General features: G+C 45.8%; 1 protein-coding gene and 1 non-coding gene across 4 annotated transcripts; one reads left to right on the top strand and one right to left on the bottom strand.

Annotated features, from left to right (window-relative positions):
- Positions 1-85197: 85197 nt before the first annotated feature.
- Positions 85198-235974, bottom strand: DOK5 (docking protein 5). Of its 3 annotated transcripts, none has more exon segments than NM_001075939.2 (8): positions 85198-85901; positions 95181-95301; positions 123461-123596; positions 142258-142447; positions 145403-145522; positions 145605-145719; positions 166689-166796; positions 235678-235942. In NM_001075939.2, coding segments are annotated over 8 exon segments (921 nt in total). In that variant the 5' UTR covers positions 235744-235942; the 3' UTR covers positions 85198-85836.
- Positions 193884-193955, top strand: TRNAL-UAA (transfer RNA leucine (anticodon UAA)). The gene has a single exon. It is a non-coding gene; the product is annotated as a tRNA-Leu (tRNA).
- Positions 235975-288358: the final 52384 nt, after the last annotated feature.

Here is a 288358-nt window from a genome sequence, read left to right as displayed (position 1 = left end):
AGAAATTGCTTTTCCAGTTGTTTCTACTACTCTTCCTTCCTCTTGTTATTTTCCTGCTCATTATATTTTATCAGATGGTTGTTAGAGAAATAAAAGTTCCATTTTGAATTTTCTCATTTATACTATTATAGGTATCTTATTTGAAACAAAGGTTACCCCAGAAATAAAAATGGAGGTGGTAGAAATTGGTATTCGAAATAGCTATGGAATAAATGCAGATTATGCAGCTTAACTTTCAGATATAATATGATCTGAATTCAGAGAACTTGAAATGGTACTTAAATTCCAGTATGTTCTCAGTTTGCTGAAAACACACTCATTGCTTTCCAAGCATCTTTGGCTCAAAACCAGCCACTTCCAGAAATGCAATCTTCATGTGTAAGTGGTTTTGCAGGAATGATCAAGGAAAAAAGATCGAAAACTCTGATGGTCTAGATTATCTGGGGAAGAGGCAGCAGGAGAAACAGCCGCTGGCGTATAATTTCACTTTTGAGAAACAGAAAACGTAGAGGGAGAAAATACAGATGCTAAGGACCCCGAAGCACCTCAGAAGGAGAACAGTTTAGGCTGCTCTGCTGCCATAACAAGCGGCAGAGTTTTCGGTTTTGTTTGCAGACTGAGGTCTGCGGAAAATAAATGTCTGCAGCTGAGGGCAGCTAGAGATAAGCAACATCCAGAAGTGCAACTACACCCTAAGGCGCTCTGGGAATCATCTTACTGACGGGAAGAGATAAAGTAGCAGAGGAGAAATTTTAGCAGCAGTGAAACAAAGGAAGGACTTAGCAGTTGACCGTGAGGAATAGAACTCCGTCCCTCAACAGCAGCCACATCCACCCAGGGCTTGTTAAAGAACAGGATTCACTTAGCTTCTGCTGTAGTGTCTTTTTTAAAAGATTTTTTTAATGTGGACCATTTTTTTTAAAGTCTTGATTGAATTTGTTACAGCATTGCTTCTGTTTTATGCTTTGGTTTTTTAGCCATGAGGTACGCAGGATCTCAGCTCCCTGACCGGGGATCGAACCCCCACGTCCTGCATTAGAAGGCATAGTCTTAACCACTGGACCACCAGAGAAGTCCCTGCTATAGAGTCTTTAACATCTAGAATACTAATCAACCAGGGAAGCAGTTCAGTTCAGTTCAGTTCAGTCTCTCAGTCGTGTCCGACTCTTTGCGACCCCATGAATGGCAGCACGCCAGGCCTCCCTGTCCATCACCAACTCCCGGAGTTCACCCAGACTCATGTCCATCGAGTCAGTGATGGCATCCAGCCATCTCATCCTCTGTCGTCCCCTTCTCCTCCTGCCCCCAATCCCTCCCAGCATCAGAGTCTTTTCCAATGAGTCAACCCTTCGCATGAGGTGGCCAAAGTACTGGAGTTTCAGCTTCAGCATCATTCCCTCCAAAGAAATTCCAGGGCTGATCTCCTTCAGAATGGACTGGTTGGATCTCCTTGCAGTCCAAGGGACTCTCAAGAGTCTTCTCCAACACCACAGTTCAAAAGCATCAATTCTTCGGTGCTCAGCCTTCTTCACAGTCCAACTCTCACATCCATACATGACCACTGGAAAAACCATAGCCTTGACTAGATGGACCTTTGTTGGCAAAGTAATATCTCTGCTTTTTAATATGCTATCTAGGTTGGTCATAACTTTCCTTCCAAGGAGTAAGCGTCTTTTAATTTCATGGCTGCAGTCACCATCTGCAGTGATTTTGGAGCCCAGAAAAATAAAGTCTGACACTGTTTCCACTGTTTCCCCATCTATTTCCCAGGAAGTGATGGGACCGGATGCCATGATCTTCGTTTTCTGAATGTTGAGCTTTAAGCCAACTTTTTCACTCTCCACTTTCACTTTCATCAAGAGGCTTTTGAGTTCCTCTTCACTTTCTGCCATAAGGGTGATGTTATCTGCATATCTGAGGTTATTGATATTTCTCCTAGCAATCTTGATTCCAGCTTGTGTTTCTTCCAGTCCAGCGTTTCTCATGATGTACTCTGCATAGAAGTTAAATAAGCAGGGTGATAATATACAGCCTTGACGTACTTCTTTTCCCTATTTGGAACCAGTCTGTTGTTCCATGTCCAGTTCTAACTGTTGCTTCCTGACCTGCATACAGATTGCTCAAGAGTCAGGTCAGGTGGTCTGGTATTCCCATCTCTTGAAGAATTTTCCACAGTTTCTTGTGATCCACACAGTCAAAGGCTTTGGCATAGTCAAGAAAGCAGAAATAGATGTTTTTCTGGAACTCTCTTGCTTTTTCCATGATCCAGCGGATGTTAGCAATTTGATCTCTGGTTCCTCTGCCTCTTCTAAAACCAGCTTGAACATCAGGAAGTTCATGGTTCACGTATTGCTGAAGTCTGGCTTGGAGAATTTTGAGCATGACTTTACTAGCATGTGCTGCTGCTGCTGCTAAGTCGCTTCAGTCGTGTCCGACTCTGTGTGACCCCATAGATGGTAGCCCACCAGGCTCCCCCATCCCTGGGATTCTCCAGGCAAGAACACTGGAGTGGGTTGCCATTTCCTTCTCCAATACATGAAAGTGAAAAGTGAAAGTGAAGTCGCCCAGTCATGTCGGACTCCTAGTGATGCCATGGACTGCAGCCGCCAGGCTCCTCCATCCATGGGATTTTCCAGGCAAGAGTACTGCAGTGGGGTGCCATTGCCTTCTCCATACTAGCATGTGAGATGAGTGCAATTGTGCGGTAGTTTGAGCATTCTTTGGCATTGCCTTTCTTTGGGATTGGAATGAAAACTGACCTTTTCCAGTCCTGTGGCCACTGCTGAGTTTTCCAAATTTGCTGGCATATTGAGTGCAGCACTTTCACAGCATCATCTTTCAGGATTTGGAATAGCTCAGCTGGAATTCCATCACCTCCACTAGCTTTGTTTGTAGTGATGCTTTCTAAGGCCCACTTGACTTCACATTCCAGGATGTCTGGCTCTAGGTCAGTGATCACACCATCGTGATTATCTGGGTCGTGAAGATCTTTTTTGTACAGTTCTGTGTATTCTTGCCATCTCTTCTTAATATCTTCTGCTTCTGTTATGTCCCTACCATTTCTGTCCTTTATTGAGCCCATCTTTGCATGAAATGTCCCCTTGGTATCTCTAATTTTCTTAAAGAGATAATTAGGGAAGCAGTTACATTTCCCCAAAGCTGGACTGTATCTTCTTTCATTCTCTTCCACCGGCTTCATCCCCTTGCAGAGAGCACAGTGAGACCATCCTACTCAAGAAGGTTTGATGTTTATTCATTTTAAGAAAATGCTTTGAGTGAGTGATAGAGAAAAGTTGATAGCAGACAATTCAAGACAGTGAGTAAATTTATCTTCTTTTTAATAAATTAACTATGTATCACTCTACCAATGATAACCCAAAAAATGATTTGTTGGAGTTTCTGATTGTTCCTAATTCATGTCCTGGATTATTTCCAGAGCCTTGGGGATTAACTTGGAACATCTGGTTTATTTGCTGTTCTAGAAAGCAAAATTTAAATGATCCTAAGGTGAGACTATCTTCCCAGGTGGCTCAAATGGTAAAGCGTCTGCCTGCAATGCAGGAGACCTGGGTTTGATCCCTGGGTTGGGAAGATCCTCTGGAGAAGGAAATGGCAACCCACTCCAGTATTCTTGCCTGGAAAATCCCATGGACGGAGGAGCCTGGTAGGCTACAGTCCGTGGGGTCGAAAAGAGTCAGACACGACTGAATGACTTTGCTTTCACTTTTCAAGGTGAGACTGAGCCATTGCAAAATGCTGAGGTTTCCAATGAATCAAGCAGCTATTCAGTTGCTTTTTTATTCAATCACAAGAATTTATTGATTCCACAAATGTTTCTCTGGTGCCTCCAATACCCAAAAGCACTATCCTAGGTGCTGATCTGTGCAGACAAGTGTACTGGACACAGATCCTGCCCTCAGAGTGTGCAAGATATACTAGATGGGGGAAATAAACATATGTTTACTAGGAATTGTAAAGTCAGTAGTGACTTCACCAGTAGAAAATTATCTGGGGAAAACAGTAAGGAATATTTCAGCTATGAGATAAAGGAAGACTATGAATACAGTGGGTGAATTTGCCTTTTATGGCTCTTCAGAATCTGGCTACGATGACACAGGGACAAGAGAGAAGAAATAGTGAGCTCCGACATCGTAACTGCAAAGTGCATGGCTCCTGTAGAGAAGGGTGGGCGTACGTCTGGAAACAGCATGTACCAGAAGTCAGAAAGGGAAATCGTGTGGTGTGATCGTCTTTCTCATTATCCACTCACGCCCAGATTGGTGTTATGAAGTTTACACATCAACTCACTTCCACTGACTTAATCATTTTTGCTAAAATTGATTCATTTTTTCTTAACAACTCTTTACATTTTACTATTAAAAATTAAAAACAAGCAAAAAAAAGCATCGTTTGACACAAGTATAAAGTAGACATAAAATTTAACTGAAAATAAAGCTACATAGTTAAACTCTCCTCAGGCAGGCCTTTCTGATTGCTTGAAGCCTCCTAGTAATGTTTAAAAATGGAGATTAATGAACGGGAAGGGGGGATTGATACTTACTCGAACCAAACCACAAGTTTCCCTCCAACACAATGTAGGAGAAAGAACTCAAAGGAAAGAAAACGAGTCACTGAAGCCCGTCTGATGTCATGTCTGATGTCATGTCTGATGTCATGTCTGAGCTCCACAAAAATGCAGCTCCCTTTTACCAGGGATGTAAGAGGCACACCGAGAAAATCAGCCTGCAGAGAGGAGCAGATTCTCTTTACAGATTCAAATTACAGCTCTACAATAAAGTAACTAACAGTTCGGTGTGTTAAACTCTCTGTAAAGATGTCTCTGAGAGACAGAGAGAGAGATGTAATGTGTGTGTGTGTGTGTGCACACGCACACGGGCGCTCAGTCCTGCCCAACTCTTTGGAGACTCCATGGACTATATCCCTCCAGGATCCTCTGTCCATGGAATTTTCTAGGCAAGAATACAGGGGCGGGTTGCCATTTCTTTCTCCAGGGAATCTTCCCAACCCAGAGACTGAACCCGCATCTATTGTGTCTCCTGCACTGCCAGGCAGGTTCTTTACCAACTGGGCAACCGTCTGGTGTATATAAATATATATATACATGCTGCTGCTGCTAAGTTGCTTCAGTCGTGTCCGACTCTGTGCGACCCCAGAGACGGCAGCCCACCAGGCTCCCCTGTCCCTGGGATTCTCCAGGCAAGAACCCTGGAGTTGGGTGCCATTTCCTTCTCCATGTATATATTCATGGTTGACCCTTAAACAGAGATTTGAACCACCAGGGTACACTTATACATGGGTTTTTTCCAATAATAAATACCACAGTACCATACAGTCCCAGGGTATATTCCTGAATGTGGAACTTTCGAATACAGAGGAGCCACGTGTGTTGAGGGACCATGTAAACCATCTATTTATCTTAAGAGAGAGAAGGAGAGCAGAAAAAAAACAAAAGAGATTGGCATATACTTAGCAATCAATATGATATTGCAATCATAAAAAAGAAGTTGGGTATAAGTTTGGGAAAAAACTATTGAACTTTAGGCCAGATATGGCTAAAAGCACATCTTTATGAGAAGATGAAAGTACATCAGAACACGAATGTAGTGTCAGAAACATAAGAAAAACAAAAAAATGACCTTGGTTAATGCTAAAGGAAAACAAAATGTCAACTGAATTCCAGTCTTAAAAAGATTGAAAATTAAGTGCTAAGCAATAGGCATGGCTCTCTCTCTCTATGTATATGCTGTATACACACATATAAGCATGCATGGCACATCATAAATACTCGGACAATAATCAACAAATGAAAGTTGCTAAAATGCATGCATTGCTTCAGTTGTGTCCGATTCTGCGCAACCCCATAGACTGTAGCCCACCAGGCTCCTCTGTCCATGGGGATTCTCCAGGAGAGAATACTGGAGTGGGCTGCCATGCCCTCCTCCAGGGCATCTTCCCAACCCAGGGATCAAAGTTGTGGGTCTTATATCTCCTGCATTGGCAGGTGGGTTCCTTACCACTAGGACCACCTGAGAAGCCAATATATATAAACTGTATGACCTATTTCAAAATCTTCATAGGTCATAAAATTTTTATCAAAAATCTGAAGCAATGTCCCATGATTTTTCAGGTGAAAAGAGAACAGTCCAAATAGCCAGCTGCCACCTAGACACCTCATCAAGCAGTAAGTTGGTCCTTGGGTGTTCCCCAAGATATTTCACTGATTTCTTTTTTTGTTTGTTTGGTAAAAGGGTTCCAGCAAGAGAGCATAAATGTCTGCTGCTTACAGTCAAGACTCAATTATCCATATGCAAATAATTTTTGCTGTGTTTGTTATCCCAGTCTGCCATTATCCTTCTGCCAAGCAGAGTTTTCTAGGCCAATTTCCCCCACTGCTGATTGGGATATACTTAGGAAATTCACAGTTGTTTCAGCATGAGCCTCAACAAACCATAATTAGGTGAGTTTGCTGAAACAAAACACAGTCAAACTGAATAATGCATTCCAAGACCAAATATCAATTAGAGTAGATGACATAAGCCTCTGGGCTGCTGGCCATTGGCATGGGTAGATGAAAACCGCATTTTATCTTCATTTTATACTCAAGTCTGCATGAAAATAGATGACTAAAGCACTCGATTCTCACATCAACCCTTCCCACCCTAAGTACTCATGTAGAAAAGATAGTTAAGACAGCATTTGTACATCCAGAGGGAAGTGTCTCTGTCTGTGATGTTAATAAACCTGATTTGCCATTCTTATCTTTCCTTGTCATCTAATTAAGGAAATCATACCATTCTTGACTTCTGTTCTCCATCACCTCTTTCCCAGTGGAAATAAAAGCAAGAGAGGATGCCTCCTACTGTTGTAACAAGTTAATCAGTAATTGGCTTGTCCATCTCATGATTCTAATTGAAGACAAGTTGATGATACTCTTAATTAGAAGAGTGCATAGTACTTTAATTTCAGCTACTTTCCATTTGTTGATTATTGTCTGAATATGTACCATGTGCCAGTCACTTGCTAAGTATTGGTAAAATGAACTGTTACATAATACTTAAAACAACACGGTAGGGGAGGAACTGTAGATATTGTCACTTTACAAATGAGGAAACAGACTTGAAAATGTTGTCTTTTGCCCAGACATACTGCTAAGTGTCAGCAGCATGGCTTGATCTCTAGAATGCCTGATTCTAACATGCAGGTGATGTCTTAGTTACAAGTCAGAAGCATTCACTAAGCTCAGCAACAGTTAAACTGGAAGCTCTCATCCTCAAATGTGATCAAAGGCTTGGAGTCTTCACAAAGCGGAGGAACAGAAGCTGGAAATCATCCGCTGGCTGGAGGACAATGAGGTAAAGGCCAGGAGGCTAAAGGTCGCATACGCCTCCGTGCAGCTTTCTGTGGTCACTGTGTCAAGGATGCTGCTGAATTTTGTTGTCTTTTCTAATTTATTTAGTCCAAAAAGGTCATTTCAACCTCAATGTCTTCTTGACGGTGACAAACTGATTTTTATCAGAATTTCCAACTGGGTTGACTGACAGAAGCCTGAGAAGGTCAATGGCAATGAGTCAAAGGCTCTGACCAGACTGGAACTGAGATTGCATTCGGCTCACTGCTCTTTGCTCTTTCACTAATAACTGTGGTTTGTTTAATACTGCAGTTCATTAGACAAAATTCCTTAAGCTAGACTGAAAAATAAAACACTCCACAACACTCAACACCACCTCCCATCCACTGTCTGCTCTAATCAAGTTTCAATGAAATAAAATGCACTGGGAAAGCAGGAAAGTGTATTTATGTAAAAAAGAATCTCACGTGTTAAATTCCTTTTAAAAGGGTGCTAACATACGTGCCAGGTGCTGCATAACAATGAGCCAGAGAGAGTTTCTGCTCACATGACGATCACATTCCGAAGAGCGTCCCTTGCTGTGCGTGCTCAGTCTTCTTTGCTCCTTCTGGTTACTGAAGACTCACTACCCTTAGAGGAGACACTGCTCTGCCTCTCTGAGTCCTCGTGGTTTGGGTAGATCTCTTCCAACCAGAGCTGCCAAGGAGATAATGAAGGATAAAGAACATGACCCAGCCTGGCCAATCAGTATCGTCCATTCCGCCAGTCATACTAACGGGTTCTGAGACATTTGACTCAAGTGAGGCAAATGAAGGCCTGGTTTTTAGGACTGTTCATGGAATTAAAACTCAGCATTAAAAAAATTATGATCATGGCATCCGGTCCCATCACTTCATGGCAAATAAAATGGGAAAATAGTGGAAGCGGTGTCAGATTTTATTTTCTTGGGCTCCAAAATCACTGCAAACAATGACTGCAGCCATAAAATTTAAAGACCCTTGCTCTCTGAAAGGAAAGCTATGACAAACCTAAACAGCATATTGAAAAGCAGAGACATCACTTTGTCGACAAAGGTCTTTATAGTCAAAGATCTGGTTTTTCCAGTAGTCATATATGGATGTGAGAGCTGGACCACAAAGAAGGCTGAGCTCAAAGGAACTGACGCTTTTGAACTCTGGTGCTGCAGGAGACTCTTGAGAGTCTCTTGGATCACAAGGAGATCAAACCAGTAAATCCTAAAGGAAATCAACCCTGTATATTCATTGAAAGACCAATGCTGTGGTTGCAATACTTTGGCCACCTGACACGAAGAGCCGACTCATTGGAGTAGAGCCGACTCATTGGAGTAGACCCGACTCATTGGAGTAGACCCTGATGCTGGGAAAGACTGAGGGCAAAAGGAGAAGGGGGTGGCAGGGGATGAGATGCTTGGATGGCATCACCAACTCAGTGGACATGACTTTGATGAAACGCCAAGAAATAGCAAAAGACAGAAAAGCCTGGAGTGCTGCAGTCCCTGGGTCACAAAGAGTCAGACATGACTTAATTACTGAACAACCACAGCAATGGGATTTTGGAAGAGTAGCTGCTTGACAGGATGGTAGGAAGTATTTCTGGAGCAACTGGTAGCCATCTTGCCCCTGTGTGGAAAAAGACTCCCGGAAGAAGAAAGAAGAGGCCAACCCACACACACACACAGTAAAGCAGGAAGATTTCTGTGATGTTATTCGAGTCCACAGAGTCAGCTGAAGGTCTGTCTACCCCTAGGTCTTTTACATTATAAGAGATAATGAATTTTCCTTTTGTTTTTCTTTTCTTCTTCTTGGTCTGGGTTAAGGAAGGATCTGGTTCAGTTGCAAGCAGGAGTTCTGAATAATCCTTCCCCAAGAATAATTTTACCTCTTTCTCTTTAAAAAATATTTCTAAAATGAAGAGTTTTACTTTCCTGCCTTAATAAATACAGGCATCATAAGCTTTCCTTGCCATGTTGAAATCTTATGCAAATTATCAATTCTTAGTATTATAGATGGAGGAGGAGATTGACTAATTATTTTTGGCTCTGAAGCTATCCTGAAAGTAATGGATTTTGAACCAAATAGCTGGCATCCATTTATTTCTAGTCTAAAGAGTTGACTCATTAGAAAAGACCATGATGCTGGGAAAGATTGAAGGCAAGAGGAGAACGGGACGACAGAGCACAAGCCGGTTGGATGCCATCACCGACTCAATGAGCACAAGTTTGAGCAAGCCCCAGGAGACAGTGAAGGACAGGGAAGCCTGCATGCTTCGGTCCACGGGGCTGCAAAGAGCTGGACATGACTAAGCGACTGAAGAACAACCACAGATACTAGAAGGCAATTTTAGATGTTTCCATATTCTTGACCCATAGATTCCAATAACTCATTAGCATTAGTTTTTAATGGTAATGAGATATTGGTATATATGGATAAACCATGAATATTTATGTACACTGTAATTTCTTTTCAACTTTCTGCTAACTTGTTAATGTTCCATTGTAAGATAAGATATAACAGTACCATTTTGTGAAATAAAATGTAAGCAAAATATAAGTGAAGGTATCAGAATGCATCTGAAAGTATATCTGAAAGTATCAGAATGTACTCTATATAGTATGGTGAATGTTATTTCTTGTACTAGTGTTTTATATAAAGACATATACATACACACATGTATAAATATATATGCATGTGTATATAATCCCTCATTAGAAACTCATTAGTTTCTAATTCTGCATTACTAACTTCTTCCCTGCTGCTGCTGCTCCTTAATCACTTCAGTCATGTCTGACTCTTTGTGACCCAGTGGACTGTAGCCCACCAGGCTCCTCTTTCCATGGGATTCTCCAGGCAAGAGTACTGGAGTGGGTTGCCATGCCGTCCTCCAGGGTATTTTCCCAGCCCACGGATGAAACCCAGGTCTCCCGCACTGCAGGCAGATTCTTTACCACCGAGACACCAGGGAGGCCCACCAACTTCCCCCAGCTCACCGCAATACTTAAAAAAGCATTGTTGGTATTTTATTTTGTATTTTTTGTCCCTTGTTACCTAAATGGTAGAATGAATTTGGGATTCACAGCTCATCAAATTCCCTGAAGAAAACACACGGATCTTAACTGTCTGAAGGTACATTGCAATATCAAAGCAAGATCAATAATTCAAAGCCCACATTCCCAAATCCATCCCAAGGCATATGTACACACATATCTCCTATGCATCCATTCCCCAATCCACCACCAAATATATCTTTTCCCCCAAGCCCTCAGGGAAAGGCTGCCAATAGAGAAACTAGTTCATAGCTTAACCAAAACTCATGAACATGTAGGTCAGGAAACAAGTACTTCGTTAGTGAGGTTTGGGGAGACCAAAAAGGAATTATAAATGAAAGAAGAACAAAACCGTGTGCTTGAAAATCCACCTGAAATCCGGTTCCTGTCTCCAACTAGTCACGTTTCTGTGGTCTCCAAAAGCCAGATTCTCCTCTAGAATCTGTCAGATCTTAGTTAATAAATTTTAACTGGACTCTTGTTTGTTGTTAAATCATGTCTGACTCTTTGCGGCCTCATGGGCTGTAGCCCCACAGGCTCCTGTGTGCATGGGATTTCCCGGGCAAGAACACTGGAGTGAGTTGCCATTTCCTTCTTCAGGGGATCTCCCAACCCAGGGATCAAACACACATGTCCTGCATGGGCGAGCAGAGGCTTTAGGCCTGAGCCACCAGGGAAGCCCAACTGGGCCTTTAGTAGAGACCAATATATGATGGAAATAGAAAAAAAAAGTATAAGTAAAGAAGGCTTTTTCTAAGACCAAACTATCTGAATTTAAATTCTAATCTGACACTCACCCCAAGTGAGATCTTAGGCAAAGTACTTAAGCTCAGGCGGTCTCAGAGGTCTCTTCTGTAAAGGGGCACTAGCAGTGCCTTGTAATAAGGACAAAATGAGGGGCTCCAGATGAAGTGTGTAAGCTTAGCAGCTGCTATATAGAAAGAGTCAATGTGTACTTGCTACTGTTCTTTTTACCATAATATTTGCTATTATCATTATTAACCTTTTCCTTCAATTCTGACTAATGTGAAGTATTACATCATCAACTGAGTATCATCTAATGATATCACAAAATGTTAGCTTCATTAAAATAGCCAAAGGAAGAATGCCTGGTCAGATTTCTGGACCCTTTAAACGTGGCTAGCATCATTTCCACATGTGCAGAGCAGGATCATTCTCTCTTGGAAATCACACTTAGTGAAAACAGTAAGAAAGTGATCTAGGGGCTTCCCTGGTCCAGGGTAAAGACTCTGCCTGCCAGTGCACGAAACACGGGTTCAGTCCCGGGTCCAAGGAGACCCCAAGGAGCAACCAAGCGCGCGCGCCACACCGGCTGAGCCTGCGCTCCGGAGCCCGGGAGCTGAAACCGCCGGAGGCAGCGCCCTGGAGCCGGTGCTCCGCACCAGGGGGCGCCGCCGAAACGCGAAGCCTGCGCGCCGAGCTAGAGGACCCCAGCGCGCCCGGCTGCAGAAGAGCCCGCGCAGCGGCCAGGACCGAGCATGGCCAATAAATAGATAAACACAGTTATTTTTTAAAAAGGGTTCTAAACTCTTCATCAATAACCTGCAGAATAGGTCTCAAAATCTATAACGAAACATTTAGAATAGTACAGCCTTTCCCGATTAAAACATAGATCTCGTAATTTGTCATTGTAATTTGTCTTAAAATTTGAACGTCTAATGTTTCACTTTCAGAGGACTGGAAGATTTAAGCTCCAGTTCTGTTCAGTTCTACATCATACATATTTTGAGCATTTACTATGTGTGAGGCAATATGGTATTAGGGATACAAACCGGAGAAGGCAATGGCACCCACTCCAGTACTCTTGCCTGGAGAATCCCATGGACGGGGGAGCCTGGTGGGCTGCAGTCCACGGGGTCGCTAGGAGTCAGACACGACTGAGCGACTTCACTTTCACTTTTCACTTTCCTGCATTGGAGAAGGAAATGGCACCCCACTCCAGTGTTCTTGCCTGGAGAATCCCAGGGATGGGGGATCCTGGTGGGCTGCCGTCTCTGGGGTCGCACAGAGTCAGACACGACTGAAGCGACTTAGCAGCTGCAGCAGCAGCAGCAGGGATACAAACAGGAAGAAGACACAGTGCCTATTTTCTTAAAGATTATCCTTAATGCTGTATTCTCTGCTAACTTCTGATACGATGTCTGATGGCATAGGCTCTGTCTACAGTTTCCTGTCTTTCAGAAAGTGTGACTTTAAGTAAACAGTAAACTTTAAGTAAACAGTGTGACTTTGAGTAAAATTAAGTATAATTTCAGCCATATAATAACAGTATGATAACATTGATTAATTCAAAAAGTGAACAGTTGCTTAGCTATATTTTCAGCAAAGCTTTAACAAGCACAAAACTAAACATGTTCTGTTATCAAAGCTTATCTTCTCAAAATCACTAAACCCAGATGAACAAAAACATTTTTAAAGTGTTCATTTGTTCTTATTAGACTCAAAGAAAAATAAAATGACATTTGAATTAAATTCTACTAAAAAGGGGGACATCTGTAGGTAATTTTGCCCATTATTTGATTTCACAGAAATAATGCAAATAATACAAGTTTAAGTACTTATTTAAAAGCAAAACCTACATAATTATTTTTCAGTGAGTCATTTGAACTGACTGAGGGTTTCACTATCATGGGGCCAACCCACAATGTTATAGGAATAAAAATAACCGATGGCAAAATGCATATGATTAAATGCGTTACTTGATTCTAGCAAGGATCAGAAATCAGTTCTGCTTCAGTAATTCTCTTAGCAAATTGGAGAAGTTGAAATAGGGAGAAGTGTGGTACGGTCTGCTTAGATTCAGACCACAGATCCTCGTATTTCAGACACTTCACTTTGCTCCCAAGACTTTGCCCTGAACCCAGGCTGAGTGTCCCTGAGAGGAGGGATGTCTGTCCTGTGCAGATTCGACAGGGGTCATCTCCCCTTGTCAAGGACCCTGCTCGACAGATCAGAATGGTGGCCACCTCTTTAGATGTTAATATGCCCAACAAATTTAGCCTTCATTTTTATTTAAAACAATCCATTGTTTTTGCTGTTACTGTAGTTGGATCTTCTATACTCCTTAGCAAGGTTTGACCTTCCTTAGGTGCAGCCAGGAGCAATGAGGAGAATTAAGGTAGAAGTGGCCACGGTGCCAGGGACTCAAACCAGCTTAAAAAGCCACTGAGACACAGACAGGCACATGGCGCTCCAGGGTTTACCCAGCAGCTGCAACAGAGGAGGCGACACCTTCGGACAAGCCCTTGTATTTACAGTCTTCCCTTCTGAGCTCTCCACCCAAGCTCCGTTTGAACTTCTCCCAGCCCTCTTCCAAAGCAGAGTCAGCCAGAATATCCACTGCTCTGTCGCTGTTTAGCCGCTCAGTCGTGTCCGACTCTTTGTGACCCCGTGGACTGTACTCCGCTGGGCTCCTCTGTCCATGGAATTTCCCAGGCAATGCTGCAGTGGGTCGTCATTGCCTCCTCCAGGGGATCTTCCACACACAGCGACTGAACCCGCATCTCTTACACCTCCTGTATTGGCAGGCGGGTTCTTTACCACTGAGCCACCAGTCAAGCCACCATCGCTCCACCTAACCACAGTTCACTCAACTCGCACATGACTGTTCTCGCCAGGGGAAAGCAGAGACGAGCCTGTAACCGAGGCCAGTCTGGAACAAGCTGCACAGTCTGAGCTCGACTGGACCTTTTGTTCCACTTGCTTGAGCCTCTCTCCTGTCATCACAAGACTGCAGTTACCCTGCAGCCTCCTCTTCCTCATCTTTCTAGCTCCTCTCTTAGTGGTTCTCACACATCTTCTCCCCTAATGCCCTGACTTTTAATTCAATCAATTAATACACAAAAATCCCTTAAGTATATTTAATCTCATAATTACAAAAGTCTCTTGGCAGATAACTCAGTTGAGAACCGCACAGGACGTGAACTGTCTTAAGAGCACTCTGTATTCCAACAATGACTTCTCGCAGAACCCCCACGGGCAGTTAGTAATATTGCTCTTGTTTCCGGAACAGGAAAGACAGGTCAAGGTCTCAGAGCTAGGAAGCTTTGGTGTTGAGATGTAAACACAAACCTTTTCATGCAAAATCCACACCTTTAATTATCGTACTTACATTCCATGTGTTAAATTCCCCAATTCTCATTCAAAGGAAAATTATAAACAGCATTATTCATCAAACAAGAGGGAGTCGTGCAAAGGTGAACTCTGGTAGTGTGTTACTGTTGTTCAGCTGCTCAGTCACATCTGACTCTTTGCAGCCCCATGGACTGCAGCACGCCAGGCTTCCCTGTCCATCACCAGCTCCTGGAGTTTGCTCAGATTCATGTCCATTGAGTTGGTGATGCCATCCAAGCATCTCATCGTCTGCTGTCCCCTTCCCCTTTTGCCTTCAATTTTTTTTTGTGAAAAAGTAAAAGCTACTCAGTCATGTCCAACTCTTTGTGACCGCATGGACTGTATTCCAGCAGTCTCCTCTGTCTATGGGATTCTCCAGGCAAGAATTCTGGAGTGGGTTGCCATTCCCTTCTCCAGGGATCTTCCCAACTCAGGGATCGAACCTGGGTCTCCTGCACTGCAGGCAGATTCTTTGCTGTCTGAGCCGGGATGCCCACAGGACTTCCCGGCTGGTCCCGGGGCTAAGACCCCATGCTCCCAATGCAGGAGGCACCGGTTCGATCCCTGATCAGGGAACTAGAGCCCCTGCTGCACTAAAGCTTCCACATCACGTGCCACAACAAAGACCAAGCATGACCAAATAAAAGCAGAAACTGAAAAATAAGTTCAGGCAAGACAATGCCTAGGCAGGTGGACTGGAGGCTGCCAGGGTCTCCTGCTCTGGCCACAGCCCCTGTTCCTGCTTCCTCTACGTGGAGGCTCTTTCCCACCTTCTCACAGGATCGTTTCCAACAGGACCCGCTGAGTGGGCAGAAGTCCATCTAGTCTCACTGCCCCGGGATCACCCAGGATCTCAGCCCATCAGAGCCCCTACCCTAGAGATTTTGCAGTTGGGTTTGAGACACCCCTGGGCTCTGAATTTGAAAAGGGATATACTGTTGCAGAAACCAGTACTCAAGAAACCCAGCAGCGCCCTTGGAGGGCTGGAGGACTCAGGGTTATTACGCCGGCGGGCCTGGAGGAGTTGGCACTCCAAGCTCTGAGCCCTGAAAAAAGGGATTACAGAGTTTTTATAGACAGACTATACTGGGCAACACTAGCTGTTAATCAGTTGGTTTAAACTAAGGGGTTTCATGCATGGGAACAGTGGTCAAGATGGGGCGGGGGATGTCTGACCTGGACAGGCATGATGAGGCAGGTTTGCAGGGGCTGCTGCTGCTGCTAAGTCGCTTCAGTTGTGTCCAACTCTGTGCGACCCCATAGACTGCAGCCCACCAGGCTCCCCCGTCCCTGGGATTCTCCAGGCAAGAACACTGGGGTGGGTTGCCATTTCCTTCTCCAATGCATGAAAGCGAAAAGGGAAAGTGAAGTTGCTCAGTCGTGTCCGACTCCCAGCGACCCCATGGACTGCAGCCTACCAGGCTCCTCCATCCATGGGATTTTCCAGGCAGGAGTACTGGAGTGGATTGCCATTGCCTTCTCCTGGGTGACTGCAAAGAGCAGGACAAGGATGAATGAGATAAACTCCAGTTCCTAGTGTCGTAAGGCCCCACTTTCTGGGACTACATGTCCTACATGATCCAGACTTTGCAAGGAGCAAGCTGAGTTACAGAGGCAGAAGGAGAAGAAGGTTAGGTAAAATGTTAACTTTTCCTGTTCAATACTGGTAGGGTGGGGGGCCTAGCTACAGAGACAGAAGAAAACAATTACATCTAAAGAGACTGGCAGAAATGAAATCCCACTTGACCCTTAAGAGAGAAGAAGAACTTCAGTTCTGTATACCTTCAGAGTTCCCAGCCCCTCAAACCTGCGTCTCCTCCCTGTCCCTGAGTTCTTAATGCACCCTGAGCTTCCCAGGACAGTTCCACACACTGTACTGAATTTAATCAAGTTGCACTAAGTTTCTGTCACTTAGAACCTAAAATTACTGAAAACAAGAATCAAAATTATTATTACAAATATATCAACAAAGCTAGGCTTCCCAGGTGGCTCTGTGGTAAAGAATCCACCTGCCAATGCAAGAGACACGGGTTTGATCCCTGGGTTGGGAAGATCCCCTGGACTAGACAGTGGCAACACACTCCAGTATTCTTGCCTAGAAAATCCCACGGACAGAGGAGCCTGTGGGCTGCAGTTCACGGGATCGCAAAGAGTCAGACACGACTGAGTACACACACATCAAAACAACTAGTACCTCAGTTGAGTCCACACATCACACATAAAATGCTAACATTCCCGTACTGCCAATTCAGTCAGAAATAACACATAAAAAACCAGATACCTTGTTATTTACTTTGGTACCTAAAGTGTCACACACTCTAGTGATTCCTCTTTTATAAAATAGACAAAAACATTATATGAGATTAAAAATGAGTGACGGAGCTCTAACAGTCTTTCTCTTCTTTCTTTATACACTTTTCAAATATAACCATGTGTTATCAAAATACAAATCTAATATAGACACACTTAAAGTAAAAAGGTTAAGTATTTTATGCACAATGCAATTTTTGAAAAGCACACCGTATTCACGCTGATGATTAGAAATGGCAGCTTAGTCTCCTGTGATCCTCGTCATTCCATTTATTTCTGCTTTTTCCTTTGTGTGCTATAGAGTATCAGGTAAATCCCTGGTGGTACACATAAGCAGATCCAAAGGCTAAGTGGTTTTCAGCTTTCCCTGCAAACACTAGTTCTTAGTCAGCTCGTTCAAAACGCTCCAATACGTTGGCCACCTAATGTGAAGAGCTGACTCACTAGAAAAGACCCTGAGGCTGGGAAAGATTGAAGCCAAGAGGAGAAGGGAGCGGCAGAGGATGAGAGGGTTACATACAACCACCAACCCAGTGGACACCAACGTGAGCAAACTCCGGGAGCGTGCTTTGAATGCTACAGTCCATGGGCCGCAGAGCTGGACACGACTTAGCGACTAACCAACAGCAACATCCAAAAAGTGAGAGGGAGGTAGTAGTTACAACCGACCTTTGGACAACAGGGTGTGAAGGGAGCTGACCTCCCCGCACAGCCAAAAGTCAGCACGTGACTCCAAAGCCAGCCCTCCTTCTCCGGGGTTCATGTCTGAGGATTCAGCTGGCCCCAGACCAGTGCGGCGCTGCTGTGGCGCTGCATGTAGCGCTGCATGAAGCACCGTTGCATGCACTTAATGGAAAAACCCGCCTCTAAATGCACTGGTGCACTTCCAACACTGCTGCTCAAAGGTCAATTGGATATTTGTTTCAAAGTTGAAAATTAAGATTATCTAAAGAATTCTTTATATTCTCACCCTGCTTATTTAACTTATATACAGAGTACATCATGCAAAATGCCAGCCTGGATGAAGCACAAGCTGAAATCAGGATTTCTGGGAGAAATACCAATAACCTCAGATATGCTGATGATACCACCCTTATGGCAGAAAGTTAAGAAGAACTAAAGAGCCTCTTGATGAAAGTGAAAGAGGAGAGTGAAAAAGTTGCCTTAAAACTCAACATTCAAAAAGCTAAGATCATGGAATCTAGTCCCATCACTTCATGGCAAATAGATGGGGAAACAATAGAAACAGTGACAGACTCTACTTTTTGGGCTCCAAAATCACCACAGATGATGACTGCAGCCATGAAATTAAAAGATGCTTGCTCCTTGGAGGAAAAAATATGATCAATTTAGACAGCATATTAAAAAGCAGAGACATTACTTTGTTGACAAAGGTCCATCTAGTCAAAGCTATGGTTTTTCCAGTAGTCATGTATGGATGTGAGAGTTGGGCCATAAAGAAAGCTGAGCACCAAAGAACTGATGCTTTCAAACAGTGGTGCTGGAGGAGACTCTTGAGAGTCCCTTGGACTCCAAGGAGATCAAACCAGTCAATCTTAAAGGAAATCAACCCTGAATATTCATTGGAAGGACTGAGGCTGAAGCTGAAGCTTCAGTACTTTAGCTACCTGATGCAAAGGGCTGATTCACTGGAAAAGACCCTGATGCTGGGAAAGAGTGAAGGCGGGAGGAGAAGGGGGTGACACAGGATGAGATGGTTGAATGGCATCACCAACTCACTGGGCGTGAGTCTGAGCAAACCCTGGGAGATGGTGAAGGACAGGGGAGCCTGCCATGCTGCGGCCCATGGGGTTGCAGAGTCAGACAAGACTAAGTGATTGAACAACTCTGGCTGCCAAGTCTGTGTTCTGAACTAAAATGTTAATTTGGCAGTAGAAGCTGCTCTCCGATGGGGACAATTTTGTCTAAAACACACTAGAGTATATGCTTGCTTTCATCGGTGTTTTCACACTATTATATCTTATATAAGTTTTAAAAATGAAATATAGCAAGTTTTCACAGTGCTCTTTAAGCAACTCCAAAGGACTCCAGGGGGCCCCAGAAAAATACCACCACTCACAGCAGGAATCCATGATATCTGGGAAGTGTAAATTCAGAGACCCTCATGAATTCCGTTTTCAAGAATAACAACATACAATAATCCCCCATGTGACTGAGCCCTTTAAGGGCTCTCAATAAACATTCAAGTTTCTTTTGGTGGGTGCGGAGAACGACTCTTCTTGCAGAGCCCAAGACAAGCGTCATAAGTCTGCCCCTTGCTTGTTAGAACTGCCCCCACACCGCCTGGGGTGACTGCCTCTTTCTCGGTCTCTCCTCGCCCTCCATGCAAAAAGCCCAGCTTCACATTTCACCCGGGATATTCCTGAGCTTGCACACCCGGAGGAGATGCGCTGGGGAGGGAAGGAAGGAGCCACTCTCTTGGCAGGGATGCAGAGTTCAGGAACTGGGCCTCCCAGGCGGCTCAGTGGTGAAGAACCCGCCTGCCAATGCAAGAGGCCCAGGCTCGATCCCCGGGTCGGCAAGATCCCCAGGAGGGGGAAATGGCACCCACTGCAGTATCCTCGCCTGGAGGATCCCATGGGCAGAGGAGCCTGGCGGGCTCCAGTCTGTGGGGTCGCAGAACTGGAGATGACTGAGCGCAGAGTTCGTGAGCACCAGGGTGGTTGTCCCACAGGGTCCCTAGATGCTCAGGCAGCCACAGAACTCTCTCTCGTCTTCCTCAGCCTCCCTGGGGAACCAGGTCATCTTCTGACACAATCAACTGCCCACATTCTCTACTCTCCTCCAAGCTCATTTCCTGTGCCTTCTTGCCACGGGCCACAACTTTTACTCTACTATAATTTATTCTATGTCCCTGCCATGCCAAACCTTTTGAGAGAAAGAATCTTGGTCATCAACTCCCTAACACACAGTGAGGAGCCTTGTCGTGCAGAGGTCTGGACCCAGGCCCTCCCTAAGGTGACTGGCCTCTCCCCAGACTTGACCATCTCCAGATTTATGTGAATTTAGGAAGTTAATTATCTTCTGAGTGCCCTGGTTTCCCGATATGCAAAAGAAGGGTAATGAGAGCAAGTTTTATTAATGGAATGATACGTGGGGAGGTGTTTAGAAGACTGACCACGTGGTGGACCTTGCTATTCTATGCCTGGGCCCACGATGCCCAAGCTCATCTCAGTTCATTCTGTTGCCCCAGCTGAGTATTCATACAGCCCTTTTGCTCTTTTACTGCCTGAGTTTTTAAAAAAATATTTAATTTATTTATTTTGCTGCACTGAGTCTTAGCTGTGGCATTCAGGATCAAACCTGGATCCCCTGCATTGGGGGCATGGAGTCTCAGCCACTAGACCACCAAGGAAGTCCCCTATGCTACCCGAGTTTTGACCATAAATTATTGGGCTGCCTACCTATGCCTACCTCATAGCTGTTCACTTCTGGATCAGGTAACAACCTCTAATCCCAATTGCGATGGCTCATGGCCCGGAGTCTGGCTGACTGTGACCAGGAACTTTGTCAGCTATTTGTAGATAAGGACCACAAGGGTGAGACCGACCCTTCACACATCACGGGCTCCTCTCTGAGACACCTGTGAGCAGTACAGACCGCTAATACCAATCCTTAAAGAGTGAGCATTTTCCAGAGAATGGAAACAAAACTGCGTTTATCCCATAGGACACACAATTTAGGACCTTAACTTTTATTTTTTAATATCTTAAATTCTTTTGTCAACACCACTGTTGGTTGCCTTGGTTTCTCTTGACCGAGCTGGGAAACTCTAAGTTCCAGCTGGATTCTCCTGTCTTCCTAGTAGATGGGCTCCGGCTCTTCCTGAGGCAGAGCTGATGCCCCGATGACCTTTCTCCCAGCCCTGGGCTTCCTTAGGCAGAGCGTAGAAACATTCAAAAGCAGAGGAGAAAATGTAATTCGACAGTTTCTCCATGCAGAATGCTAAGAGAGACTTCAAGATGCTTTTTAACTGTTAAGGGACCCAGGATTCCAAATGGCCAGATACGTGCAAGGCAGTCTCCATTGACACTTAGCTTGCCATGGACCTATGGGTCAAAGGAAGGTTCCAGAGAAAGATCACCAGAGTCAGCATCTTCATACCAAGATTCAAGACACCAGGGCAAAGCAAACCATCTGGACCTCTTATTGAACTGGGAAAGTGGCAGAAGGTGGAACCTGCGGCTACATCTGTTGTCTAAAATTTATTGAGCTAGTGTACACACATACAGAGCCTCGGAGTTGGGTTTTTTCTGATGACTGACACGTGCTGTAATGATATCCCACATTTAATAGAACACAATAGCAGTGTGAACATGGACCAGGAAAGAATTTCATGAACCAGACAAATTTCTGGGAGGAGGGAGAAGAGACAAGTTGGAGAAGCAAGCATTCAGCAGTTAGAAGAGCTGCTGAAATAACTGAAACAGGATGTTTTTATTTTTCTTGAAAGAAGGATTCAAATACTATGCATTATTTATTTTTTAATGGCATTTTTTTTATTGTGTCAGCTAAAAACATTTTCTTCATACTGCTGATAAAACAACAAGCACCCCAACTGAAGTGATCTTTCATTGAATCAAAGATCTCAGGCGCAGAGAATTTTTATTATACTGTCGAGCTTTTAAATTCTCTCCCAAAGATTACATTTTGTGCAATATTTGCATGATCTAAGTTCAAATGAACAAAAACCAAATAGAAAGTGGGAAAAACTGACTTTCAATCGTTTGCTTTCATGACTGTGAGATTCAGCTCTTTTCTGTATTAATTGTACAAGCTCTGAAGAATTCAAGCTGCTATTGTCTTTGAGGGGGGATTAAAAAGAATGACAAAAATCTTAATATAAAAGGCAAGATGCTTAGAAAGGAGATGATGTCTGCACTGTCTGGGATACTTATTTAAGTTCCTGGGAAATAGTAGTGTCTTAAATACTTGGCTATTTTTTTCTCTCTTTGTCTAAACTTCCTCTTCTTGTAAGGACACCAGGTACATTGGGTTAGGGTTTACTCTAATAACTTTATTTTAACTTAATCCCTATCTCAAATACAGTCCTATTTTGAGGCTACTGAGGGTAGGGTTTCAGCATATGAATTTTGGAATTCAGCCCATATCTGAGAGTTTCAATATGAGCACTACCGAGGTATTGCTGACCTTTTTGGTTCTTCAATAAAAGAACTGATTTTTGTTTGAAGCCACTTTCTCCCACTCTGGGTCTACCTGGATTGAGGAGAGCTCCAGTACTGGGTTCAGCAAGCCACATTCTCCAGGCCTGGTCGGGGGTTCAGAAACGAAGGCAATCAGAATGGGTCTCGGGAATTCTGCAGCAGCAGGGAGAATGGAGCTTCCCGTTTCTGAATGGACTTTAATCCAAGAGCTTGTGCTGCAGCCAGTGTACCGTCATGGGCAGAGACCTGGAGTGGAGCCGTGGGAGGCGCGGTACGCCACACGGGCCCTAACGTGGCATCAGTCCCACTGAAGGAAGCAACAGGAGTGGGACTGACATGGAAACCTCAAATCTAGCTGCAAGCCGGAAAGCAGCACCACACTCAGGCTCGTCAGCTATGATCTTCTGAAGTAAGTTTGGGTTGGTTTCTTTCTCTTGAAGTTGACAATGCCCTAATCAATCTAAGAGGTGCCCTACGTCATGGAGATGTTGAGACTTCCTCAGCTGTTGCTGGACATATACGGTCTTAGAAACGAGGCGGGGAAATGGATAATATGTCACAAAACAAGCTGAGGCATTAAAAGTGCCATTAAAAGCTCATTGTTAAAGTCCTCTTGACTTCTCTGAGGCCATGTGAAACTTAACAAGGAAAAACAATGAAAATTAACAAGGAAACACAAACTTCAAATGATACAATAGACCAGTTAGACCTAATTGATATCTATAGGACATTTCACCCTAAAGCAATGAATTTCACTTTTTTCTCAAGTGCTCAAGTGCACACAGAACCTTCTCCAGGATAGATCACATCCTGGGCCATAAATCTAGCCTTGGTAAATTCAAAAAAATTGAAATCATTCCACTCATCTTTTCTGACCACAATGCAGTAAGATTAGATCTCAATTACAGGAGAGAAACTATTAAAAATTCCAACATATGGAGGCTGAACAACACGCTGCTGAATAACCAACAAATCACAGAAGAAATCAAAAAAGAAATCAAAATAATCATAGAAATGAATGAAAATGAAAACACAACAACCCAAAACCTGTGGGACACTGTAAAAGCAGTGCTAAGGGGACGGTTCATAGCAATACAGGCATACCTCAAGAAACAATAAAAAAGTCAAATAAATAACCTAACTCTACACCTAAAGCAACTAGAAAAGGAAAAAATGAAGAACTCCAGGGTTAGCAGAAGGAAAGAAATCTTAAAAATTAGGGCAGAAATAAATGCAAAAGAAACAAAAGAGACCATAGCAAAAATCAACAAAGCCAAAAGCTGGTTCTTTGAAAGGATAAATAAAATTGATAAACCATTAGCCAGACTCATCAAGAAACAAAGGGAGAAAAATCAAATCAATAAAATTAGAAATGAAAATGGAGAGATCACAACAGACAACACAGAAATACAAAGGATCATAAGAGACTACTATCAACAATTATATGCCAATAAAATGGACAACTTGGAAGAAATGGACAAATTCTTAGAAAAGTACAACTTTACAAAACTGAACCAGGAAGAAATAGAAATCTTAACAGACCCATCCCAAGCAAGGAAATTGAAACAGTAATCAGAAATCTTCCAGCAAACAAAAGCCCAGGTCCAGACGGCTTCACAGCTGAATTCTACCAAAAATTTAGAGAAGAGCTAACACCTATCCTACTCAAACTCTTCAGAAAATTGCAGAGGGAGGTAAACTTCCAAACTCTTTCTATAAGGCCACCATCACCCTAATACCAAAACCTGACAAAGATGCCACAAAAAAAGAACACTACAGGCCAATATCACTGATGAACATAGATGCAAAAATCCTTAACAAAATTCTAGCAATCAGAATCCAACAACACATTAAAATGATCATACATCATGACCAAGTGGGCTTTATCCCAGGGATGCAAGGATTCTTCAATATCTGCAAATCAATCAATGTAATACACCACAGTAACAAATTGAAAAATAAAAGCTATATGATTATCTCAATAGATGCAGAGAAAGCCTTTGACAAAATTCAACATTCATTTATGATAAAAACTCTCCAGAAAGCAGGAATAGAAGGAAAATACCTCAACATAATAAAAGCTATATATGACAAACCCACAGCAAACATTATCCTCAATGCTGAAAAATTGAAAGCATTTCCCCTAAAGTCAGGAACAAGACAAGGGCGCCCACTTTCACCATTACTATTCAACATAGTTTTGGAAGTTTTGGCCACAGCAATCAAAGCAGAAAAAGAAATAAAAGGAATCCAAATTGGAAAATAAGAAGTAAAACTCTGTTTGCAGATGACATGATCCTCTACATAGAAAACCCTAAAGACTTCACCAGAAAATTACTAGAGCTAATCAATGAATATAGTAAAGTTGCAGGATATAAAATCAACACACAGAAATCCCTTGCATTCCTATACACTAATAATGAGAAAATAGAAAGAGAAATTAAGGAAACAATTCCATTCACCATTGCAACAAAAAGAATAAAATACTTAGGAATATATCTACCTAAAGAAACTAAAGACCTATATATAGAAAACTATAAAACACTGGTGAAAGAAATCAAAGAGGACACTAATAGATGGAGAAATATACCGTGTTCATGAATCAGAAGAATCAATATAGTGAAAATGAGTATGCTACCCAAAGCAATCTATAGATTCAATGCAATCCCTATCAAGCTACCAACGGTATTTTTCACAGAGCTAGAACAAATAATTTCACAATTTGTATGTAAATACAAAAAACCTCAAATAGCCAAAGCAATCTTGAGAAAGAAGAATGGAGCTGGAGGACTCAACATGCCTGACTTCAAGCTCTACTACAAAGCCACAGTCATCAAGACAATATGGTACTGGCACAAAGACAGAAATATAGATCAATGGAACAAAATAGAAAGCCCAGAGATAAATCCACGCACCTATGGACACCTTATCTTTGACAAAGGAGGCAAGAATATACAATGGAGAAAAGACAATCTCTTTAACAAGTGGTGCTGGGAAAACTGGTCAACCACTTGTAAAAGAATGAAACTAGAACACTTTCTAACACCATACACAAAAATAAACTCAAAATGGATTAAAGATCTAAACATAAGACCAGAAACTATAAAACTCCTAGAGGAGAACATAGGCAAAACACTCTCTGACATAAATCATAGCAGGATCCTCTATGACCCACCTCCCAGAATATTGGAAATAAAAGCAAAAATAAACAAATGGGACCTAATTAAACTTAAAAGCTTCTGCACAACAAAGGAAACTATAAGCAAGGTGAAAAGAGAGCCTTCAGAATGGGAGAAAATAATAACAAATTAAGCAACTGACAAAGAATTAATCTCAAAAATATACAAGCAACTCCTACAGCTCAATTCCAGAAAAATAAATGACCCAATCAAAAAATGGGCCAAAGAACTAAACAGACATTTCTCCAAAGACATACAGATGGCTAACAAACACATGAAAAGATGCTCAACATCACTCATTATCAGAGAAATGCAAATCAAAACCACAATGAGGTACCATTTCACACCAGTCAGAATGGCTGATATCCAAAAGTCTACAAGCAATAAATGCTGGAGAGGGTGTAGGAAAAAAGGAACCCTCTTACACTGTTGGTGGGAATGCAAACTAGTACAGCCACTATGGAGAACAGGGTGGAGATTCCTTTAAAAACTGGAAATAGAACTGCCATACGACCCAGCAATCCCACTGCTGGGCATACACACTGAGGAAACCAGAATTGAGACACGTGTACCCCAGTGTTCATCGCAGCACTCTTTATAATAGCCAGGACATGGAAGCAACCTAGATGTCTATCAGCAGACAAATGCATAAGAAAGCTGTGGTACATATACACAATGGAGTATTACTCAGCCATTGAAAAGAATACATTTGAATCAATTCTAATGAGGTGGATGAAACTGGAGCTTATTATACACAGTGAAGCCAGAAAGAAAAACACCAATACAGTATACTAATGCATATATATGGAATTTAGATATATGGTAACGACAACCCTATGTGCGAGACAGAAAAAGAGACACAGATGTATAGAACAGTCTTTTGGACTCTGGGAGAGGGCGAGGGTGGGATGATTTGGGAGAATGGCATTGAAACATGTATAATATCATATGTGAAACGAATCGCCAGTCCAGGTTCTATGCAGGATACAGGATGCTTGGGGCTGGTGCACTGGGACGACCCAGAGGGATGGTATGGGGAGGGAGGTGGGAGAGGGGTTCAGGATGGAGAGCACATGTACACCTGTGGCGGATACACGTTGATGTATGGCAAAACCAATACAATCTTGAAAAGTAATTAGCCTCCAATTAAAATAAATAAATTTATATTAAAAAAAAAAGTCCTCTTGACTTCTCTGAGGCCATGTGAGACCAAAACCCCCATCTTCCTAGTAGCAGCAAGCATCCCACTCACCCTATATTAAGAAAGCCATGCTTCATGATATTAAGACATGCTGAGAATCATCTTGATCCCCCAGCAAACGGTCAGTGTTTCTTCATTTTCCTTGAAGAGTTCTACAGCTTGTCATGTCATTCTCTCATCCAAGATAACATTCTGAGCAAGGGGCTTCAACTGATGCCACCATTCCAGAAACCTGAGAATCCCTTAAAAATGAATGAGCAGTGTTGTGCACACATTTCTATCCTGCTGCTTTGGAAAATCAGTGGAGATAAATGTCACTGGCTTCTCAGTGTTGCACTCATCCGGTGGAACAAGCCACTCCTGCACAAGCTAAGCCCTAAGTATCCATTATGAGATGATATTTATTTATGATGCACTTCAGTGCAGTCAGAAAGCTACCCTGGCAATGCTAGAGTCTGTAGGAGGAGACCCCCAGAGTAGTTGGCGTCTACAGACTTAAAAAATGAAATGAAAATGAAACCCTAGGGTCTCTGCATAATGTGTGTGTGGTAGAGAGAAAAACACGCTGGTTACACTGCAGACTTCCAGAGCATGATGTCATAAGTCAGATCCTATAACAGGAGGCAGAAGATGAACGTTTGCTCCCGACAGCTGGAAGGAATCAAAAAGGAAACACACTGTAAATCTTTCCACCACTCGCCTAAATTGTAAAGGATGACTTCTGGCATCAAGCAGACTTCTCCCAGCAAATAACTGCTTCCTAAGGAAGGAATCCTAAAGACTCAGTAAATATAATATATGGGAAGTCTGATTAGCAGAAGAAGCTTTGTGTGTGGTACAATTTATTCCCCCAAATTAAAACCTAACCAGGTTTTAGGGGAGTGTCCAGGGAGGTGTTGGGATCACCACCAGGCAAAGTGGATGGGTAGATAATTTAGCAAAACAACCTGCTTCCCTGGGCCTCCTAATTGAACACTCCCTCCCCTTAAGGTACGGGTATGCACCTCCTTGGACCTACAGCATTGGTCCCATTGTCTGTAAATGATATTAATGACATTTTATCTGGCAAAGCCTTAAACAGATCAGCATCACAAATGGGGAGAGGCCTGCCCTCCACCCTGTTTCACAGCACACGCCCTGCACCACAGCACTGCAAGGGGAGAGGAGGCTGGGGAGGAGAGGAGGGCCTCTCAGAGCCTGACACGTGGAAGGGGGTAGCCCTCTTTGAAACAAGGCCAAGAACTAAAAACCAACGCTACTACATGATTTCTAACTATTGCTAACTATCCCTTGTGTATTTTATGCAGAGATCTGCATACAGCTGGGCAGACAGGCACAGACGTGTCTGCTTCCGTGAGCACACCACAGCGATGCACACCTCACAGCAGCTTAGGTGGATGCAAGCAAATGGAAGCCCAAAGCCTGGGGGAGGGAGAAGGGAACATAAAGGAGCGAGGTGGAAAGGAAGCACATGGAGAGTGGAAGCTCGGGGGAGAGGACACGGATGGAAAACCGCAAGGCTCTCAGGAAGCTTATCAAGCCTTGTTCACGTCTCCAAATTAGAAACCCACATCTATGAGCTGAAATCAGAGTGGCCACCACAGTGAATTGCAGAGAGATCGACTACTGGACAGAGGGTAGCTTGAATTCAGAGTGGAAAATTAACGTTCCAATTTATCATCCTAAAATAAGAGAATTAGCCTCATCCCTTAGCTATATTGATTGACCTTCACGTCTTTTGGGAGGAGGAATTCTGCAATTCAGGTTTTCATAAAACATCGATTACAACTTTCTAGTTAATAGCCTTCAGATTTTAGAATGGCTGTTTCAAAAGGAGACTCAGACGGATGAATTTTTGCAAAAATCCCAAACTTTATCCTATCAATTTCAGAAGTATTTTTTAAAAATAATAATAATAAAATTCAAATATTGATATACCATAAGGATTTACAATATATTTGATTTTTTAAAGTGTGAAATGCGAGCAGATGTTGAAAAACAAAGAACCATGATAATATATTCAGAGCCCAAAATGTAGAGATCATTCACACACCCAGGTGGGGAGGAACTCTGAAAACTATCTTATCCGGGCATGACAAATGCTTTTCACATTCCATATCAGATCCGTGTGATTCCAGGTTGTTATCTGTGTTACAGAACTTCTGAGGCTAAAAGGAAATGTAGTTGTTTTCTATCCACATTGCTTCTGCTCTTCCCCACGTTGGCCAGTTCTTCAACACCAGCTGGGTATCCTACAGTTCAATTAAATTCTGACATTATCTACCTGGAGTTAGCCTCAGGCCTCACAATTTGAGGGTTAACCCCAAAATACTGCCCCCACTAAAGATGTTAACTGCATTCTATAGACTACCTGATGTGAAGAACTGACTCATTGGAAAAGACCCTGATGCTGGGAAAGATTGAAGCAGGAGGAGAAGGGGACGACAGAGGATGAGATGGCTGGATGGCATCACCGACTCGATGGACGTGAGTTTGAGCGAGCTCCGGGAGTGGTGATGGGCAGGGAGGCCTGGCGGGCTGCAGTCCACAGGGTCGCAAGAGTCAGACATGATTGAACTGCTGAACAGCAACAGACCAGCTGTCGGTGAGGAGTTCCCACAACCCCTCCTCTGGTTCCATGATCTGCTATAACAGCTTACAACACTTATGGAAACCCTTAGTTACGTTTACCAGTTTAGTATCAAAGAAGATTTATAAAGGATACAGAGGAATAGTCACAAGAGGAGGTATGAGGGGCCAGGCCCAGAGAGGTCCCGAGCATAGGGATTTCTCCCCTTGGGGAGCTGGCCTGAGCCACCCTCCTGGCGTGTAGGTGTGTTCACTGACCTGGAAGCCCTGTATATCCTGCATTTTAGGAATTTTTACGGGGGCTTCATCCCCCCACCCAGAGGATAGCAGTGGGGCTGAAAGTCCCAAACTTCTAATCATATTCTGTCTTTCTGTGAACAGCATCCTCCTAAGACTATCCAGGAGTCACCTCATTAATACAAAGGATGCTCCTGTCACCCAGAAAATTCCATGAGTTTTAGCTTTGCGTAAGACCCTCCTATCATCCCCCATCAATCAGGAAATTACAAGGAGGTTTAGGAGTCCAGTGCCAGGAGCTGGGGGCACAGAGGCTTAGGAGGAAAGAATATGGGGAAGGTGACACCTCCCTCTTATTTCTGATTAAACATGTGTTTCTGTTAAACAGAAGCCCTTATCTTCAGAGAGGTCAAATAAGTTGCATGATGCTACGAAATGAGTTACAGATTCTAAGTTTCTTGATATTCTTACAAGCATCTGCACATCATTTGTTGCCAAGTCATGTTGCCTCCTGCACTGATGGTCTGGTACATTTAATATACAGTTGGATTGAAAGTGAAATTAGCAAACACTTAAGAAAGCAGATGGCTGTTATGGGCAACCAGTAAGTTATAAAAGCCTGACCCAACCAAACTGTCAAAACTACCATCTCACTGGACAGAATAGTTCCCAAGAATGTTTCCAAGTTATCATCTTGGTGAGAAAAATTCCCAAACCACAGTAAACCCACTGCTGCTTCCATTTTGTGTTTTCCTAAGTTGCAGCCCAAGGCACTGGGAAGAAACAAGAGGCACACTACACACCTTCTGCAGAAACGGTGAACCGCTGGCTAACTGTGAGTTGTGATTAACCGAAGCCTCGTCTTTTTCTTTAATAAAGCACATGGGCACACATACACATCGCAAAAAGGGAACAAAAACAGTCACGCCGCGCACTCTGCCAGTGACACCTGTTCATGAGAGGTGTGTGTGTGTGTGTGTGTGTGACTAAGTTGTGTCTGATGCTTTGCGACTCCATGTACTGTAGCCCCCAGGCTCCTCTGTCCATGGGATTTCCCAGGTAAGAACACTGGAGGGGGTTGACATTCCCTTCTCCAGACAGTCTTCCAGGCCTAGGGATCGAACCCGCGTCTCCTGCGTTGGCAGGCAGACTGCTTGCCAGGGAAGCCCCGTAAGGGGTTTATTTCAGCCTAATTGACATTTTACTTTTATGCCTGTCCCATGCTGATGTTTCTTTGGCTTGAATCAGTCATTTCAGGAACTGAGGTCGTTTTCAGTGTGACCTCACTGGAAGATTTCGCTCACTTCGGGTCATTTGAAATCTGAGCAGCATGGCTTTAGTAATCAAATTGACACTCGGGCGAAAGGCAATCCGGAAGGCTGAGCTGGTGTTTAGCTGTTTAACCTTTAGGAGTAGAAGACCGTAGTGCCCATCTTACAGACCCAACTCTGTGAGGACTGCTCGACTGAAGCGCACGGGCCCCGGGAGATAATCCCGCCCTTCTCGCTGTTCTGTCACTTCGCCCGTCTCCTCCTCCCCAGGCGTGCGTGTCAAGTGTTGGCAGATACTCCCCTGCACGCCAAATCCATTCTCTGTCCTGGCCATTCACCTATTTTAATAATTTGATCCGCCAATTTAAGCTTGGTATTTGTTTTGTTAGCTCACACTAGGGAGTAATCACCTCTCAGCCTGCTGCTTGTTTAATAACGTGTTCCAATAATGCCAGTGATTGAGGGCAAGCCTTCTGCTGTGTGCTTCCCAGAAGGGACAACTCACCACCTTCCAGAAAACTGGGACCTGTGCCTGCCTCCAAGTTTGATCTTTCCCTCAGCCAGTACCATCTGTGTGGATGGATAACTGGCTCCTCGTCACCTCTCCAAGTTGGTCAGGACGCTAGCGTTCTTTCTTCAATAGCAGAGAAACAGTTCACTTTTAAAGTGACTAAGGGAGCTTTCCAGGCCTCCCTGGTGGTCTGTGGTTAGGAATCCACCTTCCGGGGCAGGAAGGCAGGTTGGATCCCTGGTCGGAGAACTAAGATCCCATGTGCTGCGGGGCACTCGAGACCACCAGCCACAGCGAAAGATCCCACATGCTGCAACCAAGACCCTACGCAGCCAAAAATAAACAAATAAATATTTTCAAAAAAAATAAAGTGCCTGAGTTCTTATTTCAGGGTCACCAAATATGGCCCAGAGGCCAACTGTGGCTGGGGAAATATTTTCATAAGACTCAAAACCCAATCTTTAAAAAAATATTTATAAATGATTTTTAAAAACCAAAGGTAAAATAGTGTTACATGACAACGTGAGAATTACATGAAATTCAAATTTCCAGTGTCCGCAGATTAAGCTCTGCTGGAGCAGAGCTACGCGGGTGCGTCTGCATTTCCGCGCGGCGGCTTCGGGGCTGCAGCGGCAGTGCTGAGGAGGCCTGCCGCAGAGACGGAGGCTGCCAAGGCCAGGCGTCTGTTTATTTCTAGGCCGTTACAGCAAAGTCGGTAACACTAGACCTGTTTTAATATTGTAGTCTGTCTGTAATTCCTCCCTTAAGGATACTTGCTTGACACGTTTGGATTGAAGGTCAGATTTCTTGATCTGAAAATTGAGAGGAAATGGGGATTGAATGGCTGTGCCATCATTTAGCTGCTTACCATGCCCCAAGCAGAAGTGCAGTTCCTTTCCGGTTTATCTTCATATCTGACACATCACTATAAAGCAGTTTTCCCTTTAGCTAATGTTTCCCCAGGCTTTAACGCATCATGACCCTTGGCCTTCCTAAACATACGTCGACGGATCTGTAACAGTTTTTCCTTGTGTTTGGCCTGGTTCTCCTCTCCTACTTCCATTCCCCGCTCACATGCATGAACGTATCAGAAATCTACCTCCCCAGACACACTGGCTTCTGCAGATGTTTCCCCCACATGAGCAGATAATCATATATTATTATGCTTAAAGAAATGATCAGCTTCTTTTAGTGCCAAAATGTTTTAGAATCTCTCCAAGTGATTTTACTATTTGTACTCATTTTAAATCTGATTTTGTAAAGGCAGGTGTGGAAACTGAACTTAGATAACACCAGTCCTGCACTCTGTAATTTGTCACCTATCACAGACATTGCTAGAAGATGACTGTGCTATTCACCCCGCCCTCAGCCCCACGGTGATCTCAGATCGCTGAGGAATCGGAGACTGAGAGACCATCAGAGTCTGAAGCCACTCCTGGGTTGCAGCCGTAGTCTGCGAAGCAGAAATCCCTCATTCAAAACTGAAATCCAAAACTGGAACTAAATCCTTTCCTTCTATGATGGGACTGATATTATTTACTGAAAGTTGCAAAGTTTCTGAATCACACATCTGGTTCCCTAAAGTTCTATATCCTCAAGAGGTAAAAAGAGAAAATGCCTCCTCGGGATTTGCTGTGTCATCAGCGGAAACTTTAAAAACAAAAATGTAATTGGTTAGAATTTTAACCTTTATCTTTTAGTGTAAGAACAAGAGAAAATGCATTCTGATAAGAGACTTCTTCCAGATTGCATACATACTTTCTAGAGAAGAAGGAAGAAGACATTATGGGAGAAATTAATCCAGATTCTCAAGTCCTTCCTGAGAAAAGGAGCCATCTAGCTCCATCTAGCTCCAGGTGTGCAACACCTGGAAACATTGAATGATAAAGCTTCCTTTTTCAGTTCATAAAATGGATGGAATTCCAGTTGAGCTATTTCAAACCCTAAAAATGATGCTGTGAAAGTGCTTCACTCAATATGCCAGCAAATTTGGAAAACTCAGCACTGAAAGGTCTGGAACTGGAAAAGGTCAGTTTTCATTCCAGTCCCAAAGAAAGGCAATGCCAAAGAATGCTCAAACTACCGCACAATTGCACTCATCTCACATGTTAGCAAAGTGATGCTAAAAATTCTCCAAGCCAGGCTTCAACAGTACATGAACTGTGAACTTCCAGATGTTCAGTCTGGATTTAGGAAAGATAGAGGAACCAGAGATCAAATTGCCAACATCCGTTGGATCTTCAAAAAAGCAAGAGAGTTCCAGAAAAACATCTACTTCTGCTTTATTGACTATGCCTAAGCCTTTGACTGTGTGGATCACAATAAACTGTGGAAAATTCTGAAAGAGATGGGAATACCAGACCACCTGACCTGCCTCTTGAGAAACCTGTATGCAGGTCAGGAAGCAACAGTTAGAACTGGACATGGAACAACAGACTGGTTCCAAATAGGAAAAGGAGTACGTCAAGGCTGTATATTGTCACCCTGCTTATTTAACTTCTATGCAGAGTACATCATGAGAAACACTGGGCTGGAGGAAGCATAAGCTGGAATCAAGATTGCCGGGAGAAATATCAATAACCTCAGATATGCAGATGACACCACCCTTATGGCAGAAAGCAAAGAAGAGCTTAGAGCCTCTTGATGAAAGTGAAAGAGGAGAGTGAAAAGTTGGCTTAAAGCTCAACATTCAGAAAACTAAGATCATGGCATCCGGTCCCACCACTTCATGGCAAATAGATGGGGAAACAGTGGAAACAGTGGCTGACTTTATTTTGGGGAGCTCCAAAATCACTGCAGATGGTGATTGCACCCATGAAATTAAAAGACACTTGCTCCGTGGAAGAAAAATTATGACCCACCTAGACAGCATATTAAAAAGCAGAGACATTACTTTGCCAACAAAGGCTGTCTAGTCAAAGCTATGGTTTTTCCAGGAGTCATGTACAGATGTGAGAGTTGGACTATAAAGAAAGCTGAGCACCGAAGAATTGATGCTTTTGAACTGTGGTGTTGGAGAAGACTCTTGAGAGTCCCTTGGACTGCAAGGAGATCCAACCAGTCCATCCTAAAGGAAATCAGTCTTAAATATTCGTTGGAAGGACTGGTGTTGAAGCTGAAAAACTCCAATACTTCGACCACCTGATGTGAAGAGCCGACTCATTAGAAAAGACCCTGATGCTGGGAAAGATTGAGGGCAGGAGGATAAGGGGACAACAGAGATGAGATGGTTGGATGGCATCAGCAACTCAATGGACATGAGTCTGAGTAAACTCTGGGAGTTGGTGTGACAGGGAGGCCTGGCGTGCTGCAGTCAATGGGGTCACAAAGAGTCGGACACAAGTGAGCGACTGAACTGAACTGACTGAAATGTCTGTACAAGTGGAAACGTAACGCAGTCACTGAAATGTACATATAGCGAAACGTTCTCTGTTAGGTGAACGTACAAATCTGCCAACACTTGACAACCCGTGACGGCCACAAACTGTAACTTCATATGCTTAAGCCTAACATTTAGAGTGACTCAAGTTTAGAACAAAATCAAGCCCCAAATCTTATGAATGGAGCTCAGGTTGAGAAATACTTATGACAGCAATAATGAATAGATTTTTTAACCAAAGAATAATTTAGAAGCCCTGCTTGCTGCCAAGGTTTTTTCAACAATCTCATCTTCATTCATTAGTATTAAGCAGACCTCTTGACGGGCTTCTTGGGTGTCCCTAGTGGTAAAGAAACCTCCTGCCAATGCAGGAGACGCAGGAGATGCAGGTTTGATCCCTGAGTCAGAAAGATCCCCTGGAGGAGGAAATAGTGACCCACTCCAGTATTCTTGGCTGGGAAATACCCCGGACAGAGGAACCTGGTGAACTACAGCCCACAGGGTCACAGAGCGTCGGACACGACTAAGCAACTTAACACGCGTGCACAGACCTCTTGACTGCCATTTCAATGCCGTTTTTCTTTTATATTCATTTTTGCATGCGTTGGGTCTTAGCTGCGGCACATGTGCAGGGATCATTGCCGTGGCAGCAAGCTGCTCTCTGGTTGAGGCACCTGGGCTCAGTAGTCCTGGCATGTGGGCTTCATTGCCCCTCAGCAGGCAGGACCTTCGTTCTCAGCCCAAGGATTGAACCCCACAACCCTGGCACTGCAAGGCAGGTTCTTAACCACAGGACCACCAGGGAAGTCCTATAACAGTTTTTAAAATTGACAAAGACACAAATTTATCTGGGGGCCTGTTTGGATTCCTGGACACCCTGCATGCTGAACTTCTCAACTTAAATATATTTGCTGGATGGAAGATGGAGAGAAAGAGTGAGGTGTGTGCGGAGGAGGAAGGGTCTTGCCAGGTGATTCACTGGTGAAGAATCCACCTGTCAATGCAGGAAATGTGGGCTTGATCCCTGGGTCGGGAAATCCCCTGGAGAAGGGAATGGCTACCCACTGCAGTGTTCTTACCTGGGAAATCCCACTGACAGAGGAGGCTGGCGGGCTACAGTCCGTGGGGTTGCTAAAGTCGGACACGACCCAGTGACTGAGCATGCGTGCACACACACATGGGCAGAAAGAAAGAAAAGGAGAGAAGGGTTAAGTGAATCACGACATCAAAAGGAGTTGAAGTGAAAGAGGCGGGGTAACATAACGTAAGGCGTCTCCGTTAAAAGCTGCAGAAGATTTCTGAGAGAAATCAAAGACCTGAATGAGTAGATACACTACGACCAGGGGTTGAATAACGTAACATGTTCCAACATCAAAGTCCCATTAAGTGTGTGTGTGTGTGTGTGTGTGGAACTTGAGAAGCTGCTCCTACCGCTTACGTGGAAATTCAAAAACCTTAGACTATCCAAAGAAATCTTGAAAAAATCTTAGACTATCCAAAAAAATTAAAGGAACTTCGATTACCTGACTTCAAGGCTTACCATAGAGCTGGAGTATTCAAGACAGTGCCATCTCGGTAAAAGGACAGACAATGAGTCAGTTGGTCAAAGTGTCAGCTACTGGTGCATCGGCTACCCGGCCATTTACCCGGCCATCTACCCATCCATCTATCTGTCCATCTACCCGTCCATCTATCCGTCCATCTATCCATCCATCTACCCGTCACAGGATTTATGCACTTAGTGGAGTATTGGACATACAAAGAGGAAACAGACGTGATCTAATTGTCAAAGAGTTCCGGTACCTTCAACATGAGCAGTATTAAACTATGTCTAAGAAACCAAACAGCTGTATAGGCCGGGAATGAGGAAGGTATGTCTGGAAGAGTTTGCACAGGCAAGGTGGCAGACCATTGAGATGGCCCGTGCTCGCGGAGCAGTGAGGAGTGTGAACGACCATAAAAGGAGACAAGGTTAGTAAGTCGGGTCCAGTTCAGACACAAAAGGTTGCACAGATTCTCAAAGAAGCTTTATGTGACAGAGAACCCGTGTTTTGTTTAGGTTTGCTTGTTTGGGGTTTGTAAGCCAGGTGATATAATAGTTATTTTCGTACAAAGATAACTTGGTTTGGAATGGGGATGTAAGTAAGTAAGTAAGTGTTAGTCGCCTAGTCGTGCCTGACTCTTTGCGACCCCATGGACTGCAGCCCACCAGGCTCCTCTGTCCATGAGATTCTCCAGGCAAGGATACTGGAGTGGGTTGCCATTTCCTTCTCCAGGGGATCTTCCCAACCCAGGGATCAAACCTCGGTCTCCTGCATTGGCAGGCGGATTCTTTACCAACTGAGCTACAAGGGAAGCCAGAATGGGGATGACACACCAGCTTTGGAATGGTTCCAAGCAAGAGACCAATTATTGTATTTAATGTGTAAAAGTATTCCCCAGATACCTGATAACCACTTAGAACTCGGGAAGAATTTTGATTTCCTTAAAATGTGTTAATGCACCTTGTCATAAGCAAATGGAGTATTGAATGCTTGGTTGTATTTTAAATTATTCTGCCATTGTGCAGCCATCAGAAGGCATTTCTTTTTTTTTTTTTTTTTTAAACTTTACATAATTGTATTAGTTTTGCTAAATATCAAAATGAATCCGCCACAGGTATACATGTGCTCCCCATCCTGAACCCTCCTCCCACCTCCCTCCCCATACCATCCCTCTGGGTCGTCCCAGTGCACTAGCCCCAAGCATCCAGTATCGTGCATCGAACCTGGACTGGCGTCTCGTTTCATACATGATATTTTACATGTTTCAATGCCATTCTCCCAAATCTTCCCACCCTCTCCCTCTCCCACAGAGTCCATAAGACTGTTCTATACATCAGTGTCTCTTTTGCTGTCTCGTACACAGGGTTATTGTTACCATCTTTCTAAATTCCATATATATGCGTTATTATACTGTATTGGTGTTTTTCCTTCTGGCTTACTTCACTCTGTATAATAGGCTCCAGTTTCATCCACCTCATTAGAACTGATTCAAATGTTTTCTTTTTAATGGCTGAGTAATACTCCATTGTGTATATGTACCACAGCTTTCTTATCCATTCATCTCAAGCCTGTTCCCATTTGGGGGCCCATAACAAATCATTAATGTGTCAGCATGCGGTGGTAGCCACTCCTTCCCCAAGCTCCAGGAAAAGTCATGCGAATGTCATGTGCTTTCTCTACTTTTGATGGTTAGAGACCAACCCCAGGGGGCTGAGATACAACACGAAGGCCGTAGAAACTAAGCTCAAAGCAATGCCATTGACATTTCTGAGGACCTTAGGCACCCAGGTCACTTTGTTGGTACGGAAGCTCACCTGAGTAAGGAGTGGAAGTGTAAAACGTGGCTTGGCTCTGTGAGGCCTCATATAGACACCAGGACATGGAGTCATAACCCAAGGACCGCCCCAGTCCTGCTGGGCTCCACCATCCCGGGCTGCGATGCGGAAAACAGAACACGCGCTATCCAGCGCAGCCCTCTTCAATCCCCTCAGTTACCTGCGCTCGCAGAAAGGAGAGTCACCTTCCAAATTATATTGCAATTTGTACCTATGTTCTATCCCAGCTAGACTGTGGGCAGCCCACAGTAAGAAGAGAAGATCCTCCTGATAAAAAGAGCGTGGATGTTGAGGACAGTTTAAGCCCGCCTTTACCCCTGTGCAGGGCATCTGCCGTGTCGGCTAGTGCCGTCACCCTTCTGCCGGCTACATCATCCCAGTTCTCATGTTACCGACCTCCTCTTTACTACCTGCCCCTATGGAAGCGTCAGGTTCATTCTTCCCTGCAGTTTCCCAACTCCAGTCCCACGAATGGTCATGCAACTCAGATATGATCAATATTTCTGTTACCATGGTTTGGTAACACAACAAATTCCCCCAAAGTTTAGTGACTTAAGAAGACAGCAGCATTCCTGTTTGTCTACAAAGATGCAGTGTGGGGAGAGCTCAACACGGACAGGTCTTCTCTGACCCACTCAGTATCAGCGGAGGCAGCTTAGGAGGGGCCGGGATCATCGGAAGCCTTACTCATACGTCCGGGAGTTGATGCCTGCTGTCAGTTGAGATCTTAACTTTGTTGCCCACAATACCTACATGGGAGAGGCCCACGTAGCCTCCCCACGTGGCCTGGGCTTCCTAGCAGTACAGTGGGGGGTTTCAAAGGTGGGCACCCTCAGACAGAGACCCAGGCAAAAACACTCTCACTCTTTGTGACTTAGCCTCAGAAGTCCTGGAGCATCCCTTCCATGACATTTTCTTCATTAAGGCAGCCACCAAAACCCGCCTGATTTCTGGGAGAAGAGGAATAAACTCGACCTTTCAACTGAGAGTGGCAAGGTTTTCAAAGAACACAGTGAGTGAGTGAAGTTGCTCAGTCGTGTCTGACTCTTTGCAATCCCTTGGACTGTAGCCTATCAGGCTCTTCCGTCCATGGGATTTTCCAGGCAAGAGTGCTGGAGTGGATTGCCATTTCCTTCCCCAGGGGATCTTCCCAACCCAGGAATCGAACCCGGGTCTCCCGCATTGCAGGCAGACACTTTACCGTCTGAGCCACCAAAGAATGGAGCAGATGGTTATTCTTGGAAAATCCTGTCTTCCACATCAGCATATTGCATCTCTCTGAAGTTGGTTCAGGCACTGGAATTGCAGTCCAACTAGACAGAATCCTAAGACTTTTCACGGGACCATTGTAATAAAGTAGTGTTTATTCTAGACATGAAGAGAGATTGGAAAGATATTGGAACTTCTGGTAAAATATGTGTGCCGAATCAAGCTAATCCAGAAGACCTAGGAAATATAGATATACAGTATACATATATGGTCTCTGCATCTATTTCTGAGTTTTTCAGTTTCACAAACAAATTCCTTTTATTGTCTCAATACAGATTGAAGATATATCTCTCCCATTTGCTTCTAAAGCTTCTTGATTAATAAAACCGTTTACCAGGTGAGTGACTTCAAATGAGACATTTGTGTTTTTACTACTTTCCAGCAAATGGGGTGTGCAAGTCTATACCACACAGAGTTCTTTTGATGATATGAGGGGGAAACAAACATCACTTGTGTGAATTAGTCACAGACAACGACCCTCACTTGCAGATGCATCTACAAGAACCATTTTACTTCTGCTCAATTCAAGGAGCCTGGTCTGAAATATACATGAATCCTAAATACATTGTGTTTAAGATGGGAGCCCTTCCAGCCAACCATAAACCTCAATTAACCCAGGTATTACAAAAGGGAGCCTTGATGGAAGGTGCACTGTGTTTGGGAAACTCGGCATGTGTCCTCCACTGCTGGGCCATCAGCTCCACGAGGACCTCACACCCGCCCTGTCCATCCCCACACCTGACGCGGTGGCTGCACTGCAGACTCTCCCACATCAGTAGAAAGGGCTAGTGATGGCTAAACTCCCAGTGAACTCCTCTCTAAAAAATTTATCTTGGGAATAAAATACTAACAAGAATCAAGTGGAGCTGGTTATGGACTGAGCAGTAAACTTCCAATGGCCTTGGAACTCTGCGTGTGTCCATCACTGTGCCGGCTGTCTTGTTTATCTACGGTCCTGTTAGAATTTCTATCGCTCACTAATTGAATACTTATTGAATATCTGTCGTGAGCCAGGCTCTGAAAAGGGCTCTGCCAGGGTAATCTCTTAAAATTAACCAAGTTTACTGAAGTTTCACAAATTCGTGTTCCTGCTGAGTGCACCAAACCCACTATCTGGTGTGTTATGACCTCACCTGCAATCCAGGTCATCCACTGGAGCTTGGAGCAAGCACAAAAGTGTTCCAGAGGTCACAGTCACACCCTGGCCTCCTGGGGGCTGTTTCCATCTCAGAAGCATGTCTGTTTTCTCTGTCTATTTTTACAAGAATCTGAACAAACTTGATTATGGCTCCTATTTGGAAATAGTGTTTTTTTTAAAAGTCCCCTTTAAAAGACAAAAAGAAAGAAAAAAAAATGTGCGGCTCTGGTTAATCGAGACAGCTCCTGGGGCTGGCACTTCTACACCATGCTTCTTCGACACCTCTGGCTTCATTAAAGAGGTAAGTGACCAAAAACTTGAGTGAAACATCCAACTGGAAAGACATAAATCAGAGGCTATTACAGCCACTCAGGAGCCCTGAGTGAAGTCTGGGGCCTCACCAGTGGTGTACCCGTGCTAATCCTCACTTTCTATGTCCACTCTCAGGAATCCCCTGCACCACTTCTGCATCACTGCTGTGACAGATGACCCCAGACTTAAAAGCGCATGTCATCCCGCAGTTTTGTAGGTCAGAAGTCTCAGCAGCTTCATCTGGGCTCTCTGTTCAGGGTCTCGCCAGGTTGAAGAGAAGGTTCCATCATCTGGGATCCCATACGGAGGCTCTGGGGGAGAACCCACCTCCAGACTCATTCTGATTGCCAGCAAAACTTGGTTCCATGTGGCTGCATAACTGAGGTCCCCACTTCCTTGCTGGCATTTGAGCAGGACTCATTCTCAGCTTCTATAGTATTCCACATTCTTAGGCTCGCAGCTCCTCCGTCTCCAAGATCAGAAGGAGCACATCCAGTCTTTCTCTGACTTCAACCCCTCTGAATTCACCTTCTGCCCACAGGCAGGAGAAAACTGCTGTAGACTCGGGTGATTACATCAGGATAATCCAAGATGAGACGCCTACTTTAAGGTCGCTTGATTAGCAACGTTAATTACATCCACGGAGTTCCTTTAATCATGTAACGAAACGCATTCACAGTGACACCAGGGGCTGGATCACAGGGACCAAAATTCTGCTCATCACGCACTTGAAACAGACATGAGTGCAGGTCTTCGTGAGTCCTGCTCGTTCCCAGCTCAGGAGTTGACAATAAACTTCGAAAGGTACATAAAACTGGAGGGAAATGTATCACTTCTGCTTCCCCTTTAGAATGATTATTTTCCACACATAAGGGATCTGATTCCTGGTAAGAAGGAAACACAGGAAGATTGATCTAGGGTGAGAAAGCCTAAAGGGACGTGTGAGCAGTAATCCTCACTCTATGAGCAAGGCAGGTGGGGCTGCAGAGACTGAAATCATGTACCTGAACCAAGGGAAAAGGTTACTGCTGCTGCTAAGTCGCTTCAGTTGTGTCCGACTCTGTGCGACCCCATAGACGGCAGCCCACCAGGCTACCTCGTCCCTGGGATTCTCCAGGCAAGAACACTGGAGTGGGCTGCCATTTCCCTCTCCAATGCATGAAAGTGAGAAGTGAAAGTGAAGTCGCTCAGTCATGTCCGACTCGTAGTGACCCCATGGACTGCAGCCTACCAGGCTCCTCTATCCATGGGATTTTCCAGGCAAGAGTACTGGAGTGGGGTGCCATTGCCTTCTCTGAAGGGAAAAGGTTAAGAGAACACAAATAATGAGGTAAAACGGATTTTATGTAAGCTAACGACCATAACAGGTCACTTTAAAGAAACGAGAAAAAGGATACAGATGTACAGACACATATAGACACGCATATATTAAACACTATATATTTTACATTTTTTTTATTAATATTCTATTTTGGGTACCATGCAGCTTACAGGATCTTCGTTCCTCAACCAGGGATTGAACTCGGCCCTCGGTAGTTAAAAGTGCTAAGTCCTAACCACTGGACCACCGGGGAGCTTGCTACATCTTACATTAAACTGGATTTGAAAAGAAACGGAGAAAGAAGTGTTCACTGCGAACTGATTTCTGTCCCATGTGGAGTCTCTGCTAAAGGGGGCCTTGCTCTGTCAATGACGCTGGTAAGAGCCAACATTTTCCGAGAGTCCTGGGCACGGCAGAAGCGCCTCGTTCAGTCTGCCAACCTCACAGCATGAGCGCTGTGCGGTCGTCACGATCAGCGTTCTTCAAGGTAAGAAAATGAAGCGCAGGCGCAGTTAGGATATTTGCCCAGAGTCACACGGCCAATAAAGCGTGAAGCCGGGTGGAGGTCCCGGCGGCCTCCTCCAGGGCTCAGGCTCTCCGTGTCTCCAGGTTCACATCAGGCATCCGGAAGACGTAAACGCGGTAGTAACAACAGGCTGCAGAAATAATGAGGTCCGTCAGGCAGGGCCTCTTGAGCCTGAAACAGCAGAAAATGGGAGCAAAGATCTCACAAAAGGCCGTGGAGGCGCTTCTGCATTTTAAGACGCGCGAGAAGCGGGCCAGTGACAGCGCCTCAAGCAAAGTCTGCATCTGCCCAAACCGGAAGTTCCCATGATCCCAGGCAGCTGCAGCTAGTGTCCTCAGATACACGACTGATTTGAATCAACTCTTAAAAAGTAAGTTTAGGGGCTTCCCGGGCGGCTCACTGGTGAAGAATCTGCCTGCTGATGCAGGAGATGCAGGTCCAATCCCTGGTTAGGAAGATTCCCTGGAGGAGGAAATGGCAACCCAGTCCAGTAATCTTGCTGGGAGAATCCCATGGACAGAGGGGCCTGGTGGGCTACAGCCCATGGGGTGCAAAACAGTTGGACACAGCTGAGCGGCTGGCATGCGCTGCCAGGCAGTCCAGCGGTCAGGACTCTGCCCTCCCACTGCAGGGGCACAGGCTCTATCCCTGGTCTGGAAAATTTTGCATGCCACGAGGTGCGGCCAGAAAATAAATGAAGCTTTTTCTTTTTTTAAATAAAAAAGTAAGTTTAGTTGAAAAGTTTCGAAACTGGAAACTGAAATTTGCAGATAGGCAATATGACTGAGACCGATTCATTTTAGAATCATCCTGCACAAGTCCTAGAAATTTTCACAAAATTTTGTACCACAGACTCTTATGTCCAGAGATTTCCAGAGATATGCACAGATAGGGTTGTTCCTTTCTCCTGATTCTAATTGCTGTAGCCCTGGTGTGACAGGCTGAATTATGACCCCTAAGTGTTCACACCCCAATTCCCAGAACCTACGAATCTGTTAACTTGTGTGGCAAAAGCAACTCCCAGTGGCTGAGAATCCTTCTGAGACGGATTGATCCTAAGACACTGGATCATCCAGGTAGGTCCAACAGAGACTCAGAGACAGATGTGCTGCAGAGCCCAGGTTAGAGATAGAAAGCTTTGAAGACCATGGCTGCTGGCCTTACTTCCTGACCTAGGGGGTAAACCCAGGTCTCCTGCATAGCAGCAGATTCTTTGCCATCGGAGCCCCAGAGACGCCCTTAAAGGTGGAAGAAGGGGATTCATATGAGGCAAGGAGGGCCAGTGGGCTCTGCACTCCAGAAAAGGCAACCACCAATTCTCCAGGGCCTCCAGAAAGCATGGTCCTGCTCATACATTGGTTTTAGGACATCTCATTTCCAAAACTGAAGGTGATAAATCTGCTGTGTTTTAAATCACTAAATTTGTGGGGGTCTGTTTTCACAGCTACAGGAAACGAATATATCTGGTCATACGGTTTAGCTGTGCTGAGCCTCTCCAATCCTCAATCTTTTTCTTCCCTCTGTTAACATGAGGGAGTCATTCTTCTCGCACAGGAAATCATGAAGATGAAATATTACAAGGTAGGCATGAGACAAAAGTTAACTCCCTTACCTGACTGGCATAGTCAGCACTCAGTTAGAAAAAAAAAGACTCCTACCTCTCTAGGCAACATTTCTTTCTTCTCTATAACTGGGTTTTCTAACACAAGTCCAGGGGATGAGAGGGGAGAGAAGAGAGACTCCTGAATTTTGTCTTATGTACTGGAGTTTCTTTGATAAATTCCTTGCTGTTGTTCAGTCACTTCATGTCCCACTCTCTACAACTCCATGGACTGCAGCACCCCAGGCTTCCCTGTCCTTCACTGTCTCCTGGAGTTAGCTCGAATTCATGTCCACTGAGTCGGTGATGCCATCCAACCATCTCATCCTCTGCTGCCCTCTTCTCCTTTTGCTTTCAATCTTTCCCAGGGGTGTCACTGTGAATCAGTTGGAGACAGCTTGTTGTGAATGTTATTACACAGAAAGGCAACCTAGCTGCACGTGAAGACTGCCAACTGAGAATTAACTTTCTGGGCAAATCACACCACGTAACTTAGCAGATGGCTACCAGGGAAGCTTCCTTGGAAACACAACTGCCAAGTTCAGAAGCTGAAGCTGGAAAAAGAAACCACTTTGCCAGCAGTTCTCCCGTTGTAGCTGGCTGAAACATCTCCCCAGACCCTCTAGTCCAAAAAAGTCTTTCCTGAATCTTGAGGATTCATTTAGATTTCATTGCTTTTTGCCCCTGCCTTCAATAATGATCCCCTCATAGCTGAAGTTTAAGTGACAAGCTCAGCTTTAGTTCCTGCACTTTGCCATCAGGTGACAGCTGACAAACGCCAGCCAAAGCTTTCTTACCACAAATTGTATTCTCTCCTGATGGCTCAGTTGTGTCTTAATGCACACCAGGCTGAAATTACAAATAGAAATGTAGCCCAGGTTCTGCAAAATGACATTGTATTATTTGGCTCTTCTCTCTGATAACTGTTTTTGTTATCCTATTAGCCAGATGCAAACAGATTCTGAAGTCATCTACACAACACTTATAGTCTTGCCTTTTCTTTTATGAAAATAGTCTTTACTTTCTTTCTTTGTGTGAGGAAGAAGATACATATGAATGATTTCAGACCCCTCAGCAACAAAAATGCAGAAGAAGCCACATTTAAACTTTAATCAAGGATGGTTACCTGAAAGTTGCAAATAAAAGTGAACATATGACATCATAAATAAAGAACTGAGGTTGCAAATAATCTTCAGCAAGTTGCATTCTCTGTAACTTGGGCCAAACCAAAGTTACGGCTCAGTCCTCCTCCTCTGCTGGTATTTCTGAATTCCGCTTTGGTTTTGGCTGTCTGGTTCATAGTTGTAGTGATCACAAAAGCCTTGCAATTTAAAAGCAATGAAACTCTCAGTTGATAGGGCTTGGAAAGCTGTAACCGGCAAAGCTGATTGTGTTACAGAGAAGTTTGCTCTCAAAAAAAAGGCAGCAGGAAACCCAGATGCTGCAGCTGCCCACCGACCAACCGAATCCCCACCAAACACCACATCTGCAAAGATAATTAAACTGTAATTAAATGCTCCGTCCCACTTTAAGCAATGGATCACACAGCTTAAGCACTTTTCCACTGGGTTTGGACAGTCACGTGTCCTGGGGAGAAAACAACTTCGGATTGATTTTGCTTCACTGTGTAAACAAGTAAATGAAATAATCCATTTTCGAAGCAAATGGCAGGAGTTATAGGCTTGCTCCGCCCCGAACCTGGTCTAAATGAAATTTGCATTGCATATGGCTGTGCAAGAAGGCAATGGCACCCCACTCCAGTACTCTTGCCTGGAAAATCCCATGGATAGAGGAGCCTGGCAGGCTAGTCCATGCGGTCACTAAGAGTCGGACATGACTGAGCGACTTCACTTTCACTTTTCACTTTCATGCATTGGAGAAGGAAATGGCAACCCACTCCAGTGTTCTTGCCTGGAGAATCCCAGGGACGGGGGAGCCTGGTGGGCTGCCGTCTATGGGGTTGCACAGAGTTGGACACGACTGAAGCGACTTAGCAGCAGCAGCAGGAGTGCAAGATCACTTCCAAAAATAAAGGATAGAACACAGCAGACGAAAATGCCGCCAGCCAAGGAAGGGGTGAGGTGGTTGGCTCTGAGAACAGGACTTCAAGTTCTCAAGGAATTGATGGTAAAAGAAAGAGTATTTTAAAAGTGGAGACTTAGGAGGGGCAAATAGAGTTTGGGAATTGAGAGAATTCCTTTGCTGTGGAATTGAAGGGCTATGTGAGAGGATTTGGGTCATAATTACTAAAGGGAACAAATGCACAGGAGACGTCATTCCAAGCATTCTGCGAGCTCGATGAACGCTGCAACAGCTTTACCGAGCGGGCTCCGCCTTTAGCTTCTGCCTCTTCAAAGAGGCCTCCTCTGACCCTCCTCTCTGAAGGGTCCCATCACCCTCACCCACTGAGTACTCACTCGCGCCGTGTTACAGGAGGGGGTGCCGTTTTTTGCTCGGCCAGTGACACCCAAGTCTCTTGAAGTCACAGACGCACGTTATTCCCCAAGTGCTTGCCAACGCCTCTATCGGATTATCATCCTGTGGCTCCAAGCTGCATGACATAGATGGCAGAGCTGTACGGTGACATTCCAACGCTGATGGTGACACAGACGGCAGAGCTCAGGGCAGGCCAAGGGTCCAAATTTGAGTTCATCTGAATCAAGGCCTGAATCTCCAACCAATGTTTTAAATTACAAACCAGGCAAAGGCCTTCTCTCCTTAAACATGGCCTGCAACTTCACTGTGCTTTTAATAAATACAGTTGTAAATCCATCAAGAAATAAGATTTCAAAAGACCAGAGATCTAGTTCTACCTTCAACTGTGATCTTCTCAGCGCCTCTCTCTTCAGACACACACAGAGACAGAAGAGATACGTGTATTCCTTCTCTTTGCCATCTTTACCTCCTGCCCATATAAAACCCAAATCAGTGAATTATATATCACCAGAAGACTAGTACAGACTACCCCCACTACATTAAGCTTGCTTCTTCTCAAATTCAGTCTAGGGCCTTTATTCCAGATGATTAATAAGCAAGAGGGTTCCACAAACTCACTGAATAATCCCTTCTGGGACTCAGAGGGATTATCATGATCGAGGGGAGAATTGGGTTAGAAAAAATGGAAGTGCAGAAACAATGCTTAGTGTGTTTAGAAAGTCAAGGTCCTCTGGTGGAAAGAAGGGCTTCTCAATATCACTGAACACAAAGGTGTGTTAAAGCCTGCCTTCAAAACACCACGTGTGTGTGTGTGTGTGTGTGTGCATGTGTGTGTGTGTGACTCTGTGTGTGTGTGTGCGTGCATGTGTGCGCGCGTGTGTGTGCGTGTGTGTGTGAAGTGCATGCTCAGTCACTCAGTCTGTGTCCGACTCTTTGCAACCCCATGGACTATAGCCCGCCAGGCTCCTCTGTCCATGGGTTTCCCAGGCAAGGATAGAGAGTGGGTTGCCATTTCCTTCCCCAGGGGATCTTCCTGACTCAGGGATTGAACCCACGTCTCCTGCAGCTTCTGCATTGCAGGTGGATTTACCGCTGAGCCACCAGGGAAGCCCCCTTCCTCAGGGCAATTGGCATGTGAGGGGGTATAAGCACGTAGATAGTGGAGAAGAGGGCGTCAGAGGATGAGATGGCTGGATGGCATCTCCGATGCAATGGACATGAACTTGGGCAAACTCCAGGAGATGGTGAGGGACAGGGAGGCCTGCTGTGCTGCAGTCCATGGAGGTCGCACAGAGTCGGACACAACTGAGCGACTGAACAACAGAAACAACCCACCACTGCAGCAACCCCATCATTAGATCCTTCAGGCCTGAGAAAACCAGAACTAAGGCACAGTGCTGGTCAGGGAGCTGCCGACGCGTCTGTAAGACGCGGAAGACACTGCTACTGCCGCAAGCGAAGGACCAGTAATCACAGAAACTGTTCAGTAAACTCAGAGCTGTTTGCCAGGCACCAGGCTGAATGATTTACATGTAATGTCCAGTCATAAGTAGTATGTAAGATGGCTGTTAAGTCTGTCCCCTTTTACAGAGATGAAAACTGAGGGTTAGAGAGATTGAGAACGTCTTCCAAGGTCACAAAGTCAATCAGTTGCTGAGTTCAAATGAAACCAAGTCTATCTCTTGACCTTCTCAGCACGAACCCACTCACTTGCAGCTTTTAGTGCAGCAAACACATGATTCTGTATAAAATAAATAAAACTCAACAATTAGTAATAAAACTCCTAAATCTCTCTAAACAAACAGTGAATAGATTGTGTGAGGTGAGAACGGTGGCTGTAGAGAAACTGAAACGGGTAATATGATAAAGCGTGCCCTGGACGGGGAGGTGCTAGACTGTTTAGTCGAGTCCGACTCTGCGGCCCCGTGGGCTGCAGCCCGCCGGGCTCCTCTGTCCCTGGGACTCTCCAGGCGAGAACACTAGAGGGGGCTGCCACGTCCCCCTCCAGGGCATCTTCCTGACCCGGGGACTGAACCCTCATCTCTTGCATCTTCTGCACTGGCAGGTAGGTGTTGGGAAGCCCAGACTGGGTGGGCTTACCCGCCTTTTCACCAAATTCTCTCATCATTCCACCCCAGGGTGCTTGCGTGGCATCTTCTGACGCTCAGCTTCCAAGAGGGCTGCCTTTCAGTTTTGTGTTTTTGAGTTGACTTATTGTCAGCCTTGAGAACACAACCTAGCTGCCAGAGTTATAAACACACACCCTAGAAATGAAGACAGAACCCCTTCTAGTCAAATGTCGCATTTAGTGGCAGATACATGGAATTCCTTGATTCTGAGTGTTACTCATCTGAAGTTATTTGTTTTATGCCACTATTTGTGATAAGCCTGTTTTATTTGTATAATTTTTACAAGTAGTGTTTTCAAATTAAAAAAAAATAGAAGAACATGAATGACAAGAAACGCCAACTTTGGGAGTTTTTAACGAGACCTCTTCCTTCCCGACAAAGCTTTCCAGGACTGTCACGGCCCTCCCGTTCTTTTTTGGTTTTTATTTATTCATTTCTTTGGGGCTGTGCTGGGCCTGTGTTGCTGCACAGGCTCTCCTCCAGCTGCGGAGTGGGGGCTCCTCTCTAGTGCTGTGCTCAGGCTTCTCATTGTGGGGCTTCTCTCGCTGTGGAGCACAGCCCTTCATCCTGAAATTGGTGAGGTTTGGTGTCCTCTTCTGGAGAATGCTACCTTTGTCTGTGACGGTCTTCAAGGTCCATTCTGGTTCTAGATTTCTATATCGAACCACATTGCAGCCCTGTACTTGAATTATAGCCCTACCTTTTAGGGACGAGCCAGGGAGAGGCCAGTTTCAGGAAGAAGGGCTGTAACAAATGAAAAGCTTCAGTGTGTGGCCTTTGGATTCAGAGCCCCCAGTTCACATCCGGGTTGATCGCCTGCAGCCTTAATGACGTGGGGACAAATGCAGGCCTCCCCGGTGTCTGCAGGAGAACTGGTTCCTGGGAGGCTCACGGGCACCAAGATCTGCAGATGCTCTGGTCCTTCGTGTACAAACGCTGTAGTTCAGTGGATCCCCCTCCCTGCCATGCCTGTGGGCTCCATATCCATGGATCCAACCAACTGTGGTCTGATTCTGGTTTATGCTGATCCACAAATGCAGAATCTGCAGGTATGGAGGCAGGACTCTATCAGGTACAGTCTGGGCTTTAGCTCCCTCGTCTGTATAGAGGAGAGTCATTGATTCAATTAAAACCTACGTGAAGGGCAGGAAAAAAGACACAGACATAAAGAGCAGACTTCTGGACACCGTGGGAGGAGGAGAGGGTGGGATGATTCGAGAGACCAGCCTTGAAACAGACGCACTGTCACGCGTAGAATAGACGGCCAGCGGGAGTGTGAGGTGTGAAGGGAACCCAGAGCCGGTGCCCTGACAGCCGGGAGGGGCGGGGCGGGGCGGGGCTCGGGAGGGAGGGGCCACGTGTCTGTGGCCGATTCACGCTGATGTCCGGCAGAGGCCATCACAGTATTGTAAAGTAATTATCCTCCAATTAAAACTATTTTTTAAAAAATCAGATATTCTTAAATACTCTGCCAGTGTAGGAGGCACAGTGAAGATTAAGCAAATGAGCCCGTGTGTGAAGCTTCGCGGGGCTTACACTCCGGTGACTGCAGCGCACTCACCTCCTAACTCACCTCCTAGCATCACTGTGAAAAGCAAATGAGGACTAATAACAGAGTGCTTAGAGCAGCTCATGGCATGCGATAACCAATATCACGTAATGATTATAGTCACACAAGTGTTACAGAAACAGCGAGAGTGCTAGATCTGATAGATGGAGTGCCTGATGAACTATGGAATGAGGTTCGTGACACTGTACAGGAGACAGGGATCTAGACCATCCCCATGGAAAAGAAATGCAAAAAAGCAAAATGGCTGTCCGGGGAGGCCTTACAAATAGCTGTGAAAAGAAGAGAAGTGAAAAGCAAAGGAGAAAAAGAAAGATATAAGCATCTGAATGCAGAGTTCCAAAGAACAGCAAGAAGAGATAAGAAAGCCTTCTTCAGTGATCAATGCAAAGAAATAGAGAAAAACAACAGAATGGGAAAGACTAGAGATCTCTTCAAGAAAATCAGAGATACCAAAGGAACATTTCATGCAAAGATGGGCTCGATAAAGGACAGAAATGGTATGGACCTAACAGAAGCAGAAGATATTAAGAAGAGATGGCAAGAATACACAGAAGAACTGTACAAAAAAGATCTTCACGACCCAGATAATCACGACAGATGATCACTGACCTAGAGCCAGACATCCTGGAATGTGAAGTCAAGTGGGCCTTAGAAAGCATCACTACGAACAAAGCTAGTGGAGGTGATGGAATTCCAATTGAGCTATTCCAAATCCTGAAAGATGATGCTGTGAAAGTGCTGCACTCAATATGCCAGCAAATTTGGAAAACTCAGCAGTGACCACAGGACTGGAAAAGGTCAGTTTTCATTCCAATCCCAAACAAAGGCAATGCCAAAGAATGCTCAAACTACCGCACAATTGCACTCATCTCACATGCTAGTAAAGTCATGCTCAAAATTCTCCAAGCCAGGCTTCAGCAATATGTGAACTGTGAACTTCCTGATGTTCAAGCTGGTTTTAGAAAAGGCAGAGGAACCAGAGATCAAATTGCCAACATCCACTGGATCATGGAAAAAGCGAGAGAGTTCCAGAAGAGCATCTATTTCTGCTTTCTTGACTATGCCAAAGCCTTTGACTGTGTGGATCACAAGAAACTGTGGAAAATTCTGAAAGAGATGGGAATACCAGACCACCTGACCTGACTCTTGAGAAATCTGTATGCAGGTCAGGAAGCAACAGTTAGAACTGGACATGGAACAACAGACTGGTTCCAAATAGGAAAAGAAGTACGTCAAGGCTGTATATTATCACCCTGCTTATTTAACTTATATGCAGAATACATCATGAGAAACGCTGGACTGGAAGAAACACAAGCTGGAATCAAGATTGCCGGGAGAAATATCAATAACCTCAGATATGCAGATGACACCACCCTTATGGCAGAAAGTGAAGAGGAACTAAAAAGCCTCTTGATGAAAGTGAAAGTGGAGAGTGAAAAAGTTGGCTTAAAGCTGAACATTCAGAAAACGAAGATCATGGCATCCAGTCCCATCACTTCATGGGAGATAGATGGGGAAACAGTGGAAACAGTGTCAGACTTTATTTTTCTGGGCTCCAAAATCACTGCAGATGGTGATTGCAACCATGAAATTAAAAGATGCTTACTCCTTGGAAGGAAAGTTATGACCAACCTAGATAGCATATTAAAAAGCAGAGATATTACTTTGCCAACAAAGGTCCATCTAGTCAAGGCTATGGTTTTTCCTGTGGTCATGTATGGATGTGAGAGTTGGACTGTGAAGAAGGCTGAGCACCGAAGAATTGATGCTTTTGAACTGTGGTGTTGGAGAAGACTCTTGAGAGTCCCTTGGACTGCAAGGAGATCCAACCAGTCCATTCTGAAGGAGATCAGCCTTGAGATTTCTTTGGAAGGAATGATGCTAAAGCTGAAACTCCAGTACTTTGGCCAGCTCATGCGAAGAGTTGACTCATTGGAAAAGACTCTGATGCTGGGAGGGATTGGGGGCAAGAGGAGAAGGGGACGACAGAGGATGAGATGGCTGGATAGCATCACTGACTCGATGGACGTGAGTCTGAGTGAACTCCGGGAGTTGGTGATGGACAGGGAGGCCTGGCGTGCTGTGATTCATGGGGTTGCAAAGAGTCGGACATGACTAAGCGACTGAGTGCTGTAACAATACTCAGTGTTGTTATTGTTAAGACTATTATTTAATACTAATTTACATAACCACCACATGGGGTTAGTGTGACGATCAAACGGCTAATTTATGTAAAATTTATGTAAAAACATCTAGAAACCATTCAGTGCGTTTCTTGTATTGCAATGATCGCTAGGTTAAGTGGTTTTGCCAGAGGCACAGAGTAAGTTACGGACAGAGCTGAGCTGAGAATTTCTGCAACACGCCTAAGCCATTGTGCACACCCACCAGGCTGTAATAGAATTAGATGATTTCGTGTCTGTCTCCCCGGTTCAGCCCTGAACTGTCCATTCTTCTGACTCAGATCTTTCCTGCTGGGCCCCACGTGGGATCACTCATCAGAACCTCAGCATCATGAGGTTAGGCATTCCGTATCTGTAGGACCTTATATCATTATTCATTTATCCAACATCGGACTCATCCAATGAATATTTGGCCGGGCCCTCGCAGGCACATCTCCCCCGGAGGCCTCTCCCCAGAGCGCAGCCTGCAGCAGGCGTCCTGCACTAGAAACGTTTATGAACTGGACACAGATCAGGTTCCAGTCCCCCGTGAGACCAGATTCTGGCGGAGGGCAAGCTGCTAACACAGATCGCAATACGGAAGCGGCTCCAAAGCAGCCTGTCCGGCCAAGGACCAGGCGCAACTGCGCATGCGTGCTCCGTCGCTCAGCCGCGCCTGACTCTTGCCACCGCCAGGCTCCTCTGTCCATGGGATTTCCCAGGCAAGAATACTGCAGTGGGTTGCCATTTCCTCTGCCAGGGGACCTTCCTGATGCGGGACTGAACCCACATCTCTGCACTCGCAGGTGGGTTTTCACACCAGCTCCCCTGAGAGGCCTGTTGCACGGTCCTGAACTGTACTGCATTGCACCTTATTGCTCAGCTCAGCTCAGCCGCTCAGTTGTGCCCACTCTTCGTGAGCCCCATGTCCCGCGACCCTGTGGACCTCAGTGCCTCATTGTGCTGGGCTGTAATATAATAGTCTCTGCTTAGTGCCCAGAGGCAGTGGCAACCCCACTCCAGTACTCTTGCCTGGAAAATCCCATGGATGGAGGAGCCTGGTAGGCTGCAGTCCATGGGGTCGCACAGAGTCGGACACGACTGAGCGACTTCACTTTCACTTCTCACTTTCATGCATTGGAGAAGGAAATGGCAACCCACTCCAGTGTTCTTGCCTGGAGAATCCCAGGGACGGGGGAGCCTGGTGGGCTGCAGTCTATGGGGTCGCACAGAGTCGGACACGACTGAAGCGACTTAGCAGCAGCAGCAGCAGTGCCCAGAACGGGCAAATCCAGAGACAGAAACTGCATCAGTGGCTCCTTGGGGGTTTCTGGGCTTGGAGGGGGAAATGAATGAGGTTGAACTGAAGATGGCACAGGGGATTTTTGAGGGGATGAAAGAAATTTAGAGTGATAGCTGCACAATTCTAAAAATGTACTAAAATGAGTGGATTTATAATATGAAAACTGTACCTCCACAAAGCTATTCTAAAGCAAATATTCCAGCGCCGGCACAGACCTTCAACAGCTGATTCCTCAGTTAGTTATTTGGGTCTGGCTCTGATAAGTTCTAATGAGGGAAAGGCGAGGTTCCTGATTCCCGACCCCACCTTGCAATCTGGGTGGTGGGGGCTCCCAGAGAGATCTTTGAGGAAAGGTCCCGATGGGGTGGGGTCTGGGGGCTATGGAAAGTAGAATTCAGCCTGTGAGGGGCTCAGGGCTGAGCAAGATGGTAACCGTGTGGAGACTTGGAGGATGTGAGACAGGTGGCGTCTGTGTGGCTGGAACCCCGGCTCTGCAGAGCAGAGGAGCTCACGGGGAGGGCGAGCAGACGGGGCCTGTTCAGCTCTCAGTCCTGAGCACCAAGGACTGCATCGGGGGCAACGGCACTGGGGCCGCAGCGGGACGAGAGTCGCCTAAAACTAACAAAGGAGCTGTCCGAAAAGCCAGCCTCTAGATGGCCTTGGGCTCGTCCCCTAGTGAGCCACAGAGACGGCTTTATGTGCGGGGCCTCCACAGAGCCTTTACGCAACCCGTGTCCTGTACAGGCTTGGCTCAGATTGCACCAGGGAGAAACTGGACAGCAAACTGTCCCGTGGTGCAAGTCCGGTTTATAAAACACCTGAATTGAGGTGAGGGTGATCGGAGAACCCTTGGGTTCATCCCCTAAGAGATTTCAAAGAATGGTTCCTAAAAATCTTCCCACACACACACCTGAAAAAGCTCTCAGATGAATCCAGCTTCACCAGGAACGCATGGTCCATTCTTAGTAAATGTCCATTAAGAGGCTAATGTTGGGCGCACAGCTAGGTTTGCAGCCAAGCCTTAGAACTTGAGCCAGAGAGGCCCAAGCAGACTCCTGGTTTAGACAAAACATGCGCCATGGACTCTCACCCAGAGCCAGAGCCAGATCACCTTAGTGTGGAGGAGAAGCTGAGCATCTGTTTTCAAGAAGAGCTATTTTTTAAGAAATCTCCATTTTAAAAACATTACATACCCACGAACACACACCTTCTATCTGAAACAGCCTGCGTTCTCATTGCAAATTGCTTCTTTTATTCCCCTGCATTCTTCTAAAAATGCACGCAGGACTTCACTATCAGCAGAGGGTCCTCTCGAGTCAGGCCGCGTCCGTGGGGAGCCGGTGCCCGTGTGATGATGACGCCCTGCTGTGTCAGCGCTTCTCTCCAGCCGAGTGTGGATCAAGGGCGTCTCGTGGGCCAGGCCCCTTCTGGCGCTCTCTGTCGCCACCCTCTGCCCACCACCTCAGACACCCCGGCTTCTAGCTGCTGCTTGAGAAAGGGGAGGACTCGGGTCTCCACGTGTGGCTGAGATGTCCCAGTGGGCAGAGACTGTGTTGCAGCCCCAGAGGGGCTTCCGGCTCCCCTCCCACAGTGAGCGCCCTGCTCTTAGTGATAAAGTGAGTCGAGGAACAGGGACCTGTGTGCAGCAGAGGTTAGTGGAAAGGGGTTCACAGACACGGACTCTAACACTTTCAAACTGTATGCATAATGCACGCCTCTGACTTTGTGCATGCATAAGTGCATACACATGTGACGTCACTCAGCCACACATTTACACACACGCACACACACACCAGGCTTCCCTTTAGAAAAATGAACCAGCCTTTTAAAACAGGGAAGTCACAATATTGGGTTGGCCAAAAAGTCTGTTCGGTTTTAAGTAAAAATAAAAGATCTGTTTTTCATATTCAGCAAGAACTTTATTGAACAATGTAGTCACTAACCAAATGAACTTTTTGACCAACCCAATAGATAATGCCTCTGCTCAAAACCCTCTGAAACCTCACATTTCACCCAAGATGAAGTTCAAAAGCTAGGACCTGCAAAGCTCCATGTAATCTGTATGATTTCAGCCCCAGCCCCCAAATCTCACCAGCCTTCTTATCTCTCATTTTCTTTGTACATCATCAGAGCCACTCTGGATTCTGGATTCAACACCTCCCTCCCACCCCCACCTCAGGGCCTTTGCACAGGCTGTTCCCTCTGCCTGGCGGCAAGTTCTTCCCCGATCACTCACTGCGCGACTCAGTTCCTCAGCCCTCCGCCCACATCATCTCCAACACAGAGGTTTCCCCGACTACCTCCCCCACTCCTCTGGTTTCCCTTCCAGCGGCTTTGTCACCTAACACACCGTTTACATAGCACTTACTGACGAAACCCACCCCATCTCATGAATCCTCTGTGACCGGGGACCTCGCCGTATTCATCTCAGAGCCTCTGAGCCCAGAACAGCCCATCCCATCTCATGAATCCTCTGTGACCAGGGACCTCGCCGTATTCATCTCAGAGCCTCTGGGCCCAGAACAGCATCAGGAGGCTCTTGAGTGTTTGTTACCCGAAGGAGGTTGCTCTGATCCCACTGGACCCAACGGCTGGCAGTCACAGGCTCTGAGCTGGAAGAGACAGGTAGGTGGCAACTCACCCAGCTTCCCTGCACACACAACTCACCCAGCACACCGCATCCAGGCAAACTCCTGCCTGAGAAATGCCATGGTTGGGAGCGGGTGGCTCAGAAGAGAGCCAGCCACTGGCAGAGGGCCCTCTCAGCCCACGGGGGAGGTTCTAGGTGCCAGGCCCTTGGCAGGCGGGGCCGGGCGGTCCTCAGAGCAACAGCGCAGGAATCAGGCCCCGTGAGGAGAAGCACGGGGCCTGGGTGGCCGCACGCTCTTTGTCGTGGGGGACTCGCCCCTGGTTTTGCATCTGGGGTCTCTGTGGGCACACTGGCTGGAACTTCAGAAGCTAGTGGCGTGGTGGTAACTCCCCTCAGTCATGTATGAATCTTTGTGATCCCATGCACTGAAGCCTACCCGGCTCCTGTGTCCATGGGATTCTCCAGGAAGAACACTGGAGTGGGTTGCCAAGCCCTCCTCCAGGGGGTCTTCCTACCCAGGGGCTGAACCCATGTCTCCTGCCTCTCCGGCACTGGCGGGCAGATTCTTTACCACCAGTGCCGCAGGGAAGCTAGACCCCCTGGTAAAAACCCGCCTGCAGACCAGATGAGGCCTTCCAGACCAAGTGCATTGCAAAGGGACACAGCCCAGTGGGCACAGCTGACGCTCCTGGGGCAGAACGTGGCCAAGAGGGGGACGTCTCGGAGCAGGTCTCCTGGTCTGATCTCTTGCTCTTTGCCCGCTTTTCTACCCTACCCCACCTGAGCCAGAGTCTAGTTCACCTCAAAGAGGTGATTTCATGCAGCAAAAGAGCGGGCTCTACTCCACTTTTCATGGGGGGAGATCCAGCAGTTTTGCGGACAACAGGTGCCCAGCATCACCTCTTCACAAATTTGAGAAGAGGAGACGGCGGCCAGGAGGGGCAAAGAGACCAGCAGTGCCAAGGAGGGTTACTTCCCCCAGAGGAGCAGAGTGGTTTCTGAACACACCAGTTGGGAGGAGGGTTGGGAAAGGAGGCGGAAAGGGAACTGGGGGAGGTGGAAATCTCAGGAACCCCAGGGCCTGGCGCAGAAGAGGGACCACGTGAGCCCGAGGAGCATGAATAGACGGATCTTATTCACACGCTGCCTGACTGCCAGGGAAAAATGATGACGCTTGCCCACCACCTCGGGGGTTCTGGCCCCGGACAAGCACTTCCAGGCACTTCCTGCTTCACTGGGTGGGACCGGGCTCCTGTGAGTCCAACTCCCCTCCTGCAGGGAGGGCGGGGCGTGCATTCCTCCCAGAGAGTTGTTCTGATTCAACACCATCATGGGAGGCGGGGAAGGGCAGAGGAAATCCACATGGGGCGCCACCCACAGGTCAAAGAGAGACAGGAATAAACACCACCTGGCCAGGGTTCCCTCCCCTCCCCTCCCAGCTCCTCCATTCCGTCCTTCACAGCCCTGGCCCTCCACCCCTGGCTGATCAGAAGCGGCCCTTCACCTCGGCGGGTTGCTCTGGCCTGAGCTTCTCCGGAGAGATGGGCTGAAAAAAGACCATTAGGTATTGCATATTCTGTTTCTTAAAACAAGCCTTTGAGCAGCAGATCTTCTGTCTAAACCTGCACCCTTGGAGAGCAGGGGTGGGAGACGCGCCTCACTGCTTTCTCACCTCGCCCTCCAGGAAGTCTCCGGGCCTCTACATGCAGGTTTCTGCTCTCTGCTCTCTCTCTTGTGGCTGCACTTGCTGAGAAGATGCTGGGAATCAATCAGACATTTCCTCTGCATACAGTCTGCATAGCAATCGCTGCAGAAATAAATATGATGGGCTTGACGTGGCGGGATCTATGCAGAGTGCCATAAGATAAATAAAACAGGAAAACTGTGTGAGCTGTTTCTACTTGATTAGCTATAAACCCGGGCTCAGGCAGTGATCAGAGAACCCGGTGGACATCATTCAACAGAAAGTGGCTCCTTCCTTGGCTGGACTTTGCTTTTTTTTTTCCAAATGAGAATGTCACCACCTGGTGGCAGATCTCCAAGTCACCACCGGCAATTTTCAACCCAACTCGGAGATACAATTAAACTCAAGCCAGAGCACAGAGGTCAGCGGCTGGCAGAGAGGAGGAGCTGTGGATAATAGAAGGAGCACAGATTTTAAATTACTTGCTGGCCTTGTAGAGTCCCGCGTATACAGTTTGTTCCCAGGAGATCAAATCTCTTACAAATTCTTCTCTGTTCTGCAGCTCTCATCTTCCCGGAATGTGGTTTTCCAGGTCTTCCGTCTCCTCTTGCTACTAGATACTCTGATCGTATCCTTTATTTAGTGCCTAATATGCTACTCCCTGGAGGAGGGCATGGCCACCCACTCCAGTACTGTTGCCTGGAGAATCTCCATGGACAGAGGAGCCTGGTGGGCTGCAGTCCATGGGGTCACAAAGAGCCAGAGATGACTGAGTGACCAACTGCCCAGCACAGAACGTTACCCATCTTCTCCAAGGGTCCACAGAGACTTCTCCAACCACCTTGAATTTCCCCCTCCTCCTCCAGCCTCCCGATGCATACATCTTTGTGCCACAAAATATGCAACCTGATACAAATAATATGCTCAGTGTTCCTAGGCTGTTAGAACCTTCTCTTCCTCTGAGGTCTGCACCTCTGAACCTCCTAAATATCTATGCCACGGTCTCCACCTGGAAGTCACAGGGACAACCCAGCCTGGAGATAGGCTGAGTTTTAACATTCACACAGTAAAAACAAAACAAAAGCCATTGTTTCAATATCGGGAGATTCCACATAAAAAATTGAATTTCTAGAATTTCTTTAAAAAAAAAAAATATCTGCCAGGCACTATAAGCATGAAATAGGCATGTTTCTGTTTTTCCCTCAGTCCCCACCACACTTTGTCATACCATTAATATCAGGTCTGAATTTCAGTTGCCATTTATCTTTACGCTTGCTGTGAGCTTTTCTTATAGTTGAGAAATATTTTTATGTCCATGTCTCTATTAAAAGTAGCCCAATATACAAAACACAAAGGCAGAAAACATATTTCTCTGGGATCTTGTCCATGTAATGCACATACGATCCACTTTATTGCTGTTATTTGTCTGACCGTTTATGAGATTCAGATTTGTTAATCCTTGGTTTGCCATAAGAAGCCCTGGTCCTCACTCCAAAAGGTTCTCCCTGCCCAGCCCTGCCCACGCTCTCTCTCCCACTGCCTGCAGATCAGAGACAGGTAAATCCTTTTCTCTAAAGGGTGTGAAAACAAGATGCCGCTCTGTGAGCCATACGGTCTCTGTCCCAACCGCTCAACTCTGCTGTTACAGCACAAGAGCATCCACAGATAATATGGAAACAAATATGCATAGTGGTGTGCCAATAAAACTTTATTTATGCAAGGAGACAGCAGGCTACCGATCCCCGCAATGGGACATCTGTCCATCGTTCCATCCTCCTCTCGACATCACTTCCTCCATCCTTGGTCAGGCTCACCTGTGATACATTCTCAGTGAAATAACTCTGTTTCGAATCTTTCCTTCCCCACTAGGCTGAAAGCTCCAAACTCAAAGAGCAGGGACTTGTGCAGCTACAAAGATGGAGCTAAAGGAGGGGCCATGAAGGACCTCAGGCGAGCGTCAGACGAAGAGCAGAGAGACGGAGCCTGACCGCTTCTCTCTGGGGACAGGTCTGCGTGGGAGCGCCTCACGGCTGACACAGGAACCCACTGAGGACCCAGGCGCCTTCTAGCTTATCCCCTCCCTTAAGAAGCTTGCAAGCCCAGGGTCCAGGTGGCACGCCAACCCCCACCACTGTGTGTGCACGAAGGAGCTTAAATTCTAGAGCATGTTTCTCAGTGTAGGTGAAGATCAATGAAAGTAACTAGAAGAAGTCATGGGAGACTCTGCTGCTTTTGTTTTATTCACTCATTTGTATATTAAGTAAATTGGTTCTCCATAAGGATTAGTAATTGTCAAAACTCCAAGCCCGCTGCTGCTCCAGGCTCCTGCCTGGAATATTCAAGATTCCGCACAACACACAAGCAAAACACCTCATATTTATTTATCTGCTGTCTTTCCAAATACTAGTGGAGTGTTGACTTAATTAAAATGAACAAAATCCCACAGTTAGAAATTAATTCCTTTAACTTGAACTATGCCCCTTATTTGACGAGTACCGCGTCCTCGTGATCTGTCTCACGCCGGGACTTCCAGCCAAACATTCACCTCCCCTCAGTGCCGCACGGAGTCAGTAGGGCTGCTGGACCTCAGAGGACAACGCTGGGTGAAACGGGGGTATTTCAGAGGTGACCAGCCAGCACTTCTTAGTACTTCAGCAGAAGAACCCAGGGACTTTGTACAGCCTAGGTGAAGAAGGAACCCGGAGAGTACAGATTTGCCAATCAGCCCACCAGGGCACGGGCCAAAGAGGAACTTAATTTAATTGAAAAGAAATTTAGAGATGTAACACGTAGCCTTCTCGACTTACGAACAGAGATTCATGTATGATAAATAGTCTGGCCAGGGAAGGAGGTACATGGAAATGCCCTGTGCACCAGACTCAGCACCAGACTCATCCTGAGTCATAGCCCAGACCAGGGACGCTCACCTGTCCCTTGGGGAAGCGCACCTTCCACCTGAGAGCAGCAGGGGTGATGACGCTGGCCTGATCGGAAGCCAAGCGCGTCCGAGCAGCCGTCACCTGGGAGACCAGAGTTCCCTCCTCAGACCCCACATAACTTTCCTTCTTCCTAAGAGCTCCTCGTCACCAAACAGGGACCCTTTGAAAACAGGGCCGTTTCACTCCCCTCCTTAAGCCCTCCGCTGGCTCCCATCAAACCTGAGGGAAAGTCACACTCTTACGGGGACCTTCAAGGCCTGTGGCCCTGACTCCCGGCCACCTCCCACCAACAGCCACCTGGTCCTCCTGTCTCAGAACTTTGCTCTTCCTTCTGCCTGGAAACCTTGTCCCCTCAAAACTGCTCATGGCTCCTTCCCTTTATTCGGGTCTCAGAAGGTCTTTCTTGCCCAGTCTGTTTAGAACAGCCTTTGCTCCCCGTCCCTGCCACCTTCTGTCCACCTGCTGTACCTCTTCATAGCAGTAATCACACCAGACTTGCTGATCGTTATTTGATCAACAAATAACGATCTTTCTCGGTTAGCCTTCTCGGTTAGAACTCAGCTTTAGAGAACAGGGGCTTGATTTTGTCTGCCCTTGTTTCCCAAGAAAATGGCCTGACACAGTGGCCCCAATAAAAGCTAATCAATGAAGGGACCTCCCTGGCGGTCCAAGGGTTAAGAATCTGCTTCCAAGGCAGGAGACGTGGGTTCAGTCCCCGGGCGGGGAACTAAGATCCCACAGGCCTCGGGACAACTAAGCCTGCACGCCGCAGCTACTGAGCCCGAGCGGCAAAGACACAGCGTAGCCAAGTGCAAAAGCAAAACACACACAACGAAACAAAAAGTATTCAGAGTGAAGTCGCCCCCGTCCAGCCGCCCTCCAGTGCTTTACGCTCCCTCAGTGAGACATTCGAGTAGGTCGTGAGTTTACCGTCAACAGAGACATCCGAGTGGTGCCTGAGCTGCCCTTGCAGAGCTGTGCTGGAGACCCCGTTACGAGGCATGAGAGCGCCGAGAGGAAGCTGACGTCCTGAGGTCCGCGCACACCTGCCTGAGCAACCTCGGGGGCCCGAGAGCGGCCGGTGACCTGAGACTTGGCGTGTGCACGGCGGGGTTGTTCCCAGGAGACGGTGCCAGCGGCGTTTGCCGACTGCTCCTCAGATGTTGCTGGAAACGCAAAGGACTCGAGTCCCTGCCCTTAGGAAGGTTCAATTCTAATACAAACAAGAGGTAGCAGAGAGTCCAAGAAGGTGACGGAGGCCCCTGAGGACCCTCACGGGGCCCGGGCAAGGGTCCGGGACCGGTGGCCGAGGCCCCTAAGGACCCTCACGGGGCCCGGCAAGGGTCCGGGAATGGTGGGCGGGGTCAAGGACGTGACTGGTGCCTTGAATCAAGGAAGAAACAAAGAAGGATTTAGACTAGGTCTAGTGAAGTTGGATGTAAAGGGTTAAGGACCAGTGTTCTAGAAGATTCCTTCCAAGAAGGGAAGAAGAGCATGCTAGGCGTAGGGAATGCCCAGAACTGCCCAGTTCAGCAGCTGACACCCAAACTCTTCCGAGCAGCCTCTCCTCACTCTGAGAGTGAGCAATGATTCCCCAGGAAGCCAGAGCCTGACAAGGGTCATGACGCCAGATAGGGCTTCAAGGCGGCGGTGCCCGCAGAAACGCATCACTGGTGCTCGGCACACGGAAGATCAGTGTGTCCTGTGGAAGTTAACAAGGACACGAAAAAAATAAATAAATAAAAAACAAGGACACGGAATACCACAGGCAGACTTGAGCGCTGAGCGCCGGAGCAGTCGTGAAACTGCGCAGTATTCAGAGCCTCCCAGAAACAAAGCTGAGACTGTTCTTCGCTGGTCCATGGGCGTGCAGGGTGTATTCGTATGGCGTCTCCAGAGCCCCAGTCTTGGGGAGCTTATCATTTGCTTAGTGAACTCCCCCACCCACAGGAAAGGCTCTGCACAAGAGGATCCCCCCTTCCACCAGCTACAAGCGGAGAGGACCCTGTTGAGAAGAGCAGCTGCATGTGGACCCTCAAGAGCCCGGGACACTCATCGTCTTCTGTGGAGTGTCCTGTCTGCAGAGCCGGCTGAGATAGTGCCTGCAGCCTGGCGAGTGTGTGCTTAGTCGCTCAGTCGTGTCTGACGCTTTGTGACCGCATGGACTGTAGCCCACCAGGCTCCTCTGTCCATGGGATTCTCCAGGCAAGAAGACTGGAGTGGGTTGCCATGCCTCCTCCAGGGGATCTTCCCGACCCAGGGATCGAACTCAGGTCTCCCGAATTGCAGTGGATTCTTTACAACTGAGCCACCTGGGAAGCCCCATGTTTAACATTATCAGGCTCATCTTATCCTGTAATCAGAACCAACTACATAATTGGTGGTGTCGGTGAGAAGCCAAGTTGTGGGTCTCGTTCAAGAATTACTGAGAGCTTCATAGTGGCCACAGCAAGGCATTCAACAAAGCAGAGTCCTTCTGAGTGTGGCCCCGAGTGACTGCACGGGGCCCATGTCCACAGAGCCAGCCTTGACCGAAACAGTGGGTGAGTCGCATTAAAGTTCATTTTTATTAAATGACCACAGTTCCCACTACTACTGTTTATAAGCATCTCGACTTGGGGCCAGACTTGAGGGGATGTCTGCCTCCCTGTTTTACAAATAAGGAAACCAGGTTTCAAGGGATTAAGAGCAGGTGAGCGAGTCGATGGAGGGGACGTAGATGTGGGATCTGGGTCTTTATGACTCTGAGGCTGTAACTAGCAGGGGTCATCAGTCTTGAATTTTCAAACAGTTAGATGCGTAAGATTCCCACTGACCACACTGACAAAAGCCAGCAGAGAGGGCAAGCCAAGAGGGCAGCATTAGGCGTTCCTCTTCAGGTGGGGTAGAGGTTCTACGCCCGTGCCCGTGACAAGAGCCTTCCTCACTCACCGGGGAGCCCAAGGCACAGCTTCTGATTGTGCGCGTTCACCCGGGGCTTCTCCCAGGCCCAGCAGTATTCTGCTAGTGCTCACGTCTGCCCTGACCAGTGCGTCCGGATAACATAGCTGGTGGGCCATGCTTATCCGCTTTCCAAGGGAACTGAGGGAGGTGTTAGCCCAAGGCTAAAAGTGTCCCTTTCAGAAGACGGAAGGGTTTGGGGGCCTCTTGCCCACAAATCCACAGAGGATGAGATGGTTGGATGGCATCACCGACTCGATGGACATGAGTTTGAGTAAACTCCGGGAGTTGGTGATAGACAGGGAGGCCTGGCATGCTGCAGTCCATGGGGTCTCAAAGAGTCAGACACGACTGAGCGACTGAACTGAACTGCCCACAAATGCTCTATACCTGGACAGAGGAAGTCCTTCACAGACACAGGACTCTCCAGGTCAGCAGGAGAGCATGGCCCGTGAGAGACCTCGCAGGCGTCTTCAGCTCCACTCTAGCACCTCCAAGCCGGGGTGCCACGACCAATCTCTTTAGTCAAAAAGGATTGTCTTATTTTGCTTGATGGTAATATTTATTCTCAGCAAGGAGATGGTCAAATGGGCAAGAGCAATTAGTGTAGTGTGCTCAACCACTGAGTGGCGGACAGACACCCTTGACTCATGGGAGGTGTCCCACTTCCGGGACTCACGCCTGAAGGTGAATATTCATGAATGCTCATCACGACCTCATTAACAATAAGCTTTCTGAGAGAGTAGCATTGAAACATATACCCTCCCATGTGTAGAAGAGACAGCTAGTGGGAAGCTGCTGTCTGGCTCAGGGAGCTCGGCCCGGGGCTCTGTGACAGCCCGGGGGGAGGGGGGTGGGAGGCTCAGGCGGGGGTATATGTCTACTTAGAGCTGAGTCACACTGTTGTAACCATCACAACACCGCAAAGTAATTGTCCTCCAACTAAAAATAAAATAAAATTTAAAAAACTGTCTAGAAACAACTTAAATGCTCGAGTGAAGAGCAGGAATTGATTCATGGGAAATTAATATATCAGAATACAATGGAACCAGCAAAAACCATGTTTCAAGTTTCTGTCATGATCCAGAAATTCTTAGATTATCATTTTGAGTGAAAAAATTAACTGTTCAAGGTATAGCTGTGATTTTTGAAACAAACATTGATTCTACAGCTAGGCATGGAACACACCAAGTGTAAACTGGTCATCCGCGAGAGGCAAGATTGGAACACACCAAAGTGTAAACTGGTCATCCGCGAGAGACAAGACTGGAACACACCAGTGTAAACCGGTCATCCGCGAGAGGCAGGACTGCCGCTGATTGTACCGACAGTTCCTGTTTCACTCTTATACAATTTCCGTATTTTCAATAATGCACTCGTCTGGCTCGTTAGATCAGAAAACAAAGAAGAACAAAACAAAGCTAGAGTGTATAATTCCCGGAAGCTGAGCTGTGGGATCTTCAGCTGAAAGGGAGTTAAGAGCAAACTCATAATGATCTGGGCTGGTGTTCACAGGGGTGTTCATTTCGGAAGAGGCTGCTGAATTCAGTAATGTTGCTGCCTAAGTGAGCAGCTGCGTCCTCATGGGCTGGGAGTTCCCTGAACCCGGGGGTCTGCTTAGCCTGCAGACCCAGCCCATCAGACTCCGAGGTGGACGAATGAAGCCAAACTCAACTGCCTCACAGAAGCCGCCCGCACTGGAAGTTTCAAGCAGGTATCCTGCTTGGTAAAAATCAAAGTCAGAGGAAACAACCCAGAAAAAACAAAGAACCTGTGTTTTATCGACGCTATGGATTTTTTCCGGATTTTGAAAGTGTTTCTTTATTCACTGTATAAATCAGACGATATAAAATGACATTCACGAAAAATACATTTAAATTTACTCCACATCCCTCAACCCAGATGTTAATACTCAATATTTAGGCTGTTGATACACTTCCACTCTCTGTGGGTTGGGTGTGTGTCCACATATACTCATGCCACACACATGCATGCCTTCGCTGTTCACACATGTTTATCTATGTAAACATCCGCATGCACATAGATCACAGTTTCTCCTCCCCGTGTTGTCTGTGTGCATGGCTCTTTGTCTTTCCCACTCAGGGACGCATCCTTCATGTAACGCGTATTCGCTCAGCACCCTCCATGCATCAAATCTCTCCTGGGTATTTGATGGGTATGGGATAGAGCAGGGGCACAGTGAGCAAAGAGGAGGAAGGCAGTAAATGAAACTACGAGGAAGGAATTAATTTTTATGATGTTTTGTTTTTTTTTTAAAAAGCTAGGTACCATAGGGGGAACATCAGCATAGAGTGCTGGGGGTCAGAGGACTGACCAGGGAATGGGCGGTAGTCATTTTTAATTAGAGTGCTCAGGTTAAGACACTGAGAAGGATTCTTTTGAACAAAGACCTTGCCCAAAGTCAGGAAAATCAAGCATGGCAGCTGATTGTGGAAGAGCAGTGAATGGGGCCCCATGCAGAGGCCCTCCAGAGCGTGGGGAGGGGCTCAGGAGAGACAGACGCCCGAGAGCAAAGAGAGGGTGAGGAAGGGCAGCTGGGGGTCGGGGGTGCTGCCCTCCTCACCCAGTGGTTGAGAGTCTGTCGTCCAATGCAGGGCCGCTGGTTCCATCCCTGGTTGGGGGCTGAGAGCCCACTTGCTCAGGAGCATCTACGCCCACAACTAGGGCCACAGACAGAGATCTACATGACGCAGTGAGGACCCTGGTACCACAGCTAAGACCATGCAGCCAAGTGAGAAAATACAGATGCTTAAAACACTAAAAGTCAGCATAGGAAAAGCAGAGACATGAGTTTGCCAATAAAGGTCCATCTAGTCAAGGCTATGGTTTTTCCAGTGGTCATGTATGGATGTGAGAGTTGGACTATAAAGAAGGCTGAGCACCGAAGAATTGATGTTTTTAAACTGTGGTGTTGGAGAAGACTCTTTAGAGAGCCTTGGACTGCAAGGAGATCCAACCAGTCAATCCTAAAAGAGATCAGTCCTGAATATTCATCGGAAGAGCTGATGCAGAAGCTGAAGCTCTGATACTTTGGCCACTTGATGTAAAGAACTCACTCATTGGAAAAGACTGTAATGCTGAGAAATATTGGGGGCAAGAGGAGAAGGGGACGGCAGAGGATGAGACGGTTGGATGGCATCACCGGCTCAATGGACATGAGTTTGAGCAAACTCTGGGAGATGGTGAAGGACAGGGAGGCCTGCATGCTGCAGTCCATGAGATCTCAAAGAGTAGGACACGACTGAGCGACTGAACAACAATTAAAAAAAATAATTCAGGGCAGGGCATGTCAGTGTGGCAGACCATGCAGGACTCTTTGAAGGCATCCTGAGGACTTAGGCCTTTCCTCCAAGCTTGGCAGGAAAGACCACATGAGTGGTGGTCACAGGTGCCGTGGACAGAGACGTGAAGACAGCCTGTGCCCCGAGGCGACGCCTGTGCATCCTTGGGGGCAGCGTCAGACGGCCCCTGTCAGCCTGCCGGGTAACGGACGTGGGTGACCTCAAGCTGCCCGTTGGGTCTCAGGTCTGTGCTGGGAACAGCGGGTTTTCCCACACCCGATTCAAACAAAGCAGTAAAACTCGACTGAGCTGTTCACATGCCGTGACAGAAGAGGTGCACGCCTGCCCACCCGCCCGCCCGAGACGAGGGCCAGAAGGCTCCTCTGGCTCCAGGACAAGTGCTGGAGGTGAGCCGATTGGCACAAAGGTTTTTACTGTCCTCTCGCCTAGAAAATCCCAGGGACGGGGGAGCCTGGTGGGCTGCAGTCCATGGGGTCGCTACGAGTCGGACACGACTGAGTGACTTCACTTTCACTTTTCACTTTCATGCATTGGAGACGGAAATGGCAACCCACTCCAGTGTTCTTACCTGGAGAATCCCAGGGACGGGGGAGCCTGGTGGGCTGCTGTCTATGGGGTTGCACAGAGTCGGACACGACTGAAGCGACTTAGCAGCAGCAGCAGCAACACACCCTTCAGCTTTCAGAGGCTGGAAATAGACATCTTCCACCAAAAATTACCACCTGCTCTGCGATTCTGGACAAAAGAGACGCCGTCTGGACTGCCCCCCTAAGTCTTTTCCACGTTGTTCCTCATCCGGGTGGTCCTTGGCACCCTGACCCCCCGCCCCCTCCCCTGCCCAGCAAACTCTCCTGCCTCCAGTGAGACGGCGCCCCCACTTCCGGTCCTTGGACAGCCCTGCTCCAAAGCCTTCCCCCACTCCTGCGCTTCTTTGCATGCTCCCTGATGCTCCACAGCTGGCCCCTCAGTTCCACTCAAAATCACCTCCTCTGTGACCTCCTTGACCGCTCTGCTTACAATCAAAACACCCACCCAGAGCCCCTCACTCCCCTCCCACTTCGATTTCTCAGCAGCAACCTCGAGCTGGCATGCACACAAACATCCCCTCCTCTCTACACCTCCCAGCTAGACTGTGAGCCCTGTGAGGGCAGGGAATCGTGTCTGTTTTATTCATCACCAGGTCCAGTTTCCCCAGCATGTATAACACTTGTCATTATTAACCCATGTTGACGGCTGAGTGAGCCCATGAGGGGCTGTGAGGAACCCCCATCAGAGCGTCCTCTCTGGCAGGAGTCACAGGAGAGGCCTTTCCCCAGCTCCTTGCGATGAGGGCGGCAGGGCTTCTAGGCGAGGAGAGGAGACAGGCCAGCTCCCCGCGTGCCGCGCCCGGAGGGGACCGCCAGGAGCACTGACCGTGCCTCTCCATCCTCACGGGCCTCCCACACGGGCTTAAGCTGCTGAGGAAAATCACTTCCGTGCATTATTGGTTCAGCACAGTTCTTGGCATCTAATATAATGCTGGACATGCACTGAGGTTGTTAGTGGCAGTTGAGAAATGAATAAATACATGCATGAGTGTGCGTATGTGTGTTACTCTGGGCTTTTTTGACTCAGAGAATAGGATCACTAGAATTATCATTCCCTGCTCCCCTGGAGAAGTTCAGCTTTGAGCAAAAACACATTGAGAAGAGAGAAAGTGGAAGACCAACTGGGAGCCTATCTGGGGGATTCAGGCGTTCTTGGCATCCCTGGGTTATTTGTAAACATAGTTTAATAACGAGCTGGGTGTGTTTGAAGCTTCCACTACCATCTCTCTTAAAGCGAATGCCCTGTGCACTGCTGGACACATTTCAGGCCCAGGTCGTCTGATCACAGCCCAAATAAGAAAAGGAATGTGCCGTCGCCAGGACGGTCCCGTGAGGGTGCATCCCAGGCCGCCGCCCCTCCACACGGCAGGAGAGCGGAGACCTGGCCATGATGGAGTTAACCTGCTCCACACCAACAAGGCTTCAGCGCGGCTGTTCCTGCCCAGGGCGGGCACACTGGCATGTAGGGTCTCTCCGGTGGCTCTTTGGGATTCCTCAGCCAGGCAGGGAGCAAACAGTTGGAGCATGGGCACAAAAGGGAGTGCCATCTTGAGGCTCTGTCTCCGAGAGAAAAGGAGCTCTGCTGTTTCTTATTCGGAATCTGAATAAGTTCCTCCTCTTCTCTCTAGGCAGCTTTGCATTAAGATGTTTTCTTATCTCAGCAGGATCTAGCCTGTGTTTGTCAAAAATTCACTCGGTGTGTTTTCCTGCGTGCAATCAAAAAAAAAAAAGTCCTCCTTTGCATCAGATATTTGCATACAAATTATATCTGGCACTTTTATAACAGACTATAGAGCCTTTAGTGTGTGGCACGGTATATTATAATGGGGAAATACACATTTTTCTAATAACACATTGCTTTTTTTCACAGATGGATCTGTAAGAGAGTTATAAGAAGGCAAAAAAAAAAAAAAAGATTTCTACAACAACAACAAAAACTAAGCCAGGTCTGAAATTCTGACAGCGTCTTCCAATGGAAGATGGCTCAGTGGGTCTTTGAATTATCCTACCCGGCAGCGTCTTCCAATGGAAGATGGCTCAGTGGGTCTTTGAATTATCCTACCCGGCAGCGTCTTCCAATGGAAGATGGCTCAGTGGGTCTTTGAATTATCCTACCCGGCAGCGTCTTCCAATGGAAGATGGCTCAGTGGGTCTTTGAATTATCCTACCCGGCAGCGTCTTCCAATGGAAGATGGCTCAGTGGGTCTTTGAATTATCCTACCCGGCAGCGTCTTCCAATGGAAGATGGCTCAGTGGGTCTTTGAATTATCCTACCCGGCAGCGTCTTCCAATGGAAGATGGCTCAGTGGGTCTTTGAATTATCCTACCCGGCAGCGTCTTCCAATGGAAGATGGCTCAGTGGGTCTTTGAATTATCCTACCCGGCACGCTCGCTGATGGTTGTGCTTAGAGGATGAGTCGTAGAGACACTCACACGGAACAAAATCATTAGCAAAGAGACACTGGGACATCGCAGTGATGGTTGTGGAAAGGAGCCCTGGGCCTTAATCAGATTCCAGTAAAAGAACTGCTCTTTTGCAAAAGGTAGATGGGTCAGGCTTCCCTGGTAGTCCAGGGGTGAAGAGCTCGCCTGCCAATGCAGGAGACACAGATCCAACCCCTGGTCCAGGAGGATCCCACATGCCACGGGGCAACGGAGCCCGTGGGGCACAGCTCCTGCAGCCCGCCCTCCCGAGAGCTGGCGCTGTAAGGAGAGAAGCTGCCCCATGAGACGCCCGTGTACCCCAACCGGAGAGCAGCCTCCATCTGCCGCAACCAGAGAAAGCTGTGCCCAGCGGTGAAGACCCAGCACAGCCAAAAATAAATGAATTTATCTTAAAAAGGTAGGAGGACCCCACCTTGAGAAGAATCCCAAGTTTAACACAGCAAGAGAGACGGTAACAGTGGGCCGCGCTGAGGCTTGGAGCTCACGGCCAAGGGCGAGGAACTTAAAACCCGAACTGAGTGCCAGACACGGGGCTTCCTGTGCGTTAATGCCTCTAATTCCCAAAAGATAATTGCCATACAGACTGCCTGCTACACTGTGAGCCTTCAAATCACTGTTGAATAAATACATGGATCCGTCATTTTTATAAAATGGATGCCAGGAGAAATTTTAACATTTGCCTAAAGCATTCACCGACTCGATGGACATGAGTCTGAGGGAACTCCGGGAGTTGGTGGTGGACAGGGAGGCCTGGCGTGCTGCGATTCATGGGGTCACAAACAGTCAGACACGACTGAGCGACTGAACTGAACTGAAAGCACTCTAGGGGTCACACCCAGTTCTGCTGGCCCCAGAAGCCATCCTTTGCTTTGTCTGTTGAATGGGGGCATGTTCCTGTGTCCACAGAGGGAAGATCTGGGAACGGAAAATGAGTGGGAAGCAATGAGACCATTCCTCCTCAAACTAAGGGGGTATTCCAGACAACACGATGACTTTCATGGGCCAATAAACACTTTTGCCTTCATGGACTTCTTCCTCCATAAAATGCTACTGAAAACTGTATTACATGACTGGGTTTGTATAAACCCATATAATCCAGGTTGGATTTTTCTCCTGGTTTTATAAGAAAGTAAAAGATTTTTATGGGCCTCTGAAAGAATCACGGAGCCCAGGCACCGTACCTCCTGGGTCTAGTGGAGGCCACGGCCCGGACAGTCTCAGGTGAAAACTCCAGCAACTAGAAACATTGCGTCCACAGAAATTTCAGTGACTCTACATCCCTGCAAGGTTCTGATGCTGATAGCATTTGCCAAACACCACTGAAATGAATGCCTAACAGCTCAGTTAGGATCCTGTTTGCCTGCACATGCTAGAGATCTGTCCACAGTGGCTTCCCTCCAGTAGGAAGTTTCATACGAAGTAACACAAGGGCAGTCCTCATACAAGGGCTGGTCCAGCTACTCATGCAGGGTCGTTTATGACCCTGCTTCCTTCTGCGAAGGACCATGCTCCTTTGCAGCATGCCAGGTCTCTGACATTCTTATCTTTGTTCCTCATGGAAGCAATATGGCTTCTCCAGCTCCAGCCATCCCATCCACATTCCAGGCAGGATGGAGAGGCATGCGCCAAGGATGAGGGATAAAAGGCTTCACCTTAGAAACTTTGTTTTATGGGGAAAGAAAGCCCTCTTCAGACTGGAACTGGGTCTCGTGACATTCCAGAGAATCTAGAAAAGTGTTTTCAAGCAGAATCACTGCTTTCCCCAAAGAAAATCAGAGTTGTTAGTTAAGAAAAAAGGGTTAGTGGGGGGCGGGGAGGGGGGAAGTGGAATTGAATAAGCAATCGGCAGCATCTGCTTCAACAGCCATAATTCCTTTAAAACTAAATGGCCAAACCTTTGAAAACAGTACCCAGTTCAGGAGAGTTTCGGCTCAACAGAAAACTGGGCGAGTTCTTTGGTTTTCACTAGAATATGATAATCCAGGCCGCTCTGCCCCGTTAGCAAAACAGACATAATATCACACTGCCAATTAGCTAACATGTCTGCAGTAACCACCTCCCCGCGCTGTATTTATTTTTTAAATCCCTTATTTCCTTGTACAAGACACTGGAGTCATCTTTCGAGGCCAAAAAAATAGGCGTGTCATTGGCATCTACTTCTACCTGGCCAAATATTATCTGCTTGAGTATTTTTAGCTCAAGGGCCATCCTCTCAGCAAAAAACACTGCTGTTTGCACCAGAGGAGGCTGAAAACGCCCTACGGTCGGTGTTCTCCTGGCTCAGGGAGCCAAGACGCAGCTTACTGCTGCTTCTCGCACTGGGCAGTGAGGTGACTGGGACCTCTGCACTGAGCACAAACCTCGGTCATTAATGCATATGGTCAGCATCTGTCAGCACAGAGTCAGAACCAAGCTGTGAACGTGACCTAACAAAATACTCAGCTGTCCTCCTGGGGCAGGATCAGGGTGGCCAACTGCCCAGGCTGGCTGGACTCTGGGCTTCCCTGGACGCTGGGCCCGTGCTCACACTAGGAGAGTCGGGCCAGCCGGGGGGAGCCGGCCGTGGTCAGTACAACGCCCATGCAGCCGTGGCTTAGAACCAATGGAAAGCGTATCATTAACAAAAACTAAGTTTTGAGTGACAATTCTGTCCCAGCCTCCTCTTAACAGTTTACACGTAAGATTTTGTCTTCTCAAGAACTCTAAGAGGAAGGGACTATTGTTATTCCCATTTTACAGGGGGGAAAACAGAGGTGCAAACTTTTCAAATCACTAAGTGAAGCCAGTGGTAAAGAACCCGCCTGCCAATGCAGGAGACATAAGAGATGTGCGCCTCACAGAGGAATCATTTTTACAATTTTGAAAGTTTTCATAGCTATGACTTACACTCGGTCTTAACCGAATGGATAAGCCCTGGGTCGGGAAGGTCCCCTGGAGAAGGAAATGGCAACACACTCCAGTATTTTTGCCTGGAAAATCCCATGGACAGAGGAGCCTGGCGGGCTACAGTCTATAGCGTCACAAAGAGTCAGACACGACTGTGCGTGCGCACACGAACACACGCCAACAAATGCACCGTTGTATATTATATACGTATATTATATACGTAAGATGTGCAGTAAGGAGCAGCAGAGCCGAGGACGTCCTTGGTGATCCAGTGGCGAAGACCCTGGGCTCCCAGTGCAGGGCGCTCCGGGTTGATCTCTGGTCAGGAAACCAGACCCACTGCTGCAACTGAACTGAGAGGCCTGCTTGCCGCAACAGAGACTGAAGATCCCACTGCTGCAACTGAGACCCGGTGCGGCCAAATAAACACATATTTTGAAAGAGAAGAAGCGGCGGAGGTGGGCTCAGACCCGGGCAGCCTGACTCTAAAACCCGAGCCCCCGCCTCACGTGAGCCCCTCAGGAGAGGCGGGCCCCGTGAGCGGAGGCCCGTCGCTCGCATCCCTGCTGGGCGCGAACACTTGCATCCTGCAGCTGCGGGAGAGGAGGTCGGCGGGCAGAGGCGTTTCACCCTGCTTTCCGCTGCTGGTTTCACCTGCAGGCACTTTTGCCCCCACGGGACACTTGGCAGTGACTCTGAAAGCGCCTCACAGATGAATCACGTTTACAGTTCTCAAAGTTTTCATAGCTGTGACTTACACTTGGTCTTAACCGAATGGAGAGAAGAGTTGTCGCTGCATTTTTGTAGAAGAGGATGTGGAGTCAACTCTGCCTTCCAGCTGTTTGGAAACTAGTCATGCGGAAACAGCAACAGGCAGCCAAGCTGGTTCAGACACGTTGCAGTAAAAACAAAAACGTGCGTCTCGTGTTAGGAAGATAAGCACACACACAAAGGAACGAAAACACAACCACCACAAAGGCCCTGCTCCTACCAGCCCACGCGGCTGCTACGCGTGCTGAATGGAGGGTCCACGATGTCCGCAGAGGAAAGAAACTGCTTCGATGTCTGTTGCTGTTCGGTCACTAAGTCATGTCTGACTGCAGCCCCACGGACTACCGTGCACCAGCCTACTCTGAACTCCACTCTCTCCTGGAGTTTGCCCAAGTTCATGTCCATTGAGTTGGTGATGCCATCCAACCTTCTCATCCTCTGTCATCCCCTTCTCCTCCTGCCTTCAGTCTTTCCCAGCATCAGAGTCTTTTCCAGTGAGTCAGCTCTTCACATCAGATGGCCAAAGTATTGCGATTTCAACATCAGTTCTTCCGGTGAATATTCAGGGTTGATTTCCCTTAGGATTGATGTAATATTTACCAGAGCTTCGCTTATGGATAAAACTTTCTTTCCACCCTCAAGAACTTGCCATCACAAAGACGGCGGCACTCAGGAGATCCTGGTCTGGTCCTGTCTGACCCCTTCCTGTTAACTGACATTTCTTCCAGGTGGCGAGAGGACCAGAATTGGACACTGGGCTTTTGTGCCTTCAGAGCCATCTTCCTGCCTCCAGAGTTCTTCCTAGTGTTCTCCGCTCTTTTCTTCCCCAAGTAAATTGCAGGATCATCAGAAACCCCATTGAAGCCTCTCTGGGACACCACTATGATCTTTATCTTCAAAGACAACCAGCCAGACCTCTGGCTTGAAATCTGCATGACAGCTGAAGGAGAGTAAATCTGGGGGCTGGCTTCCTTTGATTACCAAATGTTTCTCTTTGTTCTGAAGGTACAACCTTAAAAGAAATTCAGTGATGAGGAAAATAATTCTACAGCATCTAGCTGTGTGCAGCCACCGTGACTGGCTCGGGGCATTTGCTTAAAATAGGAGCTGCGGGGCTTGTCTGCAACGGAGGCCGATTGTTAAATGACTGGACTGGAAGGTTTAAGAGGCGAGCAGTGGTCCTGGGTGGAAGCCACAAGTGGAAGCAGGAAAGAGGCAGGAAGAGTCACCGGGAACCCCACGTGCCGTCCCGCTCAGCTTGCCTTCCCTTACGCGGCGACTCGGGCACAGGACCGGCGCAGACCCGGGAGACCCAGTGCGGTTAGAACGGGGCCTCGGCGCTCTGAGGAGGGGGTCTTCCTGCCGTAGCAGCAAAAGAGGCCACAGTCAGCAGCGCTGCCGTCACTGCGGCCGGTGACCGCTGAGCCCTGAGGGTGTGGACACCCAGGACTCCGGGCGCTGAGGTGCGCACTGATCGGCTGACTTCAGCGAGGCCAGGCTCTCGCATCTCCCGCACACTGCTGTTGTTTCTAGTTGCTAAGATGTGAATGACTCTTTAGGGACCCCAAGGACTGTAGCCCGCCAGGCTCCTCTGTCCATGGGACTCCGTCAAGAACACTGGAGTGGGTGGCCATTTCCTTCTCCGGGAGCTTCATGACCCAGGGGTTGAATCTGTGTCTCCTGCGTTGGCAGGCAGATTCTTTACCACTGAGCCACCGGGGAAGCCCTTTCTGTACCTGGAAAAGCCCTAAATTCCTTGAAGTATTTGGTTTTCTGGAATTAACAACAATCTTTTGACATTTGGACAAGCTGCCCTTTGTTGCAAAACTTCCGTGTAACCCGGCTCCCGCCACGCCTCCTCGGAGCAGTGCTCTCAGGGTTACTTGAGATGTTGCCTACCCAGCTTCAGTTCAGTCCAGACGCTCAGTCATGTCCTCTCTGCGATCCCGTGGACTGCAGCACGCCAGGCCTCCCTGTCCATCACCAACTCCCGGAGCTTACTCAGATTCATGTCCATCGAGTTAGTGATGCCATCCAACCATCTCATTCTCTGTTGTCCCCTTCTCCTCCTGCCCTCAATCTTTCCCAGCATCAGGGTCTTTTCAAATGACTCAGCTCTTCGCATCAGGTGCCCAAAGTAGTGGAGTTTCAGCTTCAACATCAGTCCTTTCAATGAATATTCAGGAAGCCTACCCAGCTTAAAGTCCTAAAAATCCCTGTTATGTTTTAACATAACTCTCAAAGTTGACAGTTCAAAAAGCAAGAAAGAAGTGCCATTCAAGGAACTAAAATGTGCAGTGTTTCCTTTCTGCTTTATTCTCTCTCCTTTGTCACTGTGTCCCTTATCTGCTGTGATTGTCTTCAGAAAAATTAAGATTTTAAAATAGCACCAATTCAGGGGGTCATCTTCGGATGGTGCCGTGTCTGTCCTAAATGTTAATATCAGAACATTTAATTCCCGTGCTGAATCCCCAAAATTATACATCTTGTATTCTACACCTCACATGCACTTTTTGTTCTTGTCAGAACAGGAAAAGAGTTGCACGAAGCTAACACACTTGCTTTTCTTTCACCTCCTGACACACGGACATTCTGCAGCACAGTCCAGCTTGGCCTCCTGCTGAGTGAGGAGAGACTGAAAGAACCACGGGTTGCCCTCGTTTCCTTCCCTTCTCTGTCACACAGGAAGGACCGTGTGTGAGAAAGACCTGATGGGCCCCTCGGCTGGCCGTGTTTCCTGGACCTCCGCTGCCTGACTTCTGCAGGGGAAGCAAGTTCTGGGGCAGAGGGCAAGCCTCCCGGGCGGCCAAGGGCCCTGCTCACCCTGCGGTGGGTGTGCCACCCTTGTGCTTTACCTGCTTTAGGGATCCCAGAACCCCCATGCACCCTGGGGCCTCGGGAGCTGTGTTCACGGGGCACGACGGTTGATGCCAGTTCTGTGCCTGATGCACAGTGAGGCCAGACAAATGGAGTTTGGAGCAGAGAAAGGCCGAGTGCAGGGCAACGGGTGGCTTGTGCCCTGCTCGGGAGGGTGCGGGTCGGGGGCACAGGACCTGTGATCAGCTTGTGTGCAGTTCTCTGACTGGCTGCTGGGAGGGAGCAGGCGCTGTCAAAGGCTCACATTCCATCCTTTGACTCCAGGAGGCCTGGGGCTGTGCACTCATGCTCATCAAGTAGTCAAGATCTTCCTTTTTGCAGTTTCTACATTTGCAAAACATCTCAGGAGACTTGCATCAAATACTGTTATCTAGATCACTCAGCATCACCTTTCAGGGTTTGAAATAGCTCAGCTGGAATTCCATCACCTCCACTGGCTTTGTTTGTAGTGATGCTTCCTAAGGCCCACTGGACTTCACATTCCAGGATGTCCAGCTCTGGTTGAGTGATCACACCATCGTGGTTATCGGGGTCGTGAAGATCTCTTTTGTGTAGTTTTCTGTGTATTCTTGCCACCTCTTCTTAATATCTTCTGCTTCTCTACAGTAAGATCATGGCATCTGGTCCTATCACTTCATAGCGAATAGATGGGGAAACAATGGAAACAGTGACAGACTTTATTTTCTTGGGCTCCAAAATCACTGCAGATGGTGACTGCAGCCATGAAATTAAAAGACGCTTGCTCCTTGGAAGAGAAGCTGACAAACCTAGAGAGCATATTAAAAAGCAGAGACATCACTTTTGCCAACAAAGGTCCATCTAGTCAAAGCCATGGTTTTTCCAGTGGTCATGTATGGATGTGAGAGTCCCTTGGACTGCAAGGAGATCAGTCAGTCCTAAAGGAAATCAACCCTGAATATTCACTGAAGGACTGATGCTGAAGCCGAAGCTCCAATACTTTGGCCACCTGATGTGAAGAGCTGACTCATTGGAAAAGACCCTGATGCTGGGCAAGATTGAGGGCAGGAGGAGAAGGGGACAACAGAGGATGAGATGGTTGAATGGCATCACCAACTCGATGGACATGAGTTTGAGCAAGTTCCAGGAGCTGGTGATGGACAGAGAAGCCTGGCGTGCTGCAGTCCATGGGGTCACAAAGAGCTGGACATGACTGAGTGACTGGACAACAGCAGCAAGAACAACAAGGTCCATCAGAGGAGCTGGAGCACAGGATACGGGGAAGGCCTGTTCCGGAAAGGCCCCCTCGGGTCCTGCTCGATTATGAATACCACATGCAAACCCCGACTGGAGGAACAGCCCGCGAACACACTGCAGGCGCCTCTTCCACTCACACGTGCTCCACTGTCCCACCGGACTTCACTTACAAGCACAAGTCCAAAGATAAACGTGTGAAGGATTTCACTGGACCAAACCAAGGCACCATCAAACCGTGCACCAGCAGAGCATTAGGCTAAACAGGTCCTCAAATCTGGGAATGTGACAGGACACCTAGTCACCCTCCTCTCCTGGTTCACACTCATTATTCACATAGTACATGCGTGCTAAGTCATATCGGTCGTGTCCAACTCTTTGCGACCCTGTGGACCACAGCCCACCAGGCTCCTCTGTCCAGGGATTCCCAGGCAAGAACACTGGTGTAGATTGCTGTGCCCCGTCTAGGGGAGCTTCCTGACCCAGGGATCAACCCATCTCTTACATCTCCCATTGGCAGGTGCGTTCTTCACCCCAGCTCCGCCCAGAAAGCCATTCACACAGTACTTAAAAAAAAAAAAAAGATCACATAGTAATTTTGCTTTTTATTGCCAAAAACCCAGTTTCACAATCATGACGTCACGGAAATGAACTTAATGTGATCGAATGTGGAAGCTGAACAGCTTCCGGCCAGTAGCTCTCAAGGGTCCGATAGACGGTCAGTGTCACTGCTTCCTGCAGAAACTGAACATGTTCCACAGCACTGCTGTGACTTCCCTGGGGCACCCAGGCACACAGTTTGGGAACCAGAAGTGTAGCGGTAAAGCATGTGACTCGAGTCATCACCCACACAGAGACGACGTAAGGGTTGCACTTGCCACACACGGGGGTCCCAGAAAGTCGGGGCTCCCTGGCGCTCTCTGTACTGCTCGTCCAAGGGAGAACCTGTGCTGCCCGATACTGCGATTTAATGATGTATTTGTTGCCATCTCACTTTCCATTTCTTTATGAACATTTATTGAGCACCCGCTAAGCTGGATATTTTATGTTGTGTTGGGGGGGGCAAAGCTTAGCCAATTAAATACAGTTCCTGCCCTCAGGGAGCTTGAGAAGCACAGAGAAGGCAGACAATCCAGTCAGCACACGATACTGCCATTATACACAGTAATTAGGGCTGTGCAGGGACCCTTCGGAGTACTTTAAAAGCTTATAACTGGCGGCTTCGTCTGGTCTGGGGGTCTCGGGAAGGAACTCAGAGCCTGGTGTTTTAATTAACGTCTGCAGGAAGCGTTGGTTTTTCAAGAGTGGAGGAAGATAAGATTTTCCGAGGCCAAAGGAATGACAGAAACAATGCCCCCTGCAGTGAGAGGGCGCAGGCCCGGCTCAGGGGCGGGCTCCGCGTTCCTTCCACAGAGAACGCTGGCTTCACAGGGGATGCCAGGGGCGAGAGAGGCCTGCAGGAGCAGGGGCAGCTGGTTCCTGAAGGCAGGGCTCGTATGGGGCAGGACTCTGCAAACCTTCCCTGGGGAGGGCTCAGGCCCCTCACACCACCCCTCAACTCCACGGGTGTTGCACTAAAGCAGCGACAGGTACCAAACGGGCACGGCGGTGTGCCAGGTAAACTTCACTGACGCTTTGGCCAGAGTTTAAGACCCTTGCTACACAAGCCTTCCATGTGGGCCTCATTCGGTGGGTCAAGGGAGGGTGGCTACCTACTGAAAAACAAGCTACTCCTTGGTCTCCTAGGGTTTTGAAAGGTTGTTGTTGAATCACACGAATACACCAGGATTCTTGGCCCCCGGAGGTGAAGAATTCAATCCGGGGCCAGAAACGAGGCTTGATCGCTCAGAGCTTTTGTATAATAACGTTTTATTAAAGTATAAAGGAGATAGAGAAAGCTTCTGACATAGGCATCAGAAGGGGGCAGAAAGAGTACCCCCCTGCTAGTCTTCAGCTGGATGTTATATAGTCACTAGCAGTCTGTTAATGAAAGAAAGGAATGTCTTAAAATTCAGAATGGCACCAGGCCCCTCACCCATAAGATGCATTTTGGGATAATCTTGGCACCAAATGGTTTATCCTGGGCCATAAAACGATTAACTTGAATCTTGAAGAAGGGCAGACCACCATACAAATAGTTTCATTTACATAGATTAGGGGAACAATATCCATACTGGTTTGTCAAGTAGGTTCTGGGCCAAGAGGCGAACCGACTTGGAGACAGAGTTTGGGGTAAAGGCGTAGTACATTAGCGTAGCTTAAGACAAACATTTCCATAAGAAAAAGGCATTGGTTATCTCTAGGCTCGAGAATAGCTAACTTCAGGTGAAACCAGGTGTCATTATGGCAACACAGTATTTTAAGAGAAACCTCCCTTTAAATTTGTATAGGGAAGGAAAAAAATATTGCTAGTTTGTTTCCTCCTGCAGCTTAAGAGAGATAAAAATGTCTGACACTTGCAGGCTATTTCCTCCCTTTGGAGACCCCTGGCCTTCCTGCCTGTTACCCTCTCAGTTTCCAATGTAAAGAAAGGAAATAAACACAGCTTGTCAACACAACAGAGACACCACGAAGGGGGCAGTCACTGTGCAGGTCAGAACTCAGAGCAAAAACAGCAATTCTTACCCACCTCTGACATCTTTAAACCCACCCCAGCAACCTCTGCTTCTCAGCAGAGGAGGGGAACTCATTACCAAAGGCCAAAGATAATAACATAGCACAACTACTATAATCAGAGGAAAGAACTCGGGGCAGGGAGTCGGCGGCGGCCCGCCCGGCGGCTCAGCGCTGGGTCCTTAACAACCTACAGGCTCGGCCTCCTCCTCCAGCCGCGCTTCGCAGCCTGTCTCTTTCCGGCAGCTCCCAGCTGGCTTTTTCCTATTAAACAACAGTGTGAGCAGTCCATGCCCTTCGGGCCTCTCCCAGAGACAAAGAAGGTCAAACTGAGGCGCCTCCCTAGTTGCTATGGCAACAAAGAAAGTATACCAGAAACCCTGGAAGTGCCACCCAGGACCGCCCCGCCCGAGCTTCAGTCTCGGCACAGCTCAGGCCTGCGCATAACCTGCACCGGGAATCGCCACGGTCCCTGCGGCCGGCCCCCAGCTCCTCCTGCCGACTCCCCTGCGGCCCCCAGCTCCCCCTGCCGACTCCCCTGCGGCCCCCAGCTCCCCCTGCCCACTCCCCTGCGGCCCCCAGCTCCCCCTGCCCACTCCCCTGCGGCCAGCCCCCAGCTCCTCCTACCGACTCCCAGTGGTATCTTGTGTAAGCACGCTTGCTGACAACTCCAGGTGCCAAGTCTCCCCTGATGGGAACTCTCCCCACGTCTGTCTCCTTAAGGTTTCTTAAAGTGGGATGTGTGTCTCCCGCACTGGAATTTCCCAGAGATTCCACTCCCAGAGATTCATCGGCTCCACTTCAGACCGACAAAACCAGCGTCTTTTGCCAACAGCTGGTAACTACAAGCTCAGAGAGTAGAACGTGGGTGGAGCCATCTTCAGCACAAGTGTAGGCAAATGACCATCACCTGGTCTTGCCTTAAGTAAGTGAAGTGAAGTGAAGTCGCTCAGTCGTGTCCGACTCTTTGCGACCCCATGGACTGTAGCCCACCAGGCTCCTCCATCCGTGGGATTCTCCAGGCAAGAGCACTGGAGTGGGTTGCCATTTCCTTCTCCAGGGGATCTTCCCGACCCAGGGATGGAACCCAGGTCTCCTGCATTCCAGGCAAACACTTTAACCTCTGAGACACCAGGGAAGCCTGGTCTTGCCTTGGCTGATTCAAATCCCCATGGTTGAGCCAAAACCTCGCTTTGAAGTCAGCCAGTATTGACTTTCATCAGAAGATGGGCAGCCTTGCCTCCAACATTTAACCAAAAGAACTTAAAATGTCAATAGGAATGAAAAGTACTGCGTTCGTGTGGAAATTGCAAAATGATTTCCTTTGTTCGGGACTAAAAGGAAAAGTTTGTGTTAAAAGTTGGCACGGTATCCTCCTCTGAAAGGGCAAGATCGTCCATCCTCTCCCCTAAAAACCGTACAACGCTCCTTTATATGAACGGATGTTCTCCTTAGTTTTTCTGTTTCCTGAGCAATTGGCTTAAATAATTTGGCTTCCGGGTCAGGCACTGTGAAGGCAGGTACACTGCTTGTTTTATTCACACCGTATTTTCAGCAACTCCCACTCAGCCTGGGATATCCAGAGATGAGACAGAATAAACACTTGGTAAATGAATAAATGAAGCACAGAAACCAAAGCTGTCTTGCCTGGAAAGCATTTTAGTAACTACTGCCTTTAATCATTCTGCCTTTTAAGTTAGGTAAAAGGTCTTTTTGTGCGTGCTGCGTGCTTGGTCCAACTCTTTGCGACCCCATGAACTGTAACCTACCAGGCTCCTCTGTCCATGGAACTCTTCAGGCAAGACTACTAGAGTGGGAAACCCTTTCCTCCTCCAGGGAATCTTTCTGACCCAAAGACAGAAGAATCTCCTGCATTGCAGGTAGATCCTTTACCATCAGAGCCACCAGGGAAGCCCCAAAGGTCTTTTTTTAGCCCTGGATAAAATAAGCATGCAAAAGGGAAGACAAAATTTACCTCCACCCCCATCATACGTCTGCCAAAAAAAAGAAAAGTCACTTTTCTCATCATACAATTAAAACAGAAACAACTCTAAGTAAAACTATGCAGTTTAATCTTTAGATTTCAGTTGATTTGCAACGTTGGTGGAAGCACTTAAGAATTCAGTTTGGATTACGTACAAATCCAGCACAGCTCTGAAATGTTACCCCTTCTCACACTCGGGTGTTCACCAAGCAGGTTAAGGATTAGAAAAAGAAATTTCAAAATAACTTCGAATCACTATTTCTCTTATTTAAGGTCAGAGATTAATGTGTTTAAATCTCTCATGTTGTCTACCAAAAACCCTGAAACTGATAAAAGACAGTCCTGGGGGTTCTTACAGTGGGGTGACTCCAGCCAGTCACTTGATTCTGTAAACAGTTTTACTGGCACATGGCCATGCCTCTCCATTGAGGATCACGGTCTGCGGCTTTTTCTGCAATACAGGAGGAACAGAGACACCATATGACCCAGAAAGCCTAGAATATCTATATTCCGGCCCTTTAAAGAAAATATTTGCTGCCCTCCAAAGCAGCATGGGTAAGGGATACACAATTTACACAGTCTCGTGAATCAGACTGCCCGGGTTCAAATGTGTCTGTCATTTAGTAGCTGTTGACATAATCAAACAGGAAGGCCGTTAGACTGGGGTGGTCCCGGGTGGCCTACTGGAGCAAAGCAAAAACCTAAGCCAGAGTCAATGCGCTAGAATTCAAGAAAATGAAACTTAGGAACAAGCCATCACAAACAGCCAACTAGTCTTTCCCAGATAAGGCAACCGCTTCAGCCATAGGCAGTCAAGTGCTTCCTTGCTTTGCCTCCAAGTATTCTCTATAAAAACTGCACCCCCACCCCACCCCACCAGCTTGTCTGTGGAGCTCTTCTAACCATCTTTGGTTTGATGTTGCCCAATCCCAAGAGACGGATACTCAAATAAACTTTTTTTTTTTAAGCCATGCCATGGGCATGTGGATCTTAGTTCCCTGATGAGGGTTGGAACCTACACCCCATGCAGTGGGAGCCAGGAGTCTTAACTATTGGATCACCGGCTAAGTCCCTCAAATAAACTCTTTTAATCTGCCTCGGTTTATCTTTTAACAGAGCTAAGAGATCTTAGGCATATTTTTAGATTATTTAAACTCCTTAGGATCAGTTTCTCATCTGTTAAACAGGAACAATAATTATACTTACCTCATGGAGCTGTTGAGGATTGAATTAAGTAAGATAACACAAGTAAAGGTCTAAAAATAGCAGAGACAATAAGTAGAAGCTGTTAGGAGACTCTAATAGAACTCTAACTCCTTTTTGTCAATATGTTTCTTTTTTGAAAAGTCCTGAAAGAGTCTCTGGCTTATAGTTAACTACATTCAGCAACATTTCTTCACACACTCATTAGCTGTAGACTTGCTTCAGCAATCCTGACTTCATTAAAATTATAATTATTTCCTTAATTCCATTTCCTTTATCTACTTCTTTAACTTAATCCCCCATGCTGGCTGCCAAGGCCCTGGGAATCAGGGAGAACCTCTTATGAGATAGTTTTCAACAAGGAAAAAAAAAATACATAAGAGCCAGATAGAGTCAGGAAAAATGAACAGTGAGTGAACTATCAAACGTGTGTGGCAAACCAAATTTTTAAAAGATGAACAGAAATACGCCTGGGAGAACAGGATGAACCAGAAGGATGGGAAGAGGACACGAAACACAAGTGTGTCCCAGCAAAGCCATCAGCGCGAAATCACTTCTGTGTCCCTAAGCCACTAATTCATTCTCAGCTGAGCTTAACCCCCTCCTCCAGGTTTCTCCACCCCTGAGAAAAACACATCCCAACCAGCAGCATCCTTGGAAACCCCAACCACCTCAGATCAAGGCGGGATTTCAGCAAGACCTTTGGGGTTTCATTGGTCAATCTCCATTTTAGGAAATTATGCACTTTTTGGAAGGAGCATTCTTGGGACTTAGCAAAGACACTTTTTTTTCTCCTTAGTGAAAATAATCATTTTGGAAGGATCGAGCCCCGTGCCTGGCACTGAGAACATATGCAAATCAATGTTAATTTGCTTCCCGTTGCAGAAAGAATTCCATCCCAAGGATCAGGGTTTATTCCTCTATCCATAGGTTCAACGTATATTTCTCAAGCATGAGCTATATTCTAGGGTCTGGGAAATAAGATTGCCAAATTTAGTAAGGAAAAATAGAGACCACCCAGTCAAGTTTTAATCTAAGACAGACAACGGGCATTTTTAAGTATAGTCACATCCCATGCAATACATGTATGCTAAAAAATTATTCACTGTGTATCTGAAATTCAAATTTAACTAGATCCCATATTTTACCTGGCAACGCTACTGAGAATCGAGTTGAGACCAAGACAGACCCCATCCCTTATACAGCTTTATAGCAATTGTAACCTCAGAAGCTCACAAGACTCAATTCCCATCTGGCATTTTCCCAGTGGGAAAGCCTAGGGAACAGACTGACCGTCTCTTTAGAGGCCATCACTTCTGAGGCCCATTTAGCAGATGCCACGCTGTATTAGAGTTATGCCCTTATTTCCTTGTCATGCCCCTCTGCATCACAAGGTCCTGGGACGAGCAGATGCTCAGCACAGGCAGCTGAATGAAGGAGTAAAGAAACACACACATGGTTGGATACTATCAAATGCAATGCTCAGGGTTCACACTGAAGATATTCACACACCTTCAGAAACACTGGAGATACAGAGAAACCCATGTAGCCAGAAACCCAAGACCATATGGGTGAAGAATGATCTTTTATTTTAAAACGTTTTTGGAAGGTACATGGAAGAAAATAAAAGCTTTCTTAAAAGGGAGGGAGAGGGGAGATGGTGTAAGAAATTGTGACCCTGGTAAATAATATAAAGGGTGCTGGGAAAGGTGACTTCTTAATGTAACAGGTCACACTGAGTCCAAGCACTGATTTAACCAAGTGGGGATATAATAAAATACGATGGCCCATAGTTAAGCAGAACCATAATATTAATAACTGAGGAATATGGTATAAACAAATAACAAATAATTAAGAGCCGTTTTATTGTCAGTACTGTCAAACAATTGAAACACTCAGAAGGAAAATAAATCACAAGAATCCGCAAAAGGGTAAATTCAGGGAGGTGCAGGGCACACGGTATCTACAATAGAAAACCACAGCCATCAAAGGGGGAACACAAAGTCGATACCTATAGAGCAGGTTTCAAGTATGCTAATTTTTTTTTTTTAAAGAAAGAAAAGGGGAAAAAAGAAAAAGAGTATTGCAGAGTGTCCCAGGGACCACACAGGTAGGCAGGACATGGAGCTGCTTGCCGGCACGGCTTCCCCGGGCGCCCTCTGCCCATCCGGGTGGGTCTGCGGCTGACACGGCTCACGCCAGGCCCGTCAGTGCTCAGATGGGTAGGTGGGAAAAGTCTCTGTTCGATGAAGCTTCAGAGGGCTGGTGACACCTTTTCCAAAAGAGATTTTAAAATCAGCAGTTGCAACCACAACCAGGTTAGCTCATCGCAAGTTTCTGTATAACAGACATAAATAACGTAGGATACAGAAGGCTTTTCCCCCAGAGGCTACTCCCAAGGATACGCAAAGGAGAGTGAAACCACACTGAAAGACGGGGTGCTTAACACATCACTTGCGTGTGGCCTTTGCACTGCTGCTGCCGCTGCTGAGTCACTTCAGTCGTGTCCGACTCTCTGCGACCCCAGAGACGGCAGCCCACCAGGCTCCCCTGTCCCTGGGATTCTCCAGGCGAGAACACTGGAGTGGGTTGCCATTTCCTTCTCCAATGCATGGAAGTGAAAAGGGGAAGTGAAGTCGCTCAGTCATGTCCGACTCTTTATGTCCCCATGGACTGCAGCCCACCAGGCTCCTCCTGTCCATGGGGTTTTCCAGGCGAGAGCACTGGAGCGGGCACCATCGCCTTCTCCAGGCCTTTGCACTGGCTGTGTGCGAACCAGGCTCCCCAGGTGGCTCGGTGGTAAAGGGCCCTCCTGCCAATGCAGGGGACACGGGTCCCATGCCTGGGTCGGGAAGATCCCCTGGAGAAGGAAATGGAAGCCCTGTCCAGGAATCTTGCCTGGGAAATCCCAGGGACAGAGGAGCCTGGCCAGTTACGTTCTAAGGGGTTGCAAAGAGGTGGTGACAACCTAGCGACCAAACAACAGCAATGGGATCAAACCAGGAGCAACGAGGGGCAACCGCCTCCTCGATATTTCATCAACCAACTCCTACACCCAACAGATTTAGGGAAAACGAGATACAATCAAAAGACTGGGGAATCTTTTGGTTGGCGAGAACACCGTTTGGAAACCAGGTCAGAAATAAGACAATATTGTATTTATTCCTAGGCAATCCTACGGTAAAGGAGGACCTCTTAAAAGCCACACAGCCTTTATTATTTCAGGTTTAAGTTCCAAACCAAGGACAATGAAGGTGTCAGGAAGGCCAGGTCAGGAAGAAGTCACACGAGGCCACTGCGAGTCTCCTTTGTGACACTGGACAGGGGCTGGCGAACTTTATAAAAGGGCAGATGTGAAGTACTTTAGGTTCTGCAGAGTGTATGGTCTCGTAGCGACTACTTAACTCCACTGCCTGCAGCTCAATAGCAACCAGTTAATCTGTAAGGAATGGGCGTGAATGTTCCCATGAAAGCTTGTGAACAAAAACAGACAGCAGCTGGATTGCCCAGGAGGCCAGCTGGCCGTTTCCTGCGGCCGGAGCGCGTGGTTTGATAAACACAAGAGGTGCTCTACTGCCATCTGCTGGCTAAGGGCTGTTGCGGTCCAGTCGCTAAGGCTGACTCCAGGACTCCGTGAACTGTGCCTGCCAGGCTCCGCGGTCCTTCACTATCTTGCGGAATTCACTCACATTCAAGTCCATTGCATCAGTGATGCCATCCAACCACCTCATCCCCTGTCGCCCCTTCTCCTCCTGCCAGTCTTTCCCAGCATCAGGGTCTTTTCCGGTCAGTGGGCTCGTTGCATTAAGCGACTAAGGGTTACCACACGCAAAGGAATTTACAATGCAGATCAGGTGAAGAGCCCTCAGAAGTGAACAAAGAAAATCTACACTACAGTTCAGACTTCCTGGAGCCAAACATGTAGATCAAGCCAGTCTAACCGGCTAAGCAGAGCATGCCCGCCCCACCAACGCGCGCTCAGAACGCTGGACGGAGCAGGAAGGCTCATGGTGGCGCTGGCCCTACGCCCTAAGCGCATCTCCTTATCCCAACAGCCCTGGGCTCCATCACGGCCCAGTCTAGTCCCTTTCTGACATAAGAAATCGTGGATTCAGATATTTACAAGCCTCAAATCTGAACCATAAGAAAACTATATATGTATCATACAGTCACTGGTACATATAGCGGTGACTATTAGAGAAGTTCGAATAGTAAAATATCCCAATCACTAGAGATCATTCCTTCCAGTTTCCCAATCATTTTACACATGAATTCAATTCTCCTTCCAATGCACACAAACGCGTGCAAAGGTCACACACAGAGGTCACAAGCTGGTGCTGGCCTGTGGGCCCTCTCTGTGCCTGTTCTCTGGCCTGCACGGGGCACAGAGCACGCGGCATTCCTTGTCGACATTGCACACTGGGGAAGGCCAGGCCCATGGCCTGCGCTCTCCCCGCCATGTTCACCAGGGAGCCCACCGCGCCACACTGGCTGGTCCTCGTGGCCCCTACAGACATGCGAGTGTGAGACCCAGGTTTATCTGTCATCATTCTATTCTAATTTGCTCAGACCTTAATCTACTTCTCTCTTACTAGATGCACACACAATGTACGTAGCTGTATTAGAATTAATACTGAAAAACCAACATTATAGAGAACAGATGGTGGTTGTCAAGGGGTAGGGGCTGGGGGACAGATGGATGGGAGTTCGGGACGAGCAGAGGCAACTGTTCTATCCAGGAGGGACAGACAAGGCCCTGCTTACAGCACAGGGGGCTACAGTCGATGCCCTGTGATAGATAATGGAAAAGAGTATAAAACGCAGGCACAGGCGCCAGGGGTAAAGGAACCTGCCTGCAAATGCAGGAGACAGAGACCTGGGCTCGATCCCTGGGTCGGGACGATCCCCTGGAGGAGGGCATGGCGACCCACTCCAGTACTCTTGCCTAGAGAATCCCACGGACAGAGGAGTCTGGTGAGCTGCAGTCCATGGGGTTGCAAAGAGTCGGAGACAACTGAAGTGACTTAGCACACACATATGTGTGTGTGTGTGTGTGTGTGTGTGTATAACTGAATGTATACATATATGTGTATAACTGAATGTATACATATATATGCATAACTGGATCACTTTGCTGTACAGCAGAAATTAAAACAGCATTATAAACCAACTATACTTCAATAAAAGATAAATATTTAAAAAGAAAGAAAACCCAAGGTTAAGCCCTCCAAAGTAACCACTTGCTCAAAAAATCTACCCTCCTTAGGATAAAAATGTAAATTGCACGACCTGGAACCAACCCTCTGGAGGAGTTATTTCCATCACATGGTATTCAGTTTGAAAACAGCCGCGGTGGCAAAATTTCCACCCAAAGGCAAGCATATACAATGAAAGAAAGACCCTAAACCCGGAGTCAGAACCCTGGAGTTCTAGTGTCAGTCCGTCCACCCGCTGGCCATGTGATCTCAGTGACTACTGACCTCCAAGGGTCTCAGTTCTGCCTTCACTGAAATGGAGTCTCTGGCCAACTCCACCTGCTGCCAGGTGAGCCAGGAAAGGCGAGAAGGGAGACGCCCGTAGAGTGGCACAGACATCTGATGCGGCTCCTTGATTTCCCACGAATATCCAAAATCACATCACGCTGGATCAATGATATAAGTGCCTATGTTTTTCTCATTTTTGCTTTGAAACAAGGGACGCTCTCTTCAGAGGCAATTTCTACAGAAGGGTTCTAAGCATATTGAGAAATGGAGCGCCTTAGGATTAAGGGCAAAATTCCTAACATGTTAACTTAAAAGGAGATGAGGGAGTTTAAGAAGAACATTGCCAAGAAGCTGGACACACCCGGCTCTCTCCTAAAAGCCTTTATGCACCAGTCACACCGCTTCCTTTCTGTTCTTTGAAAATCTGAGCTCCTTCTGCACCAGGGCCTTTGCATATGTTGATTTCTCTGTGGATAATGCTCAATAGGACTCCTCTTTTCAGATTCCAGGTCTTGGGGTAAATGGTGCAGCCCCTCTAAAGAAGTCTCTTTGTGACCCTCCTCCCCAAACTGGCTACAACTCTGCTTTACCATTCTCTACTACAAACATTTTCTTTTCAATATGACACGGACCAAATTTGAAATTAAATATGCATGTGTAATTGTTGGCTGTGGCTCTCCTTCCGACTATAACCTGTAGGAGGCAGAAACAAGCCTGTGTAGTAGCCCCACTGTGGCTCCATCACCTAGCATAATGCTCAGCATAAAACAGATGCTCAACTAACATTTATCAAACAATGAATGAATGGAGACGAAAGCCTCAGCTCCACGGCACAGGTGATCCTGGACACATTACTAACTTCAAATTCTGTGTCTTAGCCGCTCAGGGGAATAAAACACTCCCAGGCGGCCGCTTTGCAGTCTATGAGATCACGTATATTACATTCTGGCTTTCCTAGTGGCTCAGTCGGTAACGAGTCTGCCTGCAATGCAGGAGACCCCCTGCAGTACAAACACTGCTGCCGCACAGGGGACCCAGGTTCAGTCCCTGGTCAGGAAGGTCCCCTGGAGAAGGGAATACAACCCACTCCAGTGTTCTTGCCTGGGAAACCCCAGGGACAGAGGAGCCTGGCGGACTATAGTTCCTGTGGTCGAAGAAGAATCAGACACGACTAAACCACCACCACGACGTTAGGTTCCTAGTGTAGACAGGAACACAGTGGGTCCTCAAGAAACAGTAGCTTTTATAAAGATATGCAGTGAGTACGTCCTGTCTCCCTTGAAAGGAACAAATCTGGCACTTTACTAGTTGTATATTAATGTCAGTTTATATTAAAAAAAAACAAAGGAGAGAGAAGACTGCATGTTCACCTTTACAGAGCCCTGGCTTAACCAAGATTAAACAGATTTATTTTTTACTGCAGGACATCTCAGAGTCTTGAAAATATTGATTTGCTCTCTGAATTTCCTAAAGAATTTAACATGTAGCACAAACCAGTCCATCCTAAAGGAAATCAATCCTGAGTATTCATTGGAAAGACTGATGCTGAAGCTGAAGCTCCAATACTTTGGCCACCTGATGGGAAGAACTGACTCACTGGAAAAGACCCTGATGCTGGGAAAGATGGACGATGAGAGGAGAAGGGGACAACAGAGGATGAGATGGTTGGATGGCATCACCGACTCAATAGACACGAGTTTGAGCAAACTCCGGGAGTTTGGTGATGGACAGGAAGGCCTGGCGTGCTGCAGTCCATGGGGTCACAAAGAGTTGGACACGAATGAGCGACTAAAAGACTGATTTTGCCCCCAATTATTGGACTCCAGACTGAGTGACTTCACTTTCACTTTTCACTTTCATGCACTGGAGAAGGAAATGGCAACCCACTCCAGTGTTCTTGCCTAGAGAATCCAGAGTCGGACACAACTGAAGTGACTTAGCAGCAGCAGCAGTACTTTTTTGGAGGAAGGTGGCATCAACCAGGGTCAGGACAATATAGAAGACAACTGGGAAATGGCAACTCATTTTATACAATGAATTCTTAGAAGAAGCCTGTGAACACGGGGCTCAACATACGGCTGAGTGCTTCTATTTCATGTATTTTTTCTCAATTCTCACGATGAAGCTCACGTTAATTCTGTAAATGCCTAAGCAGAGAAGAGAATTTAGTTTTGAAACTGGAAAATGGGGTGGAGGAAGCAGCGAAGATGGATGAACACATCTTAGGGTACGCGGGCGTGTCAGACCCCGCATGCTCCTCTCCTCACCGACAGAATAATAAAGCGGTAACTCCAAGCGTCAACCAGTAGGGGGCGCTCTAGCACCAAATTTGGAGAGGAAACATTTCTCAAACCTCTTGGATAAATTCCCTCATAAAGTTCTGCATGATTTCCAAGGTTAGCCACTGGATCCTTCAGACAAAAATCAATCTGAAGCACATTAGGGGAGGTGAGTTGGCCAGAGGAATTACAACTCACGGATACCAGCAAAACAAGATACGAGGCGCTGTGTAAGCTCATCGTGGGACACACACAGGGCCACGATGTTACTCATTTTCTCAATTTCCTTTTTTTCTGGGGGTGGGCAGAAGGGAGGAATAAAGGCAGGTGGGACAGGTGGAATGCGTGTGAGCCTGCTCAGCTGCTCAGTCCTGTCTGTCTCTTTAAAACTGCAAGGACTATAGCCCGCCAGGCTCCTCTGTCCACGGACTTCTCAACAAGAACGCTCGAGTGGGTCGCCATTTCCTCCTCCAGGGATCCTCCCAACCCGGGGGTGGAACCCGTGTCTCCTGCGTTGCAGGCGGCCTCTACCGCTGAGCCACCGGAAGCCTCATAGGCGGGACAGATGAACATTTCCCATTTATTCGTCGTGTGAATGGCCACCCTGAGACGTGAGATAATTTTATGTAGTCTGAACATTTTTTAAAAATCTATCAAATTTAGTGGTAAATTGAGTTTCCAAGCTATTCAATACATCCACAGCACATATTAGCACTGTATCTCAATGAATACTGGTGACTAAGAAGCAATCCCAAGATAAGACAAATATAGACAAATCTACATAGAAGTTGCTGATGAGGTACTATCTCGGAAACTTTGGTTACAAACTGAGTATCAAAATAAAACACATTTACATTAATTCCTACACAGGTAACAAAAGTATGTGAAAACAAACAGTTTGATGAAATAATTGATACAAAACACAGAAAAAAAATCACTGAAGCAATTATAATGCCATTCTCGTGCACAGAAATATACTAAGATAATAGGATATTTCATTGAGTATTAGCATGCAGTCAAAACAGGAAAAATGTAAGAATTCTATTGGGAGCTTAGGTTCAATGAAGGTTATACTATGTAACAAACAATCATAGTTTTAATTATCATCTTCAATCCTAGAACACAATCACCTTCAAAACCCTATACAATTACCAGTCACAAAGCTTGATAACCCATCATCTCTGCAGGGATTCCATGGCTTTTTTTTTTCTTATTATCACTGGAATTTATTTCATCAGAAACTAAGCAATCGCTATCTTTAAATTACTGTCCTGCAAGCACTACTACTGTGCTCATTTGTAAAATCTGTACCAATAAACTTGGACTTACTTCTACAGCGATGCACACAGACCTCATTTTCTGCTTCACTGCATTATGCTTACAGATTTGCACTTTTGTTAACTTTTTAAAATTTCTTTTTGATTGAGTATTTTAGGGCCTCATCATGCAGCATTCGGGATCCCAGTTCCCCAACCAGGGATCGAACCCACACCCCCTACCGTGGAGGCAGTGCAGGTTCCTAACCACTGGATGGCTAGGGAAGTCCCTATGTATTTTTTAAACGGCAGATCTGCGGCGATCCTATGCTGAGTGAACCTGTTGGTACCGTTTCTCCAACAGCACCTGCTTACTTCGCATCTTTGTGTCACATTTGAGTAATTCTTGAAATATCTCCAGCTTGTTCATTATTATTATACTTGCTTTGATGACCTGTGATTGGTGATGTTTGATGTTACTACTACGACCCACCGAAGGCTTACATGATCATTAGCATTTTTTAGCAACAAAGTGTTTTTGAATTAAAGTATGTATATCTTTTTAGACATAAAACCTGTTGCACACGTAATAGACCATAGGCTAGTGTAAACATAACTTTAATATGCACTGGGAAGCCAAAAAAAATTGTGTGACTCGCTTTATCACAATATTCTCTTTATTGGGATGGTCTGGAACCAAAAGGGAAAGTGAAGCCGCTCAGTTTGCTACCCGTGGACTGCAGCCCACCAGGCTGCTCCATCCGTGGGATCCTCCAGGTAAGAAAACTGGAGGGGTTGCCATTTCCTTCTCCAGGGGATTTTCCTGACCCAGGGATCGAACCCGGGTCTCCTGCATTGCAGGCAGATGCTTTACCCTCTGAGCCACCAGGGAAGCTAATATATATCCAAAATCTGCCTGAATCTCATTACTGTTGAGTGTTGGGTTATAAAAGTAATAAATAACAAACTTAAATATAAACTGAACTGAAATATAAAGGCTTATCAAATAACCCCAAGTCCGATTATGATGAGCCGTTTGGTTTGTGGCTTGCTATATTTGATAAAAACAACGCAAACTTCTCTAAGGTGATTTTCCTCCTTCATGGTGATGTTTTGTGTTGTTCTGCTCCGTGTCTAGAGGTAACATTATCACCACTGTTTTTCTGGAATTAGTGGGTCAGTAGTCCTTGGTGATGTAGTCCCTAGAAATTGGTGTAGTCCCTAGAAATTTTATGGAATGGTGAACTTGAACTAAGCCATAAAGAATACTGAGAGAAATTCTCAGTGGGGGAAATAAGTCTGTACCAGTGGTGAGAACCATTTCTGTGACAGTAAGGGAACTGGGAGAAGGCCTTGTCAAAAGTGATGGGGATGTTTATTTAGGTCTGTAAGGCCTGATAGAGCACGGTGTAACTTGTGAATCTTATTTTCAGTAATTGGAGAAATGTGAAAAAGCAAAGAAGATAGTCTGAAAACATGGGCAAAAACAATTTGGGGAAGCAGAAGTCTGCTATAATTCAGATGCTGTCCAGGTCAGTGTAGCAGTTAGCTTCTAAGAGAGTTCTGCACCAGTGTGGCAACACATGGAGACCAGGAAATTGACTGATTTCTGTGCTTCCTAAGTCAACTAAGGCCTGTGTTGGCAGAGAATTGTTGGGTTCTAGGCCAGTTATATTCAATAAGGGCCTCTAGTAATTATAAGTTCCTATAGTTAATTCCTGGAGAAGGAAATGGCAACCCACTCCAGTGTTGTTGCCTGGAGAATCCCGGGGACGGAGGAGCCTGGTGGGCTGCCGTCTATGGGGTCGCACAGAGTCAGACACTGAAGCAACTTAGCAGCAGCAGCAGTCCTTGGTGATGATACCAGACTCTTTCAGCTATGTACTGTTTTTCAACCGTAATACGGGCTTTTTGCATGCAGGTAAATTTGCATTTTTTTGTTGTTATGGTTGAAGAAGTTGTGTCTATATGCTAGGAAACAGAGTTGTTTTCTTTGTTGTAAACAGATGCAGACATTGTCAGAGGTAGCTATATAACCCAAGGAGCACACAAACCATATGTCAACAGCATCTAACACATCTGCTCTAAACTTAAGATTTTAAAAAATATGACTACCCCGTCAGGGCCCTGGTAAGACCTTTAGTCTTCGGGCATTTCTGATGAGCGCCTACTTGTTTTGAAAGGGAGTTAGGTTAGTTAAAATAATTGTAAAATGAGGGTCTCCTTCATGTGACATTTCCTCTGTCCAGATTGCCCTGAGGATGTTTCGTTTTTGTCCTCCCCACAAGACAGGCGGGGTCTCAGGGCCCTGACTTGGAATGGAGCCCGAGGCCCCTGCCTCAGAAACACTGGGCTCTGGGGGAAAGGGGACTAACCTGCGGGGAAGGACGCAGCATCCGGGAGGACTCTGGCCTCCGTTGCGCCCCGCCCCGGAGCCCCGCCCCCCGCCCCTCCCCCGCTGCGCCCCGCCCCAGAGCCCCGCGGAGCCACGCCCTCCGCTCCAGCACCCTGCCCTCCGCCCCGCCCCGCTCACCTTGCAGGCGGTACAGCTGCCCCGTGCTGTGCTGCCGGGTAATGTGCTGCCAGTAGGCGCTGCGAGGCAGAGGCACCATGGTGCTCAGCGAGGCGGCCCGCTCGCTCATCTTCACCTGGAGCTGCGACAGAGGAACAGAGCGCAAGTCAGCAACCCAGGGCTGCGAGGGCTGACCCGGGGAGCCCCCGCCGAGGAGATCCACCAGGGGAGATCCACCCGGGGGAGCCCCACCCGCGGAGCCCCACCCAGGGAGATGCACTCGGAGAGATCCACCTGGGAAGCCCCGCCCAGGGAGATCCGCCCGGGGAGATCCACCCAGGGAGATCCACTCAGGGAGATCCACCCGGGGAGATCGAGGGCCGCGGAGTCGGCCATCCAGAGCCAGTGGGCTGGCCCGTGGGGGAGCACGTCTGTCTTTGCTGACTTGGCAGCGCCCGTTCTTCACACGTTGGCAACAGGGTATCATTTTCCGGGCTGGAACTTCCAGCGACTCAGCTCAACCCACCTGTCACGGTGGGTGGACCCCACTACGGATTCAGGGGTGGCCCAGGGACCCTGAGTCAGGCCAGTAAGACACAATCCCTGGGGACATTCATTAGAACTTTTGTGGAAGAATCAGGAGAGGTAAGTTAAGGGTGTTTTGCCTGCTTCGGTCATTGCTGAACCCCAGGGTCCAGATCATGTCCTGAGGTGGTAAGTACGCAGGACGTACTTCTGGAGTTGAATGTGGGAGCTTTCTCATCAATGTAGGGAGCTGATGGGGGGACAGGAGATGGGCCTGGGGTCTATCCTGGCACAGTAAGAAAGAACAAGGCAGTCAGTGGACACTACTCTGAGGAAGAAAGCCAGGGAGAGTCCTGACAAGCTCCACTGAGGCCTTGGTTCCTACCTGAACCCAGAGGCTAGGCCGAGAGCTCTCACTTACACCAGCCCATTTCGTCTTAGTCTAAGCTGATATGAGCTGGGTTTTAGCACTAGCATGGGCCTTCCCAGGTGGCGCTAATGGTCAAGAATCCACCAGCCAATCCCGGAGATGCAGGAGACCCGGGTTCCATCTCTGGGTCAGGAAGACCCCTGGAGAAGGAAATGGCAACCTGTTCCAGCATCCTTGCCTGAAGAATCCCACTGACAGAGGAGCCCAGAGGGCCACAGTCCATGGGGCGGCAGAGTCGGACACAGCTGAGCACTCACACCATACCAGCAGAAGAAAACCTCTGTCTGCTCCCACAAGTGCCTGATCCCCTTCCAGATACTGAGGGGAAGAGGAAGCTGTGGCTTTTGGCTCCAAGTATCTAAGAGGACCCATCCTAAAAGATACAGTGTGAGGCTCCACGTCCTCAGGGAGGAGTAGGTCGTCTGTCCAACCACACTGGGGGACGATTCCGAGAGAAGACAGCTTAGCAGGACGAGCAGGGAGGGACTAGAGGCACACAGGGACGACGCAGGAGGAAGAGAGGGTGGGGTGTGATCTGAGGCAGCTGCCCAGTGCCCCCGGCCCGAGCCCTGATCTGGCACAAACATGACATGCTTTTACTGTGTCGTACCACAGAGGTGACTCTGATGTCCCAGAGCGGCTTGCATATCAAATGACCCACCCCAGTCTGATAAAAACGTGTCCAGAAATGGGTTTAGACAAGGATGGGCGTTAGGAGACAGTCTGCACTCAGGAAAACTAGGGGCAACGTAAGCCCCCAAGTCTCAGGGCCTGGCTAACTGCGGACACGCTGGAGTGCTTGGCAACCGCAAATCAGAGGACGGCAGATTTACGTCAACTGAGAAGGAAACACTGCCATACTGTGCCATTACGGAAGAGCGAATCGCAGACCATTCTGTCTAGTGGGATGCCACCTTAATTGCTCATCTGAGAAAAGCTGGTATTAAATTTATCCACTTGGATTCAGTGAGATGATGCCTGCTTAGCACTTGCCTAACAAACCAGGCACAGCGAAAAGGAAGGACGTTGTGATGATGAGTATAAACTGCAGTGCCCTCCAAAAGGTTCCTTTTAAACTCCCCACTCTATACATCTCATTAACATAGTAGTCTCAGGCATAATATCTGTACGTTCCCTCAATAAAGCCAAATAATACGAGACTTCACACCCTGGAATCCAAAACTCGTTGGAGTTGATATGGTGGTTTAGTCGCTAAGTCGTGTCCGGCTCTTGTGACCCCATGGACAGTAGCCTGCCAGGCTCTTCTGTCCATGGGATTCTCTAGGCAGGAATACTGGAGTGGGTTGCCATTTCCTTCTCCAGGGGGTCTTCCCAACCCAGGAATCAAACCCAGGTCTCCTGCATTGCAGGCAGATTCTTTACCAAAGGGAAGCCCAATGAGACTGACTCTAAAAGAAGATTATAACCATCTTTCCAAAGACTATTTTAATTTACATATCCTCTATTTTACACGTGATGGATTGAATTCTCTCTTTACCACAGTAGCACAATTACTTAAATGTGTCCAAGTAATTACACAGCACTAGATTTTGTGGGGACATATTTTCCCTAAACATGTCCAATTAAATCAAAAGGGTTAAAAAGTTGAAAACAAAGGCTAGTAGAAAAGTTCTGGGGCTGTTTTCCTGCTTCTGCAGAAATGAAAGTCTCAAAGTTTAGCAGCAAAAACAAAAACCAACCAAAAAAAAAAAAACCTATTTAGCAGCGACATGTGGTGACGTTCAACCTCATGAACATGGAGTACAAGAAAATAAAGAGAGGAAAAGAACTGAATATTCAGGCACCGATTATTTGCTTTTCTTAATAGAAAGGGATTATAGTTAAGATAGTAATATTTTTAATACAAAGAAAATATTTGGGAAGCAGCCATCACTTCAAATCACTCGCTACTTCACTGTGAACATACTTCTGCAGCCCAGCATGGTCTGATTGTATTTTTAGAACGCTTACTTAGGAACAAAAATAAAATGGCACCAATGCCGTGTGTCAAGAGAATATCAACCAAGCCTGGTCTCTTCCTTCCTCAAACCTTTGAAAGAACATCTAATTTTATCAAAGGGGCATTTTAATTGTCTTTGGAGAAAAGTGCTAAGAAAAGCCTTCTTAGTTAACACTGCAAAAATGTCTGAATTCTCGAAGCGTGAGAAGACTTGGGAAGTCAGCGATGATGCCCCAGTCAGAAGGTGCCCCCTCACCCCGCCTCACTGCCACAGGGAGCCCCACCCTCTGACTTCAGCTCAGCACCCCTCCGTCACCCCTCTGCACAATGGCTGGGCCCAAGCCACTTGCTGAGTCCTGCCATTTCCACCCACCCAGGTGCCCACACCCCACTCCCCACTATAGCAAATGCTGACTCCTAGGCCTGAGGACACCCGACTCCTCACCTGGCTAACAGCTGTCTGCCCTTCAGAAGGCGGCCCAGGAACCACCGCCTGACCACTCTTCCTCCACAAATGACACCAGGCACTCTTACCAGACGGTGGCTCAACTGGTAAAGAATCTGCCTGCCAACTCAGGACACACACGAGACGCAAGAGTCGCAGGTTCGATCCCTGGGTGAGGAAGATCCCCTGGAGAAGAAAATGGCAGCCCCCTCCGTATTCTTGCCTGAGAAATCCCTGAACAGAGGAGGCTGGCGGGCTACAGTCCACAGAATCGCAGAGTCAGACCCACCTGAGCATGCACAGCCCTGCTCTCACCGTGGTCATCTCGCTCTTCTGTGATGGCAGCCCGCCTCCTCTTGCAGCCCATGCACTCCGAGAACACGAGATTGTATCTTTCATCTCTGTATCCCCAACACCTGACTGGGACCCCCAAAGACTGAACAAATACAGGATGGAGGAATCAATGAGCCAGAGAACCCAGCCCTGCCCAGGGAGCAGGGAATAAATCTTAAATCAACCCAGCAAAGCAGCCTGGAGCTGAATTCCTACTGAAGCTCTAGGTCCAGGTTATGTTACCGTGGTTCTCGGGGCTGTGGAGAGCGTGGTGACAAGACTGAGTCACTCTGTACTTTGCCGCTCATGTGACGAGCAGAAGCAGGGTGTCCAGCTCGTCATGTTTATCCGTCCTACTAGTGTCGGCTCACCATCCCGCCAGGGGAGAAGGACAAGGCTTCGTGAGTGACAGACACACACCTTCCTGGACTTCACCCCCCAGACTTGCCCCTAGACGGCAGGATACGTGGAGGCCTCTCCCCGCCCAGCCCGAGTGAGTTCTGATGCTGCTCGGTGGCCTGAGATAATCAATCAACGGATGGAGCTGGTGCGGTTTCAAGGACACACGTGGCTCTGTGCCGCTGGGGGTGGCCGGGGGGGATTATGGGGTAGGAGACCTGGGTTCCCATCCCAGCCGTGCTCCAGGTAAGACACGGGACACGTCCCCACTTGTGTCTAAACCTCCCAGTCTCCTTTCCCATGGAACATCCCTTCCTAAAGAGACAACAATAAATCTAAGCAAACAAAAGAGAAAGAGATGACTGCCATAAAAAGGAATGAAGTCAGGGACCACCCTGGTCCAGTGGCTAAGACTCCGAGCTCCCAGTGCATGGAGCCAGGTTAGATCCTTGGTCGGGCAACTAGATCCCACATGCCATAACTGAAGACCCTGCATGCTGCTATCATGACCTGCTAAATAAAGTGATGAAGTCCTGAAACATGCCACAACATGCACATATGCTCAGTCGCGTTCAGTCGTGTCCGACTCTTTTCGACCCCATGGACTGTAGCCTTCCAGGCTCCCCTGTCCACAGGATTCTCCAGGCAAGAACACTGGAGTGGGTTGCCATTTCCTCCTCCAGGGGATCTTCCCAACCCAGGGATCGAACCTGTGTTTCCCGCACTCCTGCATCAGCAGGTAGCTTCTTTACCACTGAGCCACCGGGGCCCCCTCCACAACGTGGAGAAGCTGAAAACATGATGCTCAGTGACAGAAGTCACTTGGGAAAGACCACATTGCACACGATCCTATTTATACGCAACATCCAGGGCAGGCGAATGCAGAGAAAGCGTGCCGGTGGCCGCCCGAGGCTGGGTGGGCGGGCTTCTCCCTGGGGTGAGGAAAGTGTTCAGGAGCTGACTGTTGATGGTTTCACAACCCCATGACTATGTTAGCGCCACTGGATTGCATGATTTAAATGGGTGTATCGTATGGTATGTGAACTATGCCTCAATATAGCTGTGCTCAAAAAAATAAAATCAGACTATTTCTTTTTTATAAAGCATGATGTAATGAGGTAGGTGGTGGCTACTTCTGGTCAAAGCCTTCCCAGGTGGTTCAGTGATAAAGAATCCACCTGCCAATACAGGAGTCGGGGGTTCGATCTCTGGGCCAGGAGAAGGAAATGGCAACTCACTCCAATATTCTTACATGGAAATGCCATGGACAGAGGAGTCTGGTGGGCTACAGTCCATGAGGTTACAAGGAGTCAGGTGTGATTTAGAGGCTAAACAACCACCACCAGCACCACCAGCCAAACAGTCGCGGCGGAAGTAACGTTTAAATTTGAGTAACAAGTGGCCAAACCACGGCCCCCACTGCTGTCACAGTCAGCAGCAGACAGACTCTAAAAAACCTCCCAAAACTCACTGAGGAAAGTGCTCATTGTCAAGGCCCCTTTTCTCCTGCTGCTGCTGCTGCTGAGTCGCTTGAGTTGTGTCCGACTCTGTGCAACCCCATAGACGGCAGCCCACCAGGCTTCCCCGTCCCTGGGATTCTCCAGGCAAGAACACTGGAGTGGGTTGCCATTTCCTTCTCCAATGCATCAAAGTGAAAAGTGAAAGTGAAGTCGCTTAGTCGTGTCCGGCTCTTAGTGACCCCATGGACTGCAGCCCACCAGGCTCCTCCATCCATGGGATTTTCCAGGCAAGAGTACTGGAGTGGGGTGCCATTGCCTTCTCCCTTTTTCTCCTAATAATAGGCAAATCATAGCCACCCTCTTGGGAGAGAAAGCCCTCTAAGAACCACTGTGTGCCAGCCGCCCTTTGGTTCCCGCCCCATCCCTTGGCCTGGCTCACACTTCCCTGTTGCCCGAGGGCCCCTTTTATGAGTCTGAGACCAGGTGCACAGAGCCGTGGCTAAGACTTAGCAACAGCACGACACACATCAATCACCAGGTCGTCCTTCCCTGGACTCCATCTGTCTTTACAACAAAGCACTGGGTTCTGCAGAACTGAACAGTACGACAGGAGCTAACTGCTGCCATGAGCCATCACAAGGATGCTCATATGCTGCGTTTGTGGCATCGTCCTGGAGCCATTCAGAAGCCAGCACAAGTCATCGCAGAACAGACAACGACTTCAAGACCCAACCCCCTCCTCATAAGCCTCTTAAAGTCCCGTCGGGCTGCGCCTTCCAGCTAACTCCCCTGGGGCCTCTGCCAGTGGCCACCCTTCGTACGCAAACCACCCGTGATTTCCACTCTCTCAACCGAGCCTTGAAGTCGCCGCCCAGGGACACGATGTTGATGACAAGGCTGTGCTGTGAGTCACAGCTACATCGACGCCGAGTGTCTGCTCGGCTTGAGAGGCTTCCAAAGCTCCCCTGATTCTGGTAGTAGCCTCAGTTTAGGGATGTATATATAAAGAACTTACTTTCTCCGGGTATTTTAAGCACAACATGTGGGCAAAGCCGAATCAGAAGGAACGACTCAGTTCAAGAGAGGACGAGTAAGATGAGGTTCTAAAGAAACCCGCATTTCGCTGTCTGTCTCTCATCCCCCCAAGCCCAGCGCACGAGTGGCACCGCCCCTCGGCTCACCGTCAGCCTCCACCGAGCCCCCTCAACGGTGCCTTCGCCTCCTGCCTACTTGCTCTCCTTCGGAATCACATTTGGGAATAGACTCTACCTACGCTTTCTGGTCCCTGGGTCAGCCAACCTCTGAGCTCTCCAACTTTAACAAGAATCAGCTGGAGGGATCATTAGAATGCACATTCCCGGCCCCCAACCTCACTGTGAATGGGGGATTTGCATTTTTCCCGTTTCCAGATAATTCCGTCCGTCCTGGCCCAGGGACCACACTTTGAGAACCAGTGTCCCACGCTGGTGCCTCCTGGCCACTCGTGATAAAGCATCTGACTGCAACGCAGGAGATGCCGAAGATTCGGGCTGGATCCCTGGGTCAGGAAGATCCCCTGGAGGGGGAAATGACAACTGACTCCAGTATTCTTGCCAGGAAAACCCCAAGGACGGAAGAGCATGGTGGGCTTCAGTCCATGGGGTCTTATTAAGAGCTGGACAGGATTGAGTATGCATGCACGCAGGTCCTATGTTATTCATACACTTTGGATCAATCAAGCTGGGGGAAAAGTTCTCCACTGTGTCAAGAGCCCAACTCCAGACTCAGGAAACTGGGGTTGCAGTCTGGATCTGCCACTAATAAAGGTTCCAGGCTGGTTATTTAACCTCCTTTAGTCATTAATGGGGCTTCCCTGGTGGCTCATGCCTGCAATGCATGAAACCTGGATTTGATCTCTGGGGTCGGGAAGATCCCCTGGAGAAGGGAATGGCAACCCACTCCAGTGTTCCTGCCTGGGAAATCTCATGGACAGAGGACCCTGGCGGGCCACAGTCCGTGGGGTCGAAGAGTCGGACACGAATGAAAGACTGAGCATGAGATAGTGTATGCAGCACTACACTGTCCTCTTTTTTCTATTTCGTATCTTGTAAATGTATCCCAACGTTCCCCAACACTGCCGTCCCCTCTGCTGTCATTTTAATGTCCGCATCACAGCCCGTACTTTGGTTGCACTATACTTTACTTGTTCATTTTCCTAACCATTTTTAATTTACCAGGTAAGATGGAGGAACTAAATTGTGACCAAATCTCCTTTTATAACATTTTTCCCCTGCTAACTATAATTTTTATTAAGACACTTTACTACAATTATTCCAATGACCAGTATTTTTAATGTTTAAAAATTTTAATTTACATGTGAAATTGAATTTTAGACTGACTCAAAAATTACTTTAAAATGTGACTGTAGATGGGTTGGTAATTTTGCTTTTGTTTTTAAACAAAGCAGTCTTATCTTCATATACCGTATACCAATGCAATAGACTAACAGGTTAGCCATTAAAAAGCAAAAGGTAGATCTTTTCTGAAGTGATGTGAAACGATTCTAAACTCAAAGGGCTGCTATTACTTATGTATGTGTGTTCATGGAGAGAACTCATCACTGGGGCAGGTTTAAATTCCATGGATCCACTCTGATGATTCTCAAACGTGTGTCTGTAACTCCCATCTCTCCCTGAAACCTCAGAGTCCTGTATTTCACAGCCCGCTCCCCACCTCCACCAGATGTCCAGCAGGCTCTGACCCAGGGATGGAACCTAGGTCTCCTGCATGGCAGGTAGATGCTTTACCATCTGAGCCACCAGGGACCCAGGAGAGCTAGTCTCTCATTGAACACACACAAACCCAAAGCATCGTTTCCCAGGCTCCACTCTCTGCAGCTCTTCCCCTTCAGGGTAAATGCTTCTTCCACTTGCCCCACTGCTCTGTTTAAAGAAGAGAAACCCTTGGGAGTACCTTGTTCACGCCCTATCCTACTCGAGAGTCCAGCCATCAGCAAACCCTGTTCTTCATAATGTACCAGAGTCCACGTTCCACCTGCTCCCCACCCCGCCACCATCCGATCCACATCCTTAGAGCTCTCCTGGATGCCTCGATGATGGAAACAGTCCATAGCTTGGCTTCTTCCTTGTACTCTGGCCTCACTCATCCCCAGTCTTTCCCAAACAGCTGCCAGAGTGCCCCCTTTAATAGTAAAGACAGCTTGCTGCTGCTACTGCTGTTAAGTCGCTTCTGTCCGACTCTGTGCAACCCCATAGACTGCAGCCCACCAGGCTCCACCATCCCTGGGATTCTCCAGGCAAGAACACTGGAGTGGGTAAAGACAGCTTACTGGACCATTACTCAGAACCCTCCGGTGATTTCCCAACTGACCCCAAGCAAAATTCGAAGTCTGGGCCACGACTGCAAGGTCCTTTAGGACTTGGCACCTACTTATTTCTGGACAACACCTCGTAGCCCTCTTCCCATTCATGTTTCAAAGTCATGGCTTTGGACTTGACCAAGCAAAGAACAGAGCTGTCTCAGAGCCTCTGCAAGTATGGTCCCCTCTGCCTAGAACAACTGGCCCTTGGAAATTTCCACTTCTCTTTCCCTCCTCTCTCTGCTAGAGTCTTGTTTCATCAGAGCAACAAATCCCCGTTCTTCTCTCCCCCTTTACACTGTCTCTCCAGAGCATTCACCAACTCTTGATACAGTTTTGTTTATTATCTGTTGATGATCATCTCATCACCCCATGCTGCTGCTGCTGCTAAGTCACTTCAGTTGTGTCCGACTCTGTGTGACCCCATAGACGGCAGCCCACCAGGCTCCCCCATCCCTGGGATTCTCCAGGCAAGAACACTGGAGTGGGTTGCCATTGCCTTCTCCAATACATGAAAGTGAAAAGTGAAAAGTGAAAGCGAAGTGGCTCAGTCCTGTCCAACTCTTAGCGACCCCATGGAGTGCAGCCCACCAGGCTCCTCCGTCTATGGGATTTTCCAGGCAAGAGTACCAGAGTCGGGTGCCATTGTCTTCTCCACATCAGCCCATAACAAGGAGCAAACTCTTTGAAGACAAGGACTCTTTCCTGTTCTCTGCCGTACTCCTGCATCCTAGGAGGGTGTTCAGTTCAGTTCAGTTGCTCAGTCGTGTCAGACTCTTTGCGACCCCATGAATCGCAGCATGCCAGGCCTCCCTGTCCATCACCATCTCCCCAAGTTCACTCAAACTCATGTCCATCGAGTCGGTGATGCCATCCAGCCATCTCATCCTCTATCGTCCCCTTCTCCTCCTGCCCCCAATCCCTCCCAGCATCAGTCTTTTCCAATGAGTCAACTCTTCACATGAGGTGGCCAAAGTACTGGAGTTTCAGCTTTAGCATCATTCCTTCCAAAGAACACCCAGGGCTGATCTCCTTTAGAATGGACTGGTTGGATCTCCTTGCAGTCCAAGGGACTCTCAAGAGTCTTCTCCAACACCACAGTTCAAAAGCCATCTCCTTGCAGTCCAAGGGACTCTCAAGAGTCTTCTCCAACACCACAGTTCAAAAGCATCAATTCTTCGGCACTCAGCTTTCTTCATGGTCCAACTCTCACATCCATACATGACCACTGGAAAAACCATAGCCTTGACTAGATGGACCTTTGTTGCAAAGTAATGTCTCTGCTTTTGAATATGCTATCTAAGTTGGTCATAACTTTCCTTCCAAGGAGTAAGTGTCTTTTAATTTCATGGCTGCAGTCACCATCTGCAGTGATTTTGGAGCCCCCCAAAATAAAGTCTGACACTGTTTCCACTGTTTCCCCATCTAATTCCGATGAAGTGATGGGACCAGATGCCGTGATCTTAGTTTTCTGAATGTTGAGCTTTAAGCCAACTTTTTCACTCTCCTCTTTCACTTTCATCAAGAGGCTTTTTATTTCCTCTTCACTTTCTGCCACACTCATAAAATGAGTGAACTTATTAATAAATAGACACATCTGTATCTATTAAGTGATACAATGTTCTGGAAGGATGCAAATGAAGCTGGTAAGTGTTCACTTCCAAGAAAGTAAATTGGGGACCTAAGAGGCATGAAGCGTGGGAAAGAGGTTGGCTGCACACGGTGCCTCCTTTTGTACCATTTGCATTTTCTATCACGTAGGAATCAAATCTTTTAAGCCTGCTTTTGAAGTCTCAAGAGAAATCACAGCTCCCACCCTCCACTGCATACCATTCCACGTGTTAGTTTAAAGAATGTTGAAACTATGAATAAAGCACTGAGTGATGTTTAAGTGCCCCCACTCCTGTAAGAACAAGCTTATAGGGAAGAAATCTCTTCCCACTTCACACACTGTCATTTTATAGGTCCTTTCCTCCCCAACCCTAACCCCCTTGATCCTCTCCAGATGACACTAGAAATTGAAACCAAGGAGAAACTGAAAGGAGACTAGAAAAGAGCTCCCAACAAAGCTTAAACATAATTTAAAATCTCTAACCAGAGAGAAGTACTCCAAATACCTCATGAACAGTAAACATGTTTTGAACAAAATCTTTAAATTGTTGTTTATTCCTACAAAATCCAGATCAAATGTCCCTTTTACAAGAGAACAACAGTCTTAGACAATATTTTTAAGACATAAAAATCAAGCGTGTATTTGCGTAGCATGCGCTCTATTTACCCAGCTTGATACATCTATATTTCTCAGGTACATCAAACACCCTTATAAAGTGCTAGCAAATAACTCTTGTATGGCTCCTCCGTGCTGGGAGTAATTCATTGAGATAAATACATTTGTTGCATTCTTTGGGATTCTCTGTGCTTGATAAAGCACGTTCATTTAATCAATACAAGCTGCTTAAAATGCTAATTGCTATGCTAAGTGCTGGTAACCAAACCCTCTGGAACGGAGGTGCAGATGCTGCTGAACAAGTTTTGTACTCATTGTGGGGCAAGTCCTGTAATCACTGCAGGTTGATGAGAAGGGGTAAATCGTCCTCAAGGTGTACACAGGTCCGCAGAGAAGTTCTCACACCCATCTTTCCTCCACCTGTTGAACAGGTGCACTCCCCTGCTAGCAGAGGAATGAGGTCTTAAAAGGAGGCAGCTTTCTCCAGCAAGAGCGTAACCACATGTTCTTGCTTTCGGAAACAATGAAACCCCATGAACACATCCTGCTGAGATGCATGTGAAGACTGGTAGGCCAATTATGCCTGTACTGACCCCTGTGTTCTCAGCCCCATGTTCACTGAATGATCACTGATGTAATCTGCCTGCGGGTTTTTGTGGGTATAAAGGATATCAAAGCTCGCGGTCACACACTGTGCACTCTCTAGCTCCCCTGTCATTTCTTCCAGGGACCAAGGAGCCAAATTCTCACTTTAGAGTCATTGTTCTCGAAGTGTGGTCCCTGGGCCAGCGTCAGCATCACTTGAGAACTTGTTAGACACTCAGATCCCAGCGCATCACCCAGACCTTCAGGAACCCGCAGGCGGAGCCCACCCTCCCGGGGCTTGGTGAGCCTTCTCAGTGACTCTGCTTCCCACAGAAGGTGGGAACCAGTACCCCAGGGGCCCCCTCTCCTGCTCCCTCACCTCTCACCTCCACCCAGACCACAACCACACTCACACTTGGGCCTAGACACCCTCTCTCTCCTACGGGAGCCTCCAAACATCCTTCTGCCCTTCATTTCCGGTGACACACATCCTGGGCTTCCTGGTCCCGTCCTGGCTCCTCACGTGCTGACTGTGAGCCATGGAGCCTCTGTTTCCCTCTGTGAAATGGACCTGATCATATTGCCAATAAAATGCATTCCATTAAAAAGAATGAAAGAAACCAAAGCTGACCAACTTTTCTGTCAAAGCCAGATATTAACGGCCTTTGGCTCTGCAGGTTATCCAGTCTCTGTGGTGGCTAAGAAGCCCCTCCTTCGTTTCCATGCAAAAGCAGCCGTGACAATATAAAAATGGAGGGGGGTGGCCGTGTTCTAATAAAACCGTATTCATGAAAACAGGCACAGACCAGATTGTGCTCATCAGCCATGGTTTGCCAACCCAAGTCAGACCTATGCTACATGACTTTGAACTATTCCCATGAAGTATTTATTGCTGAGTAAGAAAACCAGCGTGCAGTTTTTTAAATGTGTAAAATGACTGTGATTCTATACAACCAACAAGGATCCCCAGAGACTCCCATCTTGGGTAGGTATCTAAGTGTGTATGTAATCTTCTGGGTGTCTGTACAGATTTCTACGTAGCATGACGTGAGTACAGCGGAAAGCAGGGAAAAGTTAGGACACGCCTTTACGGTCCAGGAGTTGCTGAAGAGGGGAGCGGGGCGTGCTAACCAATAATAAAAAGGAAAGTCCGAAACAGCACACAGCGTCTATGTGGTCATATTTTTGCAGTTACTTAAAGTTTCCATACATGTACTTATGTAAAGATAAATAGGATTCAAAAACCAACCCCCATCTCCAAGGACAGTTGTGAAAATTAGAACAAAATAAAGCAGCACCACAGATGGAGCTGCTCATTCCAACTTTAACTGTCCCTCCATGAGTTGAAACCTCCGAATGCGGTTTTCCACAAATGGGCCCCTGCCTGCACCCTGCCTCCCCTTACCGCTTTCAGCGAATTCTGCCCTCGGCGCTTTGATTCATGCACTCCCTCACGGCATGCATTTCTATACCCTGGGTATCATTTATAGCCATTCACTCTGCTGGGGGCTGGAAATTAAAAATACATAAGACACAGACCTTTTGTTCCCCAGCTGTGTGTGCACATGCTTACTCGCTGAGTCGTATCCGACTCTCTGAGCCCAGGGACTGCAAACTGCCAGGCTCCTCTGCCCATGGACCTTTCCAGGCAAGAATGCCGCAGTGGGCTGCCTTTTCTGCCTTGTATAGTAAATGGCCAGGGAGCTAGTTCAAAGCCCAGCTAGGATCCCATCACTGTCTGCTCACACAATGGCGCCGCTTTCTCAACAGAGGAGGGCAGCTGCTGCTGCTGCTAAGTCGCTTCAGTCGTGTTCAACTCTGTGCGACCCCATAGATGGCAGCCCACCAGGCTCTGCTGTCCCTGAGATTCTCCAGGCAAGAACACTGGAGTGGGTTGCCGTTTCCTTCTCCAATGCATGAAAGTGAAAAGTGAAAGTGAAGTCACTCAGTCGTGCCCGACTCTTAGCGACCCCATGGACTGCAGCCCACCAGGCTCCTCCATCCATGGGATTTTCCAGGCAGGAGTACTGGAGAGGGGTGCCATTGCCTTCTCCAAGAAGAAAGCAGGCCCACGTGCAATCAGAGCTCTCCTTCCCTGGAGGAGAAGCCTCCTCCTGGGCGCTCACACACAGTGCACAGGGCGTGATCTGTACGACAGCATGCAGCAGGCACTTGGTAAAAGCTGCTGAATGACTGGGTCGCCAATGGACACGCTGGCTGGCTTGGCTGAATGTGTGGCCCAGGCAGCAGATGAGGAACCGCTCCCGCCGCCCCTCAGTCACAGCCTCAGCCTCTCTGGCTCAGTCAGGGTCATGCTGTGTTTTGCTTTTCCACCTGTTGAACAGCGTTCGGTTCTCTGGCTCATGGTTCCCACGAAAACGATGTGTCCAGAGAGGACGGCTCTCCAGGAGGAGCCCAGCCCCACCTCCACCCCAGCAGGCTGCTAAGAGGTTCTGCTTTATCCCAAGAGGCTCTTTTTAAAAAATTTTAGATGGGATGAAATGGGAGAGTAGAACCGACATATAAACACTCCCAGGTGTAAAACAGGCAGCTAGCGCGACACCGCTGCCCAGCACGCGGAGCTCAGCCTGGGCTCTGTGACGACCCGGGGGGTGGGGAGGACATGAGACCTGGCCTTCTCCTCCAGAGCCGAGGTCCACAGCGGAATCCTGTGCATTTCCTGAGAAAGCACTGAGGATGTCATGGAGACCTTAAGGGATGGGCTCATATCCCGTTCACTGAAGTTTGGAAACACATTTTACTATGGAAATGAAAGCTCCAGAGCTCAGAGAGATGACAGCTGTCCGGAGGAGGCGCAGGGCACTGGGAAGGCCCCCGGGGGCTTGAGGGACAGAAGCTCGCAGGGGCTCTGCCGGCCCCTGGAGCCCCGCTCTCCCAGGGCGCTTCTCTCAGGTCCAAGTCGACTGTCTACACGACAGGTGGTCATCCCGGGCTTTCTGAAGAAACCTGCTCCTCGGGACCGCCAAGCCCTGACCAGCTCTGCTGGGTGTTTGGCAGGAACCACTCAAAGAGCTGTCTTCACTTTCTCCAGCTCTTTCCCTTGTTCTAATTCTTGGAGCAAAATCGAGGATATTCCCACCATCGAAATGCTACTGAGACATCACAGAATATGACTAACTGTGAAGAAAAGAGCGTGGACAGAGGCTTACTCCTCGAACGTTAGAGAAGAGAGGGAGACAGAAGAAAAGTGAGCAAGAGAAGAACATTGCGGAGGGAAAATGCAGCCGTGACGCCACTTGGCGAGCAGAGCTCCAGCTGAGAACGCCCGCACAGTCGCCTGCGGCTTTGATAAAGAGACCATTAGTGGGATCCAGCGTTTGGGGCCAAGTTTCCAAATCCAGCATTTCGGTGAGCTCCAGATGCGCTCTAACGGTTATTTTCACGGAAAGAAAGTGATTTGCCTCCGTTTTCTCAGAGCCGTCTGAATTCTTGGCCGTGCGCATAAAATAGAGTAACGTTTTATGCCTCCTTGCTGAGGAAACTCTCTCCCCACCTGTGCAGGGAAACTGATAACCTCTGGGACTGTTTCCAGCAGCCTCTCAGAGCAGACTCACTTGGAGCCTGGCCATGTTTTGGCGTTGGAGGGGAGACGGGATTTGGGATTCTGGCTTCGATTTTTTTCTCTGTGCTCATAAAATCGTCTATTTGACACTCTTTTGTTCATTCAGCAAAACTTCAGTGAACCCTGTGCCAAGCCCCAGGATGATGGCGACACAGAGGGCCTTGTCCCCTCCCCTCCAGAGGCCCAGAGCCTGGTTATTGAGACCAGAAAAGACAGGACTACAAAAAACCAAAGTGTGAAGAATCTGCCTGCCAATCAAGGAGACACAGGTTCAATCCCTGGTCCAAGGAAGATCCTGCGTGCTGTGACCACCAAGCCCGTGTGCCACAGGCTCTAGCCTGGGCTCTGGAGCTCACATGCCTTGACCACGGAGCCCGTGTGCCGCAATTACTGAAGCCCACACGCCTAGAGCCTGTGCTCTGCAGCAAGAGAAGCCAACACAGTGAGAAACCCAAGCATGCAAAGGACAGCCCCCACTTGCCACAGCAAGAGAAAAGCCCACGCAGCAATGAAGACCCAGCACAGCCAGAAATAAAATAAATTAATAAAATTTAAAAAAAAGAAAACGGAAGAGCAGTCAGCATCTGAAAATGAGAGCTGCTATGCAACTTTGACTCCGGCAGGCACAGCGATGCCAGTCTCGTTTTCTCGAAAGACAGACTGTGTGTTTTATGTGAAATCTTCCACTTTAAACACAGGGAACTAAGTCAGTCTTTTAAAAATGCCGTCTGTGCCGATACCTTACATACTGCTGTTGTCTAGTCACTAAACCGTGTCTGACTCTTTGTGACCCCATGGACTGCAGCCCACCAAGCTCCTCTGTCCACAGGATTTCCCAGACAAGAGCACTGGAGTGTGTGGCCATTTCCTTCTCCAGGGGCTCTTCCTGACCCAAGGATCGAACATGCATCTCCCACGTGGGCAGGCAGATCCTTTCCCACTCAGCCGCCAGTGCCTGGCACCTTACATACACTGCTGCTAAGTCACTTCAGTCGTGTCCGACTCTGTGCAACCCCATAGACGGCAGCCCACCAGGGCTCCCCCGTCCCTGGGATTCTCCAGGCAAGAACACTGGAGTGGGTTGCCATTTCCTTCTCCAATGTATGAAAGTGAAAAGTGAAAGTGAAGTCACTCAGTCATGTCCGACCCTCATCGACCCCATGGACTGCAGCCCACCAGGCTCCCCCATCCCTGGGATTCTCCAGGCAGGAGCACTGGAGTGGGTGCCATCACCTTCTCTGTTACATACACTATACAGCTCAAAACACGCTTCTGCATTTGCCGCCATAGAGTTGAAATATTATCATCTTTCAACTTGAAAATCAAGAATATCACTCTTAACTTAGAAACTCTTAGTTACTTGTGCTATTAGTAACTTAATAAATCTTAAAAGCTACATTTGCTCCTTTGATATATTTATTAATATAAATGAAATATAACAATTCAATTCCAGAACTTTATTCTCGGTTGATACTGTGTTCCATGATTTCAAATAGCTGCATTCTATGGGGTCGCAAAGAGTCGGACACGACTGAGTGACTGATCTGATCTGATCTTTAAATAAATGAATTCAGAGGAAAAAAAAATTTAATTTTCGCTAAGAAGAGCCCAGTAGCTAACCTGCAGATACTGGAGCTAGCAACTCCTGGGTTTAAATCTTGGCACCATCATTTCAATCTGCGTGTCCAGGCTTCAGACTCCTTACCTATAAAAATGGGATGACAGTACCCACCGTCAGTGGAGCCAAGCTAAAGAGTCAAGATAAGATGTTAATACATGTCTAGTGCTCGGCAGAGTTCCTGGCACAAAGTAACTTCTCAGTGAATGTCGGAGTCACCACCACCAGCAGTGGTAGCTCATAGCTACCTCTGGTTCATCCGAAAACTCAGCTCAGGCACAAACTTCTCCACAAAGATCATCTTATCCCTTGATGGAGACCACATTTCTAGCACCTGAAAACGTCCCTGCCAAGCTTTCAAAACCCGTTCTTTCTTACCATGCTCTGCTACACATTTAAGCGGGAAAGCTCTTCCTCTTTCTCACCGGTGTATCAGCTCAGTCTGCCCAGGCCAAAAGTTCAGCTACCGTTTCTATAAAATAATTGTGGGTGCTACCTTGGTGGCTCAGTGATAAAGCCCCCTCCTGCCAATGCAGGAGACATGGGTTCGATCCCTGATCCAGGAAGATCCCCCGAGCCGAGGAGCAACTAAGCCCGGCTGTCACAGCTGCTGAGCTTGTGCCTAGAACCTGGGAGTTGCAACTACTGGAGCCCGCGTGTCCTAGAGACTGCGCTCTGCAAAGAAGCCCCCACACCACACGCAGAGCCGCCCCCATTCGCCGCAAGTAGAGACAAAGCCCGCGTGGCAACAGAGCCAGCAGAGCCGGAAGTGAATAAACTTCTAAAAATTATGTAGCTAGTTAAAAAAATTAATGTCAGAGAAAAACATACAGTGAAATACTGATATTAAAGCCCCCTCCCAGACCCTCGAGTCACAGTCCCGCTCGCCAAAGGTAACCAACACAGCCCGGATGTTAGTCTCCCGCCACAAGCTCACTCCCAGGGCTCACAAAGCACGTGTGAGGGTGAGGGTGAGAACGAGTGTGTCCACTCTGCCGCTGCCCTGCCTTGCTCATCCGTGTGCTTCACACGCACAGGGTCACCACCCGTGACTGCTCAGCGGCCTCACTGAGCTCCTGTTGACACCACGCCCCACAGCGTGCCCAGGCTCCCGCTGGGGTGACGCTTCTGTTACTCACACACCAGGTCCCAAGAGTGGGAGCCCCATCTTCTCTGATCACGTCCCCAGCACCTCGTGGACAGCAGGGCTCAGTGAACGTGGTCAACAGAGGGAAGTCAGGAAACAGGTGTGACTCCCTCCAGCTGTGCCACGTCATCTGTGCTTCTGCTGGTGCAGTTTCAGAGCAAAGTCCTGGAAGTACTGCTGCTGACTAAAGAGACAGGTACCTGAAGTTCTCATGGTCTTGGCTGCACCTCATGGCGTGTGGAATGTCCAGGACCGGTGACTGACCCTGTGACCCCTCCAGTGGACGCATGGAGTCTTAACCACTGGGCCACCGGGGAGTCCCTGAATCCAATTCTGGTCAGTTTAATCCTGATCAGAGGGACAAACTGCCCTCTGAAGGGACTAGAGCAAATTGAATCACAGGATTATACTGTTGCATGTTTTCAAGGGTTTAAATTCATAACTAATCTAAATCCAAGCTTCTTTAAAGATGCAAAAGATTTTTTCACTATTTATGTCCTCTATAAGATCTACTTTGCAAGCAGTAGATTGGTGTTTGATAAAATATTTTTGAGCTATAATTAATATTAACAGGATATAAAAAGGACTTATTTTAGGAATGGAAAAAATTGATAACCACTTTAAGTAGTATGCTAAAATAAATTAAAAAAAAAAAAAGAATCTGTAAGTTAACCCAATTAACCAGAGTCTATAAACACAAAAAGAGGCAAAAACTAATTTTTTTTGTGGCTAGAAGGATGGGGACAAAGTTGTGAAAAGGGTGTTCATACACATAAAAATCCCAGCAGGTAAGGGTCTTTTAGTCTGAGAAGCAGTGAAGTTGATTCTATGCTTTCTTTGATGTCTTCTGTTATTTTTTTTTAAATGTGCGGACTATAATTTTTTAAATGAGGCTGAATATAAGTTACTTTGGTTTGCAGAACTGTAACACAGTTCCACTTGAATTCTACAAATTCATTATCAAATTTTATTTGCAAACCCAAAGGTGGAAATAAATCTATCAGTTAAACAAGCAAATGAAAAAAGAGGGAACACAGAAACAGCTGGGATTAAACTCGGAAGCCTGGGGGCACAGTCAGGGCTGCAGAGGAAGGGGGAGACGGGGCCTCAAAGTCACGCCCAGGGGAGGCCAAACCTACAGCTGCACAGGGAGCCGCCAGATCGCCACCGCACTCCACCCTGTCCCTCTTGCCTAGAAGGAAATTCTAAAGATGACAGGCCGGGTCGAGGAATGAGGGACCTCCCACACACTGCCACTCCTTGCTCCAAAATTAGACTCTCACAGCACTGATCTCCAAGGTGGCAAAAATAGCCGGCTGTTCAGGGAAGTCCCGAAGTGTCCCCACGGAGTCTTCCTGTCGCCGCTCCAGCGAGACAGCTGCCGGCTCTCGAGCAAACAGCTCCAGCCGCCCCATCTCATCACCGGTCAGTCCTCCCCGAACCACCCACCCTCCTCTGCGCCATCCTTAGAGTGAATCAGAGCACACTGGATTCACAAGCAGAGCGGGGAGAGTCATGAGAAACACGATGGCTCTCTGGTGCTGGAAATAGCAAAAGAAACCGGGTTTGCTGTAACAGTGATTTTTTTAAGACGTACTCTAAGTTGATACGCATTTCTGAAAGGCACTCTGACATTCAGGGTAGTCTGAAAATGCTAAGACGGCGTGGATATAAGAGAAACAGAAGGGCTTTAAAACCCTCTGGAGAGTAAGGCATTGTGGCTGCAGGCAGAGGTTTAAGAACCACACAAACTCCCCTCTCACCTGGTCTGGGAGAATGGATGCGTGTGTGTGTGGCTGAGTCACTCTGCTGCCCACCTTAGAGTATCACGACATTGCTAATCAGCTAGACTCCAATATCAAACAAGAAATTTAAAAAGGAACCACATAGAAGATCCTGCATCCCTGGCTCCAGCAGCAGTGAGCTCCACAGCTGCAGGCAAGTGACCTCACCACTGCGAGCATCTGTTTTCTCATCTATAGCATCTGGACAGATTCCTTCCGGGTCAAGGGTCATGAATAATCCTCCCTTGAATAATAAGACCCGTGGGATCACGGGCTTTACCTGTCGATTACCACTATATCCTAGCGCACATAACAGCAGGCTGTTGTTGCTGTAGTTGCTAAGTCGTGTCTGGCTCTTTATCGATCCCAAGGACTGTGGACCACTAGGCTCCTCTGTCCATGGGATTTTCCAGGCAATAATACCAGAGTGGGTGGCCATTTCCTTGTCCAGGGAACTTCCCGACCCAGGGATCAAACCTATGTCGCCTACATTGGCAGGCTGATTCTTTACCACAGAGCCACCGGGGAAGCCCCAAAGCAGATAACCCCCTCAGTAAACATCGTGAACGAACAAATGAATGAGAATGAATGACTGAATCTACCTCACCGAGACTCTATCCTGATTACAGAGAAAAGGTCAGTAAAGTGTCCAGCTTGACAAGTGGTACGGCTGCTGTTACTAAAGAGCCTGGCATTTAGCAGATGCTTCATAAATGGTGGTTCAGAGGTTAAAGCGTCTGCCTGCAATGTGGGAGACCTGGGTTCGATCCCTGGGTCCGGAAGATCCCCTGGAGAAGGAAATGGCAACCCACTCCAGTATTCTGGCCTGGAAAACCCCATGGACGGAGGAGTCTGGTAGACTGCAGTCCATGGGGTCACAAAAAGTCGGACTCGACTGAGCGACTTCACTTTCTTTCTTTCTTTCATAAATAAATAGTATTAGCAAAACACGATAAATCAGGGAACACTAAATAGATGTTATTCCAGAAGTCTGCATGCTGTGGACACAGACAGTAAATTCAGTTCAGTTCAGTCACTCAGTCGTGTCCAACTCTTTGCAACCCCATGAATTACAGCACGCCAGGCCTTCCTGTCCATCACCAACTCCCAGAGTCCACCCAAACCCAAGTCCATTGAATCGGTGATGGCATTCAACCATCTCATCCTCTGTCGTCCCCTTCTCCTCCTGCCCCCAATCCCTCCCAGCATCAGGGTCTTTTCCAATGAGTTAGCTCTTCTCATCAAGTGGCCAAAGTACTGGAGTTGCAGCTTCAACATCAGTCCTTCCAATGAACACCCAGGACTGATCTCCTTTAGGATGGACTGGTTGGATCTCCTTGCAGTCCAAGGGACTCTCAAGACTCCTCTCCAACATCACAGTTCAAAAGCATCAATTCTTCGGCACTCAGCTTTCTTCACAGTCCAACTCTCACATCCATACATGACCACAGGAAAAACCATAGCCTTGATTAGATGGACCTTTGTTGGCAAAGTAATGTCTCTGCTTTTTAATATGCTGTCTAGGTTGGTCATAACTTTCCTTCCAAGGAGTAAGCGCCTTTCAATTTCATGGCTGCAGTCACCATCTGCAGTGATTTTGGAGCCCAAAAAAATAAAGTCTGACACTGTTTCCACTGTTTCCCCATCTATTTCCCATGAAGTGATGGGACCAGATGCCATGATCTTCTTTTCTGAATGTTGAGCTTTAAGCCAACTTTTTCACTCCCCTCTTTCACTTTCATCATCTTTAGTTCCTCTTCACTTTCTGCCATCAGGGTGGTGTCATCTGCATATCTGAGGTTACTGACATTTCTCCCAGCAATCTTGATTCTAACTTGTGCTTTATCCAGGCTGGCATTTCACATGATGTACTCTGCATTTAAGTTAAATAAGCAGGGTGACAATATACAGCCTTGACGTACTCCTTTTCCTATTTGGAACCAGTATATTGTTCCATGTCCAGTTCTAACTGTTGCTTCCTGACCTGCATATAGATTTCTCAAGAGGCAGGTCAGGTGGTCTGGTATTCCTATCTCTTTCAGAATTTTCCAGTTTATTGTGATCCACACAGTCAAAAGCTTTCACATAGTCAATAAAGCAGAAGTAAATATTTTTCTGGAACTCTCTTGCTTTTTCAATGATACAGTGGATGTTCACGATTTGATCTCCGGTTCCTCTGCCTTTTCTAAAACCAGCTTGGACATCTGGAAGTCCATGGTTCACGTATTGCTGAAGCCTGGCTTGGAGAATTTTGAGCATTACTTTACTAGCGTGTAAGATGAGTACAATTATGCGGTAGTTTGAGCATTCTTTGGCATTGCCTTTCTTTGGGATTGGAATGAAAACTGACCTTTTCCAGTCCTGTGGCCACTGCTGAGTTTTCCAAATTTGCTGGTATATTGAGTGCAGCACTTTCACAGCATCATCTTTTAGGATTTGAAATAGCTCAACTGGAATTCCATCACCTCCACTAGCTTTGTTCATAGTGATGCTTTCTAAGGCCCACTTGACTTCACATTCCAGGATGTCTGGCTCTAGGTGAGTGATCACACCATCATGATTATCTGGGTTGTGAAGATCGTTTTTGTACAGTTCTTCTGTGTATTCTTGCCACCTCTTCTTAATATTGTCTGTTCTGTCCTTTATTGAGCTCATCTTTGCATGAAATGTTCCCTTGGTATCTCTAATTTTCTTGATGAGATCTCTAGTCTTTCCCATTCTATGGTTTTCCTCTACTTCTTTGCATTGATTGCTGAGGAAGGCTTTCTTATCTCTCCTTACTATTCTTTGGAACTCTTCATTCAAATGAGTATATCTTTCCTTTGCTCCTTTGCTTTTCGCTTCCCGTCTTTTCACAGCTACTTGTAAGGCCTCCTCAGACAGTCATTTCGCTTTCTTGCATTTCTTTTTCTTGGGGATGGTCTTGATCCCTGTCTCCTGTACAATGTCACAAACCTCCGTCCATAGTTCACCAGGCACTCTATCTATCAGATCTAGTCCCTTAAATCTATTTCTCACTTCTACTGTATAATCGTAAGGGATTTGATTTAGGTCATACTTGAATAGTCTAGTGGTTTTCCCTACTTTCTTCAATTTAAGTCTGAATTTGGCAATAAGGAGTTCATGATCTGAGCCGCAGTCAGCTCCCGGTCTTGTTTTTGCTGACTGTGTAGAGCTTCTCCATCTTTGGCTGCAAAGAACATCATTAGTCTGGTTTTGGTGTCGACCCTCTGGTGACGTCCGTGTGGAGTCAGTAAGGGGCCCCCAGTCTCCTCTCCAAGTGTGCACACTCTTGTGGGGTTCCCTGCCTCGACCTTTGGAAGCTCTTGTGACTCACTTCCAACCAACAGCCTATGATGGGGTGATGGATGTCACGACCACGACAGGGACGCAGAGGATCGTGGCCCTCGTTGTGAAGGAAAGTCTTTTTTGCTGGCTTTGATGAAACAAGTGGGAAGATGGCAAGAAACAGAGGGCAGCCTTTGGGAGCTAGGGTGGCCATCATCCACCAGCTAGCAGGAAACCAGGGCTCTTAAATCCTCAGCCCCAAGGAATTAACTTGCACCAATAACCACCGTGAGCTTGTGAGTGGGTCCCGCCCCCATCTAAGCTTCTGTGGCCCCCACCTTGTGGCACCAGGCCGGGTTTCGTGGAGGACACTCTCTCCGTGGACGGGGAGGCTGATCGAGGTGCACCACATCTACTTCGCAAGCTGTTGCTGTTATCATTGCATCCGTTCCACTGCAGACCAGCCGGCATGAGACCCACAGGCTGGGGACCCCTGGCCTGGTGCAGCACAGCCTTGTGAGAATCTGAAGCTGAGGCCCACCTGAGCCATGTCAACACGCCCGACTCACGGTGACCATGACGTCATAAATGTGTGCTGTTTTGGGGTGCAGAGTTCGTGGCTTTGTCACCCAGCAGCAGAAAGTGGACACATGTAGTGATTCAGGGAGGACTTCAACTGGTCACAGTGCTGGGAGCAAACGCACAGAGAGGGGCCGCCTGCCAGGGCACCAGGGGGAGGGCGGGGACCTCAGAGAACTGAAAACCCCCTGCCACCCAAAAGCTGCATGACCTGATGATACATACATCTGAGTTTTATGTGAAACATCTTAACTTTTAAGTGTCAGCCATTAATTTGGAATTTTTTGAATGGCTGTGAGCAGATCTCATGAAGGGCAAAGAAAACGTGCCTGATTTTGAGAAAAAGCGTGAAGCGGGGGTTGTCCCAGCACACCCGCTCCAAATCTGAGCCCTGCTACTTCCAAGCTGGGGCACTGGGCCTCCGATCCAAGGGTCATTGTGATGGTCAGAAAGTGCGCACAAAGCCCACACACTACTGTCTGTTACAGAGCAGAGACACAGCACGTTTTCATCATTATAACGTTATAATGGTAATTATTCCAATTGTAATTCTTGGGCTCCAAAACCACTGCAGACAGTGAACGCAGCCATGAAAGTAAAAGACACTTACTCTTGAAAGTAAAGCTATGACAAACCTAGACAGCGTATTAAAAAGCAGAGACATCATTTTGCCAACAAAGGTCCATATAGTCGAAACTATGGTTTTTCCAGTAGTCTTGTATGGGATGTGAGAGTTGGACTATAAAGAAAGCTGAGCACCAAAGACTTGATGCTTTTCAACTGTGGTTTTGGAGAAGACTCTTGAGAGTCCCTCAGACAGCAAGGAGAATCAACCAATCAATCCTAAAGGAAATCAACCCTGGATTGAATATTCATTGGAAGGACTAACGCTGAAGCTGAAGCTCCAACACATTGGCCACCTGATGTGGAGAACTGACTCTCTGGAAAAGACCCTGATGCTGGGAAAGATGGAGGGCAAGAGGAGAAAGGAGCAAAAGAGGATGAGATGGTTGGATGGCATCACTGACTCAATGGACATGAGTTTGAGCAAACTCCAGGAGATGGGGAAGGACAGGGAAGCCTGGCCTGCTGCAGTCATGGGCTGCAAAGAGCTGGACACACTAAACATCAGTGACTATAACTGTAACTAATAAAATTGTAATTGTATAAAATTGCATACATTATTATAATTTTAATAATTGCGTTACAATTGTAACTAATACAATTGTAATTGTATTGGCTACCTCTGGCTATTGTAACAACTTGGGATTAAAATAACACAGACATATCCCTATATGGATCTAGAGGCTGGAAGTCCGAAACAAGACTCACTGGGGTAAACTCGCGGTGTCTGCTGTCCTGGTCACTTTGGAGGTTCCAGAGGAGTGTCCATTGCCTTCCTTATCTAATTTCTAGAGGTCACGACAACCTTTGGGTCCCAGCTCCTCTGTCTCCATAACCATCAGGGCAGACTCTTCAAACATCTCTCTGTGCCTCGGCTTTCACAGCCACGTCATTTTGGTCCGACTCCGACTCCTCTTGTTTCCTTCTTATGGGGACCTTGTGATGACACCAGGCCCACTGGAATAATCCTGCACAATCTCTCCATCTCAGGAGCTTTAACTGCATCACAACTGCAAAGTCCCTTTTGCCATAGAAGATAATGCTCAAAGGCTCTAGGAATTAAGATGTGGAAGATCCTCAGGGAGTCATCATTCAGACTATCACAGTAATAAGTAATGATAATAAAATAAAAATAATCATTATTATCTGACTTACATGTCTCTTCTTTATGACTTCTGGGATTTAGGGTCATAAGTCTGATTCAAACCATTCACACAAGGCTGCAATTTCAAACTGTCATGGGCAAAGCATTCTGTCTTGGGAGTTTTACCACAGTCAGCAGCAAACTGTCGTTTAGATTTAGGGTTAGGGCCGCCTGATGAGATTAGCTTCGCCGTCTTTCTCCATTTGTGACCTTGACTATCTCAGAGATGCCAGCCAGTAGTGGCATAATGGCAATTCCTAGTCAAAATAAACCCAATCTGCGGCCCCTCTCCCAGTGACCAGAAAATGCAAGACTAACTGAAGTGTTACCGTATCATCTCGTTTCATTTTAGCATAGTATCTCTTTTCTCCCCTAATCAGAGATCGATTCAAGGATGTTGATTTTTAAGCATTCTGCAATCCCCAGTTTTAACTCCCTTGAGATTCAGATCCCATTTTGAAGTTTACTCACTTCCATTTAAAAACAGGATGTTTTTACTTTTAAAATCACATTCATTTCATAGAGCTTGTTAAGCATACAGCAAATTAAGAGCAAACAACATTATATTACAGTTAAATTTGCAAAGGGATGATCTGAACGAATTACTCATATTCCTGATTAATTTTTAGTGCAAGTAATGAGGCAGTTATAAATGGAAACACATGTGAGTGCAGAACTTCCCTTTCAAGTACAGACAGATTTATGCTAATTGATGGCTTTACAAAAAGGTAATCTTAAAAAAAAACCTTCTTCAGACATTTAAAGGCATCTCGAGTAGCTCACAGTTCTACTGCAGTGACACATTGCCCTGTAAGTTCAAAATGACTTGAATTCTTCCTTCTTTTCTTTCTTTTCTTCCTTCTTCCTTTTTCTTTCTATCCATCCACCCATCCATTTATCCACCTCTACTGCAATATCCAAAATTGGGAAGAATATGGAAAATGGATGCCAAGACTCTGTTAGTTCAGAAGGAACATTTCTACATGGTTGAGGGGGAAATCAGAAGAATATTTCATGATATGTGAAAATCAAGTGACATTTGAATTTCATTGTCCGTTAATATAAGTTTCCCTCGGAACACAGCCATGTCCATTTGAATCCACATGACCTATGCTCGCAGTTGCTCTCCCACGGCAGAGCTAAAGAGCTGCAGCAGGGACCATCTTCATCCAGAAAGCCTGAAATATTACTGTCTCAGCCTGTATTAAAGATTTGCTGATCCTAGCTCTAAAATCCCACAACACGGCACGCATAAGTCATTTGGGAATAATCCCTGGCTGCTTTGGGACAGATCGTATTACTGGCATGCTTTTCCCCTCTTTAAATCCAACCACCCCACACGGTTAAATCACAGACTTTTCAAATTGCCCTGACCTTCCTATGCCAACCTAGTTCCTTTTGGTTCTGCAGATTTCTTTCCCAGATGTGACTCTCTATTCTTGTGTTTGCAGTCACAATTCATGAGTTGCATTATTTAACTGCTGCACATTCATTTCAGATTTTGTAAATTTACTGTTCCTAAAGAAGAAACTCATGACTCACAATTCCCCATACGAGGCACAGTCCCTGCTGTCTCTGCACACTGATGACTATGAAGGTTTACCCCCTAGAGACAGCAAACACACGCTGTGGGCAGAATGAAATCTTACAAATAGGTTTCCTTTGTCCTACAAAGTATTACTGATTTTTGTTGTTGGTTTTAGCTGAAATTAACTTCCAACACTTATAAACTGGAAGATACTATACAGACTCAAAGTCTTGATTTACCTGGAAAAAAAAAAAAATCAAGAACTCTCCTACACAGAAACCATGATCTCACGTCAACAGCTGTCTGGTCGTGAGTTTTTGGTATTTGACCCGTTTCCTCTCAGCTCTCTTCTCTCACTTACATTTTTTCTCTGACCACTGCTGACCTTTGAAATGACAACTTCTGTTACACTTGTAAGTATATATGGGCTTCCCTGATAGCTCAGTTGGTAAAGAATCTACCTGCAACGCAGGAGACCTGGGTTTCATCCCTGGGTTAGGAAGATCCCCTGGAGAAGGGAATGGTTACCCACGCCAGTGTTCTGGCCTAGAGAATTCCACAGACTGTATAGACCATGGGGTCGCAAAGAGTCGGACACAACTGATCGACTTTCACTTTCAGAGGTAGATAACCCATGGAGTTGTGTCTATAGATGTCCATACATACGCGAAATGGATTTTTATAGAGAGAGAGAGACTGCAATGGACTGAATATTGTGTCCCCAACCCCAAACTGTTATGTTCAAACCTTAGCCCCCAAGTGATGTTATCAGACAGTCAGGCATATGGCAGGGGCCAGGTCATGAGGGCAGAGCCCCCATGAACGGTATTAGCGTTCTTACAAGAGAGAACCCAGAGATCCCTCACCCCTTCTGCCATTTGCGACACAGTAAAAAGACAGCCAGTTACAAACCAGGAAGTGTCCCCAGAGAATCCGCCGGCACCCTGATCTCAGACTTCTCAGTCTCCCAGTGAGAACAAAATATACTTGCTTTTTATAATCCCTCAGTGGACAGCATTCTGCTGCAGGAAGGCACTGATTAAGCACGCATTACAAGGGAGGCAAGCAGTGTGCAGGCAGATGACAAGCGGGCTGATGCTTCTTCTGCTCCCAAGTGACTTTCTGGAGCTTTCCAAGGATGCGTGTCATCTGAGTAACACACTGCTGAGTATAGGAGGAAAGCATCTGCCCCCCAAAACACTGACCATATTTTCAGCACAGAGACTGCAAGAGCATTCTGCCACGGTGTGCACAGTGCTTGTAAGAAAGGGCCCCCAGACGTACCATGGAGCTCTTCACGCTCTGCAGCAGGCGCTCGTGCTGCTCCGCTATGGCCAGGGCAGCCGAGTGGACCTTCTGGTAGATGGCCTCCCCATCTCGCGTTTGAAAGACAAACAGCCCTTCACCAGTCTCACACATCCTGTGAAAACAAAGACAGAGGGCTTCTGAAAGCCAGCTTCTCCAAGCTCAATGCACCCAGAGCCCGGAACAACCCAAGATCAGCTTCATTTTTTTGTATGAGATCAGGATTCCTGTTCACATGTGTTGAACAGAGTTAACTGGAATCACAGTGTTTGACAAATTGTCATTAATACAGAAAAGCGGGCAGAGAACCAGTCACTTCGAGCCAATGGGGCGGTGCCCCGTGTTTTTTGTCCTGAAGGTTTTGTTGGAGGTTAATGAACAAATGGTTTCTGGGCTTTCAGTACAATTCCTCTACTTCCCAAAACTGTCAAAGAGGACACCAGGGCGAGGCCTTCCCAGCACAGCTCACAGCTCAGAGACTCACCAGAAACGGGGCCTTTCAGCTCAGAGGTGAGAACGGGTTCTATGGCTCTCAGACTCTGACCTGATCCTCCTTACAGACAATGGCTTGAAGAATGATTTTATTTCTGAAATCAGCTCTGCTTTCCAAAATCATCGATCCAATTTTACTCCAGATTTTCACTCCATGTGATAAATCAAACGTAGCCAAGAGTATTTTAAACAGACATAACTTGAACCAATGTGTGGAATGGAAGAGAAACAGGGAACTCAAGGAAAGACATGTGGGTTTCATCATTAATGTCAGGAATTAAGAGGGGAACCATCTCTACCTCAGGCTGTTAAAAAACAGAAATGAATTGCATTGGTAAGGGAGACTGGTACATACAATTAGACCAGAAACCAGTGTGTTTTAACCACTAATGCGTGTGTGTCTGTGTTTTCTAAGTATGCTTAGTGCTCAGTCGTGTCCGACTCTTTGCAACCCTGTGGACTATAGCCCGCCAGGCTCCTCTGTCCCTGGGATTTCCCAGGCAAGAACACTGGGATGGGCTGCCATCTTCCTTTGTCAGGGGATCTTCCCGACCCAGGGATGAAGCCCATGTCTCCTGTGTCTCCTGCATTGCAAGAGCACATATATACATATATATATATTTGTATACACACACACACAAAATACATATATATACAGTGATATGGGCATACATAATTAATGAATGTATTCAATTATTCTAAATATTTTTGAAGACTTGGATAATTTTCAAAAGAATTTTTTTTTACAGTACAGTTCTGATTTTAATTACATATATCAACAGTTAACCAAGAAGTTGTTTTTGTTTTAAAGAACACTATTCAATTATTACATTGTTTACAATTATTAATCATTTGTTATTCTAAGACACAATCCCTCTCCTTCCACCTCTGAAACTCTTACTGCAAACTGAATATTGGCCTGACTGCCTGAGTTTTGCTCACATCTAGAGATTCACATCAAAAGAACTTTTTAATACAGCATGGAAACCAAACCAATTTTCACCCCAAACTACTGTTAATGATTTTATCTATTCCAGTCTATGCAATTAGTGCAGTAAAAAAGGAAGATTTATCCTTATCTAATTATCTAAGGTTGGCTCAATATCCCGGCCATATGGCAGTCTTCAGCATGTATAGCATAGAGTATGTTAATTGGCTTGAATTTCACTAGTATGGACCATGTAAGAAGAAAGAAAAATTAGAAGGCTCTTTCAACAAACTAACATAAAAACTAGCTTATGAGGTTGACTGTGTGATTTTAATTGTCATTTTAATTCAAAGAATTAAAAACTAAAATTCAAAGCATTTTTACTCAAGTCCTGTTTTGTTCCTGAAGACTTCCTAAAATACTCCCCTCCTCAGCTATCCACTCTCTACTTGACCGACCACAGAAACGGGACTCTGTCACTTGGCACTCAGTTCTGCAAGGTTTTCACTTTTTTTCACACTTCTTTTTTTCCACCAAATACGGAAATATAACTTGTTAGGAGGAGGGTGACCTCAATCGATTATTTAAGAGAAACAAGTGGCCTTCTGTTTCTTTTAGAGCAGAGGTCATCATTTATTTACTTACTTAGATGTCAACCTTGATTTCAGAAAGTATGAAGGTTCCTGCTAACTGGGACATACTTACAGGATGATTGATCCATATAACAGCAAACCCGCAACTGTGTTTCTAAAGCTTGATGACCCAGGGACTGTAAGGCTTTTGTAACCGCAGCCCACAGTAACGGAGTTTAGAGTGTGACCAAACACTCCGCTGATCTATTTAGTCTATCATCTAGGTGCCATCTAGCTATCTATTCATCTATCAACTTATAAAATGCTGATGTTTTCTCTTCTGCTTTTAATACTAGTGGTGAAGTGCTTAATTTATATAATGACTCACTAATTGGCGAGAACTCTGAAAAAAATCACTCTTTCACCCACTGTCTGCTTTTGGTTAACATCATGAATCCACCACAGCCATCCTTTGGTGACATTTGATTCAGTGATTACTGTGATCAGAAATGAAGGAAATCCAGAGAGCATCAAGTATTCCTGAAAGTCATGGGCTTTCCCTGGCTTCACCTGAGGATCTGAAAGACACACACACACACACACACACACACACAAACACTTACACACACACACATATATACACTCACACACACACAAACCCTTACACACACACACACACATGCATACATATACACACAAAAACCCTTACACACACACACACACATATACACACTCACACACAAACCCTTACACACACACACACATATGCATATATATACACACTTATACACACACACTGACCACTTACAGAAAGTAACAGGAGTTACAACCTCAAATTCCATCAGGGTTTAGACAAAGAACGTGAATGAATGGAGACAGAGACCTCCCACAACATAGAGCTTCACAGACGATCAGGCATTTACACGGGGAAATGGTGAGCCCCAGTGCAGCCACACTTCTGATCATTTAAGAGAAACCAGAAATCTTGAATTTTTATAGGAAATAATCTGAATTTTTAATGTTGCTACTTTTTCCATTTTCTTTAAGCTGTGGAGGTCAAAATGCCATTTAAGGACCATATCTGGCCGGGAGGCCACCAGTTTGCATTAGGGGACAAAAATGCACTAAAGATCTCTAAATAGATCAGAAATTAGGCCTCTGGTTTGCATTGCATTCATCCGTACATTCAAAGGCATATGCCCTTCAGTGGGAAAGTGTGGCCCAGAAAGTGTGGATAATGAACAAAAATTGACCTCAGAGGCTCTTCCATAGGTCTCTGCGAACCTCCATCCACGAGCTCTTTTATTTCATTCACACACTGCCCCCAACCCAACAGATTTGTTTGGTGCTGTTTCATAAGCAGCTTTACGACGCATTAAAAATGTTGCTGGGGGCCTTCAGTAAAATAATGGGCCAACTCCCCAAGGCAAGTCAGAAGAAAAGGGGAGGGGGGGAGGAAAGGAAAGGAAGTCAAAAGAAAAGCACATGAAAGGAGTGATGGTCTTACATAACCTCGTACGGCAGCGTCTGCCTCACACAAGACGGGGCAAAGATGTTCTGGTTCACCGGCCGCAGACCTGCAAATGCCCACGTGTGAACCGACTCCTTTCTCTCTCTACCCTCTGACTGTGACCGCGGGCACTTTATCTAATGTCCCAGAGGCCCCAGCACTCTTTCCTGATAGACATACACTAACAGAAACCAGCTGACAGACACCCAGAGAAAGAAAAATAAGGAGTTTAAGCCGGACCTCCTTCTGTCCTTCGAGAGGATAAGGATTTGGATACAAGAACGCCATGTCCACACAGATGCACTTAGAGCGCTGACGTCCTCAGTAACTGCTTTGCCTAAAAGCCACGCATGCCACTCCAAACCATGAACTATGCACCTGGCTAAGAACCCATCGAAAAACCAAGAGCTCGGAAAGCACTGGGAAATTCAGTCCTTCATACACACGATAAGTGCGTATCGAGGCTGTGGGAAGAAGAAGCGTAGCAGAGGTAATGACCTGGGCTCCAGACTACCCGGCTGGCTTGCCCCGTGCCTGCTTTGAGGCCCGGGACGTGTCCGTAAACCTCCCGAAGCCTGCACTGCCCATCTGAAAAGTGAATATAATGATGGCAACCGTCACCTAAATTGCATTACAAGTATTAGATGTGATACACAGAACGCACACAGCATGTCTTCAAATCACGTGGATGGGAGCCCCACGTGGGCAGACTGTTTTCTGACTTACTCACCGCTTTTCCAGGACCCAGCACAGGCCTCGGCCTTTATCTGGTGCCCAATAAATGACTGTAGGGGCCTCCCTGGCAGCTCAGCGGTAAAGGATCCGCCTGCCAAGCGGGAGACTCAGGTTCGATCCCTGGGTCGGGAAGATCTCCTGGAGAAGCGAATGGCAACCCACTCCAGTCTTCTTGCCTGGGAAATCCCGCAGACAGTGGAGCCTGGTGGGTACAGTCCATGGGGTCGCAAAAGAATCAGACACGACTTAGCGACTGAGCACAAGAACAAAGTCACTGTAGAAGAGATGAGGAGACAGCAGGCGGGACTGGGAAAGGAGTTGCTGGGAACGTGACCCAGGCTTCCTCGCCACATGGAATCAACGTGCGAGACACTCAGGCTTCTGAGCAGGGACAGCTCTGTGAACGTCAATACACAACTTTCATTTGCTGGTCAGACCTCTGTATCTCCTACTGAATATTTTAAATCAACTCATTTTTTTTCTCTTAAACAAATATGTTGTAAATGGGATGATCAAATCCATATCATGAACCAGGAGGCTCTGCCATAAATTGGAAGTAGACATGAACAGAAATGCGACGAAACGCTCCGTTTCGGGCCTCTGTCCAAGATTCAAGCTGAGCGCTCGCTCACTTTTCAGTCACGGCCAGCCGCGTCTCAGTCTCTGCGAGCCCATGGGCTGCAGCACGCCAGGCCTCCCTGTCTGCCTCTATCTCCGGGAGTTTGCTCAAACCCACGTCCATCAAGTTGGAGACGCTCTCTAACGATCTCATCCTCTGCCACCCCCTTGTCCTTTTGCCTTCAGTCTTTCCCAGCGTCAGTGCCTTGTCCAATGAGTTGGCTTTTCCCATCAGGTGGCCAAAGTAGTGGAGCTTCAGCTTCAGCATCAGTCCTTCCAATGAATAGTCAGGGTTGATTTCCTTTAGGATGGACTGGCTCGTATTCCCTCTCAGTAACACACAGGTAAATTAGAAACTGTTAGAGGATGCACTGTTTTAAGACATGTGGCATGAACTGTGTTACTTCTCCCTTTACTAATAAAGGGAAGAGTTTAGGTGTTTGTTAATAAGGAAAAAAAAAAAAAGACAGCAGGCAACCCACTGAAATGGTTCTCTATAATTTAGTCAAAAAGGTAACTGAAGAGAAAATGACTTCATCCCTGGAAGAGTCACATTCAGTTAACACGATGTCTCTACCACCTAAAGTCACCTCCCACTGCGGGGAGATACACATGCAGTTTGCAGAGCCCTGCTCTGGGGGCGCAGGAGACAGGACCTCCCCGTCCCAGCTCCCTCGCATGCTGTCACCTTGGGCAAGTCTCTGGCCTCTTGAAGCCAGCCTCATGTTTCTAATATGAGTAATAAACTCACCCAAACTTCAGAGGGCAGTGGGAAATCTTGTTTTATATTTAGCAAAGGACCTGACATCAAGTAAACATTTAATTAGGACTGGGTGTTGTTACTTGAGCTCTTTAAAACGTCAAAGCCAACGAGGACGATGTCCTCGGGGAAAACGTCACGAGACAGACACAACCACAGCCTAGAGGGAAACATGGGTGACCGCAGCCCGGGACGCAGGTGCCCGTGGGTGACCGCAGCCCGGGACGCAGGTGCCCGTGGGTGACCGCAGCCCGGGACGCAGGTGCCCGTGGGTGACCGCAGCCCAGGACGCAGGTGCCCGTGGGTGACCGCAGCCCGGGACGCAGGTGCCCAGGAAAGCAGGCGTGCAGCAGGGCAGGCACCTGACAGGCCGCCTGACAGCACAGCAGTGGAAACCCCTTCTTTGGGAGCAGAGTCATGAACTCAGACAGATGAAGTTTCCCTTTAAGGAGAGAATCCGAGAGTCCACTGTTACTGAGTAAAAACTATTATGATAAGGGGTTTTCCCTGGTGGCTCAGTGGTAAATAATCTGCCTGCCAAGGCAAGACACGTGGGATCAAAAGTCTGATCCCTGATCCAACAAGATGCCACACGCCTCAGAGCAAACAGGCCCACGCGCCACAACCACGGAGCCTGTGCTCCAGAGCCCGGGAGTCACAGCCGCTAAACCCTTGTGTTGCTGAAGCCCCTGTGCTCCAGGGCCCGTGCTCCGCAGCAAGAGGAGCCACCACGATGAGCAGCCTGGCCACCACAACTAGAGAGGAGCCCCTGCTCGCCCAGCTAGAGCAAGTCCGAGCAGCAGGGAAGACCCAGCACGGCCAAAAATAAATCAATTAATTAAAAAAAAAGATGATCCTTAAAAGAAACCCCAAAAACGATGACGGGAAATATCGTGTGTTTTGTTTCTCCAGCTCCAGGAAGCTCCAGGTGTCCGTCCAGAAGTGTCAGCCACACCTTAACAACGGAGCAATCAGGATGAAGACAAAGGCCCTGATCCCAGCGCGCGCTGCTATATGCTGTCCTCTCTCCCGTGGGTTTGTCTTCAGTGTCACCAGAGCTCCTGTGACCAGACCCCTCACACACACACACAAACGTCAGGATCGCTTTTCAGATACACGTCCTAACCCTCCTGTGTGTGGGCTTGAAGGTTGCAGGGGAGAAAATGAACTATCCGAAGCCATGCAACACGGCTAGAATAAGAGAGGGTGGCAGTTTATTACTCGCATCTGTTCCCAAACATTTAACATGTAAACACAGTCAAAGAGGGATGATGACTTTTATCTTCCTTTTTTGCTTTTTTAAGCCAAGACCTCGATCTAAGTCTTTCTGTCAAGGATGCATTTTTCCTCATCCTTCCAAATATAGCAGTTTATAAGGAGCTGGTTGGAAATGAAATGCTAGTCTCAGTTTTTAAACTCAAAGATCATGTTCAGTTGCTCAGTCATGTTCGACTCTTTGTGACCCCATGGACTGCAGCACACGAGGCTTCCCCGTCCTTCAATATCTCCCAGAGTTTGCTCAAACTCATGTCCATTGAGTTGGTGATGCCACCCAGCCAGCTCATCCTCTGTCGTCCCCTTCTCCTCCCGCCTTTAATCTTTCCCAGCATCAGGGTCTTTTCCAATGAGTCGGCTCTTCACATCAGGTGGCCAAAGTATTGGAGCCTCAGCTTCAGCATCAGTCCTTCTGATGAATATTCAGGGTTGATTTCTTTAGGATGGACTGGTCTGATCTTGCAGTCCAAGGGACTCTCAAGCACTCTCAAGAGTCTTCTCCAGCACCACTAATTAGCTTTACCTGATGAGATGAAAAGCGTGTATAGGGAAACTGCTGAACACAGCTTGATGATAACATGTCCAAAACGGATGCATTGTCAGCCTACCCCCACAGACCCCCACTTTGGCAAGCTCTGCAGTTTTAGCTGCTTCTGGGGAGTCATGAACCCCTCTATTTTTCTCCTAACCCACATCCAACCACTGAGTAAGTTTCTTGGGCTTTAACTTCAAAACGCTTAAGCCCACTTTCACTCATTGCTACCAGAGTCCTCACAGCCACACCGCCCCTTCCCCTGAGCATCGCTGTGATGCTCCTCTAACTGGTTTTAGTCAGACAGTGTCTAATTTAAAAAAAACGAAACCAGACCATGTCACCTCGTTGCTTAACACTCCCTGTGTAGCCGAGAACTTATCATTGCTTAGTCACTAAGTCAGGTCTGACTCCTTGGGACCCCATGGGCGGCAGCATGCCAGTCCTCCCTGTCCTTCACTATCTCCTGGAGCTTGCTCAAACTCATGTCCATTGGTCCATTGAGTTGGTGATGCCATCCAACCGTCTCATCCTCTGTCGCCCCCTTCTCCTCCTGCCCTGCTTTCCCAAGTCAAGAATTTCACCTTGTCCAACAAGGGTTCTGATCTTTCCCATGGGCTCCTGGGAGATCAGGGGTTTTGCTTGCCTGGGGTTCCTGACCAGGCAAAGAGTAACAATACGGTTCAGGATGAGCTTTGGGTCACGTGGCATCTGCGTGCCTGGAGCTGGAGATCTCCACCTGTGCAGTCGATGACTAACCCACCGTGCGGGCGATGGAGGCTCAACACTCGGACGCTGCAGGTCAGGGAGCGCCCCGGCTGGCAGCGCTCCGTGTGAACGGCACACTGAGACCAGGAAACATCACCCGCTTCCTCTGCTCCCCATTGCCTGCCCGTCCTCTCCTGGCTGACGTTAGTCTGTGTCGTCTCTGTAATGAGCTATGAGTTTCATAGCTTTCAGTGAATTCTGAGTCATCCCAGCAAATGATTCCACCTTTGTGGTATGGGAACCCCTGAACTTGAAATCGGTGTCGGAAGAGAGACAGGTCTTGGGGACCATTTCTTCAGACTGTGCAGCTCCCAGTGGCTCCCACGTGATTAGGACCAAAAGCCAGACTCTTGCCCGTGGCCCCCGAGCCCCACACGGCCTGGGCCTGCCACGCCTCCGCCTCCGTCACGCGGCGCTTCCCTTCCACCTGTTCCGCTCCAGCCCTGCCGGCCGCCTGGCTCTGCTCTACACACTCCCCCTCCGCACCCCTCCTTGTGCCGGAATCCTCTCCCGTAAGATCCCATGTGGCTCGCTCCCTCACCCCTTTCAGGCCTCCAACTCATACGTCACTGACCGAGCAAAACCAGTCCTCTCGCCCTTTTTAAACCTGGGCCCCCCTCTGGCACTTTCCATCACCTTATTTTCCATATGGGACTCACATGTCCCAACATCTATTTTACTTTTTATTAATGTTTGCTATTGCCTGCATCTCCTCTCCTCTGGAGAGTACATTTCAAAACTGAACATCAGTTTTATTTATTGCTACATCCACGCTGTTTGGAACCACACTAGCTCTTAGGGTGCACTCAGGGAATGTGTGATGAAAGACGGTTCATTTTCACTAGCCCTTTACTAGAATTCTGAGGCTGTGTCACACATAGAGTGCTCACATCCACTAGAGGGCATCACCTACGAGAAAATGGTCTCACCACACCAATGGCCAACGGGTGAAAAATGCCTGTAAAAAGTGCCCAGCATCACTAACCACCAGGGAAATGAAGCCCACAATGAAATACAATCTCATACCTGTGAGAATGGCTACTGTGAAAAGGGCAAGAGATGACAAGTGGTGATAAGGACGCAGAGAAAAGGAAATCCGTGTGCCCTGCCGGTGGGGATTTAAATTGGGGCAGCCACTGTGAAACACGGTATGGTGCTTCTTCAAAAGAACAGAGTTGCCAAAAGATCCAGCAATTCCACTTCTGGCATATTTCCAGAGGACATGAAGTCACCATCTCAAAGAAATGTCAGCACACCTGTGTTCACTGCAGCATTGTTTACCACGGCTGAGACGCGGGAATCACCAGAGAGTCCACTGACGCGTGAGTGGATAAGAAGCAACACAAGGGAATATCACTGAGTTGCAGAAAGAGAAGAAACTCCTGCCAGTCTTGACAACGCAGATGGACCCTGGGGGCATTATGCTAGGTGAAGCAGGTCAGAGCAAGAGAGACAAATACTGTGTGATCTCACTGACTTGTGGAATCTTAAAAAAAGCCAAACTCACAGACACCACGAATAGAAAGGTGGTTACCAGGGGTTGGAGCGGAGGAAAACAGGAGATGTTGGTCTAAGGGTATAGACTTCCAGCTGGAAGGTAAATTCTGGAGATCTAATGTACAGCTACGGCCCATCACTGGAAATACTGTATTGTATACCTGGAAGACAGCAGATCTTAAGTGTTCTCACCACAAAAAGGGGTAATTATGTGAGGCTGAAATGGAGCAGGACCGCATGGTCCCTGCCCCCCAACCTCCAGCCATGCCCTCTGCCTGCCTTCTGCCTGTGGGAAACCTTAGTCAAAGAATACCTTTAATCAGAAAAGTGAGAAATGCTGAAACAAAGGAAAACAGTCAAAGGAGACTAAGCGGTAATAATGCAGTCATTAAGCATCGCCAAGGACCTTTAGTTCTTCCTCGAGGGCTGTAGATGACATTCTGTGCCACGTCCTGTGAGCTGTCTTACAGATTCCAAAACCCCAGGTGGAGGAGTTAACTATGTGATGACCAGACTGTTCCCAGGACATGAGGGACCACAGCAGAGAACTGGCCACAAATAAACGGGGACAAACAGACCCTGGGACTGAAGACGAGCTGTGAAACAGTCAAGATGCTGCGGTCAGACCACCGATGACCGACGAGAAGGTGACCGTGCTGCTCGGCATGCCCCGCCCCCCAGCTGTGTCTGTCAAAGCTCTCACCCCTGCTTGTCAGCAGGGGCTGGACAGACATCCACCACCCTCACCAGCCCCCACAGCTGCCGGCATCTGAAATGCAGCAGACTTTCCTTTCCAGCAGCCTGGCCTGTTTGTTGGCAGCCGGACCTTGAGTGCATACTCTTTCAGTAGGTAGGTGAAGACGGTGTTAACGAACCTTATCACGGTGATCCTTCCGCAATACATACATGTATCAAATCATCACCTTGTACATTTTAGACTTAAATGATGTTCTATGTCATTGGTGCCTGAATAAAGCTAGACAAATAAATAAATTAAATACAAATACACCTTACATTTTTTTAAAGATGGCCACAAGACAGGAGGCATTGATGAGTGTCTAATTTCTTTTTCCAAAGATCATAAGAAAGTCATCCTTTCCTTTAGGGATTTCATATGCTAAGACCATAGACGTTCAGAGGCAAAGGGGACTTGGTTAAGCGTCTTACGATGGCCCTGACTGTGTTCACACCTGAACACCTAGCACAGCGCCTGGCAGAGAACAGACGTGCAATCGTGAACGATCTACTAAAGATGAGGATTGAAGAGGTCACTTCCTGGAGTACAAAGGGGACTCTCCCTTCTGGTTTCACACATGCCTCCACGCAAGGAATGCTTATAATGCTTGTCACTTTTATAATTACAGTTACTTTTTAGATCAATGCTAATGAAGAATGAACAGCCATATAAGTACAACTGTAGCTTCTGTTTGCTTTCAAAAGAAGAATTTCGCTTCTTCTGAGCAAGACCGTGTGGGATCAAGCATATTTATATACTTCGCAATGGCCTATGTGGCTCCCCGATGGCTCAGTGGTGAAGAATCCACCTGCCAACGCACGAGAGGCGGGTCTGATCCCTGCATCAGGAAGATCCCCTGGGGAAGAAAAGGGCAACACTCCAGTATTCTTGCCCGGGAAATCCCACTCCAGTACTCTCGCCTGGGAAATCCCACTCCAGTACTCTCACCTGGGAAATCCCACTCCAGTATTCTTGCCTGGGAAATCCCACTCCAGTATTCTTGCCTGGGAAATCCCACTCCAGTACTCTCGCCTGGGAAATCCCACTCCAGTACTCTTGCCTGGGAAATCCCACTCCAGTATTCTTGCCTGGGAAATCCCACTCCAGTATTCTTGCCCGGGAAATCCCATGGACAGAGGATCCTGGAGGGCTACAGTCCACGAGTTCACGAAGAGCTGGACATGACTTAGCAACTAAACAACAACCATGACCTATGTGGGAAAAGAATAAACAGGTGGATATGGATATGCGGATATATAAAGGTTCCCTTTGTGTAACCTGAAACTAACATAACATTGTAAATCAACCATACTCCAAAAAAAAAAAAATTAACAGTTCTCTAATCAACATAGTAGGAAACACGGAATACATTTGCTCATTTGCTTTCAATCCTTTAGTAAGAATGAATATACGCTCTATAAAATACTTAGAAGTAAGAGATTACTAAGTAGCTTGTAATCAAGAAGACAAATAGAGAATACCCAAAGATTTATATTAGAATAACGGTCCTTTTTTTACCTTAAACTCATAAATTAGAGGAAGATAAAATTTTCTTCTTCAATGAAATGTTAAACAGTCTCTTAAAACAGACTGTTTTACCAATTAGTATTGTTTTTAAAGTGATATACAGAAGACACAGATGACTTCTTTTCCAAGACTGTTCAGATGCCTTTACATCCAAAAAAGTCTTTTTCACCAATTTCTGCACTCCATTTAAGAAAAAGGATGGGTCTATGCAATGTCAGTTTTAACATGTTCTTGGCATACTTCAAAGTTTCTCTTAAAACGATGTCAAAAGCACAAGAGAGACATTCCTCGGCTGGTAGAGAGAGGCGCCCAGGGGTGGTACTCATCCCCAGTGTCCCGCCACACGTCACCTGATCCCCTCCCATCCTTGCAGTCGCTGAACCCAGGGCGTCCATTTAAATCAGTCAGGAGGTGGGGCGGGGCCTGGCGCTGACGGTGGGACCTGGGCAGCCAGCTGTGAAATTCACAGGGCAACTGACTGGGTACCTGGCACCATGCTTCAGAAAGTAACGTTTACAGAACAGTTCTGCGGGGACGCTGCAGTTACAACTCCATGTCAACTGGATCTTCCCGTAAAAAATCAGAGACCCTGCCAGTCTGATCTGCTTCACTGTTTCAGGGCTTCCAAGTGGAAAGAAACAAATAGAAGACTAGAAAATACTCAAAAATAAAATAAGCAACGTGTCCCTTCCCCTGCCTCCCACCCTCCCCATAAGCTAACTGTTCTTTATCTCTGGGGGTAATGAGTAGCAATTAATTGTGCAATTGCACTTTATTATAGACTACAGATTATTTATCAACTCCGGATTTCTTAAAAAAAAACAGAAACCCACAGAGGAATGGTTAGATTTGCCTACACTGGGAAAGAGAGGGATAAACACAATCTAGAAGACTCTTAACAACCTTTGGTCATGATACTGCAGCACAGGAGAGATGAATGATCCTGACTGTAAGTGCTGTACTCAGAACCAAAAGGACAAACAGGAGGTTTCGGAGTTAAACTAAGATAATTATGCACGAGTGCTGGTTGTGTAGTATGCCTTCTCTTCCTTCGCTCTGTAGAGGTCATTAAGAACTAGGCTGTGAAAGTGTTAGTCACTCAGTCACGTCTGATTCTTCGCAACCCCACAGACTGCAGCCCGCCAGGCTCCCCGTCCATGGGATTTTCCAGGCAAGAACACTGTCGTACCCATTCCCTTCTCCAGGAGATCTTCCCAACCCACAGATTGAACCCAGGCCTTCTGCACTGCAGGCAGATTCTCTGCTGTCTGAGCCACGGGGGAAGTCCAAGAACCAGGCTAGAGGGCACATATGTAACTCATGACTGATTCATGTTGTTATAGCAGAAACCAACTCAACATCGTAAAGCGATTATCCTCTGATTACAAATGAATTTTACATAATTATTTAAGAGAAAGAACTAGGCTAACCTAGTAGAGCTGTCACACTTAGCCTTCTTAGGAATCTTAGGGCTGGGGAGTAAGAAGACCTGCGTGTATTTCTGAATCCACCTTTCACTCACTGCTCTGGTGTGCCTTTGGATCAGTTGCACCGATGCCCAAGCTTCCTCTTAGGATGCGAATAATAATATCCCCTGGTTTATATGACCAGCAAATGACTTAAATGAGATAGTGCGTATAAAATGTTTCATATAACAACTTTCTTACAGCAGTTAAGTGAAAGTGTTGGTGGCTCAGTTGTGTCCGACTCTGTGACCCCATGGACTGTAGCCTGCCAGGCTCCTCTGTCTATGGAAATCTCCAGGCAATACTGGAGTGGGTTGCCATGCCCTTCTCCAGGGGATCTTCCCGAGCCAGGGACAGAACCCAGGTGTCCCGCACTGCAGGCAGACTGTTTACCATCTGAGCCACAGGGAAGCCCCTTCCTTACAGTACGGGCTCAGTAAATATCACTAGTCGTTCAATGGCTGACATGCCTGCTACAGTATGGACCTGACAATTCTTTGTTGCTGGGGTTGTTCTCTACAGGTTACGCTGTGACAACTAAAAATGCCTCCAGACACCACCAAGTGTCCTTTGGGGGCAAAATCACCCCCTGGTTGAGAACCACTGTTCTGTATCTCAGCACCGTGATGAGTGATATTGCTAATTATAGTCAAATAGCTGCCTTTCGTTACTTGCTTTGAGCAGTAATTAAATACTCTGTTGGACACACTTTGTTAAGATTTTTTTTTAAACTTCACAGGTCTTCCGAAAGCGTCAGTACCTCCTTCCGGCTTCTCGAGAACCGCACCATTCCATCTGTACTCTGAGTGCTTCCACAAAGTCCTCAAAGCAGCTCCTGACACGGAGTCAACACCTGTAAGAATCTACTTCGCTTCTTTTCACTGACGGTGTGAGATCTCAAGGCTCCTGGAGGACCCACGTGGAGTCAGGGTGACGCCATCTAGAAGGAGCAGGACTGTGAGATACAACCCAGGATCCTCATCTGGCCTCTGAGTCAGCCCAAGCCTGAAGCCAGCCGTGCCACCTGCACTGGCTCTGAGGGTCCGTGGATCTCTCTGCTCTTTGCATCCCTTTGGGTTGACACAATTGCCTAGTACCTGCCAGGCGTTAACGTGGGTGTTTGTCTATGCACCTTTGTTAATCTTCACAGCCATCTTGTGGGAGACAGAATATTACACTCATTTCACAGGTGGCTGATGGAAGCGCAGAGAGTTAACTCATTCACTCAAGGTCCCACAACCAGTATGAGACTAACTCTAATTTCATTTCCTCCGACTCCCAGCCTAGCTTATTACACACACCCCATTGTCAATCTTGGTGCCTCAAAATGGGCCATTCAACAGGAATAACACTTAGTTTCAGCTCAAACACAGGTTCTGTCCAGACGGAGCAGAATTCTCCCTGAGGTCTTTGGGAAGACTGCCTGTGTCCTAGAGGGGAATGCTGTGATGCCTTTGCAGACGCATGCTGGATATGTGAAAACCACCTGCCCGGAGAGACTTAACTCCTGTTCACCTATCAATGTAAGACAAGGAGGAAATTATCTTGTTTTGAACACATCCAAAAATAGCCAAGGGAAAAAATTATCTTCACTAATAAAGCAAGGCAGATATGAAATCTTCACACTTGGGGGAACATGAACGATCTTATTATCCTGAGCATCTTGATGGTAACTATAAAAATCCATCTAATTTGAGGTTCAGGCAAAATATAAAACGGTAATATCACCTTGCATTTAATACTGTCTGGATCCTGCAAACCCAGTCCTGCTCCAAAAGTTCCTATAACAAAATCTCAAAGACACTATGTAATAGAAGCCCAGCACCTTCTGGGTCATCTATATCCATCACTGCTTTTACCTACAACCACCCCAAAAGGAAGTTAATTACTTAGATAAACATAAAAGGGAAGTTAAACACTTCATCCACAGTCAACAGCTAATAAAAAACAGAGATCAGACTCCACTGCTGGCTTTCAAGACAGAGGAAGGGGACTATGTACCAAAGAGTGTGGGTAGCCTCTAGAAGGTGCAGACGGCTGGCAAGAAAACAGGAAACTCAGTCCTACAACATGGAGCTGAACTCAGCCCACAGCCCGAATGAGGCTCAAAGCAGGTTTATCCCCAGAACCTTGAGAAAAATCTTGCTTTTGTGAATCGTAGAGCAAAGAGCCAGCTGAGCCAGGCTGTGTCTCGACTTCTGACCTGATAAACGGCTGTGACTTTTAAGTAAAAAAATACATATAAATAAATCAATTGCTCCCACTCAGTGTTTAAAGAAAAAGAATAGAGATCAGACCTTAGGGTTTCTCTGACTCCCAAACCAGGGCCCCTTATGCACACAGCACGCTGTCTGAGAAAGGAGTCAGGTCCTGAGAGCACAGCCCAGCACTTGGCCTTCTGACCATTCATTCGGTCTCCAGTTTGCACAGCCCCACAAAGCACGACCACTGAACAAGGATGCTGTTCAAAATCCACACATATCCCAGGTCCCTACAACATCTGAGACACAACGCTGTGGGGATGAGCTGTAGGTGTTAACAGTATCTAACCACTGGAGTGCTTGCACGAAATACCCCAAAGGACAGAACACAGAGAGGAAAGTCATGAACTAAAAAGCGCTTTCATTTTCCAAGTCAATGTTCATGCTGTGGTCAAAGACAATCGGAATAGTTTGGAAACTCACGTCTTCAGCGTACCTTCTTTTCCTCCACCACTTCTTGCACTCGAGCTCCGTATACTCTTCCCACATCCACATCGGCCACCTCTGTCCTCTTACTTACAAAATGTGAACACACTTACACAACAACACACACACAATCACACACAATAACACAATAACATGAACAATAACTAACACAAAATAACATATATACACAATAACAACACATGCACAATAACACACACAATAACACACACACAATAACACAATAACACAGATTAACACAATAACATACACAATAACTAACATACACAATAACATGCAAGAAAAATGGAAAAATATGAATTTTGGAATAAATGTTGCCCAACTGGAGAAGGGAATGGCAAACCACTTCAGTATTCTTGCCTTGAGAACCCCATGAACAGTATGAAAAGGCAAAATGATAGGACACTGAAAGACGAACTCCCTGGGTCAGTAGGTGCCCAATATGCTCTGAAGCTGAAACTCCAGTACTTTGGCCACCTCATGCAAAGAGTTGACTCATTGGAAAAGACTCTGATGCTGGGAGGGATTGGGGGCAGGAGGAGAAAGAGGATGAGATGGCTGGATGGCGTCACTGACTCGATGGACGTGAGTTTGAGTGAACTCTGGGAGTTGGTGATGGACAGGGAGGCCTGGCGTGCTGCGATTCATGGGGTCCCAAAGAGTCGGACACGACTGAGAAACTGAACTGACTGACTGAAAATGGGCCCTTAACATGTTGATCAATGCAGAACTCTCCTGCAAGTCAACATGAAATATGCGTGGGGAATGATGTGAGGTGTACAGCCAACAGATAAGTCTACTTTCAATGACAAAACACCTTTCATACCCATCGTCACTGGTTACAGTTTATACATAAATGATTTTGGAGGGAATCCTGATGGTCCAGCAGTTAGATCCTTCACTTCAACTGCAGGGGGCAGGGTTCAATCCCTGGTTGGGGAACTAAGATCCCATAAGTCACGAGGCATGGCCAGAAATATTAAAAATGATAATAAATGATTTCTGACACTGAAACAGGGAGAAATACCCACCTTCCCAAACAAATTCTTAATTTCTATCAAGATTTCCCCATAAGGGTAATAAACAAGTATTTCTGACTTAAGGACACTGCTCTAAAGATTAAAGTTTTACTTGCTAATGCAAGAAACTTTGTGTCTCTGAAAGACTCACTAATGTGTTTATACCATTTCCATTTCCAGGTTCTTAAAGTGTAAACAGACCAGAGAAGAGCTGCATGGGTGAGAAGGCTTTAAACACTTTCTAGAATAATTGTAAGAGCACTGACTCGATCATCTATCTGAAAAGGGAATTTTAAATAATTGGGCAATGTTTATACTGAGGTGAGCAGATTAGTGTGAGTGGAGCATTACTATGGCATATTCACATGGAGCAGAGTTTTAGGTGTTTAGAAGTCATGTCATTATTCTTATTATGTCAAGTACCCTACTCCTGTGAGGGGAGAACTGTCTACTTTATAAACCAAAAACAAAAACCTTTTAAAGTCACAAGTTGATTTTTTTCAACTTTAAAATCAGGCCATATACAGAAGAACTTGGATTTCTTAAAATTTAGAAAGAAAGATTGAGAGCAGGAGGAGAAGGGGACGACAGAGGATGAGATGGTTGGATGGCATCATCAACTCAATGGACATGGGTTTGGGTGGACTCCAGGAGTTGGTGATGGACAGGGAGACCTGGCGTGCTGCGGTTCATGGGGTCGCAAAGAGTCAGACACGACTGAGCGACTGAGATGAACTGAGTCATTTGAAATTCTAAAATATAAAATTGGATCTGCAGTGTTTCCGAAAAAAGAGCATACATTCTGAGGAAAGAGGGTGACAATAAGATGCTGATTAGACTAATATTTTGTAGCTAATGATCAACCCCATATTACTGCACCCCCTTCTCTCTCCAAAATTAACTTTGAAAAGGAAACAGGAAAAGCCTCGAAAGTGCTTATTAGGTATTGCAGTAACCAAGTTATGAAATCAATCTCTTCTTAATATTAGTGTCATTCGTTACTGTGTGAGAAAAATAGATTAAACTTAATAAACTGTAACTTGAAAAATATCAACAGCCCCTAATGTTGATAATCTACCACAGTTAGTTCAGTGAGGAAACATAGATATCAAAATAGGAGTTTTCCAAAAACGAGGAAGTTGGCCTCTGTTCAGCATGACCTGGCAAGAGCACAATCTTAGCACTGGTACCTACTTCAACGTCAGGTTGTGGTATGGGCTCAAACCGTGTAATGAAAATTTCACATCACATTCATGAAACATCAGCCCCATCCCTGGAAAACAAAGCCATGCTGAATATGCGAACAGTGGTTTAGTTGGTAAAGAATCTGCCTGCAATGCAGAAGACACGAGTTCAATCCCTGGGTCCAGAAGATCCCCTGGAGGAGGAAAAGGCAACCCACTCCAGTGTTCTTGCCTGGAGAGTCCCACGGACAGAGGAGCCTGGTGGGCTACAGTCCTTGGGGTCACAGAGTCAGACACGACTGAGCGACTAACCCACCACACCATTCACAGCATCACAGTCACAGGTCCAGGCGTCTTCCCAGTGTGCTTCACGCTGGATCTCACAGGAAAACCCAGGCCTCACATGACGTGAACTTCGGGAAAAAGTGCAGACAGACAGTCATGGAACTCACCTCCCTGCCTCAAAAGTGAACCAGGCAGCATCTCGCCCATACCGCCGCAGCGCGCTTAGCGGCCAAGAGATGAGTTTGACTCTGGGATTCTGGACGTCCCAAAGACAGATGTGCTCACATGTGATCTGCAAGGCACATTCGCCATGTACATCTAAGTTAGGAGATGGCAGCAAATACACATTGAATCTCTCTGGGAGAAAAACAAAAGGTTAGTCTAAAATCCCCAGGAATAAAACATCACAGACACAGCAGGAACAAAGAGGCATTTCAAACAATTCAAGCTCGTATTCTAGGTTTTGGTTGAATGTTCAGGAAGACAAACCTTTCTCACAAATCAACACTTCCAGAAAATGCTTTTTTAAATGAAGACTACATTAAATAACACAGGAAAGATACAGTCTGGTGGTCAATGTACATGCCACAGTATTTACAGGAGCAAAGATTATTTTTACAATATTTTAGCTTGCATAATAAAAATTGTGCACGCCAGGAAGAGACTCTAACAATGAAACCATTAAAAACAACTTTTTTTCCTGCCAAGTACTTGTTAATTACACCCACACTTTTGTGTTCACAAAAAATGCAGGTGCAAAATCATTGTTGCATGGTTTATTGATATTAAAGTTATATTAATCAATTTATAATTTTCATAACACTATTCTACCTCAAATTATTTAAATAAAACTAATAGTATGCACTTAACTGACCAACAGTTTGGAAAAATTCCAATGAATTTGGACTCATTTTAACAAAGAGCTCTCGTTAGCCAAATACTGGAAAGAAATATTCATTTGCTTATTTGTGTGACTTAAAATTTCACCACGATTACTCTGAATAAACTACTTGGCTTTTTACTGCAACTGAATTTTCATCCCCACAGATACAGTCATGGTATTTCTGTTACATTTCTACAAAATTCATTAATTCAGGAAGTTACAGAGTCTAAATTTTGAATGAAATATGAATAAAAATATTATTACTATAGCAAACGCTTTTTTATCTATTTGTCATTACAGCAAACTGCATCCGAGAAGATAGTAGACACTAACAATATCACTGGGATTCTAAATTAATACAAAGTCAACAGAATTTTCATAAACTTTAGTTAAGTTTAAGAAACAGGAGTGTCAAGATTATGTTTACAAATGTATTCAAGCATCTATTCTGCAAATTTTCTAAGTGATTTCAAACTCCCAATAAGCAAGCGTTTGCTGCTTTCCAGTAACTATTATTTTAAAAGTAAACTCTGATGGAGTAAATTTCTACCTGGAGAGTTCTGAAATAAGAAAGACTGCCATCAATAAGCAAAAAGTAAGAGAGTCCATGGGATCGCAGAGTCGGACACGACTTAGCAACTAAACAACAACGATAACAGAGATCCTTCCCAAGTCACTGGCTTGGAAGTTCTGTAATCACCTTGTCAAGGAATAACAGTAACATTGGTAAGAGTGACCACTTTAATTACCGTAACTTTAAGTCATAGTTAATCTTGCAAAGTACCTCAGAAGACAGAGCTGAGTTTTGTTATAAACCCCAGTAGTTATATACCAGAGGTACTCTTATTCCTCTTTGACAGAACAGGAAACTGAGGCTCAGAAAATTGGTACCAAAGGGCAATTCCTGACATGTTTAGTCGCTCAGACATGTCTGACTCTGTGACCCCATGGACTGTGGCCCGCCAGGCTCCCCTGTCCTTGGGATTTTCCAGGCAAGAACACTGGAGGGGGTTTCCATTCCCTTCTCCAGAGGATCTTCCTGATCCAGGGATCAAACACACGTCTCCTGAACTGCAGATGGATTCTCTACCATCTGAGTCACCAGGGAAGCCCGACCCCTAGGAACAGGCAATTTGTGAATTCAGTTTGGGGCACTCTCTGAATATAGCTTTGCAAATATAAAACGTGCAAGGCAAGTGCTGATCTGGGCTCTCCAAAAAAATAATCAGCGCCTGCCACGTTTTCTCTGTATGTCGGTTACAAGAGCATTCAGAGTTAGTGGACTTCGGAGAGAGAAGCCTGGGGCGTGTCTGTGTGACCTTGGTTAATGACTTCACCTCTTTGCAGCTCAATTTCCCAGTCTGCAAAGAGGCTCCTCTGAATCAGCCAGCACGTCTCAGACTTTATCAATAACACTTCCCTGGAGATGGATTATGGCGGACACGGAGCATCTAAAGGAGCCGCCGACTGTAAATGTGTCATGAAGACACAGTTCCGGCTGCGACGGAGGGCATTTTTCTCACTAACAATTGACTGTGGATCCATAGAAGGGGTCAGCACAATCCCACCTCTTCGGTGTTCATAATCAGGCCAGGTGACCCCCAGCCTCTTTGGCTGTGATATATCCTCACAGATCAAGTCAACAGGCTGGTGCGGAACTCTAGGAGTCAATCTATCCTGTTACAAGGCATTTGGGAACAAAGAAATGATTCCTCGCCTCCAAACTCATACTGCAAATCAATAGTGAGTTTCGTTGAAGTGTTTGTGAACATTTTGGTCATTATTATTTATCATGATATATTCCCAGGTTGAGTGTTGAGCTCAAAGAGTTGGCTCAAGTGTTTTAGTTAAAAAAAAAAAAAAAATTACAAATTTTAGGTAGGTTTACTCTTGATGAAAAATTCAGGAAGTCTGGATTCTATTAAAAACACTGGAAAGCATTCAATAAAAATTTAAAGTGGAAGAAAAGGAAGACAAAAACCCACTGCACGTGTACACCATAAATACAAGCCCAGGAGTACGCGTCTAGAATCAAGCCCTAGCTATTGGACGTGACGCCAGATCTTTAGCTCTTTTAAGCTTCATTTTCCCATCTGCAAATGGGAGGTGATAGTACTTATATCACAGTGTGCTGGGAAAATTAAATGATCTGACGCATCGTCCAGAGAAAAGTAACACAGAAACACAGCGGGTTTCTCAGAGCTTCCAGCTGATATGATTCATGTCGATCCAGTCCTGTTAGTCACCGAAACATCTTGAGAAACACACAGAAATGCTAACCGAGGTTTAGGTGAAATAAAAGGTTATTTTTACTTCTTCCTTTATACACTTTTCTAACTTCAAAAGTTTTACTTCAAGATGTCTTATGTTTCATTATATGGGGGAAAAAACAGTTTAAGAAAAGAGAGGAGAGGACTTTCTTTACATACCACTCTGCTCTCTCTCAACTCCGGTGGCCAGTAAGTCAGGCTCTCCGAGGCTGATGTCATTGACCCGCGTCCCCACACACTCCATCTGGAGGACTTTGCACCACTCGTCAGCCTCAAGATCTGCGGAGACGCCAGAGATGAGCGCGGCTGCCCGGCGCCTGCCGGGGAGCACAGAGCCGCGGCCCCCGCCCCGCCAACACACCTGACTCGCAAGCGAAGGTCTTGGAGGTGTCATCACGGAAGTAAATCCCGATGGCGTGCTTCTTGGTGCTTTTTGGCAGCCGAGCTACGCTCTTCACGTTGTTGAGTTCTGTAACCTGAAAAATGAACCACAGTGAGCTAGAGCACAGAAAGAAAGCTCCCACTGACACCGAGCAGAAGGGAGCAGGCCCGTCCCAGGGGAACACAAAGGGGGCCTGCCAGAAGAAGAGCGTGTCCGGCGATTATTTCAGTGTTGCCCTCAGAGCCCTAGCAAGGAGGTTAACACATTGCCTCCCCTTGTCAGATTTCTCTGAAGCTAACAGGCGCCACAGCCTCAGAGCTTCACAGACGTAGGCGCTTGCTTCATACATATACCTTTTCGATAGGAGTGTGACTGTTTCACAGCGTGAATAAATTGTGTGTATACATTTAACCCCTCCCTCAGGAGTCTCCCCCCACCCCTGACTGTACCTCCCAGGCCGCCCAGGGCGCCCACCTGGGCTCCCGGTGCTACCCAGCAGGTGCCCGCTAGCGCGCTGGATGAAGCACAAGCTGGAATCAAGATTGCCGGGAGAAATATCAATAACCTCAGATATGCAGATGACACCACTCTTAGGCAGAAAGTGAAGAACTAAAGAGCCTCTTAATGAAAGTGAAAAGAGGAGAGTGAAAAAGTTGGCTTAAAACTCAACATTCAAACAAGTAAGATCATGGCATCTGGTCCCATCATTTCATGGCAAATAGATGGGGAAACAGTGGAAACAGTGAGAGACTTTATTTTGGGGGGCTCCAAAATCACTACAGATGGTGACTGCAGCCATGAAATTAAAAGACACTTGCTCCTTAGGAGAAAAGTTATGACCAACCTAGACAGCATATTAAAAAGCAGAGACATTCCTTTGCCAACAAAGGTTCATCTAGTCAAAGCTATGGTTTATCCAGCAGTCAGGTATGGATGTGAGAATTGAACCATAAATAAGGCTGAGTGCCGAAGAATTGATGCTTTTGAACTGTGGTGTTGGAGAAGACTCTTGAGAGTCCCTTGGACTGAATGGAGATCCAACCAGTCCATCCTAAAGGAAATCAGTCCTGAATATTCACTGGAAGGACTAAAGCTGAAGCTGAAGCTCTAATACTTTGGCCACCTGATGCAAAGAACTGACTCATTTGAAAAGACCCTGATGCTGGGAAAGATCCTCCTGAAGGCAGGAGAAGGGGACGACAGAGGATGAGATGGTTGGGTGGCAACACCGACTTGATGGACATGAGTTTGAGCAAGCTCCGGGAGTTGAAGGTGGACAGGGAGGCCTGGCGTGCTGCAGTCCATGGGGTTGCAAAGAGTCGGACACGACTGAGCGACTGAACTGAACTGAAACTTCACAGTGCTGTCTTTGTGTAGAGATTCACAAATAAAATGTAAAAAGTTCTTCAAAGTCTAACAACATTGAGAAGTGTATGCTCAGTCATGTCTGACTCTTTGCAATCCCATAGACTGTAGCCCACCAGGCTCCTCTGTCCATGGGATTCTTCTGGCACGAATACTGGAGTGCGTTGCAATTTTCTCCTCCAGGAGATCTTCCTAATCCAGGTATCAAACCAGCATCTCCTGCATTGGTGGGCAGATTCTTCACCACTGAACCACCTGAGAAGACCGAACACCAAGGAGAACCACTTACACACAATTGCAGGAGAACCACATTCCTTCTCAGGAATCTTCCTTGCATCCCTTCATCCACCAAAATATCTGTCTGTTTACTCTTCACTTACTCATTCATTCATTCATTTATTTTTAAAATTTGCTTGGTATCAAGTAGTGTTCTATTAACTAGGGATAAGATATGGAAACTCTGTGCATTGTTAGTGAGAATGAAAAATGATGCAGCTGCTATAAAAATAAATATGAAGGTTCTTCAAAAAATTAAAACAGAAGTACCATGTGGTCCAACAGTCCCACGTTGGGGACGTACATTCAAGGAGATGAAAACAGTGCCCTGAGGTGGGCATTTACACTCCTGTTTTACTGCAGTGTTATTTACAACAGTTGAGATACAGAAACAACCTGTCCACTGGTGGACGAATAAAGAAACCGCGGTACACGCCTACAGTGGGGTATTATTCAGCCTTAAAAATATTACTTTCTTCCCCTTGTACTTCTTCTTAAATGCTATCTGCTGTTCATGGCAAGCAATACTAGTTTCTATTGATGGTAGTAAGAAAAGGTTCTGTTACAGTGAATTTATTTAAACAAAGAAGTGATCTGATTTCAAGCAAAATATTAAGTAAAAGGGAGTAAAGCTGATACTATTACCAAGTACAAGCTCGCGCTTCTAGTCTCGTGACAGGCCAGCGACTTGGAGACAGGTGTTGAGGCAAGGAGAGAGCTGGCTGACCGAGAAGCTGGCAGACTAACGTCTCAAGACAGCCATCTTATCGGGGTCTGGATGCCAGGTTCTTTTGTAGCTCTGAGGTGGGAGAGGTAGGGAGCAGAGTTAAAAGGCCATTCATCTTGCAAACACCTCCTAGAACGGCAAGCCTCAGGCAGAGGATGTGCTAATTTCTTTCTTCCTGCCATCCACAAGTGGACAGGGTTCTGAACAAAGGCATTTGAGTTTGATGGTCAGACAGAGGCGCAGAGTTCTGTGAGACAGGCCATTATGTATGATTTTAATAACAAAAGCAACGAAAAGCAAGTCAAAGTCCAACATGGACTCAGAAGCGGCTTGTCCCTGCAACAATACTACGACAGTTCAGTCGCTCAGTCGCATCCGACTCTTCGCGACCCTACAGGCTGCAGCACACCAGGCCTCCCTGTCCATCACCAGCTCCTGGAGTTTACTCAAACTCATGTCCATTGAGTCGGTGCTGCCATCCAACATCACAACAAACAGTTATGAATAAATGAAAAAGGACTAAAAATTAGGAAAAACACCATTAATCTATGACTCCTAACCTAACACCACTGTTATGAACTGACTTGCATTTAATTTTTCACGAATTTGAGAGTCCAGGTGATAACCAAGCGTCCTAAAGGTCGACAGTCAGCCGGAAGAACTCTCCTTTGCTTGGCAGGAGCATGACAATGGATGTCAACAGAACCTTGGCAAAGATCTGGCGCCCGCTTCCCATCCCAAAGGTCATGCACCTGAGCAGGACCATTTGTTTCCTTTTCTCCTGTTTTGTCCATTTCACAACCGCACATCCTAAGTGAAGAAGACAACAAAACATTTCAAACGCCATGACCAGATCTGAAATACAAGTGAGAATTATGACTTAAAAGGCAAAAGAACAGTTTCCAAGAGACAGTCAATATGAGACCCAGTTACAAATGTCCATTACTAACAGAGGGTCTTGGTACTGAGCAGGACAGTAACAGAAGTCACATTTTGTGACTAAAACGGCACATAGAGTCTAAATCTTTTACCTACCCTGTAACAGAATCTTCATGCGAACGCAACAGTGACCAAGGTAGACAATGAAATTACTTCTGTTTATTTCTGGACTGCCACCTGTCTGATGACTCTTTTCAGTTAATCTGTGACCTCTCAATCTCTAAACTTCCTTTTCCTTTTCTGGGTGTATTTACGCTTTCTGACTCCAGAGATTTCTCTCTCGAAATGGAGCTAAAATCTAATCCATTTTGGCCAAAATGGAGCCAAAGAAGACCAGAAACGTGTACAGCTTACTGAAAATGTCAATATGAGGACCTTTTAAATGCTTGATTTTCTTTAGAAATTGGCTGTTTACTTTCAAAGCTCAGGTTAGCTTCAGGCTTAATTTGATAGTCAATCCTTGGACTCATTCAGAACTCATGGAAGATCATGGTTCCTTGAAAATTCCTCTGGTAAGAGAAATGAACCCTGAATCGGAACTTTCCTGACACATAAAGTACGTTCACGAACACAGAGGATGGGAAGGTTGAGTGCGGGTAAGACTTGGCAAAAATGATTCTCTTTAGAATCTGGAGGGATTTAAAATCAGACCAAAGGCAAACGCTGTACCTCACGGCAACTTTCATTTTCTTCTTTTATTTATCTTTATTTCCGGCTGCTCTAGGTCCCTGCTGCTGCTCGAGGGCGCTCAGTTGCAGAGCGCTGGCATCTCGTTGCCGGGCACGGTCTCGAGGGCTCGTGGGCTCAGGAGTTGAGGTGCAGGGGCTTAGCTGCCCTGCAGCAGGTGTCATCTTCCCGGACCAGGGATGGAACCCGTGTCCCCTGCATTGGCAGGTGGACTCCTTACCACTGGACCACCTGGGGAATTCCTCACCTTCATACAGATTGACTTACTTGCTCAAAATTCATCCACCCACTCTTTGCCCCCACGACTTCTTCCTGAATGGTTTGGATTTGGTCATGCAACTTGCTTTAGCTCATAGAATGTGAGCTGATATGTGCAAGTAAACACTTTAAAAGTATGCGTAAGTCATTTCTTCTCTCCTTGAGTTCATTTCCCTCCTTACTCCTGGATGTACAGACAGATGGACTGCAACTGAATCAAATTAATCCAGCTATGCTCAACACACCCACAGACCCACCACACAACCCAGACCCCTCAAACAATAAGGGCAGAAGACAAGGATGAATTGCTATAAGCTGCTAAGATTTTGGAATTGTTGCCAAAGCAAAAGTTGGCTAATATGCTCTCTGTTTGATTTCCTTCTGGCCAAGAATTCTCATAGAGTTTTTCTCTCAAACCCCACTGTATTCCTATATTACTTCTAGCACAAAAGGGACGAGATTTCCTAGTCAAATACATACTAAGCCACTAGAACACTGGTTAGCAATTTTAATTTAGTGGTTGAATCACTTGGTTTTTAACATTTTTTTCCAAAGGAAATCTTACAGTGTCACCATCATATAAAAGTAGAACTAGTCTAATTAAATGAGGAAATGAATCTCACCCTACTCACCAGTTATAAATCCACTTCTCAAGGAGGTCCGCTTACTTCAATCAACTGCAGAACGCTGAATGGCTACAGCGTAATACTGAATTCTCACAATGGTATAACGCCAACTAGTCTAATTAAATGAGGAAATGAATCTCACCCTACTCACCAGTTATAAATCCACTTCTCAAGGAGGTCCGCTTACTTCAATCAACTGCAGAACGCTGAATGGCTACAGCGTAATACTGAATTCTCACAATGGTATAACACGCTTGGTACTGTTATTAAACTCATTATATGAGGATGAGTAGTGAGAGAGAGAGAGCGGCAACTTAATGATGATTTCTCAGGCAGATGGAAGGATAGAGCAACATTCAAATCTAGACCTTCTGGCTTCTACAAATGTATGCTTTTTTCTAGCAGTACACTCCACCATGTGTGTTCCTTAAAACACATTAAAAGTAAATGAATAAATAAGTTACTGGCTGGATAAATGAGCAAATGAGTAAAACTATAGATGCAAACAGTTCTGGAAACATTTAAAGATATTTCTGCAAGTTATAAACCGTATCTTGAAAGAAAGAAAAAAAAAGAAATGTAAATCTTAATTCCTATGTAAAAATAAAGTACTTGTCAACTCAAAAGAAGACAGTCTGAGCTAAACTCATCTTTCGTATTCAGACTTTAAAATGCTGAAGAAAACTCGGCTTTTCAAAAACCACTGGCTTTTACGTGTGTACATGTGGCACCACGGTCTGTATTCCAAACTACAGCTCTAGTGAAAGCCAGCTTGGAACAAGCACAGGAACCTAAATATGAGGCCCCACGGATCCAGCACAAACAGTAAAAGACAGAAATCTCGAGACCACAGTCCAGTGAACCTCGACACGTGTACACAGCTGGGGGACGCCACTCAGACTGACACACACAGCTCTCAGTTAACACCGTCGCTTCCCGGATCAGTGCCGACCCCGGATAAAACCACCACTCTCACCTCCATCACCACTGGGTGGTTCTTCCTTCTAGAAAACCTTTTATTAACATGTAAACCGAACTATATCACACGTGTTTTTCTATGTTTGGATTCTTACATCTGGTATCACATCTATGAGATGCATCCACGCTGGGCAATACTTTGGCATTATGTGAACACCTGTTTCCCAATTACCTTTGAGAGACTTGTCTTAGCACCCACTGAAGACTTTCATCTGCATCAAAATGCTGTTCTCTTTAGGCCAACTGGTTTGTCAACCTAAGCCCATATATTCGTGATTGTCAGAGTCAAGATAAATATTGACACAGGATGCCTGAACTGTTCCCACAAGGAAAGCCAGGTCAACAGTATTACTAGAAGCACTGATTATTTTTTTATTTTAAAAACGTGGACTATGGCATTTAATAAGGGGAGCGTGTTCAACTCTCGAGAACTTGCTGCATGTGTAGTTGACAGAAGCACCCACCATACACCCTTTGAACATCTGGACATCCTCCTCCTCCATCTCTGGCTTCCCAAGTGGCGTGGGTGGTGAAGAGCCCGCTTGCCAATGCAGGAGATGCAAGAGACTTGGGTTCGATCCCGGGGTTGGGAAGATTCCCTGGAGGAGGACATGGCAACATGCTCCGGTATTCTTGCCTGAGAAACCCCACAGACAGCGGAGCCTGGTGGGCTACAGTCCTGGGCCACACAGAGCAGGACATGACTGACAGGTACACGTCCTCTGTGTTTGGTTTGGATCCGTCAGCACGTGAGCTGGTGTGCGTGCCTGGGGCACTTACTCAAGAAGGGAACCAAGCCATTTGGGCTTGAAGCCACCCTCCGTCTCTTTGCAGGCATTGCCGCACGACAGTCAGCTGGCTGTTATCACAGAAGCAGGTTCTACCTGTAGTCGCTGAGGATCTGAAGAAAACCACTCGCAGGTGAATACGGTGGCCTGTTTAGGTGACACTTCCAGAGCCTGTTGAGAAGGGATCCTTTGAGTCTTAGCCTTTCGGGGGCACATGCAGACCATCTGAGGAGGGTCCTTCAATCCCCCATGCCCCGCAGTGAAGCGTCCTTCCTTCAGCAGACTCCAGGCAGATGCTGAAGGCAGCCCAGCCTGCCTTTCCTGCACCAACGCAGAAAATGACAGAAGGCTACCTTGGTGGTGTGCTTTCTGGCTCTAGCGTGTGATTCCTTTGGACGGCGCTACCTGAAAATCAGTCTGAACCAACTTTGATTCCCTTTCCTCAAGATACAGTCCAACCACGTGTACTCCTCCCACATACTCTGTGCTGCTCTAAGAGAAATGGATTTCTTCCCAGTAGCTGGAAGAAATGAAAAGCTGCACACTGAAGTCTCCACCCAGCTTCTGCTTATCTGGTGGACAGTTCTTTGGAACATTCAGAATATTCCTCCAAATATTGCCCTGAAGACACCGCCTGCTGTGATGCTTGCTGCGTGCGTGCATGCTAAGTCACTTGAGTCGTCTCCAACTCTTTGTGACCCCACAGACCCACCAGGCTCCTCTGTCCATGGGATTCTCCAGGCAAGAATACTGGAGTGAGTTGCCATGCCTTCCTTCAGGGGATCTTCCCGACCCAGGGATCGAACCCGCGTCTTTCACGTTTCCTGCACCAGCAGGCGGGTCTTCACCACTAGCACCTGGGAAGCCCAGTGTGGTGCTGGAGGGCCTTATGTGAAGAGACGCCACTCTGCTGAAACACAGGCAGTCACACTTTACTCTCCCTTTTCCGGGAAGTCCAACTGAACTCCCTCTCGCTTCTGTGGTCTTATCAGCCCCACCAAACAAGAGCACCTGGGTTTATTCTTCCTTTGCTTGGAAACACTCTTCCTCTCGAGGAGGAAGTCTCAATCTGCCCCATCATCAGTGACTCAAACATCGTCTCATCCAGGCAACGCTGTTTAGAACTGAAACAGGGGGACTTCCTGGCGGTCCGGTGGTGAAGACTGCGCGCCTCCAATGCAGGGGGCGCAGCCTGGATCTCCGGTCAGGAAACTAAGATCCCACACGCTGACAGGCCAGTAAAATAGAGTAAAATAAAAACAAAACTGCGACACCCTCAGTCCACATGCCTATCTCTTTGCCGGCGTGCATTCTTGCTTAGCGCTGATCAGTCACGCCAACACCCTACATACCTTACTTACACATTTTCTTTATGTTACGTAGAAGCAGAAGCAGGGTGTCGCCTGCTCTGTTCTCTGCTCTCTCCAGCACCAAGCTCAGTGCCTCACACGTGTAAGCCCTCAACAAGAGCATGGTAAATGAAAGCCCCCTCCCCACCCATCTTCATCATAAAGGAAAGGAGACTGTGAATTTGAGCAAACTCCAGGAGACAGCGGAGGACAGAGGAGCCTGGCGTCCATGGGGTGGCAAACAGTCACACACAACTTAGTGGCTGAACAAGAACAAAATTCACTTATTTGGCTGCACCAGGTCTTTAGCTGGGGCATGTGGGACCTCGTCCCCCGACCGGGGACCAAAGCCGGACGCCCTGTGTTGGGAGCACAGTCTCAGCCGCTGGGCCACCGGGGAAGGGAAGGGAAGGCCCCCACGCAGGCAGACCTTTAATTATATGCCAGATTTGGGGTTCTAAGCACTTCATATCGATTATGTTATTTACTTTTTCACATTTCTGACTGTGAAATCCCTGTTTACACAGAACAGGACTATCAGAGGTGAATTTGTTCACTCAGCTTGCAAACAGCAGAGCTGGGATTCAACCATGGATAATCTGGCATGACACTTCAGTAAACCACCAAATGCCACCAAATGACTCTCCAGAAAGGAATCAGCGAGGCCATCGTTCCTGAGGGAGGCACTGTCATCCTAAAGTGGGTTGACAAGGGTGAGCGAGGGTTTATGAGGCAAAGAAAGGAGAGAGGGATTTCCAGACCAAAGCTTCCCCACACAATCTCGAAACTGCAGTTTGGCAGGATAGGAGTACGGGGAAAAGTGGTGGTGAGGAGTGAGGCAGTGACAGGAAGACAAAGCGCGAAGCGAGAGCAGCTGGGCTGGGGCTAAAAGGCTAGAAGTGAGCAGCTGGCAGGAGTCACTGGGCCTCGTGAAGTCGCAGAGTGCAGACGAGGAGGTTTTACGCAGGTAACTGGGGGGTCGCATCTGCAGGCTGCAGGCAGTGGTTCTCCGTCCAGGGGAGAGCTGAAGATCTTGCACTCGCCTCATCCTTCCCAGGGAAAAGATTTCACAAAGTCCGGGGCTATTTTTGGTTGCCAAAACTGGGGGGTGCTCCTGGCATCTAGGGGGTAGAAGTCAGGAGACGCTGCTAAGAACAGGCCAGCTCCACACCAAAAATGTTAACAGCGCAGAGGGTGGAAAAACCGCGTTAGAGGAAAAGTGGAGAATGGACACGGCTGATGCATCACGCAGCCTGAGTGTGCTGTTCACACAGGACTAATGAGGATGGCGTCCTCTGGGGTTGAGCAGCGCGCCGCTGGCTGGGCCACACGTGGCCTCAACCGTGGGGAACGGTGGGAACACGACCGGGGGTGGAAACAAGGCCCAGAGAGGTCAGCAGACAGCCAGGCAGTGAGCAGATAGGACTTAGCTCAGCTTAGGGTGGGGCGGGGGATGGAAAATAGGGGGCGCTAAAGACCTGCTTAATTCCTCCGCAGTTCTCCTTTGCTAACTCTCTGAGCATCAAAACCCAGCACTGTGACTCCCTCAAAGGAAAGAGCGATATTCAGCACACTCCTAAATCTCTGATAAATCTTTAAGTATGCCATCCAGTTAGGAATTCCGAAAAAAAGAACTGGCAAATTAATTTGGCTGTTTAAAGCCATATTCCAGATGTCTTATTCGTCATAAATGATAGTATTCATTGAAATAAATGTTTAACAGCCAGCAATTAACAAAGTGGCCATACTTTAAAAGTTTAACTTGCTGCTGATATAGGTTTGCATTAACAACTTGGAAAACAATTACAAATTACACAATTCAATTTTCCAAACGGGTTATTTTGTAACTAGACAGAGAAACTGCTGAAATTTCTTCTGGTGCTTCAAGGGAAGATTAATACAATCGGATTTTTTAAAAGTACACTCCCTTGAGGAGCTGGTATATTCCTGTCAGAATTATGCAATTAGTCAACGTTGTGTGGGAATATTAAATACGTTGCTGGTATGCTGCAAAGTCAAGAGCCATTTAGGAAAACAAGGATTTGATTTCCAACTTTTCCCCTTCTTTTGCTGATGGTAATTTACAGATGATGATTTATTTATGTTTACAGAGTGAAATGGAGACTGCTACCTAAAAGGCAATTTTTCTGCCTTGCTTTTGTAAGCTGTATCCTAATTATTTTTCCCCTTGTGGCACTGAATGAATTCAGTGAGCAATTCACTTTGTATATGCAAATTGCAAAGCTCTGCAGAAGCTTCAAATTATTTCATTCTAAAAAAATAAATAAATAAAGCCATTATCCTATGGAAAATGAACAGGCATAAATCCCTTTAACTTCTGTAGGTTGCCTTTGAAATTAAGTCATGTAAAAGCAATACATTTCTGGATCTATAATGTCTTCTCAAGTACAGGATTAATAAAACAATCCATTACATGATTATTATTGTTATTACATTATTATCAGTTGAACTTTTCAGAGCACTCTAAAAAGCTCTAATAAATATTCCCATTAAAATTTTCCTAAGGACTTCTTATAATGTGTTTCAAACATTTAAGTGTTTCATATTGTCTTTCCTAAAAAAAAAAAAAGTACCAATGGTTTTAAAGCAGTGCCAGTATGCAAGGACAGATAAAGAAGGAGACACATTCCCAGTTCTAATCAAAAGTTGTCAGCATAAAACATTTCTATCCACTAATCTCCCCTCAGGACCTGGAACACAGCAGTTTAAGCAAACATTTTACAAAAGATTCCTTAAGAAAGAACCATCCTAGACAGTTAAATCCCAGCCCCAAGAGATGGTTTCATTCTTTCCAAATATATACACATGCCCTTGGTCACTTAAAATAAATTGGACTAGAGCCTGTCTGAGGTATAAATTTGGACTGTCTGCCCTGAAGAGTGGAGCTTTATTTGTACATGTGAAATAACTGAAATAATCTGTCCACATCATCTTTCTTAAAAATAAAAAGCCACACACACACCAAAGAGTACTTACACTGAAAAGTCTGCATCTGAAATTTACAGACAGGATGGAGTCTGGGGTGAAGGACACTTTCCTAAACTGGTCGTGGGTGTGGGATTTTGGATAATCTATCTGGAGACAATTTGGCAGTAGTTACAAAAATGTTAACAGCACAGGATATCTATCAGCTGATCATCCCGCGTCTAAGAGATTTCCTCTCAAGAAGATTTGCATGAGCATACAAAGATACATGCACAAGTTTTTCACCATAGTAGAATTTAAATTTATAAAATATTAGAAAATTTTTTGCCCATCAATTTGGGTATTTTTCAACAGGTTGTGGTGTATCAATATTAAAGAGTACTCTGGTTCTGTTAAATTAATGAGGTGTAGCCACTAATTATGGACTTGGAGTGGTAGTCAAAGCATGACAGAAAGGGCATAACTAACGTGGCCATGTGTAGTGTCTCATAAATACAAATACTCTGAATATGAAACAAGTCACTACTAAAAGTTATGTAAGGACTGACTACAGGCTCATCAAAATGTCCTGGAGAAATCTGTAATATGGTCTCCTTAAACACAATATGCATAATATGCAATGAATTACTGAATTTTTGCGTTAAAAATGTGATCTATATATGTGTGAGAATTTGTTTCTATTTGTATACAGAGAAAAAAAGAGTCTGAAAAGTACACATGAATCCATTAGTATTTTTTCCGAAGAAGAAGGCAATGGCACCCCACTCCAGTGTTCTTGCCTGGAGAATCCCAGGGACGGGGGAGCCTGGTGGGCTGCCGTCTCTGGGGTCCCACAGAGTCGGACACGACTGAAGTGACGCTAGCAGCAGCAGCAGCAGCATTTTTTCCGAAGGACAGGGACTAGGGTCCACAATAGTATTTTTTTGTTTTTCATTTTACTCCATGCATTTCAGAACTGTTTACATTTGGTGCAACAAACATGTACGATATTTACAATTTTAAAAAATAATGTGATAAGAAAAAGAAAAAAGAAATCTGCAAAAAGTTGTAAAATGAGGTAGATGGAGCATCACCCCTTTGGTCAACAATATCCTGTACTTTCTCCCACACCCAAAAACCATTTGACTCATTTTTTACTGACTAAACAAAATCCATCGTTCTCTGACATAACCGACAGAGAGCTTCTGTGTGTACCTGGATTATAGTCAAGCGTTTCCACATAAACACAAATGCAAAATCATATAGATAAGTCCTCAGAATTCAAGTTTTTAAGAAATTCAAGTAAGAAATACATATGAATGGGGGGACCAAAGGCATTTACATTCAGTGGACTTTGTCCCTGCTTGTTTCTGTCTTGTTCCTTTTCCTTGTGTGCATAAGCACATTTCTTAAGGACAAGACTAAGTCAAGCAAACTAACGGATCAGTGCCAGACTACACAGATGACACTCTGATAAGCCCTCAAAACTTGAGGCTTTTTCCCAAAATGCAAGGACCACTAATCAATTCAAATGATTACTCAAATAATTGTGGGACAGGAAAAAAAAAATTAAACCAGATGACCGTTTTACTGATTACAGGCCAGAGAGGGCAAGTCTACACAGGATTTAATACAGAAGGGCTTGAATTTAATCCAGATTAAGTGGAATAATCACATATGAACCTAAGTAGACACGTACAGGACACAGAGGCTGAATACTACCAAATGACGATGAAAGAAGGTTTTAAAATTCAAATAAATGGAATGACCATGTTCATGAATGCAAAGATCTGATACAGAAAAGATGTCAAGTTCTCCCACAATTTGATTTATAGGCTTAATGTAATTATTCAGAATTCTAACATGGGTTTTCTATAAGCACAGACAAATTTAAAATTTTATGGAGAAGCACTAACATGACTAAAACGACCTTTAAAAACAGAGTAACTGCAAGCATTCATTTCTACCCAATATTATTAGTATATATTTACAGTAATCAAAGAACGTGATACCGAGCTCAATGAAAAAGAACAGAAAACCCAGAAATAGACCTGTGCTAATACTCAAAACGGTTCCTGGTTAAATGTGCAAAAGCAGTTCGGTGGGAAAAGAACAGGTTGTTGTTTTTTTTTTTTACAACAAAGGGTATTGGAATAATTGGACAACCATAGGTAAAAAGGAAAGAAACTCAAGCTACGTCTCACATCTCATACAAAAATTAAACTCAAGATGAACCATGAACTTAAATTTATAACTTAAATTATATACTATAAATTATAAATAATTTATACTATATTATATAGTATAATTACATAGTATAATATACTATATTATATATTCCAAATAATATATACTATTATAAGTAATTTATGCTATAAATTATATTTTAGTATATAAATTATACTAAATATATACTAATAATAACTTAAAATTATAAAATTTTAGAAAAAGAAAATGTTCAGGATCCAAGGCTGGGCAAACAATTCTTAGACTTGACACAAAAAGCATAATTCATATAAGTAAAAATTCAAACAGTGGACCACATGAGACTTAAAACCTTTGGTCTGCAAAAGATCCTGTTAAGTGGATGAAAAGATAAGCTATGGAAAGGGAGAAAATATTTGCAACCACATATCTGACAAAGGACTGCAATCTATACTATATTAAGAAATACTCAAAACTCACTCGTAAAAAAAGTTACTAAAAATTGGTAAAAATACATAAAGAGATATTCATAGAAAAAGATACACAGCAATTAAAGTGCAAGAAAATACATTCAATATCATTAGACATGAGGGAATGCAAATTAAAACTGCATGAGATGTGACTGTCGAATGACTAAATTCAGTGACACCACCAAAGGCTGATGAAGATGCAGGAACACGGGGCCGGCCGCTCTCTGCTGGTGGGAATGTGAAATCCACAGCTGCTCTGTAAGGAGGTGCGCAATGTCTTGTAGAAGTAAATGCACAGCCACCATATCCATAATAATAACAAACTAGAAACAACCAAGATGCTGTTCAGTGGGGAATGTAATCACCTGTAGTAATGCATACTGTGGAACACTGGTTAGGGACAGACAGGAGGGGACTATTAGGACACATACCACGGCAACCTGGAGAATCTCACGGGGATTACACTGTTCCCAGGAGCACTATTTACAACGGCCGAGACATGGAGCCACCCAAGCACCCTTCTTAACTGGATGAGAAGATGTGGTTTACACACAGTGGAGTGTTACTCAGCCATGAGAAAGAGTGAAAGATTGTCATTTGCAGCAATGTGGATGAACCCCTGAGAGCTCAGCTGGTAAAGAATCCACCTGCAAGGTGGGAGACCTAGGTTTGATCCCTGGGATGGGAAGATTCCCTGGAGAAGAGAAAGGCTACCCACTCCAGTATTCTGGCCTAGAGAATTTCATGGACTGTATAGTCCATGGGGTTGCAAAGAGTCGGACACGACCGAGTGACTTTCACTCACTAGAGAATATCACGTTTAATGAATTGTCAGAGAAAGACAAATACTGTATGATATCACTTATATGTGGAATCTAAGAAATAATACAAATGAATGTTTATGCAAAATAGGAACAGACTCACAGATATAGAAAACAAACTTGTGGTTACCGAAGGGGAGAAGCCAGCAGGGAGGGGCAGGTCAGGGGATCTGCGATTAACAGGTACAAACTGTCGACACCACATATGAAATAGATGAGCAAGAAGAGCACAGCAGTGACCTATGATAGAGGAGAACCTGCAGAAACGCTGAATCGATTTTTGGATTCCACCTATAGGTAATATCATCTGGTATCTGTCTGCCTCTGTCTGTCTGACTTCACGCAGTAGGACAGTCTCTAGGTCCATCCAGGTCACTGCAAGAGCGTCATTTCGTTCTCTTTTACGGCTGAGTGATATTTCATTGAGTATCTACACCGCATCTTCATTATCCATGCACCTGTCAGTGGACATCTGGGTTGCCTCCATGTCCTGGCTCTTGCATTAATGAACAGTGCTGCCATGAGCACTGGGGTGCATGTGTCCTTTCAAAGTACAGTTTTCTCTGGATATAAGCCCAGGAGGGAGACTGCTGGACCAAATGGGCCCTCTCCTTTTAGTTTTTAACAAGCAGCCATACGGTTCCCCACAGTGGCTGTGCCAGTTTACATTCCCACCAACCATGCAAGAAGGTTCCCTCCTCTCCATACCCCTCCAGCATCTACTGTTTCTAGATCTTTTGATGTGGCCACTCTGACTTGTGAGGTGCTAACTCATTGCTGATTTTATTTGCATTCTCTGATAATTAGCGACGTTGATCATCTTTTCATACACTTATCGGCCCTCTGTATGTCTTCTTTGGAGAAATGTCTATCTAGATCTTCTGCCCATTTTTTGATGGGGTTGTCTATACTTTTTGATAGTGAGCTGCATGAGCTACTTGTGTATTTAAAAATTGGAGATTAATCTCCCGTCGAGCACTTTGTTTACAAATATTTTTCCCATTCTGTGGGCTGTCTTTTCATTTTGTTTATGGTTGTCTTTGCTGTGCAAAAGCTTTTATGTTTAATTAGGTCCCATTTGTTGACTTTTGTTTTTATTTTCATTATTCTAGGAGGTGGATCAAAAAAGATCTTGCTGGGATTTATGTCAGAGAGTGTTCTGCCTTTGTTTTCCTCTAAGAGTTTTATTAAAAACAGAAGCAGAGTGACAGATGTAGAAATAGATATAGTTACCAAGGGGGAGAAGAGGGTATAAGCTGAGAGACCAGAACTGACATACACGCCACTACATTTACATATAAGCAGATGACCAGCGAGAACCTGCTGCACAGCACGCGGAGCTCCACTCAATACTCTGTAATGGTCTATATGGGAACACAATCTGAAAAAGAGTGGATGTATGCACACGCATAAGTGATCCACTTTGCTGGTAGACAGAGAGCCTGGCAGGCTATAGAGTCCATGGGGTCACAAGAGCTGGACATGACTTAGTGACTAACCATGACCATCACATCTGAAACCAGCACAACACTCTAAATTGATACACTCCAATAACAACTGCTGCTGTTCACTCGCTAGGGGGTGTCCCACTCTCTGTGACCCCCATGCTGCAGCTGTCTGGGGAGGCCTTACAAATAGCTGTGAAAAGAAGAGAAGCGAAAAGCAAAGGAGAAAAGGAAAGATATAAGCATCTGAATGCAGAGTTCCAAAGAATAGCAAGGAGAGGTAAGAAAGTCTTCTTCAGCGATCAATGCAAAGAAATAGAGGAAAACAACAGAATGGGAAAGACAAGGCACCTCTTCAAGAAAATTAGAGATACCAAAGGAACATTTCATGCAAAGATGGGCTGGATAAAGGACAGAAATGGTATGGACCTAACAGAAGCAGAAGATATTAAGAAGAGATGGCAAGAATACACAGAAGAACTGAACAAAAAAGATCTTCATGACCCAGATAATCACAGTGGTGTGATCACTCACCTAGAGCCAGACATCCTGGAATGTGAAGTCAAGTGGGCCTTAGAAAGCATCACTACGAACAAAGCTAGTGGGGGTGATGGAATTTCAGTTGAGCTATTTCTAATCCTGAAAGATGATGCCATGAAAGTGCTGCACTCAATATGCCCACAAATTTGGAAAACTCAGCAGTGGCCACAGGACTGGAAAAGGTCAGTTTTCATTCCAATCCCAAAGAAAGGCAACACCAAAGAATGCTCAAACTACTGCACAATTGCACTCATCTCACATGCTAGTAAAGTAATGCTCAAAATTCTCCAAGCCAGGCTTCAGCAATACATGAACCGTGAACTTCCAGATGTTCAAGCTCGTTTTAGAAAAGGCAGAGGAACCAGAGATCAAATTGCCAAAATCTGCTGGATCATCGAAAAAGCAAGAGAGTTCCAGAAAAATATCTATTTCTGCTTTCTTAACTATGCCAAAGCCTTTGACTGTGTGGATCACAACAAACTGTGGAAAATTCTGAAAGAGATGGGAATACCAGAGCACCTGACCTGCCTCTTGAGAAACCTATATGCAGGTCAAGAAGCAACAGTTAGAACTGGACATGGAACAACAGACTGGTTCCAAATAGGAAAAGGAGTACATCAAGGCTGTATATTGTCACCCTGCTTATTTAACTTATATACAGAGTACATCATGAGAAATGCTGGGCTGGAAGAAGCACAAGCTGGAATCAAGATTGCTGGGAGAAATATCAATAACCTCAGATATGCAGATGACACCACCCTTATGGCAGAAAGTGAAGAGGAACTCAAAAGCCTCTTGATGAAAGTGAAAGTGGAGAGTGAAAAAGCTGGCTTAAAGCTCAACATTCAGAAAACGAAGATCATGGCATCTGGTCCCATCACTTCATGGGAAATAGATGGGGAAACAGTGGAAACAGTGTCAGACTTTATTTTGGGGGGCTCCAAAATCACTGCAGATGGTGACTGCAGCCATGAAATTAAAAGATGCTTACTCCTTGGAAGGAAAGTTATGACCAACCTAGATGGCATATTCAAAAGCAGAGACATTACTTTGCCAACTAAGGTCCGTCTAGTCAAGGCTCTGGTTTTTCCAGTGGTCATGTATGGATGTGAGAGTTGGACTGTGAAGAAAGCTGAGGGCCGAAGAATTGATGCTTTCGAACTGTGGTGTTGGAGAAGACTCTTGAGAGTCCCTTGGCTGTAAGGAGATCCAACCAGTCCATTCTGAAGGAGATCAGCCCTGGGATTTCTTTGGAAGGAATGATGCTAAAGCTGAAACTCCAGTACTTTGGCCACCTCATGTGAAGAGTTGAATCACTGGAAAAGACTCTGATGCTGGGAGGGATTGGGGGCAGGAGGAGAAGGGGACGACAGAGTATGAGATGGCTGGATGGCATCACTGACTCGATGGATGTGAGTCTGAGTGAACCCCGGGAGTTGGTGATGGACAGGGAGGCCTGGCGTGCTGCGATTCATGGGGTTGCAAAGAGCTGGACACGACTGAGTGACTGAATGAACTGAACTGAGCCTGTAATTAATTAATAAAAATAATTGAAAAAATACTGAATCAATATGCAATAAGTATTGCATATTCCCTACACTTCAATAAATAAATAAAGTGAGGTTAATTAACAAAAGAGAAAAGAGAAAGCAAGCTTCCCAAACCCAGGGCCAGCATACTTCCCACCACGCGATTTGCCTTGGTCTCGAAAATAACAGTTGACCATCATTCTACTTAGATTTCCTCCCAATTGTTATGCACACCAAACAAGTAAAAGTATGCACAGAAACTCTCACCCCTTCTGCTCCGTGTGGGCTGTTTGCATTTGCTGAGTGAGAACAATAAACCAGTATTTAACGGGAAGGTCAGGAACTAAATGTAAAGTCACTGGAGCCCCACGTTTAAACTTATTGATGCATGTCAATTATTTCTCATTAAAACTGGAAAGAAAGAAAAAATAAAGTCACTGGAGTCTTAATATTGCTACAATTACAGTTAATCAAGTTCACAGCCATTTCTGACAGCTCTGGGCTTGAGGGGCACTTCACGAAAGAGGTAAAGACATGAACAGAACGCCTCTGTCTGGGCATCAGTCACGTATTTATTTCCCAGTTTTTGTATGAGAGCACCTGTAGTCACCTTGCCAGTGAGCAAAGCGCCAAATTTTAAAATTGTACGGTCAATTTCCTTTTTAAAAACTGTAAAGAATCACATGTGTAAAACTGGTGTGGTCTTCTGCCCCCGTAATACTGTCTTTAAACGTGAAAGTAAAGCGGCACTTCGCTCCACACACGCCCAGGTCTCCTGCAGGAGAGAGGGGTGTCTGCGCCGCGCCGTCCCTGCGCCGAGCACACAGCCTCATGTACAGTGCTTCATGTCTTGTGGAAGCTGCTTTTTATTTGTATTCAAACAAACTCTGAAATCCGGTCATGGTGAGCTACTTATCGCCCTAGTACTTTTATTATCAAGATTCATAAATTACACAGCATTTAGATAAAAAATGCACATCTCAGAGTTACTCCAGCTTTTTATATGCCCCAGAGAGATTAATATTAAATGTATCAGATCTGAAAGAGTGAGGAGGGTGAATCGGCTACAGGAACTCATCAAGGGCTTGGAGGCTTAATGGAGATAATTCTTCCATTCCAATGCTTTGAACTTTGGTTAATGATTATTATAGATGAAAGGGACTGGCTTACCACGTTCCCCAAAGATACACACATTAAATTCCACAGCCAGCAGGTAGGGGTCTGGGAGACAGGGCGAGCTTGTCCTCAAACGCCCCTGGCTTGTTCCGCACGCAAGGGGAATGTTCCCAGGGCACTCTGGTTCTGCAGGTGGGTCTGCTCTCAAAAGCCTTCCCAGTCCTGGCTTCCTCTGCCCCAGCACCACGCACTGCATTTCCTCCAATCAGAACTCTTCCTCCCAGTTCAGACGCCTCAAGCCTCCCTGATGAGCTAAATGAAAGTGATGCCTGGACATCCACATCTATTCCCCGTCCTCTGTCGGTAACACCCGAATCTCTTCAATCAAGAGTTTCAAGAGCAGCTTCCCCGGTGGTCAGGTGGCTAAGACTCTGCACTCCCAATGCAGGGGCCGGATTCACCCCCTGCTCAGGACTAGAGCCCACACACCACACCTAAAGACCCCGCGTGCTACAACCAAGGCATGACAAAACAGAAACAAAACAAATAAAGATCTTTGATATTTTTTTTAAAAAAAGTTTAAGAAGTGTCTGCTACGTTAGGCCCTGGTAAGGAGTCGAAGCAGATGTACCCCTGACTCCAAAATCTCTGCCCTTGGGAACCTTGTTTTTTGGTGGTATTGTAGTGAAGACAATAAGAAATAACTGAGCAATATGTATGCAGTATGATAAGAGCTAAAAACAAAGGGAGAGGGAGCGGGAGGGTGTCCAAGGACTTCATTTTAAATAACGAGGGCAGGTAAGGGGCTCGCTTAGCGGAGGAACTTGAAGGGTGACATGAACAAAGGAAGGATATGATTATGTGGATTTTGCAAGGAGAGCCTTCCAAGCAGAGGGAAGGGGAATTCAAAACAGGGGATGTGCTTGGCTGTCTTACGGAGAGTTCAGAGCCCAGGGTATCTGTCGCAGGGCCAAGCGGGGCTGGGGAAACTGCACACGTGAAGTTAAACAGGCGGCAGGAAGTCACACGTGTGACGGGTGGACCGTTATACCAACCTGACTGAGGGTTCTGCACCAGAGAATCATGATGCAATACGAGCATCTCAAATAGACTCCAGAGGGCTGGGAGTTAGGTAGCGTGGACCTAGGTAGAGTTAGTTAGGCCTGGACCACAGGGGTCTGTTGTTTATCACTCAGTCCTGTCTGACTCCTCGTGACCCCATGGACTGTAGCCCGCCAGGCTCCTCTGTCCATGCAGATTTCCAGGCAAGAGCACTGGAACCACTTGCCATTTCCTCCTCCAGGGGATCTTCTCAACCCAGGGATTGAACCCGGGTCTCCCGCATTGTAAGCAGAAGCTTTACCCCCTGAGCCACCAGGGAAGATTCGATACTCCAAGAAGAATTTTTTAAAAACTGGAGCCATAATAGGTGAAAACTGGAAAAAAACTAAGTATCTATCAACAATAAAATGGGCGGCCTCCCTGGTGGTCCAGTGGTTAAGAATCCACCTTGCAACGCAAGGGACACTGGTTTGATCCCTGGTGGCTCCCACGTGCACGGAGCAACTAAGCCGGTAGCCCACAACGACCTGAGACACCGCTCCTGAGCCTGCAAGCCGCAACTCCCGAGCCCAAGGGCCGCAACTCCTGAAACCCAGAGCCCATGCTCCACAAGAAGAGGAGCCACAGCAACGACAAGCTCACGCACGGCAACAAGAGGAGCCCCGCCCAGGACCAGAGACAGCCTGCGTGCAGCAGCAGAGACCCACCACAGCCAAAACACATCATAAATAAACAAATTAAAAAAAACAATAAAATGAATAAGCTACAAAAGAAACAAATAACAACAACCAAAAAAGAAAACAATGAGCAAGCAGTTACCACTTTAGAGATGTTACATTCTTGGGAAAAGTAACTTTTGTAACGTGGTTAAAAAAGCAAGACAAGTTTTCAGACTCAAAGAACGTGAGTTCCCTAGTTAGAACAGACTCCTGGAAAGCTAGAATAATCGAGTCTTACCTTATGATAACACCTAAAATAGGCGGCACGCTCGTCAGAAAATTTCTCCAGTCTCTTTGGACCTTTGCTGGACGCTTTCTTGAATACTAACCAACATCGTTGATAAATCTGGAAGTGAATACAAAGACAGCACTCAGCATCACAGCCGACTCAGATATTACTGGCATTTGCATTTAAATGTTTTCTTTTTGATGTTTTCGCCTGTAAAATATTCATAAACCGTAAATGTGATGTTGCTTTGGGAAAACAAAATTTTAAAACCCCAAACTGTTTCCACAATGGGTGTATTATGCCGTTCAGAAAAATCACTGGAATCAAAAGAAAATAAGTATTTAGAGGCACATATCTTCATTCTTTGACAACATTTCAGAAGAAGTCCCAGAGATAAAAACCCCAAATCAGCACAAACAAGACAAGCTTTCACGGCACGTGCCCTAATTCCAAACGCCATTACTTATGGAGATCACAGCCTGAGACACGCCAAAGGCGTGAAGACCTAGGAAGGGACAGCCCCTGCGTGTCATGGGACGTTCCTCATACCCGATGGTCAGGAGCTGGGCCAGACAGCAGACTAGCTAATAAATGCAGATGAACACCAACCACATTCTCCTTCAGAAAATTCAACCCGGAGACTCAAAGATTATTGCCAGGCTGGGGTGCAATCCGAGTTAATACTGCAACATATTAAGGGTCATAAAAACATGGAGACAAAAGTGGAAAAGTAATTCAGTGGACAGAGGGTGGCCTTTTAAACAAATGGTGCTCAAAACACTGAATGCCTGTGCTTAGTCACTCAGTCGTGTCCGACTCTTTGCAAACCCAAGAACTGCAGTCAGCCAGGCTCCTCTATCCACCGAATTTTCCAGGCAAGAATACTGGAGTGGGTTGCCATGCCCTCCTCCAGGGGATCTTCCCAACCCAGGGATTGAACCTAGGTCTCCTGCATTGCAGGCGGATTCTTCACCATCTGAGCCACCAGGGAAGCCCAAAAAACTGAATATCCATAGGGAATTAAAAAAAAAAAAAACCTTGACCCAAAAGACTCATACAAAATTAACTCAAAATGGACTCAAATATTTTAAAAAGTATATACATATATATATATATCACATATATATATATATGCTTAGGGAGGAAAAAGGAAATGTTTGGGAACACGGTCTGAGTGAAGAGTTCTTAGACCTCAGGTTGCTATTGTTTACTCCCTAAGTTGCATCTGACTCTCTGTGACCCCATGGAGCCCACCAGGCTCCTCTATCCATGGAATTTTCCAGGCAAGAATACTGGAGTGGATTGCCACTTCCTCCTCTAAAGAATCTTCCTGACCCAGGAATGGAACCCGGGTCTCCTGCATTGCAAGTGGGTTCTTTACCACTGAGCCACCAGGGAAGCCCTAGCTCAGTTCAGTTCAGTTCAGTCACTCAGTCGTGTCCGCCTCTTTGCAACCCCATGAATCGCAGCACGCCAGGCCTCCCTGTCCATCACCAACTCCCAGAGTTCACTCAGACTCATGGCCATCGAGTCGGTGATGCCATCCAGCCATCTCATACTCTGTCATCCCCTTCTCCTCCTGCCCCCAATCCCTCTCAGCATCAGAGTCTTTTCCAAGGAGTCAACTCTTCGCATGAGGTGGCCAAAGTACTGGACTTTCAGCTTTAGCATCATTCCTTCCAAAGAACACCCAGGACTGACCTCATGTCAAAATCTTAATCCATAAGAAAATGTTGCCACATGTAACTCACCAAAATTTAAAACTTTGGCTAGGTGAAAAATTCTGCTGATAGAATGAAAAGACAAGCTGGGGGGAAAAAATGTGCAAACCATATATCTGACATAGGCTCAGTATCTGGAATACACAGAGTCCTCAGATTTCAACATTAAAAAAGCACACCATCCATTTATAAAGTGGACCACAGACATTTCACCAAAGACAGCACACAGGTGATCGAGAGGCACATGAGGAAGAGCTCGCCGTCATTAACCTTCAGGGAAATGCAAATTAAAACCACAGCGAAACACTGCGAACCAATGAAATGTGTGAATCACGACCACAAACATTAAGACCACGATGAAGCACACGCCTACCAGGCTGGCTCAAATAACAGTAATACCACCAAACGCTGGCAAGGATGCCAATCAACTGGATCGCTTTCGCACTGCTGCCGGGAATATAAAATGTCCAACTCTGAAACACAGGTTGGCAATTCCTTAAAGAACTAAGCAAGCAGCACAGGACTTAGAACTGTACTCTTAGGAATCCAGGCCGGAGAAACGCAAACTCCCCGCACACAAAACACATGAACATGAATGCTCACAGCAGCTGCATTTGTGCCAGGGCCAACTGCACACAACCCGTCTATTCTCCACCGGGGAAACAGCTAGACGACTCGGGGAACAGTCCCATCATGGAACACCACTCAGCTACAAAACAACTTGAACGCGTCTTCAGAGAATAATGCTGCCTGAGGCGGGGCAGGGGGTGCGCGGCACGGAGCCAGACCCAAAGGCCACGTACTGTATGGCCGCATTAAGAGCAAGTATAGCAATGGAAATCAGATGAGTGGTTATCAGGGGTGAGGGCTGTGTGAAGAGGGAGCAGAAGGGAGGAGGGGTGCCTATAGGTGACAGGTGGGTCCCGGCAGCGATGAAACTGCCCTGTATCCTGACTACGAATACTATCGTCTTGAGTACAGTGCATTGCTGGGGACCTCCCTGAGGGTCCAGTGGTTAAGAATCCGCCTTGAAATGCAGGGGACGCGGACTCGATCCGTGGTCGGGGAGCTAAGATCACACAGGTCTAGGGTCGAGTACACGCCCATGCACCGCATCTACTGAGCCCGAGCACCAAACCAGAGAGTCCATTTACCTGCTGCAACTAAGACTCGGCCAAATAAAAATTAAATACATGAATCTAAAAAATACTGTGTTGTTTCAAAGATATTACCACCAGGGAAACTGGTTAAAGAACACAGGATCTTTGTGTAATATTTCTTACAACCAAAAGTGAATCTACAATTATCTTAAAACAAAACACTTATAAATTTTTAACAGAAAAGTGCAGAGATATGTAACCAAGATCTCAAAAATTACAGCCTAATCTAAAAACAGTTACCTGCTTCTTTTGCTATCAAACTGAAGTCTAATTAACCACTAGACTAAGTAACTTTAGAAAACTAAATGGCAAGAGTCATCGGTAAGAGTTCAAACACCAAATCCTTTTCAGGATGGAGAATCAGCCATGGAGATTAACACGTGGAGGGCTGTGGCTGGCAAATAGAAAACTTACCAATATCTCATTGGTGTCTGAATAACAGATGAGATCACTGGCTTCCTTAAAACCTAACCACCAGAAAGAGGACGATAATTACAGCGGCAATGACTGTCACTATGATTGTTCAAATAACAGACGTGGAAAACAGGTTTCTCGACGTCATTCTATCACTGGCAGCTCCTTTTTTCTGGACACAGCCATGAAAATGTGTTAGAGACAGCATGCTAAGGTATGCAAGAAACATGCATACTATGGGAAAAAATATTTTCATCAAAGAGGACATTTTATATTTCCAAATTATGCAGTAACTTTTAGGCCCAGTCTTGAATGACAGCATTTCTACTTTAAAACAAAGTTATTCATTTTCTTCAGGATCAAACCACATTTGTCTGGCTTCTGTCTGAAGTCTGTCACACGCAAGCTAAAGATTCCTCAATTTAAGCAGGCCTGATGACTTCCATCTTCGATTCATCCACATTACTCTTGGAGGATTTTTGTTTTTCTTTTGTTTTATTAAGTAGTAAGAGCAACAGTGAAGGGTTATAATCAAATAACCGCCAAAGCACTATTGTATAGATTCACATTTACACAACATAAATAAACTTGTAAAATGGATACACATTCTGTATTGTTCGCTGCTGCTGCTGCTGTGCTGGGCTCAGTCTCGTCCGACTCTCTGTGACCCCGTGGACCGTAGCCCACCAGGCTCCTCTGTCCATGGGGTTCTCCAGGCAAGAATACTGGAGTGGGTTGCCATGCCCTCCTCCAGGGATCTTCCTGACCCAGGCATGGAACCCAAGTTTCCTGCATTGCAGGCAGATTCTTTACCACTAAGTCACCTGGGTATCCAGGCTGTATTGTATAAATATTGTTTATAACGACTGGCTGGAAAGTCACCCTGGAACAGATTAAAACATGCTGGCTCATCAGGAGATAAGGAAAATTCCAACACTAGGTTTATGAAAAGAGGGACTTGAGTGATTCTCAAGCAGTGGTCCAGCCTCACTCAAGATAATTGTTAATTATGCAGATTCCTAGAGATTAGCCAAGGTCAACTGCATCAGAATGGGGCCAGACAAATTGGCTGTTTACCACATTCCCCAGGAATTTTGCTTGCTAATTTGCAAACCAATGCATGAATATTCATAAAGACTTGCAGACAACCCAGTGCTCCCCGGAGGGATGGCCAACAAAGACTCCTCCGGCAACTGCTCCGCCCACAGTGAGGGCCTCTGAGGGTGTGATGTCCGGTGAGGACCGTGACCTGGGGCATGGAGGGGCGGGAGATGCTGTCCTGAGACTCAGTGCCGGTGACAGTGAAGTCGGCTGAACCACAGCAAACCCGTTTCACCTGCCCTACACTCTTAGTCTCAAGAACAGAACAGCCACCAAGTACCAGAGAATTACAGACTTTTGCTCCATGTCTCAGAATCGGTGTGAGGGGACAAGGCAGGAGGACTCACTGAGGACGGGGATGCGTGGGGACGAGCTGGGGTGACTGGCGCGCGTCAAAGGGCGACAGCTTGAGAATCATCTCACTTGCTTACTGGCAGAGGGCAGCGTTTCCTTCTTCGATTAATTCTTCCAATGATCTCCTTCATAGCACATCTATGGCCCATCTATAGTCGTTTTTAGTTAACATTTTTCTTTCAACTGATTTTTTTAACTGAAGCTTTTTTATCCCAACTGTGACAGCAAAGTGTAGTTTCATGGGACAAGAAGCGTAGGTAATCCTAATGATTAGCCTGCATGCTAAGTCACATCCACTGGGTCCCTATGGACCCCGTGGACTGTGGCCCAACAGGCTCCCTTGTCCGCAGATTCTCCAGGCAAGAACACTGGGCGGGCTGCCACGCCCTCCTCCAGGGATCTTCCCAACCAGGGGATCAAACCCGAGTCTCTCACGTCTCCTACGCTGGCAAGCGGGTTCTTTACCGCTAGCACCACTCTTAAGATAATTTGACGACAGAATAACTTTATGTTAAATATCTCACCTGCTATACATTAGGGTTCTGCGTTCTCAGCACAGCTGGCATTTAAGACAGTTATGTTTTTAGTCAGGGCAGGGGCGCTGTGCATCGTGGGATGTTTCAGAGCCTCTTTGGGCTTCATCAACTGAATGCAGGAAGCACGCTTCTCCTACTCCGTTGACACTGCTGAGTGTCCCCTGGTTGGGGGGAGGGGTGTAAAGTCAGAAGCACTATTCTAGATGAATTCACACTGATCTGAGATTGCAGAGTTGAAGAATATCCTCCAAAGTCCTGGACTCGGACAAGCCGATCCACACAAGCCACTGTCGAAGCGACAACAGACACTGCGTCACAGGTTCTGACCACCCACCGAGGGATGGCCACCCACCCCAGCATTCTTGCCGGGGAAAAGTTCCCGTGGACAGAGGAGCCTGGCGGTCCATGTGGGCGCACAGAGTCGGACACGACTTAGTGACTCAACAACAACAATTCTACAGCAGGAAGGTGTATTTGGGGGGTGGGGCGGGGGAGTGAAGGTAAGTTAGGACTGTTTTCTGTTCTGCCAGAATCTAATTTCTATAATCGCATCAATTTTCCCTCTTCTCCAGGCAACTCCAGAAGTTGGTGATGGACAGGGAGGCCTGGTGTGCTGTAGTCCATGGGGTCGCAAACTGAACTGAGCGACTGAACTGAACTGAACTGAACTGAACCAGGCATCTCTCCACCCCAGCCATATCATGTATCCTCATCATATATAAGCCTCATTTCTCACATTCTAGTCCTATTTTTATTTATTCTCTAAAACAAGTCAAATATTCTCTTTGTCTGGGGAGTTAATATCAATACCAAGCATTAGCCAAAAACTTTCTGCATGCAGAATGCTAATTCCTTTTTGTGCATTATCTCAACTAACCTACCCACAGCCCCATAAAACAGAGGCTATCATTCTTCCCATTTCACAACGAGGAAATAGACCTTAGTGAGGTTCCTCACTGGGTGTTAGTTACTCAAGAGCATGAAACTAGAGAGACAAGCCAGTATTCCAACCTTGGTTTGCCTGATTCTGGAGAAAAAGCTCTTAACCATTCCTCCAGGATTTTCCCAGAAAAGCTGGTCTCCTAGAGACATTCAAACTTCTGCTGAGGGTCGAGCCGTCTGTTAGAAGTTGATTTTCATGCTTATCATAATCTATAAAGAGACATTTAGTTGTAACCATATGCTCTTTCATCTGGACAACGACTTTACCGTCTAGCTATTTCAGTGTGACATTTGCATTTGTGATTTTAAGTTCCCTGGCACCAAGCATTGGCCAAGAGTGAAAATTTTAATGGAGTATCTCTGCAATTGGGGTCTGAAGACCCTATTCCGGGACTGCAAGCCCAGCAGTTTGTAAGCTGTGTTTTCTTTTAAAAGAACTCCACCCTCTCCTTAAGTGACAAAGTATTCAGGATCCCTGACCGCAGCTCAGAAACTCAACTGTGCCAAATATTTCTGATTATATGGTAAGTGTCTCACGCAAGCTCTGGGTTTTCCATAGCCTTCCTTCCCTGTCTAACCTGTGGTTGCTCGCTCTAACCGAGCAACTGTAACCGGTTACAGCTGCAGAAAACCAGCGTCCTGGCTCCCGGCTGCCTGGATTCGAGCAGTCAGCACCCAGCCCCCCACTGTGGCCCCGGCGCCCGGCCACAGTGACCCACGGCCCACCCAGTCCTGAGCCTGCGATGGACGAGCACCAGTCCAAGGGCAAGCTGATAGCCACAGGCACAGCACTGGGTGATGCAGCCTGTCTGTCTGCCACGGTCTCCAAATAATCCTTCCACAAAATGAGAATTCTGACCGAGAAGACGTCTGAGACCAAGGCAGTTATAACATTCTGGCCTAACGAAGGACTCTGTCGTTATGGGATTTCAGAAGGTGATAGAAATTGAAAGTGAAAAGTGTCAGCCATTCAGTTGTGTCCTGCTCTTCTCGACCCCATAGGCTGCAGCCCGCTAGGCTTCTCTGCCCATGGAATGCTCCAGGGCATCTTCCCAACCCAGGGACTGAGCCCAGGTCTCCTGCATTGCAGGCGGATTCCTACCGTCTGAGCCACAAGGCGACGGAAGAAGAATAGGATTCTGTGATTTCACTGAATTGTAACCGGTAGGTGCTACCAACTCCACTCACCAAAATAACGAGCTGGTTCAGAATTACATATTTTATGAGGAGAAAAAGTCACTTTAATGAGTAAACAGCATGACTCTGTGCCTGTCATTTATATGCACTTTCCATTTGTCAGGAAAGAATGTTAATTTGGAGAAGCTGCACAGTGGGTACTGAGGTACATATTAAAATTCACTACAAAGAAAAATCCCAGCAAAAATGAGATAATTAATCATAAAATAAAATTTGTATAAAGAGGATTAAAAGTATTTCAAAAGCATCCACAGGCAATAAATTAGCTGTGCAAACCCTCTGTTGATGTCAAAGTAAATTAACACAACCTTTCCAGGGGAGAAATTATGCCTACCCTTTGACCTGAAAATACTATTTCTAGGAACTTTCCCTCTAAGGAAATAATTAAGGAAATATGCAAGCATATGGGAATAGGGCTCTTTGGCACAAAACTGAGAGTGCTCTAAATGTTCCAGGGACTGGCTTCATTAATTATGGCATATCTGTAAACTGGAAATTGCCATCATTAAAAACGATGCTGTAAGATAATAGTCATACCACAGGATGTGCTACTAAGTAAGTTATTAAGTAAGAAAAGTAGGTTGTCCCTGCTTTTTAATCTGTTTCTACTGTAATGTATACATTCAGTACCCCCCCCACCACACACACACCAGGGGGGAATGTATCCGTTTCCATGGAAAACTATGCATTCTCTAGGACACACACATCCGGTATCACCTGCTTCTGATTCTGAGGGAAACAGTCTACAACTCTAGACTGTAGATCACTGATAAAAATGTAAAATAACCATAAAGATGCAAATTCTATCCCCTTCAGTAGAGGCCTCACTGATTTCCCCGCCCCCATCTTGGAGCCCGCTCAGCCTCCTCTGGGCACACATTTCACTATGCTGCTTATATAAATGTGTGAGCTCGCTGGCTTCCCCTTAGAACTAGCTACAATATCCTGTGCTGCTCTCTCACTTAATGAGCTAATTAGAATCTTCAGCACGTGCTCTTTCTACATCTGTACGAAAGTCATGATATGAACAGTTAACTGTTTTGAAAACTAGTTTTAACACAATCCATCAGTCGATGAGTCCCGTGTATTTCACCTTCTGGCTGAACCTGGCGTGTCTTCCCCCGCCTCCCCCCGCAGGGACCACCACCCTAATCTGAGCACCACCTCCTGAGCTCCAGAGTTCCCTGCTTTCACTCTTGCCGCGTTTCAGTTCATTTCCCGCAGTACCTCTGGAGTGATCCTTAAAACCCTGATGTGACCACATCAACCCACTGCTGAACACATTTCTGAGGCTGCCTGTTGCCTTTGGGGTACAAACCCAAGTCTTAACGAGAGATTGTAGAACCTGCAAAAGCTGGCCCCACCCTACCTGTTTTGCCTTATTTTGTTGATTTCTTCATTTATATAGTCTGTACTTAGAACCATACACATACATTTTTAGTGGCGATCAAATAAGCAATACGAGGTTACTTGGAAAAATTCTCACGGAATCAGTATTCTGGTCATACATGAGGACCCTTCCCTTGTCAGACAAAACTGACCAATGCAGAGTGGACGGCCAAAGGGAAAAGTGGTGGCTCCTCCTCTCCCCAGTGCTTTCTGTCCCCGGGCAGATCCACAAAGCAGGAGGAAGAGAAGTGAGAACAGGAGCCTGAAGAAGCCACACGCAGCTGCATGTCCTCATTCAACTTCTATTTTTAAGCAGCCTTGAAGAAAAAAGCCAAACAACGCTAAAGAAATGCTAGAGGATCTTGACTACTGGGTGGACATTCTATTCAAACAAAAAATTGGGGAGCTGATGTCACTCATGAATTCAGCAGCCCCCAACCTTTTTTGGCACCAGGAACCCATTTCGTGGAAAAGAATTTTTCCGCGGGCCACGGTGGAGGGGGGTGGTTTGGGATGATTCAAGAACACTACGTTTATTGGGCACTTTATTTCTAATCTAATGCTACGACTGATCTGAAGATACTGGTCCGCAGCGGGGAGGTTGGGGAACTCCTGCATGAATTCATCAACAAACACTTACTGAGTGCCTACCATGTGCCAGACACTGTTCAGGTACTAAGGACGGGGCTGCAAACAGAGTGGAGGAACCTGCTGCCTTCACTGGGCTTCCGGACGCGATATGATGACAAGAGACGTACGGGTACATCTGTGAGCGTATGTCTGGTAGTACACAGGCAATAACGGGTTATGTGGGCTTCCCTGGTGGCTCAGTGGGAAAGGATCTGCTTGCCAATGCAGGAGACGCACGTTCAGACAGAAACATGCCCTGGCATGAGGAGCCATCGGAATTCCAGAGAAGCCAGAGCTGGTGGAGGCGGGGAGGCTGTATGGGTCTAACTGCAAAGACTCTGACTTGTTCTCTGCATGCAATGGGAAGTGAGATGAAGGCTTCTGAATGAAAGTCGTATAATCCAATTTATGTTTAGTACGCGGCAGGGACTTGAAGGCAGAATTGAGGAATGTAGCTAGGAGGTTGCTGCTGCAATAAATCTCATGGTGCCCTGAGCCGGGATGGACGTGAGGAAGCAGAGGAGAAGGGGTCCAAGTCAGGATACATTCCGAGAGCAGAACCAACGAGACTCACTGATGAGGCTGGAGGTAAGGATGCAAGTAAGGACAGCCAGGGATGATTTCAAGATTTTTAGATCAAGCAAGTAGAAGAATGGAGTTTATGTTAGTGAAGCAAGCAAGCCTGGGAGGGAACCAGAATCTGCAGCGAGAATGCAGAATCTGATGGTGGATATAAGGAGTCTGTTATGCCTGTTAAACACCTAAGTTTTATATATAAACATTCTATTATTAAACATGAGGACTAGTCAGCTATGTATATATTATACACATAAGCCTAAGATACAAGATTTTATTGTACTTTTTAAATAAACTGACAGCACCATCTTCCCTACAGGCTTATTGGCAGAATGGAATGAGTTAGTGCATTTAAAGGGCTTCTCCTGCCTGGGGGACCCTTTATAGAGGTCAGCAGCTCACACCATCCAGCCAGGAGGTGATCTGCCTGCAAACAAGGACAACACACACTCTAGCTCCTTCATTTACTCACTGTGAAGCCTGTGAAAGTCACTCAATCGTGTCCGACTGTTTGCAACCCCACGGACTCTAGCCCACCAGGCTCCTCCGTCCATGGGATTCTCCAGGCAAGAACACTGGAGTGGGTAGCCACTCCTTTCTCCGGGGGATCTTCCAAAACCAGGGACGGAACCTGGGTCTCCTGCACTACAGGCAGATTCTTTACTGTCTGAGCCGCCAGGGAAGACCATTTATTCATTAACTTCACAAATATTTCCTGAGCATCTACTATGCTCCAGGCCCTGTTCCAAGGACTGAAGAAATGACAGTCACTTTCTCTTGCGTGGAGTGAGGATAAATAGCAATAATAATACCAAGCACATATAATTAACATGAGGATTGAACCGGTTGACATTTATACACATCTCTGTGAACATCATGCAAGTTCTGGTTTTCGCTTCCTCATGTGTAGAGACAGACAACTCGGTCTCCCCGCCCCGAGCACGAGGCCCAGCACGTGGTCATTACAACCACGGACTGCATCTGTGGGACACCGTGGTTTGGTAGGATGTTCCCAACAAGTATTTGTTGAAGTTAAAAAAAGAAATGATGTCGTCGTGGCTTCCAAAAGTCTGTGAGTGGGCACCACACCAAAATCCCCGACACTGAGTTCCCATTTCTCAGCTTGGCTCTCCGCAGGCTGCCCGCTGCCCGCTGGCCAGACCTCCCCACCCACCACTGGAGCCCCAGCCTCCAAGTTCCGAGCTTCTCTAATGAGGGAGGAGAGAACATGCTGGAAGGCTCTTCCCCTTGCTGCTCAGGGGCTGCCTCCCCTCGTCCTCCAGGTCGCACGTGAAATTCCTCTGTCACTTCGCGACTGTTGTATAACCAGTCACCCTGGAGCTGAGAAGCTCAAGACAACAAGCCCGTTTCACCCCTGGTGAGCCTGACGGTGGATGGGGCTGCTCTGCTGGTCTCCCCTGGCTCCTTTAAGCAGGGCTCCTGCACAGGTGAGCGGTCAAGGCAGGGCGGTCTGGAGCTCGCCTGGGGTGACTGAGCTCTGCAACTGCGTGGCCTCAGATTCCCCGGGTTAGCTGGGGCGTGTTTCCACGGAGCGAGCAGGAGAATGGCTGGCACCGAGGGGCCTTCATGACCGAGGGACGGGGCGGGGAGCTCTGTCCCCAGTGATCCCGAGGGTGCAGCAGTGGGGTGGTCTCACTGCCACTGACCATCGGTGAAGATCCTGACCCCTGACACCACCCCCGTGGGGAAAGGGGTGAAGACCTCGTGACTTCGGGGCAGGGTGTAGGGACGCGGCCTCAGTCTCCATGACACCGCAGTGGGCGTGGCTAAGGACTGGCTGAGGGGAGAGGCTGGGCTCCCTGCCTGGCCTTCCAGGACACCCACCTGGGGACAGAGGACCCTGTTACAGTAAACATTCTTCTCTGACGGGATCATGTTGAGCCAAAGGTAACCGAGAAACGGCAGACACAGGACGAATCTCTCTGCCTTCCTCCTTTCTGCCTAAAAGTAAGGAATACATTTCTTTTTAACTGACATGCATTTACACGTTTATGGAGAAGGCAATGGCACCCCACTCCAGTCCTCTTGCCTGGAAAATCCCATGGATGGAGGAGCCTGGAAGGCTGCAGTCCTTGGGGTCTCGGAGAGTCGGACACGACTGAGCGACTTCACTTTCACTTTTCACTTTGATGCACTGGAGAAGGAAATGGCAACCCACTCCAGTGTTCTTGCCTGGAGAATCCCAGGGATGGGGGAGCCTGTTGGGCTGCCATCTATGGGGTCACACAGAGTCAGACATGACTGAAGTGACTTCACTTATTTACACGTGTAAAGGGGCTTCACTCTCTTAAACCAGGAAGACAAGAGATGGCACCAAGATGAATCTATTTAACCAACCATACTGAACACCCTCTTCTACAGTAAAAATGTTGTAGTCATCTTCACGCAATTTACCACCCCGAGCTGCTCAAATTCCCTTTCCTTGTCTCGTCACTTCTCCATAACTCATAGCTCGCTGGTAAAACGGTGTATAAGATTCCAAACCTAAACTCAATATAGAGGGAATGCTCTAAACAGCTTTGCTCAAAGGTGAGACCACACAGGTATTATCAAGAGTCAAGGCGACGTAAGAAGTGGCCAGGAGCTTTCCTGGGGTTCAGTGGTTGAGAATCCTCCTTGCAAGGCGGGGAACACGGGTTCAATCTCTGGTCAGGGAACTAAGATCCCACCTGCCGCAGAGCAACTAAGCCAGTGCACAGCAGCTACGGAGCCTTCCTGCTGCAGCTAGAGGGTCCGAGTGCCTCAGGAAGGATCCTGCAGGACGCCATGAAGATCCAGCGCACCGCAACTCAGACCCAGTGCAGTCAAATAGCAAAAAAATAAGTATTTTTTAAAAAGAAATGGCCAAAGTCTTTTGTAACAGAGTATTTGGGTTTCTTTCTAGCGTCTTTCTTTCTTTCTTTGATACTTTGAGAGAGGGAGACATGAAAAATTAAAAGGACAGAAAGGAGAGAAAGAAGTTATGAATCTGGGCACTGCCTGGAAAATAACAGGCAGAACACAAATCTGAGTTGGGACAAATAAAGGACTTTTAGGAAGTGAAGTAACTAAAATAAAATCCCAAGCCTGCTTCTTTGGATTTTCACTTCTTTCTCTGTTTAGTCCCCAGAGATAAGAAGATATAAATAAAACTTGTACGCTTTGCATCAGTTTAATTCACCATGCCCAGGTGCTTCACCTAAGAAGGTAGAGGGAAATGTTTTACTCACAGAAGCTCATAAGGATGGAAGTCTAGACTCCTTACTCAGCCTTTGCTGGCATGGAGGTGTGGGGGGGGGGGGGGGCCCAGTCTATTCTGTGATTCTTGGCTGATATCAGAAGAGGTATTTTCTAAAAGTTTTCTGTGTTGCTCAGCCGAGCCTTTTCCAGGTCATCCTTGGATCAGAAAATTGGCGGGGGTGTGCGGGAAGAGGAGGTTCTCCCTGTGCCCACTGGCATTTCTCCCTGTGCCCACTGGCATTTCTCCCTGTACCCACTGGCATTTCTCCCTGTGCCCACTGGCATTTCTGATGTGCTGGCTTCTCCAGCATCACCTTTCAAATACATGAGACAAAACAAAAACCTACGGAGATGACCACTAAGTCGGTCCTCGAAAGCCAAGACCCGTGGGGATTTCCCTGCTGGTCCAGTGGTTAAGATTCTGTGCTTCCACTGCTGGGGGCGTGGGTCAGTCCCTGGCTGGGCTACTAAGATCCCACATGCCCTGGACACAGCCAAAAGGTTTTTAAAAAGCTGAGGTCTCTGGCCAGTCTGCCCTCTCTTCACCTTTCAGAGTCTTGTTAGTTTGATTTATATATAAAGTCCAGAGTTTATAGTTGTACTTAGCAAAGGAAATAGGGGAAAGTGTGTCTATTCACTTATCCCAGAAGGAGCAAGTAAATATTTGTATAGCCTCCACGTAAAACGCTTTTACAAGCCTCTGCTTGTGGCAAGTTTGCTGATAGTTCATCTCACAAGCCCAGAGTCAGGGCAGATGGAGACAGTCAGATTTCAAGGTAAAGGTCCTGGAAGTAACAGAGGCCGAGCATATACTCACGATCCATCATGATGTCACCTCCTCAGAAACACGTCCCGCCTACGAAATCTAACGCACTCTCCTCCCCCTCCTTGCAACTTTAGCGTCTGAAATCATCTTGCTCACTGATTTGTCTGCATATTTATGTTTTACCTTCCTCCCTAAAAAGCAAAAAAACCCATATTTTGTCTTACTTTGAATTCTCAGGACCTAAGAGAGTATAGGCTCTCATTCTTTTTAAATAATTGAGTGCATAAATGAATGAGCCAATTAAAAACATAGGGAAATCCATACTCAGCACTCATGAGCCTTCCACAATTTCATAAATGATGTCCTTAGACATCAAAGTACCTCAGAATGGACCTGACATTTCCAAAAAGCCTTAACATCTTTATACAAGACAGTATTAAAAAAAAATAAAACCTCAAAATATGTAGAGCACACATTCAAATTATACTGACAGACATGCTTTGAAAAGAAACAATTATAAAACCACATTTGTCCTTAAAAAGTGCATCCTGCAAAATGCCATTATCTATACCATGCAGAAAGGTTCTGGGGACCATTCGGCACATCTTTGTTTTTAAACATCAATGGGTTTTTGTTCTAAAACCACAGACCCTCAAGATGACTAAAATTCCCTAGAGACTAAAGCAAATATTTTCCTATTTTTAGAAACAGGCTCTAACCAAGCTGGAGAGACATTTGCCATGACAAAAAAAAAATTTTTTTTAATTCCCAATTAGAGAGTTTTCATTAGAAATGCTACTTCTGAAGCTGAGCTACTGTCATGATTTCAGAAGGAAACATTTCAGCATGGCTGGCTCTCCAAACTTCCCCAAGACGGGGACACAGCACTGAGGAAAAGCCATTCCAGGAGAGGGCTCAGTACAGCACGTTAGAATGTCACTCTCTAAGAAAGGAAGAGAAACGAATCCCATGGTTGAGAAAGCACTCTTGAAACCCACACACCTGGAACAGATGTTGCCAGAAAGGGGCAGAAGGATGAAGAATAAGGGTCACGTAAAAACGTCTCAGCCAGGAATCCAAGGGGGGGAAACCGGGGTGGCCACAGAGGAAACCGTTTCAGCTCATCAGGGCTAATTTACAGCAAAGAGGCAAATTTTCAGAAATGATTCTTGTTGTGAAGAGACGTGATATTGACCGCACCAGAAAGATGGGTTGTTTGGTTGTTTGCTTTGAGAGTTTTTTTTTTTTTAATTAGTTAATTGATTTACTTCTGGCTGTGCTGGGTCTTCAGCACTGCTTGGGTTTCTCTCCAGCTGCGTGAGCGAGGGCTGCTCTCTAGGACGTGCAGGCTTCTCTAGCTGTGGCTCCCGGGCTCCAGAGCACAGGCTCAGTAGTTGTGGCGCAAGAGCTTACTTGCTTCAAGGCATGAAGCAGATCTGGGTCTGAACCCAGGTCTCCTACACTGGCAGGCGGATTCTTTACCACTGAGCCATCAAGGGAGCCCTGTTTGTATTGATTTAATTACAGACTGTTAGGGAAAAGTGTCTAAATATCAATTATTAAAATGTCATGAAATGGCCTTTTGCTCTGTGCCATCCAGGTTAAAAAGCCAACCTACGTCTGAACGACAGAGGCCTGTAGGTGACGATTAGATCGGTGTGATTAGATCAGTGGTGCTCAACTCCAGCAAGTGCATCCCCAGGGGACATGTGACGGCATCTGGAAGCAAATCTACTTGGCACAGCTGGGAAGATGCTGAGCAGTGCCTAGGGGTGGAGGCCAGAGATGCCGAATCTTACAGTGCCAGGGCCAGCCCCCACTGAAAGGAGCTGCTGCTAAGTCACTTCAGTTGTGTCCGACTCTGTGCGACCCCATAGACGGCAGCCCACCAGGCTCCCTCATTCCTGGGATTCTCCAGGCAAGAACACTGGAGTGCGTTGCCATTTCCTTCTCCAATGCATGAAAGTGAAAAGTAAAAATGAAGTTGCTCAGTCATGTCCGACCCTCAGCGACCCCATGGACTGCAGCCTTCCAGGCTCCTCCGTCCATGGGATTTTCCAGGCAAGAGTACTGGAGTGGGGTGCCATTGCCTTCTCCGCTGAAAGGAGTTATCTGGCCCTAAAATGTCTATAGTGTTGAAGGTGAGAAAAAGAAGACATCAGGTAAACAGCCTTCTCAAAATTAAAGCCTTTATCCCAGATCTAGAAGGACTCATTGACCAAAGTTAAGTCTGCCTGATGAATTATAAAGTGCTCTGAAAGCAAGTGTTGTCACGTTGAAAACCAAACGTCAAGATGCCCAAACATTTCTGTTAAAGTGATAGGATGTGTTAGGGTCAGGTAGACACAGATCCTGACAAGCTGAGACATGCCTGCAGTCCCAGGACGACGTGTTTCAGACTTCAAAGGATTTCTGAAGTCAGGTGGCAGTAATTAGTGCTGGGCCAGGAGGGCTGGATAGAGGCAGAGGAGCTGCCACTCAGACTGCAGGGCTCCGAGCCTCCTGGCACCCTGCTCAGACGTGAGCCCTGCTAGAAAAGTCACTGCCGACCAAGGTAGAGAAAACATGCGAAAAAGTGGCACAGCGAAGATCAATCAGGAGGAAAAGAAACACGCAAAGGCTGTGAACAGTGGCAGTCCCTGAACGTGAAGCCTCAAGTCAACTCGTAAGTTGGCACCCAGGCTGGACACGTACCCTACAGGCCTCTGCACTACCGGGCTCCTTCCTTTGCCAGGACCATCCCCACCTTCTTTCCGGCACCTCAGGGGAGCGCCTCTGTGTGTGTCAACCCTCCCATTTCACGCCCTCCAACATCCGTCCTTAGCTTCCACGTGTCACGTTAATTCCTCCAGAAAATCGTCACTTCCCGTCATCCCCAGCATCAAACCAATATACATACAGACCATGCAAAGAAGCCGCAGAAGTCGGGAGCACAGCCTCAAGAGGCCTCCCTGGCGGTACAGTGGTTACAAATCTGCCTTGCAATGCCAGGGACGTGGGTTCGATTCCTGGTCTGGGAACTAGGATCCTACATGCTGTGGGGCGACTAAGCCTGCGCACTGCGGCCACTGAGCCCACGCTCCCGAGCCCACGCACCACGGGGAAGACAGACGACCCATGAGCACCCCCGCACCCCACCTGAGACGATGCAGCCAAGTCACAGCAAAGCACACGAAGATGAAAGCCAGCCTACCTAGGCTCAAGGGTGATCGCAAAATGCACATGTTGTGTGACTTTGGGCAAGCTGTTAAACCCTCTGTGTCTTCATGGGACAACTAATTGTCACAGGACTCATCCCAGAGGATCCTGAGTTCCTGCATTGAAAGCACCTTGGAACAATGGCTGGCACATAATAAACCTTTAATCAACGACAGACACTCTGAGTAGAGACTTTGTCTATATTCTTCCTTGCTTTATTTTCAGCTCTAGCACAGTGCTGGCCGTATTGTAGGAACTCAGTAAACAATTGCCAGATAAATAAATTGCCAGAGGACCTTCCACCATTATAAACAAACTATACTTCATGGTAATTATTTAACTGCCTCTTTTTTTCTAGACTGTAAGTCCTGAGAGGGGCAGTGCTTGCTTTATGCACTGCTCTAGTTATTGGATCGTGGTGAACACACATCAAAATAGTTCCTAAATGAAACAAAGAAATGAATCTATGTCTAACTTCAAGAATAAATACAATCCAATTATCCCCATTATCTTATAATAACCTATAATGGAATATAGGCCTTCCCAAACCCGCCTGCCAATGCAGGAGACTTAAGAGATGCGGGTTCGACTCCTGGGTGGGGAAGATCCCCTGGAGGAGGGCACGGTAACCCACTCCAGTATTGCCCAGAGAATCCCATGGACACAGGAGCCTGGGGACTATGGTCCATAGGGTCAGAAAGAGTCCCACAGGACTGAAGTCGGACACGACTCAGCAGCAGCATAATGGAATATAATCTGTCAAAAACTCAAACTGCTAAACTGAACATCTGAAACTAGCACAATATTATAAATCGATTATACTTCAATAAAGTAAAATAAAGAATAAGTAAGACAGTAGAGTCAACAGCATTCATATTTTCCTTTCCTATAAACTTGTCTCTTCTAAGTCTTACTGGAAATGCTTTTGCTTTTACAAAGGATATGAAGAAAGGGGAGCTTTTCCACTAGAAATTAACTGGAAACCAGCTCCCCCAAGACTTCATCTCCAATAGTAACATGTAGCAGCAAGAGGTTCAGCTTTCATCCCACTTGTACCCGAGGCCAACAGAAAGCTGCATAGAAAGCTGCTGAACATTACAAGAGCCTGGAACAGCATTCTCACTCCAATTAGTTACGAAATGAGGCAAAGCTGGTGACGTCTCTACAATATCAACTACAATAATATCAACTTTTCCTTAGGTGTCCTAACTATAATAGATTCCACTCAGACTCATCCAAAATCTAACAGCTTCCCTGCCTTATAAGCCAGGTTCTATTACAGTTTCAGTCTTCTGGAGCTCTGAGATCCTACAATTAGAATCAACACTGGTTCAAGACTCATCCGAATAAGAATTTTAAGATTCAGTGTAATGCTTTTCCAATCCTACAAGATGAGCAAAAATAAAGACACTAATATAAAAACCCATAATACAATTTCACAGACTGATAACGCTGGACCACAAAGTTGGCTCTAAGCAAGTGATAAATTAGACACCTGATGAATTATGAGTCACGTTCTCTGTAAGACGAAAACAAAACAACTGCTGAGTAAAGTCAGAACAATTCTTTACACTCGGTCCAGAGATAAATGTTTCCCCAGGGTCTTTATAACAGATGGAGTACAATTTGGACACTCTCCACGGAGGGCAATCTCACAAGATCTTTCCCCAAACTGGACACATCCTTTGACTCAGCAATTCCACTTGCAAAGATTTGCTTTACCCTCATACGCTTGCACGTGTGAAATAACGGCTGTGTAACAGTACTCACTGTGGCACTATTTGTAAAAGCAAGCCAAAGATTTGAAACACCAGAACACCATGAGGGAGCTGGTAGAGTAAAGGAGAATCCCAGGGACGGGGGAGCCTGGTGGCTGCCGTCTATGGGGTTGCACAGAGTTGGACACGACTGAAGCGACTTCACTTTCCCTTTTCACTTTCATGCATTGGAGAAGCAAATGGCAGCCCACTCCAGTGTTCTTGCCTGGAGAATCCCAGGGACGGCGGAGCCTGGTGGCTGCCGTCTACGGGTCACACAGAGTCGGACACGACTGAAGCGACTTAGCAGCAGCAGCAGGGTAAAAACAAATGCCAGCTGTTAATAAGACGGAGACAACCGGACGCCCGCTGAAATGACTGTCTGCTCCAAAAGTGACTGCTGAGCGAAAAAGCCGAGTGCGTACCTAGAAGAAATGAACACGTGTCCACACAGACACTTGCACGTGAATGTTCCCAGCAACATTATTCACAACAGTCACAAGGCAGAAACCATCAAATGCCCATCAACTGAAGAGAAAAAAATGTGGTGTATCTATACAGCAGAATATTATTCAACCAAGAAAGAAGTTCTGATATCTGTCACAACATGGATGAAGCTTGAAAACATTTTACTAAGTGAAAGAAGCCAGACACAGAAGATCACATATTGCATTAATTTCGTTTGCATGAAACGTCCAAGAGGCAAACCCATAGAAACAGAAAGTAGATTACTGGTTTCCAGGGACTGAGTGGAAGGGCCACCTGGGAGTGACTGCCAATGGACAGGAGATTTATTTATGGAGTGATGAAAATGTTCTAAACTTGGACTGTGGTGATGATCATACAGCCGTGTGCATGTGCCAAAAGTCACAGAACTGGACACTTTCACAAGCTTGAATTTTATGGTAGGTGAACTCTATCTCCATAAAGTTGTTATTTTAAAAACTAAGTACACCTTTATAGACTTGTGGGACTTGGGGGTAAAATTCAAAATAACTATAGTCTGCCTGACACAGTGGGCCAGCCACAAAAATGTCATCACTTTGACCTTGAGCATTTACTAATGGCCAGTCACCTGATCGGGCTTGTCTTCTTCAATTCTTATGACTGTCCCATGATATAAAGAGAAACTCTTATGATTACCAGTTTAGAGGTGGGAAATAGAGGTTTAAGATATTTGAAGGAGAAGTAAAGAGCAATTCTGATTCAAGAACCCACACTCTTGTCCATTAGACGATCTTCCCTCTCTGAAGCATTTAATCTCTGTTAGTGTTTTTATTACAGTTGAACCTTGAACAACTCTGGGGTTAGAGGCATCAACCCTCCTGCCAGTCAAAAACCTGAGTGTAATTCCACAACCAGCCCTACACACCTGGGTTCTGCATCCATGGATCCAAGCAGCTGTGGCTCGTGTGGTACGACAGTGTGTATTTACTGCAAAAAGCGTCTGCATGTAAGTGGACCTGCACGGTTCAAACCTGCGTTGTCCAAAGGTCAACTGTGTCACTATGGTTCCAGCCTTGAACATCCAAATGCTGGAGTAGTTTTTAGGAAGCTGAGTGGCAGCTATGAATCAGTACTTTTCATTAGAATTTTACCTTTGCAAATGGCTTGGTACAGATAAAAAAAAATGACGGGATCTAAACTGAGTTGAAATCTAAACATGTTTTCATCTGACACTGTTCGGAGTCCAGCACTGGGTCATGATGAGACGATCTGTTCAACATGCCAAGATGCTCTGACGCTGAAAGACGGGTCCCACAGGCCAGAGAACTGTCGTTTCTCTCACGCTGCTGACCGTGGACTCCCGGGTCACCATGCGTTTCCTTACATTTTTATCGCCCTCTGTTTACAATATTTGTTGTTGCTGTTTACTTGCTAAGTCAGGTCTAACTCTTTGCAACCTCGTGGACTGTAGCCTTCCAGGCTCTTCTGTCCACGGGATTTCCCAGGCAAGAATACTAGAGTGGGTTGCCGTTTCCTTCTCCAGGGGATCTTCCCGATCCAGGGATTTAACCGGCATCTCTTGCATTGCAGGCAGAATCTTTACACTGAGCCACTGGGAGAGCCCACTTAAAAATATGCATTCCTTCATTTTTTTTACTGTTTAAATTAAAATGTGCATTTAAGGCAATCGATGATGGAAGCGCAGGAGGCTGCCATTTGGCCATTCCAGCAAGTGACCACCCAACTACCACTCTCTTCTTATTAAACAGCAACAAAATCCCAGGCAATGTTCCACCTGAGGGACTATATTTTTAGGCTTGTAAGTAAAGCCAGGCGGCTAAATACTGACCAAGGATGTAGAAGAAGTTCTGTGTTCTGTCAGAATTCTTTTGCATTTCTGGCCTTTCCTACTTCTGTGTACGAGGTATGATGCACGGAGCTCCAGCAGCCAGTTTGGGCCATGAGGTAACCTTTTGGTTGGAAGCCCCCAGTAGGATGGCAGAGCAGACACAGATGAAACCTGCTTTCCTGATGACCTTGGAACTGTGATACGAACTTTGAATTATTTTCTATGGAAGAAAACTAAATTTCTACTTAGTAAGTTACTATGAGTTTTCAGGTACAGGCAGACAAACCTAATTCAAAAAGTAGCATCAGCCTACCCTCCTATTTATATATGTATATGTTTTAATAAGGGGCTTCCCCAACAGCTCAGTGGTAAAGAATCCGCCTGCAAGGCAGAAGACACAGGAGACGTGGGTTCGATCCCTGGATCAGGAAGATCCCCTGGAGGAGGGCATGGCAACCCACTCAGTATTCTTGCCTGGAGAATCCCATGGATGGAGGAGCCTGGCGGGCTACAGTCCATGGCTGCAAAGAGCTGGACATGACTGAAGCTACTGAGCATGCACACTTTAACAAAGAGGATCGTACCAAGTATTATACTCCAGAACTTACTCCTTTAGTTTCCACTCCAAAACAAATCAAAGGATCCTTCCACTTCAATATGCACAACCCTAACTTTCTTTTGAATGAATGTGTAGCTTTCCATTGTTAAGGTTTCAAGTTGTTCCTCTACATCCGTTAACCACTTTGTTAAATTCTTTTTTTCAAATGCTGTTTCTGAAAAGAAAAAAATCTATTTCTACTCAGCGCTGCCTTCCCAAGGCATTCAGTTTTATTTTGCTCTTAGACAAGCAACTCTGCTTCCCAGCTTAGATTCTGGGAAACTAACAAAAGGCCTTTGGGGGTTAGCATCCCTCACAGCGAGCACTGGAGCGCATACCACCTAATAACAGCAACGTGAGAGGCCTGCCCTCAGATCTGACATCTGACCGTCGATGTCATGACAACACACAGCCCTATAAGTGGACGGGGGCTCAGGGTGTTCTTCTCGGGAGCAACCAGGGGACTGCAAGTTTAAAAAAGCTTCATAAAGTCCTGAGCATAGGAATACACAATTACAATGGATCTTCATTACTCAGACCCCAAAATAGCCATTAATTGTCGGAAAATGTGTTAGTCATAAGTCATATCTGATTCTTTGTGACCCCATGGACTGTAGCCTGCCTGTCTCCTCTGTCCATCAGATTTCCCAGGCAAGAATACTGGAGTGGGTTGCCATTTCCATCTGCAGGGGGGATCGTCCCAACCCAAGGATCGAATTCACGTCTCCTATATTACTGGTAGATCAACAAAATAAAATAAAACACTTTTAAAGCCGGTTCTCAAAGAGAAGGCAGATTCTGAACCACAGAGCCCAAATTCTCCCATTGGACTTAGAGTTGCAATTGTTTAGGTAAAACACATCTCAGGTATCATTCAGAGACCAAATCCATGTTCAGGCAAGTTTCTCAAGCTTTCCATTTTTGAGAGAGAAATTAACCAGGAAAATTTTCAAGATTGCTCTTTCTGCTGAAAGTGCAATTATTTCAGCGTCCTTATCAGAAGTACACAGAGACCACAACCATGCTGAACCACTTCTCCGCAAGAGACAAGACCAGGCGAAATGCACCTTAATAGCCACTGTCTCTGATGAACAAAATCTCATCATTTCAGAGACAGTACCTGTTTGCGGTTAAGTAACTGATTTTTAAAACATTTCCACCTCTGAGTAAGAAATTGCACTCACCTTTCACACTGGTGTTCTGAAAGCAAGAGGGGAAAAAGGCTGCTTTCTGATAACAGGCAGCCCCACAGTTTTCTCTGGGCGTGCAGACACAGCCGTGTGCTGGAAAAGATTCTATTGTTGGAAGATGGACTTGCTCCAGGTATTTCTGAAAAGCACGGTTGTGATTTAATTGCGTGGCTCGGGAAGCATCCAGCAACTGGACATCTTTTTTTTGTGCTTCCAGTTGTGAGTGTGTGTGTTTAACCAAGTGTGCTTGGTGCCAGATTCTCACTTGATTTATAATCAGACCACAAGTTCGCAGCAAGAAAGTTCCAATCGTCAAGAGAAAACCATTATTTCTAACATTCCTAATACCCGAGTAGTCGGTCTCTGCGTTTTCTTTCCCTTTCCAGCCTTCCCCCCCTGGCAACCAGCTCTGGATCAAAGGGAACAAATTCATCTCTTTCCTGAATATTCACCACTCAGAACTCCAGGAACCCTGGCGCCAGACAGCCGGTGTCCCAGCTTCGAGCCTCACCCTTCACAGGGCACAGAAAGGACACCGCTCAGACAAGAAGTGTTCTTTACACAGTCTGTCTTTATCCGAACGAATCAATGGGAGAAGGAGAAAGCTGTCAGGTTAGCGATTCTGAAATCTGACCTCATCAAAGCTAAAAAGAGAGGAATGTGGGAAACGGTTAAAAAAAAAGAATCTGGGGTTTGTTTTGACACCGGCTCCTCAGCCAGAGATCAGAGAAGTGCGAGCCTGGACTGGGAGAAGCAGCCAAATTTAAAAAGCAGAACTTAGGGAGGGAGAGTGGTCACAGCCGAAAGGACACCATGCTGCCGGTCGCTGGCAGGGAGAAAAGTCGCACACTTAAGTGCGCGCACTGAAAACTAAGAAGCTGTTTGGTTCTTAGTATTTGGCCAGTATCTGCAGCCAAATCTTCAAAAACAGATCGAATCACCAAACGGGAAGCGTCAGAAGACTGGAGTACAACTCCTACCACACCCCTCTATAATTCCAGTAAAGACGAAAGGCCTGCCTAAATTATCATCTCTCTGAGTCGTGTCTGACTCTCTGTGACCTTATGGACTGTAGCCCACCCGGCTCCTCTGTCCATGGAATTTTCCAGGCAGGAACATCGGAGTGGGCTGCCATGTCCTTCTCCAGGGGATCTTCCTGACCCGGGGGTGGAAACCACGTCTCTTGAGTCTCCTGCACTGGCAGGCAGATCCTTTACCACCATGCCCCCTGAGAAGCCCCCAGTCCCACTGGTCCCTGTACCACAGTGAACAGAATGACTAACAGAAAGGCTTCTGGCCAACCAGGAGAGCAGGAGTCCACCTTCTGCTGAGCCCAGGCGACGTTAGCCAGCCTCCCACCCTCGGGGAAATGCTTCCTTTCAGGGCAGGGACAGTCACCATCGGACCGGCTGTGAATAACCTGGGTGTTCAGACCAACGCCAACTGCAGTACTGAACACGCGAGCTGAGCAAGAACTTTGCTCTTCCCCCAGACAGGGGCCATCGCCCACCAAGGACCACCCTCCATTCACGTTCTTCTCCAGAGGGCTGTCCTCTGGCAAAGGAAGCAGTCACACCCAGCCCTCACCTCTGGGGAGGGGCACAGGGCTGGAGACAGAAACACCCATGGCCAATGAATTGGTCCATCACGCCTACATAATGAATCCTCCATAGAAGCTCCCAAAGGGCAGGGTTCAAGGACTGAAGGACCGAGAGATCATCAAGGTGCTGGCAGGGTGGCAGGTCTAGAGAGGGGACAGAAGTCCCACACAGTCCCCTCCCATACCCTGCCCCAGGCATCTCTTCCATCGGGCTGTTCTGGAGCTGAATCCTTTATAGTCATCAGGGAAACGCAAGTGAAGTGTTTTCCTGAGTTCTGTGAGTTGTTCAGGCAAATTTCTGAACCTGAAAAGAAAGCTGGGAGAACAGCACAGTTATGGTCGGCCCGCAGAAGGGTGGGAAGCCTGGGCACCCCTGCTGTGGTTGGCAGCTCCAGCAGGGACGTCTCCTGGGAGCAAGGTTTTTACCTCTGGAGTCTGTGCTAACTCCAGGAGGCAGTGGCAGAACTGACCCGAGTTTCTGGACACACTTGGTGTCAGAGGCTGCATCATAAAAATGAGCACCACCACCGCTCACAAGCGACGTGAGGCCAGAAAGTGAAGAACTGGGTCAACGGGAGAAGACATGGGGTCCGTCAGAGGCTGCTCATAGAAGGTCCAACCAAAGGAAGGGCCAGGAGATGCGAGGGGGCACGGTGGCATCCCAAGGAAACACCCCACGTAGATGGTGAGCGCAAACGCCCTACGCCAGTGTTCTCGTCCCGTCACTCAGTCATGTTTGACTCTTTGCAACTGACCCCATGGACTGCAGCACACCAGGCTTCCGTGTCCTTCACCATCTCCCAGAGTTTGCTCAAGCTCAGGTTCATTGGGTCAGTGATGTCATCCATCTCATCCTCTATCACCCCCTTCTCCTCCTGACCTCAGGGTCTTTTCCAATGAGTCAGTTCTTCACATCAGGTGGCCAAAGTACTGGAGCTTCAGCTTCAGCATTAGTACTTCCAATGAATATTCAGGATTGATTTCCTTTAGGATTGAAGGGACTCTAAGAGTCTTCTCTAGCACCACAGCTCGAAAGCATCAATTCTTCAGCTCTCAGGCTTCTCTATGTTCCAACTCTCCCATCTGTACATGACTACTGGAAAAACCAAAGCTTTAACTCTATGAACCTTTGTCAGCAAAGTAATGTCTCTGCTTTTGAATATGCTGTCTAGGGTGGTCACAGCTTTCCTTCCAAGGAGCAAGTGTCTGTTAATTTCATGGCTGCAGTCACCATCCACAGTGATTCCAGAGCCCAAGAATATAAAATCTGTCACTGTTTCCACTTTTTCCCCATCTATTTTCCACTAAGCGATGCGACAGGATGCCACAATTGAAGTTTTCTGAACATTGAGTTTTACTAAGAACGAAATCCTAGATGTATTTTGAACCTAGAGGCAACAGAATTTGCTAAGGGACTGCCAAACAAAATGGGAGAGGAAGAGAAGAGTCAAGGACAACCAAAGGGTGATCCATCGCATAAGCAACTGGGAGGATGGGGTTGAACTAGGAGCTCCACTGAGATGCCTTTGGTCCCATCAACTGGAGGAGGAGGACCCCAAAACACGAGCAACAGGAGTCTGAGAGCTGACGAGGCTGCAGGTCAAAGAGCTTCCATAGGCACTTACCTGCTCTACAGAATGGAGAACACACTTGATTTTCAAAAACCAAAATGCTAAGATGACAGGATTCTCTTCTGAGAGTTTGAAACAGAGTGTTACTAAAAGCCTACAAGGAAGATGTGCCACAGAAAATCTTCAGTGTCTAATGCACCACATTTCCTTGAAGCCAAAACAACTATTAATTCAAAGATAAAAGTCAGACAAATTGGTTATCTCACAGTATAGAGACAGATTCACAAATACCGTTCCTGGTGCATCATTCACTTTGAAATGAAGGAGCAAAGCATCATGTTTAAGCAACCCATTTCTCCTTACTAAATCACAAGAGGATGGTGTTACAGATCTCATGGTATTTGCTTAAAACATAAGCTAGTTATTTGAAAAAATGAGTACATCATATTCAAACTTGAAACTCTGACCTAAATCAAGACTTTCTGACTTTCTGTGGACACTACAGAGGTCTTGTCATTCTCTCATCTTCAATTATATAGGCACTCATAACTTCTGTATCTCTATAGAGATAGAGAATAAATAATTTAATCATTTCAGGATGGTATGAAATGTTAAAGGCAATAATAGAAATGGAAGGAATAAAGATTATATTAAATAGTTTATAAGTAAAAGAAATAGATCTAATATTATAAAATGCCTAATATTTATGTAGCATTTTATATGGGATGGATGCCAAACATTAAACATATATTATGTCTCTTTTAATCTTCATAACACTGACCTCCTGATACAAAAAAAAAAAGAAAATGCAGTTCAATCCAACCACTACAGCACAGTGAAAACATTAAATGAGACGCAGCACACGTTGAAAGTCAGGGACAGCTACACTGGAGCCCTAGATGAGCCAATTTCTTCCTAGACGTCCCTGGACACGTTCATTAACTCCATTAAACTTTAACCTTCTCACTTCTCTGGTGGTCCAGTGGCTAAGACTCCTGCTCTAAATGCAGGGAGCCCAGGTTCGATCCCTGGTCAGGGAACGAGATCCCACGTGCTGCCACCAAAGGTCCGGCACACCACAAGTAAGACCTGGCACCGCCAAGGAAATAAACAGACGCCAACGTAAAATGGAAGAGCGGAGCCACAGGAGCACCTGCCACAGAGGGCCGGTAAGAGCACTACCAGCTGATGTGTGTGCAAATGTAAAATGGAAAGGCGGAGCCACAGGAGCACCTGCCACAGAGGGCCGGTAAGAGCACTACCAGCTGATGTGTGTGCAAATGTAAAATGGAAAGGCGGAGCCACAGGAGCACCTGCCACAGAGGGCCGGTAAGAGCACTACCAGCTGATGTGTGTGCAAATGTAAAATGAAAAGGCGGAGCCACAGGAGCACCTGCCACAGAGGGCCGGTAAGAGCACTACCAGCTGATGTGTGTGCAGTATTCAGCATGGCACTGGGCAAAAAGTAAGGGCTTACTAACTGTGAGGCATTTTCATCAATATCACCAACATCATCACCATCAGCACATAAAGTAAGAGAGGCAGGTTCGATCCCTGGGTCTGCATAAATCCCTGGAGGAGGGCAGGCAACCCACTCCAGTATTCTTGCCTGGAGAATCCCATGGACAGAGGAGCCTGGCAGGCTACAGTCCATGGGGTCACAAAGAGTCGGACACAACTGAGCAACTCAGCACTCACACAAAGTGTCAGAATTAAACTGAATCATACAACACTGAGCTGGTGTCCAGAGAGCTGGAAATTGGTTGATGTTGGAAAGCCTCATGAATATTTGGTGTCAGTAGGGTTCTATCTGTAGAAAATGATCAGAGTTAATAGTACCTGAAGCTCCAATACTTTGGCCACTTGACGCGAAGAGCTGACTCATTGGAAAGATTCTGATGATGGGAAAGACTGAGGGCAGGAGGAGAAGGGGACAACAGAGGACGAGATGGCTAGATGGCATCACTGACTCGATGGACATGGGCTTGAGCAAGCTCTGGGAGTTGGGACAACAGAGGATGAGATGGCTAGATGGCATCACCGACTCGATGGACATGGGCTTGAGCAAGCTCTGGGAGTTGGGACAACAGAGGACGAGATGGCTGGATGGCATCACCAACTCGATGGACATGGGCTTGAGCAAGCTCTGGGAGTAGGTGAAGGATAGGGAAGCCTGGTGTGCTACAGTCCATGGGGTCAGTTGCAAAGAGTCAGACACGACTGAGCGACTGAACAACAGCAACGACCTAATTAGGAACTGAATGAATGAATGAATATCTGTGTTAATTTTTTCATTGTTTATTGCGAACCTAGACCCTGGGTGAGTATAGAACACACATGTGGAGCCAAACCATCTGAGCTGGAGGCCCTTCTCTGTCACTGGGAGGGATCTGAGCCTTTGCAACAGTAAAGCTTTTAGCCCAGGATGTTAGAAGGGGGAGACACAGCTCAGACAAAAGCATACTCTACCACACCCAAAGAAAACAATAGAAGGTTCCCAAGCTAGAGTATTTCCAAAGGGTGAAATTTAAATGATTTTCTCTTCTCATTTGTCTTTCCATCTACTGCAAAAAGGCCTCTTTATTTAAACAAAGCAGGGCTATAGATGCATATACACATTCTGTCTCCTAAGAGACAACCATTTAAACAACACTGCTCAGTTCTCTTTAGGCTGAATTATTTGAATAAAATCAACCCCCACATCATATTTGAATTTCTGGGTTTTTTCTCCCTTACAGTAATTAAATATGTATCTGTAGCTGACAATGGATTCTCCACACACATATTTAAATATACCTTCTCTTCCCACTATAACAGGGTTATATAATGAGACACACTTCTGCCCACTTAAGGAATCACAGAGGGGAAATGAGAATATGGGAGCTGGACTCTGAGATGCTATTTTTAGCCTAAGGGTGCAGGACACACTGCAAGTGAACATTTTACTATTATTCACACCTTTCCTTTTGGCTTCCACTGTCTACTTTAAGAGTCAGAAATAACTCGAGCTAGAAAGAGGTGGATTGTGTCAGGGATCATCCTCTGTCAGCTAACACATTACCCGATCACCGCAACACCACAGAGTGCACAGAAGCATGCTCTGCATTACCCAATTACACACCACCATGGATTGCACTGGAGAAACAAATGGCAACCCACCCCAGTATTCTTGCCTGGAGAATCCCATGGACAGAGGAGCCTGGCGGGCCACAGTCCACGGGATCGCAGGAGTCGGACACGACTTAGCGACTAAACCACCACCACCACCTTGGACTGCACAGAAGCGTACTCTGCATTACCTGATCACCGCAACACCACAGAGCGCATAGACGCATGCCCTGCATTACCCGATCACCGCAACACCACAGGGCTGCATAGACGCGCTTCAGACACTTGCGCCGTCGCCCGACAAAGCTGGCTGACTGCCAGCGCTCTGCCGTCCTGGATGAGCAGCACACGTTTCTGGGACCAGCGTCTCCACAGGAGGGACTGAGTCCATCTTGGCATGCTTTCCTTGGTTGAGCCATGCCGCTTTTTATGGGCAACATGAAGAAATGATTTGTCTTCTTGGGAAACGAATTTGCTTTCTGAAATGGAACAAGCAAAAGAGAACACAAGCTCAAAACTCCCTAAATCTGCATTTGAAGTGACAGTCAGTGGTAGGATGCCTGCCATTACAAAATCTCAAAACGAGAACAGTCAATAGCAACAGGATATACTACGAAAGACCAAAAAAATGGCCCCCTAAAGATGTGCACTGCGTAATGCCCAGGACCTGCGCAGATACTATCTTAACACTTTCCAGAATTGATTACGCTAAGAATTTTGATATCTGAAAATCACCCTGGAGTATCCAGGTGGGCACAGTGTAATCAAGTGCATCCTTATAAGAGAAAAGCAAGAGACGAAGTTAGAAAAAGCAGATGTGACAACAGAAACAGGCTGGACTGAAGGGCTTTGAGGATGAAGGAAGGAGCCATGAGTTAAGAAGTATGAGCGAAGCTAGAAAAGGCAAGGAGACCATTTTCCTAAGGCCTCCAGAGGAGACTCGGCTGACACCTTGATTTTGGACCCTTAAGGCTCAATTTAGACTTCTGACCTCCAGAATTGTAAGAAAATAAATTTCCGTTCTTTTAAACCACTAAGTTGTGATCATTTGTTACAATAGGAATAGGAAAGTAATGTTATATATCATTAAAGCATTTTAAATGTACGATTTTCGACAAATGTTTTTCGAATTAATTTCTGCTTCTGAACGTTGACTCTATATATAACTCACTATATATAAGAGTTGCAGTAGAGCATAGGAACCTGGAATGTCAGGTCCATGAATCAAGGCAAATTGGAAGTGGTCAAACAAGAGATGGCAAGAGTCAACATTCTAGGAATCAGCGAACTGAAATGGACTGGAATGGGTGAATTTAACTCAGATGACCATTATATCTACTACTGTGGGCAAAAATCCCTCAGAAGAAATGGGAGTAGCCATCATGGTCAACAAAAGAGTCCAAAATGCAGTACTTAGATGCAATCTCAAAAACGACAGAATGTTCTCTGTTCGTTTCCAAGGCAAACCATTCAATATCACAGTAATCCAAGTCTATGCCCCAACCAGTAGCGCTGAAGAAGTTGAAGTTGAACGGTTCTATGAAGACCTACAAGACCTTTTAGAACTAACACCCAAAAAAGATGTCCTTTTCATTACAGGGGACTGGAATGCAAAAATAGGAAGTCAAGAAACACCTGGAGTAACAGGCAAATTTGGCCTTAGAATACGGAATGAAGCAGGGCAAAGTTTTGCCAAAAAAATGCACTGGTCATGACAAACACCCCCTTTCAACAACACAAGAGAAGACTCTATACATGGACATCATCAGATGTTCAACACCGAAATCAGATTGATTATATTCTGTGCAGCCAAAGATGGAGAAGCTCTATATAGTCAGCAAAAACAAGACCAGGAGCTGACTGTGGCTCAGATCATGAACTCCTTATTGCCAAATTCAGACTTAAATTGAAGAAAGGAGGGAAAACCACTAGACCATTCAGGTATGACCTAAATCAAATCCCTTATGATTATACAGTGGAAGTGAGAAATAGATTTAAGGGCCTAGATCTGATAGACAGAGTGTCTGATGAACTATGGAATGACATTCATGACATTGTACAGGAGACAGGGATCAAGACCATCCCCATGGAAAAGAAATGCAAAAAAGCAAAATGGCTGTCTGGGGAGGCCTTACAAATAGCTATGAAAAGAAGAGAAGCGAAAAGCAAAGGAGAAAAGGAAAGATATAAACACCTGAATGCAGAGTTCCAAAGAATAGCAAGAAGGGATAAGAAAGCCTTCTTCAGCGATCAATGCAAAGAAATAGAGGAAAACAACAGAATGGGAAAGACTAGAGATCTCTTCAAGAAAATTAGAGATACCAAGGGAACATTTCATGCAAAGATGGGCTTGATAAAGGACAGAAATGGTATGGACCTAACAGAAGGAGATATTAAGAAGAGATGGCAAGAATACACAGAAGAACTGTACAAAAAAGATCTTCACGACCCAGATTATCACGATGGTGTGATCATTGACCTAGAGCCAGACATCCTGGAATGTGAAGTCAAGTGGGCCTTAGAAAGCATCACTACGAACAAAGCTAGTGGAGGTGATGGAATTTCAGTTGAGTTCTTTCAAATCCTGAAAGATGATGCTGTGAAAGTGCTGCACTCAATATGCCAACAAATTTGGAAAACTCAGCAGTGGCCACAGGACTGGAAAAGGTCAGTTTTCATTCCAATCCCAAAGAAAGGCAACACCAAAGAATGCTCAAACTACCACACAATTGCACTCATCTCACACGCTAGTAAAGTAATGCTCAAAATTCTCCAAGCCAGGCTTCAGCAATACGTGAACCGTGAACTTCCAGATGTGCAGCTGGTTTTAGAAAAGGCAGAGGAACCAGATATCAAATTGCCAACATCTGCTGGATCATCGAGAAAGCAAGAGAGTTCCAGAAAAACATGCATTTCCGCTTTATTGACTATGCCAAAGCCTTTGACTGTGTGGATCACAACAAACTGTGGAGAATTCTGAAAGAGATGGGAATACCAGACCACCTTATGTGCCTCTTGAGAAATTTGTATGCAGGTCAGGAAGCAACAGTTAGAACTGGACATGGAACAACAGACTGGTTCCAAATAGGAAAAGGAGTACGTCAAGGCTGTATATTGTCACCCTCTGTATTTAACTTCTATGCAGAGTACATCATGAGAAATGCTGGACTAGAAGAAGCACAAGATGGAATCAAGATTGCCGGGAGAAATGTCAATAACCTCAGATTATGCAGATGACACCACCCTTATGGCAGAAAGTGAAGAGGAACTAAAAAGCCTCTTGGTGAAAGTGAAAGTGGAGAGTGAAAAAGTCGGCTTAAAGCTCAACATTCAGAAAACGAAGATCATGGCATCTGGTCCCATCACTTCATGGGAAATAGATGGGGAAACAATGGAAACAGTGTCAGACTTTATTTTTCTGGGCTCCAAAATCACTGCAGATGGTGACTGCAGCCATGAAATTAAAAGACGCTTACTCCTTGGAAGGAGAGTTATGACCAACCTAGATAGCATATTGAAAAGCAGAGACATTACTTTGCCAACAATGGTTCATCTCGTCAAGGCTATGGTTTTTCCTGTGGTCATGTATGGATGTGAGAGTTGGACTGTGAAGAAAGCTGAGGGCTGAAGAATTGAAGCTTTTGAACTGTGGTGTTGGAGAAGACTCTTGCGAGTCCCTTGGACTGCAAGGAGATCCAACCTGTGCATTCTAAAGGAGATCAGCCCTGGGATCTCTTTGGAAGGAATGATGCTAAAGCTGAAACTCCAGTACTTTGGCCACCTCATGGGAAGAGTTGACTCATTGGATAAGACTCATGCTGGGAGGCATTGGGGGCAGGAGGAGAAGGGGACGACAGAGGACAAGATGGCTGGATGGCATCACTGACTCGATGGACTTGAGTCTGGGTGAACTCCGGGAGTTGGTGATGGACAGGGAGGCCTGGCGTGCTGGGACTCATGCGGTCGCAAAGAGTGGGACATGACTGAGCGACTGAACGGAACTGAACTGAATTCTTTTCATATCTTCAAAACGTATTTATGCATTAGTTCCTTTTATTTGTTCAGAATCACACATTTCACTCAGTCATTCATTTACTATCTTTTTCACTTGTTCAAAACCCTTTATTGAAAGCCCACTCGGAGCCAAGGTAGCTTCAGTCGCTCAGTCATGTCCGACTCTTTGCAGCCCCATGAATCGCAGCACGCCAGGCCTCCCTGTCCATCACCAACTCCCAGAGTTCACTCAGACTCACGTCCACTGAGTCGGTGATGCCATCCAGCCATCTCATCCTCCGTCGTCCCCTTTTCCTCTTGCCCCCAATCCCTCGCAGCATCAGAGTCTTTTCCAATGAGTCAATTCTTCGCATGAGGTGGCCAAAGTATTGGAGTTTCAGCTTTAGCATCATTCCTTCCGAAGAAATCCCAGGGCTGATCTCCTTTAGAATGGACTGGTTGGATCTCCTTGCAGTCCAAGGGACTCGCAAGAGTCTTCTCCAACACCACAGTTCAAAAGCATCAATTCTTTGGCCCTCAGCTTTCTTCACAGTCCAACTCTCACATCCATACATGACCACAGGAAAAACCATAGCCTTCACTAGACAGACCTTTGTTGGCAAAGTAATGTCTCTGCTTTTCAATATGCTATCTAGGTTGGTCATAAGTTTCCTTCCAAGGAGTAAGCGTCTTTTAATTTCATGGCTGCAGTCATCATCTGCAGTGATTTTGGAGCCCCCAAATATAAAGTCTGACACTGTTTCCACTGTTTCCCCATCTATTTCCCATGAAGTGATGGGACCAGATGCCATGATCTTCGTTTTCTGAATGTTGAGCTTTAAGCCAACGTTTTTACTCTCCTTTTTCACTTTCATCAATAGGCTTTTTAGTTCCTCTTCACTTTCTGCCAAAAGGGTGGTGTCATCTGCAAGGTAGCTTAGGAAGACAAAAATGAACATTTCAAGTCCTATCCTCCAGATGTTCCCAGTCTAAGACAGGAGGGACTCAACAATTTTAGTCAGTTCCATTCAGTGGCTCAGTCATGTCAACTCTTTGCAACCCTATAAACCGCAGCACACTGAGCTTCTGGATCCAAGACCAGCTCCCGAAGTTTACTCAAACTCATGTCCACTGAGGCAGTGATGCCATCCAACAATCTCATCCTCCATCGTCCCCTTCTTCTCCCACCTTAAATCTTTCTCAGCATCAGGGTCTTTTCAAATGAGTCAGTTCTTCACAACAGATGGCCAAAGTACTGGAGTTTCAGCTTCAACATCAGTCCTTCCAATGAACACCCAGGACTGACCTCCTTTAGGATGGACTGGTTGGATCTCCTTGCAGTCAAAGGGACCCTCAAGAGTCTTCTCCAACACCACAGTTCAAAACCATCAAATCTTCAGTGCTGAGCCTTCTTTATAGTCCAACTCTCACTCCCATACATGACCACAGGAAAAACCATAGCCTTGACTAGATGGACCTTTGTTGGCAAAGTAATGTCTCTGCTTTTTAATATGCTGTCTAGGTTGGTCATAGCTTTTCTTCCAAGGGGTAAGCATCTTTCAATTTCATGGCTGCAATCACCAGCTGAAGTGATTTTGGAGCCCACAAAAATAAAGTCAGCCACTGTTTCCACTGTTTCTCTGTCTACTTTCCACGAAGTGATGGGACCAGATGCCATGATCTTGGTTTTCTGAATGTTGAGCTTTAAGCCAAATTTTTCATTCTCTTCTTTCACTTTCATCAAGAGGCTTTTTAGTTCCTCTTCACTTGCTGCCATAAGGATGGTGTCATCTGCATAATCTGAGGTTATTGGTATTTGTGCTGGTAATCTTGATTCCAGCTTGTGCTTCATCCAGTCCAGCATTTCTCATGATGTACGCTGCATAGAAGTTAAATACAGAGGGTGACAATATACAGCCTTGACATACTCCTTTTCCAGTTTGGAACCAGTCTGTTGTTCCATGTCCAGTTCTAACTGTTGCGTCCTGACCTGCATATAGGTTTCTCAAGAGGCAGGTCAGGTGGTCTGGTATTCCCATCTCTTTCAGAATTTTCCAGAGTTTCTTGTGATCCACACAGTCAAAGGCTTTGGCATAGTCAAGAAAGCACAAATAGATGTTTTTCTGGAACTCTCTTACTTTCTCGATGATCCAGCAGATGTTGGCAATTTGATCTCTGGCTCCTCTGCCTTTACTAAAACCAGCTTGAACATCTGGAAGTTCACGGTTCACGTATTGCTGAAGCCTGGCTTGGAGAATTTTGAGCATTACTTTACTAGCATGTGAGATGAGTGCAATTGTGCATTAGTTTGACCATTTTTTGGCATTGCCTTTCTTTGGGACTGGAATGAAAACTGACCCTTTCCAGTCCTGTGGCCACTGCTGAGTTTTCCAAATTTGCTGACATACTGAGTGCAGCACGTTCACAGCATCATCTTTCAGGATTTGAAATAGCTCAACTGGAATTCCATCAACTCCACCAGCTTTGTTCACAGCGATGCTTCCTAAGACCCACCTGACTTCACATTCCAGGATGTCTGGTTCCAGGTGAGTGATCACACCATCATGATTATCTGGGTCGTGAAGATCTTTTTTGTACAGTTCCTCTGTATATTCTTGCCACCTCTTCTTAATATCATCTGCTTCTATTAGGTCCATACCATTTCTGTCCTTTATTGAGCCCATCTTTGCATGAAATGTTCCCTTGGTATCTCTAATTTTCTTTAAGAGATCTCTAGTCTTTCCCATTCTATTGTTTTCCTCTATTTCTTTGCACTGACCACTGAAGAAGGCTTTCTTATCTCTCCTGACTATTCTTTGGAACTCTGCATTCAGATGCTTATGTCTTTCCTTTTCTCCTTTGCCTTTTTGCTTCTCTTCTTTTCTCAGTTATTTGTCAGGCCTCCTCAGACAACCAATTTTCCTTTTTGCATTTCTTTTTCTTGGGGATGGTCTTATCCCTGCCTCTGTACAATGTCACAAACCGCTGTCCACAGTTCTTCAGCCACTCTATCAGATCTAGTCCCTTAAGTCTCTTGTCACTTTCACTGTATAATCGTAAGGGATTTGATTTAGGTCATACCTGAATGGTCTAGTGGTTTTCCCCACTTTCTTCAATTTAAGTTTGAATTTGGCAATAAGGAGTCCATGATCTGAGCCACAGTCAGCTCCCAGTCTTGTGTCCTAAACAGATGGAAATGTGGACATGAGGCAGAGAGTGCGAGAAGCCCTTCCCAGGTCAGTGTGTGTGTGTTTCATGCCGCGTGTCCTCCACTCCTTCAGCAGCTGCACAGAATCCCACAGTGAGCATAATTCATAGCTCTTTGGCCTCTATTAATGGGCTTCTCCGCTATTTCTTGTTTAAATCTTCTGGCCGCACTGCACAGCTTGCAGGATCTTAATTCCCCAAGCAGGGATCGAACCTACATCCCCTATATCAGCTTCTCGAAGTCTCAACCACAGGACCACGAGGAAAGTCCCAACTTACATGCTGCTTTTAATTTACACCAATATAAGCTGTAATGCAATGATCGTCGCTCTACACCTCTGCTTATGCACATGTGTTTCTATGGGTACGTAAGTAAAATATCTTGCAGTGCAGTCCATCAGTTCAGTTCAGTTCAGCCGCTCAGTCGTGTCCGACTCTCTGTGACCCCATGAATTGCAGCACGCCAGGCCTCCCTGTCCATCACCAACTCCCGGAGTTCACTCAAACTCACGTCCACTGAGTTGGTGATGCCATCCAGCCATCTCATCCTCTGTCATCCCCTTCTCCTCCTGCCCCCAATCCCTCCCAGCATCAGAGTCTTTTCCAATGAGTCAACTCTTCGCATGAGGTGGCCAAAGTACTGGAGTTTCAGCTTTAGCATCATTCCTTCCAAAGAACACCCAGGGCTGATCTCCTTTAGAATGGACTGGTTGGATCTCCTTGCAGTCCAAGGGACTCTCAAGAGTCTTCTCCACCACCACAGTTCAAAAGCTTCAATTCTTCGGCCCTCAGCTTTCTTCACAGTCCAACTCTCACATCCATACATGATCACTGGAAAAACCATAGCCTTCACTAGACAGATCTTTGTTGGCAAAGTAATGTCTCTGCTTTTCAATATGCTATCTTGGTTGGTCATAACTTTTCTTCCAAGGAGTAAGCGTCTTAATTTCATGGCTGCAATCACCATCTGTAGTGATTTTGGAGCCCAAAAGAATAAAGTCTGACACTGTTTCCCCATCTACTTCCCATGAAGTGATGGGACCAGATGCCATGATCCAGGTTTTCTGAATGTTGAGCTTTAAGCCAACTTTTTTACTCTCCACTTTCACTTTCATCAAGAGGCTTTTGAGTTCCTCTTCACTTTCTGCCATAAGGGTGGTGTCATCTGCATATCTGAGGTTAGTGATATTTCTCCCAGCAATCTTGATTCCAGCTTGTGCTTCTTCCAGCCCAGTGCTTCTCATGATATAGTCTGCATATAAGTTAAATAAGCAGAGTGACAATATACAGCCTTGATGTACTTCTTTTCCAGTTTGGAATCAGTCTGTTGTTCCATGTCCAGTTCTAACTGTTGCGTCCTGACCTGCATACAGGTTTCTCAAGAGGCAGGTCAGGTGGTCTGGTATTCCCATCTCTTTCAGAATTTTCCACAGTTTGTTGTGATCCACACAGTCAAAGGCTTTGGCATAGTCAATAAAGCACAAATAGATGTTTTTCTGGAACTCTCTTGCTTTCTCGATGATCCAGTGGATGTTGGCAATTTGATCTCTGGTTCCTCTGGCTTTTCTAAAACCAGCTTGAACATCTCAAAGTTGACGGTTGACATACTGCTGAAGCCTGGCTTGGAGAATTTTGAGCATTACTTTACTAGCATGTGAGATGAGTGCAGTTGTGCGGTAGTTTGAGCATTCTTTGGCACTGCCTTTCTTTGGGACTGGTGCAGTCCATACAGGATATCATTTAAATAAAAGAACTCACATGCCAAAGAACTAATATTTCTATGGATGTACATATTTATGCAAATGCCTAGAAACCATATGTGGTAATTGATAACAACAGTTGCCCATGCTAAAGAGTTAAAGGCAGGATGACATTGCCAAGGGACACTTGTTTATAACACTTTCACTTCCTACAATGAGAATGTCCTACGTGTTATTCACATAATTAAAGTTAATAATAAAACAGGACAGTAGTGTATGTCCCCAAATCAGAATGAGGAGCCAACAGGTGGACAGAAAACGAGGAACTGAGTCAGACACAGAAACGAGAAGGAAGGGTGATCCCAGGACAGGGCTTCAAAGGAACACAGAAAACCTGCGCATCCCTTCCAAGGCTGGGTTCCTAGTAAGAACGCAGAAGAATGTTTAACAGAAAGGAACAGAAAGAAGGTCATCATGGTCCCTCTGCAAGGTTAGACGGCAACTGGCTGTCCCTAACCCATCCTGCACCTACCGCATACCTAAAACCATCGTGAACCAGACTGGCCCTCTGTTAAACTATGAACGCATTTTACCTTCCCTGAAAAACATTTGTTTCAAAGTCTAACACCCTTATGCTTTTAGAAGACTGAAGCTTAATACACTGCGGAGGAACGTTCTCCGGGCAGGGACCTTGCTGTCTCGTTCATCCTAACATACTGAGCACACGTGCCTTGCTCTGAGGTGGTAACTAATAAATCCTTGTTAAATGAATTGACTCTAGGTTTCATGTATCACAGTACTAATCTATTTCCCGTATCGTCGTACTAATCCAAGCAGCACTTACGGTTCTATTAACTTAAACTGCATTTTCCCTCCGTTTTCTTCTTTCCTTGTCAAACAGCTGTTAAAAAAAAAAAGAAGAAGAAGAAGAAGGAAAGAAAGAAAAAGACAAACAATCTTTGGGTCTCAAACTATGCACCAAGTACTACTGTAAGTTCACAGAGTTCCCAGTACCCCCACAGAACTCTGCGAAGTCCAACACTGAGCTCTTCAGTAAGTCAGTTCCAAGCCTGGACTGACTCAGCAAAAACAGCTTGATCATCTTGATTGGCGGTTGTTTCCCACTAGGCTAAAAGAAGCAAAATTCAAACGAGAAATAAAGTCAGTTATGAAGTCAATTGAAACCTGGTGGCTCAGATGCTAAAGAATCTGCCTGCAATTCAGGAGAGCTGGGTTCGATCCCTGGGTTGGGAAGATCCCCTAGAGAAGGGAATGGCAACCCACTCCAGTATTCTTGCCTGGAGAATTGCATGGACAGAGGAGCCTGGTGGGCTACAGTCCATGGGGTCATAAAGAGTCAGACATGACTGAGCAACTTTTACTTCACTTCAGGTGGTCAATTATAATTAACTCTTCCTATCTCAAAGCCTAAAGTTGAGTCCACAGAACACTAAGATTACCCACACTACTTTCTATGGACTGAACTGTGTCTTCCCCAAACTCCTATGTTTAAGACCCAACCCTCAATGTGACTGTATTTGTAGACTGAGTCTTTAAGGAGGCGATTACAGTTAAATGGGTGGGGCCCTGATCCAACTGGATTGGTGTCTTTATAAGAGGAAGAAACATCAAAGATCCCTCTCTCCCTACCAACACAGAAGAAAGGCCATGTCAGGACACAGCAGGAGGCAACCATCTACCAGCAAGAAGGAAAGTCCTCGATGCCAGACAGGGACCTTGCTGGCACCTTGAACTGAGCCTCCAAAACCATGAGAAAACTAATTTCCATGGTTTAAGCAGCCCAGTCTGCAGCACTCTTCACGGCAGCCTAAGCAGACTAATTCATTTAAGAGGAGAAGGAGAAGGAGAGAGAAGAGACGGGAGAGACAGAGAGAAAGGTGAAATACAGTATTTTCATAATTCAACTATAACACACATTACTGAAATTATTCAGCATATGCAAAGATAAATGAGATGATTTTCTTGAACTTATTTATTGCCTCAAACACAAACTTAATTTTCATGTTCCTGCTAATGTCAGTTTTATGTGAGCCCAAACTCCCAAAAGATGTCTTATTTTTCATTCATTTCTCGATGAACCTCATTTTCCAAGACTCTTCCCTGACAGCTCTTCTGTAGCAAAAAGAGAGAGAGAGAAAGAGAGGAAAAAAAAACCTCTCTTTCACAGCTAGTGAAGCTATAGTTACTAGGCAACCTTCCATATATTTTAAAATAACTTGCAGCTTTCCAGCAAAAGGAAAGAGAATATTTAAGACTGTTAAGCTTCGAATTTTTAAAGCACACCTGAAGCAAAGTTAGTTAGAGCAGAGATTTATTGCCATTTCTGGGACCCTTGGAATTCCTCTTCTACCTGAAAACTGAAGTATGACCGCGGACTCCGAGAAACTCTTGACATCTTCTGACAAGTGGAAAAGGCAAATTCTCATGCCCAGTGCAGTACTGAAATGAGGAGGGCTTTGCAGAATTATTCAGAATAATGAAAGAGGAGGAAGGTGTCAACTTGGCATCCATCAAGCTGGAAGATATGACTTCCCCAGGGGAGACTTCGTGTCTGTATCTCTGAAAGGAGCCCTCTATTCAATGCACGTGTCCAGTAACAAGAGCAGTTACAGCACAGGAGAGGCAGAAGACTCTCAAGTAATCAGAATCCAAAATCCTTAGGGATTTGTCTTGAATTGTACCTTGCAGTGAACTGAGTGCCAAAGGTTGGGTGTCGGTAATTAAATCCCTTTAGAATAAGTAACTGCGGTCTCAGCATTCCAGATGTTGGGGTCATTCCAACATCATTCAAATTATACACATATATCCCCCCAATAACATTTCCTATTTTTTTAAGTCTTCACAAAATAAGGGTCCACAGCCTGTTCCCCTGTTCTGTTGAAAACTTAATCAGTCCCAGCAGCTGAATTTTTTCATATTTATTTCATCATAGTAATTCTCCTTAAAATGAATCACTGTCTTTTTGTTCTACTCTCTGCAAGACAGAGGATAATTAGCCAACATCGACTGCTTAAAATCCTTCATGTATTTGAAAACTATTAATTAGTCAACCCACAGCCCACTTTTCTCCAACATTAATAATCTCAGTGTCTTTTATCTTCTTTGAAAGTCTTATTCTGCAGTCATTTTTGTGACTCACTTCTGAATTAAGTTAACCTCTCCAAAGCTTGTTGAATGAACCAGTGAAATGAATGAATGATCCGTGATGGCAGGATGGCAGCCTGCAAGGGAATATGGAGATTTTTATTTTTTTGCTCACAGAGCATTTAAAAATATATAAATGAACTAATATTTGAAAATCAAGTTTCACATAGACTTGGACTTCTGATTTTGCTTTAAAAGTTGCAATAATTGAGAGAGTAAGATTGATGCATATACACTGCGTGTGTGCCAAGTCTCTTCAGTTCAGTTCAGTTCAGTCACTCAGTCGTGTCTGACTCTTTGCGACCCCATGGACCACAGCATGCCAGGACTCCCTGTCCATCACCAACTCCTGGAGCTTGCTCCAACTCATGTCCATCATGTCCAACTCTTTACAACCCCCTGGGCTGTAGCCCACCAGGCTCCTCTGTCCATGGGATCTCCAGGCAAGAATACTGGAATGGGTTGCCATTTCCTCTTCCAGGGGACCTTCCTGACCCAGGGACTGAACTCTCATCTCTTAAGTCTCCTGCACTGCCAGGCTGGTACTTTACCACTAGCACCGCCTGGGAAGCCTATATATACGTTATCATGTGTAAAATAGACAGCTAGTGGAGAGACGCTATCTAACAAAGAGAGCTTAACCTGGTGCTCCATGACAACCTAGAGCGGTGAGAAAGGGGAGAAGGTGGGAAGGAGCGGACTTATGTATACTTACAGTTGATCACACTGTTGTCGAGCAGAAATCAACACAACATTGTAAAGCAATTATCCTCCAATTAAAAGTACACTTAAAAAAAGAAAAGAAAAATTGCAAGAATTGACAAAGTTGGATCCCTGGGCTGGATGTGAGAAGTGACTGCTTCCTTGAAGCAGGGCAGGTGTTATTTTCCCAGAATCCCTACCCAGCCCTCTTTACTTATTCATGGTACAAGCTGCTTCAAGGGCTTCTGAGTTTTTGACTTTTTGAAACAATATCTTCAACAATCTCCAAAAGAACTGCTCACTTTTGAGTAGTTACTAGGTGTCAGTAATCTAGAATTAATATTCACTGATCATCTATTATCTGACAATTACTCATTAATTCTCATAATTCTCACAACAGCTCTGTTGCCTAGGTCTCATGATTATTTTCGCTTTATAGAACTGAGGTTCAGACGTTGGGTAACTCAATAACAAACTGAAATGGCAGACGTGGAATTTCAACATAGCTTTCTGAAACCAAAGCCTGTATTTCCTCTACGCTGAGCCATCGCTCTCACCAGGAAAAAGTCCTTGTTGCTGATACAGAGGCAAAATGGATAGACAAGGTCATCAGTGGTAGAAAGTCATGAAGAACAACGCAGAGGAGCAGTTAATTCCACTGCTAGTGTATCAGCTGACAACTGGTTAAGTAGTAGTAAGAACTGGGATTAGATTTCCCAAGTGTAGAGGCCTTTCTTGACTTCAGGCAGATTCTGACCAGTGTTAAGATTTGGAACAGACCAGTGTTCACACGTAACCACTCAAGGACAAGTTACCTGTAATCTCTAGGCTTCGATTTCCTCACTCGTAAAACAGGGAGATCACTGTAACCATCATTAACTCCATGGTTGCAGTAAGGATCAGAAGGCAAGGTAAATGAAATCATAAAGAGAAACCATTTGGCACTCTGCCTGACAGACCATATACACTCAGCTAAAGCTCAATAAACTCCTATTACTATTATTCTTGGGCTTCCTAGGTGGCTCAGTGGTAAAGGATCCACCTGTCAATGCAGGAGACACAAGAGACATGAGTTTGTTCCCTGGGTCATGAAGATCCCCTGGAGAAGGAAATGGCAACCCACCCCAATATTCTTGCCTGGGAAATCCCATGGAGTTCCCAGGGCTACAGTCCATGGGGTCACAAAGAGTCAGACATGACTGAGCATGAACGCACTATTATCTACTTATTGGGAATTGTATTCCAGCTGAATATAACAGGAAACCAAATTCTGTGGCTTGTCCACTTACAGTCCTGAAGTGGCTGCTCAACCTCCTGTTACAACCCCATGTTACACTCTGAGAAAAGGGTAAGAGACAAGTTACCAGTTGATTTTGCCCCCTTTTAAAGGGCTTTACCATTAACTCCATCTGGCTCCGAAGCCCCAGCCAAGAAGCTGAGAAACGTGGTTAGTTTAGCTGGGTATATCATGACCCCAAACAACCTGGGATCTGCTGGTGAGTAAGAGGGAGGAGACAGTGTCAATCTGGTGTCCTGTAGAGTCCAGGAAGCAAACCTGTGTCACAGGCTGGTTAAGAGGAACAAAAAATTGATGCAAAATTTCTGAAACGTGGTCAGCACCACACAGAAGCTCACTTTCGTTCCTCTCTCCTTCCTTAATTACTTTACATCCTGTTCTTCCACTTCCAGCTGCAGAACCTCTTATGATCGCCTTCCCCAGAACCATGGTACAATAATTGCACAAAGACTAGGGCCAAAATCAAGTCAGTATCACTGAAACTGAGTCTACCCTTCATAGCATATTTCTTTTTTTTAAAGTGTGCATTTTTTGAAATAGTAAATCAAAGTGCAGATTTCAATATGAAAGAATGCTATTCACGGGGAAAGGAAGGGGGGAGGAATAAATTAGGATTATGGGTCTAACAAATATAAACTACTATACATAAAACAGATCAGCAGTAAAGATCTACTGTATAGCACAGGGAACTATATTCAATATCTGGTAATGACTTATCATGGAAAAGAATCTGAAAATATATATGTATATACCTGAATCACTTTCCCATATACCCAAAACTAATACTGTAAATCAACGATACTTCAATTTTAAAGGAAAGAAAATGCCCACCAAATGGGAGCGGTTGCTGCTGCTGTGGCTTCTGCAGTCGCGGCTCTGACCATCCTCGGACGCGAACGCCGTTACTCTGCGCTGTTGCGTGAACACCACGGTCAGACAGTGTCTCTAGCTGGTCGTGCTGAGCCCTCTGACGTACGCCCATTGCCAAGGCTGCGCTTTCAACTCCAAAAGCACAGAGGTGAAATCAAGTGGATGCATCTGCTGACAGGGCTGTGCTCCCAATGGCCGAGCAGGAAGAGTAATTCTGGTCCAGGGGCTGCACAAGCCAGGCAACCTTTCAATCCAGCAAAGCCAGGGTGACGTAAGGGAACTAAAGTAAAGCAAAGCGGGATTCCTGCAAACCAGGAAGGAGAAGTGTCCTCTCTTATATCTTATACCAGGCCGTGGGATCCTATACAGAATCCACTTTGAAAGCCCAAATGCTATTTCTCTCCATGTTCTAATAGTATTGTCTGTTTTTCCAATTAGCCATTAATATAAAGTGATTTTCTGAGTATATATCTCTGGTTGTGGTTTAAAGAGATGAGCATTAAAACACGTTTCTTCACCATGGCCAGAAAATTTATCATGAAAGGGCTTTATTCTCTTTAATTCTAATCAGAAGGTAAAAAAATTGTACAAGTATGAAGTTTAAAATAGGCTTTTAAAAAATGCTATTTCACTTACGCATATTTTAGGATTAGGCATAAAGTGTGACTGTTAATTACTGAGCATTTACAGACTGAGAAACAGCCCTTGCACACCAGCCTCATCAAGGAAGTCAGAAAAGAGAATCTTCCAGTAAAGAAAAAGGAATAATTCTGCTTCTTGGAGTAAAAGCACTTCCAGGAAATTCTGTGTGAGCAAACAAAGTAAATAAAAGAAATGTAAATCAGTACTAAAAAAAGAAACAAAAACTGTCCATACTCCTGTCTGAAAGCCTCTGGTGGACATTTTTACATCTTGGTGTAACTGGGCAGTTTTCACTGGCTTGGACCCCAGGCAGTGTTGGGTGCTTCTTCTGGAGCCGTGGCGGTAGGGATCCAGTACCGTCTGTCCTGGAATGAAATTCCTCTCTGTGATCAAAGCTCTGGTCTTCACCAGCATGAGTTCAACTTACAGAATTTAATTAGAGAAAGTGGACAGGAGAGAAAGGAGACTATTCCAATCAATAATCAATGTCCTCGTCACCACCTCGCACTGCACAGTAAAGACGAATGAATGTAAAGTGCTTACCAAGATGCTGGACGCCGCTCTCTGGAGCCTAAAACCCACAACCAACCTCCCATCGTACAAAATGCTGGACGCCCACCCCCTCGAGCCTGAAACCCACAACCAACCTCCCATCGTACAAAATGCTGGACGCCCACCCCCTCGAGCCTGAAACCCACAACCAACCTCCCATCGTACGGGTGTTTAGGCATCTAACAAAAGCGTCCCCACAGCCTGTCCCTCTCCCTGAGCACCTTGCGCAGCTCTCCAGAAACGATCCTGCCTGCTTCCTCACCATCATCGCCCCCAGCTCCCCACCCACAGGCTTCCCTCCAGGTACGGTGAGCTGCTGCTGTTCTCCACGTGGGTCATGCTTTATTCTACCTTCAGGCCTCTGCCTGTGCAATTCCCTTTGCCTGGAAGAGTCAGTAGGGCTCAGTGAAGTGAAGGAAAACATTCTAAAACTTGTGTTTACTTGTGTGTATCTTGAATAAATAAGAAACATTTTCTAAAATATAATACTGCTGTATATGAACTGATACTAGAGCGTGTATATAAAGAATAAGCATTAAATACTGAGTCACTTTTTATCTGGCCACACCACGCAGCATGTGGGATCTGAGTTCCCCGACCAGGGACTGAACGCACATCCCCTGCAGTGGAAGCTCAGAGTCACAACCACTGGACCGACAAGGAAATCCCAGGAGTGGCTCTTTTAATTGAATGAATTATGTAATCAAAAAAATTTGAAGACTATGGGTCTAAAACACCCTGTGTCTCACAATCCCATTTCAACCCAACTCCACCTGAAGCAGGAAGTAACAGATTATTGTAAATCAACCATATTCTAACGCAATTTTTTTAAAAAAGAGCTAGCGATAAAAGCAGCAAACCTATGAATTAGATCCTCCCAATGAACAAACTGCATGACCGCGTGTACTTTGTGACATTTTCACTCGCTGGCACCAGCATCCTAAAAAGAAAGCCGTTCGTATGCGTAGGTTGAAAGCGGAAGTGTAACAGAGAACGACGCTCCGTTTTTTAACTTTACAGTTAAAATTGAAATTCTATGATTTTTAAAAGCGATATGTTCATATGGTTCAAATTTCCCAATGATTTCAATAGTATTTATTGATGTATTTACTATGGATTTATTCAGTTGTATTTTACTGGTTGATTGACTGTATTTATTGATTAGCTCCTTCCTCTGAGTTTTATATCTCCGAAACTAGTCACCTATTTGCAAGGACAGTCAGCTTCTTACGCAAATGCTAGGATGTGCATACAAAGGCAAATACACAGCCTCATTCCCCTCCCTTCCTACACAAATACAGCATTCTACACACTGGGGATCAGTACAGGCTATGATTTGAAAAATATTTTTCAATAGCCAGAAAAAAAATCACCTGGCATTAAAGGCACAGTTTCACTTACTACGGAAAAACACCTAGGGCCTCCTTGGTGGCCAGTGGCTAAGGCTCTGTGCTTCCAGCGCAGTGGGTGTCAGTTCAACCCCTGGTCCAGAAGCGAAAATCCCATATGCTGCCTGACATGGCCAGAAAGAAAAAAGACCTCCAGGAATAAAACCTATGTACAAAGATGCTCTTTGCAAACTATTTATAATAATCGTAATAAAGGAGATAATAAATTTAAGAATTCCAAATTAACAAAATATTTAACACAGTGGGAAACCATGAAGCCAGAAAAAGAAAGAAATGAAATTGATCTTTAAGTAATGATGAGGAGAGATTTCCAAATTTATTAAGTAATACAAGGTAAGTGCAGAATAAAGTATATAGTAGATACACCAAATACATGGGGGAAAGGAGTGCAAAAAATAACATATATATATGTTTATCTATATATGTATATGTTGATATATGCCTGACATACAGCTGAAAAAAAAAAAGCCATAAGAAGCTATACCACTGATGGCCTATTTGGATAATACTGGGGAACAGGATGAAAGAATTTTTGCTGCGTACTATTTTTTAATTTTTAATGCTGGAATTTTATGCCATGTGAATACCTATAAAAATTTTCATTTAAATAGCATGAAATCATTATAATAATATTAAAACCACAGGTTAAATGAGCACATTTATCGTTAATACATTTTCTTTCAACTCACCGTTTATCTGTTAGTACCCAGAACTAACCCTTGCGCATAGTAGGCACTCAGTAAAAAGGTATTAAATAAATGAATGAATGGACCTCCAAATGAATGTACAGTCATTAAATATTTTAAACTAGAGGAATAATTAGGTCACTGGTGCGTGTGTGTGTTCATCACTCAGTCGTGTCCGACTCTTTGCGACCTCATGGACCTTAGACCTCCAGGCTCCCGCTGTCCATGGAATTTTACAGGCAAGAATACTGGCGTGGGTAGCCATTCCCTTCTCCAGGGCATCTTCTCGATCCAGGAATCCAACCCAGGTGCCCTGCATTGCAGGCAGATTCTTTACCGTCTGAGCCACTAGGAAGGCCCGGGTCACTGGTGTAACAGGCCTCAGTCACTGATGTGGTTTCTGAAAGAGCCACACACACACTACAAATAGCCACGCACGAGGACAGAACTCACCAGAAAGAACACACTCTTCCTTGATTAGCTTCTCCAGCTTCACAGATGTAAACTGCTTTATCGATGGAATATAATTAATAAACAGCATAAGCCACAAAAACAAATCCAATGCTCTCTGCTGTCAGCAAGTATAACAAGCAAATCACATTTCAGAGTATTAGCTGAGGAACTAAAATTTGCTCAAAATTCAGAAACAGATCCTCTTTCCAGTTTTGGAACAAATGAAATCAACATGGTCATTGAGCTCATTTGGCAGTAGTTCTCTATCGGCTGGAGACAGCATGGCTCACCACCGCAAGTCCAGTCGCTCAGTCGCGTCCGACTCTGTGCGACCCCATGGACTGCAGACGCCAGGCCTCCCTGTCCATCACCAACTCCTGGCGCTTACTCAAACTCATGTGCATCGCAAAGAGCATATCTAATTTTTCTCTAATTATAATGAAATTCCTAACTGAGCTAAAGAATCTTCAGAGTGTCTGAACGAAGGAAATCAAAAAGCACTACATATATCTTCATGCTAAGGGCAGAAATTTACATGGAGGACTGTGGTTATGACTTTATTACTGAGTTCAGGATTCAGAGCCACGTTCTATAATCAGTGAATGGAAGACATTGAAACAAATAGAATGTCAGCTTCATCTATGGCAGGCTGCTAGATTTCCCGTCTTAAAAATTGGCCTTTATCACTTCACACATTGCTGATAGCAGGATAAACTGCTAAGGATCTTAGGCAAGTTAATTCATAATGTATATCAATGGTCATAAAAACATTTAAATGCTGTAGCCTCATAATCACATTGATTATTAAGGTATAATCTAAAACATGGTCAAAAATGTAAGCCTGAGCATTATTTGAATTAGAAACAGTTTAACTGTTTTTAACTATCAAGTAGATTATGTACTTACTCAACAGAGTACTATAGATGTTAAAATTATAGTTTGAAAGATTATGTAACCATTTGAGAAAATGTATATAACATATTTTAAAACGTACATAGGATATGACACAATAAATGTATAATAGCTATAACCATGAAAAATTTTAGAAGCATGGGGGAAATGGAAAGAGATATACTAAAATAGCACCCTTGTTTTGGGGTACTGCTGCTGCTGCTGCTAAGTCGCTCAGTCGTGTCCGACTCTGTGCGACCCCACAGACGGCAGCCCACCAGGCTCCCCCGTCCCTGGGATTCTCCAGGCAAGAACACTGGAGTGGGTTGCCATTTCCTTCTCCAGTGCATGAAAGTGAAAAGTGAAAGTGAAGTCGCTCAGTCGTGTCCGACTCCTAGCGACCCCGTGGACTGCAGCCCACCAGGCTCCCCCGTCCCTGGGACTCTCCAGGCAAGAGCGCTGGAGCGGGCGCCACTGGGGTACTAGGTTTTTGTAATTTCATTACAGGGAAAACTAAGGGAAAACCCAGCAAAACTGTAACAGTACAAAGAGAAAAGATTTACTGCCGTCAATGTGCTCTCTCCTGTCCCTTTTGTGTCCCGTGTTCAAATTTATATTGACTGAGACGATCTTGGTTATTAACATTCTTCTGAAGAGCCTGTATATGGAGCCCAGCTTTAGACTATTAGTCTATTTTTCTATTTTCTATTTTTTAAAGGCAGTCACAAAGACCACCCAGACACCCAGCTGCCCTCTCCTGTCACTGGTTTTCAAGTCAATTAAGTGTATGACATTCACTTTGATTTCATTGAATTCCGTTTCTTACTCTTTTCCTCATTAGCAACTTCAACATTTCTTACTTTCAGAGCATCAGGTAAAAAGTAGTGCAAGAAAAGTATCCAAAAGAGGCAGTTTTACAGGAGTAACTCAAAATGTTTAGTTAGTCCTGTTACTAATATAAAAATGTTAAAGACTGGGTGGACCTGCGTTGCAAAGGTTAAGCAGAGAAAGGCATGGTCTGAACTTCCTGCATCTCCTGTTACTAGCAGGGCAGTCTTGACTGGATTATGTACTCTCTATAAGCCTAAATCACCTGTAAAAGGAGGACAAAGATAGTATATCAAAAAGGTTTGAGAATGAATTCCAACCCAGATTTAACCATGTGCTGCACACTCAGTCAAACAGTGTGACGAGCCATGGATAGGAACGGAGGTGGGGTCTTGTCTGTGTGGCCCTGGTGAATTACTTCAGCTCTCCGTGCCTTGATCTCAGCAACAATAACGGCCCTTTTAAGTTGGCCAGATACGATGGAAGTGGTGACTCTTCCCACTTAGCATTCATTCCACTAAAACCGGCTCAACAGCAGTAAAGTAGCTGCAGCATAAGCAGAACACCCTTCTGGGTCTCCGGGAGTGATGTGCGATTCAACACTTCCTGATGCGTACACCACGCGGATGAAACTTCTGGGTGCACCTGCCTCCGTGTTGGTGTAAATAACAGAACTAGATGGACGGTGGGACCCCAGACAGAGAAGCTCGAAACTGCTCAGTCGTGGGCCATTCCTGTCGTTCTCGACAACGTCTAGCTTTTTTGACCCTGACTTCCCTGAAACTTTAAACGAAGCTAATAGAATGTGACTTACAGTGTTAGATTCAAAAAGATGATGAACACAGAAAATCCAACATGGCATTGAGGAATCTTCACTCCCCTTCCAAAGGGAGTAACTCCAACATGTTCAGCTGCTCAGTCATGTAAATGCTGTTCCAAGAGGCCATGAAATGTGCCCAAGCTCAATCCCAAGTTCATCCTGCTTTCTCACTTGGCCACGTGACTTAGAACGTGCTATGTCACTGCTCTGACCTTTACTTTGTTCATTTATAAAATGTGGTCATGAGTCGCAACTTACTCCCCTGTACGTGCACACAAAGCCTTGCCTAATGCCCCCAACTATTATTAAGTGCCCTACGAGAGGAGCTACCCTGCGTCTGAGGCCAGGGGCGGTGGCCGGGAGGAGCAAGCCCATGCCCGAGGCCAGGAGCGGCGGCCGGGAGGTCCAACTCCATGTCCGAGGAGCTGTGGCTGCGCGGGCGAAGGAGGGCCTAGAGGAGCTATCCCACGTTGAAGGTCAGGAAGGGCGGCAGTGAGGAGATACACCCATCCAAGGTAAGGAGCAGTGGCTGCGCTTTGCTGGAGCAGCCGTGAAGAGATACCCCACGCCCAAGGTAAGAGAAACCCAAGTAAGAGGGTAGGTGTTGCAAGAGGGCATCAGAGGGCAGACACACTGAAACCATACTCACAGAAAACTAGTCAATCTAATCACACTAGGACCACAGCCTTGTCTAACTCAAAGAAACTAAGCCAGGCCCATGGGGCAACCCAAGACGGACGGGTCATGGTGGAGAGATCTGACAGAATGTGGTCCACTGGAGAAGGGAATGGCAAACCACTTCAGTATTCTTGCCTTGAGAGCCCCATGAACAGTATGAAAAGGCAAAATGATAGGATACTGAAAGAGGAACTCCCAACTCTGGGAGTTGGTGATGGACAGGGAGGCCTGGCGTGCTGCAATTCACGGGGTCGCAAAGAGTCGGACACGACTGAGTGACTGAACTGAACTAAACTGAACTGTTATCAAATCATACTGGAACCACCAGCTATCATTGTTAGGTCAAAATTCACTATATATTGATTCATAGAGTTCCTAGTCATTTCTATCAATATTTCTACATTTCTACAAATTATAACCAACCACACTGACATGGCAATTGGCTGGCTTTATTCTTCCACAGAAAAATCTTTATTTGGCTGGAGGGTCAATACCTACAAAAATACTATTCAATAGCTTTTGGAAACAAATCTTTACAAAACTAGCTTGAAGGGACATGATTTTTCCTTGTGTTCTATTATTATCCTAAACAAAGGATTTGGGCTCCACAATTTATACCGTTCACCAAGAACAGGGCTCTGAAATACTGGATGTAATTTTGCTACCTAAGAGCAAACATCAACACTTGCAAAATGATACAGAACATCGGAAGTGAACATATTATCGAAATACACTGAAATTCCAAATCAGCTTGATTTGTTCTGAAAATCTGGCCCAACTTCCTTCTCACCTTTCTCCAAAGGGACCACAGTCTCTCACTGCTGAAGCTGCCTGCCAAGCTTAAATATTTGAATATAGAATTCAAATCCCATCTTTCTCTCTTGACAAACTAGAGTTGCTGCTCTTCCCTTGATAAACTTAATAAGATATGTAAAAAGACCATGTAATCTGCCAATTTCTGATCGTGAGATGTTGCTGAAACCCTGAGCTCTCAACAGTCTTAATTAAAACATGAATAGTGATCGCTAAAGGAAAATACATTTCATTCAAACTGTGAGGATGTCTTACAATGTTTTTGGCAAAGCCATAATGATTATGCTAGGGTGCAGAAAGTCACATGGCCGAGCTTCCTCTCCTGCAAAAGAAAATACTCAGTGGAGGTCCCATGTGATGACTTCACGCAGGAATGAACAGGATCTGTGATTCTCCCGTGTTCCAAAGAGATGCATGAGAGGAAAAGTCAGTGATGTTACTGGATGTTGCCTTTCAGGATAAGACAATAGATGAGGATATGCCCTTGCCACGTAGAGAATGAATTCTTAATTTAGAAGTAAAATATGTTCACTAAAAATAAAAGTCATCTTCCAACCACTGTCCTCCACGTCTGGCCACTTAGGGTCATGATACTGTCCTTTTACTGTATTACAGGAGGTACAAATGTGCATCACTAAAAATAAACAAATGGATAAATAAACTTAAAAGCATAAAATTTAAAAAGCAAATGACCACCCATCCTACTTTACCCGCAGCGCCCTACTTCTTAGCGGAAAGCACAGCTGTTATACAAGACGTGTGACCAGGAGCCATCCCCTCTGGTTTCGAAGCCTGAACTGATATGTTCCTTAAATTTAACATAATCTTCCCTCGCCTGCTTCTCGTTCAGAGAATAGTAAGATGCATTCTTCTAATGACACTGACAGTCTTATTAGTCATCTCCTCAACTAATACGCCAGTGACTTTCTCCATTTGAACCTTTACAAGACAAAATGAAAATCTGCTAATTTCTAACTCCATATGCCCAGTGCCCAACTAAAGTCATGATTACAAATTCTCCAGAATGCATGACCTTAACCGGCAGAGAGTTGACCCATTCTTTGAGTTAATATTAGAGAAATTAGTCTAATAAAAGGATCTTTTTCATCTTTGAAAGACCCAGCTTCATCTATCTCTGAAAAAGAAACTTCAAAGTTAAACGCCAGTAAAATGTCGAAACTGCTTCACACACTTTATCTTGTATCCATCTCTCTCAAATGGATTTCACTTCAGAAATTTATTTCTGTGTGATAAAGAAGTTTCTCCGTCCCATGTGTAAAACTGTCAATCTCATTAAAAGGTAGTCCAGTAGCCTGGGGAAACGTACTTCTTTCTAAATCTTTAATCGATCTCGAAACATCTGCCAGTCAGCATATCTCCCGGAACTCCATTTATGCTATAAATGTTCTCCGGAAATTCACAGTTGCCCAGGGAAGGTGACAGTTTTGAAGAAAAATCACATTTTCTTCTCTCCTTGCGTGGGCTACCTGATGGCCAGGTGCCCCGTCCAGGATTAAAATGGAATCAAATCCACAGACAAAAGCATCTTCCTTCCCTCTGGCTACAAGTTACAATCAGAATTCTCCTCTTATAATGGTGTAAACAGGTGGAAATGGCAACCCGCCCCATTATTCTTGCCTAGAAAATCCTATGGACAGAGGAGCCTGGCAGGCTACAGTCCATGGGGTCGCAAGAGTCCAACATGACTTAGCGACTAAACCACCACCAAACAGGTACTCAGGAAAAAGAACTGTAATCAGGCCTTTCCGGCAGTAAAAGATAAAGCAATATGCATACAATTCTTGCCTACTGTTTATTTGGAGCTTCTTCCTTTCTGAGAAAACCATGGTTGGTATCAACAGTGCACAGAGTCCAAATGCAGGGTGACAAGCCAGTGGCAGCATCCTCCTAATTCATTCATTAGATGAGTCTGCTGAAGAGACTGGCATTTTAACAACATAAGAAATGAAACAAGCCACCAAACTTCCACTTTATGAAAAGTGAACTGAAGAACCGTTTTGGTGTTGAGAACACTCGGTGAGACACAGGCAGAAACGATGGGCCAGCAAGTCAAGCCACACACACCCTTGCCAAGGTCTCGGCTCCCTCTTTGGAAGACGGGGCTGCAGGTTTGCGATTGCAAATCGAGTTTCCTAGCAGGAAGCAGGCTCTAAGGAGACGTGCATCCAGAAATCTCCCGGGAGGGCTCTGGAAGCCACATCAGGTGTGGGCCAGCTGTGACGTTCTGTGCACTGTGCCCCATGGAGACCCCACCCCGGGAGCTGGCTGCCTGCACAGCTGTCCCAAGCGGGGGCACCCACTGGGGCCAGGACACGCCCCGGAAAGGGGCCTGGCGTCGGGCATGCAGCTTTTCGGCATCAGGACAGGGCTGGGCCGAGAGCTGTCGACAGCACTCTCAGCACTTCCAGAGGGCTCGAGAGGCTCCATCCTGAAGAGACGGTGGAGATCGGGAAGGCGCAATGCAGTGCCAACACGATGGTCCACCCAACCCAAGGCAGCCTTCCCACGGTTGGCCACTGGATGCTGAAATGTCAAGCCCAGTGAGGAAAAATAACCCCAGACAATGGTGGAGAAAGAATTAGGGCCCTGCGCAGGTATCTCACTGGAATGTTGAAGGAGACGTGGATAAGATCATGAAGTGTCTGGCCCCTTCCCAGAAAGACTCTCACCAATATGGCAGAATGATACAGTTAAGAGCTTGGAGCAATTCTTCAATTCACTCAGTCATTCATTCGACAAATACTTAGTGAACTCTAAGAAAAAAAGCAGGAAGCAAGACAAGAATAAGCTGTACGCATGTGTGGCTCACAGACTAATGAGGGGAAAAGCCACCACAACAACACATTCAATCACATTTTTTTTTTAAGGTAACACATTCTTAACATTAATGTTTTTCAGTTTTTAAAAGTTGTGTGTTTACTCATTCATCTTTGGGTGCACGGGATCTTGGGTGTGACACACAGGCCTTCCCCGGTTGCGGTGAGCGGGGCCCCTCCCCAGCTGTGGTGCTCAGGCCTCTCTCTGCGGGGGCCCCTGCTGTTGCGGGCGCGGGCTTGGAGCTCAGGTTCCGTATTGTGGCGCACGGGCTCAGCTGCCCACAGCACGGGGGGTCTCAGTTCCTGGAAGGAGGACGGAACCTGTGTCCCCTGCACGGGCATGTGGATTCTTAATCACTGGACTACCAGGGAAGTTCTCAATCACGGATTTTAAAGCAGCCACGAGCGCCATGAAGAAACTGGCACAGCGCTAACCCACGGAATTCTCAAAAATGGTGGAACTGTTCTATTCTCAGGGTAGGAACCAACAAAACCGTCACCACTGAGCATTTGAAAGTGGCTAGCATCATTAAGGAACTGAATACTTTGAATTTTATTTGATTTTAATTAATTTAAATGTCTACTTCTGCTTTATTGACTATGCCAAAGCCTTTGACTGTGAGGATCACTACAAACTGTGGGAAATTCTTCAAGAGACGGAAATACCAGATCACCTGACCTGCCTCCTAAGAAACGTGTATGCAGGTCAAGAAGCAACAGTGAGAACTGGACATGGAATAACAGACTGGTTCCAAATCAGGAAAGGAGTACATCAAGGCTGTATATTGTCACCCTGCTTATTTAGCTTACATGTAGAGTACATCGTGCAAAATGCCATGATGGATGAAGCACAAGCTGGGGTCAAGATTGCCAGGAGAAATATCAATAACCTCAGATATGCAGATGACACCACCCTTATGGCACCGCCCTTAAAGGGAAGAAGAACTAAAGAGCCTCTTGATGAAAGTGAAAGAGGAGAGTGAAAAAGTTGGTTTAAAACTCAACATTCAGAAAACTAAGATCTGGTCCCATCACTCATGGCAAATAGATGGGGAAACAATGGAAACAATAAGAGACTTTATTTTGGGGGCTCCCAAATCACTGCAGATGGTGACTGCAGCCATGAAATTAAAAGACGCCTATGGCTGATTCATGTTGAGGTTTGACAGAAGACATACAAAATTCTGTAGCGCAATTATTCTGCAATAAAAAATAAATTAATTAAACACACACAAATAAATGCGCTTGCTCCTTGGAAGAAAAGCTATGACCAACCTAGATAGCATATTAAAAAGCAGAGACATTACTTTGTCAACAAAGGTACCTACGGTCAAAACTATGGTTTTTCCAGTAGTCATGTATGGATGTGAGAGCTGGACCATAAAGAAGGCTGAGCACCAAAGAATTGATGCTTTTGAACTGTGGTGTTGGAGAAGACTCTTGAGAGACCCTTGGATTGCAAGGAGGTCAAACCAGTCAATCCCAAAGGAAATCAACCCTGACTATTCATTGGAAGGACTGATGCTGAAGCTGAAACTCCAATACTCTGGCCACCTGATATGAAGAGCTGATTCATTGGAAAAGACTATGATGCTGGGAAAGATTGAAGGCAGGAGGAGAAGGGGATGACAGAGGATGAGATGGTTGGATGGCATCGCTGACTCGATGGACATGAGTTTGAGCAAGCTCTGGGAGTTGGAGATGGACAAGGAAGCCTGGCGTGCTGCAGTCCATGGGGTCGCAAAGAGTTAGACACGACTGAGTGACTGAACTGAACTAAAAAATACATGTGCCAACTGGCTTTTTCCACCATTTAGATGTGGGATGGTGTTTGGAAAAGCATCTCCAGATTAGCAATATCCCAGCTGAGAGTTTCAGGATGAGAAAGAAGTACAGAAGATAAAAGCAAGTGGAAGAATTTTCTAATCAATGAAAAAGCATGCATAAAGGCAATAACAGAGGATGGAGAGCTTGGCCAGTGGAGAAACTCGAGTGGGCAGGTTTCGTTGAGCACCAAGGGGGACGTGAACTTATTTGAGCACGGGTTTGGGTGGGATGAGTTATGGCCGGGTACAGATTACAGAGTGTCTTGAGGACACTGCAGAATATTTGTGCGTAAGGAGAAGGCATTAGAGAGTTTTAAAGTACAGATAGGATAGGATTGGATTGGATTACGAGGTAATGTTTGCTGCAAGCAGAATAAATTTGGAGAGTTGGGGACCAAACGAAGGAACATCCTTGCAGGAGAACATCCTTTCGAAGCTGAACACACACAGAGTTAAACACACCTCAAGGGAGGACTGGCAAAAACAAATGATTCTGAGCACTCTCAGGGGAAGTACACCTGCTACACCCTCTTTGAAGGAAAATTAGATGAATTTACCAAAATTCTAAATGAACATAATTTTGTAAGAACAGCTTCCGTTCTAGAATTTATCTTAGAAACAGAGCATCGTATACGCCCATAAGTGTATGCACAGGATGTTTACTGCTTCACTGTTTAATTAGCAACAATTAGAAATTACATTAAGATGTCCACTATTAGTGCGAGCTAATTAAAGAAATGGAGCCACATAAGTAAATATTGATAAAGTGAAAGTAAATATTGATAAAGTGAAAGTGCAAGTCGCTCAGTCGCGTCCGACCTTTGCCACCCCATGGACTATACAGTCCACGAATTCTCTAGGCCAGAATACTGGAGTGGGCAGCCTTCCCCTTCTCCAGGGGGTCTTCCTAAGCCAGGAGTCGAACTGGGGTCTCCTGCACTGCAGGTGGATTCTTTACCAGCTGAGCTACCATGGAAGCCCAAGTGAACATTGGAAATCCATAAAAATTTCAGAAAAGTGCTCCAACATAAGTTAAAAGAACAAAGATAGAATAACAGTACTAAATAACATGAACCCAAGCATGCAAAGCAAATTACACACACACAAAAACACAGGCATTTTTATATATGCCTATATAAATAAATATCTCCATACAGATACACAAGAATCCGCACAGAATTGCCTGGAAATGGAGACAAGTCTGGAGTAGGAGAGAACTTTCCTCTTCATTTGATCGTTTTTTGCTTTTTTAATTTTTTAACCATGTAAATATAGTGTAAAATACTAGTAAATTAAAAGTAGTTGATACAGGCAAAAGTCATTTTTTGTTGTAGGTAAAGAGGATCTATTTCTTTCTTTCTTTTTCTTTTTTTTTTGGTCAGAAATTCAACATTGTGACTCCAAAGTAAATCATAAATCTAGAAAGTTTTCCAGTCATCTGTTCTGGTTCTGGGGTCTGACACAGCTCAGAGCAGCACAGGGCCATCCCAAGTTTTCTCTGCTCTTTTCCACTCAGGAGGCCGACAGCAGGGCACTTGTGGAGACCAAGCTGGGACTAGGCGGGATGTGGAGTGTGCTCGGGCAGGCTCTCCGCATCCACGGCCACACCTCTGGCTCCGAGGCGGCCGGGGGAGGCAGGCAGGTCAGACCTTGGCACCTCCATCTTTGCTGCAGCGGAAGCCGGCGTGAGAGAAGTTCAGCGACACGCGCTGGTCACAGCAGATCGCCAGCAGCAGGACGGGGGAACCAGGCCGCTCTCGTTCCAGCCGGCTTGCCCGTCTCCACGCTTGTCCTGCGCTGAGGACTGCAGCGTGGATGCTGCAGCAGGGCTGCCTACAAACACCACTCAAAGAATGTTACGGAACTCCTGGGATTTCCTGGGATTCCTGAGTATGCGTCCTCATGCGAGGCTAGGCTTCCTGTCCGTTTCATAACTGAATATGCAAAATGTTATTTCAGGGTTTTACTCATTGAATTTAATGCTCATTGAGCACCGACTGTGGGCCAAGACATTATTCTATTATCCCTCCTCCCACCCGGACCCACTTAGAGACTGAGCGAGTTGATAAAACTATTGATTGGGAATATTAGTTACTATATCCGTTTGATTCAATAAACATAACTTTTTCCCACTATATGTTGATCAAATTTTCAGCTTTATCATTTCAACTTTAGAATAAAAACAATTTCAAAAAAGAAAAATTAAGTGGGAAGAACCAGTCTACCCCACTTCAAGACATAGCATAGCTACACATGTAGACACATGTTGACACGTCAAGGCACAGCAGAGACACGCAGAGCAGTGGAATAAAACAGAGGACTAGGGACAGATGACGTGAATAAGCTCCGTGGAGAACAGACAGCGTTTCAGCAAATGGTCCTGGAGCAACTGGACATCCATAGGCAGAAAACGAACCTTCACATAAAATGCACACCGTATATAAAATTTGACTCGAAATGGACCACAGTCTTAAATGTAAAAGGTAAAACTGTAAAATATTTAGGGGGAAAAAGTAGGAAAAAATAGTTGGGATCTTGGGCTGGGCAAAGGATTAGTATGAAAAGGAAAAAAAAATGATAAATTGGAATTCATCAACTTAAAAATGTCTGCCCTGTGCTAGACCTTGTTAAAAGGATAAGAATGATAAGCTACATAGTAAGAGAAAATATTTGCAAACCACATGTCTGAAAAGGATTAATATCAAGAATATACAAAGAACTCTCAAACCTCAACAGTTAAAAAACAATCCAAATAGAAAATGGGCAAAAGACATGAATAGGCATTTTCCCAAAATGTACGTATAGCTGACAAGCTGGAACATGAAAAGTGCTCAGCGTCACAAGGAGGGCCAGCATCACACGTACAACGTCTACGCCGAGACTCACACCAAAAGCTGGGCAACCCCATATGCTGCAGGGATGCACAGACTGGTCACTCCTGTGATGCTGCTGTGAATGTAAAATGTGAAAAACAGCTCGGTGGTTTCCTATAAAAATAGACATGCAACTACAAATACACACAGCAATTGTACTCCTAGGGCGTTTTCCTAGAGGTATGAAAATTTACATTCTCACAAAACCCTAGCCCTGATATTTACATCAACCTATTCATAAGAGCCTAAAATGGCAAACACCCCCCAGATATCCCTCACTATTTGAACAGCTAAACAAACTGTGGCACATCCATACCCCGGACTACAGCTTAGCAGTAAAAAGGGAAAAGGAATAGCTTCCAATCTCATCACTTCATGGCAAATAGATGGGGAAACAATGGAACCAGTGACAGACTTTATTTTCTTGGGTTCCAAAATCACTGCAGGTGGTGACTGCAGCCATGAAATTAAAAGATGCTTACTCCTTGGAAGAAAAACTATGACAAATCTAGACAATGTACTAAAAAGCAGAGCCATTACTTTGTCGACAAAGGTCCCTGTAGTGAAAGCTATGGTTTTCCAGTCACCCATGTATGGATGTGAGAGCTGGACCATAAAGAAGGCGAACCACCAAAGAATTGATGCTTTTAAACTGTGGTGTTAAAGAAGACTCTTGAGAGTCCCTTGGGCAGCAAGGAGATCAAACCAGTCAATCCTAAAGGAAATCAACCCTGAATATTCATTGGAAGGACTGATGTTGAAACGGAAGCTCCAATACGTTGGCCACTTGATGCAAAGAGCCACTCAGAAAAAGCCCTAATGCTGGGAAAGATTGAAGGCGGGAGGAGAAGGGGATGACAGAGGATGAGACGGTTGTATGGACTCATGTAAGTGGACATGAGTCTGGGTAAGCTCCAGGAGACGGTGAAGGACAGGCAAGCCTGGCGTGCTGCAGTCCATGGGTTCGAAGAGAGCCGAACACGACTGAGCGATTGAACAACAACAACCATCCATACCCACAGAACCCATGACAACCACCACAATTCTAGAGAATTATACTGAGTCAAACAAAAAATCCAAAACATCCCATACTGCATGGTTCCATTTCTATAATATTTTTGAAATGATGAATGATAAAAGAAATGGAAAACAGATTCACGTTGTCAGGGCTTCAGGGCTGTGGGGCGGGGGTGGGGGAGATGCAGGGGCAGCCACAAAAGACAATGGGGAGGACCGTGCTGTGGACGGACGGGCTGTCCCTTGATGGTATACCAGCATCCTGCCTGTGATACTGGGGACTCGAAAAGCATCACCACTGGGAGAGCCTGGGGAGGGGCATGGCTGTCTCTCTGTGTCATTTCTTACGCCTCTTGTGAACCTACGATTATATAAAAGCTAAAATTTTAACTCTTTTAAGCTGCACCTTGACTAAGTGCGGCACACAGGATCTCGGTCTTCACGGCAGCACGCGGGATCTCTAGCTGCGGCCTGGGAACACGTCTCTGGGGCGCGTGGGGTTCCCTGACCAGGGGTGGAACCTGGGCCCTGCCGTGGGAGCGTGGAGTCTGAGCCACTGGACCACCAATAAAGTCCCTAAAATTCTAATTTTAAAAAATGAGACGGTGGTTCCTCACTGTTTTGGAAATCTGCAGGTGGGAGGTGAGCGAGACAGTGGTTCCTCACTGTTTTGGAAATCTGCAGGTGGGAGGTGAGCGGTTTGGGGACACACAAGTCTAGATTTCTCTAAGAATCCCACAAAAGCTATGAAGCATCACCTGAGGAAATCATTTGCACCCTACCCATAACACAGCACACACAGCTAACACTTATATTCTCTGAGACCCAGGGCACCAACAGAGACTTAGAATACTCATAAAATAAACACAGCCTGCCGACTGCTCGGAAAAACCTCATCCAAAATGCAGGCATCTGCATTCTAGAAAGAAGCTATTTTAACTTCCACATTCACATATGTCTGCGGCATTTCTAAACTATTAGCTTCATTTTGAACTTCACAGAAACAGGGTGTTTGCAGAATGGAGGCAGACTAATCTCTTCCTGGCTTAGAATCCCTGAAGATTTGATTTCCACCCGATCAGAATCAAATTCCTACAGTAACAGGAAAATCAAATTTCCCCTCCCTCGTTTCATAAAAATGAAACAAGGAAAGACCTGAAGATGCCTTTTCACTTCAATATTTGACCTGTTGCTCAAATGAATTCTTCCTAAACTAGAGTGAATATATTAATCTCATGTTAATAACACCAGCCCCAGAATAGAGTGTCAATTCCCCACGGATGTTGACCACATCTGTCTTATTTAGAGTAGTGTTCCCTGAGCTTCTTAACACGAGTATTCACTCCATAAACATCTGATGCGTGTTAAAATAAATGAAAGCAAATACCCCGAATGAAAACAGAATTCTTAAAATACCAAAGATAATGATCCACAAAATTGCTTAAAAAATAAATCTTTCTAGTCATCTCGTGAATATTATTAAAAAATACATTGGCAGATGTGGGGGAAATGATCACGTCCATAATTTGGTTTATGTCTACACACAAAAGCACTAAATTGGCCATTCTTTGCTTAAATCAGTTTTGGGGCTGATGATTAAAGGCTGTGACTTTATGCATAATTAATCACACCATCCACAAGGACGATCAAATAAAGATGGCTAAAATACCAGCTGGAAAGAACTTCTGACATGACACCAGTGAAGCAGATTCCGATGGGGCTAAAATACCAAGTATTCTTGTGTTTGTGCACGCGTGCACGCTCAGTTGTGTCTGACTCTTTGCAACCCCCTGGACTGTAGCCCACCAGGCTCCTCTGTCCATGGGATTTCCCAGCAAGAACACTGGAGTGGGTCACCATTTCCTTCTCCAGGGGATCTTTCCGACCCAGGGATGGAACCTGGGTCTCCTGCACTGCAGGCAGGTTCCTTACCACTAGAGCCACCTGAGAAGCCCAACAGTCTTAGGTGAGTGTCTGACCGTAAATTTCACTCCAGGAAGTCAGCCGCCAAGTCTCTTTTCCTTGAGGAAGGAAAAGGGTGCTTCATGCATCTTACTGAAAGATTACATGTGCTTGTGTGCACACGTGTGTACACACACTCATGTACTGATGGCAGGACTTCCCTGGTGGCTCAGTGGTAAAGACTTTGCCCACCAGAGCAGGAGACACGGGTCTTATTTCTCGGTCAGGAAGACCCCCTGGAGGAGGACATGGCAACCCACTCCAGCATTCCTGCCTGGAGAATCCCATGGACAGAGGAGCCTAGGGGGCTAGGAGTCTAGGGGGTCGCAAAAGAGTCGGACACGACTGAGCGACCGTACTGATGGCATGTGGTTAATTTATTCCATTCCTACGATTTCAGTGTTAGTAAGGAATATAACTTAACACGCAGATTCCTGATCATCTCTGCAACCTAAAACCCTAAATGAAAAATGAAACGTCTCTGGCAGGCTGGGTCAAGCGAAACTGAGAAACGAAAGGGGTGAGAAAATATTTCCACCTGAAATTTGGCCATTAATTAACCAACTTTTCAAATCTACTCTGCCAGCCCCCCTTCTCCCAAAAAAAAGATCCTCAAATTAACAGAGTGTTGCTCTTGTCTGATGAGTTTGCTCAAACCAAACTTGCACACGGATGAGTTTCTCTGTCCTGACACTTCTGCCATGTACCTAACGATCAGGAAAAATTCTACGGTGGCCAATACCTCTGGCCATGACCTAGCATCAGTGGTTGTTCAGTGACTACTTCACAGATGTTACATCTGTTTTCCTAACTAAAGAGCGAGTTCTCTGAGGAGGACAGCTATCGCAGTAGAAGAGGTATAACACCACCACGTAAGCACCATTATCCTCTAACAGCGCCGGTGGTAAGAGGGAGAGTGGTAAAAACACTGGTAGGGTTTCCGCTGTGTCAAGCGTTGTGTTAAGCCTTTCATGAGGATCTTCTATTAGGCGGATATTATGAGCCTCCCTATTTTTACAGGAGACTGAGGCTTCTTAACATTAAATATCTCACCAAAACTCACATAACCAGCCGCTGAATTGGGATTTTAACAGTCTCATGTCAGAGCCCATGCTCTTAAACCAGGAGGCAGTGATGGATTCATTCATTCATTCAATACATCTTCATCAAGTGCTTCCCCATGCTGGAAACTGCTCCAGGCACTGGGGGGTCGGCTATAATTGATGGATTCATTCATTCATTCAATAAATTTTCATCAAGTGCTCTCCATGCTGGAAATTGTTCCAGACACTGGGGTTCAGCTATAATTGATGGATTCATTCATTCATTCAATACATTTTCATCAAGTGTTCCTCCATTATGGAAACTGTTCCAGGCACTGGGGTTCAGCTATAACTGATGGTTTCATTCATTCATCCAATACATTTTTAAGTATTTCTTCATGCTAGCACTGCAGTCCAGCTATCATGATGCATTCATTCATCCATTCATTCACACAATAAACCTTCATCAAGTGCGTCTCCGTGCTGGAAACTGTTCCAGGCACTGGGGTTCAGCTATAATGAAAAGACAGAAAAGTCCCAGCCCTCATGGAGCTCCACACGCTATTTGGGAGATACAGGCAATCAACAGGTAAAACCTACAGACAGATCAGCAGGTAAGTGGATGCTAAGTCTAGAGAGAGAAAATGGAAGGGATACAGGGCGAGAAGGAGGGCAGCGATAAAACAGGAGGGCTGGAAGTTTCGATGACAAGGCGGCACTTGCAGAAAGGCTGAAGGAGGTGAGGAGACGGCCAGGAGGAGAGAACCTGGTGGAACCGTATTCCAGGCGGAGGGAGGGGCAAGAGGAAACATTCTGCGTCAGCACAGGACCTGGGAGCTGGTGGTAAGGCCGTCACTCTGGATCGCAGGGAAAGGCTTTGGTGGTCTGAGCAGTGAGGGAGATAAATCAGGGGGCCTGGGCCAGGGCAGTAGTGGCAGATGGTATGAGAGGTCATTGGACTCTAGCTTTACTTCTAAAACAAAGCTTACAGCATCTTGTGATGGACTGGCCGTGGTGGTAAGAGATACGGGAAGGAGAGAGAATGGAGACCAAGCTTTGATCCTTTGCTGCTTGCTTGTTTGATTGCTTGACTGATTTTTACAGGGCAACTGAAATACCGGGACCTATAGTGGCTGAGATACAGGCTCCAGGAGAAGCCGGCTAGGATGAAAAAGTGGGTGGTTGGATATACTAAGCCTGAGCCTAGGAGCCAATAAGATGAAGATGTGGGCTTGATGGGAGAAGAGGTCCTTCCTTGGTAGGTGAGCACAGAGATGCTGTTTAGAGGCAAGTGGGGTCTTCCCTGACGCAGCAGCTAACCCACCCACCCACCCAGGGACTTCCCTGGTGGTTAGGTGAGTAAGACTCCACACGCCCGATGCAGGGCACCCGATTCCTGATCAGGGAACTAGATCCCAAGGCTGCAACCAAGACTCAGCACAGCCAAATAGATACATAAATGCTAAAAAGTAAATAAAATCAAGTAATCAAGGGGAACTGCATGCAGATAAAGTAAACAGGTCTGAGACTCACCAGTGGACACGTCCTGACAATTACTGCCCGGGAATCCTCTCCATTGCGAGGGAAGAAACGGTTGTTGCAGTTCAGTTGCTCAGTCGCGCCCGACTCTTTGCGACCCCATGGCCTGTAGCACACCAGCCTCCCCGTCTTTCGTTATCTCCCAGAGTTTGCTCAAACTCAGGGCCACTGCTAATGATGTGCAAATCACCTGATTCACCACTCCTCTAAAAACACAGGTTTAATGCCTTTAGTGGATTTGCCGGAAAACTGTGGACAGACCCCTCCCCACCCCGCAAAGCAGTGCCATCGACACTCCTGAACAAATGCAGCCCCAGGGCCCAACCGGACAGCTCCATGAACCAACGGAGTGAGGCTGGAGAATAAAGACGTGAAGATACGGAGGCTTCTTCTGAGTTAAAGGAGGTGAATTTCTAAGCTTTTGGATTGTTTATAGAAAAAAGCAACACTACAAATATTTGACTGCTTAATCGCTTAAACTGCTTAGTATCTCAACTAAAGGTGACCACTTACTGAGGTCCATCTGAACAGGGATGGTCTTAGAATGACTCACGCCTTGTTGAAATGTATTATATTTGTGTGTGTGTGTGTGTGACTTGCATACTGTGTTTTTGTGCGGATAACTACAAGTGTGTGTGAGGGCAGGGCTTCCCAGGTGGCGCTAGGGCTAAAGAACCTGCCTCCCAATGCAGGAGACATAAGAGACGCAGGTTCAATCCCTGAGTTGGGAAGATCCCCTGGAGGCAACCCGCTCCAGTATTCTTGCCTGGAGAATCCCATGGACAAAGGAGCCTGACAGGATACGGTCCACAGCGTTGCAGAGTTGGACACAACTCAAGAGACTCGGCACACACGCAAGTGAGGACAAGGAACTCACTAATACTCAAACCTGTGAACGTGACATAAGCCCCTGGAGACGGCACCAATGTTTGCAGAGCATATTTTCTTGGTCCCTCGTGAGAAATAAATCAGTATTAAATAACAACAACAACAAAATCACAGATCACTTAATGGATTTGTGAAAACCGCATCCAATGAAAACTGCGTAAATATATATGCCTTTGGACGCTTCTAGATCGAAAGATAAGGAAATCACTAATTCCTACATCCTTCCACCAACCCCAACTCATCTCTAATTATACCAAAGAAATGATGCAATCAGAACCAAGGCTGTATGCTTTCAGTGCATTTTCATAGACATCATCTTATCCAAAGTTCGCAGCATCGTTAAACACTGTTCAATGTACAGATAAGAAAACTGAGGCCAAGAGAAGTCAAGGGTCACAGAGCTAACGAGTAACAGAAGGAGAATTTGTCTCTTTTCTTCTTTTTCCAAATCTGCAGGGGCATTCCTAGGTACGACAGCTGCTCACCATTAAGTGCTGTTTTCTTGTTTAATTATAAACTCTCCTAAACATGGTTCTAACCCTCAGACACTTGTCTGGATTCCATTAATAAAGCCACCGTGTCATACTGGTTCTTCAAGAGGCTTATGATTCGCAAAGTCAGGCGTTTACTTTCAGTTCAATCCATGTTCAACTTGCACGACCTGAGCACCTGCAGTGCACTAACGTGAAGTCCTACCACTCTCTGAGACTTGCACACGCTGCCTGCTGTTCCAAGCCAGCTTCTGCCTCGATCAGCTCCACTAACATTTCTTTCTTTAGACTGAAGGTCCCTATGCCATTTTCCCAATGTATTCTTCTTGATGCCTCCATTAAAGCTTTAGCTTGCAGTGGTTCCGACAGCCTCCTCAGCTTCTAATGATAAATTATACTATTTAGAACACTTTTTAAAATTAACTGCTGATAAAACCAAACTGAACAAATAAAACTAAATTTTGATTATTTTTGACCTTTTCTCTCCATGAACAATAACTGTCATTCAATAAATATTCCAAAATCTATTTGAGTATTAACACAGACACAATGAATAAATCCTAAGAAAGTACACTTCTGTTGGCATCCAAAATACTATAAAATATAAAGTAAATGCAAAGTAAACTACTTTTCCTTTCCTGACACACACGTGGGACTACGCTGTGTCAGTAGTAATATTACAGAAAAAGTCTCAATTACTATAAACTAGGAAGTTACAGTAACTAGTTTTTCAAATAAATCACCATGTGTCAAAATTTGGTATAAACTGATCCTTATGAATAATTCCCATTTTGTACATTAGTAATTCACGTCCTCTTTCTATTGGAATGCTCTCTAGCACAGAATGGATGTCTCATCAATTTCCTCAACTGACATGATGGAGTAAATCTAAAATTAGAATGGTGTTTTCAAATGCTCCTTTTAACACTGTAACACTTGCCTGGCCCACAAGGTTATGAAAAATAAAAAGTTCCTATTATTTCTGACTCTTTGCATGAGAGTCATTAGGTTAAATACCCTAACAAAAGCTGTTCCTGTTGATCAGAATGTCTGCATAGCAGGGAAGAAAACCAAGGAAACTTACGGTTGATAGGGACTGGTTAGTTCTCTTACACTGCTCCCTAATTATATATTTGTATATTCACAATTACACGACATAGTTGCTAAAAAATGGTAACCAGCAGGGAAAGAAAGGAAGAAAATAAAGGAAAGAAAGAGAGGGAGAAAAGGGAGGAGGAAGGAAGAAAGAAAGCAAAGGACCAAAACACATCAGGTAAGAGCTGTTGATAGTTATGGATATTTGCCACCAGCAGGTCTTCCTGTCTAGCTGTTTAACACGGTGAAAATTTCAATTTCCAGTAAGATTATCTAGTGCATTAACAAGTCCAAAGATCCAATCAGAGAACAGTGCCAATGACATATATTTGTGGAGAAAGATGTTTAAGTTATCCCTGTGGCCATTACTGATATTACCATTATTCAGACATTAGCAAAGTAAACTTTTCTCCCCCCAACCCTCTCGCCCCAAAGTACACAATGAAAAAAGAAAAAAAAAGGCAGCAACAGTACCCGACACAAAGCAAAGAGAAATGAGGCAGTCTGAAATTTAAAAAAAAAAATCATTCCAGTATCCTCTTCCTCCCTCAAGAATTCCTTAGCCATCACCACTCAAGCCCAAAGAGAAGCAGAGTAAGTTCTCTTTGAAGTTCGTCAATGAAGAGCAAAGGGGAGAAGGGCCACAGAGAGGGAGTTTTAAAGGAGGACCCATCCCTGTGCCAACACCTGTCCACACCAGTGCCCTCCGGCTCAGCCATCCTTCCTTTCAGCACATATTTAAAGAGAGAGCGCCAGCTCTGCGCCAGGTGTTCCGTTGCGCCCTAACAGACAGCCTTCCAGGGGCATCCGGTGTGTACTCCAGCAACACATCCCCTGCCCAGGCTCAGGACGAGGACATCTACCCACGGCGCCTTCGCCAGCTCCTGGGCCGGGGCTGGGTCACCGTCCACGGCCCGGAGTTCCGAAAAAAGCCTTTCTCTTGGCAGAAGTGTCTCTCCGGGGTCGGGGGTCACTGACCCGGCTCGCACCCGGAGCGGCCGCCGTTCCTCGCCCGGCCGGTCCGTCCCCCACCCCCGCTGGAGTGAAGTTGGCGGCGGGTGGGGGCACCGGGGCACCCGGCAGGCTCGGCGCCCCCGCCCGGGTTCCTCGGCGCCGACTCCCATGGCTACCGAGAAATATTTATCTCCATTCGCTGGGCTCCAGGCTACCGAGGCGGACACGCGGCCACCGACGGAAAGCCAAGTCAGCCGGGAGACAAAGACAGACCCGCGACACACCGAGAGCGGCTCCAGCGGCTGCCCGGGTGCGCTCCAGCCGGGAAGGCGCGGCGCGGCGCGCCCGAGACCCCGGGGACGCCGGCCGGGGGCCGGGACCCTGAACCCGCGCCGGGAGGCGGGAGGACGGGTCCACACTCACCCCCAGGCGGCGGCTCCGGATCCTCACGTAGCCTTGCTTCACGATGTCATTGAAACTGGAGGCCATCCCGGGCGGCCGGCGAGCTCCCCGCGCCCCGCGCGCGCCCTAAGTGGCCTCGGGTCAAGACGGGGCTCTGGGCTGGGCCAGGGGAGAAAGCGCAGACCGGGCGGCGGCGGCTCGAGCGGCGTCAGGAGGCGCGCATCACTTTCCCGTCCCCGAGCCTGGAAGTGGGCGGCCGGCTCGCAGCCACTTCGGGGAGCGCGGGGAGCCGGCGCGGCTGGGGCGCCCGCGTCAGCTGACTCATCAGCCGGCCTGCTCGGAGGAGGGGCGGCGCTCAGGGATCCAGCCCAGCCTCTGCAAGGCGGGGGGAGAATGGAGGGGGAGGGGGGACGGGGGAGGAGGGGGGAGGGGGAGGGGAGGAGGAGGAGGCGCAGGGGGAGGGAGGGGCGGCGCTCAGGGATCCAGCCCTTGCCTCTGGGGTGAGGGGGAGGGCGAGGAAGGGGGAGGAGGGGGAGGAGGAGGGGGAGGGCGAGGAGGGGCAGCGCTCAGGGATCCAGCCCTGCCTCTCGGGGTGGGTAGGGGGAGGAGAGGGAGAAGGGGGAGGGGGACGGGGAAGAGGGAGCCGGAGGAGCCGCCGGTCACCCGCAGGCAGACAGCCTTGACGGCGCACTCTCCCCTCCACCCCTCTGGCGCCCCCCTGGCCCGATCCGGTCCTCCGACCCCTCCCCTCCCCGGGACCCCGAGTTGCCCTGCGCGCCCCTGCGCCTCGCCCACGCCCGCGGAGATCCCCAGCTCCTTTCAGATGGAGAGGGAATTTCACTTTTCTCAGCCGCGTCTCTCCCTCCTCTCCCTGCACCCCCAGCTCTTTCCGGAGGACGACTGGCTTTTGCCTCTGCTGTGCGTGTGCCTGGGGGCTGTTGTTGCCCTGGTTAGCCTTGACCTTGGCATAGGAGGGGAGGAATAGTGTCCTGGCTTAAGCTGCCTGCTTCCTCGGATTTCCCTGGCATCCTGGACCTAGCCTGCGGTGATATCATTTTCCACATTTTGCTTGTTTGAGCCTGTCTTTCCAGGCCGGTTGTGAGTTTCCCAGAGGTTGACCCTTGGCCTCATTAATACCTGTACCCGCCTAAGCCTGACCCAGAGCAGATGCTGAATAAATCCTTAGTGCCAGGTATCCTCTGAGCCCTTAGCCAGACTCATGCAGACTCTCATATACCCCACAGGTACCCTCCCTTATAAGGTTCGTGTTCATAGCCATTGCAGGATGCCACCTACAGAACAGGGCAAAAGGGGGACCCATTGCACATCCACCTGGCCCTGGCTGCACTGCCTTCCCGAAACCTGTTTGAGTGATCACGCCAATCATTGCTTGGAACAAGGCATTAGGCAATATGCTAATCCTGCTAAAGGAATAATGAACTACTATGGGCTACATTTTATAGAAACTGAAGCTCAGAGGAATTAAAGAGATTTGAATCAGATTCCACCAGAAGGGAGATGGATGTGCCACCAGTTCTGATGGTAAACACTGCCCTACATCCCTTCTCCTTGGAAGGAAAGTTATGACCAACCTAGGCAGCATATTAAAAAGCAGAGACATCACTTTGCCAACAAAGGTCCCTATAGTCAAAGCTATGATCTTTCCAGTAGTCATGATGGATGTGAGAGTTGGGCCATAAAGAAGACTGAGCACCAAAGAACTGAAGCTTTTGAACTGTGGTGCTGGAGAAGACTCTTGAGAGTGCCTTTGGACTGAAAGGAGAGCAAACCAGTCAATCCTAAAGGAAATCAACCCTGAATATTGGAAGGACTGGTGCTGAAGCTCCAGTACTTTGGCCACCTGACGTGAAGACCTGACTCATTGGAAAAGCCCCTGATGCTGGCAAAGATTAAAAGCAAAAGGAGAAGTAGGCAGCAGAGGATGAGATGGTTGGATAGCATCACTGACTCAATAGCAAACTCCAGGAGGCTGTAGAGGACAGAGGAGCCTGGCATGCTGCAGTCCATGGGGTTATTAAGAGTCGGATATGACTTAGTGACTGAACAACAACATACCCCTTCTGAAGAGCAGATGTCAGGGGGAGGGAGGTTACTAGTTGATTTCCAAAAAATCTTTACAATCACTTGTACTGTCCACAGAGGCAAAGATGGAGTCAGAAATCTGACAGTGCTTGTGCCCTGGAGGTGACCGAGTGAAGGCTGGGTGATCTTTGCTCAGAGCTATTGAGGAAAAGATTCATCTATTTATTTAGTGGGTTCTCTGACCTGATGACATTCAAAGGTTTTCAACTCTAAGATTATAGGAATCTTTCTCCCTGGGAACACTGGCTTTGAGCCATCTTGGTTTGATGGGTGTCAATTAAAGAAGAGAATCACCCTAGAATGTGTCACAGAGGAACTGAGACTAAATTGGGACCATCAAAAATCAAATCTTCTGACAAGGAGAACTCTCTTTGTTATACAGTAAACCATCAGCTCTGTCATCATGTTGTCATTCAATGAAAATGATGTTTTAAGTTTAAATCTCTCACCAAAAGAGGATGAAATAATTTAAAAAATCATTTGGAAACCTACTGCTGAAGAGAAAGTAGTAATTCGCAGAGAGGCACAATGTAAATAGTGCCTGTAGAGTTGCACGGTGCACAACTTGTGTAAGTCAGACACACAGCCACACACAATGCGGTTTCACTAGAGATAAGTCTGATACAGAAAAATCGTTATTTCAATCCCTGCTTTTAACTCAATTTGAACACTTGGAACTTCATATGTACCCATTTTTGCTTGCTTCCAGAGCATGTAAATAAGCCTCTTCCGCTAGGGTCACTGCTGTTACCTGAGGTGCAACCACCAGCACAGGTGTGCAGCCTTGTACACTGCCTTCTTTCAAACACACTGATGGCTTTAGACCTGGACACGTGACCTAAGTTGGTGCACTAAGACACATGTTACTTTTGATGACTACTGGGCCAAAGGTTTGGCTGAAATAGAGTCTAGATGGACAGAGCCCAGAAGCATTGGGAGTGGAGGCCACACAGAAGAAGCAGATCAAGAGGTTCAGAGAAGCAAACCAAATCCTGACAGTACCATTTGGAACCCCCCAATCTAGCACCCCAGGTTCAGTTCAATCGCTCATTGTGTCCGACTCTTTGTGACCCACGGACTGCAGCATGCCAGGCTTCCCGTCCTTCACTAATCTCCCAGACTTAGTGCCAATTCATGTCCATTATGTCCATTGAGTTGGTGATGCCATCCAACCATCTCATTCTCTCCCCGCCCCTTCTCCTCCTGCCTTAAATCCTCCCCAGCATCAGAGTCTGTTCCAGTGTGTCAACTCTTCACATCACATGGCCAAAGTATAGGAGCTTCAGCTTCAGCATCAGGATCGTCCTTCCCACGAATATTCAGGGTTGATTTCCTTTAGGATGGACTGGTTTGATCTCCTTGCGGTCCAGGTAACCCACCCCACCCACCAGGAGCCTGCTGCTGCTGCTGCTGCTAAGTCGCTTCAATCGTATCTGACTCTGTGTGACCCCATAGATGGCAGCCCACCAGGCTCCCCCGTCCCTGGGATTCTCCAGGCAAGAACACTGAGTGGGTTGCCATTTCCTTCTCCAATGTATGAAAGTGAAAAGTGAAAGTGAAGTCGCTTAGTCATGTCCGACTCTTCGTGACCCCATGAACTGCAGCCTACCGGGCTCCTCCGCCTATGGGATTTTCCAGGCAAGAGTACTGGAGTGGGGTGCCATTGCCTTCTTTGACCCAGGAGCTTACTATGTTATAAATACTTGTGAAGCTGTTGTTACAATTAGAGCCCAAAATGCAATGACTTAGATTGGGTAAAAGTTTGACTTATCTCTCATGGAACAAAACAGGTGGGCAGATAGGTAGCTCAATCCCAGAAGGTCACCCAGGGACTCAGGCAGGTGGGTCAGCTGTGGACATGGTTCCCATCCTTGAGTCTAGTTAACTGCCACTTCCCAGGAAGAGAGACGAGAGCATGGACGGAAAACATCCTCAAATAAAAATTTCATCCAGATATTTCAAACCTCTTTCTCTTACGTTCCACTGAGGATCCATTGTCATATGACCACATCTGTCTCCAAGGAGAATGGGGAATATAGTCTCTGTTCCGACATGGCTTTAATTCTGAAAGAACAAAATTGAATTGGTGTTGCCTGCGTCAGTTGGCATTTTCTACCTCACCAGAGCCACTCTTGGGCTGTTTAATTGCACAAAGTAAAAAAATCGCCTTTTTGCTCAAACCAGTCAGACTGAGGTATTCTGTCATTTGCAATCAAAGGAGTCCTGCTTATGGCCCCACAGTACAATTTGAAGCCTCAAGAATCTCAACTTAATTGTATACAGACACACCTAGAAGGCATAGATTACTTGAGAAAATTCCCAACATTTTTGTGGCATTTTCTAGAAAGCTGTCGACAAAGGGGAAGGTGACCTCAGGTCCAAACTGGTCTAATCGCTGTCCCTTGGGAATCACTTCTGTCTGGAGAAGGAAATGGCAACCCACTCCAGTACTCGTGCCTAGAAAATCCCATGGATGGAGGAGCCTGGTAGGCTACACTCCATGGGGTCGAGAAAGAGTCGGACATGACTGAGCGACTTCACTTCACTTTTCTGTCTCAACATGAGTGATTCTGCAGGAGCCAGTCTCACCCATCCTGGGCTGGACACCTGATCGAGTCTGGCCAATCAGCACACACCACCCATGACACGGGGATTGGCACAGAGATGGGCACGTGACCCAGAAGAGCCAATCAAAACCTTCACTGAGATGCACAGCTACGTGGCCATATTGTTTCCAAAATGGAAGCCCAGTCAAGAATAAAGTTAAGAAAGGAGAAAGCAGGAAGAGACAGAGCTAGAGATGGAATCATTCCTCATGCCAGAACGATACCTCTTCTGCGTCTTGCTGACAAGATCTACTTTTCTTTGTTCTGTTTTGTTTATTTGAGCCCATTGGGTTTGGGATATAAACAGTATGCTTCCGAGGGCCTGGACTAGGGTGAAGTGAATGGGACACTGTGCAAAATTTAAGGAAGCACTTGCTCTCTGGGGTACCAAGTGCTGAATCTCCATTTCCAAGACCCTGAGGGTGAATGCTTCCTTAAACCACCCCTTCTAGGAGCTTCTTGCCTCCTCAGTCCCAACCCTGATACTACCACCTTTCTAAGCTCACTTCAGTTCAATTGCTCAGTCGTGTCCGACTCTTTGCCACCACATGAATCACAGCACACCAGGCCACCCTGTCCATCATCAACTCCCGGAGTTTACCCAAACTCATGTCCATCGAGTCGGTGATGCCATCCAGCCATCTCATCCTCTGTCGTCCCCTTCTCCTCCTGCCCTCAATCCCTCCCAGCATCAGTCTTTTCCAATGAGTCAACTCTTCCAATGAAGTGGCCAAAGTACTGGAGTTTCAGCTTCAGCATCATTCCTTCCAATGAACACCCAGGACTGATCTGCTTTAGGATGGACTGGTTGGATCTTCTTGCAGTCCAAGGGACTCTCAAGAGTCTTCTCCAACACCATAGTTCAAAAGCATCAATTCTTTGGCGCTCAGCTTTCTTCACAGTCCAACTCTCACATCCATACATGACCACTGGAAAAACCATAGCCTTGACTAGACGGACCTTTATTGGCAAAGTAATGTCTCTGGTTTTGAATATGCTATCTAGGTTGCTCATAACTTTCCTTCCAAGGAGTAAGCGTCTTTTAATTTCTCGGCTGCAGTCATCATCTGCAGTGATTTTGGAGCCCAAGAAAATTAAGTCTGACACTGTTTCCACTGTTTCCCCATCTATTTCCCATGAAGTGATGGGACCAGATGCCATGATCTTCGTTTTCTAAATGTTGAGCTTTAAGCCAACTTTTTCACTCTCCTCTTTCACTTTCATCAAGAGGCTTTTTAGTTCTTCTTCACTTTCTGCCATAAGGGTGGTGTCATCTGCATATCTGAGATTATTGATATTTCTCCCAGTAATCTTGATTCCAGCTTGTGCTTCTTCCAGCCCAGCATTTCTCATGATGTACTCTGCATATAAGTTAAATAAGCAGGGTGACAATATACAGCCTTGACATACTCCTTTTCCAGTTTGGAACCAGTCTGTTGTTCCATGTCCAGTTCTAACTGTTGCTTCCTGACCTGCATACAAATTTCTCAAGAGGCAGATCAGGTGGTCTGGTATTCCCATCTCTTTCAGAATTTTCCAGTTTCTTGTGATCCACACAGTCAAAGGCTTTGGCATAGTCAATAAAGCAGAAATAGATGTTTTCTGGAACTCTCTTGCTTTTTCCACGATCCAGTGGATGTTGGCAATTTGATCTCTGGTTCCTCTGGCTTTTCTAAAACCAGCTTGAACATCTGGAAGTTCACGGTTGACGTACTGCTGAAGCCTGGCTTGGAGAATTTTGAGCATTACTTTACTAGCGTGTGAGATGAATGTAATTGTGCGGTAGTTTGAGCATTCTTTGGCATTGCCTTTCTTTGGGATTGGAATGAAAACTGACCTTTTCCAGTCCTGTGACCACTGCTGAGTTTTCCAAATTTGCTGGTATATTGAGTGCAGCACTTTCACAGCATCATCTTTCAGAATTTGAAATAGCTCCACTGGAATTCCATCACCTCCACTAGCTTTGTTGATAGTGTACTTTCTAAGGCCCACTTGACTTCACATTCCAGGATGTCTGGCTCTAGGTCAGTGATCACACCACTGTGATTATCTGGGTCATGAAGATCTTTTTTGTACAGTTCTTCTGTGTATTCTTGCCATCTCTTCTTAACATCTTCTGCTTCTGTTGGGTCCATACCATTTCTGTCCTTTATTGAGCCCATCTTTGCATGAATGTTCCCTTGGCATCTCTAATTTTCTTTAAGAGATCTCTAGTCTTTCCCATTCTATTGTTTTCCTCTATTTCTTTGCATTGATCGCTGAGGAAGGCTTTCTTATCTCTTCTTGCTATTCTTTGGAACTCTGCATTCAAATGCTTATATCTTTCCTTTTCTCCTTTGCTTTTCACTTCTCTTCTTTTCATAGCTATTTGTAAGGCCTCCCCAGACAGCCATTTTGCTTTGTTGCATTTTTCTTGGGGATGGTCTTGATCCCTGTCTCCTGTACAGTGTCACGAACTTCAGTCCATAGTTCATCAGGTACTCTATCTATCAGATCTAGGCCCTTAAATCTATTTCTCATTTCCACTGTATAATCATAAGGGGTTTGATTTAGGTCATACCTGAATGGTCTAGTGGTTTTCCCTACTTTCTTCAATTTAAGTCTGAATTTGGCAATAAGGAGTTTATGATCTGAGCCACAGTAAGCTCCTGGTCTTGTTTTTGCTGACTGTATAGAGCTTCTCCATCTTTGGCTGCAAAGAATATAATCAATCTGATTTCGGTGTTGACCATCTTTTGATGTCCATGTGTAGAGTCTTCTCTTGTGTTCTCTAAGCTCAGGCTGCTATAACAAAATATGTGGACCAGGTAGCTTCCACAGCAGAGTTTTCTCTCTCACATTTTTAGAGGCTGGGAAGTCCAGGATGAAGTGCCTGCAGACCCCTCTTCCTGGCTTGCAGACAGCAGCCTTCTTGCTAGGTGCTCACATGCCAGAGAGGGAGACAGGGCTCTGGTCTCTCTTTCTCTTCTCCTAAAAGCACTAATCTTATTCACAAGGGGTCCATGGTCATAATCTCATCTAAGTCTAATCATCTCCCAAAGGTCCAAAGATCACCACACTGGGGAGAGGAGAGGAACTTAGCTTGTGAATTTTGAAGGGACACATTCAGTCCACAACACTGTCCTTATTAAAAGCGTAATAATTAAAATGAAAGGAGTGTCCGTTTGAAATGGAACACATGTAACAGTACTCTTCTACTTGGACATCTGGCTATAAAACAAAATCCTGTCACACACTGAAATAGAACGTTATAGCCACAGCTGCACAAAGGCAGGAATTAACCCAAAGGCCTTTGTGACTCCATGGACATAGCCCACCAGGCTCTTCTGTCCATGCGATTCTCCAGACAAGAGTACTGGAGTGGGTAGCCAGTCCATTCTCCAGGGGATCTTCCCCATGCAGGGATTGAACCCAGGTCTCCTGCATTGTAGGCAGATTCTTTACCATCTGAGCCACCAGGAAAGCCCAAAAGCTGCCCACTTCAATACATTCAGAGCAGAGATCCACTCTCACTCAAACACGAACACCTCATGCCTTGCTCTCTGCATCCCGTTCAACCAATTATTGTTGTTATTTCTATGATTATTAAGTTCTTCTGAACAGAAAGTCCAGAGGTTTCTGCAGTCTGCCAGAGCAGGTGCCCAAGTTCATCAAAGGTCGTTCTCTCACTGGGTGCCACCAAGCACCAGGGCAGAGGCTGAAATGGCACGTGTCCAAAATCTTTACCAAAAATAACTTGAGCTTTGGCCCCGTGGGCTGCTGCTCTCAGTGGGACTGTCACAGAAACACGTGCAGCCTTGGCCCCGCGAGGCGAGGCCGCGCCAACGAGGAGGATAGGGCTGCAGATTGGCCACCTGGGAAGCTCAGTCAGTCCTCATTACCCTTTGCTTATTGAGAAGTGCTTCCTCCAAGGCTGAATGAAATTTCCAGGAGGCCCTTGGCCCCTTTGACTACTAATGTGTCATGAAGAGTTCAGCTGAGCCTAGCAACCACAGAACACCAACACCTCTCAGCGCAGGGTGTATCCGCCAGTCCGGTCAGGCCTGAGAGCGCGCTGGGGTTGGGAGCGGGATCTTCACTGACTTTCTGAGCTGCCTCCTCCTCCAGGTAATAACTGCAGGCGTCAGAGACCTCCAGGGTTGGAGAGGCTGCAACACAGAGAAGCTCTGCCTGCCCCAAGGTTTGCCTGGGGCCAGATGCCTTCAGGGCTCCAGGCATTTAAGGCTGCTGGTTCTGTCTCTGAGTGTTTGCAAGTTCACTAGAGATGCACGTGCCGAGAGCTCAGGGTCGATCCCTTTCTTAGTCGGGCTACTCTTTCCCCCCCACACCCCCAGGCCCCAGGCCCCAGGGCTCCAGGCTTCGGCGGATACCCTGTGTCCTCCTGATGGCTCTGTGCCCCACGTGTGCACGGCGGCCTGAGGGAAAGCTCACGCACTACTGAGTGCTCTGCTCACCCCAGGGCAACCTCGGCGCTCATCACGGTCCCGCGCTCAAGGCCATGGGTCAGCCACAGACCTCCGCCTTCAGACTCGGGCTGCCCGCGTGTCCGCCACACTCACAGGGACCCGCATCTCAGCCCGCTGAGCGAATCTCTTGAAAACAGCTCCCTTGCTATGACGTAAGGACAAGCCTCCCCGCCTGCCCTGTGGGGAGAGGACAGCTGTCTGCAGGGCTGCTGCCTCCTTGAATTTCTTTATCCACAAAGTCCTCTTTAGGCTGGAGGAGCGTTATCGACTAGTGCAAGCAAAGTGTTCCGGACTACTTCTCCCAGCTCAGCTGCCTGATTTTCCCATCTTCCACGGCGGTCGGGGTCTCACGCCTGGTCCTAGCATCATGAAATTGTCGCGTAATCGTACACCTATGGGTGTGTTTTGTTACCGTCTTGTGCTCTCACTGGATCATCATTTTTTGGTCACTCTTGTTTGTCACTTCTGCGCAGACAGCCTCGCACCTTGGCTTCGGAATGTTTTCTAAACAGGCCCCCCACCCCAGCCTTCCCCTGCACTTTACAGGCTTCCTCCAAAACTGAGTCAACAGGAAAGGTGCCGTTTTATCATTCTGTTACAAATCCATATCAAGCATTCGAACGGATGTAGACGGGACCCTTTCTGATTTGTTCATTCGACACGTATCATATGAGCCAGGCTTCCTCGGCTCTGGGGTGTTGGTGGAGCAGACATGAAGAGACCAGACTCTGCCCTCACGGACGTGACGGTCCAGTGGGAGCGCAAGCGTTACTAAAATCCCCCACGAGCCGACGGAAAAGTCCCTGGTGCTGGGGAAGATTGAAGGCCAAAGTGGAAGCGGGCGGCAGAGGGTGAGATGGTTGGAGGGCATCACCGACTTCATGGACACGAGTTTGAGCAAACTCTGGGAGATAGTGATGGACAGGGAGGCCTGGCGTGCTGCAGTCCATGGGGTCGCAAAGAGTCAGACATGACTTAGAGACTGAACGACAAAGGCAAAGAGACAGGACCTGATCCCTTTGGAAGGTGAGGAATGGAGAGACTGGAGGGCTGAAATGGGAAGAAGACAATATTACTCAGGTGGGAGGAGAGGACGGGGGAAGAAGGCCGGGTGCCAGTGCCCCAGACAAGGGAGCGGTGGCCCATTCAGAGCAGAGAGGTCATGGAGACGATGCGGGAGAGGAGAGGGCGGCGGGCGCCAGGCAGAGAGGAGAGGGCTGCTCACGCGCTGGTGCGGTCCTGTGTTCTGTTTTAAAGGTATATACACACACACATACGTATATACACACACTCACACACCACACGCGTGCTAGAATATATCTATACTAAAATATAAGCAGGGCTTATCTGTGGCCAAAGTGAAGTACTGAGGCTGTGAACTCTCTCCTGTGCGTGTTTTTTAAAATAAATTCCAGATACAATTAGGATAAAGAGTGACCCTCTCTCTGCAGGGGAGGACCTCACATGTTAAGTTTTTAACCAAGGACACCAAAGCTAACATAAACCTCCAGTCAACTTATCGGTGATGCACATTTTGGAGTCTGGTGATCCTTAAGCTTCTCCAAGATACTCGCGTTTCTTTTCTAATGAGAAGAGGCCTCCTCTTTGTAGGTCAGCACAAAGTCAACTCAGGAAAATCTAGGCCAGCACGTGAGAAAGAGACCCATGAGAAGGAACCAGGTGACAAAGGCATTTGGCATTTATAGAGCCCTCTTTCCAAAATAAAGTGTGTTTCAGTGGTTGTTGCAAGATTAGAAGCCAATATTCCAGAGGTCTCCTCTAGGCCCCCACCCCCCTGTTCACTGAGTGACTTTGGGCAAGGTTTTAATGTCTCCTGCCTTATAACCTGATCTGGAAAACAGAGATAAATGGGACCAGCCTTACTGGTACAGTTTGTCGAAGTCCCTGGATAAAACATGCAGAGAGGACAAGCTCCTGTTCAAAGCGCTCTGCCAGCGTTAATTAATCCTCACAGCACTCCCAAGGCCTACAGTATTAGCCACGTTTCACAGCTGAAGGATCTGAAGCAGAAAGAATAAATGGCTTGTCCAGGGACACTGATGGAGCCTGCTTGAGAACCGGGATGAGCCATTGAACAGCGCTGACATCCAGAGAAGCCACGTTTTAAGACATCACTCATAAGATGTAGCTAAATTGAGTCTGGTATGTTTTTCTTTTGAAAACAGGGTTTCCGTGTTGATGAATTATAAGGCAGCAAAAACCAGATGCATTTACAATAAGATATGATAGACAGATCCATTTGCAGTCCTAGGAACTCCTTTCTTAGACAGATGACTAGAATTAGCTGCACGCATCAATTCCACTTTTATCTCATTGGCCAGAGTTTAGCCATGTGACCCTCGACTTCACAAAAAGAAGGGACCGTAGGGAAAGGCATGTTTTATCCAAGGCAGGCAGGAGCCAGGCTAAGGCGGCAGTCTATGGCAAAGGCAGAAAGACTGCCTGGGTGGGGCCTGGACCAGAGAAGCCCTAGAGGACGGAGCGACCAGTTAGAAACTTACTGGGACAACCAGTCTTCCTGTCATCCCAATCTTGGTGTGCTTTTTTTTATGAGAACTTTTTAAAACTTGTTTTTATTTATTTGGCTGCACCAGGCCTTGGTTGCAGCTCGCGGGCTCTTCAGTCTTTATTCCCGTGTGGTTCAAACGCAGTTGCAGCATGTGGGATCCAGTTCCCCAGCCAAGGACAGAACCCGGGTCCCCTGCTTTGGGAGCTTGGAGTCTTCCCCACTGGACTACCAGGGAAGCTCCTGCCGCCTCAGTCTTCACATGGCTGAAACCAAATTCACCGTCTTTCAACCTCGTTCCCCTCCAGTATTTCCAAAGCATGTCACTCAGCATGTTTTTAGCTGAAAATAGCATAAAGCTCAGCCACCAGAATCTCAGATCAAAGGCATTACTGCTGCAGTTGATGAAATTGAAGATGCCATTAATTTTAAGGGATACTACCACTTTATGCCCTAGTAAGGGAGGGAAATTTCTCTCAACTTAACTTTCCATGCCAATGGCCAAGCATAAGAAATTTTCATAGTTTCACTGAGGTATAGTTGACATTCAGCTATAAAGCACATATATAATAAAGCATAAAATTTCTTAAGTTCTGACAAATGTGTACACCCTGTGAAATTATCACAACCCTGAATAGTCATTGAAAGGACTGATGCTGAAGCTGAAGCTCCAATACTTTGGTCACCTGATATGAAGAGCTGACTCACTGGAAAAGACCCTGATGCTGGGAAAGACTGAAAGTGGGAGGAGAAGGGGACAACAGAGGATGAGATGGTTGGATGGCATCATTGACTCAGTGGACATAAGTTTGAGCAAGCTCCGGGAGATAGCAAAGGACAGGGAAGCCTGGTGTGCTGCGATCCATGGGGTCACAAAGAGTCGGACATGACCTAGCAACTGAACAGCAACAGTGAACAATCAGGATAATGGACATGCCTGCCATCCCTCAAAGCTTCTCACGCTGTCTCAGGCCCGCAGGCCGCAGCGACTCATGCTGTCCCAGGCCCCCATGCCGCAGTGGTCATCACTTTGCAACACATAAATATACCAAATTAGCATCTGTGTATCTTAAGCTTACACTATGTTAGGTGTCAATTATATCTCAATAAATCTGGGGGGAAATGTATTTTTATATACCTGTTTGACTACAGCCTACTTTTTCCTTCTCCTTCTGTGGAGACTTGTACAGTTTGATACACTTAGATCTAATCATTAAACTACTGAATCGTATTCCATCATATAATAATAATACATTTTATTTCTCTTTTTCCACTGCTGGGCACTTAAATTATTTCTATTTTATCCCTTCACAAGCAACAGACGTTAAATTGTTATCCCTGAAATATGAAATAAGATCATCACAGTAATATCTTTCTAAAAAAAAAAAATCTAAAAATCACTGACAGCCATTGACGCTCAACATCAGAATTCCTAAAGAATATAGACGCTTGTGGGCTCTTTTTAATGAAATCAAATGCTCAGTAGACTTTCTAAGGAGCCAGAGCAAAAATAAAAAAGTTGGTTTTGCAGAAGTTCTGCAGTGAGAATAAAAGCTAAACTAATATATTTTAAATATTTCTTTGATTTCCCTTGGCTTCAAAAAAGTAAAGTCTCACATCAGTCCATTTAAATAATTGCAAACAAGTAACTATGAATGATGGGAGCAAGAAGACGTAGGACCCTGCACTGGTATTTCAGCTTGGAGAAAGATAACAGTTGGTCTTCCTTTTGAAGTGGCTTCCACAAAGCCATGTTCCATTTGCATATAGAATAAAATCCGCTCGCTTACAAGGTCAGGCATGGCCCCAGGCCCTCACGTCCTTCTTGCCTTGGCTCAACCCCCACCGTCCACCAAGACCTTCTTCCGGTTCCCAAAATACGCCAGACTCGCTGCCTGCATCTTAGCGCCTGCTTGCTGCTCGCTGCCGCACTCTTCCTTCAGATTTTCACACGGCTGACTCTTTCTAATCACCGATTTCTCAGCTTGTGTCACCTCCTCTGGGAAGCCTTCCTTGATATCTGAGTCCAAATTAGCTCCCTTCTTCCAACCAAGACACTTTCCCTTGGGAACTCCACCCCCCCTCCAAAACTCATGGCACAAATCGAAGTTATCTTGTTTCACGATGTACTAACATGTCCCTGTCTGTCCTCCATCCCCCATTAGACTGAGCCCAAGTCAGGATCTTTCTGACTTGTCCACTGCTGGCCTCGGTGCCTCATGCAACACCCAGCGTTGAATGAATGAATGAAATGCAGGCTGTTATTTGATATTACGTGTGTCTTGAGATGTTCAACAAACAATGGAAAATCAAAATAACATCTGCATTGTGGTGTCCTGTGTACCTTCCTCCAGGGCAAACCATTTGTAGTAGCTGCGTTGCTTTACATGAATGTTAAACATGAATGGACAGTGAGACCCATTCGGAAAGGCACTGTTCACTACTGTAAGAACTCTGCAAAAAACAGTCAACAAATGTCGCCTTTGGCGTTGACAGATTTGGTCTGAATTTCCACCCTCACCCTTACTCTGCTTCTAGGCCAGTGGTTCTCCATGAGGTTGATTTTGTCACCCAGGAGATATTTTCTAGAGACATCGTGGTTCTCACAACTGTTGGGGGTAGGGAGCCACTTGCCTTTAGTACGTAGAGACCAAGGATGCTACAGAACAGCCTGCGATGCACAGGACAGCCTCACAACAAACAATTATCCAGCCCCAAAGGCCAAGAGCATGGAACACGGGAAACTCTAAACAAATTATTTAATCTCTCCTGTAGCTGTTTTCTCAGATGTAAATTGGCAACAAACAGCATCAACCATCCAGCCAGGCAGGATCCTGCCTCGGGGCCTTTGCACGTCCTCTGGCTCCTGTGCCCCTCTTTTCCTGGATATCCGCATGAGATCTCAGCGCCCATTTTCCGATTAGGAGGGCTGAGTGCTGTCCTCACGTGCTCACTTTCTATCCATGTTTTATATTCTCTGCAGTGTTTGTTCCTGTCTTTTGCCCAAATTCTCACTGTAGGAATTTTTTTGTTAATGTATTTCAGACAACAGATTTTTGTCAGTGTGTTATAAAAGGGGTCTGGGGTTGTCTTTTCTTTTTCTTTATGGGGTTTTTTTAATAAACAAGTTTAAATTTTCATTGGAGTCAGATTATGGGTCATTTTTTTCGTTTTTGTGTCTTAAGAAATCCTTCAGGATCCTAACGTCAAACACAGTCGCTATTTTCTTCCACAAGTGTTAAAGTTTTGCTTTTCACAGTTAAGTCTTGAATTCATCACGAATGATCATTTTATTGGGAGAGAGGGGTGCCGTGGAAGATCGAAATCCAGTTCACTCTCTTCTGCGTGGAAACCGCTGTAGTAGCCCCGTTCTCCATCAGCATCATCTCGTCTGTCGGAGGTCTAACTTCCCCACCTGGGTCAGAGGCTGGGTACTGGACAGCACCCCCTGCACCCTCGGCTCACGGCCTCAAGAACTAGCATCTCTTCGAGCCCTAAACCCAGACCCATACACTCATTCATCCTGAATTCTTCTTCCTCCTACATTCTCTTGCCTCAAGAGTTTTTGATTTATGTTCTTAGATGCTCTTTGATTTTATGCATAAAGATACATGACCATATGGAGAAGAAAATGGCAACCCACTCCAGTGTTCTTGCCTGGAGAATCCCATGGACAGAGGAACCTGGCAGGTTCCAGTCCATGGGGTCATGAGACTCGGACACGACCGAGCGCAGCACAAGGCTTCGGTTAGTGCACAGCTAAACGTGTCTTTGCCTCAGATAGCTTAATCCACTTTCATTTTCAACATTTATTGTTGTGTTTGATCTTCTTAATTTCTGTTGTCTGATTTTATGCTCATTTTATTATTCATCTTTCCTCCTCCTGTCTATACAAGCTATAGACAAAGCTTTGTAATTTTTAATAAGGCTGATGTTTACAAAAATATTGTTGATACCTGATACCATCTACATCAACACAACTTACTGTCTGCTTTAACATGACTCTATTAAGCCAGAAGGAAATGGCAACCCACTCCATTGTTCTTGCCTGGAGAATCCCAGGGACCGGAGAGCCTGGTGGGCTGCCGTCTATGGGGTCGCACAGAGTCGGACACGACTGAAGCGACTTAGCAGCATTAAGCCAGAAAATTCTTGCCCGGAAAAATGAAGTTGCAAACCTTTATTGTTTCTTTCAGGAGCTTGCTGAAAATCCATGTATCTGAACACTAGACTATTCACCTTGTTCTCTTCAGTACAAGGAACAGAAGTCGTTTCTTCCTATTAAACAACCCAAGTGGATTCGCCAAATTATTGTGTATTTATTAGAGCTTCGCTTCAAAATCTTCACTTCTCTGCATCCATCAATCTTCAACTATTATACCGCACGCTTTGCAAAATCCTATTCAGGTCCCTGCACTGAAAGATATACCTTAAATCAGATCAAAAAACCCTCAAGGTCTCTCCCACGTTGGCCCTTTCCTTCTAGAAATGCTACCGAGACTCTCCCTCTGTTCAGCACTGCAGTGAACCATGAGTTCGCCTTTGTCTGATCTGTAGGTGATTTTGATGGTCTCTCTGGGGAGTCAGCTGTCAACACTATCTTATTTTTATTCCCTCAGCAGTTAGTTTTATAATTTTATGCATGTATTTTTCATTTCTGTGTCAAAAAATTTTTGAAGTCTAACTTCCTCTAGAAGACAAAGATGCCAGCAATTTTTATTTTCCTGAGACCTGACCCCCTTTCCTGTTTTTTTTTTCAATAATAAGATATGATATGGAAATATAATGACAAATGTGATGATTTTACATTATATTGCTCTCTCAATAATTATTTTTGACATTTGTATTAGATTGTATAAATACATAAACACCCATGATGGAAATTTGAGTACATTTTGTTTTATATCAGCTCCATTCTACCCATTCTATTACAGAGCATCTACATAATGTGAGATTTTCAATCCATAGATCTATTATTCATTTTTGGCACCTTTTAAAAATTATTTTTGAAATTTAATGTTACTATCACATTTAAACTCTATTATTAAATTGCATCTCTCTTGATCACTGACAGTTTAAAAAAACTGTCATTTTCCTTCTCTGAAATTCTGTGATTCATTATTTTGGGCAGCGGGAGGGTGTCTTTGATTTTATTTTCAGCAAGAGGACCTACATTTTCCTGCCATCAGAATAACCTCATGAGTTTAAATACAAATCAGACAAAGGCCATGTGAGGAATACAGAATTCTACTGGATATCATTCTTAACACCTCCTCAATTATATGAATTTGAGAATATTTATTTTAAATAAAACAAATAAATAAAATATTTATTTTAAAAATGAGCTAATTGAACGGGCAAGTCTTTATGCTGGGTTGGTGGTTGTTGTTAAGTATCTCTGTCGTATCTGACTCTTTGCGACTCCATGGACTGCAGCACTTCCCTGTCCATCACTATCTCCTAAAGCTTGCTCAGATTCATGTCCATTGAGTTGGTGATGCCATCCAACCATCTGTCATCCACTTCTCCTGCCTTCAATCTTTCCTAGCATCAGGGCCTTTCCCAAAGAGTGAGCTCTTTGCAAAGAGGCCAAAGTATTGGAGCTTCAGCTTCAGCGTCACTCCTTCCAATGAATATTCAGGACTGATTTCCTTTAGGACTGACTGGTTGGATCTCCTTTCAGTCCAAGGGACTCTCAAGAGTCTTCTCCAGCACCACAGTTTAAAAGCATCAGCTCTTCAGTACTCAGCCTTCTTTTATGGTCCAACTCTCACAACTATACATAACTACTGAAAAATCATAGCTTTGACCATACAGACCTTTATTGGCAAAGTGATATCTCTGCTTTTTAATATGCTGTCTAGGCTTGTCATAGCTTTCCTTTTTGCAGCCCCATGGACTTTAGCCTGTCAGTCTCCTCTGCCCATGAAATTTTCCAGGCAAAAATACTGGAGTGGGTTGCCATGGCCTTCTGCAGGGCATCTTCCGGGCCCAGGAACAAGCTCACATCTCTTGTGTCTCCTACATTGGCAGGTGGGTTCTTACCACTGGCACCGCCTGGGAAGCCCAGGAAACAGACACCTGCTGTTCAGTCGCTCATTAGTGTCAGACTCTATGACCCCATGGACTGCAACACACGAGGCTTCCCTGTATGAATTAGCAAATATGTATAACCTGAACTTGAGAAATCAGGCAATCACATCCCGGAATTATGGAGACACGACAAGTAGACTATAAAATAGATCTCAATGGGTTCCAGCAGAACAGTCACTAAAAACCCAGGTAGCTTTTTGAATGTAACCTCTGTTCATGAATTCTACTGCTAAGTCACTTCAGTCGTGTCTGACTGTGCGACCCCATAGACGGCAGCCCACCAGGCTCCCCTGTCCCTGGGATTCTCCAGGCAAGAGTACTGGAGTGGGGTGCCATTGCCTTCTCCAATGCATGAAAGTGAAAAGGAAAAGTGAAGTTGCTCAGTCGTGTCCGACTCTAGCGACCCCATGGACTGCAGCCCTCCAGGCTCCTCCGTCCATGGGATTTTCCAGGCAAGAGTACTGGAGTGGGGTGCCATTGCCTTCTCTGCTATTCATGAATAAAGCCAGTTAATTGAAAGTTTAATTATATTACTTAAATATGAACATAATAAACTTTAAAATTAAGTATAAGAATTTTGAGAGTAACAAACTCATAGCATTAACATTCTTTTCTGTAAATACTGAATCTGTACACACTTTCAGTTCAGTTCGGTTCAGTTCAGTCGTTCAGTCGTGTCCGACTCTTTGCGACCCCATGAATTGCAGCACGCAAGGCCTCCCTGTCCATCACCAACTCCCAGAGTCCACCCAGACTCACGTCCATCGAGTCAGTGATGCCATCCAGCCATCTCATCCTCTGTCGTCCCCTTCTCCTCTTGCCCCCAATCCCTCCCAGCATCAGAGTCTTTTCCAATGAGTCAATTCTTCCCATGAGGTGGCCAAAGTACTGGAGTTTCAGCTTTGGCATCATTCCTTCCAAAGAAATCCCAGGGCTGATCTCCTTCAGAATGGACTGGTTGGATCTCCTTGCAGTCCAAGGGACTCTCAAGAGTCTTCTCCAACACCACAGTTCAAAAGCATCAATTCTTCGGCGCTCAGCTTTCTTCACAGTCCAATTCTCACATCCATACATGACCACAGGAAAAACCATAGCCTTGACTAGATGGACCCACACTTTATAAATATGCATTTGAAACAATTCAAGAAAAAAAAACTTCAAATTTTTGTAAGTGTAAACATTAGTAAATGAAAAAGGCTTGATAATTATTCTAGAGGGTTGTTTTCATTAATTCAGTCTCTTCGGGGTACTTAGAGAGAGCAAATAGATTAATTTTCTAAAAGCTGTTTAAAATATTTGAGATGTTCAAGCTTGGGAAGGCCCAATATTTGTCAAAGATCCATTAGAAGTAGTTGCTAATAATATCTGCAGGATTTAAAATTAAAATAATAGATTATAGTGTGATATGCTTCAAGACTAAGCTAGAGTTAGTTTTCCTTTCACAACTTTAATAAGTCGAATACTTATTTTTTAAAAATAAAATACTTCTGGACTTCCCTGGTGGTCCAGTGGTTAAGAATCCACCTGTCAATGAGGGGACATGGGTTCTATCCCTGGTCTGGGAAGACCCCACGTGCTGCAGGGCAGTTAAGCCTGTGCACCATAACTAAAGCCCACCCTAGAGCCATGCTCCGCAGCCAGACGCGTCACTGCGACAAGAAGCCCAAGCAGCCAAAAACAAATAAATCAATACAGGTTTCTACAAGAAATGAACCATTTTAAATAAATAAATAAAACTACTTCTGGGTAGTTTTTTCTATATGTACATACATCCCTTGAGGGCACCAAAGAATCCTTGGATAAATATATCCTTCCTTTCACGTTGCTCATCAAGCATTTAATCATTAAACATAGATTTATTAAATGCTTCTTATTGTCTGTGTAATGGGCAAAACACTGGGGATACAGTGAGAAATGAGGAAGGCTTACTAGCAATACGTTCAAACGGACACACATAATTTTGGGTTCTTGTCATTTTTTAAGAGCAAAATGTCTACCCAGGGTTCCATTAGACGGCTGCTTCCTTTGGGCTTCCTGTAGGTGGCGCAGTGGCACAGAATCCGCCTGCCAATAGAAGAGACGCGGATTCGATCCCTGGGTCGGGAAGAAACCCTGAAAAGAGAAATGGCAACCACCCCAGTACTCTTGCCTGGGAAATCTCATGGACAGAGGAGTCTGGCGGGCTACAGTCCATGGGGTCTCAAGTGTTGGACAAAACTTAGCGACTAAAACCAACTAGCCCAACAGTAAATACACCATGCATTCTCATTTCTCTTTTGATGCGAATTGGGCTTCCCTGGTGACTCAGCTGGTGAAGAATCCGCCTGCAATGCAGGAGACCTGGGTTGGGAAGATCAGCTGGAGAAGGGCACTGGCTACCCACTCCGGTATTCTGGCCTGGACAATTTCATGGACAGAGGAGTCTGGTGGGCTACAGTCCATGGGGTTGCAAAGAGTCAGACACGACTGAGCGCCTTTCACTCACTCATGAGAACTTCAGAATTCTTAAATTCACAATGGACAAGCTGAGTGGCAGCGTATTAGATCACATCTCAGCTCCTTCGACGCATCTTGTCCTGATGGCGTCTTGTGAATCCAGACGGAAGAGCACACGACACTGCTCACAAAAGAGAAGCAGCCACAACAGCAGAAGAAAACCGGAACTTCTTCCAGCTCTCTCGATGGAAAATAATATTGCAAAATCCTTGTCACAGGAACAAAAGAATGATGTCAGTGATATCAAAAGATACGCCCACACACACACACACAAAAGTAGGGAAAAGAGTACTACAGAGGGTTGAATCCGTTCATCTTTTTTTTAACAGTATTATTTTTCTGGACTTTGTGACATGTGTGGGTTTTTTAAAATCAGCTTTAAAATCAATTGTGACTCATCATTTTTATTGGTTTATTAATTATTTCATGATTTCTTTGCTCATTCTAAGTATTTGCCCTATATCTAATGCTTTTCTCATAATTTTATATACATCTTTTTAAGAGGGCTAAAATCATTGTAAAAGCTTCAGACCTCAAAAACCAGGATCTGGGAAACGTCCCTCGTGGCCAGTGGCAGACTCCACCCTCCCAGTGCTGGGGGCCCAGGTTTGATCCCTGGCCGGGGAACTAGATCCCACAGGCTGCAACAGAAGATCCTGCTAGCCACAGCTGAGACCTGGCACAGCCAAATAAATAAACAAATATCTTTTAAAAACCACCAGGATGTATCACTACTAGTGAACCAAAGAGCTGAAGTTCCTGGGTTCATGGGACTCAGACTGCAGTGGGAGTGCATTTGTCCATTGCCCTCTAACAGTGGTAGTGATTGGCCTAGATTTCTGCTTTTTTAAATCTTTTTTTTTTTAACTCCTAAATCTGTAGGGAAAAAAATCATTTCATTTAATTCTGGGTTTATATTGTAGATGACTGGCATAATGGGAAACAGAAGATCACTCAGCAAAGAGAGGTAGATTACCACGATGACACTGCACCACAGAGAGTGTTTCCGTGGAACCCAGCTCAGGCCCTACAGCACACCCTCTGTTATCAGAACCTAACTCCGCTCCTTGACTCTGAGCTGTTACGAGCTGTAGTTGTGATGACGGAGAGACAGGCAGAGTATGTCTTATTGGGAAGAGGTTCAAACTGCCTTCACTCCTCCGCCCACTCCGCCCCCCGGTTTTGTCTCTGCTTGCAATTCATCTGAGCCTTCCTTTACTCGGTGCTATTCTGATTTTCTCTTTGAACCAGTTATAAAAGCAGCCTGGGCCCCTCCTACGAGTACAATAAAGCCTGTAATGTGCATATTCATTTTGATATCTGTATATAAGTCATGATTTTACCTCTTCCTGAAAATTATCTTTCAATAATGGTCAGGGCTGTCAAATTCCCTCTCTCCCAGAAGAGAAAGTTGCAGCCAGCCTGATTTTTGTCTCTTTATAGATTATATGGTTTTTCCCTCTAGATGCTTAAGTTATTCTCCTTTATCCTTGAAAATACGTGTCATCATAGATGAATGGTCTTAGTTTGTTTTGACATGGTGAATTAAAAAACCGAGTTGACAGCCTCCAAGTTACGCCAAAAAATTTAAAAAATCATTCTGATTATCTTAACTATTTGTGAATTCGCTGGTTCAGTGGAATTTGTGGATGTTATTGAATATCATTGAAATGCAACAGACTTCTGATTTTTCACATTAAAAGCATTAAGCTATTTTAGAGTTAGACAAGACCCAGGGGACACTGTACAAGCCCACATTCCTGTGCAGTTATTTTATTTCATGCCCATTCAGACTATTTTGATCCCTTCTAATGGTATTATTGTCTTAAATTTCAAGGATAAATTTAAAAAATCACGTGTACTATGATGTTATTTTGATCCAAGAGTTGTCCTCCAGACAGATTATTTGAGATTGTTGTAATGCTGTCAATACGCTTATGTGTCTTATAGTGATGCAATTTATGGAAGTCTTAGGCTTGAAGTACCACATAGTTAGCATACTCAGACTATATGTTTAAATAAACAGGAATGTTTATTTCCAGAAAATAAATGCACTGCTTCAAACCTGCTATTTTTCTACACTCATATTTTCTTTTTCAAGATTGTGTTTCATGTATCACTTCCCCTTTATAATTTTTTATAAATGTATACAATTCCATAAAAGATGAACCATTGACTTTATTTCTGTGAATCACATGACAAGTTGAAATACATCAAGACTGAATCACTATTCCTAGCTGAATTCTGCAGCTAGGAATAGTGGGAGTTCAAGTTTTTGACTGATATCACCTTAATGTTATACTCAAGTGTAGAAATCTCTGCTTGCTACAACAGTTAAACTTTGTAAAATGTAGATATATCATAAGACTATCTAGAAAAATTTTTTCAGGACAAAGTCCACAATATAAAGTTAAGTGACAAGAGAAAATGAGAGAGACAAAAATCCTATCTACCTTCACATTATAATAAACTAAAATTAAAATAAATACATTATGTTGATTTACATATTTTTAAAATATTTATTTTTATTTATTTGTTTGGCTGGACACGGTCTGAGTTGCAGTAAACAGGATTTTTGTTGCAGCGTGTGGGTTCCCTGGCCAGGGATGGAAACTGGGCACCCGGCATTGGAAGCACAGCGTCCTGGCCGCTGGACTGCCAGGGGAGTCCCTACTTGATTATTTTTAAAATACAAAGTGAAAGTGAAAAGTGAAAGCCGCTCAGTCGTGTCCGACTCTTTGCAACCCCGTGGACTATATGGTCCTAGAATTCTCTAGGCCAAGAGATACACATAAAACACAAAAAGCTTTACTCTGAATGTCGAGATTAGAAGTGCTTTGATTTTCATATTTATACTATTTTATACTTAAAGTTTGATATAACAGGCTGAGATTAATTTCAGAAAAACAGTATTGAGGAAAGGAAAGAAGCCAGTCCTCTCTTGGTAGAGTTCAAATTCTTTGGGTCAACACGTAAGAGAGTATTTGCAGCATGGCCCAGCCTACCCCTCGGACCTCACCTCCCATTGTCTCGCCATCCACGCACCTCACACTCTACACTCCGGCCACACATTCAAAATAGCATGGCATCTACATCCTCAGCCTTCACCCAGTCCCATTCCCTGCTGTTGCTGTTTCTGCCTCAAGAAAGCTTTCCCTGGCTCCTTTCAGTGGTATCAGCTGTATCCACAGCATTTTGGAAATACATCTTCAACAGAGCTTACCAGACTTTGGCTATCTCTTTACATTTTTCTGCACTCACCCGTGGGTTCTCTGAGGGGAAGGACCACATCTTTTGCATCTTTGCGCCCCTGTTGTCTTTGCCTTAATCAAGTGGGCTCTCTATTTGTCAAATAAACGAGTGAGCAACGCACCCCAGAGAAGATTATGGAAGCTTTTGTTTTCCCATTTCATGTGAACTTCACTTCTTGAGAAGCCCAAGAGGACTTCCTGCATCCTCTATGAAATTCGTGTCTGAATTGACATTCTTTTCTACATGTTTAGTGAAAAAGCCAAATACGGAAGGTCTGTGTTCATGAAAACTGCCTTTTCTTCCAGAACAAATGAAACACTTCTTTGTATGTCTGGGGAGAAACTGGTTTTCTCTTAATAAATATCCAGTTTATAAATAAAGAACACAATTTCTAAAGCTTGCTGCAGAATCACATCCAGGTCAGGAATTGTCATCCTTTTGTGTCTATCTCACTTACTTTGAAGTTATTTATTATTCTGGTTAAAAATACACTGTGGGGAGCCCAGCTCCTGTAAAAAGAGAACTTGGTTGGGTATGTAAAACAATTCCAGATTTCATAAAGACTGTCCCATGAATATGTCCTCATCTCTTGGATAAGTCTCACAGTGATCTGTTTAATAATTATGGAGTATTGTTTCCTCAAAGGACTTGGATTTCATTAGCCTCCCTTTAGCATTCCTATAGAGAAGATAATTTTAACATCCAAAAACAAATGAGAACATGGAAACCTGGTGTTACGGGTTGAATTTTGTTTTCCCCCAAAAGATATGCTGAAGTCCTAGCACCTCATACCTTAGAATGTGATCTTATTTAGAAATCAGTCACTGCAGATGTAATTAGTGAAAATGAGTCCAAATAAAGTAGGGTGGGCTCATTATCCGACAGGACCGGTGGTTTTGTAAGAAAAGGAGAAGAGGCTCAGAGACAGAGACACACAGGGTACAGCTAAGGGCAACAGAGGCAGAGAAGCTGCATGACCACGGCCTGAGTGTGGCCTGCCCACCAGAGCAAGACCCAGCTTTCCCCACAGCCAGTCCCTCCCATCGGAAACGTGCACAAGCCTCTTATCCTCATCCTCAGAGGACAGATAGAAGAAGCAAGAACTGCGATCCCACAGCCTCCAAAAGGAAAACCACAATCACAGGAAACTAATCAGAACAACCACGTGGATCACAGCCCTGCGTGACTCAGTGAAGCTATGAGCCAGGCCGTGTGGGGCCACCCAAGACGGACGGGTCATGGTGGAGCGTTCTGACCAAACGTGGTCCACTGGAGAAGGGAATGGCAAACCACCGCAGTATTCTTGCCTCGAGAACCCGATGCTGCCCCTCCTGCTGCTAAGTCGCTTCAGTCATGTCCAACTCTGTACGGCCCCATAGACGGCAGCCCACCAGGCCCCCCCCGTCCCTGGGATTCTCCAGGCAAGAACCCTGGAGTGGGCTGCCATTTCCTTCTCCAATGCATGAAAGTGAAAAGTGAGAGTGAAGTCGCTCAGTCGTGTCCAACTCTTCGCGACCCCATGGACTGCAGCCCACCAGGCTCCTCCGTCCATGGGATTTTCCAGGCAAGAGTACTCTATGAGCAGTATGAAAATGCAGAAAGATAGGACACTGAAAGATGAGCCCCTGAAGGTCCAAAATTGGCGTCCAAAATGCTACTGGGGAAGAAGGGAGAAATACAGGACGACAGAGGCAGAGGCACAGCGACGCATCTACAAGCCAAACAACAGTGAAGGGAGAGATACAGGACGACAGAGGCAGAGGCACAGCGACGCATCTACAAGCCAAACAACAGTGAAGATCGCAGGCAAACGCCAGGAGCTAAGAGAGACAAGGAGAGGTTCACTCTGACTCTTACGTAACTTGATTTCAGACATCTGGTCTCCAAAACTATCTCAGTACATTTCTGTTACTTTCAGTCACCCAATTTGTGGTACTTTGTCACAGTAGCCCCCAAAAAACAAATACACACGAAGAGACTCAACCCTTCCCCGGATTTTACAAAACAAATACACACGAATAGACTCAACCCTTCCCCTGGATTTTACATCGAATTCATTGAATAAAATAGGACCCAGTCCCTGTCTTTTACCCCGGAATCAGCCTAGAGTCAAACAGCAGAACTACAACTCTCCAGTGATAATTCCAGTTCTGCTGCAAATGCTGGCCACGACTATCGAGTCCTGCAGGCTGTACAAGGTGAAACATGAATTTGCCAAGAGATAAACATGCAGAGCACATCATGAGAAACGCTGGACTGGAAGAAACACAAGCTGGAACCAAGATTGCTGGGAGAAATATCAATAACCTCAGATATGCAGATGACACCACCCTTATGGCAGAAAGTGAAGAGGAACTAAAGAGCCTCTTGAGGAAAGTGAAAGTGGAGAGTGAAAAAGTTGGCTTAAAGCTCAACATTCAGAAAACCAAGATCATGGCATCCGGTCCCATCACTTCATGGGAAATAGATGGAAAAACAGTGGAAACAGTGTCAGACTTTATTTTTGGGGGCTCCAAAATCACTGCAGATGGTGATTGCAGCCATGAAATTAAAAGATGCTTACTCCTTGGAAGGAAAGTTATGACCAACCTAGATAGCATGTTCAAAAGCAGAGACATTACTTTGCCAACAAAGGTCCATCTAGTCAAGGCTATGGTTTTTCCTGTGGTCATGTATGGATGTGAGAGTTGGACTGTGAAGAAGGCTGAGCGCTGAAGAATTGATGCTTTTGAACTGTGGTGTTGGAGAAGACTCTTGAGAGTCCCTTGGACTGCAAGGAGATCCCACCAGTCCATTCTGAAGGAGATCAGCCCTGGGATTTCTTTGGAAGGACTGATGCTGAAGCTGAAACTCCAGTACTTTGGCCACCTCATGGGAAGAGTTGACTCATTGGAAAAGACTCTGATGCTGGGAGGGATTGGGGTCAGGAGGAGAAGGGGATGACAGAGGATGAGATGGCTGGATGGCATCACCGACTCGATGCACATGAGTTTGGGTGAACTCTGGGAGTTGGTGATGGACAGGGAGGCCTGACGTGCTGCGATTCATGGGGTCGCAAAGAGTCGGACACGACTGAGCGACTGAACTGAACTGAACTGAAACTTGTCTTTTCCTTAATTTTCCATTTAACCTTTGGCAAGGTTGGTCTAAGAATCAAGAACAAACCCAGTGGGCTTAAACTAGGCTATAATTTTGCATTACCGTTTGTGTCGTCATTTATCTGCCCTGATGTACTGTGCAGTTGAGATTCCTGGTTATTAACCTTTCATTTAAAGCAACCTGACTTTTGGGTTAGAAGCTAAAATATTAGGAACAATTACCTTAAATGGCACAGCATTTCACATCAAGGAAATTGGCCTTATGAATGCTCTTTTTTAAGTAGCCTTTTTGTTACCTACAAAGAAGTAACACAGGCGAGAATAAAGGATGAACTAAAATGGATAAAAGGACATAGATTCAAACGAGGAATTAATCCACATGACTGTAAGTGATCAGCTTGTTAGAGGAATTAATCTACATGACTGTAAGTGATCAGCTTGTTAGTCTCACCAAAAGCAAATATATAACACGAGCAGCAGAAGAAAGTCTTTGTTAAAAGCACAGAGCAGGATCCAAACTTTCAGTTTTAAAATCTTGGCTCTACCATTTATTTACCAGCATTAAGATCCTGGGCTTCCCTGGTGGCTCAGTCAATAAAGAATCTTCCTGCAATGCAAGAGAACTGGGTTCAATCCCTGGGTCAGAAAGATCCCCTGAAGAGGAAAATGGCAACCCACTCCAGTATTTTTACCTGGAGAATCCCATGGACAGAGGAGCCTGGCAGGTTACAGTCCAGGGGTCACAAAGAATCAGACATAATTTAGCAACTAAGCCACCCCCACCTCCAAGATCCTGGAAGAGGCATAGAATCTGCCTCCATTTCCACAAACATCACACTGGGAGAAATAAAAGTATCTCTTTATAGCATTGTTGTAAGTGCAAAAAGTTCTTAGCCTGAAAAATCAAGGGAGAAAAATGCTGCTGGTACTTTGACCCTAAGAGAAATCAACCCTGAATATTCACTAGAAGGATTGATGCTGAAGCTGAAGCTCCAATACTTTGGCCACCTGATGCAAAGAGCCGACTTCCTGGAAAAGACCCTGACTCTGGGAAAGATTAAAGGCGGGAGGAGAAGGGGACGACGGAGGATGAGATGTTTAGATAGCATCACCAACTCAATGGACATGAGTTTGAGCAAACTCCTGTCTGCTGGGAGATAGTGGAGGACAGAGGAGCCTGGCGTGCTGCAGTCCACAGAGTCTCAAAGATTTGAACCCAACTGAGTGACTAACACTTTCTTACATCAACACCATAAGAATTAAATCATTGAATACCCACACAGACCCTTAGGCAGTGCCTGGTAAGTAAGTCAATAAACATGCGTTCTAGTTACTAAAAGCTGTGGTGGCCCTGACCTATTGGATAGACCAGTAGGAAGCACAGGCAGTAACCCAGCATCTGAACACCAAGACAAGTGGGGTGGAAACCTAGCTGCCATTTAGTTCTGTAAATACCAGCAAATTACCTACCCTCTGGAAGAGAGGCTGGCAAACCAGGGACAGCTAGGTCCAGCCCGCTGCGTCTATAAAGCACGTTGGGTTGGAAGGGCGCCACACGCGTGCGTTGATACAGTGGCTGTGGCTGCTTGTGAGCTGAGTAGCTGCAGCAGAGACCGTGTAGATCCCTGAGCCTAAAATATTTACTATCAAGCCTTTTACAGAAAAAGTCTGCCCTGCTCTATAAACTTCAAGTATCGAATTTCCAGAAGTCCATCGGTGACTTCAGGGGATTGGTTCCAGACCCGGTGGACCCCAAACTCCAGGAATGTTCAAGTCCCGTTTATATAATGGTGCATATAAGCTACATGTATCTTCCGGTGTACTTTATTATTTCATTTTGCTTTCTTATGCTTCACAAATAACTTTTATTTTATATGGATAATCTTTTGCTTTTTAAGAATTAAGCATTATTTTTTTTTCAAAGGGACCTGCTGGTAATACATGAAAAAATTTGCAAAGCATTCTGTGCCAGCATCTTTTCAGTTGTCTGTCCAAAAATTTAGCACTGTCTCAGATTATGGACAACCTTTAAATGATATTTTAGTCTATTTGTCCAGCATTAGTATTTTAATAATATTCCACTCTAAAATTTGTACTTTCCTGATATAAGATACATAGGGATAAAATAAATAAAATACTCCAGTACACTTTAAATCATCTCTAGATTCCCAATAATACCTAATATAATGTAAATATTATGCAAATGATTTGGGGGTTTGGCAAATTCAACCTTTGCTTTTGGAGTTTTCTGGATTTTTTTTCTTCCTCTGAATATTTTCACTCCAGTTGGTTGAATCTGCAGATGAAGAACCCGCAGACACGGAAGGCTGACTGCATAAAGGATGTCAATCATAGCTCCTCCTTTACAGGGTAGAGTGATGGTAAATGAAAGAACACACTCAGAGTGGGAAGGAAGGCACTTCTCAGAGTCGGCAGCACGTCAAATGTTAGACGCCAGCCAGCGGAACCCACGGCTAAGGCTACAGTTCTTATTTGTCTTAACTTCTTAAACTGAATTGAATTATCTGAGGTCAGGCATAACACTCAAGCCACACCTCTCACCCTTTCTTTTTCCTTTAATATTAGGTTGACTTCACACTGCTTACCTACCCGGCTCCTGGACCTATTTAAACTGGAACACACCATTCTAAAGGTTAGCCATTCTATTACTCTGCCTTCCAAGAGATCACCTAAAATCTCATGAGTCCTCCTTGAGTTTAATTATACACCTAAATATTTTCTTTAAAAGAAAGCAATTTGCACATTATAGAAGCATCCTTCATGTCATTTAAGTTAATTAAGGTACTAGCATCTATTATGTGTTTGGCCCTGTTCCAGGCACTGGAGAAGGGAATTACTTTAAGTCGAGTTGATATGAAAAGCCTCAGTGTGATGGAAATATGTAAATTGAACCAGTCACAGAAAAGGCTTCTCTGGTGGCGCAGAGGTAAAGAATCCACCTGTCAATGCAGGAGACATGGGTTCAATCCCTGGACTGGGAAGGTCCTCTGGAGAAGGAAATGGCAACCCACTCCAGTATTCTTCCCTGGAGAATCCCACGGACAGTGGAGCCTGGTGGGCTACAGTCCACGGGGTCACAGAGAGTCAGACACAACTTAGCAACTAAACAACAGCAAGCCAGGCAAAGGCAGAGAAGAGCACGCAGGCAGAGTGAAGGCCTTGCAGCTGCCTCAGTCTGGCTCCTTCGATGAAAGGCAATAAGACGGGAGGACTGAAGCAGAGAGGCAGGGACGGTGATGCAAAGTGAGACAGAGCCAGGCAAGTCGGGACCAGACTGGGTCTCGTGAGATAAGGTGAGAGGAGGAGCTTTTTTATCAGACCCACAAGGAAACGCTGAAGCTTTTAGACATCTCAGAATGTGTGTGATCTGAATGACTCTCTGAGAGATATCCCCGGGTGCTCCCCAGAGGACTGCTTAAATGAATGAATGAAAGGGGGTAGCCAGGTTTCTGCGTCTATTATTAAAAAGTCGACAGGGGAGGGCTCAGAAACTCTGCTGGAAGCAGGCGCCTCAGAAAGCTAGTCGGAGCCTTCCCTGCCGGGCATGCTGGGTATCCCTGGATGTTGCTCAGCACTGCTGTGCGCCAGACCCGGAAAAGGAAAACACCAGCTGAGGAGGAGCCGATCTGGGGCGGCAGTAGCAGGGCGTGTGACGGTCCTCCCCAGCGTTCTTGAAAGTCTGTTGGGCAAATATTTAAACCTCTGCGGTTACAGCCAGAAAGACAAGGTTGTTGTTAATCACTAAGGTGTCCGACTTTTTGCAACCCCATGGGTTGTAGCCTGCCAGGCTCCTCTGTCCATGGGATTTTCTAGGCAAGAATGCTGGAGTGGGTTGCCATTTCCTTCTCCAGGGGATCTTCTGACGCAGGGATCGGGCCTACACCTCCCACATCTCCCACTGCAGGCGTATTCTTCATCACTGGGCCACCAGGGGAAAAATGCAAACATGTGGAACTCTTTCAGGCTCTAGTTCAGAAGAATCCAGGCCAGAGGTCCCATGCTCCGAGGTGCTGATTGTGCATTCTGGCAGGGCAGGATGTACTTTGAAAATCGTTTGTCCAGGACACCTTGCGCTGCCTTTAAAATTAACGAGCCCGCGTGGCCTGGGCTCTTTGTCTGGGTCTGGATGCCTAGCTGGTCTGTGTATGTTTTAAAATATTTACAGCGTATGAAGTAGTGTGTTAGACACATAGCATCTTATCCTCACAAGCCTCTATACTTATTAATATTAATAATTAATTAATTAACGATTGAATAAACAACCCACTCCAGTATTCCTGCCTGGACAATCCCATGGACAGGGGACCTGGCAAGCTATAGGCCATGGGGGTTGCAGAAGAGTTGGACATGACTTAGCAACCAAACAGCAACAATACTTGAGAGGCACTTAGAACAGTGCCTCTCACCCAATAACTCTTAGCTAGATTCAGCGCCATCATTTTCACCATTACTATTATTGCTATTAATATTACTATTTGCTATTATTAACTCAACCAACAGATGAAGGAACTGAGGCTCAGAGAATCGAAGTAACTTTCCCAAGGTCAGATGACAGGGTGGGAATTGAAACCCCAAAGTCTGACTTCAAAACTACCAGGCTCCCCAAATCTACAGTGATAATTATCTGGTTGGAACTATATTATTATTTGGGCCAATATTTGAACCAGTTGTCTACAGTATTCCTCCTTGATGTCATTTGGAGATTTCCTATACACACACACACACACACACACACACAGCTGTCCATATAAAAATATAGTCACAGTTCCAGTACACTTAAGACCCCTAATAAATTACAATAATAAGCTCTTTGAATGATAAATAAATGTGCTACTTTTCTAGGGGAAAAAACCCAAAAAGTTATTTTTTAAACTTTAAAAAATATATCAGAGACCTAATCAGTTCAGTTCAGTTCAGTTCAGTTGCTCAGTCGTGTCCGACTCTTTGCGACCCCATGAATCGCAGCACACCAGGCCACCCTGTCCATCACCAACTCCCAGAGTTCACTGAGACTCACATCCATCGAGTCAGTGATGCCATCCAGCCATCTCATCCTCTGTCGTCCCCTTCTCCTCCTGCCCCCAATCCCTCCCAGCATCAGTCTTTTCCAATGAGTCAACTCTTCCCATGAGGTGGCCAAAGTACTGGAGTTTCAGCTTTAGCATCATTCCTTCCAAAGAACACCCAGGGCTGATCTCCTTCAGGATGGACTGGTTGGATCTCCTTGCAGTCCAAGGGACTCTCAACACCACAGTTCAAAAGCATCAATTCTTTGGTACTCAGCTTTCTTCACAGTCCAACTCTCACATCCATACATGACTACTGGAAAAACCATAGCCTCGACTAGACAGACCTTTGTTGGCAAAGTAATGTCTCTGCTTTTCAATATGCTATCTAGGTTGGTCATAACTTTTCTTTCAAGGAGTAAGTGTCTTTTAATTTCATGGCTGCAGTCACCATCTGCAGTGATTTTGGAGCCCAGAAAAATAAAGTCTGCCACTGTTTCCACTGTTTCCCCATCTATTTCCCATGAAGTGATGGGACCAGATGCCATGATCTTCTTTTTCTGAATGTTGAGTTTTAAGCCAACTTTTTCACTCTCCTCTTTCACCTTCATCAAGGGGCTTTTTAGTTCCTCTTCACTTTCTGCCATAAGGGTGGTGTCATCAGCATATCTGAGGTTATTGATATTTCTCCCAGCAATCTCGATTCCAGCTTGTGTTTCTTCCAGCCCAGCATTTCTCATGATGTACTCTGCATATAACTTAAATAAGCAGGGTGACAATATACAGCCTTGACGTACTCCTCTTCCTATTTGGAACCAGTCTGTTGTTCCATGTCCAGTTCTAACTGTTGCTTCCTGACCTGCATATAGGTTTCTCAAGAGGCAGGTCAGGTGGTCTGGTATTCCCATCTCTTTCAGAATTTTCCAGAGTTTATTGTGATCCACACAGTCAAAGGCTTGGGCATAGTCAATAAAGCAGAAATAGATGTTTTTCTGGAACTCTCTTGCTTTTTCCATGATCCAGCGGATGTTGGGGCAATTTGATCTCTGCTTCCTCTGCCTTTTCTAAAACCAGTTTGAACATCTGGAAGTTCATGGTTCACGTATTGCTGAAGCCTGGCTTGGAGAATTTTGAGCATTGCTTTACTAGCGTGTGAGATGAGTGCAATTGTGCGGTAGTTTGAGCATTCTTTGGCATTGCCTTTCTTTGGGATTGGAATGAAAACTGACCTTTTCCAGTCCTGTAGCCACTGCTGAGTTTTCCAAATTTGCTGGCATATTGAGTGCAGCATTTTCACAGCATCATCTTTCAGGATTTGGAATTGCTCAACTGGAATTCCATCACCTCCACTAGCTTTGTTCGTAGTGATGCTTTCTAAGGCCCACTTGACTTCAGCTTCCAGGATGTCTGGCTCTAGGTCAGTGATCACACCATCGTGATTATCTGGGTCGTGAAGATTTTTTGGTACAGTTCTTCTGTGTATTCTTGCCACCTCTTCTTAATATCTTCTGCGTCTGTTAGGTCCATACCATTTCTGTCCTTTATCGAGCCCATCTTTGCATGAAATATTCCCTTGGTATCTCTAATTTTCTTGAAGAGATCTCTAGTCTTTCCCATTCTGTTGTTTTCCTCTATTTCTTTGCATTGATTGCTGAGGAAGGCTTTCTTATCTCTTCTTGCTATTCTTTGGAATTCTGCATTCAGATGCTTATATCTTTCCTTTTCTCCTTTGCTTTTCGCTTCTCTTCTTTTCACAGCTATTTGTAAGGCCTCCTCAGACAGGCATTTTGCGTTTTTGCATTTCTTTTCCATGGGGATGGTCTTGATCCCTATCTCCTGTACAATGTCACAAACCTCAGTCCATAGTTCATCAGACACTCTATCTATCAGATCTAGGCCCTTAAATCTATTTCTCACTTCCACTGTATAATCATAAGGGATTTGATTTAGGTCATACCTGAATGGTCTAGTGGTTTTCCCTACTTTCTGCAATTTAAGTCTGAATTTGGCAATAAGGAGTTCATGATCTGATAGTGTAAAATAATTCTCAGTGAAAAACATCCCATGATTATGATTCCAATTCATAGCAATAAATCTCCTGATGTTGCAACTGCCATTTCAGTGGGGGAAGTACTTGATATGTAAAAGCCTGGAGAAATTTCCAAAGACATTTTCTGATTCATGCACAACTTTAACATTTTTATTTATTTATTATTTTTGCTTCCTCAGGTGTTTCCTGAACAAGGTCTCAGGGAAGCAAAAAAGGAGGCTTATTTCTGTGGGAACATATGCAGAATTAAAAACCTGCAAATTACTGTCAATATGGTGAATACTATTAAACACAGAGGAAAGTAACGCTGACTAAAGCTGCAAGCAAACAGACCGTGCGGAACCTCGGGCCGCGGTGCCCACTGAGAATCGCAGCGTTCATTCTGCTTGTTTGGGATTTTTGTGACAGGTTCCAGGCGCACAAACAGCTTTCTCTCTGCTCCCTCCTGCTTCCGGCCGGCCGACAGCATATGCTGAAGAGACCTTGTCCTCGCTCTATTCAGTGACTCAGGAACCTGCAAGGTTTGAGTCAGATTGTAAAATAATTCCCATTTGTCCCCTTTTGTGCTCTTTATTTAAAGTTCACTGAAGGGGAGAGTCTTTGCCAAATTAACTGGCAGGCTCTGCAGCTATCGCCACACCAGGCTGGTGTGAAAGGCAGAAGGCTTCCTTACTGCTGCCCCTGCGGAGCCACCCACAGAGCCACGACCTGCTTCAGGGATGGTGGATTTCCAGTCCATGCTTCTTGCCCAGAGCCCTTGTCTAAATGCCAGAAACGCACTGGGGTACACGTGTGACCATCAAACACGAAAATCTCCTTTTCTCCTCAGTCACAGAACCTCAGTTTTATTCACATGTCTGGCAGGGGTCCCTCAGGAAGAGAAGGGTGGTCATGTGACCAATGTGTGACCAATGAGAGCTAAGCAGCAATCTCCTGGGGATTCCTGAAGCAGTGAATTCTCACCCCTGACAAGGGGATGGTGGTTGGAAAAGAAGTACCCTGCCTGCCTCCTCCTTGCTTTGGAAGTGATTGAGGAAGAACATCATGCTCAGATGAGTCAGGTCTGTCTGACACCAAGCGGAAAGTTTAGAGAACCGCAGGGATGTGGACCCGGGGCCCAGTATCACCTTTTACCAGAGCTTCATTTTCGATGAGGAAACGAAACCCTCCTACAAGATCCTAAAAGGTGAATTTCCCTTGTGTGCACGTGTATGCTCAGTCGCTCAGTTGTGTCTGACTCTTTTTGACCCATGAACTGTAGCCCACCAGGCTCCTCTGTCTATTCTTGCCCAGGCAAGAGTACTAGAGTGGGTTGCATTTCCTTTCCCAGGGCATGTTATTGACCCAGGGATCAAACCCACAGTCTCTTGTGCTGGCAGGCAGGTTCTTTACCACTGTGCCAACATTCCCTTTCTTGCAGCCAAAAGCATTCAAATCTCTTACCCAAGACTCTGGTTTCTGATGCATCTCCCAGATCTTTCTAAAACAGTGTGAGGGTTGAATTTGGGACAAATTCCTGCATCAGTCCTGAGGAAGTGGCTCTGTTCCCACTGAGGTGAGCTGTAGACCCCGCGGGGAGGAGGGGTAGGGAGGATGGGCAGCCGCCGTGGGCCCTGAAGCACTCCTCCATATTCTTGTGGCTGTGCCACGAATGCAAGGCCCCGACTTCTCTTCACCCAGGTCACGGTTCAGGGTTCTGTTCATAGCAAGCAACTTTAAAGGATGAGGTAACTCCCCTCCAGACAGCAAGCAGGCTGGCTCACAGCTCGCTGTAACAGCGGGGAACTCCCCAGGTTCAGGGCTCCTTGGCTGTAATGCGAACCCACCTGAGCCCCTCAGACCTGGGAACGCCTCCTTTCCTCACCCACTGGGGGACCTGGAGGGCAGCGGGAGCCAAAGCAAACAAGAAGCTCAGGCCACTTGCTGTCCAAACTAAATCCTTTGTCTCTGTCCCGAGAACCTCATGTGTCCTCCCAGCAAACATGAAACGGTTCACTTGCAAGCAGGATAAACTCTCAGGCCCTTCACAGCGGTTGGCAGACCTGTGGAGCAAGATATTCCCCTCAGAGGGAGGCAGGCCTGCCACGTCCGCAGACTGTGGTTGTACTCCCATCATGCCTTGCATGAAAATCTACCTTAACCGATTCCTTGCAGTCCTGGTGTCTCAGCACTCAGGATCATAGTCTTTGGGACTTCCCTGGTGGTGTGTGGATAAGAGTCTGCCAATGCAGGGGATACAGGTTGGATCCCTCGTCCAGGAGGATCCCACACGCTGCAAGGCAACTGAGGCTGTGAGCTGCAACTGCTGAGCCTGTGAACCACAGCTGCAGAGCCTGTGAACCGCATCTACTGAGCCTGTGAACCGCATCTGCTGAGCCTGTGAACCGCATCTACTGAGCCTGTGAACCGCATCTACTGAGCCTGTGAACCGCATCTGCTGAGCCTGTGAACCGCATCTGCTGAGCCTGTGAACCGCATCTGCTGAGCCTGTGAACCGCATCTGCTGAGCCTGTGAACCGCATCTGCCGAGCTTGTGAACCGCATCTGCTGAGCCTGTGAACCGCATCTGCTGAGCCTGTGAACCGCATCTGCTGAGCCTGTGTACTGCATCTGCTGAGCCTGTGTACTGCATCTACTGAGCCTGTGTACCACATCTACCAAGCCTGTGTACCGCATCTACTGAGCCTGTGAACCGCATCTGCTGAGCCTGTGAACCACATCTAAGAGCCTGTGTACTGTATCTACTGAGCCTGTGAACCACATCTGCTGAGCCTGTGTACTGCATCTACTGAGCCTGTGAACCGCATCTACCGAGCCTGTGTACCGCATCTGCTGAGCCTGTGTACCGCATCTACTGAGCCTGTGAACCGCATCTGCTGAGCCTGTGTACTGCATCTACCAAGCCTGTGTACCCCATCTGCTGAGCTTGTGAACCACAGCTGCAGAGCCGTGAACTGCATCTAAGAGCCTGTGTACCGCATCTGCTGAGCCTGTGAACTGCATCTACTAAGCTTGTGAACCACGTCTACTGAGCCTGTGAACCGCATCTAAGAGCCTGTATACTGTATCTACTGAGCCTGTGAACCACATCTGCTGAGCCTGTATACTGCATCTACTGAGCCTGTGAACCACATCTAAGAGCCTGTGTACTGTATCTACTGAGCCTGTGAACCACATCTGCTGAGCCTGTGTACTGCATCTACTGAGCCTGTGAACCGCATCTACTGAGCCTGTGAACCGCATCTACTGAGCCTGTGAACTGCATCTACTGAGCCTGTGAACCGCATCTACTGAGCCTGTGAACCGCATCTAAGAGCCTGTATACTGTATCTACTGAGCCTGTGAACCACATCTGCTGAGCCTGTATACTGCATCTACTGAGCCTGTGAACCACATCTAAGAGCCTGTGTACTGTATCTACTGAGCCTGTGAACCACATCTGCTGAGCCTGTGTACTGCATCTACTGAGCCTGTGAACCGCATCTACTGAGCCTGTGAACCGCATCTACTGAGCCTGTGAACTGCATCTACTGAGCCTGTGAACCGCATCTACTGAGCCTGTGAACCGCATCTACTGAGCCTGTGAACCGCATCTACTGAGCCTGTGAACTGCATCTACTAAGCTTGTGAACCACATCTACTGAGCCTGTGAACCGCATCTAAGAGCCTGTGTACTGTATCTACTGAGCCTGTGAACCACATCTGCTGAGCCTGTGTACTGCATCTACTGAGCCTGTGAACCGCATCTGCTGAGCCTGTGAACTGCATCCACTAAGCTTGTGAACCACGTCTACTGAGCCTGTGAACCGCATCTACCGAGCCTGTGTACTGCATCTACTGAGCCTGTGAACCGCATCTGCTGAGCCTGTGAACCACATCTGCTGAGCCTGTGTACTGCATCTACTGAGCCTGTGAACCGCATCTGCTGAGCCTGTGAACCGCATCTAAGAGCCTGTGTACTGTATCTACTGAGCCTGTGAACCACATCTGCTGAGCCTGTATACTGCATCTACTGAGCCTGTGAACCACATCTAAGAGCCTGTGTACTGTATCTACTGAGCCTGTGAACCACATCTGCTGAGCCTGTGTACCACATCTACCAAGCCTGTGTACCCCATCTGCTGAGCTTGTGAACCACAGCTGCAGAGCCGTGAACTGCATCTAAGAGCCTGTGTACCGCACCTACAGAGCCTGTGAACCGCATCTGCTGAGCCTGTGAACCGCATCTGCTGAGCCTGTGAACTGCATCTACTAAGCTTGTGAACCACGTCTACTGAGCCTGTGAACCGCATCTAAGAGCCTGTGTACTGTATCTACTGAGCCTGTGAACCACATCTGCTGAGCCTGTGTACTGCATCTACTGAGCCTGTGAACCACATCTAGGAGCCTGTGTACCCCATCTGCTGAGCTTGTGAACCACATCTACTGAGCCTGTGAACCGCATCTACTGAGCCTGTGAACTGCATCTACTAAGCTTGTGAACCACATCTACTGAGCCTGTGAACCACATCTAAGAGCCTGTGTACTGTATCTACTGAGCCTGTGAACCACATCTGCTGAGCCTGTGTACTGCATCTACTGAGCCTGTGAACCGCATCTGCTGAGCCTGTGAACCGCATCTAAGAGCCTGTGTACTGTATCTACTGAGCCTGTGAACCACATCTGCTGAGCCTGTATACTGCATCTACTGAGCCTGTGAACCACATCTAAGAGCCTGTGTACTGTATCTACTGAGCCTGTGAACCACATCTGCTGAGCCTGTGTACCACATCTACCAAGCCTGTGTACCCCATCTGCTGAGCTTGTGAACCACAGCTGCAGAGCCGTGAACTGCATCTAAGAGCCTGTGTACCGCACCTACAGAGCCTGTGAACCGCATCTGCTGAGCCTGTGAACCGCATCTGCTGAGCCTGTGAACTGCATCTACTAAGCTTGTGAACCACGTCTACTGAGCCTGTGAACCGCATCTAAGAGCCTGTGTACTGTATCTACTGAGCCTGTGAACCACATCTGCTGAGCCTGTGTACTGCATCTACTGAGCCTGTGAACCACATCTAGGAGCCTGTGTACCCCATCTGCTGAGCTTGTGAACCGCATCTACTGAGCCTGTGAACCGCATCTACTGAGCCTGTGAACTGCATCTACTAAGCTTGTGAACCACATCTACTGAGCCTGTGAACCACATCTAAGAGCCTGTGTACTGTATCTACTGAGCCTGTGAACCACATCTGCTGAGCCTGTGTACTGCATCTACTGAGCCTGTGAACCGCATCTACCAAGCCTGTGTACCGCATCTGCTGAGCCTGTGAACCGAACCTAAGAGCCTGTGTACTGTATCTACTGAGCCTGTGAACCACATCTGCTGAGCCTGTGTACTGCATCTACTGAGCCTGTGAACCGCATCTGCTGAGCCTGTGAACTGCATCCACTAAGCTTGTGAACCACGTCTACTGAGCCTGTGAACCGCATCTACCGAGCCTGTGTACTGCATCTACTGAGCCTGTGAACCGCATCTGCTGAGCCTGTGAACCGCATCTAAGAGCCTGTGTACTGTATCTACTGAGCCTGTGAACCACATCTGCTGAGCCTGTGTACTGCATCTACTGAGCCTGTGAACCGCATCTGCTGAGCCTGTGAACCGCATCTAAGAGCCTGTGTACTGTATCTACTGAGCCTGTGAACCACATCTACCAAGCCTGTGTACCGCATCTGCTGAGCCTGTGAACCGAATCTAAGAGCCTGTGTACTGTATCTACTGAGCCTGTGAACCACATCTGCTGAGCCTGTGTACTGCATCTACTGAGCCTGTGAACCGCATCTGCTGAGCCTGTGAACTGCATCCACTAAGCTTGTGAACCACGTCTACTGAGCCTGTGAACCGCATCTACCGAGCCTGTGTACTGCATCTACTGAGCCTGTGAACCGCATCTGCTGAGCCTGTGAACTGCATCTAAGAGCCTGTGTACTGTATCTACTGAGCCTGTGAACCACATCTGCTGAGCCTGTGTACTGCATCTACTGAGCCTGTGAACCGCATCTGCTGAGCCTGTGAACCGCATCTAAGAGCCTGTGTACTGTATCTACTGAGCCTGTGAACCACATCTGCTGAGCCTGTATACTGCATCTACTGAGCCTGTGAACCACATCTAAGAGCCTGTGTACTGTATCTACTGAGCCTGTGAACCACATCTGCTGAGCCTGTGTACTGCATCTACTGAGCCTGTGAACCGCATCTACCAAGCCTGTGAACCGCATCTGCTGAGCCTGTGAACCGAATCTAAGAGCCTGTGTACTGCATCTACTGAGCCTGTGAACCGCATCTGCTGAGCCTGTGAACTGCATCCACTAAGCTTGTGAACCACGTCTACTGAGCCTGTGAACCGCATCTACCGAGCCTGTGTACTGCATCTACTGAGCCTGTGAACCGCATCTGCTGAGCCTGTGAACCGCATCTAAGAGCCTGTGTACTGTATCTACTGAGCCTGTGAACCACATCTGCTGAGCCTGTGTACTACATCTACTGAGCCTGTGAACCGCATCTGCTGAGCCTGTGAACCGCATCTAAGAGCCTGTGTACTGTATCTACTGAGCCTGTGAACCACATCTGCTGAGCCTGTATACTGCATCTACTGAGCCTGTGAACCACATCTAAGAGCCTGTGTACTGTATCTACTGAGCCTGTGAACCACATCTGCTGAGCCTGTATACTGCATCTACTGAGCCTGTGAACCACATCTAAGAGCCTGTGTACTGCATCTACTGAGCCTGTAAACCACATCTACCGAGCCTGTGTACCGCATCTGCTGAGCCTGTGTACCGAATCTGCTCAGCCTGTGTACCGCATCTGCTGAGCCTGTGTACCGCATCTGCTCAGCCTGTGAACCGCATCTGCTGAGCCTGTGTACCGAATCTGCTCAGCCTGTGAACCGCATCTGCTGAGCCTGTGTACCGCATCTGCTCAGCCTGTGAACCGCATCTGCTGAGCCTGTGTGCCGCGTCTACTGCAGCCCATGCTCCTAGAGCCCACGCTCCACAGCAGGAGAAGCCACTGCAGTGAGAAGCGCATGCCCTGCAGCTACAGTAGCCCCCACCCTCTGCAACTAGAGAAAGACTGTGAACAGCAGCAAAGACCCAGCGCAGCCAAAAATAAATAAATAAAATTATTATTTAGAAAAGAGCATGTCTTTGAAATTTGACCAACTCAGTGTCGTCTGCTGTCTACCAACTCTGTGACTATGTGCCACGTTTTACCCTCTCTAAGCTCCAGTCTTCTCACCTGAAAAATGTAAAGTGATTACCTTTTCAGAATGCTGCTGGTTTTAATATTCTCAAAGCATGAACACAATGTCTAACACACCGTAAGCAGACAGGCTTCATGGCTTCCCCCCACACCAAACCATCACTCTCTCTCTCCGATGTGACAGCAACAGCCCCTGAACCAGTTTCCCGTTGTACTCTTCTGTTTCAATTCATGTTTTACACAGGAGCCAGATATGCATCTTTGAAATCAGAAACCATTTTAGAAATTTCTGCCCCTACTCTCTCCATCACCTTTTTAGCCCAATTCATCAAACTCTCCCATTTTTACTGTGCTCCTTGAGTAATTCAAGTTCACTCCATTGTTACCTGTTATTAATGCTACAAGCAATGCTTTCTCTATGGATCTTCACATGGCTCACTAGTTCTCATCATTCAGATCCTAAAATGCACTCCTTTGGAGAGACTCTGTCTTATCACTCTATCAAGATCTATCTCTACCAATTACTCTATTCCCTTATTTTTTGTTTTCATACAGCTTCGTGCAATCATCAGTTTTTTGTTTTCTTAAGAATTTAACGGAACTTCCCTGGTGGCCCAGTGGTTAAGAATCCGCCTGCCGAGGAGGCAGACATGGATTCGATCTCTGGCCTGGGGAGATCCCACATGTCGCAGAGCAACTAATCCAGCTCGCCAGGACTACCGAGCGTGCGTGCTGCGGCTGCTGAAGCCCGCGCACCAGCCGCTCAACGGGAAGCAGGCGCAAGGCAAGGGAGGGTATCCCCCGGCCCCGGTACCAGAGAACGCCGCGCGCAGCCACGCAGATCCAGCGCCCCATCGATAAATACGTAACTCTTTAAAACACAGCGCCCCATCGATAAATAAGTAACTCTTTAAAACAGAATTGAATGCTTTTTCCCTTCCTTCATTAGGATGTGAGTTCTATCTTGTTAATTGCTGAAAGTTTTGCAACAAGAGTGCCTGAATCTAGCCTTTTGTTGAATGAATGAATGAATATTATACTTTACCCTCAGGATATTAAAGAAGCAAAACACTGTAGTCATTTACTATCTCAAGGCAGGACTGTGCAACAAAAAGTAAGCCTAAACCCTTTCGCAAACCCATACTCATTTATGGAAATTCAGCGGTCTGTAAACAATATTATATCTTAACTATTTTTGCTAATACTGTATGGTGGGCATTCTTTTTTTTTAATTTAAATTTATTTATTTTAATTGGAGGCTAATTACTTTACAATATTGTATTGGTTTTGCCATACATCAACATGAATCCACCATGGGTGTACACGTGTTCCCCATCCTGAACCCCCCTCCCACCTCCCTCCCTGTAGCTTTAAAGGTAACCCGTGTGAATTTTGCAGAGAATTTCCAGGAAATGGGTTGTTTTTAATCTCAAACATGCCCTTGACAACTATACCTACCAGAACTCAGGGTCCTTGTGGAAGATAACCCATCACAGGGATTGAAGGACATCTTGGTAGGCTGAGAAAAGCCCACAAAACATGGAGAAAAATAGATTTACATGGTTGATATTTGGAAAAATGTCTTGTTTGAGATTACAAGTTTTGTTAGACATTTATGGTTCAAAATCAATATTTGGTTAATGAATTAATGAAGAAATGATTATCAATTTATCTTTTGGTCTTTCATCCATGTTTATTTTGACACTTTCTCCCTCTCTATATTGTAACATAATTATCTCTATAGGCCTGTCATCCAGAACAAACTGCAAAGTCCCTAAAGGCAGGCTTTCACCTTATTCTTCGGTCTCACGTACACTTAGGAAGGACCTTACCTATGATAAAGACTGAGGAAAGTGTTTGTTGAATCGCACCCTCGTCTCTTTAAGACACCTTTCTCTCTCTCTCTGTTTTTAATCTGCACCATTTTCTAAATCTTTATTGAATTTGTTACAGTATTGCTTCTGTTTTGTTTTGGATTTCGGTCGAGAGGCACGTGAGATCTTAACTCCTCAACCAGAGACAAAACCCCCACCGGTGCTCAGCGGGTCTTTGTGAAGACAAAGTCTTAACCACTGGACAGCCAGGGAAGCCCCAACACACCTTTCCTCCCTGCCTGGTGATTCCCATTTTTCAGAGAAGAACAGGAAGGTCAGGGAAATTCAGAGACCTCCCCAAGTAAGTACACGGCTGATCCATGTGACTGTAACTAGCATATTTTCCCCCAAGGCTAACACTTTTTTTTTTTTCTTTTAATCTTGCTTTTCCTGCTAATGGCCTATCCTCATCTTGAATTGGTACATACAGAAGCTTCCAGCATTATGCATAAGATGTGGAAAATTATGCCTGAGACCTTGGGATCCTTAATTTGACAAATGTTTGGAAGAAAAATATACTGCTCTAATTATAGAATGCAGATGGCACTTTGAAAACTTACAAACTATGTCATTTAACAAAGTAGAACAAAAGAGAATTGTGCTTTATAACGTGACCTTACTTTCTTAAAGAAAACGATTTGGGGGAATCTTTGAAAGGCATAAACAGGCAGCCTACACATTCCTTACGATAAGAATACCTAAAGGAAGCCCATTAAGCACCAGTAACAGTCGTTTTAACCATCAATTATAAAAGTGGGCCTTTCTAATTATAGGCAACATTTAGCATTTGGGGACTGAGTTATTGCTGGTTATATAAGTTGCAGATCAAACGAAAGCCAAATATACCCTAGCTGTATTTTGCCCCACACTTCTATATTTCTAATTATATTGGGGTAGCATCCGCATTACCCACTGCAAACATTTAAAACTTCATGATTCAAAAATAATCTATAGGGAAACTTCCAGAAGTGAGGGGGAAATGTGAATGAAACACAGCTAGCTGCGGAAAAAAAAATCCAATTATTTTTTCATGAGTCTTCTAGAATAGACCCAAAATTCCCAATTCTTCCATTTTTTTTCAACTGAATGAACACTAATTTAAACCACTGCAGTTAAAACACACTGTGAGCCCATTCAGCCCCAGAGCAGGACTTGGAGAAAAAGACAGAAGAGCTGAATGAATGAAAGAATTCCAAAACATGTATGGATCAGTGAATCAGACCAAAGATCCCACTTTTAAAAATTTACATTCCAGCTATAATTAAGAGTGATTATAAAACCTACTCAAGAAGTCATTAAAAATAAGCTTGTCCGCTACCTGGGATGCTGAAAAGGGGGTTCTTGTCTAAAGCAGAAACTCGTTAATGTTTTCCACAATGTGGGATATGAAATGCATTCAGGTGTTAAGGTTTAAAAAAAAACAATATCTTTATTTTAATATATGTAACACAGAGAGATATATAAAGACACACTAAAAATAGAATCTGCATTTATTTATATGTATATCTTTACATATACATTTAAAAGAAAAAAGAGAAACTTTTTCATTTAAAGAAAAATACTAAAGAAAACTAGAAGTGGCAGGATACACAGAGGATGGAGAAATAATGAAGGTGACACGTGATCAAAGTTTGCAAATACTGATCTCTTCAGACAGTGACTGTGGCTTTCATAATTCCAAATTGCAGATGTGCAAATGCATGCTATTGGAAAGAATTGCTTAACTCTGAAATATTTCACTGAACACACACACACACACACACACATATATATATATATATTTGTTGTTGCTCAGTCACTAAGTTATATCCAACTCTGCAACCCCATGAACTGCAGCACACCAGGCTTCCCTGTCTTTCACTATCTCCCTGAGTTTTCTCAAACTCATGTCCATTTAGTCAGTGATGCTATCCAACCATATGCAAGTGTCTGACTCTTTGCAACACCATGGACTGAGCCTGCTATGCTCCTCTGTCCATGGGTTTCTTCAGGCAAAAAATACTGGAGTGGGTTGCCATTCCCTTCCCCAGGGGATCTTCCCAGGGATCTTTCCCGACCCAGGGATTTAACCCAGTCTCCTGCATTGCAGGCAGATTCTTTACCATCTGAGTCAGCACGCAAGCCCAAGAATACTGGAGTGGGTAGCCTATCCCTTCTCCAGGGGATCTTCCTGACCCAAGAATCAAACAGGGATCTCTTGCATTTCAGGTGGGATTTTTACCATCTCATCCACCAGAGAAGACCCATATATATATATGTATATACACACACACAGCTATAATTAAATAAGTAATTGTGCAATTTAAATTTCAGACACTGCTCTAATCATTTTACATATTTAATATCATTTAATATGTACAACAGAGATCAGATGAGATCAGATCTGTCGCTCAGTCGTGTCCGACTCTTTGCGACCCCATGAATCGCAGCACGCCAGGCCTCCTTGTCCATCACCAAATCCCGGAGTTCACTGAGACTCACAGCCATCTAGTCAGTGATGCCATCCACCCATCTCATCCTCTGTCGTCCCCTTCTCCTCCTTCCCCCAATCCCTCCCAGCATCAGAGTCTTTTCCAATGAGTCAACTCTTCCCATGAGGTGGCCAAAGTACTGGAGTTTCAGCTTTAGCATCATTCCTTCCAAAGAAATCCCAGGGCTGATCTCCTTCAGAATGAACTGGTTGGATCTCCTTGCAGTCCAAGGGACTCTCAAGAGTCTTCTCCAACACCACAGTTCAAAAGCATCAATTCTTCGGCGCTCAGCCTTCTTCACAGTCCAACTCTCACATCCATACATGACCACGGGAAAAACCATAGCCTTGACTAGACGGACCTTTGTTGGCAAAGTAATGTCTCTGCTTTTCAATATGCTATCTAGGTTGGTCATAACTTTGCTTCCAAGGAGTAAGCGTCTTTTAATTTCATGGCTGCAGTCACCATCTACAGTGATTTTGGAGCCCAGAAAAATAAAGTCTGACACTGTTTCCACTGTTTTCCCATCTATTTGCCATGAAGTGATGGGACCGGATGCCATGATCTTGGTTTTCTGAATGTTGAGCTTTAAGCCAACTTTTTCACTCTCCACTTTCACTTTTATCAAGAGGCTTTTTAGTTCCTCTTCACTTTCTGCCATAAGGGTGGTGTCATCCACATATCTGAGGTTATTGATATTTCTCCCAGCAATCTTGATTCCAGCTTGTGTTTCTTCCAGTCCAGCATTTCTCATGATGTACCCTGCATATAAGTTAAATAAACAGGGTGACAATATACAGCCTTGATGTACTCCTTTTCCTATTTGGAACCAGTTTGTTGTTCCATGTCCAGTTCTAACTGTTGCTTCCTGACCCGCATATAGGTTTCTCAAGAGGCAGATCAGGTGGTCTGGTATTCCCATCTCTTTCAGAATTTTCCAGTTTATTGTGATCCACACAGTCAAAGGCTTTGGCATAGTCTATAAAGCAGAAATAGACTTTTTTCTGGAACTCTCTTGCTTTTTCCACGATCCAGTGGATGTTGGCAATTTGATCTCTGGTTCCTCTGCCTTTTCTAAAACCAGTTTGAACATCAGGAAGTTCATGGTTCACATATTGCTGAAGCCTGGCTTGGAGAATTTTGAGCATTACTTTACTAGTGTGTGAGATGAGTGCAATTGTGCGGTAGTTTGAGCATTCTTTGGCATTGCCTTTCTTTGGGATTGGAATGAAAACTGACCTTTTCCAGTCCTGTAGCCACTGCTGAGTTTTCCAAATTTGCCGAGTGCAGCATTTTCACAGCATCATCTTCCAGGATTTGAAATAGCTCAACTGGAATTCCATCACCTCCACTAGCTTTGTTCGTAGTGATGCTTTCTAAGGCCCACTTGACTTCACATTCCAGGATGTCTGGCTCTAGGTCAGTGATCACACCACCGTGATTATCTGGGTCATGAGATAAATATAATTTCTGTTTCATCTTTTAACTTAAGGAACCATGATACAACCAATGAAAGTAATTAGAGGTACAAAAATTAGGGGAGAAATATCAGTAACCTGATATTCAGATGAGATATCAGTAAACTGATATTCAATATCAGTAACCTCAGATATTCAGATGACACCAGTCTAATGACAGAAGGTTAAGAGGAACTAAAGATCCTCTTGATGAACATGAAAGAGGAGAGTGAAAAGTTGGCTTAAAACAAAACATTCAGAAAACGAAGATCATGGCATCCGGTTCCATCACTTCATGGCAAATAGATGGGGAAACAATGGAAACAGTGACAGACTTTATTTTCTTGGGCTCCAAAATCACTGCAGATGGTGACTGCAGCCGTGAAATTAAAAGATACTTGCTCCTTGGAAGAAAAGCTATGACCAACCTAGACAGCATATTAAAAAGCAGAGACATTACTTTGCCAACAAAGGTCTATCTAGTCAAAGCTATGATTTTTCTAATAGTCATGTATGGATGTGAGAGTTGGACCATAAAGAAAGCTGAGTGCAGAACTGATACTTTTGAACTGTGGTGTTGGAGAAGACTCTTGAAAGTCTCTTGGACTGCAAGGAGATCCAACCAGTCCATCCTAAAGGAAATCAGTTCTGAATATGCATTGGAAGGACTGATGCTGAAGCTGAAGCTTCAGTATTTTGACCACTTGATGCGAAGAGCTGACTCATTGGAAAAGACTCTGATGCTGGGAAAGATTGAAGGCAGGAGGAGAAGGGGAAGACAGAGGATGAAAAGGTTGGATGGCATCTCCAAGTCGATGAATATGAGTGTGAGCAAGCTCCAGGAGTAGGTGATGGACAGGGAAGCCTGGAGTGCTACAGTTCATGGGTTCCCAAAGAATCAGACACGACTGAGTGACTGAACTGAACTGAGGCTATTAGAGAGCTTCCCTGGTGGCTCAGTTGCTAAAGAATCTTCCTGCAATGCAGAAGACATGGGTTCAATCCCTGGGTCAGGAAGATCCCCTAGAGAAGGAAATGGCAACCCACCCTAGTATTCTTGCCTGGAAAAGTCCATGGACAAAGGAGCCTGGCAGGCTACAGTCCATGGGGTCAGAGGAGACAGAGACAACTTAGGGACTAAGCCAGCAGCCACCATGAGGCTATTAGAAGAAGAAGCAATGAATAGGAACAGATGGTTCACAGGAGAAAATACAAACAGACGATAAACTGAAGATAAGGTGCTTAACCTCGACTCAGGATAAAATAGCCAAGATAAGGCAACTGGAAGTAAAACAGCAAACCTGCAAGTCACCCGAACCCTTCCTGGGTTTACCTCAAACAGACTTCTTTTTAAACATCCTAACACCTTTACCAGGATATAGCTGATCTATCAAGATTGCTTGTCATAAATAAACCACTGGAATGTATTAATGTAAGGAGCAAGGAAGTCCGGAAAGTGGAAGCTGAGTTCACAGCCTCTCTCTCTGCATAACTAATAAAGTCTAAAAACCAAGAAGCCCTAACCCTGAGACGAGCTCCTCTGGGCTGACCTCAGTCACACACGTGGTCGCTATCATCTTACTCTGACACTGACACCAGTTCCACTGGAGCCAAGAGGAACACTTTCCAGAAGCTGCATCTGATCGTTCGAGGTCCCCGCAGAGAAGAATGCCATCTCCTTGCTTATACTCACTTTGTTTTATTGTGAATTATTAGTGGAGTCCGGTGTTAGGGAAGATCTGTGGTTCGCTGAGTCGGCTCTCGCAACGTGACATTTTGCCGTGATGCCATCACTTTCACTTCCCTATCAGGGTGACAAAAAATAATCTGTTGGTGCAGCTGTGGGGAAAGAAGAATGTTTATACACTGCTGGTAGGAAAGGAAAGTAACGTGGAATTTATCATGCAGAGCACAATGCGTATGCTTCTACCCTTCGATCTTCCAGTTCCTCTTCTAGAGATGGATCCTAAAGACACAGCAGCAAAAATAGAAACCAAATAAAACCAAAAAAGCAGCAACAGATGAGACCTCCATACGGACAAGGCTGTTACTTGCAGCCCTATTTGAAACAGTGGGAGACTGGAAACAACACAAATGGCTATCTGCAGAGAAGGGATTTAATAAGCAACAGAATGTCCACATACTAGAGCTCAAAGAGATGGCTAAAAACATGGGGAATACCTTATTAACGTGATGCTATGCAGTGGCTTCCAGAATGTATTTTGTTTCTTTTTTAATTGGAGGAAAATTGTTTTAGAATTTTGTGTTGTTTTTTGCCATACAATGATGGGAAACAGCCATAATTATATATATATATATATATATATATATCCCTTCCCTCTGGAGCCTCCCTCCCACCCACCCCCACCCCTCTCCGTCATCCCAGAGCACCGGGCTGGGCCCCTGTGCTACAGACCCTTCTCGGCTGCTGGCCGTCTCACACCTGGCAGTGTGTGTGCTGATGCTCCTCTCTCCATTCATCCCTCCTCCCTGCCCTCCCTGTGTCCACAAGTCCGACCTGTACACCTGCATCTCCACTCCTTCCCTGTAATGGGCTCATCAGGACCATTTCTCTAGATTCCATATACACATGCATTAATACATAATACGGTATTTGTTTCTCTCTTTCTGACTTATTCCACTCTGTAGAACAGGCTCTATATATCTTTAAGTGGGGGAAAAAAAAACAAGATATAGAATAGTACGTAGAGGACCTACATTTTATCTAAGAAATGAGCATTACACTAATGTAAACATACACATATACACACTTGCTTATAGTATAAATATATAATGAAAGGATAAACCAGAAACGTTAAAAATAAAAGGTCATCCATAAAGCAAAGGAAAAAATAGGTCAACGGGCAGGGATGAAAGCTAAAATTCTCTGGCTATTTCTTGATTTATCAATTTAACTTTTACACAGTTATAAAACAAAGTCTTTTAAAAAACCTAAAATGAAAGCAAAATAAAACAAAGCAACCTAATGAGTATTGATGTGTGGCTTAACCAAACATCCAGAAATTATTCTAAGTGATTTTAAAACCCAGTAATTTGACAGTATATCCTTAGTGGGATACACTATAAGGGCAAAGCTGTTTTAATAATAGTGGTATTATTTTTCTCACAGACAGGCACACAAATGTGTGATTAATCATATATATGCAAATAGCTATATTATTATTCTGATACACATTTATAAACATGATGAAAATTAAAGAAAAGAAGTAATTAGTACTCAGGATTTTTCAGCATAAAAGTAAAGAAATTCAAGTATAAAATCAAAGAAGTTAAGTAAAAATCTTGTAACCACAAGTTTAAATGGGTAATAGCAGTATAAACTCATGGTTTACTTTTCTCTGAAGAATTACGTGTATACCCTATTTCTGTCCACTAAAAGGCCAAGACACAAAAGCCAGCCTGGTATGAGTAAGTGGCCTCAGCCCCTAGACTGTGCTCCGTGGACGCCGAGAACCAGGGCTCGTTGGGGAAGCAGCACGTTCCAGGTCTGGGGCAGATGAAGCACACGCAGAGTTAGGAGCACCTCATGCCAGAAACCAAGAAAGCTGCAAAAGGCTCTCGAAATTATGTCTAAAGGACTCGGGAGCGATTTGAACAAGCTCCCCTTGGCCAAAGATAGAAAGAATTAAGCCTCAAAAAAGGAAGAAAAAGGAAAAAAAAAGACAAGGGGTGGAAAAACAACTGTGTTAAAATACTCAAACTGGGGCCCTCTGATAAGTTAGAGGGATTGGGCGAGATGGGAGATGGGAGGGAGGTTCAAGAGGGAGGGGACCTATAATACCTATGGCTGATTCATGATGCTTGGCAGAAACCAAGACAGTATTGAAAGCAATTACCCTTCAATTAAAAATATAAAAAAAAATTTTAAGTACATTCATGATAATACTGAAAAATAATGCTAAAAACATTTAAATAGATAAAGAAACCTTAGTTCATCATCTTTGTGAAATTGCAGTAAACTAAGGGAAAGTAATGCTCAAAATTCTCCAAGCCAGGCTTCAGCAGTATGTAAACCGTGAACCTCCAGATGTTCAAGCTGGATTTAGAAAAGGCAGAGGAGCCAGAGATCAAATTGCCAACATTCGTTGGATCATTGAAAAGTGAAAGTTCTAGAAAAACATCTACTTCTGCTTTGTAGACTTTGCCAAAGCCTTTGACTGCATGGATCACAACAAAACTGTGGAAAATTCTTCAAGAGATGGGAACACCAGACCACCCGACCTGCTTCCTGAGAAATCTGTATTCAGGTCAAGAAGCAACAGTTAGAACTGGACATGGAACAACAAACTGGTTCCAAATAGGAAAAGGAGTACGTCAAGGCTGTATATTGTCACCCTGCTTATTTAACTTAAATGCAGAGTACATCATGTGAAATGCCAGGCTGGACGAAGCACAAGCTGGAATCAAGATTGCTGGGAGAAATATCAATAACCTCAGATATGCAGATGACACCACCCTTATGGCAGAAAATGAAGAGAAACTAAAGAGCATTTTGATGAAAGTGAAAGAGGAGAGGCTGTGACTCCACGGACTATCGCCCACCAGGCTCCTCTGTCCAGGCAACAATACTGGAGTGAGTTGCCGTTTCCTACTCCAGGGGATCTTCCTGACCCAAGGGTCGAACCCACAGCTCATGTGTCTCCCACATTGGCAGGCAGATTCTTTACCACTGAGCCACTTTCAAAGCCTACTGAAATAATGAATACCTTAAGGTGAAAAGCCAGTAAGGAACTCCATAATGAACGGGCCAATCATAACACCACACAAACAATACCAGACATCCTATTCTTCCTGCTGGGATGCTGAAGGCAGCACCACCTCCTACCTGTATTCTTCAGGGATGGGAAAGAGGGAACTTGACTCCACTTACAAAAATATCAGATGACAGTGTGACGTCTTAAATGCTGCCACGGGAAGCAACTGACAAAATCCACGACGGCAACGATACAGAACAATTTCGTTTCTCCAACCAGATGGGAGGGAAGAGAGAAGAGGGAGTGGGAAGTGAATTTGCGCACGTGTGGACTTTGAAGTCGATTTGAAAAAAAAAAAAACAAAAACATTTAAAAAGAAAATGTGTGGATTTCCCTGGTGGTCCAGTGGTTAGAATCTCCTGCCAGTGCAGGAAGCATAGGTTCGATCCCTGGTCTGGGAAGATCCCACATGACACAGGGCAGCAAAGCCCGTGAGCCACACTGCTGAAGCCCACGGGCCCTGGAGTCTGTGCTCTGCAGCAAGAGAAGCCATCACAATGAGAAGCCCGCGCACGGCAGCTAGAGAGGAGCCCCTGCTCGCCGCACTAGAGAAAGCCCGCAAGCAGCAGTGAAGACTCGGCTCAGCCAAAATTAAATAAGTAAAAAATAAATAAAATTTAAAAAAAGAAATGTGATATATGCTGAAACATTTTAAGATTGATTAGATACTTCATAAAATCAAGGCATTATTGTTATTTTTTGCATTTAATGATGGTGTTATGGTTATGTTAATATTTAGAAGTACCTAAGGGAATGTTGATTCAGGACAAGAAGCAACAGTTAGAAGTGGACATGGAACAACAGACTGGTTCAAAAATGGGAAAGAAGTAGTCAGGCTGCATATTGTCACCCTGCTTATTCAACTTATACGCAGAGTACATCATGAGAAATGTTGGGCTCAATGAAGCAAAATCTGGAATCAAGATTGCTGGGAGAAATATCAATAACCTCAGCTATGCAGATGATGTCACTTCAATGGCAGAAAGTGAACAGGAACTAAAGAGCCTCTTGATGAAAGTAAAAGAGGAAAATGAAAAAGCTGGCTTAAAGTTCAAATTAAAAAAACTAAGATCATGGCATCCATCACTTCATAGCAAATAGATGGGGAAACAATAGAAACAGTGTCAGACTTTATTTTTGGGGGCTCCAAAATCACTGCAGATGGTG

Source organism: Bos taurus, chromosome 13 (genome assembly GCF_002263795.3).
Source record: "Bos taurus isolate L1 Dominette 01449 registration number 42190680 breed Hereford chromosome 13, ARS-UCD2.0, whole genome shotgun sequence".
NCBI classification, from domain to species: domain Eukaryota; kingdom Metazoa; phylum Chordata; class Mammalia; order Artiodactyla; family Bovidae; genus Bos; species Bos taurus.
This window is presented reverse-complemented; position numbering and strand designations above follow the sequence as displayed.

What these genes read in the sequence shown, in the direction of transcription:
- DOK5 (XM_059892658.1), bottom strand. Translation starts at nt 235,743, where the DNA reads ATGGCCTCCAGTTTCAATGACATCGTGAAGCAAGGCTACGTGAGGATC. An exon ending in TCCGGAGCCGCCGCCTGGGG is followed by an intron (nt 145,720 to 235,677) that starts GTGAGTGTGGAC and finishes TTCATTTTTCAG; the next exon opens with GTTACAGAACTCAACAACGT. An exon ending in TTCACTTTTGAGGCAGGGAG is followed by an intron (nt 123,597 to 142,257) that starts GTGAGTTCCATG and finishes TTGTTTTCACAG; the next exon opens with GATGTGTGAGACTGGTGAAG.